Source organism: Hemiscyllium ocellatum, chromosome 17 (assembly GCF_020745735.1).
Source record: "Hemiscyllium ocellatum isolate sHemOce1 chromosome 17, sHemOce1.pat.X.cur, whole genome shotgun sequence".
NCBI lineage: Eukaryota > Metazoa > Chordata > Chondrichthyes > Orectolobiformes > Hemiscylliidae > Hemiscyllium > Hemiscyllium ocellatum.
In genome coordinates this window covers 34,883,498-35,102,379 of record NC_083417.1, presented here as the reverse complement: position 1 = coordinate 35,102,379, position 218,882 = coordinate 34,883,498, and the positions used below count along the sequence as shown (strand labels likewise).

Here is a 218,882-nt window from a genome sequence, read left to right as displayed (position 1 = left end):
AAAGTACTGGAACAATCTTAATTAAGAGACATTAAAATTAAGCTTTTTTCCTTGCACTCATCAGAGTATAACTTCTTTATTGGCCAAAAGAATAAGTCCACACATCACCCTTTCCTCAATGAAAAAAGTGCCAAGGACACAGTCAATCACACTGCATCCCCATGGCAACACCCTAACAAAGATTAGCTTACCCTGTTTGAATTTGATCTGGAACAGTCAACAGTTCCTGCTGCATCTCCTTACCAACCATAGACCAGCCAATCAGCACCCTATTTATATTCTGCCTAAATGGTCCTTTCCTTTCTAAGTAAATTTGCTTGTCTTTCAGTTTTGATAACTGCAAGACAAAAAAAAATTGGATTTCATGCTTCTCTTTAGCAAAGTTTAAGACCTAATTAAAGTCAATGCCAAAAACCTTTGACATTGCCGACCACACCATCCTCTTTTAATACATTTTCTGTTGTTCAGTTAACTGGATTACCATTACTTGATTTTACTCGTACCTATTCAATCTTAACCAGAGAATCCCCTGAAATAGTTTTTTTTCCTGCCTTGTTCTTGTGGGGTGACATAGAGGCTAGCACTGCTATCTCACAGCGCTCGGGACCCTCAGACGATTGTCTGTATGGAATTTACACACTCAGCCCATGTCTGCATGGGTTTTCTCCGGGTGCTCTGGTTTCCTCCCACAGTCTAAAGATGTGCAGGTTAGATGAATTGGCCATGCTAAATTGCCCATAATATACAAGGATATGTAGGTTATATGGATTATCCATGGGAAATGCAGGGTTACAGGGATGGGGTGGGAATGTGTTCAGAGGGTCAATGTGGACTCGATGGGCCAAATGGCCTGCTTCCACATGAGCGATTCTATGAATTTTGGCATTTGAGAAGGGTCCACTTTTAGACTTCTTTTTTTCATCCTCTTTTGTGTGGCAACATAATTGAAAACTGTTAGGCTCCATATATAGGCTGACCATAAGCAGCTTTGCCTCTCTACCATCTTGCTTGATTTTCCCATCTTTCTGTAACCTTTTCCAGGCCTGCAGCCTTCCAAGAACTCCATGCCCCTTTATAGCGAGATCCTTCTGCTTCCAGCTACAGCTCCTGAAAGCCTGCATTTCAGAGCGCAGTTGCTGGGGATACTGTAGAGCATCCATGAAGCTGAGAGTATGCTGAATAGAATGTACAAAGAGGTAGTCACGCTGCAGGCTAAAACTCTGCAGGTAGAAGGGGAATAGGAGTCGCAGACAGTGCAGAAATTCCTATGGCCATTCCTCTGTCAAAGAGATATGCCACTTTGGATTAGTTTGTCATTTATATAAATGTTATGGATTAGAGTATAGTAGGAATGGTTAGTGAGATTTTGGTTGACACCAAAATTGGTGGTATAGTGGACAGTGAAGGTTACCTAAGGTTACAAAGAAATCTTGATCAATTGGATCAATGGGCTGAGAAGTGGCACATGCAATTTATTTTAGATAAGTGCGAAGTGCTGTATTTTGGTAAAACAAAAAAAGGCAGGACTAATACAATTAATGGTAGAGTGCTGGGTAGTGTTGTAGAACAGAGAGACCTTGGGGTTCAGGGACATTATACTTTCAAATTTGCGTCAAAGGTAGAACAGGGTGATTAAGAAGGCATTGAACACACTTGCCTTCATTGCTCAGATTTTTGAGTATTGGAATTTGAATGTCATGTTGAGGGTGTTACCAGGATGTTGGTGAGGCCTCTTTTGGAGTACTTTGTGCAGTCTGGTCGCCCTGTTATAGGAAGGATATTATTAAACTGGAGAGGGTTCAGAAAAGATTGACCAAGATGTTTCCAGGAATGGAGGGTTTGAATTATAAAAATAGGCTGGGACTTTTTTTTTCACTGGAGCATAGGAGATTGAGAGGTGACCTTATAGAGGATTATAAAATCATGAGGGGCAGAGATAAGGTGATTAGCTAAGGCCTTTTCCCTAAGGTAGGAGAGTTCAAAATTAGGTTGCATGTTTTTAAGGTGAGAGGAGAAAGATTTAAAAAGGACATGAGGGGCAACCATTTTACACAGAGAGTGGTTAGTGTGTGGAATGAACTGCCAGGGGAAGTGGTGGATGCAGATACAGTTACAACGTTTAAAAGACATTTGGATAAGTACATGAACAGGAGGGATATGGGCCAAATGTAGGCAAGTGGGACGACTTTAGTTTAGGAACATGGTCGACACGGACAAGTTGGATGTTTCCATGCTGTATGACTCTAAGACTCTGCATTCTCCACTCCACCACTAATCCATCTCATCCCTAAGTACTGGAATGTCTTCCCTAATCTGCACTTAACCATTTTACTTTTCATTAAAGTTCAGGTTTTTGATGGATCCCTCCTAATCTCATTTTCTACAACTGAATGGAAGTTTCATCCACCTCAGCTTCTGTGAAAAGATCTGGGTCATTTTCCTACGGTACACTCGCTATATACATGCAAGTTGAAGTTATTAACATATCTCATGTGCCAACCCATAAATATAGCAGAGCAGTTTCAACCTTCGCAGACCAATGTTCTTTACATAAAAGTATGCTTGCCAAAACCTTAGATTAAACTGACAAAAGTCCCAAATGCAATTAGAAGCTGACTTTTCATGACAGAACAGGATGGCATACAAGCAGCAGCAATGATTCAGTATCCCTCCAAGCCATTTCAACTTTTGACTGGGTGTTTGTTTTTCCACTCGATGCAAGTATCATTCCCATTCACAAGATACTGGAAGCTTGGAATTTTTGCAAATTCTACAAACTCTGTGCTAACTTGAGTTAGTATAACTGGATCATTATGATTAGAGTGCTGTTAACAATTTAGTCAAGCATGTTACGTTTAATTCGCAATATTCAGGAAGACACTCTCAGTAATCTTTACTGCTGATCAAGCTCCAATACAAATTAAACCTGCAGGTGGGACAAATACATTTTTCATTTCCAGTCACAAATGCAAATAAAGATCAATCTTGACATTAACACATATCTCACAAACTTCAAAAGAATCAAATTTACTGCTATAATTTCACAAATAATTTTATTATAATACATTTAAATCATAAATTATGACTCAGATGTCATAATGCTGAGAATCATTATGGGGATATTATAATATCAACAACATACGTTTTTGTCATGAACTGAATCAAAAATTCCAAGGCTCTTATATGGTAAATGTATTTACTTTCATTTAGAACACAAATACTTGTTTAAAACAGTATTTAAATTGTTAGTTTGAAGTAATCATTGAATTTCATGAGTGAAAGGAAATATTGAATTATTTGGCCATGGCCTTGTAGTAATGTTACAATAAATAATCCAGAGACCTGATTAATGCTCTGGTGACATAGATTTAAATCCCTCTCGGCAGCTGGTGGAATTTAATTTCGATTAATCATAAACCTTGAGGCTATTTTGTAATAGTGACCAAGAGACTATGAATTACCATGACGACTCAAATTATTCAACAATTACAGCAAAATGTGGAAACATATGAAGTGCTTCACTTTGACAGGAAAAATGAAAATGTGGAAAACTACTTAAATAGAGAAAAGCTGCTGAGTTTCAAGCTGCAGATGAATTTAAGTGTTCTGTGGTACAATTCACAAAACGTTATGATGCAGGCACAGTACATCTTCAAGAAGGCTAATGGATACGATCCTTTATTTCGAGATTAATTGAACATAAAAGTAAAGATGTTTGGCTTCAGTTATACAATGCATTGATGAGATGACTGTGAGTACTGTGTGCAATTTTTGTCTCTCCTTATGTATTAAAGGATTTAAAGGCAGTTCAGGACAGATTTACTAAATTGTTACCTGGAATGAGCTGGATGTCTTACGATGAAAGGTGGACTTGTTCCACTGGAATTTAGAAGACCATCAGGCGATTTGATTGAAGTGTATAAGACCATCAGTGGTCTTGACAAGGTGAATGTGGAAAGGATGTTTCTTCTGGTGAGTCAGTCCCAAACTAGGTGTCACACGTTCAGAATAGAGATGAGGAGAAATTGTTTTCTTTCAGAGAGTCACATGACTTTGGAACTCTACTCAGAAGATGGCAGAGGTAGGGTTGTTAAATATTTTTAAGAACAATTGTTGTTGAACAAAAGAATTGAGGATTATTGAGGGGTAAATGGGAATGCAGAACTCAAAACATGAACTAATCAGCCATGATCTTACTGAATGGTTGGAGTGAGCTCAAGAAGCTGAATGATCTACCTCTGTTCCTATTTCGTATATCATATGTTTCTACATTTAAATACATGCATTCAAATGTCAAATCTCACCATGACAGATAGAGAATATGAATTCAGTTAATAAAGCAAAAGAAAAGGCCCCTATAAGGTCCATAACAGTAACCATGAAACTACCAGAGTGTCATAAAAACCCATCTCTTCAAATTTTTATGGAAAAAAAAACTGCCAGTCTTACCCTGCTCATTGTATATTGGAACCTAGATCCACAGCAATATTGTTGGCTGTTCACTGCCTCTGAAAAGAAATACAGTAATACTCAATTATATCAAACTTCATGAAAAAATCTAACAAGAATAAAACAAGACAAACAACCTGGAATCAGACACAACAAAGGTACATGCTGCCAGTCCTCCTTACTTTATTTGGGGACATGTGTCAAAATTCAGAGATTTGTACCACACATTAATCAAGCAACAGAATTACACTGTTATACTCATGGAATCATATCTTCCAGTCAATATTCCAAACTCCTCCATTGCCATCTGGTAGAAAAGGACACAGGAACCAGAACTGGTAGTACAGGGATATACAGTCAGGACAAAATGGCCCTGAGAGTCCTTGTGTATATTATGTACTCTCAAGCATCAGAACACATCTGCCAGATTGAAGTTACCACAACTAAAGTGAGAACGAAATCAAAGGTAAAAACCTTTGTTCTCAACAATTTACCTGTTGAAGATGTATCAGTACATGACAGTTGGAGTGATCACTGCAAAGTCTTTGTTGAGACGAAATCTCGTCTTCACACTAAGGACACCTGCCATGTACTTTAATTTTGTCACTTGGAGTAAATTCAGATCAATACAACCGCTCAATACAAGGAATCCATGAAATGTAGTCTGAATGTAGCAGAAATATAATAGCATTCTGTTACAATCTATAACTACACATGGCACAGCGTATTCTTCAGTTTACCATCAATAAAATTTTCAATCCTAGTTCAATAAAGGTTGTAAATGAGCATAGCATGAGCACCATCATGTGTACTTAAAAAAAGTGCCAATCTGGTGAAGCTACAAGATTTGATGTTTGCTAAACAATGGGTGCTGTATGCAATAAACAGTGCTCTGCAGTCATGCCACATCCAGCTTTGAATGGTGGTGGGCTTTCAAACAACTAATAGGAGGAACAGGATCCATAGAAAACTACATCATTAATAATGGAAGATTCCAGCACCTGAGTGCAAAAATCATACTAATTTACAATGCTTCAGTCCAGTGACTCTTCTTCAGGAACTTCAGAATTCTAAAGAAGGGTAACTGGGCTTGAAATGTTAACTCTGCTTTCTCTCCACAGATGTTACCAGACCTGCTTAGTTTCTTCAGCAATTTCTGTTTTTGTTTGTAATCTAGATACCTGTATTAATGATCCACAGACATGAGCTCAAATTCTACAATGGCAATAGAGGAATTTAAATGTAGTTAATTAAATAAACTGGGAATGCAAAGCTAGTTTCAGGAATGAGAACCAGACAATCAAATTGACTTGTGAGATCAAGAAATGGTTGACTGCAGCAGATAGATCAAAAGCTGTGCCAACATAATGGTGGTAATGCTTTGCTCCAGAATGAGCTGGGGGCTGGGTTAGAGTGGTGCTGAAAAAGCACAACAGGTCAGGCAGCATTCGAGAAGCAGGAAAAATCGATGTTTCAGGCAAAAGCCCTTCATCAGGAGTACAGCACAGAAGCAGACTTTCAGTCCAACTCGCCCATGCTGACCAGATATCCTATATAAATCCAGTCCAATTTGCCAGCATTTGGCCTATACCCTACCAAACCCTTCCTATTTATATACTCATCCACATGTCTTTAAATGTTGCAACTGCACAGCCTCGAATACATCTTATGGCAGCACATTCCTGACGCATACCACCCTTTGCACGAAAAGGTTGGCCTTTTGATCCCTTTTATACCTTTCCTCTCTCACCCTAAACCTATGTCCTCTAGTTTTGGACTCTCATACCCCAGAGGAAAGACACTGTCTATTTAGCCTATTCATGCCCCTCATGATTTTATAAACCTCAATAAAGTCATTCCTCAGCCTCTGATGTGGGAAAACAACCCCAGCTTATTCGGTCTTCCCCTATAGCTGAAATCCTCCAACTCTACAACATTCTCATAAATCTTTTCTGAACCCTTTCAAGTTTCACAACATCCTTCCTATAGCAGGGAGACCAGAATTGCACATGATATTCCAAAAGTGGCCAAACAATGTCCTGTACAGCTGCAAAACGATCTCCCAAAACCAATACTCAATGCACTGACCAATAAAGATAAGCATACGAACGCCTTCTTCACGATCTTATCCACCTGTGACTCCACTTTCAAGGAAATATGAACCCGCATTTTAAGGTCTCTTTGTTCAGCAACACTCCCTCAGACATTACCACTAAGTGTAAGTCCTGCCCTGATTTGCTTTTCCAAAATGCAGCACCTCATGTTTCTCTAAATTAAACTCCATCTTCCATTCCTTGGCCCATGGGCCCATCTGATCAAGATCCCATTGTACTCAGAACTGGACCAGCCACATAAACACTGTGCCCACAGAAGCAGATCAAATGTCATGTCTTCTGATTCACATCCCAACTTCTTAATGCCTGTCTACTATCTTCAGGAAACAAATTCATCCCTCAGACCTTTGTAGTTTTCTCATTTAGAATTCAGACCCCAGTTTTGGATTGACTTCATGCTCTATTCCCAAAAAATTCTATTGTATTATGGTTATTTTTTTCTCACAGGATCTCTCACAGCAAGATTATTAATTAACCCTTCTGATGCATAAAATCAAATGTAGGATATTCTGTAGCCTACCTGGCCCCTAAAATAAATCTTATACAGAGCCAGGGAATTCATCCACTATAGTATTATTGCCAATGTGGTTCACCGTGTCTATATGTAGATTAAAGTCACCCATAATTATCATGTTGCATGCATCTCTGATTTCCTATTTAAACCACCCCCTACCTTACCCCTACTATTTAGAGGCTTATACTCAAATTCCACAGATGGTTTCCAGCCCATGTTGACCCTTAGCTCAATCTAGATTGATCCACATATTGATTTTCTTTGTCAATATTCTTTTTCACTATTGCACTGTATTTACTTTCACAAAAACACTATACCATTTCCTTTTAAATTTTGTCAGTCCTTCCTAAAGACTGAATATCCTTTCATGGTCATTTTTTGCTCGACATTTTGCAGAGATAATTTACAATTATGTAAAGTATGCATATGAAACACTATCTTGACTTAATTTATGGATTTCAAAGGAACTTGTATTTTTGCAAGCATTTTCTTTTATTTTATAATTGAGATCTCATAATTTACTTGCACAAAATTCTGTAGTTAGTACAAATTGGTCATTAGCTACTGCTGCATTAGAAAATTCAAGTTTGCACACTAAATTGGAGCCTATATTGCCAATTGACTAAAGTATTTATTTTCAAAATGAATTTTAATTTTCATTTTATAGTTATAATGTAAAGTTTGTATATTTTATCATGGACATCATTGTTTGTGGTACTGATTTGTATTAATGCTGTTTGGGTGATCTTGTATCAAGGAAGGTAAATATGTTTTACACTACATTCACAGTTTTGGTTTGATTTCCATATGGGCACTGAGAACTTTCAGTCTTTACAGAAAATAGGGATTAGAGGGATTAGATCCAATAACATCTCTTTGGTGAGAGATCAAATACACAAGCTGATTCAGTCCCTTTTAGAACTCAGCTTTTTTTAAAGATACAGTAGTTGTGAATTGTTGGAATTGAGAAAATGATTCAACATGCTTTCAGTGAAATGGGTGCTCCAGTTTCCTCCCACAGTCCAAAAATGTGCAGGTTAGGTGAATTGGCTATGCTAAATTGCCTGTAGTGTTAGGTGAAAGGGTAAATGTAGGGGAATGGGTCTGGGTGGGTTGCTCTTCAGAGGGTTGGTGTGGACTTGTTGGGCCGAAGGGCGTGCTTCCTAAATCTAAATCTAAATCTAAATGTTCATGATTTTTCAAATGTACATGGGCCATTATGGGCTCCTAGTTTATGGTGTAGTCCTGTCATCATCTTCCAGTAGTTGGTGTGAATTTGTTTCCAAAGACATGTCTTACTGATAAGAATGACAATATTCTCTCATCTAACAGATCTCAGAGGGTAATCTATTTGCAGAACGCCTTACCACAAAGAACAGTTGAGGCTGAATTCTTAATTATGTTTATGGCTGAGACACATAGATTTTTAATCAATAAGGGAATCAAAGGTTATAAAGGAACTGTGGGGGACCGATGTTGAGAATTGTCAGAGCAACATTGAACTCATTGATGGGCACAGCAGACTCAAATCACCAAACGACCTACTTCTGATCCTATTTCTGATACTATATTATGAAACTGGACATGAAAAAAATCTGTCACATATCTAATACAACTATTACATTCAAATATGGAAGGAGACGATATAGCTGGTAACACCTAGGATCAAGTCACAGGTCCTCAGTCACTGCTCACCCAGAAGCAGGCCAAAGTTGGTAGGTCTCAAAATCTGGTCGAAGATCCTGGAAGGGCGCAGGCGCGGTGGGAGTGGCTCTCGTGCACGCCGCCTCTGAGAAGTAACCGACGCTCTGGTTGTGGTGAGTCTCCATGGATCAGGCGAAGATGTAAACCTAAAATTTCAGGCCAGTGCCAAAACAAAACTCTTCTTTTTTCAGCATCGTTGCGATTATATTGTGAACTTCTGCTGTTAGAGTTTGTAAAGTGAGTAATGGATGGATAGGCCAAGACGGTAGAAAGAAAGAGAGAGTAGGGCGGGTATTTGGCAGACAGCATAATTAAACCATTTTGTCTTTGACAAATCGACAATATTTTAACGAATAACGTGAAAGAAAGAACTGCCGGAAATCTGAAGCTCTGCGTTCTGGAGAAAAGTCTCAGGACTGAGTTTTTCCAGCAGTTTGTGTTTGTTTCATTATTTCAACGAGTTTGTCATATGCAGAAAAAAAATAAAAGTGCTGTTCGTTAGTTCACCTGTTGAATATGTTTTTTCACATTCTCTGTTAAATGAAGAACTTCTGTGGGTGAAATGTTGTAAAATGCCACTGTTTTCCTTTTGGACAAGAATGCAAATTCGTGAGATGTGAAAACTTCCATTTTGCTAAGAAGGCAGTGAGCCTCCAGTAGCATTGAAATGAATGTGTCGATGTTGGACTGGGGTGAACAAAGTTAAAAATCACACAACACCACGTTAAAGTCCAACTAGTTTATTTAGAAGAACAAGCTTTTGGAGCGGTGCTTCTTTATCAGTAACCAGGTAACTAGCCACCTAATGAAGGAGCAGTGCTCCAAAAGCTTGTACTTCCAAGTATACCTGTTAGGCTATAACCTGGTGTTGTGTGATTTTTAAACTTTGATCAGGAACATTGTACAAGTGCAAGTCTTTGAGTTTAAAGGGTGAGAATAATTGACCCAAGATGGACAGTGATAGAATGGCCAGGAGAAGGTCATTTGGCTATTTGTAAGCGCAATTTAATAAATCTCATTCCCTGTCCTTTCACCATAGCCCTACATTTAACCCTTTTTAGATGCATATCCAGATCCCTTTTGAAAGGCCCAACTCCGTTTGATTGCACCACCTTTTCTTCCAGTGCATTCCAGATTGTATCCACTCAGTATAAAAAATGATTTTTATTTTCTGGCCCCTTTTGCCAATCACTTTTGCTTTCTGACCTGTGTTCATTGCACAACTTGTCAATAATGACAATTCCTCTCAATTCTTTTTTTAAAAATCCTTTATGATATTGAACATGTTATTCAAATTTTCATTTTTGCCTTCCCTGTGCAATGGAGAGCAAGCTTGGGCGTTTCCAATCCATTCCTGTATTTGAAATCCCTCAACATGGTTTACATTTTAACTTAACGTCTGAGTCAGTCACAGTCATAGAGATATACAGCACAGAAACAGACAGTGCAGTCCAACTTGTCCATGCTGACCAGATATCCTAAATCAATCTAGTCCCATTTGCCAGCATTTGGCCCATATCCATCTAAACTGTTCCTATTCATATACCCTTCCAGATGCCTTTTAAATGTTGTAATTGTACCAGCCTCTACCACTTCCTCTGGCAGCTCATTCCATACATCCACCACCCTGTGTGTGAAAAAGTTGCCCCTTAGGTCTCTTTTATATTTTTCCCCTCTTTCCCCCTAAACTTATGCCCTCTAGTTCTGGACTCTCCCACTCCAGGGAAAAAGATATTGTCTATTTACCCTATCCATGTTCCTCAAGGTTTTATAAGCCTGTATGATGTCACTCCTCAGACTCTGAAGCTCTAGGTAAAACAGCACCAACCTGTTCAGCCTCTCCCTACAGCTCAAACCCTCCAACCCTGGCAACGTCCTCGTAAATCTTTTCTGAACCCTTTCAAGCTTCACAACATCCTTCCTACTGCAGGGAGACCGGAATTGCACATGCTATTCCAAAAGTGACTGAATCAATGTACTGTACAGCTGCAACATGACCTTCCAACACTTATATTCAATGTACTAACCAATAAAGGCAAGCATACAAAACCTTTTTAACTATCCAAATATCTTTGTGACTCCACTTTTTCAAAGAATGATGAACCTGCACTCCAGGGTCTCTTTGTTCAGCAACACTCCCCAGGACCTTACCATTAAGTATATAAATCCTGTCCTGATTTCTTTTCCAAAATGCAGCACCTTACCTTTGCCTAAATTAAACTTGATCTGCCGTACCTTGGCCCCTAGGCCCATCTGATTTAAGATTCCATTGTACTCTGAGATAACCTTGTTCGCTGTCCACTGCAACTCCAAGTTTGGTGTCATTTGCAAACTTACTAACCATACATCCCATGTTCACATCCAAAGTATTCGTATAAATAACAAAAAGCAATAGACCCAGCACTGATCGTTTTGACACACCACTGATCACAGACTTCCAATCTGAAAAGCATACTTCTGTCTTCTACCTTTGAACCAGCTCTGTATCCAAATGGCTAGTTTTCCCTGTATTCCATGAGATCTAACCTTGCTAACCAGTCTCCCATGGGGAACATTGACGAAAGCCTTACTGAAGTCCATATAGATCATGTCCACCAGTCTATGCTCATCAATCCTCTTCATTATTTTTTTCAAAAAACTCAAGTTTATGAGACATGATTTCCCATGCACAAAGCCATTTTGACTATCCCTAATCAGTTCTTGTCTTTTCAAATATAGGTAATTCCTGCCCCCCAGGATTCCCTCCAACATCGTTCTCCCCGTGTCTGCGTGGGTTTCCTCCGGGTGCTCCGGTTTCCTCCCACAGTCCAAAGATGTGCGGGTCAGGTGAATTGGCCAAGCTAAATTGCCCGTAGTGTTAGGTAAGGGGTAAATGTAGGGGTATGGGTGGGTTGCGCTTCGGCGGGTTGGTGTGGACTTGTTGGGCCGAAGGGCCTGTTTCCACACTGTAAGTCTAATCTAATCTTGCTGACCACTGATGTCAGGCTCAGCGGTCTGTAGTTCCCTGACTTTTCCTTACCATCTTTTCTTAAATCATGGCACCACGTTAGCCAACCTCCAGGCTTCCAGCACCTCACTTGCGACTATTGATGACCCAAATATCCCAACAATCACTTTTCTAGCTTCCCACAGAATTCTAGGATACACCTGATCAAGTCATGGGGATTTATCCACCTTCATGCATTTAAGACTTCCAGCACCACCACGTCCGTAATATGGACATTTTTCAATATGTCACTATCTATTTGCCCACGTTTTATATCTTCAATGTCCTTCTCCATAGTAATCACATGCAAAATACTCGTTTATTATCTTTCCCCATCTCCTGTAGTTCCACATGTATGCTGCCTTTGAAGGGTCCTATTCACTCCGTAGTTACCCTTTTGTCCTAAGTGTATTTATTAAATCCTTTTGGATTCTCTTTAACCCTATTTGCCAAAGCTATCTCATGTCCCCAGTTTCCCTTCCTGAATGTAGAACATTACAGCACAGTACAGGCCTTTCGGCCCTCAATGTTGAAAACAATCTGAAGCTCATCTAACCTATCCTATGCTATTCCATTCTCATCTGTATGCCTATCCAATGACCATGTAAATGCCCTTAAAGTTGGCAAGTCTACTACTGTTGCAGGCAGTGTGTTCCACGCCCCTACTACTCTGAGTATATAAACTACTTCTGACTTCTGTCCTATATATACCACCCCTCAATTTAAAGCTGTTTTCCTCATGCTCGCCATCACCATCTGAGGAAAAAGGCTCTCACTGTCGACCCCACCTAACCCTCTGATTATCTTATATGTCTCGATTAAGTCATCTCTGTAATGAAAACAGCCTCAGATCCCTCAGCCTTTCCTTGTAAGATCTTCCCTCCATACCAGGCAACATCGTAGTAAATCTCCTGTGAACCCTTTCCAAAGCTTCCACGTCCTTCCTGTAATGCGGTGATCAGAACTGTATGCGACACTTGAAGTGCAGGTGCACCAGAATTTTGTACAACTGCAGCATGACTTCTGTTCTGAAACTCTACCTCTACCAATAAAAGCTAACACACCCCATGCTGCCTTAACAAAGCTATCAACCTGGATGGCAACTTTGAGAGATCTATGTATATGGACACCGACATCCCTTTGCTCATCGACACTACCAAGAATCTTTCTGTTATCCCAGTACTCTGCATTCCTGTCACTCCTTCCAAAGTGAATCACCTCACACTTGTCCACAGTAAACTCCATTCACCACCTGCTATGGACTCGGTCAGACCACTCAAAACATTCTTAAGCAGGCAGCCCAGACAATAACTTTGCAATTTGTTTCAGTAAATATACAGTGAAAATTACCCAGAGTAAGTTAGTTAGATTGACTACCAGGTTTTAAAACAGACAAAAATTTATTAACAAAATTACATAATGAAACACGAAGAACAGAACAAAGATCCCCTACAGAACTCAATCTTTACAAACTAGATAAAAAGGGTAAAAACAAGGACTGCAGATGCTGAAAACCAGAGTCTAGATTAGTGGTGCTGGAAAAGCACAGCAAGTCAGGCAGCATCTGAGGAACAGGAAAATCGACGTTTCGGGCAAAAGCCCTTCATCAGGAATAGAGCTGCCTGACCTGCTGTGCTTTTCCAGCACCACTCTAATCTATACAAACTAAAGTTAATTTATGCTGTTGCGAATATACAGAACAGTCCCAACAAGCAAACCTACTTAAAAAAAACAGTAAAAATGGAATAAATGCTGACAGATTGAAGTTCGAAGGGCAGAAGGAAAGAGAGAGCGAGAGCGAGCCTGTTTCCACACAGCTGAACACCTAATTAATTCTGGACTGAACTGCTCAACTAGTGAGCTGACACTCCCCTTTCATTTTGTAGGTCACTTCTAAAACATGACTACTTTGGCCTGAAGTCTCATCTGTTTACATAAAAACAAAAGGCCTCTCAAAATTTCTTTTCACCTTTGTACCAAACTAGTCTAATCGGAGCCGGGAGAGTTTTATGACCCCTCTGAAAAAAAATCAAGGTCAGAGTAACTTTGCGAAAAGGAGCAGCTTGTTGAAAAAAAGGGACCAGCTTTGTGACACACCTCTCAGTCCAGCTGTGCAGCTTCTCTATGCCCCTCTGCAACGTACAACATCCTTCATCACTGTCCACATCCCCACCGACTTTAGTGTAATCTGCAAATTTATTAAACCATCCTTCTATGCCCTCATCCAGGTAATTTATAAAAATGACAAACAGCAGTGGATCCAACACAGATCCTTGTGGTACACCACTAGCAACTGAACTCCAAGATGAACATTTCCCATCAACCACCACCCTCTGGCTTCTTTCAGGTAGCCAACTTCTGATCCAAACCGCTAAGTCACCCTCAATGCCATGTCCCCATATTTTGTGCAATAGCCTGCCATGGGGAACCTTATCAAATGCCTTACTGAAATCCATATACACCATATCAACTCCATCCACCTGTTTGGTCACCTTCTCAAAGAATTCAATAAGGCTTATGAGGAACGACCTAGCCTTCACAAAGCCGTGTTAACTATCCCTAATCAACATATTCCTTTCTAGATGATTATAAATCCTTTCTTTACAACCCTTGCCAACACTTCACCCAAATGCCTTTATACTCTTAAGGATTCACTCGATCTCTGCTATCTATACCTGACACATGCTTCTCCTCTTTCTTAATCAAAACCTCAATTTCTCTTGTCATCCAGCATTCCGTACAATTACCAGCATTGCCGTTCACCTGAACATACTGTCCCCGGATTCTAGTTATCTTATTTTTGAAGGCTTCACATTTTCCAGCCATCTCTTTACCTTCTTCCCAGTTCAAATTTTAACGTTTAGATAATGTTTAAATTTTATTAATGGTGTGTGTGTGCCAGTGTTTAATGTGATCGCAAATTTCCCTGGAAAGGTGTTGGAAATTTATTTTAGATTAGATCACTTGCTGTGTGGAAACAAGCCCTTCGGCCCAACAAGTACACACCAACTCGCCGAAGCGCCACCCACCCAGACCCATTCCCCTACATCTAACACTACGGGCAATTTAGCATGGTCAATTCACCTAACCTGCACATTTCTGGACTGTGGGAGGACACCCACACAGACACTGGGACAATGTGCAAACTCCACACAGTCAGTCGCCTGAGGCAGGAATTGAACCCTGGTTTCTGGCACTGTGAGGCAGCAGTGCTAACCACTGAATTTTCCTGAACTATTGTAGTTTATGTGGCATAGTTGTACCCATAAATACTGCCAGGGAGGAAGTTTGAAAATTTAAGTCCAGTGATAGGCAAGGAATGGTAATATTGGTACAAGTAAGGATAGAATTGATTTGGGGAAAAGCATGCAGGTGTGGTTTTCCTCCATATCTGTTGCCCTTGTTCTTCTCAGTGATTAAGTTTGTCAATTTTGAAGGTATTGCTTAAGGTGGCTTTATTAATGAATGTTCTGCAGTCTGTAGATGGTACATACTGCTGCCACTGCTCTAGTGGTGGGAGGAGTGAATGTTTTACGGTGTTGAGCAAAATATGGATCATTGGACTGCTTTATAGTACGTTATTTTTGAGCGCCTTTAGTATTATAGAACTGCATTTGTGCAGACAAGTGGAGATTATTATAACACTTTGGACTGCTGCATTGTAAGTGATTGAAAGGCTGTGGTTAGTCAAGATGTGAGTTACTCACTGTTCTTTCGCCAAAATAATTGTATAGCTGGTCCAGTTCAATATCTGATGTTAATGGTGGGGTATTCAATTGTGGTATTATGTTTGAAAGTCAAGGGAAGATTGAATTCTCTCTTTTGATGTTCACCTGGCACTTGTGTGCTGTCAATGCTACTTTCCACTTATTGACCAAGCCTAGATAGTGTAGAGATCTTGCTATGTGCAAGCATGGACTACCCCAGCGTCTGAGGATTGATGGAAGTGACTAAAATCCACACAGTTGGCTACATAAGTACTTTGACAATAAGAGTTAGTTGGAGCCTGGGGGTTCTGTGATGAGTAGTTTCTCACATTTCCTATATCTGCAAGGTACAAGTCAGATTGATGGGATACTCTCCAATTATTTGGATGAGTACAGCTCCAGCAGCACTGAAGTAACTGAACAGAATCTAGGACAAAGACGCTTGCTTGATCAGCACCTCCTAGATCTCCTTAAATATTGTCTTCCACTGTCACTACTGCGCAGTCACAACCTTGTCTATCATCTATCAGATGTAGTACAACAGGTCATCAAAGCTTCTTCAACAAATTTTCCAAAATCTCAGCCTTAACCTTGCCCTTCTCAGTGGTAAACAAACTACGTTGGTACTAATATTCACAAGTTCCCCTTTAAGTCACACATCCTGCTTTGCAATCATATTGTTGTTCACTCATTATTACTTTCTTCCTGGACATTGCACATTGACTGTAGCAGTTCATGAAAGTGGTTGACCACTATTTCTCGAAGGCAGTTAGGGATTGACCATAAACGGTGGTGCAGTCCACATCCCCATGAAAGAATTAAATAATTATTTGTAATTATCAATGCAAATCTTATTTCTAAATATACGAAAGAGGTAACGTTACTTAAGAAACAGAAAATGGTTTGGCCAAAGAGACAACCCACAGAACTGCTGTAATCATGTCCTGAGCTGAAGTGATTGGGTTCCAACAAACACAACCATTTTCCTTTGTTGAGAGTGTGGTTCTGGAAAAGCACAGCAGGTCAGGCAGCATCCGAGGAGCAAGAGAATCAATGTTTCGAGTGAAAGCCCTTCATCAGGAAAGGGTTTTTGCCCGAAACTTCAATTCTCCTGCTCCTTGGATGCTGCCTGACTTGCTGTGCTTTTCCAGCAGCACACTCACAACTCTGATCTCCTGCAGTCCTCACTTTTGCCTCATTTCCTTTGTGCTGACTATGACTCTAGCCAATGAAAACCTTTCTGTGTGGTTCCAATTAGCTTCCATTTTTATGTCCATTTTTTTCTTGATGTTGTTATGGACCAGGCCAGACCCCCTCAAAACACTTCAAGAAGGTAGTCTAGACCTTAACTTTTTCTTAGTTTAAAGGTAGGCGTGAAGTGGTTGTTCCAGCTGTGATGCAACTGGTCAAATCACTCTATTTTAACCAAAATAGAATTTATTTAAGCATTACAGTTGAACCATGAACAAAGGAAAGCGGGATTTAGAATAACTGAATAATTGGAAAACATAAACGACTCGATACAGCAACTTAACTAATTTACCGCTCCAATATAGTAACATCCCATAACCACACCCCTTGGCAAAAAAAAGGTAAATTCAAACACAGATTCTTACTGGCAGGTGGGATCAAAATCCAGAGAGATTTCAGAGAAATTCAGTCAAGAACGATTTACTGAAGCTTGCAACCCTTCTGGTGCTCAATCACCTTGTGACTGTTGAGCTTAAAAAACACTGGAGCCTGAACTTGGAGAACTAACCACTCCCCTTCCATTGTTAAACTGTTTTTAAAAAATGCAGCTCCCCAGCCTCTTCAGTGCCTCTACCTTTACAACCTCTTTTCAAAAAAAAACCCAGGACAAATAATCTTTATAAAGTGACAGCATCATCACAGTGGCATTCTTGATCAAATGTCAAAAACAGTCATTCTCATCTACAAATTGCTTTTTTTAAAATCTTGTTTCAGACCAAGACTATATTGAGGTCTAGAGCCAAGTGCCTTTGGCAGATTCCAAAATGGCATATTGGTGATCAGATTGTTGTTGGAGTATCCCTTAACATCGCCATTGATTGCAGCTCAGTTGTATTTGACTTGTTCTTTTAGTGGGTTGGGCAACATTGTTGGATAGGTTCCCATGATGTGGTTGTACTTAGAACAGTTTGGCGAGAAGCATGGTTAAGTCTGGACCACAAGTTTTCAGTTTTGCAACAGAATGTTGTCAGAGCCCATAAATATTGCAGCATCCATTGTGTATATCTGTTTCTTGATATGATGTGGACTGAAGTAAATTGTCTGAAAACTGGCATAGTGATGTTGCGAGCCTAAGGAGATCACAACAAATCTTCCATTAATACATAAAGATGGAAACACAACACCTTCAGTTTGTCTTCCATACTGATATGTTGAGGTTCGCCAGCATTAAGAATGGGGATATTCGTGGAGGCATTTTTTTCAATTAATTATTAATGGCCTCCAGTATTTAAGTCTGGATAAAGTAGTACCACGGATCTGATCTGTTGTTTGGAAAATCACTTAACTCTTTAACATGCTGCTTCCATTGTTTAACATTGCATGCAAGTCCTGTGCTGGAACTTCATGTGCATATATCTAATTTTAAGTATGCCTCTCATCTGCTCCCACGGTGAAGCAAGATTATCGCTTGGTTTAATGGTAATAGTGGAGTGAGGGATATGTTGAGATATTGCTGTGCATGTGGCCCATCATGCTTGCCACTGGCTCTATTATATTGTCTGACACCTTTGTCTGATGTCAATATCCTACCTTTTCACTATATCCACACATACTATTGCTGTCTAAAGAAACACCCAGTGCACTCAAGAATGCCTCAATTGAAGCTATCACCAACACATTTCCATGAAGTTACAAAATGTGAGAGAATGCAGTTCTGTTGCTGATAGCTTACAGCATATCATGAATGTCCAGTTTTGAGCTGCTTTTTCTAGATCTGTTCTGTTAAGCACTAGTAGTGCGGCAGAATATAATGGAGGATGTCCACTGTGAAGAAGGAACTTCTCCACAAGAACTCATAGGTCATTATTGCTATCATTACTCAAATGGAAAAATGCAGCTTCGATAAGCGGATTAGTGAGGTTGAGGTCAATAGTTTTTCCGTGTTGTTGATTCAATATCACTGGCCCAAACTAGTTAAATTTCTGTCAGAATTTGTCTGGCTCATCAGAACCACTCCTTGTGATTTAATATTGAAGACCCTTCTGAACCCTTTCATGTTTTATTGAAAGATTTGCAAAGGATCACTAGTTATATGATTTGAAAAAAATAATGCAGATATTCTCCAGAAATACTAGAAATACTTCTTGATTTTCAGTGTAACCACATATTTTCATCAGTTGAATAATTAAAACTATCTTGAGGAAATCCTCTACAAACTTGGCTGAGAATTTCAAGAATTCTAAAATTTTAAAATTGATGGGTGACTTCTTCTGTTGTGTTTTATTTCAAAAGTCTGGCTAACTTGATCTTAACTGAGTAACTCCTAGTTACCAATCTGTTTCTTTCTTCTAACCTTGGCCGGATTGCCTTCACAGTTTTGCCTTGGAAAAATGAGACTTTACAGCATTTACTGTACCTGATTGCCTGAGTCTGGCATGTACTGACTGAAATTTCCTCTGTTTATAATCTAAACGCCAGAGTTGGAGGATTTGATTTATAGGGAGAGGTTGAATAGGCAAGAGCTGTTTTCCCTGGAGTGTCAGGGACTGACGAGTGACTTTATAGAGGATTATAAAATCATGAGGGGCATAAATAGGATAAATAGACAAAGTCTTTTCCCTAAGGTGGAGGAGTCCAGAACTAGAGAGCATAGGTTTAGGGTGAGAGGGGAAAGATATAAAAGAGACCTAAGGGGCAATCTTTTCATGCAGAGGGTGGTACGTGTATGGAATGAGCTGCCAGAGGAAGTGTTGGAGACTAGTACAATTACAACATTTAAAAGGCATCTGGATGTATATATGAATAGGAAGGGTTTGGAGGGATATGGGCCGGGTGATGGCAAGTGGGACTAGATTGGGTTGTGATATCTGGTGGCAAGAGAAAGTTGGACCGAAGGGTCTGTTTCTGTGCTGTACATTTCTATGACTTTAAACCCTGCATGGAGTATATTTCTTTATCCTTAGTATCCTCAATTTTCTTTTTCTAAATGATGTTCAACATGGGAGAGTAGTGATTCATCAGCTGAGGGAGATTGGTTGGTGCTAATCATCAAATGGTTTCTTGTCCATTTTGGGTCTGATGCCATGAGACTTAATTGATTATGGGGTTCATGTTGAGAATTCTTAGTCTTACTCCTCCCTAACTATATGCCACTGTGCTGCAACTCTGTTTGTCTGTGGCAGGGTGATGGATGTATATGAGATATTTATGATGAAGAGCTTATGCTCAAAATGTCGACTGTCCTGCTCTTCGGATGCTCCCTGGTTGGCTGTGCTTTTCCAGCACCTCACTTTTTGTCTGAGATATTGGTTGTAAGGTATCCTCATACTTGCATAATTGTGTCAGGGTACTGCTTGATTCAGCTTTAGGATGGCTCTCATAATCTTCACATAAGCCCCTTATATTCACAGGATTTTGAAGTTGACCAGAGAGAGTACACCTCCTTTTATTTCTAGTGGATGGCTAGGTTGTCTATTCAGTTTTATTTATATTTGACCTTGCCAAAACAGAATGATACAACTGAGTGACTTACAATGCCACTTTAGAGGGCTGTTGAGAGTCAAATTGCATTCTGGTTAATTTCATGTCAAAGGCCTTACTTGTTAAGAACAGCAGATTTTCTTTCCTGAAGAGCATCAGTAAAGCAGATATCACTTTAGATTAGATTACTTAGTGTGGAAACAGGCCCTTGGGCCCAACAAGTCCACACCGACCCGTCGAAGTGCAACCCACCCATACCCCTACATTTACCCCTTACCTAACACTACGGGCAATTTAGCATGGCCAATTCACCTGACCCGCACATCTTTGGACTGTGGGAGGAAACCGGAGCACCCGGAGGAAACCCACGCAGACACGGGGAGAACGTGCAAACTCCACACAGTCGCCTGAGTCGGAAATTGAACCCGGGTCTCAGGCGCTGTGAGTCAGCAGTGCTAACCACTGTGCCACCGTGCCGCCCCATAGTTTCATGATTGTCATCACTGAGGCTGTCTTTTTATTCCAAATTTATTTTATTAATTAATTGAATTTATTCACTGGTGACATTTGAACTCATGTCTTTGGAGCATTAGTCAGGCCTCTAGATTATAAGTTTAATAGCATTACCATTATGCTACTGTCTCCCTTATTTTGGCCTATATTCTGTCCCAGTATTTACATAACACAGTAAAGTGGTGAAGCTAAGAGGTTTTCTCATTTGTTATTACTGAAATCTGGGTCAATTTTAATATATATTTGTAGATAGAATAGCTTTGGATGAGATTGCACAAGCAAACAGGCAATATTAGAATGTTTTTAGAAATGAGACTGCTTAAATGAATGGATTCTTTGGAAGCTTGTTTTTTGTGCTTTTAATTGTTTAATGTTCATTTGCCTTCACATTAATGTTGCATACTTCACCAAAACGTACTACTTTTAGGAATACAGTATTGCATTATGACTGTTGTGAAGTTGATTTCATAAGAAAATGATATCATAAAAGGCATTTGATCAATCGAGAATGATTCGGAAGTCTTGTGATTTTAGCATTTAATTCATTCTTTAAAGTATTCCAAGATTTTCGAGCTACCATTCCATCTGGGAGTTCATTCCATGGTATTGATCACTTTTTCTGTGAAAAGGTTCCTATATTTATAAGTTAAATTAATTCTCTGGATTTATATTTCTACATTGACATCTGAGATATCCCTCTGAATTTAACTGTGACTTCCCTCTGCTAATTTTTTTGTTAATCTTGCATCGTAACTCTGCACTTTTAGACTTGTGTGCCTCCTTTGTGTGTAATGGTGCAAATTACTAGATTAGTACCAGAGATGATGGGCTGCAATTATGTGGAGACACTCAAGAAGTTTTTTTCCTTGGAACAGAGGTTAAGAACAGAGATTTGATAGTGATACTCATGACTATTTTTACTAGCAGATGGATTGGTAGTGCAAATAACTGCCAAAAGAACTAGAAGTGAGATGAAAATGCTTTCTACATTTTTAAAAATATTGGAATGTACTGTCTGAAAGAATGATGGAAGCAGACTGAGAGGTAACATTTTTGTATATATACTAGAAAAGCAAAAAATATATAGGACAGGACTACGGAGAAAGCAAGGAAATATAACTAATTGGATAACTGTGTGATGGAGCTGATAAAAGTCGCGTTGGTCAAAAAGCCTGATGTATGAATGTATGATCCTGTTAAACAAAGCTTAATGCAACCAGAAATTTATGCAGTTTAATTATGACTTCTGTTCTGAAGCTTAATGTTTCGATTATGTTCACATTTGGGTGACCTGCAGCAATGCACTTTCATCCTTTCATGGCATAAATGTATTGGATTGCCACTAAGTACAACAATTTACCCATTTGACAGTATCCAATTAGTTGGCCATTGTTCTGCTAATTTAAGTACAGGTCAATAGATTTTGCTGCAGTTGTGTCATTTGGAATCTTGTGAAGGGAGGGTGTGAAAGTAAAGTAATATGCAACGTGGAAATCTCACCAGAGCATGCAGTTAATTGTAATATAAAGTAACTGTTGAGAAGGTTGCAGACAGATGGCTGCTGCACCAGTGAAATTGCCAGAAAGCTGAATGTGTACCAACTGTAAATTTCTGTTTGGCAAGTCCAAAGCTGTAAGAAGATGATTTACTCAAACTAAACAAAATATCTCTGACGGTATAACTTTATCTGGTTTCTTATTTGCATTGTTGAACTACGTTTCTGATTTTTCAAGGGGTAAAACAAATATGAAAAACAATATGACAGATTTCTTTCTTTCAAAACAGGAGAATTTATATACATTTAAAATTGTGTACCATCGCACAGAAGATGTTTGAAATTTTCATCATCAAGGTAACCATAACTAACATTTGTGCCTTCATCTCCTTGTATAAAAAAAACCTGATACTTGGTTTTAGCTGATTTGATCAGACTGCAGTTTGTTTTAAAGTTTGTTCATTTAAAATTGTGCACTTCATGAAATTCCACTTCATTTGTGAAATTTTGCAGTACGATCACAGAAGCTGATTTCATCAACTCTTTTGAATGATCAATGTTATTTCAATGTCTTTGTTCTCCTGTCTAGAATGATCTCTTGTCCCAAATGAGATGGCTGCATTTTTAAAAATAAATAGGACTTGATTAAGCAAGTAAGAAGTTAAATCAAATTTTGTGTAATTAGAGTTAGTTACAAACTACTTTTCATAAGGAAGTAAAGCTATATGGCCCAGGTCCAAAGTAAGATAATGGGTTTATGTGTTTTTATGGCTCAAGTTACTGTAAACTTTAGGATTCAAATGTAAAAATGCTGTGATGTAAAAGGCTTTTTCTCAAAGATAGTTTGTAACTATTACTCTTGTAGGTTACTTTGAGCTTTGTGTTTTAGTGTATCTTGCGATGTATTTTAAGTTCCATTTTAACATTCAGTTAATTTCTAAGGCAGGCTCTGAGTAGCTTGACAAAGGGTCAGTTAGACTCGAAACGTCAGCTCTTTTCTCTCCTTACAGATGCTGCCAGACCTGCTGAGATTTTCCTGCATTTTCTCTTTTGGTTTGAGATTCCAGTATCCGCAGTAATTTGCTTTTATCTTATTAGTGCTGTTTTGAAAGTAATTTTAGTGAATTTGTTTTAGGAATCACCAGTTACTGTGGACAGGTGGTTCTTTTAGCAGATGATATTGGAAAGCTTTGGAGTTTTTGAGAATTCTTTGAGATACTTCTTTGGGCGTTTGGGATAATATTGAATCATTTGGAGCTCACACTTCATACTTGAATCAGACAAATTACTCTGCTGGTGTCACATTATCTTGGTAGAGATTTTTGAAGTTATTAAGCTCATAGGGAGATTGGCATTTTGAGGGACAAGTCAGGAGATAGTAGGAAATAATATCATCAGTAAGATGTCTTTCACTTTTAAAGAAAGTGACAGGACATGCAGTTTTAAAGAAGGAACAGGACACACACTATGTAATCAATCTGAGATTGATCATATGCTGTTCAAGCATTGGCAAGCCAGTTCAGGATGTTTGATCAAGCACAGAGGATAGTCACTAACAAAGTGTTAATTAGTGGTGATTTTTAGTGGTTTGGTGCACAACAAGAAGTCCAAAGATTGGACAATTTTGGAAATACATTAATAAATTAAACAGCATGGCTTCATGAATTGGAAATTGTCTGACAAACTTATCAGAATTCTTTTGAGGATGTAAACAAAATAAATAAAGGAGAACCAGTTGATGAAATATGTTTGGATTTCCAAAAGACAGTTGATTAAGGGACTGATTGTGAAGCTTCCCATCACCCTCTGTGTGAATATCGGAATCCTGGAGGGTGCATGACAGAATGGATGGCTGGTTAGGACTCAGAATAATGAATTCATTCTCTGAGGATAGTGAATCTGTACAATTCCTTGACACTCCAGTCTGTCAAAGCTGGGTCATTAAGTATATTCACGGTTGAGATAGACAGAGTATTAGGGGCATCAAGTCTTGTAGGAAAAGGAGGAAAGTGGAGTAGAGGATCAGTTTAGCCGTGATGTAGTTGGGGGCATGTAGTTGATGGGCTGAATGGCCAATGTTTGCTTTTTCATTTCATCTGTCAGATGGAGATTGCCTTCCTTTCATTTTGGGTCTATAGGTTCGGAAATGTCTGTTAAGTTCAACGTGCTATCTGAGTTTGTCATATATAGAGCAGGTAATGCTGGAGCAGCCATGACATGTTTGGAGATGCACACACTCTGCCTCAACTTTGCATTATTAGCTCAGCTGTTTCAATGGCTGATTTGTGATGCCGACAGTATGGGTTCAATTCACGTACTGCCTGAAGTCAACATCAAGGTCCTATCTTCTCGACCTTGCTCTTGCCTGAGCTGCGTGGCTCCCAGTATACACCAACACCAGCCATCTCTCTGTCCATCTGTGTGTGTGTGTGTGTCTCTCTCTCTCTCTCTCTCTCTCTCTCTCTCTCTCTTTTCTGTCTGTCTTCTCCTCTGTCCCTCTATCTTTCTCCCTCCCTAATGTGAGAGCAGCCCCTTGCTCTTCTGAGACAAGGACAACTTTACCGCTTTAACATAACTGTTCATTTTAGATGGAGGTTTGGTCACTGAGCTGGAAGCTTCATTTTCGGGCATTTTGTCACCATACTAGGTAACGTATTCAGTGAGCCTCTGGATGAAGCACTGGTAGTGTAGCCTGCTTTCTAACTATGTATTTGAGTTTCCTTGGGTTGGTGGTGTCATTTCCCATGGTGATGACATTTAAGACCATAAGACATAAGAGTGGAAGTAAGGCCATCCTGTTCATTTTCTCGGGGGTCTCCTGTTTGTTGTTCGAGTTCTCATTAGAATGCCATGCTTTGAGGAATTCTCATGCATGTCTGTGTTTGGCTTGTCCTAAGAGGAATTTATTGTCCCAGTCGAAGTGGTGTCCTTCCTCATCCATATGTGAGAGTGGGTCATGTCTTTTTATGGCTAGTTGATGTTCATGTATCCTGGTGGCTAGTTTTCTGCCCTATTGTCCAATGCAGTGTTTGTTACAGTTCTTGCAAGGTATGTTGTAAATTACATTAGTTTTGCTTGTCTGTCTAGGTCTTCCAAGTTCATTAGCTACTTTTTTAGTGTGTTGGTGGGTTTGTGGGCTACCATGATGCGAAGGGTTCCGAGTAGTCTGGCAGTCATTTCTGACATGGCTTTGATGTAAAGGAGAGTAGCTAGGGTTTCTGGACATGTTTTGTTTGCTTGTTTACAGATAAATAATTACACAACAATAGAAAGCAGACTACACCATCAGTGCCTCATCCGGAGGCTCACTGAAGATGTTACCAAGTTATAATGAAGAAACATCTGAAAATGAACCTTCCAGCTCAGCGAGCAAACCTACATCTAGAACCTTAATCTGAGCTACAAATATTCTCCAATCTTGATAACTGTTTACTTTTGTTAATCACAAGCCAAGGACTGCCATGAGATTGAAAGGAAGTTTGACCTCATCAGGGCAGCATTGTGGTCTTTATCTCCTGGGAGTCTTCTGTTATAACCCAGTTCTGCAGTGAGGTGTCAGGTTATATGAATAGAATCTCTCATTCACTGGTTCAAAGTGATCGTATCTTTAAAGGATGCTGCTTTTGGACTGCCTTTCTTGTTCTAGAGTCAGACTGCACGTTTACAGACCCTTCAGTCTGACCAGTCCATGCCATACATAATGGCTGGAATTTTTAAAGTGCATCCAAGATAGTTTCTTTTCTGCCATTATATTGGTAGCCCTACTATAAATGGAGTAGTGCTAGATCTAATCCTAGGAAATGGAACGATCAAGTGGTTGAGATTTCAGTGGGTAAACATTTTGGGGTATTCAAAGGATATTGAGAGGTTGATAAAGGAAAAAGAGGAACCGTATGTCAAAACAGCACTTGTTTGAGAAAAGTAGAGGCCCTTCAAAAGTATAGAGGATGTAAGAGGTTTCTTAAAAAGAAAATTTAGAGAGAAAAAAGGGGCCATGAAATATCTTTGGAAAACAGGATCAAGGAAAACTTGAAATCTTTTCATAGGTATATTAAGAGTAAGATGATTACCAGGGAAAGAGTGTGACCTTCTAGAAAACCAAAGAGGCAACTTGTGTGAGGAGCCCATGTTCATGGGTGAGGTCTTGAATAAATATTTCTTATCTGTTTTCACGAGGGAGAAAGACATAATAGTTTGGGATTTAAATTGGCATGGTCTGGTTCTGGGACATGTTAAGATTAATAAGGAGATATTAGGTATGTAGGTGCACATATCGCTGCAGTGCTATGAGAGGCAAGGGGGGAGATGACTGGGGCCCTGGCGGATATATGTAATCCTTCACTGGCCACAGACGAAACGCCTTTTGACTGGAGAATGGCTATTGTACTTTGTTCAAGAAGGGCAGCAAGGATAGGTAGGTAATTATAGACCTGTTAGTCACAGGGAAATTATTCAAAACAATTCTCAAGCACAGGATAAATTAATACTTAGAACGGCAGGAGTTGTCAGTATGGATTTGTTCAAGACCGACCCTGTCTGACTAATTGAATTGAGTTTTGAAAAGGCAACTATGGCACAGTGGTTAGCACTGCTGCCTCACAGCGCCAGGGACCTGGGTTCAATTCCCGCCTCAGGCGGCTGACTGTGTGGAGTTTGCACGTTCTCCCCGTGTCTGCGTGGGTTTCCTCCGGGTGCTCCGGTTTCCTCCCACAGTCCAAAGATGTGCGGGTTAGGTGAATTGGCCATGCTAAATTGCCCGTAGTGTTAGGTAAGGGGTATATGTATGGGTGGGTTGCGCTTCGGCGGGTCGGTGTGGACTTGTTGGGCCGAAGGGCCTGTTTCCACACTGTAAGTAATCTAATCTAAACTAAATGGATTGATGAGGGTAGTGCAGTTTATGTAGGTTGCACAGACTTCAGTACAGCCTTTCACAATGTCCCACATAGATCGTCCAAAGTGTAAAAACCTATATGATCCAAGGCAAGTTTGCAAACAAATCCAAAATTGACTTTGAAATAGGTAGCACAGGTTGATGATGGAGTTTTGTTTTTGTGATTGGAAGCCTGTGACCAATGCTGTACCACATGGTTTGGCCATGGGACTCTTGCTGTTTATGCACCTTAACAGCTTCAGTGTGAATGTACAAGGTATACTTAATAAGTTTGCTGATGACATGAAGATCGTTTGCTGATAGTAAGGCAGACGGTTTCAGGTCTGATATCAATCAGCTGGTAAATTAGGCAGAGCGATGGCAGGTGGAATTTAATCCTGTTAAGTGCAATAAGGGAAGGATATACACAATGAGTGATAATTTACAAAGGACTACTGAGGAACAAAAGGACCATATTGTACAAATCCAAAGAATCCAGGAGGTATCAGCAACCCAGGAGATAGATATCAAATTTGAGTTGTACAAAATTATTAGAGACATAAACAGAGTAAATTGTGACAATCTCTTCCCAAAAGCAGATGCCTCTAAGATCAGAGGGCAAAAGTAACATTTTGTACATGTTGTCTCTGTGCAGTGGCAGTTGAGGGCTAAAACATTTAAGGTGGTGGATGGGATGTTGGTCACGTAGGCTGGTTTGATTTTGAGCTTTTTCTGGTGTTGGAAGTGCATTCAAACGCAGCAAATGAAGAGTCCTTCATCACACTCCTGACTTGTGCTTTAAAAATAGTATGCAGACTTTGGGGAATTAGTTGAGTTACTTTGCACAATTCTCTTGACCTACTCTTGTAAGCAGTGATTATGTGGCTGTTCCAGTTATTTCATTGTCAGCGGCAATCTCCAGAGTGGTAACGGTGAAGGATTTCATGATGATACTGCAATTAAACTTCAAGTTAAACTTCAATGGTCGTCATCTGATACTTGTGTAGCCAAATGATATATTGTTTATTACTTGTTTGTGCTTAGGTGGAAGACCCTAGCTGTTTCTGGGGGAGAATAACAAATGGTTTCAGTGAACTGGTTGAAAATGCAAACCAGTATCAAAGATTGGAGGAAAAGATGAATCAAGTCTACAACAGAAGAGATGAAGATTCAGAAGAAATTAAACTTCCAGTTCTAGAACAGGGGCAGGTAGATTTGGATTTTCTATTCTGCCTGAGAAAATTTCTAAGCATGTAAAAATCAATGATTAAGCCTGTAAAACTCATCTGGATAATCTGTGCTGACATGCTGAACTACTGAACTGAAACTCTGACAGGGTGCTACAATCTCTAGATATGAAGTTGAGGCTTTCCCTGCTCAACTTATTGTTATAGATTTCATGGCATTATTTAAAGAACAGCATCCTAGTCAAAGCCTGTTTACTACTAAAACTGATTTATCCAGTTATTTATCTTCTTTATTGTTTGTAGAGCAGTATAACCTGACTGCTGCTTGTCCACTTAATGATGACTTACTTCGAAAAAAATAATTCTTTGGAATCAGAATGTGATGAAATGCAATATCAATCCTATTTGTTTCTTTACTTTTCGAAGTACCTTTTTATAGTTACATGCATTCTAATTGATTGTATAATAGAGCATAGTAAAAAGAACTTCCAAACGTACTAACTGTATTTTGTCTCTTGGTGAGCAAATGCTGAAAAGTGTCCTAAACTTTCACCTGTGTTTAAAAATTCAAAATAATAGTTGGAGCTGCAGCCAAATGTATAGCTATATGAGTAATCCATGCACAGTGACAGGACTTGTACCTCTTGTGATTGTCCAATGAATTTGTCTTTTTTGCAGATTTGTGCTATTTACTGCCATGAACTACGCTGCTGGTGCAGGGCAATACTTGAATCTCTTGTATCAAGTGGAAGTAGTTACCTTGCAGAGTGTTTCCTAGTTGACTACGCAAAACACATTCTGGTGAAAGCAAATGAGTAAGCATTAATCATGCTCAATTTGCTTGTATTATTAAGTTTGATGAAAAAGACATTTTGTTTAAATCATGGTCTGTCAACAAAACGTTTTAATTTTAAGTTAATTTTTGTATTTATCAAGCTAGTACTTTAAATATTGCTGGACATTAAATCAAGCAGCCCCTGATCTACTAGGAAGACTTGTTTAAGGGAGAAGGAGTGCAATGCCAGTAAGATGTGTTCACTGTTGCTGTCAGGATACTAATAGTGTCACACATGATGAGGCGATTGCGACAAAGGTCCAATTTGAGTAAGTAAATATTCTGGTGAGAAATATCTGATTGTATAATAATAGGTTAGAAGGGGAGCACGATGGGTTGGATATTGGAGCGGGAGGGGGAGGATCCAGTTGTTGTGGTCCACGTTGGGACTAACAACATAGGCAAAGCTAGGGTGGAGGACCTGTTTGCGGAGTATCAAGCAATAGGAAGGAAATTGAAGTACAGGTCCTCAAGGGTCATAATCTCCGGATTACTGCCCGAGTCATGTGCCATTTGCATAGGGATAAGAAAATTAGGAAAGTAAACACAAGGCTAAGGGATTGGTGTGGGAAAGAGGGATTCCATTTCATGGGGCATTGGCATCAGTTATGGTACTGGGGGGGATCTGTACTGTTGGGACGGTGTCCACCTGAACCGATCTGGTACCAATGTTCTAGCGAAAAGGATAAATAGGGTGGTCAGTAGGACTTTAAACTTCTGAGTTGGGGGGGCAGAAGAGGGGGGGAGCAGAGGGAAAGTGAAAGCGACAGGGAGTATGGAGTTAAATGGAAAGATAAGCAGGAGGATAGCATGTATGTAGGTGGATTTAACCTTGAGGCAGATTAGGAATGCAACAAAAAGGAAGGATAACTTAGGACATCTTATGACTTCCAATATCTCTAATGATAAGAATGTTAGCATTAAGGCACTTTACCTGAATGCTTGTAGCATTCGTAACAAAGTCGATGAATTAACGGCACAGATCATCGTGAATGATTATGATGTGGTAGGCATCACAGAGACATGGTTGCAGGGGGTTCAGGACTGGCAGTTAAACATGCAAGGATTTACAACTTATCGAAAAGACAGGGAGGTGGGCAGAGAGGGCAGGGTGGCCTTGTTAGTGAAGAACAAAATGATATCTATGGCACTGAATGACATAGGGTCGAATGATGTGGAGTCTGTGTGGGTGGAATTGATGAACCACAAAGGCAAAAAAACATAATGGGAGTTATGTACAGACCTCTTAACAGTGGTCAGGACCAGAGGCGCAACATGTACCGGGAAATAGAAAAGGCATGTCAGAAAGGCAAGGTCATGGTGATCATGGGGGACTTCAATATGCAGCTGGACTGGGTAAATAATGTTGCCGGTGGATCCAAAGAAAGGGAATTCTTGGAATGCTTACAGGATGGCTTTTTGGAACAGCTTGTCATGGAGCCCACAAGGGAGCAGGCTATTTTGGACCTAGTGCTATGTAATGAACCAGACTTTATAAAAGATCTTAAAGTAAGGGAACACTTAGGAGACAGCAATCATAATATGGTAGAGTTCAGTCTGCAGTTTGAAAGAGAGAAGGCAAAATCGGATGTAATGGTGTTACAGTTAAAGGTGATTACGAGGGCATGAGAGAGGAACTGACGAAAATCGACTGGAAACAGAGCCTAGCAGGGAAGGCAGTAGAGCAAAAATGGCAGGAGTTTGTGGGTATAATTGAGGACATAGTACAGAGGTTCATCCCCAAGAAAAGAAAGGTTATCTGGGGAGGGATTAAACAGCCATGGCTGACAAAGGAAGTCAGGAAATGTATCAAAGAAAAAGAGAGATCCTATAAAGTGGCCAAGAGCACTGGGAAATCAGAAGATTGGGAAGGCTACAAAAACAAACCGAGGATAACGAGAGAAATAAGGAAGGAGAGGATCAAATACGAAGGTAGGCTAGCCAGTAATGTTAGAAATGATAGTAAAAGTTTCTTTCAATACATAAGAAACAAACAACAGGCAAAAGTAGACATTGGGCCACTTCAAACTGATACTGGAAGGTGAGTGATGGGAGATAAGGAACTAGCTGAAGAAATTAATAAGTACTTTGCGTCAGTCTTCACAGTGGAAGACATGAGTAATATCCCAATAATTAAAGGGAGTCAGGGGGCTGAGTTGAGTATGGTTGCAATTACAAATGGGATAGTGCTAGAAAAGCTAAAAGGCCTTAAAATTGACAAATCTCCTGGCCCCAATGGGCTACATCCTAGAGTTCTGAGGGAGGTGGTTGAGGAAATAACGGAGACGTTGGTTGAGATCTTTCAAAAGTCACTGGAGTCAGGGAAAATCCCAGATGATTGGAAGACCACTGTTGTAACTTCGTTGTTCAAGAAAGGATCAAGACAAAAGATGGAAAATTATAGGCCAATTAGCCTAACTTCGGTTGTTGGTAACATTCTAGAATCCATCGTTAAGGATGAGGCTTCTAAATTCTTCGAAGAGCAGAGTCGGATTATAACAAGTCAACATGGATTTAGTAAGGGGAGGTCGTGCCTGACAAACCTGAAGAGGTGACAAGTAGGTAAGATGAGGGAAACCCAGTGGATGTGGTCTATCTAGACTTCCAAAAGGCCTTTGATAAGGTGCCACACAGGAGGCTGCTGAGTAAGTTGAGGGCCCATGGTGTTCAAGGTGAGCTACTGGCATGGATTGAGGATTGGCTGCCTGACAGAAGGCAAAGAGTTGGGATAAGAGATTCTTTTTCGGAATGGCAGCCGGTGACAAGCTGTGTTCCACAGGGTTCAGTGTTGGGACCGCAGCTATTAATGATCTGGATGAAGGGACTGGGGGCATTCGAGCGAAGTTTGCCAATGATACGAAGTTAGGTGGACAGACAGGTAGTACTGAGGAAGTAGGGAGGCTGCAGAAAGATCTAGACAGTTTGGGAGATTGGTCCAGGAAATGGCTGATGAAGTTCAATGTGAGCAAATGCGAGGTCTTGCACGTTGGAAAAAAGAATACAAGTATGGACTACTTTCTAACCGGTGAGAAAATTCATAAAGCCAAATTACAAAGGGATCTGGGAGCACTAGTCGAGGATTCTCTAAAGGTAAATATGCAGGTTGAATCCGTGATTAAGAAAGCGAACGCAATGTTGTCACTTATCTCGAGGGTTGGAATATAAAAGCAGCGATGTGCTACTGAGACTTTATAAAGCTCTGGTTCGGCCCCATTTGGAGGACTGTGTCAAGTTTTGGGCCCCACACCTCAAGAGAGGCATACTGGCACTGGTGCGTGTCCAGCGGAGATTCACACGGATGATCCCTCAAATGGTAGGTCTAACAAACGAGGAACGGCTGAGGATCCTGGAATTGTACTCATTGGAGTTTAGAAGGTTAAGGGGAGATCTAATAGAAACTTGCAAGATAATACATGGCTTGGAAAGGGTGGACGCTAAGAAATTGTTTCCGTTGGGCGAGGAGACTAGGACCCATGGGCACAGCCTAAGAATTAGAGGGGGGGTCAATTCAGAACAGAAATGCGGAGACATTTCTTCAGCCAGAGAGTGGTGGGCCTATGGAATTCATTGCTGCGGAGTGCAGTGGAGGCCGGGACGCTAAATGTCTTCAAGGCAGAGATTGATAAATTCTTGATGTCACAAGGAATTAAGGGCTACGGGGAGAATGCGGGTAGGTGGAGTTGAAATGCTCATCAGCCATGATTGAATGGTGGAGTGGACTCGATGGCCGAATGGCCTTACTTCCACTCCTGTCTCTTATGGTCTTATGGATAGAGCAGGACAGAGGTTAATTTTAGTCTGCCAACTATCTCACTCACCATCCTTGGGGGATAGGAGAGTTGGTGCTACTATGGACTTCATGGAGAATGCTCAGAGATGCACGGATAAATGGTTGTTTATGATGAGTTGATAGGAGAGAAGGATGAGAATTTATGTTGCCATCGAAATCAAGAACTTGTATACAGTTACAGAGATGTACAGCATGGACACACACCCTTTGGTCCAACTCTTCCAGGCTGACCAGATATCCCAAACTAACTTAGTCCAGTTTGTCAATACTTGGCCCATATCCCTCTCAACCCTTCCTATTCAAATACCCATCCAGATGCCTTTTAAATGTTGCAATTGTACTATCCTCCACCACTTCCTCTGGCAATTGATTCTATACACACACCACCCTTTGCATGAAAATATTGTCCTTTAGCTCCCTTTTATATCTTTTCCTTCTAACCCTAAACCTATGCCCTCTAGTTCAGGACCACGCCCCCCCTCCCCCAAAAGGGAAAAGACTTTGTCCATTTATCCTATCCATGCCCCTCATGATTTAAAAAATCTCTATGAGGAACCCCTCGTATATTGAAGAATGAAATGAAAGATTACTGAGGTGGGGAGAAGGAACTGTGAAATACCAATGATGGAAATAACAGTGGTTGATTAGGTTAAGTGGAAGCGAGTGTATGTATAAAAATGGGCACAAAGCTTAAAGAGCCACAACTGTCCTCATTGAACATACGCAGGATCACTTGAACACATTTTCTGAAAGCTTGTGCTTTCCATTTCATTATTGCATATTTTCAGATGCCTTAATAATTCTAATATGGAATATTTCTGCATATTTACCTAACTTGTTTCTAATGTTCTGAAGATCTCACTAAATTGAATCGCACAAAGCATGCCTTTATCAAATCATTTGTGGCTCTGCAAGTAAAAGAATCATCAAGGAGGTGATTTGTAAATTGACACAGAAGTTCTACCTATTATCAGCGTAACATTGAAATCTGCTGAATCATCAGCACCAATCGTTTTATCCAAAAAATGAAACTGTTTAGTATTATCGTTGGACCGAAGTGAGGTCTGCAGATGCTGGAGATCAGAGTTGGGAGTGCGTTGCTCGAAAAGCACAACAGATCTGGCGGCGTAATAAGGAGTAAGAGAATCAGCCTGAGCCCTTCACCAAGAAAAAGTCTGGGAACCTCTGGAGTGGAGAGATAAATGGGAGGGGGGTGGAGCTGAGGAGAAGGTAGCTAAAAGTGCAATAGGTGGATGAAGGTGTAGGTAAAGATGATAGGTTGGAGAGGAGGGTGGAGCGGATAGGTGGGAAGGAAGATTGACAGGTGGGACAGGTCATGAGGATAGTGCAGAGCTCGAAGGTTGGAACTGGGGTTAGATGGGGAGAGGAGAAATGAGGAAACTGGTGAAGTCCACATTGATGCTTTGGGGCTGAAGGATCCCAAGACGAAAGATGAGGCGTTCTTCCTCCAGGCGTCTGGTGGTGAGGGAGTGGTGATGCAGGAGGCCCAGGACCTGCATGTCCTCGGTAGACTGGGAGAGGGAGTTGAACTGTTCGGCCACGAGGCGGTGGGGTGGATTGGTGCGGGTGTCCCAGAGATGTTCTCTAAAGCACTCTGCAGGAAGGCATCCGGTCTCCCCAATGTAGAGGAGACCGCATCGGGAGCAACCGATACAATAAATGACGTGTGGAAATGCAGGTAAAACTTTGAATGATGTGGTAGGCTCCTTTGGGGCCTTGGATGGAGGTGCGGGACATGGATGAGATGCATTGGAGGGCATCTTCAACTACGTGGAGATCATCCTCAGCGAGGGGAAGGTCTGGGTGAATGGTGAAGACACAGTAGGGATGGGAGCAAGGATGTGGAGTTGGGCTGGAGTTCAAGGTGGGGGCGGGGACAATGGCTCAAATGGGCGTGGTTGTGGGGTCAGTAGTGATATCCCCAAAGGAGGTGACTCTGCCCTTGACCTCTTCATGTCAAACTGCCGCCATGATCTACCCTCGATCTCATGTCAAACTGCCACTGTGACATCGACCGCCTCAAACTGTAAAACTGCCTCACCCACTCCAACCTCTTGCCCTCACAATGCACAGCCCTCCACTCCCTCCATTCCAACCCCAACCTCACCATCAAACCAGTGTACAAAGGCGGTGCAGTGGTAATTTGGCGCACTGACCTCTACACCACTGAAGCCAGGTGCCAACTCGAAGACACCTGCTCTTATTGCTCCCTTGACTATGACCTCACCACCCATCACCAAGCTATCATTTCCCAGACCATACACAACCTCATCACCTCAGGAGATCTCCCCCCACAACTTCCAACTTCATTGTTTGGGAACCCCGCGCCACCCGATTCTACCTCCTTCCCAAGATCCACAAACCTAACTACCCTGGCCAACTTATTGCTTCAGCTTGCTCCTGCCCCACCGAACTCCGCTCCACCTACCTCAATACTGTCCCATCCCCCAAGTCCAGGAACTCTCTACATACATTCGGGACACTACACACGCCCTCCACCTCCTCCAAGACTTCCGTTTCCCCAGCCCCTAACACCTCATCTTCACCATGGACATCCAGTTCCCTCTACACCTCCATCCGCCATGATCTGGACCTCCAAGCTCTCCGTTCCTTCCTCTTCCGACATGCCCACCAGTACCCTTTCACTGACGTACACATTTGTTTGGCTGAATTGGTCCTCAGCTTCAATAAGTTCTCATTCCAATCCTCCTGCATGCTCCAGGCAAAAGGGGTACCATTACCACCAGCATGGGCCTCAGCTATGCCTGTCTCTTTATCGGTTACTTAGAACAGTCCATCTTCCGGAGTTAGACTGGCACCACACCGCACCTCTTCCTCTGCTACGCTGATGACTGCATCGGTGCCACCTTGTACTCCCACAAGGAGGTCGAACAGTTCATCACTTTCACAAACACATTCCACCCTGACCTCATTCACCTGGGCCATCTCTGACACCTCCTTCCCCTTCCTGGACCTCTCCATTTCCATCCATGAAGACCGACTCAACACTGACAATTTTTTTTACAAACCCACTGACTCCCGCAGCTACCTGAATTAGTGGGAGGCACAGTGGTAAGCACTGCTGCCTCACAGCGCCAGAGACCCGGGTTCAATTCCCGCCTCAGGCAACTGACTGTGTGGAGTTTGCACATCCTCCCCGTGTCTGCGTGGGTTTCCTCCGGGTGCTCCAGTTTCCTCCCACAGTCCAAAGATGTGCGGGTTAGGTGAATTGGCCATGCTAAATTGCCCGTAGTGTTAGGCAGGGGGTAAATGTAGGGGTATGGGTGGGTTGTGCGTCGGTGTGGACTTGCTGGGCCGAAGGGCCTGTTTCCACACTGTAAGTAATGTAATGGAATGTAATGGAATGAATTACACCTCCTCCCGCCCTACCTTCTGCAAAAATGCTATCTCGTATTCCCAATTCCTCCGCCTCTGCCTCAGCCTCTGCTGCATCTGCTCCCAGGAGGACCAGTTCCACCACAGAACATACCAGATGGCCTCCTCCTTTAAAGACTGAAATCTCCAACTTATGTGGTTGAAGATGCTCTCCAGTGCATCTCACCCATATCCCGCACTTCCGCCCTCCAACCCCACCCTCCCCCCGTCCCCGACCAGTCCTCGCCTTCCACACCTCCGCATAAATCGCATCACCTGCTGACATTTCTATCACCTACAAATGGACCTCATCACCAGGGGTAGACTTCCTTCCCCACCCGTATGTGGTTTCTGCAAAGGCTATTCCCTCTGCGACTACCTGGTCAAGTCCACGTCCCCAAACAAGCCACCCTCCCCTCCTGGCACCTTTTCTTGCCACTGCAGAAATTGCAAAATCTGTGCCCACATCTCCACCCCATCCCCCCCCCACCCCCACCCCCCCACCGCACCATCCATGGTCCCAAAGGTGCCTACTGCATCATTCAAAGTTTCACCTGCACTTCCACACATCATTTATTGTATCTGTTGCTCCTGATGCAGTCTCCTCTACATTGGGGAGACTGGACACCTTCTTGCACAGTGCTTTAAAGAACATCTCTGGGACATCCATACCAATCAACCCCACCATCCGGTGGCTGAACATTTCAATGCCCCCTCCCACTCTGCCAAGGACATGCAGATCCTGGGCCACCTCCATCGCCACTCCCTCACCGCCTGACGGCTGGAGGAAGAATGCCGAATATTCCGCCTTGGGATCCTTCAATTCCAGAGCATCAATGTGTACTTCACCAGTTTCCTCATTTCCCCTACCCCCACTTTACCCCAGTTCCAACCTTCTAGCTCAGCACCATCCTCATGACCTGTCCCACCTGCCAATCTTCCTTCCCACCTATCCACTCCACCTTCCTCTCTGACCTATCACCTTTACCCCCACCTTCATCCACCTATTGCAATCTTAGCTACCTTCCCACCAGCTCCAGCCCCCTCCTATTTATCTCTCCATCCCCATGGCACATCCATGATGAAGGGCTCTCGGCTGAAACGTCAATTCTCCTGCTCCTTGGATGCTGCCTAACCTGCTGTGCTTTTCCAGCAACACACTCTTGACTGCTTCTATGCTGTTAGACTGACTATGAAAAGTATGTGATCTTTTGGATATGGAGCAATTTTAGCCTTGGAACAAAACATTTTTTACAGCATTAATCTTGTGACTTTGTTGTTGTGTATTTTGCCCGAAATGTAGAAGGTAAAACCATGAAATTGTATGGGATTAGTGGGAATTGGTATGTTGGTATGACAGTTTTTAATAAATGAACCTACTTTATGATTTCTTCTGGCTGCTGAAACTATTGCTATAGTAACTGCAAATAAGTTTCTTGCAATCTTTTTCAAATTTTCATGTACCAATGACTAGCTAATAGTTTGAGACACAGTAGAAGTGGTGTTTAAGATGGTTGCTAATTTTGTGCAGCTAGATGGAACCATGTTTGAGTGTGTATACACAGTTCTTTGGTGCATTACCTTGAAACCAGCATAAAGTTTAAACTAACTGTGACTTATGTTATTTTAATGTTATTTGTGTGACTTTCTTTTAAAAAAACGCTGATCAACATGCATGTTTCTATTCAGTGTACGAAGAGCAGTTGATGTCTTTTGGAAGCTGCCATATCGTGCTAAAAAGTTTACGTTGTTTGGCATACAGCCAATGACCTTGCACGTTGATGTTTGTGAAGAGAAAGCAAAAATTGGGTATGTGTTAAGGTTGCAAAATGTTAATTAACCTACACATCTTTAGATATGTTTAAGATCAGCTTTGATATTACAGTAAAAATCCACACCCAAAAATTACAGGTGTTGCAAATCAATTGTCATAACCTGTTAATATATACATTTTTAAGTTTTTTTTAAAGCCAGCACCAATGATCAGTATCAAAAGATGCTTCTAATTTGCAAATATTAATGCTTCATTTTATTTAGCTTGTGATTTGCTTGATGGGCTGACCTTGACTGCTGGAAGATGGTTAAAATTGTTAGTGATTAACTTGGCTTGGGGCTTTAAGGTCACTGCTCAAAATCTCTGGAGAAAACTGTTTGAGGGGGTTCCTGATTTGCAAACATAATAGCAATACTGACAGTCCACGATTAAAAGAATTCTCTCTCAATCCCACCTCTATTTGGGATATAGATTCATACATTAGAAAATGGAATTAAAAAGCTAAGGTTATTGTGTAGTTTCGGAGTCCATTTCATGGTGTTAGTCACTTGGGAAGCAGTGGAAAAGCAAGTTCCATGCAAAAGATTAATGCCGGACCTCACCTCCACTCCTTGGAAGTAAGGTGGAGTTCTGATTTTGAATACTTGTGCCAGAATTTAATCCACATAAGGAAATGTATTTCTTTTCCAAAAGATTATAATGGATCTAATATAAGTGGAACTGAATTTCAATTTTTAAAATGCATGCTGCCATAATTTGATTGCTGAATGCTCTAATGATATAAATTAAACATTTCTGGGAGACAGCAATTCCTAAAATGAAGTATCTTTCAGTACTGCAGCATAATCTCCAAAATGTTTTGAACCTTCTCAAGAATCTAAATGCTGATGTAGACTTGTTACTGAAATGTTTTCACAAATATTTTATGTTTTATTCTGAAAAACATAACATGAAATAACACTCAACTTTGGAATGGGTTTAAAACATTTTCTTAATTCAAAATAGAGGAAGGACAAAGTTATAATCTTGTTCTGTTACTAAATATGCAAATTGCATTTTCTTTTGTGACTTTACAGCCCAGCACTAAGATGGGACAGTGCCGCAATACACTATTTCCAAAAAATGTCCCGAGGTAAGGTTATTTCCTTTTTCACTTCAGCTGGTTTTTAATGCAGAATGACTGTCACAATGTGGGTTCCATTCACATGCCAGCAAAGATTACCATGAAGGCCCTGTCTTCTCAACCTTTCCCCTCACCTGAAGTGTAGTGACTTTGTAGTTAACATCACCACGAGTTGTCTTTCTATAATGAGTGTGCAGCCCTATGGTCCTCTTGTGCAGGCAATTATCATTTTTAAAACTTTGATTGTACATGAAGAGTCTTAGATGAATGGAGCTGGTATTATAACTTAGTATTCAGACTCAAGCTGGTGATTTGTGTTTGTATCATGTTTTAAGTAGTACTACAGAATGTCCTTTGCATCAAATCTCATAGCTTTGTGAACAAAGCAAGTTTTCTTTTTTTAAAAAAAAAACTTTTGAATGTATAATAGTCAGCATCTTAGTCAGAAGCCCAAAGGTCCTGAGTGTGATAGTAATTTTTAAGCTTTTGGTTTTAGAGCTGCGATGCAATGTATGATGTAAATAGTTTAAATCATGATTGTTGCCTTACATATGGGAATTTATTTATTGTCTATAACAGAATCTGATGTTGCTGAAGCAAAATTACAAAGTGTGACTGGGGATACCTTTGCAGTTCAATTATACCTCTCTCTAAATGATGAAAAGGTAAATTGTTTTAGTATAAATGGTTATGCATTAAAAAAAGTAAAAGACCAGTTTATTATCTGTATTTTCTTATGGTCTTCTTTGAATTGATGCAATGAGATCGCTCTTGGGGTTTATAATCCTGCTTGTTTATATCTGATCCATTGATATCAATAAAATTTACCGGCTTTTTGCAGGGGACATTTAAAGTGAGAAACTCCAATAGGGTACTGCCAGTCCAAAGACTGAGTGTGAAACAGGGACTGTGTTCCTCAAAACATGATGATTGTGAGTCTGTACCTGACAGTCCATGGGACAGGGTCGAGAAAAATTCATTTATCTTCACTCAAAAGGAGCAGGGTCTCCAAAAGGGCTTGTGGGAGTTTGCTCCAAAGAGAAAACTGCAGATGTCAGTAATGTTGGCGCATACTTGAAAGATAGATAATTTCAGTCTGGAGCAGTCAACACGAACTGTGAAGTTTTTAATTGGGAAACTCCCGATTTTTAAATTGAAGTGAACAGCCCAGGCAAAAGGGATTTTTCTGCTCATACTGTTCAAAAGGCTTGCTATTATTAATACATTTCAAGCAGCACCTTTGTAATTGGCGTCTATTGAGATGGTGAATTGTTGATGCTGACAGAACAAGCTGTCCAGAGTCAGTATCCAGACTGTTTAAATATTAAGAACTACATCTCAACTGAAGAGTGTTTGCACACTACACCTCAAACTAAGAGCTACATCTCAACAGTATTTGCATAATATTTTATTTCTGATGAAGGGCTTTTGCCTGAAACCTCAATTTTCCTGCTTCTCAAATGCTGCCTGACCTGCCGTGCTTTTCCAGGACCACTCTCATCTTGACACTGATCTCCAACATCTGCAGTACTCACTTTCGCCTACTTCTTTTTTGTTCAGTGACTAGAGGTTTTTTTTAAGTGTTATTTTAAGTACACTAGACTTTACATAAATATACAAATAAATGCTTTCACTTTCAAAACCATTGGGATTAGGAAAGGGAAAGTTACAAAATCCATATAATTTGGGAAAAACATTTTGCAGAATTGGAGAACCTATTATTTGTGGACAATGTAGACTATTGCCTTGTAAAGCCAAGTGTGATGGGCCTAAACTAATTAAGTGAGGCTGTCTCAGTGTAGGATTTAATGACTGCAGCTTAAAAGCGCCTGTAATTGAGTACATGACATTAGGGCGAATTTGATAAGTCTGTCTAATATATTGTGAAAAGAGATCAATTTGGAATTAGGTTTGTAAGTGCAGTGATCCTCATCTTCACAAAATAAAAGTCAGATATTCACACTGGATAGTTAAAAACAGAATTGATTCAATCTATGTTTTATATTATGCATACATAATTTCACAACAGAATGAAAACTGTTGGAGTGAAAGCTTCACCGCAACTCCCTGCATTTATTTCTTAAAATTGATTTTATTGATATAATTTAAAATTTGATTTTAGATTTACTTTTGAGAACAGAGATCATTGAAGTGGTATTGTGACATGGCATTACCTGTATTCATGCAGGTGAAGTTAGAAGTCAAGATAATAGAGGTAGTCCAGTTCCCATGAGGGAGTTCCACTGGTAGAGAGTAGCAAATGTGTCATGATAGTTGCTGAATGGAAAATACTAATGAGAGACTTGGGATCCATGGACATTTTCAAGATACCAGTCTGTAACTAGTGAAGTGTGACAGGAATTGGTGCTGGTACCACATTTATTGACAACATATATCAATGATTTAGGTGAGGGAATTCCATGTATTATTGCCAGATTTGTGGATGATGCAAAAATAGGTAGGAATGCAAGTGGTGAGTGTGACCGTCTGCAGAGGGGTATAAACTGATGAACAAGTGGACAAACACTTTGCAGTTGAAATATAATTTTGAAAAATGTACTTTGGCAGGAAGACTTGTTCAATATTATTTAAATGGAGACTTAATATTTGTGAACAAGATGTTAATCTTCCTTTTTATAGGTGTGTCTGAATGATGATTTGGTAGCGAAATTCTTTGCATGTTACGTTTCACCAAAATGTATGGTGAAAAGTCTGAATTCTTCATCAGAAATCACTTCAGCACTATGCCAGAAGAAGGAAGCACCTGTTAAGAAGAATGTAGGCCACGCAGCATTGGCTGTTTGGTCTGAGACAGTGCAAGGAACTGTTCGTACAACATTAAACCAAGGTAGGAAATTGCTCTTGACTGGTCTCTTATTTTGTTGATTTACAAACCTTCTGACTTCATTCCAGAAGTTTGAAATTATTTCCATTTTTATTTAACTTAAGGCATTTGTAAATGCTGTTTTTCTCAAAGTCTTAAATTTTTTTTTGTATGTCCTCTTGCAATTGATTTGCTATCGTTCTCACCTCTGCCAAGCATATGTTACGGCTTTGGCAAATTTGGAATTTTAGTCTGTATTCTATTACCCATATCCCCCACCCTCCCATTATTTGAATATGCCTTTATAATATGCAGGGAAGTTATTCCTCTGTGTTCTCCCCAATATTTATTGGTAATAAAGTGGTCATAATCTTGTGATTGAGGACACCAAGTAATTGCAAGTTTTGTTTTGTTTTGGGGCTCTATGTTGTGTTTACTTATTGTTATTTAAATATATTTGAACTGTGTCTGTAGGTCCTGCTGTCCAAAAGTCAGTTACTCAATGTCTACAATCCCAAGAAAGAGTATTCAGTGAAAATATGAATAAACAATACACCGGGACAGCTGTATCGTTATCCAACAAAAAATCAACAGAGTCACTCGCAAGCTTTTCCTTCTGTTCTTTGGAAAACAAATTAGATTGCAAGAGAGCAAGGTATGTGTATGCTTTATTCAATTCGGCTTTCTTGCTGTGAAGGGTAATTATTTAAAGATTTGCATTCCATTAGAAATGTATATTCTTCACCCAGTTCTACTTATCTTAAAGCAGAAGACAAGAATCAGGATAATATCTAACATTGAGTGTAACTGTATACTTTACTGTATAGTTGAACTTTTAATGTTCTGTATTATTTTCAAATGTGATAAATTTGCATCAGTATGAAGTGGGAAAATTAATTTGCATACCTTTTATTAATTTTACTATCGCAGATCTGTTCAGAATAAATGAAATGGTATGTTTTCAATTACTATAAATGTTGATAATACCTATCACCATCTCTGTGCCAGTTTGCTTGATTCCATAAGATTATATTCCATGTGTGAAACTTCTGCAACTGAACTTTAGATATATGAAAATCATTTGCACATATGTTCAGATTCTATCTTGAAGCTATACTGATCACAACTGATGTTATTATCAGCCAACTTGGGTAAACTGAAATGTGGCTTAGTAAAATATATCTCGTTTTGGCAATAACAAAGTGGTGCGTATCTGAAATAGAAGCACACCATGCTGTAGATTTTTCTTTAACAATAAAACAGAAGTTTATTATTACAAATGAAGGTGAATAGAATAAACCAAACTATATACTTAGCACACACATTCAAACATTTTTAAACACACAGTAAAAGATTAATATCGCAGCACTCCTTCACAAATTGAAAAGGAATAAAAACACAGCTTTCTTATTGTACCCAAAAACGTGTCGTACCTAACGATACCACTTTAACTGTTACTTTTGTTTTGTACCATTTGGACCATCATGACTTTTGTTTTGTACTGTTTCTGCCTTAAGCACATTCCAAAGTATCTCTCTGTTCTCCACTTCAAATTCTATCTCTTAATGTATATTTATCTTGTAAATTACATCCAAAGTTAATTGAAAACTTTTCATCATTTATTCAATCCAGTGCCCACCTGCCTAATATACTGTACTCCCTGTCATCCTGATATTATTTAATGTCCTCCTCACCAACTATTTATCCCCATTTCTCCTTGGCACAGTATGAATTTAGGTGCATTTACTGCCATGTCTTGCTTACCTGTTCTCTGACGAGAAATTAAATAATATTCTCTTTTAAAATTCAGGTTTTATCTTCGTGATGACATGAGAATGGGCAGGGACACCTTCAAGGCGATGCAGGAATGTGATGAAATACCAGCTGCTAGAAGTTATGTATTTATTCCATTTATTAATAATTAAATTGAAAATAAATTTTTTGGACTAAAAGGCCATTTTCCAGGATTAATACATGATAAAATCTCAACCTAATGTATATATTCTATCCAATTTATACTTGTAATGGAATAGAATTCATTCTACAAGGATATAGTTCACCTTCATGTGAAATTTGCTATCTACTTTATGAACTACTAAGGAAGTTTATCCATTAAGCAACTGAGTCATGATTAATCCTTAATCTGATCCCTGTACTGTGCTGAGCAGACTGGGACCACAGGAAAGCTGCATTAATTGGCTTTAGCATTTTGAATTTAGGAAGAAGAAAATTGGCTAGGGTTCTTGCTTCTGTAAGCTGTACAGCACTGGGCATGTGTTGACTGCGAAAGAATCAGAGTTGTGTTATGCTGTGTTTCAGTAGCCTGGCAATACTTATGTCAAATACATAAATAATATTCATGTAGATAAAGTGAAGCAGGTATGAGATGTAAATTTAACAAAGAATCTGTATTCTTGGACAGCAAAATACATTTTGAGAGAGAAAGGGCAAACTGCCTTTTTTCACAGTCAAGCACCACTTGACTGTGGAAAATGATAGAAATTCTAAAACATTGCCTTTGTCTCATAAGATGGTAGTCTGTAACTTGACCTATTTTGGGTTAAGCATCGCCTGGTGTGGCTTGAATCTCTGTCTGGCGTGGCTGTCTCTGTTCCAGTTTTGATGCAGTCGCAGACACTAAGCTGAGAAGGTGCGCACTTGGCTGACCTCTTTTGAATTTACATAATCTTGACTCCTTAATTTCCCCATACATGACTAATTGCGTTCAATTTCTGTGAAACAGTCGTTATCCCTTAATAGCTTATTCCAGACAGTTATTGCTGCTGCTTTTCATGTGTAACATTTACCTTTTTTTATTCTTTCAATCCATGAACAGCTGTTAATGTTCTGAAGTCTATAATATCCTAGTCTGTTCTCTTGTGCTCCATATGTTGGTATGTCTCACTGCTATCTCAGATCTGGGAAGAAACATGCTGGAAAAATTCAGATTGGGCAGTATCTATGGAGAAAAACAGTTGATTGTTCAGATTATTGTCCTTTATTCAGAATTCTCAACTCTTGGAAGTGTGCTGAGGATGTAGACTTGATGGACTTAGAGATTGGTGTTACAGGGCCACATTATCCTAAGTGGAGATATGGCAACCTACTGGCTCATCTGGTTTTCAGATGCCAATGGTCAAACCAAACTCGATACAGGCATGAGGAATTTTGTTCATTCACTGCTAAAGGTCTTTTTTGATCCAGAATGCGATGTCATCAGTACAGTGTACATCTCTGAGGACTTGGCACACTTCAATTTTGAAGCTCAGACAAGTAAGGCCTGTTTCCCATTTGTTCTGTGTTTAACCTCTGGAGATGACCTGATGTCTTATAACAGCACCCAAGTGATGAAAATGTCAGAACAGAATGTTGCTCAACTCTACCAATGAACTCAAATGACTCCAGAGTTAGTCCATTACTGCTGACCTCATGGTTAGGCTATCCAATGTCATTCTATAATCCAGAAAATTCCAAAGCCCAGTAATGACTTGGTTCCAAGCATTCCAGAGTGGACGAGTTAAAATATAAGGTTTACAAATGCTACTGGGGAATATTCACGCAAATGGATAGCTACGCTGAAGATTAAATATTCTTTTTGCACTTTTGCTGCCTAAAGGTTGAATGGAGTTTTGGCATAAAGTTTTAGAGTAAATATATTTCTGCATCATTGTTCATTTAAATGTGCCCATTGTAATCATTTGCACAATTAATTTCCAGACTTCTACAATTTCTAAATCCAGATCCATTGAATTCAAAAAACGAACTCGAATTTAATTTCCAACAGGTAATTTTTGATAAATTATCCACAAGCTCATTCAAAAAGCTTCAGTTTCGTTGACTGACTTTTATTGAAGTGATTGAGAAGCACAATGATTTTTTCATTGTTAATGATTTTCATTATTCAAAAATAATGATATGTAATTGTGGAGGGCTCATGATTCACATCTGTCTCTGAAAAGTGATTTTTAAAAATAATTTCACGTAGAAACTTGTGACCATTCATCTCTGATTATCTTTTGTGATTTTGGCATAGTACAAATTGCTCCTGTATAATAGTATGGTTCTTGTCATTTATTTTATATCATGAAATGTTTGTTGAAAATGTACTTATGTTTGTGTTCTCCCATTAAATATGTGCTTATTTAAAGTCATAGAGATATACAGCACGGAGACTCTTTGATTCAACGCATCCATGCCAACCAGATATCCTAAATCAATCTAGTCCCATGTATCAGCATTTGGCCCATATCCCTCTAACCCTTCCTTTTCATATACCCATCCACATTCCTTTTTAAATATTCTAATTGTATCAGTCTTGTCTTCCTCTGGCAGCTCATTCCATACATGCACCACCCTCTGCATGAAAAAGTTAACCCTGAGGTTCCTTTTTATACCTAACCCTCTCCCTCTCAGCTTATGCCTCTAGTTTTGGACTCCCCCACCCCTGGGGAAGACCTTGTCTATTTACCTTATCCATGCTCCTCATTATTTTATAAATCTCTATAAGGTCACCCTTCAATCTTCAACGCACCAGGGAAAATGGCCGCAGTCTATTCAGCCTCTCCCTATAACTTAAACCCTCCAACCCTGGCAACATCCTTGTAAATCTTTGCTGAACCCTTTCAAATTTCACAACATCCTTACTATTGCAAGGGAGACCAGAACTGCACACAGTATTCCATTCGTGACTGAACCATTGCCCTGTACAGCCATAACATGACCTTCCAACTCCTAAACTGAATGCACTGAACAATAAAGGCAAGCATTCCAAACACCACCTTCACTATCCTAGCTACCTGTGACTCGATTTTCAAGGAGCTATGAACCTGCACTCCAAGGTCTCTGTGCAGCAACACTCCCAGAACCTTACCATTAAGTGTATAAGTCCTGCCCTGATTTTTTTTTCCAAAACACAGCAACTCCCATTTATCTAAATTAAACACCGTCTGCCAACCCTCAGTATATTGGCCCACCTGGTTAATGTCATGTTGTATGCCATGGCAATCTTCTTCGCCGTCCTCTACACCTCCAATTTTAGTGTCATCTACAAACTTAGTAACCATACTTCCTCCTATGTTCACATCAGAATCACTTATGTAAATGACAAAGCAATGGACCCAGCACTGATCGTTGTGGCATACCACTGATCACATGCATCCAGTCTGAAAAACAACTTTCCACCACCGCCCTCTGTCTTCGACCTTTGTGGCCATTTCTGTCTCCAAATAGCTAGTTCTCCCTTTTTGCCATGTGGTCTAACCTTGCTAACCAGTCTACCATTGAGAAACCTTTTTGAATGCCTGAATGAACTGATGAAGGGCTTATGCCCGAAACGTCGAATTTCCTGTTCCTTGGATGCTGCCTGACCTGCTGCGCTTTAATCAGCAACACATTTTCAGCTCTGATCTCCGGCATCTGCAGACCTCACTTTTACTGAATGAACTCTGTGTAGGTAACGTCTACAGCTCTATCCTCATCAATCCTCTTTTTTTTGTTTAGTTCTTCAAAAAACTCAATCAGGTTCATGAGACACAATTTCCCAAGCACAAAGCTGTGTTAACTATCCTTAATCAGTCCTTGCCTTTCCAAATACATGAAGGAAGCGAGAATTGCAGATGCTGGAGATGAGAGTCGAGTGTGTGGTGCTGGAAAACCACAGCAGGCCAAGCAGCATCCCAGGAGCAGGAGAATCCAAAACATCAGTTCTCCTGCTCCTTCTTTTCCAGCACCACAGTTTTTCCAAATACATGTAAATCTTGACCCTCAGGATTCCCTCCAATAATTGCCCACCACCAAAGTCAGGTTCACCGATCTATAGTTTCCTGGCTTTTCCTTACCAACTGTCTTAAATAGTGGCCTATTTAGAGGGGTCCTATTCTCTCCCCAGTTATCCTTTTGTCATTAATTTATTTGTGGAATGCCTTTGGATTATCCTTAACCATGTTTGCCAAAGCTATCTTATGTCCCCTTTTTGCCCTCCTGATTTCCCTATAAGTATATTCCTACTGGTTTTATACTCTTCTAGGGAATCACTTGATTTCTGCTGTCTGTACCTGACATATGCTTCCTTTTTGTTCTTGACCAAAATTTCAATTTCCGTAGTCGTCCAACATTCCTAAGCTACCAGCCTTGACCTTCATCCTAACAGGTACATACTGTCTCTGGACTCTTTCTTTCATTTTTGAAGGTATCCCATTTTTCAGCTGTCATTTTATCTGTGAACATCCACCCCCAATCAACTTGTGAAAAATCTTGCTTAATACCATCAAAATTAGCCTTCCTCCAAATTAGAATTTCAACTTTTAGATTTGGTCTATCCTTTTCTATCACGATTTTAAATCTAATAGAATTATAGTCGCTGGCCCCAAAGTGCTCCCCCACTGACACCTCAGTCACCTCCCCTGCCTTATTTCTCAAGAGTATTTCCCAAGTTTTACGCCTTCTCTGGTAGGTACATCCACACACTGAATCAGAAAGTTTGTTTGGACACCCTTAACAAATTCCTCTCCATCTAAACCCTTAACACTAAGGCAGTCCCAGTCTGTGTTTGGAAAGTTAAAATCCCCTACCATAACCATCTGATTATTCTTGCAGGTAACTCAGAATTCCTTGCAAATTTGTTCCCCAATTTCCCACTAACTACTGAGGGGTCTGTAGTACAATCACAATATGTTGATGATCCCTTTATTTCTCGGTTCCACCCAAATAATGTCCATGGACTTAACCCCAGGAATATCCTGTCTAAATACAGCCATAATGTTATGCCATATCAAAATGTCACCCCACTTCTCTCTCGCCATCTTTTCAATCCTTTGTCTCATATCTATACCCTGGAGCACTAAGCTACAAGTCCCATCCATCCCTAAGTCACAGTTGTAGAATTGCTATGATATCCCAGTCCCATGTTCCTAATCATGCCCTCAGTTTATCTGCTTTATCTGTTAGGCTTCTTACATTAAATTAATCTCTTATTTCATTGGACCTAGATTGTTCTCAACTTTGTTCCTGCCTGCCCTGTCTGTTTGATTTTCTCTTTTTCCCAGCTGTATCAGTTTCAGACTGATCATGTTCCTCACTATCTCCTCTGGGTCTCCTCCCTCCCTCACACCACCACCCTGCCCTCACTAGTTTAGGTCCTCCTGACCAGCTTTTAGCAAATCTCCCCACCAGTATATTAGCCCCCTTCCAGTTCAGATGCAATCCATTCCCGTTATGCAGGTCACATCTTTCCCACAAGAGATTTCAATGATCCAAAAATGTGCATCCTTCTCCCCTGCACAAGCTCCAGGTTCACGAGAATGGTCCCAGGGATGAAAAGCTTAACGTATGTGGAACGTTGGATTACTCTGGGTCAATACTCAGTGGTGTTTCGAAGGCTGAGAGGGAATCTAATTGAGCCTTACAGAATACTGAATGGCATGGAAAGAGTGGGTGTTGGGAAAATGTTTCCATTGGTAGGAGAGACTACGATCCATGGGCACAGCCTTTGAGTAAAGGGAAGACCTTTTAGAATGGAGATAAGGAGAAACTTCTTTAGCCAGAGAAGGGTGAATCTATGGAATTCATAGCCACAGAAGACTGTGTAGGCCAGGTCATTGGGTATATTTAAGACTCCGATAGGGGATCAAGGATTACTGGGAAAATGGAGTTGAGAACTTCATCAGCCATGATTGAATGGCAGAGCGCACACTATGGGGTGAATGGCTAATTTCTGCTCCTATGTCTTATGGTCTCCTCAGCCATGCTTTCGTCTGCTCTGTCCTTCTATTCCTCCCCTACCAGCTCATGGCACTGAGAGTAAACAAGATATTACAACCCTCGAAGCTATTTTGTTAAATTCCTGCCGAACATCCTATTTTCTCTGCTTCAAATAGTGTCTTTTTTACTTCCTATGTCATTAGTTCCAATGTGTACAATGACTTCCTGCAGACTGAGAATAATCTGCATCCTCTCTGAGATACCTTCCTGCAGACAGGATCAAAGATAACACACCATTTTGATGTCTCACTGTCTGCCGCAGAATCATCTACCTGTGTTTCTAACTAGAGAGTCCCCTATCACGATCAATTGCTTGAGACCTGGTGTACCCCTCATTACATTCAAGCCAGTCTCTGGAGCAGAAACCTGGCTGTCAGTACTACGTTCCCCTGAGAATCCATCACCCACTACGTTTTCCAAAACAGCATACTTATTTGAGATGGGGATAGCCACTGAGATTCCTGCACTACCTGCTTCCTTCTCCGACCTTTCCTGGACATCACCATCTACCTGACTGTATCCTCAGTTTACCTCTCTACCTACAACTGCCATCCATCACACCGACCACCCCCGGCTTCTATAAATTCCTCATTGCCTCTAACTGTTTCAACTGATCTATATGATCTGACAGAATTCTCAACTAAACACACGACCTACGGACATAATGGTCAGTAACATGGAATTTCTCCCTAATCTTCCAATTGCAACAGAAAGCACACATCACTCTACTAAAGGACATCTTTGCAACTTAACAATCTACAGACCCAGAAAATAGCACAGTCTTACTGCTGTAAAAACACCGCTTCAGACTAGCTTAGTACCCATGTTTTTATATTTTGGGTTTAATCAAGAGACAGCTTTCAATAACAACATATAATCAAAAAAGGTCCCAATCCACTCCCTGTTGTAGATTTACAAAAGAAAGCCAGTAAGGTTACACTTTAAAAGTCCACGTAGCTGCTCCCTGATGTGAGCTCCACACACAGGTTTCTCCAAAATCGGCTGTTGGTTTGTTTATTTTTCTAAGAACAAGCTCTGATGTCCAGAGATGTTTGAAAACAGATAACAAAGGCAGTAGCTGAGCAGGTCACTACTGATTCAGATAGCAGTGTAGCTTTCTTTCTTTGTTTGAATCACTGCCCACATGGTCATTACCTTTTGTCTGTCTTCATCCTTTTTAAAGTGCCATTGTTAGCATTTTTTTTCTCTAGTTCCAAAACAATGCAACAGTATCAAACATAATTACTGCTTGAATTTGAGGAAATCAGCTCCAACACTGAAAATACCTAAAAAAAAAATCAGCTTTTACAATCACATTTTTTGTGTTCTCCATCTTGGATTACCCAGAATCCTCAGTGTGATATCATGTAATTACAAGGGATGTCCAAATAAATTTAAAATTACTAATAAACAGGGCATTATTTTGCAGGCAAAAAGAACATGTAAACATTGCATTTGTTTCAATTCAACAAAACATGTGGCAGCCACTTCCTGATGTAATTTTCTCAGGACAATTCCTTGACGATTCAGAGACGATTTGTCTTGTTTAAAATTAAAATTAAAATGAAGCTTTGCAGTTAACTATCAGTCATTGTTAACTGGTACATCCTCAATAGAAGTACCTCTACCAATTCCCCTCATACAGCATAAATGTTGCTTTTCCCTTTATTTTTGGTAATTATTGGGAAATGCCCTAAAGGGTGCAAAAGGAAAAGTTTCAACAAAATGTGTCATTTTTTTTAGCAATGTTCAAAATATTTTGCTTTCTTGACTCTATTAAAATCCTGGAGCTACTTGATCTTACCTCTTAAAACATGTAAATTAAAATAACTTTGTTTGTACTTGAATATCCCATGGTATGTTTACCTTCAACTGGTTTTCTGTTTAGCACAGTAAAGTATTGGGACTGAAAGATCTGGAGGATTTACATATGTTCCAGTTTTTAACTGAGTTCTAGGAAATGTGATGCTGGCTTTGATACTTTGGCCTGTTCAGCCTTCACTGTCTATCTGGATTTATGTTTTGCTTTGGAGAAATAGGATGCTTTGATTAAGCTGCTAGTTTCTTCAGTGAGGTGCTGTCCACCTGATCCCCTTAACTGTCAAGTTACCAGTGAGCAGTCTGATTAATATATGAAGTTTTATTTCAGAGAAAGGAGGCCCAATAGCTATAAAAGATCAGGAGGAATGGATACTTTTTCCACCAGCTAACAAATGTGCAGCAGATTAAAAATTAATCTTCAAGCGTAATAAAGCTAAGAATGAGAAAGTATAGTTGGTGAAGAAATATTTGATACAGTAGCATGTGGTGGAGTCAAATTCCATGGGATCTCCCTACAAATTATTGTAAAGAAGCTTTGTGATAGCTGAGAGGCCTCATAAATCTATTTCTCCATAAGCAAATATGCCTACAAATGTAAAAGCAACAGATTCCAATGCTGAAAGAAAACAAAGTGCATTAGGCTGTAGGTCTGCTCGCCGAGCTGGTATATTTGTTCAGACGTTTCGTCACCATGTAAGGTAACATCATCGGTGAGCATCCGATGAAGAGCTGGTGTTATGTCCTGCTTGCTATTTATCTGTCTCGGTATGTTGTAGTGAGTGATACCACTAACTGTTCTTTTTCTCAGAAGTTGGTAAATGGGATCCAAATCAATATATTTGTTAATGGAGTTTAAATGCCAGGCCTTTTGGAATTCTCGTACATGCCTTTGTTTAGCCTGTCCCAAAGCCTGTCCCAGGATGGATATATTGATTCAGTCGAACTGATGTCCCTCTTCATCTGTGTGTATGGATACTAGTGATGGTGGTTGTGGCTGGTTGGTGCTCATTAATCCAGTTGGCTAGTTTCCTGCCCATCTGTCCAATGTAATGTTTGCTGCAATCATTGTAGGTATTTTGTATACGACGTCCATTCTGCTGATTGCTGGTATATGGCCCTTTTAAATTCATCAGAAGCTGTTTCAGTGTGGTGGTCACCACAACAGACCAAGACAGATAAATAGCAACTGGAACAGAACACCAGCGCTTCATCAGATGCTCACAGATGATGTTACCTAGCATGGTGATGAACCGTCTGAGAATAAATCTATCAGCTCGGCGAGCAAATTTACAATCTGAGCTCCAAATCTTCTCCAAAATCGTAAATATATCAAATTACAAGAGAAAGGTATTTGTTCACACCTTACAATGACCTGGCAGCATTTGTGCAGAGAAAGAGAATTAAGAGTGAGAGACATTCCAGGCTGAATGAAAACACCATCTTCAAAGAAGAACTAAGAAATATTTGCAGAACAGCCAGCAGCAAGTTGGTGCAATAGATGGCCTCACATGAAAGAAAAGAAAGCATGTTCAGCATGGGGAAAGCCATGCTTCAACAGCAATAAGCTGACCCAGAAGCATGTGTTAGCTAAAAGAAAGCAAAGCAAGTCTATTAAACTTGAGGTTACTGGAGAGATGTTGACCGATGACCCTCATTATTTAGCACCATATCACTGTACATCAAATAACAGGTTGGTATAAAGTCTAAAGGTAATTAAGATTTGGAGATGCCGGTGTTGGATTTGGGTGTACAAAGTTAAAAGTCACACAGCACCAGGTTATAGTCCAACAGATTTAATTGGAAGCACACTAGCTTTCGGAGCGGAGAGGAAGGCATAGAGCCTTTTTAGAATGATAGTTGCAAACAAGAGCATCAAGTGAAAGGAGAATGGTGGATAAGTAGCAATAATCATGCAACAATCACAGGCTTTGCAGATCTGTGCAAAATGTCCCAAAATGAAGCCCTCAAAAATAGTGAACAATGCTAATTTCAGTAGGTTAAATGAAGCTGAGAGCTGAATGCAATGGGAACAATGAGCATCTGAGTTGGATACTTTGTCCTGCTGAGAGATGCCAAGGTTACATTAGAGACAGCGAAGGTGAAAGCTGTTGAATCTTTGGTCCTGTCTAGCATATGCTGAAAGGTCTAACCACCAAGGCAGGAGTATGCAAAGGATGCAGGTCTGGTAGATTCTCTGATGTTCTCACTAAGATTACTGTTGTTCCAAGCTGCTATTTAGCCATGAGGGTGCAACTTTTGCAATGTCTGAATTGATTTTTAGCCAGAATTGGTGAGCTTAGTGAGCCAGACAGCTGGCTTATGTTGCCAACAGCATGGATCCAATTTCTGCTTCAGCAGATGTTACCATGAAGGACTCTCCTTCTCAACCTCTCCAATTCCCTGAGGTGAAGCTCCTCTGATTAAACCACCACTAATTATGTTAACTGTAATGAGAGCAAACCATTTACCTTTCTGGCATCATGTGATCAATTGCTGCCAATTGTGAACCTTGTATATGTGAACCTATCAAAAACCTTGAAGGAATGATCATCATGGCTGATATGTGGTAGTATAAACAACACTTTAGTCCATGATATTTGATATTGATGGCCAAACCAAGCTTTTACAGATGTCTATGAACCCCTCAGAGCAACTCTTTCTGATAAGGATTTGGTGTACTTTAAATTTAGTGTATTAGGCAAACAGGGTAAACAGTTTTCCCCTCAGTTCTCGCAAAACAGTAGCTACTCACTGTAGTTGACCTCAAGGCATACAATAGCAATGCAGTGAACAGTATGCCAAAGAATGTTAGTGCCAGTGTACAACCCTGTTTGGCCCCATCGTGTATCTGAGTTCCAAAGTTGCCTTGTCTCTGCTGTGCTTGACCATTATGGTGGTAGGCAATCATGTTGAGTAAGTTTATGGGAACCAGTTTTTTGCAGTTATATTACTCCCTATAATCACATCAGTCAAATATTTGAACAAAGAACAAAGAAAATTTACAGCCCAGGAACAGGCCCTTCGGCCCTCCAAGCTTGAGCCGATCCAAATTACTGTCTAAACCTGTTGGTCAATTCATTTTAAATGAATCTACCGTGCCTGCCTCTACCACCTCTGCTGGCAACACATTCCAAACGCCCACCACCCTCTGTGTGAAGTACTTATTATGTGTATCCCCCTTAAACTTTCCACCTCTCACTTTGAAAGTTTGACCTCTCGTTATTGAATACTTCACCCTGGGAAAAAGCTTGTCTCTATTAACCCTGTCTATACCCTTCATGATTTTGTAAACCTCAATCAGGTCCCCCCTCAATCTCCTTTTTTATAGTGAAACTAAACCTAACCTACTCAACCTTTCTTCATAGCTAGCACCTTCAATGCCGTGCAACATCCTCGTAAACTTTCTCTGCACCCTCTCCAAAGTGTCCTCATCCTTTTGGTAATGTGGTGCTCAGAACTGTACACAGTATTCTAAATGCAGCCGAACCAATGTCTTGTACAATTTTAACATGACTTGCCAGCTCTTAAACTTGCCTGTCGGATGAAGGCAATCATACTGTATGCCTTCTTGACCACTCTATCCACCTGTGCAGCAACCTTCAGGGTACAATGGACCTGCACTCCCAGATCTCTCTGCCCATCAACTTTTCCCAAGGCTCTTCCATTCATTGCATAATTCGCTCTAGAATTAGACTTGCCAAAATGCATCACCTCACATTTGTCTGGATTGAAAGCCATCTGCCACTTTTCCGCCCAACTCTCCAGTCTATGTATATCCTCCTCTATTCTCTGACAGGCTCTTCTGCTTTCTGCCACTCCACTAATCTTTGTGTCATCTGCAAACTTGTTAATCATACCAACAGTGCCCTCTTCGAGATCATTTATGAAAATTACAAGCAACAGTGGCCCCAACACTGACCCCTGTGGAACTCCACTGGTCACCTTTCTCCATTTCGAGAAACTCCCTTCAACTACTACTCTCTGACTCCTGTTGCTCAACCAGTTCTTTATCCACCCAGCTAGAACACCCTGCACACCATGTGACTTCACTTTCTCCATTAGTCTATAATGGGGAACCTTATCAAACGTCATACTAAAGTCCATGGATATGACATAAACAGCCCTTTCTTCATCTAACAACTTGGTCACTTCCTCGAAGAACTCTATCAAGTTGGTAAGGCACGATCTCCCCCGCACAAAACCATGTTGCCCATCACCAATAGGATCTATTTATATTTGGAAAGCAATGAGCTTATCTCTCAGTATTCTCCCCAGCAACTTTCCCACCACTGACGTCAGGCTCACTGGTCTGTGGTTACCCGGAATATCCCTACTACCCTTCTTGTGCAGGGGGACAATATGAGCAACCTTCCAGTCCTCTGGCACCTCACCTGTATTTAAGGATGCCACAAAGATATCTGTCAGGGCCCCAGCTATTTCCTCTCTCACCTCCCTCAGCAATCTGGGATAGATCCCATTTGGTCCTGGGGATTTGTCCACCTGAATAACTTGAGTGAGATTGATGAATACAATGGGATGAATCTAGAAAGTCAATGGGAGGAAGAGACCAAGAGGTAATTGCAAGATGAGAGCAAATCAGTAATATGGGAAATGAAGCTCCGAGAATGGCAGAAAGGGACAGAGATTACATGTAATGCTGAACCAACAGTTAGGCTCACATGTTACAAATATTGTCAAAATATAATTCTAAAAGCTGTGCATCTGAATGTAGGCAGCATTCATGACAAAGTTAACAAATTAATAGCACACACTGAAGTAAGTAAGCAAGTATGGTCTGAAAGCCATTATAGAAACGTGACCAGGATTGAATCCAGAATATTGTGGAGCATATGATACAGAAAATTAGGAGACTAGGTAAAGAGATTAGGACAGGGAATCAGTTGCTCAGTAATCAATAATCAAGAATCAAGTCACTAGTCAGAGTGGTCTACAGACTCCCGATCAATAAGTACAATGTTGGGCAAAGTATACAAGTCGTATTATTTTGATGCATGTGATTAAAGGGGAAGCAATAATCATGGGTGATTTTAATGTACAGGTGTAAACTGGAAAAATGAAATTGCCTGGATGAGAGGTTGCTAGACTGCTTCTCCAAGGAACTATCTGGAACCAAACAGGGAACAGCTAATGTTAGTTGATATTATGTAATGTGACAGGATCAATTAATGACCTTGGAGTAAAGGCATCCTGAGGTTGTCGTCATCACAAACAATTGCATTTTACTTTGTTTGAATGGGAGAAGCATGAGACTAAGGCTAGAATCTTAAGTGGGCGCATAAACTGAACTGCAGGTCGTTCTCCTACAAAATGCATTTATTAAATGCCCGTCATGATTTGGAAATGCCTGTTTTGGACTGGGGTGTACAAAGTTAAAAATCACACAACACCAGTTTATAGTCCAACAGGTTTAATTGGAAGCGTTAGCTTTCAGAACGCTGCTCAACCACCTGATGAACAAGATAGTACATGGCTTGGAAAGGGTGGACGCTAAGAAATTGTTTCCGTTAGGCGAGGAGACTAGGACCTGTGGGCACAGCCTTAGAATTAGAGGGGGTCAAATCACAACAGAAATGCGGAGACATTTCTTCAGCCAGAGGGTGGTGGGCCTGTGGAATTCATTGCCGCGGAGTGCAGTGGAGGCCGGGACGCTAAATATCTTCAAGGCAGAGATTGATAAATTCTTGATGTCACAAGGAATTAAGGGCTACGGGGCGAATGCGGGTAAGTGGAGTTGAAATGCCCATCAGCCATGATTAAATGGCGGAGTGGACTCGATGGGCCAAATGGCCTTACTTCCACTCCTATGGTCTTATGGACTATAAACTGGTGTTGTGGGATTTTTAACTTCATTAAGTGTTATTTGTCTGTGACACAATTTGTGAATAGCCAACTTGGTTAAAATAAAGTAAACTCCTCACTATTACATGATTTTCATCCCAGGCACTAGGTGTCGCAGTGTACGAAGGACTGGACTCCATGTTGGCATCATGTGATCAGTTGGCTGATGTGCTTTCTTGTGAAGACCTTTTGTGGAATGTATTGTGAAATGTTTATGCTAGTGGACTTGGAAAAGCACCATGAAAATGTCTCTACAGCCTGAGGACAAGAAACTAGAAGAAATCTGTTTATTTAAAGTTAAAAATCATAATACCAGGTTATAGTCCAACAGGTTTATTTGGAAGCACTAGCTTTCGGAGTGCCACTCCTTCGTCAGGTGGTTCATTAGGATAACCACCTGATGAAGAAGCAAAGCTCCAAAAGCTCATGCTTCCAAATTAAATGTATCAGACTATAACCCGGTGTTGTGCGTCCAACACTGGCATTTCCAAAGCCTATTTACTTAAAAGCATAAAGAGTTGAGATGAGTGAAATGTCACTGGAATTGACTAACAGTAAAAGAACAGTGTTAAGGAGCAGTTTGAAATTTGTTTTGTTTGTCTTAAGAGCTTTTTTTTCCATTTAAAAGAAAACATGTATAGATATTTAAGAATATCTGCAGACTCTTGTGAATCTGTTTCATTGACTGATTACTATGGTCATCAACTGCAAAATACCAGTCCAGGGGCTTGGACATGATCAGTCAGCTGCTCAGGATGGCCAGAGTCAGGAAACTCTGCATATAATGGGTGAGTGAGAGAAATGTGAGTAACACCCTGTAACTTTTGATGCATATTTGGGAATGTCCTGAGGGGGTGAGTAGGCTGTGCAGAAGAGATGCAGGGTTTATCCAGGTTAGAAGGAGAGTGGAGAAGGTCATTGATCTTTTTGCTACATTTTGTGCATTCCTTCAGATGGTTGAGACTGTACTGGCCTGGATGGTAACAGGGGTCCAGGTTGGCATAGTTCCAGTAGAATGATGTCCTCTGGTTTGGGAGAAAAGAACATCCTGCCTCTGCATAACCCTATCCCCATCAGCAGCATTTCCATGTCTCTGCCCACAAAAAGAAGTAGCAATTTTCTATTGTCTGTCACGTCCAGGGCCAATTCAGGAACCATGCAGGACTGCTCCGGACTGACCGCTGTTGTCTGGGTACAGGATATATTTTTAAACATGGTGCCCCCCCCCCCATAATCTTAACAAAACTGACACTCGGCAAAAAGAAATAAAAATTCAGCCTTTGATCTGTCAAGGTAGGTTTCATTCTGGGATCTGACTTGTGCAGTGTTACCATTTGGATGGGATCAGAAGACGGCTGGAATGTAGTGCAGCCAGCAGGTATGGATGCCAATTGAGAGTAATTAGTTGAGAATCTGATAAATTGTACTATGCAGTACGTTACAACAGGTCAAAATTTACTTCAACTGTGCTATCATTTGTGTTCGGCTAACCACTATTTTTGTTTCAATTTTACTTGACATTTTTGGTTATTCACCCTGAACTCTGCTTTTCCAATAGGCCCCATTATTTCTGTTGCACCATTTTCTGTAACATGGCATGCAACTACAGTGTTATAAGAGAATTACCTGTAGCATGTTTTGAGAAGATTTGTAGCTCAGATTGAGGTTTTGAATGTACGTTTACTCGCTGAGCTGGACGGTTCACTTCCAGACATTTCGTTACCCTACTAGGTAACATCTTCAGTGGGCCTCAGGCAAAGCATTGCTGAAAATTCCTGCTTTCTATTTATATGTTTGGGTTTCTTTGGGTTGGTGATGTTATTTCCTGTGGTGAAGTCACTTCCTGTTCTTTTTCTCAGGGGTGGTAGTTTAGATCTAACTCTGTGTTTATTGATAGAGTTCCGTATTTGTCCAATGTAGTATTTGTTACAGTCCTTGCATGGCATTTTGTAAATGACATTCGTTTTGCTCGTTGTCTGTATCGGGTCTTTCAAGTTCATTAGCTGCTGTTTTACTGTGTTGGTGGGTTTGTGGGCTACCATGATGCCAAGCGGTCCGAGTAGTCTGGCAGTCATTTCCGAGATGCCTTTGATGTAGGGGAGAGTGGCTAGGGTTTCTGAACACGTTTTGTCTGCTTGCTTGGGTTTGTTGCTGAGAAATCGATGGACTGTTTTCATTGGGTACCCATTCTTTTTGACTATAGTGAGATGATTCTTTCTCACTCGTATCCTCACATATAGATGAGGAAGGACACCACTTCGACTAGGACAATACATCCATCCTAGAACAAGCCAAATAAAGACATGCACGAGAATTCCAACTGGAACTCTATCAACAAACACATCGAGTTAGACCCCATCTATCACTCTCTGAAAAAGGAACAGGAAATGATATCACCAACCTAAATAAACCCAAACATATAAATAGAAAGCAGGAATTTTCAACATTGCATCGCCTGACGCCCACTGAAGATGTTACCCAGTAGGGTAACGAAACGTCTGGAAATGAACCTTCCAGCTCAGCGAACCACCCTATATCCAGAATTACCAATTTGAAGTGAACTAGCAGATGAATCAATAAATAAGCACTGCAAACATTTTAAAGGGATACTTCAGAATACTCAAAGTAACTAGATTCTTAATATAAAGAACTATTCTAAAAGGAGGAAGACCAGCACCGAACTTGAGGAAAAAGTATATAATTGCAAAGATGAGTGTCTGGTCAGATGATTGGACAAAACTTCAAGAACATGAGAAGATGACAAAACATGGATCAGCAGAAAATAATTATGGTTATTAGAAGAAACTACTTTTTCAAACTTCATTCATGGCATTGAGGTGTTGCAGACTGAGTAAGCATTTATTGTCCATCCTCTGTTGCATTGGAGAAGTTGGTGAGCTGCTTTCTTTCAGTTTTGCAGTTCGTTTGGTTCTGGTAGTCTCTAACCGGCTCTTGTTGCCACTCTGTATTTGGATGTCCATGTCTTGCTCGATTTGGACATAGTGTTGCAGTACTTGAGTTACATATGGTGCTGAAAATTGTGTGATCATCAATGAACATCTGCACTTCTGATCTTTTAATGGAGGGAAGATCATTGATATAGCTGAAGGTGGTTGGACCAAGGACAATATCCTGAGTAACTCTGGAGAGAGATGGAAGTGAGATTTTGTACACATATTCTAAAGGAACAGAAAAGGAGTGCTGCTCTTGAGAAGAGTGAATATTGAATAATAAGGAAGTGGCTAATGAAATAGTCAAACATTTTGCTGCTGAATTATGGAGAATACAGAACGCACTTGAGTCGTAGCTACAAAGCGGGAGGTAGAAACTGTAATCTCACCAAATATCAATCATTAGGGAAATTGTACTGAGCAAACTGATAGAGCTGTGGGCTGACGAGTTTCTGAGCCCTGATGCTGGAGGGCTGCTGATTTTGTATTTGATGGATTCCAGTATGGTCACTTCAACACCTGAAGATTTGCCCATGGTAATTGAATTAAAATCTGGCTGAGCACTTCCACGGAGTTTAATATTCAGTCCTGGTTTCATAGGCAGGCATGCTGTGATGGGTAATGCATCCTCTTTCAGTGTTCTCTCTAAAGTAGAATTCCAGGTAGTAGTTCTCACACATCACTATATATTTATTGTAGTCAGTGATCAGAATGATGAGGAGGACTGGGCTATTCTATCATATTAAACAGGACCATGGCTGATTTCATTTTGGCTTCTACTCCTCTTTCCTGCTCGCTCTCTATAACCCTTCAACCTGTAACTGATTGAGTACATTTAAGAAGGTTATTGATTTTTAATGTGCAGATTTTTACTGCTGGAATCAGTTCTTTTTGTGATCCTTTTAATATATGCCGAACATTGATTATGGGAATCACTGTTCTGGGTACCAAAAGACTACTGCTACCAATGTCTTCTCCCCTTTGTTACTTCTTAACTCCACCCATATGGGTTACCTCTTCCTAGCCAACGTCATTTTCTGCTAACATACTTATTCCAGTTGATTCTATCAAAGCTACCTCACCATCTTTCCTTCCCTGCCTGTCCTTTCAAAACGTTACATACCCAGTTATAACTATGTCTGTAATTGCTACAAAATCATACTCATTAACATCTTTGTGCTGTTTAATTCATGTATTATGATTCATATACTAAGGTGCATTCAGTGAAATAGCAGGTATTTAAGAAAATAGTTCATGCCTCCTGGCAGTAATAGATCCCAATGAGGACAAAGAAAGATTTTTTAAAATTGCAGCACAGGAACAGACCCTTCGGCCCTCCAGATCCTCTGTCTAAACCTGTTGCCTATTTTCTAAGGATCTGTACCTCTCCGCTCCCTGCCCATTCACGTATCTGTCTAGATACATCTAAAATGATGCTAATGTGCCCACCTCTACCAGCTTTGCTGGCAACTCATTCCAGGCACTCATCACCCTCTGTGTAAAGAACTTTCCTTCCATATCTCCCTTAAACTTGTCCCCTCTCACCTTGAACTCATGACCCCTAGTAACTGAGTCCCCCACTCTGGGAAAAAGCTTCTTGCTATCCACCCAGTCTATGCCATTTATAATTTTGTAGACCTCAATTAGTTTCCTCTCCCCAACAACCTCCCATCTTTCTAATCCAGATAATCCTAATCTACTCAGCCTATCTTCGGAGCTAGTGCCCTCCATATCAGGCAACATACCGGAGAACCTCCTCTGCACCCTCTCCAAAACATCCACATCCTACCAGGATTGTGGCAACCAGAACTGTATGCAGTATTCCAAATGTGGCTGAACCAAAATCCTATACAAATGTAACTTAATCTGGGTGGGTGAACTTGCAGCATGGGTTGGTACCTGGGACTTCAATGTTGTGGCCATTTCAGAGATATGGGTAGAGTAGGGACAGAAATGTTTGTTGCTGTTTCAGGGTTTAGATGTTTGACTAAGAGCAGGGGAGGTAATAAAAGAGGGGGAGGTGTGGCATTGTTAATCAAGGACAGTATTATGGTGGCAGAAAGGATGTTTGATGAGGACTCGTCTACTGAGGCTGAGTTTAGCAATAGGAGAGGTCGCCCTGTTGGGAGTTTTCTATAGGCCTCCAAAAAGTTCCAGAGATGTAGAGGAAGGGATCACAGACAATTCTGGATAGAAGTGAAAGTAACAGGGTAGTTGTTATGGGGGCCTTTAAGTTTCCAAATATTGACTGGAAATGCTACATGTGGAGCACTTGAGATAAGTCAGTTTTTGTCCAATCTGTGCAGAAGGGTTTCCTGACATAGTACGTAGATAGACCAACAAGAGGACAGGCTACATTGGATTTGGTACTGGGTAATGAACCAAGCCAGATGTTAGATTTGGAAGTAGGTGAGCACCTTGGTGATAGTGACCACAATTTGGTTACATTGACTTTCGCAATGTAAAGGGATAGGTACATACCCGCAGGGCAAGAGTTATAGCTGGGGAAAAGCAGTTATATGATGCGATTAGGCAAGATTTAGGATGTATAGGTTGGGGATGGAAACTGCAGGAGATGGGTACAGTTAAAATATGGAGCTTGTTCAAGGAATAGCTACTGTGTGCTCTTGATAACTATGTGCAGTCAGGCAGGGAGGAAGTGGTTGAACAAGTGAACCATGGTTTAATAAAGGATTTGAATCTCTTGTCAAAAGGAAGAAGGAAGCTTGATGTGAAGGCTCAGTCAGGGAGTTTAAGAGTTAAAAGTTAGCCAGGAGCGACCTAAAGAAGGACCTAAAGACCTAAAAGGTGTTGCCCAAGCTCAGGCAAACTGGCAAGGGAGTTTACTCCATTGGAATGTCCTGCAAATCACAAGCACCATTTGTTGTATTTTTCAATGATAAAACCAATGTAGCGCCTTTTTGAAGTCTAGCTGAGCTTCAGCCAGTAAGAATTTTTGCCTAGTCACCTCATTAAACCTGCATACTAGATTGCCTCCGAGCATCTTATTAAGGGTTAAACCAAATTCACACACTTCGACCAGTTGTCATAATCTGGTCACAAACCCTGGCACTGATTACCCTGGTTTTCAAATTGCCAAGTAAAGGCAGTGGTATCTCAAAATTAAAAGTGACTTGTGGTTATAATGTTCCTTAACTGTGTCAATCAATTCTTGAAAGGTTTTAACTAATTCGTGCCTCAGGAAAAGTTAGACTCCCAATGACAGGAAAAGCTGCAGCTGCACAGGCTGCCATGATAATCACTTGTTTTTCACCTGCCATGTCATTTGTCCAGAAACAATAATGAATTCTTTCCATATACTGGATCCACCAACATCTGAAATTGACTTTTTCAGGATTGTGCTTCACTGATCACCAATCACCCTTTATTTACAAATGCATAGCCTTTGACAATAGCACTGCCTCATAATGAATCAGAGATAAAAAAAAATTGCAGATACTGGAATCCAAAATAGACAGGTATGAGGTTGGAAGAACACAGCAGACCAGGCAGCAACAGGAAGTGGGGAAGTCGATGTTTCAGGTGTAACCGTTCTTCAGAACTGGAGGTAGGTGTAGAGGAAGCTGCACATAAAAAGCTGGCAGAGGCAGGGTGGTGAAGTGGGGGTAGGTGAAGACAGCTAGAGGAGACCAATGAGTCAGACATTCCTGAGGCTCCATATTGCTAACATTGACCCTTTAGGCCAGCCAGGTCCTGCGACTGGATAAGGTTTACATTCCCAATCAGGGAACTCATACTGTATGAGGTCCAGCTGGCTGACCCAATTACGTTTAGTACACCTTGTTCTGGCAAGCATCACTAACTGTGCAGAGCAGCTCATATATGACCACGCTCGTCCAGTTTACAATGGGCTTTTAAAGATAGCAGGGGTGCAAGGAATGCTCGTGAATTCTGGGATGTCCTCTGAGGGGCAAGTTTTTATGGGAAAGCTGCATAAGATGGGTTGGGAATCAGGTGTGTTGGAAGCCATATTAGGTCGGTCAAAAATTAGGTGAGTTTAGTGAGATGTGGTGAGAAATCCCACTAGGTCTTGTGGCAGAAATTCTTCCAAACTCCATGCAATTTGGACTTATGTAAGTAGAGATAGGAGGCTGAAATTTGCTAACAGTAGCTACTGTCTATCTGTAAATTGGTGTCAAAATTTTATTTGTATTTATTTCATCGTTTCTGTATTATCACAATATTTAGGAAAGGGTGGCATGATGGCTCAGTGATTAGCACTACTCCCTCAGTGCCAGGGACCAAAATTTGATTCCACCCTTGGGCAACTATCTGTGTGGATTTTGCACATTCTCCCCGCACCTGCGTGGGTTCCTCCAAGTGCTCCAGTGTCCTCCTACAGTCTAAAGATGCGCTGGTCAGGTGCATTGGCCATGGGATATGCTGGGTAAGGGATGAACTGAACACTATTAACCAAGGAAGTAAGGATAATGTCAAACTGAAAGAAAAAAAAGGTAAAATATAGCAAAGGTGGGTGGTAATCCAGAGGATTGAAAGCTTTTTTGAAACGAATTTTTGCAGTTTTTTTTAAACCGCTTTCTCTTCATTGCTATTTTTAAAAAAAACGTTTATTCACTCGGCCCCTTCCAGTCCTCCTCAGTATCATAATCTAAATAGCTGCCCTGCAATCCCAGATATCCTTGCGAAGCAAAAGGATATTTGCCCCTCCTGCCACACCCACCAGAGCTCCCCATCTCTGTTTCTTAACTGCCCTTTGAAATGGTCCAGCAAGGCACTGTGTTTCAGGTATCATTAAAAATAGGAAACAATTATTGATCTCTATGCCCACACCCCAGAAAAGAATGTAAGTTTGGTCATACTTGGCTCATTACAACGCGTGGGCATTACAGAAGCAAGAAAGTATATTAAAACAAAACAAAGATTAAATACTTAAATAAGGTAACACCAGTTGAAAGAAAAACAAATATTCTTGACATTTTTTTTCACCACCTTGGTGGACAGGAAAGGGTGGTGAATTAAACAGTAATCCAAAAGCAAAATATTTAACAGAGAATGCAGGAAATACTCTATAGGCCAGGCAGCATTTGTGGTGGGAGAAATGGAAGTTAACATTTTAGGTCTGTTCTAATGAAAGGTCACAGATGTATAACCATTCCCTGTTTATTATTAAACTTATTAGTAAAAACTGTAATAAAATATCCTTTATCTACTCCTCCTCCAATTAATGCGCTGAGTTTCATGACAACATGTATACCTTGAGCAGAACTACAAGAACTGGATAACATATAGACTTGCGGGTGTGTATATATTTTATATATGTCACAATTTTGTGACTCTACATACAGATGTATGATTGGGGAACACTGCTGCTTACTGAAGTGTAAGATATATGCTCAAATTTGTGACCTCACTCACTTAGACAAACATGTAACTGATTGATAGTATAGTGTTATTACAGGGCTGCCCATAAAGCTGGTGCTACAAATGGAAATCCTTTTCGGCCAGAGTGTACTAATCTTCTGCAGCCATTGAGCTGTTATATTACTGTACAAAACATTTGTTACAGAAATGTCATTTATTTTCAATTCTAACTTCTGCATTACGTGCATCCCTATCTTGAGAAATTATGATGTTGTGCAAAATTAAAAATGGAACGAAGACTAAAGCTAATAAGGTTCTGAAAGACGAAGTCATTTTGCACTTGTAGAGGCTAATTTCTCCTAAACTGTTGTAAATTAGTCTCAGTTTTATCTCATTAGCAATTCAAGGCATCCTTTCTATGTATTATACAGGTCAATATATATGTGTAGAATTTTAATGATTTATGAATATTATCGGAATGGATTTCTTTATGATATAAACCCAGTGGCTCTTCATGTCAGATATTTATGAGTTACATTCTTTCATCTGGTGTTCAATTTCTTGTGTTAAGTAACTTCGCTGAATTGTCAGCTAGGTTGAATTACAAATTTAAAAATTTTAGTTAAACCATTTATTTTAAAAAGTCTCAGTATAAAAAAGTGAGTTTTGATGCTCTCAGAACAGCACACATTGACAGTAGGCCATGAATCAAATCAGTTGCATTGTTGAGCAGTTAAAACTGGTAGTTGTCTTCAAGACTACAGAAGGATTTATTCTTTGGTTGTTCTTTTTAGCCATCCTACAAAATGGCTTTTGACCTCTGCAATGGAGTCTTGGTGCACTCACTCATCAAACTGAGACCTTGTAGGAGCATGGAAATGTCACCTATTTCTCTGGATTTAAAAAAGGTAATGTTCTTTTATATCACTAATTGCTTGCAAGTTTCTACAGAAGTAATCTTCAGTTCAAAATTGGAATAAATTCAAAACTTATACCAGTGAATTAAGAAGGGCCTACAATGCACAAGCTCATTTCCTTTTCTTTGTGGTAAATAATATGTATCTTGCATTCTGCTTTTATTCTCTTTTTTTGAGATGTTTTTATTCTAGCAAGTTGGCAATTATTTCCTGCATATATATCTTTTATTTGAATTATTCAAGTTAACAATTTTTATCTGGGTTATTTTCATGCCAAATATTAAAACAGAACTATTAATTTTGTGGTATCAGATTAGGTCACCGGCTTTTTGGTCTACCACAATTTAAGTCAAGGTTTTTTTAAATCTCTGTCACTGTCATTAATTTCTGAAAATGTATCTCTCTTTAACTTAATTTTTTACTTTATAAATAAAATTCTTGTTCTTATTTCCTGACAGTCCCTTGAAGTGACTTGAGATTTTTCTTTGTATCTTTTAATAGAACTTGTCATTGTTATTTAATAGAACTATTGTAACTGCTTCACTGCCCTGCCTGTACAATGACTCAACACACATATTTATGTACTCCATTGTGGACATATTGAATTTCTTGCAGTTTGATGGCCTTCAAAAATGTCTGCCTTGAGCAGAAGGAACGTAATCATCAAAAGCTTTCAATTGTTGTTAAACCTAAATAAGTATCTCGTATGCTTTTTAAAGAAACTAACTTGATATTTTATACAACAAAGTCCTTGTTATCAAGACCCTAAAGATGTGGCACTCTCATGCATTTGGCATTCAAGGTTCAAAAGGGGAATTTCAAATGCTTTGAATCAGGATAACATTAGCTATTGGAATGGAATGATATTAGATTAGACTTACAGTGTGGAAACAGGCCCTTCGGCCCAACAAGTCCACACCGACCCGCCGAAGCGAAACCCACCCATACCCCTACATTACCCCTTACCTAACACTATGGGCAATTTAGCATGGCCAATTCACCTGACCCGCACATCTTTGGACTGTGGGAGGAAACCGGAGCACCCGGAGGAAACCCACGCAGACACGGGGAGAACGTGCAAACTCCACACAGTCAGTCGCCTGAGTCGGGAATTGAACCCGGGTCTTCAGGCGCTGTGAGGCAGCAGTGCTAACCACTGTGCCACCGTGCCGCCCATATGTCAGGTGCTTTATTAAAGCTAGTTCATGATTTATGTTTCCAATAAAGATAGACTCATCCATCATAGCCAGGAATACTGGTATTTCTGAACAGATATTTTTAAAACGCACATTCATCTTGTGGCAGTGGCCAGTTTAGATTAGATTAGATTCCCTACAGTGTGGAAACAGGCCATCTGGCCCAACAAGTCCACACTGATCCACCAAAGAGTAACCCACCCAGACCCATTTCCCTCTGGCTAATGTACCTAATATTATGGACAATTTAGCATGGTCAGTTCATCTGACCTGCACGTTTTGCACTGTGGGAGGAAACCGGACCACCCGGAGAAAACCCACGCAGACACTGGCAGAACGTGCAAGCTCCACACAGTCGCCCGAGACTGGAATCAAACCTGGTCCCTAGCACTGTAAGGCAGCAGTGCTAACAACTGAGCCACCATCCCCTCCTAAGTTGAGTTCTCCAGGCATCACGAGTAATGCTCATACGACTGACCAATTCAGCTAAGTGGCATCCCCATTCCCAATGCGTGCCAAAAATCATAGAGCTTACATTTTAAACAAAAGTTACTCAATAATGTCTGTCTTGCACCTGATCTAAATTGCTGTTCTTCCCTGTGTGTTGTTGGTGTCATTTAACTAAAATAAATGTGTGTCACTTATTGCTTTCTACCATGTACCGGTTAGAAAATGGCTTGGCTATGATGAGTGAGATTGTGTAGCTGCAGGGTGAATTTACAGATTATTTGCAACATTATTATGTTATTTAGTCCAAAATGTCAAATCATGGCATACTGTTTTTGACATATTTATCTGGTCTGTTTTCTCTCAGGAACTGTGCAAGAAAAAAATTGTTAGTCCAAATGTTGTGCAAGGTTACTGTTGGCCTGCTATAGGCCGTGGTTGTGACTTGATTGCAATTTCGCAGAAAGGAGATGATCCTCTTCTGTACCTCCCTCCATTGTTGACATTTTTACAATTACCATCCATGTATAACTATCAACCCAGGCGAAATTTGGTAAGGACCTTGATGAATTGTGTCCCTTTTATTTGCTATCATGTCCAGATACACTCACTATTATTTATCAGTATACTTTAAATTCAGTATTAAAATTTGAGACCAAATACAGATATTTTCCAAAAGTTAAACGAGATGATGTTCAGCACGGATTAATAAAGCAACTCACTTTTGCTACATTCTCTTTTTTTTTCACAGCTGAAGTTTTCTGTCAGTTTTGTGTGAGTCCATTTCTGGGTTTGTAAAACATGTTTACATATTTGGCTTCACTGTCTGCAGTGTAACCTGTCCTATGCAAACTTAACATGTGTAATCTTTCTAAATTTGCTGCCAGTACAGTTTATGTTGAATCAGTCCAGTCTTGACTTCCTTAATGTAAATGAGATATCACACATAAACAGCGTTAAGAGTAGGCTGGGTGGGTCTGTGTACCTGTTCTGCCAATTGAATAAAATTAAGACCAACTTTCTACCTTAGTTCTCATCCCTGCTTTGCCCCCAAGTCCCTCTGTTACCTGAGAAATCAAAACACTGTTGACTTCATTTTTAAGTATGCTCAATGACTGGGAACCCACAGCTGTCTGGAGAACAGAATTTCAAAGTTTCCCAACCCAATGTGAATTCCTAAATGCTTAACCCACTCAAACTGAAGCTATGACTGAGTTTTAGACTCTGCAGCCTGTCAATCCTGTTTACCTTGCAAAAAAATGTACATATTTCTGTGAGATGACTCTAGAGCATACAAGCACATTTTACTCATTTTGTCCTAGGAATGAATCTAGGAAATCTTTGTTGCACTGCCTCTTAAGGGATATAATCCTTTTTTGGTTAAGGAAATCATAACTTTACACAAGGTATGCACTTGCCATTGCCCTGTATAATTGTAGCCATATTTCCTTAATGTAATATTCTTATGCAATAATTAAACATACCTTAATGCCAACCTAATTAATTGCTATGTTAACTTCCTGTAATTTTTTGAATATCAATATTTAATAATCACACCTTTTAAAAATATCTGTTTTCCTAATCCAACTAAAGTGAATATTTTTGCATTTTTCTCACGTTCTATGCCATCAGCCATTTTTTTGCCAATTCACCCAAGTTATCCATATCTCTATTCAGCCTTCTTATGTCCTTCTCCCAGCGTACTTTGTCATTTAGGTGTATTTCTTCAGTACTTTATTTTGATTTTATTCAGTCCTCTCCTTTTCAGTTGGTAATATCAATCTGAAATAGCCAAGCCTACTCTAATTGGAGCCAGCTAACCTGAAAATTAGTTTGAATTCTGCCTATTATCCAATCTTCAATTCATGCTAATCTATTAACTTCAATCTGTGAACTTAAATCTTATTTCAAAACCTATCATTGACATTTTATCAAATTCTTCTGAATAATTCAAAAATATCACATCGTTTTACCTCCTTGCCTAGCTGTTTATTTAAAGCCTGAAAGAAGCCTCATTTGTTTTGTTAAACATCGTCTTAAAAATCAAACTCTATTATCAATAGTCAGTTAATGGGAATTTTCCAGCACCTGAAAGGCCTGAACACGACCTTCAGAGTCTGCATATCAAGAGCAGCTGTGAGGCAGCAGAAGTTGTCAACTACTTCTTATCTGCTTTATTCTTTGCCATCAGTGATTTGTGGACAATACATTCCAGATCAGAGTCTTGGTCTAGTTTGGTGAATTTTCTATTATCTATCTCCTATGGAATATCATTAAATTTATAGGTTTTAGATGCTCCCTTCATTCACATGTTTTCCATTTTAATCAGTGGTACTGTAATATAAAACACAGCAGGCCAGTCAACATTTAGAGGGAAACTGCATGTTATGAATTTGTGGCCGTGGTGACAGACACAGTAAAGATGTCATAACAAGTTGTAATCATTTTGCTCATGCTGATCAATCTGACTATTACCAGAAAAAACAAAAGAACTGTGGATACTGTAAATCGGAAACGGGAAAAGCTCAACAGGTCTGGCAGCATCTGTGGTGAGAAGTTGGAGTTAACACTTTGGTTCAAGTGAACCTTCTGAGAAATCTCAAATCTACTGAAGTTATTTTTTTCTCAATATATATTGGAATTATCTATATGTCCATACAGATTGGACTACTCTCAATATCTAATTTATCTTATCAAATCTAATTTAACAAATGAGGCTGGTCAATTTCAAGCTGACTGTTAGGAATCAAGCTTTTAGATGCTCTGATGGAGATCTCATTACGTACTAAGATACTTAACGTGAAGTCGAGTAAATAATTTTCCTTTGTTCTATTCTATGTTAGAGAATTAATACCCATTATTTATCCTTCAATTTGCTCCCACTCAATAGTTCTGTTCTCCAGTATAATTTGTGAATTAAATATCCTTCCTTCGCCTGTAAGGGTGGCACGGTGGCTCAGTGGTTAGCACTGCTGCCTCACAGCACCAAGGGCCAGGGTTCGATTCCAGCCTCTGGCGACTGTGTGGAGTTTGCACGTTCTCCAGTGCCTGCATGTTTTTCCTCCAGGTGCTCCAGTTTCCTCCCACAGTCCAAAGGTGTGCCGGCTAGGTGAATTGGTCATGCTAAATTGCCTGTAGAGTTAGGTGTATTAGTCAGGGGTAAATATGGGGAATGGTCTGGGTGGGTTACTCTTTGAAAGGTTGATGTGGACTAGTTGGGCTGAAGGGCCTGTTTCCACACTGTAGAGAATCTAATCATGTACAATGTCTAATTCCATTAAATGTTAAGGCAGAGTACTACCTCTTGGTTTAACCCCACATGTTGGCTTACAGTTAGTATCAGAATAAATTTAGGATCAAAAATTTAATTTGGGTGTACCCAAACTGTTCAGCTTATCTGAGGTATACAGTAATGTAAAATTGACGTTAAAATCAGATCAGCCATCACCAGGTCATTGCATATTAAACTTGGTAATCCAGAAGCCCAGGCCGTAATGCTCTGGGAAGATAGATTCAAATCTCACTATTATTTGTGGAATTAAAGTTTAATTTCATTAACTAATCTGGAATTGGAAAAAGCACTCTCAATATATATCAATATCTCTGTTGATTGTTGAAAAATTCATCTGATTTACTGGTGAGTTAGCTGTGTCGGTGCAATCCTCTCGCAGGTTAGTGTCACTTTGGGAGCCCATGATTTTGAATTGCTAGTATATAAGCCCCATTCCACTGCCCCCAACCCGGCCCACAAGCCTCATTCCTGGTGAAGGAGTTATGCCTGAAATGTTGATTCTCTTGCCACTCGGCTGCTGCCTGACCTGCTGTGCTTTTCTAGCACCACACTCTTGACTAGTATATGAGTACCCATTGCATGAGTCGCAATTTCTTCCAAGAAGCCGACTTGAGCCTGTACCATGAAAGCAATATTCTTATCAGCATTTCAATCCCTTAGCCACTGCATTTAATAGAATAGCATTATTCAAACCTTTGATGTTCTACTTGACGCTCAACTTTATGATCATAAAATTCCTCAATCCTAGCAATTAAATTGGCCAGGATTTTAAAAGTACATTTTTGAACAAGCTAACTACTGCCTGGTAATTTCCTTACTTGTATTAGCTATTGCAGAGATCAAAATACTTGAATATTTTTTCTATTAATATTACTTAATTGATCTGATTGATGTTCATTTACGATCTAAACCAGAAGCTTTCCATAGAGTTATACTGAAAAACTCTCTTCAACTTTGTGGTTTTCTTGTCTACTTCTTGTATAACCTGGGTTGTGGCTGCTCCAAACGTTCAGAAGGACAGGATGAGCATTGCAGGCGGGCAAAATCTACTTATCTATGCTACATAATTATGTGAGCTGACTGTATTGCTCGCAAGACCAAGCTTTTCGCTGTGCCTCAGTACATATGACAATAAATTCAATTCTGTTCAAAAATTCAATTCAATAAGAGATCAAAATGTGTAGGGAGGAAGAGGAAAAAAAATTACCAGTCATTTGGGAAACCTCTTCAGTATTCCACAAGTTCACTGAACACTGCAGTAAAAAATTTGTGTTCATAAAATTAACATATCAGTGTTAATTTTGTGGTTATCCTGACTGCAAAGATAAAGTATGATTTAAGACAAATGTGTTTTGACATATTGCTAAAACATTACATTTGCAGTTTTGTGTTTTTTGAATGTATGCAACTAATGTTAATAAAGCAACCTTCGCTTCTATTTTAAATATCAGCCATTAGCAATAATTGTTTGCCCTGGACGACAGAAGGCCCATTTTGTGTACCAGACGTTAACTGATTTAATAAGAACTTCCCGATTGCTTTCTCTATCCTTGGTTTTGGTTGGACAGGATCCAGAAGAAATGAAGAAAATAAAGTTTACCAAAGGATGTAAGTGTACTCTTTGTATTTGCAAGCAGATTGGCTTCTGAGGAAATTCTGGCCTTTGATCTTTTTTGAGAGAGAATACAATAAAAAAAGCTAATGTGTTCCAACCCCTCTCATTGAATGAGTAATTTCATTAAAGTTGATCTTTGTAATGGCATCTTTTCAGCATAACTGTGTGGTTAAAAATAGAAATACAATTAAATTTCAATCAAGCAGCTTTCCTCAAGGTGGTTGATGTGGTCGAAAATGAAACTCCCATAGGGTATATTGCCTCCCAGGTGAACGGGTCAGGGATCGGCTGCAGGACGTTCTAAAGTGGGAGGGTGAACACTCAGCAGTTGTGGTGCATAAAAGCACCAATTATATAGCTTAAAAAAAATGAGATGAGGTCCTACAGGAAGAATTTATGGAGTTAGGAGCCAAGTTAAAGAATAGAACCTCAGAGGTAGTAATCTTGGGATTGCTACTAGTGCCACGTTCTAGTCAGAATAGAAATGAAAAAATAGGCTGGATGAATGCATGGCGTGAGAGATGGTGCAGGGAGTAAGGGTTCATATTTTTGGGACATTGGGACCAGTTCTGGTGAAGGTGGAACCATTACAAATTGAATGGTCTATGTTTGGGCCGGACCTGAAGCAATGTTCTGGTGAGGGTTTAAATTAATGTGACAGGGTGAATGGAACCAAATGAGGAGGTAGTAACTAAAGCCTATGAGGAATTAGAAAATAAAGTCAGCCTGACTAAGGGGAAAGAGTAGGTAGGAAGCAGATGATGAACGCAAAGGGAGAGGTGGTCTGAGGTGTATTTGTTTTAATGTGAGAAGTGTATTAGGTCATGTAGATGAATTTAGGGCTTGGATTAGTACCTGGGAGTAAAATGTTATTGCTCTTACTAAAATGTGGTTGTAGGAAGGGCAAGATTGGCAACTAAATATCCCAGGACATAGATGCTTCAGGCTGGATAGAGAGGGAGGGAAAAGGGATGGAGGAGTTACGTTAGTGGTCAGAAAGGATATCACAGCTGTGCTGAAGAGGGACACCATGGAGGACTTGAATATGAGGAAATATGGGCAGAGCTGAGAAATAGGAAGGGTGCAGTAACAATGTTGGGGCTGTATTACAGGCCTCCCAACAGCAAGCATGAGATAGAGGTACAAATATGTCGACACATTATGAAAAGATGTAGGAGCACCAGGGTAGTGGTAAAGGCAGATTTTAATTTTTCCAACATTTGATTAGTATTCACTTAGAGGTCTAGATGGAGCAAAATATATAAGCATCTAGGAATGTTTGATAGTATAATATGTAAATATTCTAACTTGGGAAGGGGCCATGCTGGACCTGGTATTGGGGAATGAGTCCAGCCAGGTGTTGAAGTTTTAGTAGAGGATTACTTTGGGAATAATGATCACAATTCCATAAGTATTAGTAACTTATGGACAAAGATGAGAGTGGTCCTAAAGGAAGACTGCTAAATTGGGGGACAGCCAACATTAGCAAAATTCAGCACGAGCTGGGGAATGTGGATTGGGAGCAGCTGTTTAATGGTAAATCCACATTTGATATGTGGGAGCTTTTAAAAACAGGTTATTTAGAGTGCAGGACAGACATGTCCCTGTGAAGATGAGGGATAGAAATGCCAAGATTGGGGAACCATAGATGACAGGTGAAATTGTGAGACTAGCTAAAAAGAACCATACATAAGACCTGGGTGACTGAAAATAGAAAAAGCTTTGGAAGAATGTCAGGACAGTAGGACCACTCTGAAACGAGGAATTAAGAGAGCTAAAAATGGATCATGAAATATCTGCAGCAAACAGGGTTGATGAAAATCCTTTTCTTTAAAAGAAAAGCCTTTTATTCATATATAAGGAGCAAGAGGGAAACTAGAGAAAGGGTTGGCCCACTCAAGGACAAAGGAGGAAATTTGTGTGTAGAGTCAGAGAAAATGGGTCATAGAGTCATAGAGATGTACAGCATGGAAACAGACACTTAGGTCCAACTAGTTTATGCCGACCAGATATCCCCACCTAATCTAGTCCCATTTGCCAGCACTTGGCCTATATCCCTCCAAACCCTTCCTATTCATATACCCATCCAAGTGCCTTTTTAAATGTTGCAATTGTACCAGCCTCCACCACTTCTTCTGGCAGCTCATTTCTTACACGCACCACCTTCTGCGTGAAAAAGTTGTCCCTTAGGTCCCTTTTATGTCTTTCCCCTCTCGCCCTAAACTTATGGCCTCTAGTTCTGGACTACTCCACCTGGGGGAAAAGACTTTGTATATCTATCCTATCCATGTCCCTCATGATTTCATAAACCTGAGATCACTCCTCAACCTTCGAAGCTCCAGGGAAAACAGATCCAGCCTATTCAGCCTCTCCCTATAGCTCAAATTTTCCAACCCTGGCAATAGGAAGGAGACCAGAATTGCACACACTATTTCAACAGTGGCCTAACCAATGTCCTGTACAGCTGCAGCATGACCTCCCAACTGCTGTACTCGGTGCTCTGGCCAATAAAGGAAAGCATGCCAAACGCCTCCCTCACTATCCTATCTACCTGCGTCTCTACTTTCAAGGAGCTATGAACCTGCACTCCCAAGATTTCTTGGATCAGCAGCATTCCCTAGGACCTTACCATTAAATGTATAAGTCCTGCTCTGATTTGCTTTCCCAAAATGCAGCACCTCGCATTTACCTAACTTGAACTCCATCTTCCACTCCTCAGCCCATTGGCCCATCTGACTTAAGATTCTGAGGTAACCTTCTTCACTGTCTACTACATTTCCAATTTTGTTGTCACCTGCAAGCTTACTAACTCTACCTCCTACGTTTATATTCAAATCATTTATATAAATGACAAAAAGTAGTGGACCCAGCACTGATCCTTGTGACACTCCACTGGTCACAGGCCTCATTCTGAAAAAAACAACCCTCCACCACCACCCTCTGTCTTCTACCTTTGAGCCAGTTCTGTATCCAAGTGGCTAGTCTGACTGGATTCCATGAGATCTATCCTTGCAACCAGTCTCCCATGGGGAACCTTTTCAAAGTCCATATAGATCACGTGGACTGCTCGGCCCTCAACAATCCTTTTTGTTACTTGTTCAAAGAAATCAATCAAGTTTGTGAGTCATGATTTCCACGCACAAAGCTAGGTTTACTATCCCTAATCAGCCTATGCCTTTCCAAATATGTGTAAATCCTGTCCCTCAGGGTTCCCTCCACCAACTTGCCCACCATTGAGGTCAGGCTCACCGGTGTATAGTTCCCTAGCTTGACCTTTCCACCCTTCTTAAACAGTGGCACCACGTTAGTCAACTTCCAGTCTTCTGGGCACCTCACCTGTGACTATTGATGATACAAATATCTCAGCAAGGGGCGCAGCAATCACTCCCCTAGCTTCCCACAGAGTTCGAGGGTGTACCTGATCAGGTCCTGGGGATTTATTTACCTTTCTGAATTTCAAGACAACCAGCACTTCCTCCTCCTTGAAAAATGTCCATATTACAGAGGATGTCGCCATCTGTCTCCTCACATTGTATATCTTCCTTCTCCACAGTAAACACAGATGCAAAATACTTGTTTAGTATCTCCAGTGGCTTCACACACAGGCTGCCTTGCTTCTCTCCCTAGTTACTCCTTTTGGCCTTAATGTATTTGTAAAAACCCTTTGGATCCTCCTTAATTGTATTTGCCAAAGCTATCTCATGTCCCCTTTTTGCCCTCGTGACTTCCCTCTTAAGTGTACTCCTACTGCATTTATACTCTTCTAAGGATTCGCTCGATCGCTCCTGTCTATTCCTGACACATGTTCCCTTCTTTTCCTAACCAAACCTTCAATTTCTCGAGTTGTCTTGCATTCCCTACACCTATCAGCCTTGCCTTTCACCCTAACAGGAATATACTGTGTCTGGACTCTTGTTATCTCATTTTTGAAGGCTTTCCATTTTCCAGCTGTCCCTTTGAGATTCTTACTGAATATTTTGCGTTGATATTCACTGAGGAGAGGGACATGATGAATATTGAGGTTCGGGATAGAGTTTTGGTTACTCTAGGTCAAGTCGGCATAAGGAAGCATGACGTGTTGGGTATTCTAAAAGACATTAAGGTGGACAAGTCCTCAGGATCAGGTGCGATCTATCCCAGGTTACTCGGAAGCGAGAGAGCAAATATCAGGGGCCTTAACAGTTATCTTTGCAGCATCCTTGAGGTCTTGGAGTACTGCAGAATTGCTAATGGCCCCTTATTTAAGAAGGGTAGCGGGGATAATCCAGGTAAGTTTAGATCGGTGGGCCTGATGTCAGTTGTAGGGAAACTGCTGGAGAAGATACTAAGGAATAGGATCTACTTACATTTGGAAGAAAATGGGCTTATCAGTGACGGGCAGCATGGTTTTGTGTAGGGAAGGTCATGTCTTACCAACTTGATAGAATTCTTTGAGGAAGTGACAACGTTGATTGACGAGGGAAGGGCTGTAGGTATCATGTATATGGACTTCAGTAAGGCGTTTAATAAGGGTCCCCAAAAACCCTTCACATGACAAAAGTGAAGTTGCTTGGGGTCCAGAGTGTACTAGCTGGATGGATAGAGAATTGGCTGGGCAACAGAAGACAGTAGTAGTAGTAGTACTAGTACTAGTAGTAGGTTTCTCAATAGAGAACTGTGATCAATAGTGTTCCACAAGGATCCGTGTTTGTAACATATATAAATGGTGTGGAGGAAGGTATAGGTGGTCTAATTAGTAAGTTTGCAGATGACATTAAGATTGACGGAGTAGCTGAAAGCGAAGGGCACTGTCAGACCATGCAGCAGAATATAGATAGATTGGAGAGTTGGGCAGAGAAATGGCAGATGGAGTTCAATCCATGCAAATGTGAGGTGATGCCTTTTGGAAGATCCAATTCAAGAGTGAACTACATGGTAAATGGAAAAGCCCTGGTGGCAATTCATGTACAGAGAAATTGGGTGATCAAGTCCATTGTACCCTGAAGTTGACGATACAGGTCAATAGAGTGGTCAAGAAGGCATATGGCTTTCCTTCATTGGATGGATTATTGAGTAAAAGAGTTGGCAGGACATCTTACACATGTATAAGACTGGTTCGGCCACGTTTGGGATACTGCATACAGTTCTTGTCGCCACACTACCGGAAGGATGTGGATGCTCTGGAGAGGGTGCACAGGAGGTTCACCAAGACATTGCCTGGTTTGGAGGGCACTAGGTATGAAGAGAAGTTGAGTAGATTAAGGTTATTTTCATTAGAAAGGCTGAGGTTGAGGTGGGGGGGAACCTGACTGAGATCTACAAAATCATGAGAGGTGCAGACAGGGTGGATAGTGAGAAGCTTTTTCCCCAGAGTGGGGCGCTCAATTCCTCGGGGTAACAAGTTCAAGGTGAGAGGGGGAACATTTAAAGGAGATATGCATGGAAAGTTCTTCACACATGACATTGGATGCCTGGAAAGTGCTGCCAGTGCAGGTGGTAGAGGTGGGCATGATAACATCATTTAAGGTGTATGTAGACTGATACATGAGTGGGCAGAGAGCAGAGGGATACTGATGCTTAGAAAATAGGCGACAGGTTTAGATAGAGTACATGGATTGACAGAGACTTGGAGGACCAAAGAACCTGTTCCTGTGCTGTAATTTTCTTTGTTCAATCTCACTCTCAGAAGCAGTTAAACACATGCATTGGTCCCTTTAGTCCAGTCACTATTTGATAAGATCTTAGCTGATCTGATTGTAGGATAAACTTGCATTGCCTGTCAGGCTTAAAAATACTCAATAATTATGTGTCTTCTGCTCTCTGGAGAAGAGAATCCCACAGATTTACCTCTGAGAGAAAAATGTTCTCCGAGTCCCCGTCTTTAATTGGACACTCCTTATTTTTAAATTATGTCCCCTACTTCTAGCCTCTTTCATAAGAGGACACGTCCTTTCAGCATCCACCCTGTTAAGTCCCTTAGGATATTGTATGTTTCAATAAGCATCTCTCACTCTTCCAGTTCTAATCAGTACTGAGCTAACTCTGTCCACCCTTTCCTTGTTCCCGGGTGTCAGTTGAGTGAACCTAGTCCATGCTGTTTCTAATAAAAAGTTAGGTCTGCAGATGCTGGAGATCAGAGCTGAAAATGTGTTGCTGGTTAAAGCGCAGCAGGTCAGGCAGCATCCAAGGAACAGGAAATTTGAATATGCCCGAAACATCGAATTTCCTGTTCCTTGGATGCTGCCTGACCGGCTGCGCTTTAACCAGCAACACATTTTCAGCTCATGCTGTTTCTAATACAGTTACATCCTTCAGTAAGAAGACCAAAATTATATGTAGTATTCTAAATGTGGTCTCATCTACACTTTTACAGCTGGAGGAAAATATCCTTACTTCAATGTTCCATTCCCTTTGCAATAAGTAATAATCCATTTGCCTTATCAGTCACCCTCAGTACTTGAGTATTGGCCTTTTGCATTTGTTATACCAGACACCCAGATTTTCTCAGAGTTCTACAGTCTTTCTTCACTGAAGTAGCATGGTGCTCATCCATCCCTTGCCTTGCCTCTGTTTTTAAACTGATATGTCCAACTGGCTTTGAATGCATACATCTGTTTCAAAAGTTTACAATCTTAACTTACCACCTAACCCAATCCTCCTAATGCTTGGAGGGTAAAATTATCATATCTGATAAGAATATTGGATAATTCAATGAAGTAAAATTTTTTGGTGATTTGCTCTTCTGTGAAGTTAAGAGTCTGAACCCATATTTGTAGCTATTTTTGAAATCTTCATTGTATTTTCGGTCAAAGGTAAATAGTTAGAAATCTCTTCTAGCAAGCAAAGTGGAGAACAACAGATAAATGGGTCACTGAGGTATAGTTGGATGGTGGATGTTGTAGAGGTGTCACTTCAGGGCAAGTGATCACAATTCTATTGGTTTTAAAGTAGTTATGGAAAAAGATAAAGAACTGATCAAAAGGTTCAAGTTCTAAATTGCAGTCATGCTAATTTTGACAGTATTAGACAGGAACTTGACAAAAGGACAGCTGGGAAATGAGAGGCTGTTAAAAATTACATAATGAGAGTTTAGAGACAGTGTGTTCCTTTGAGTGTGAAGGGCAAGGCTGATAGGTGTCGGGAATGCTGGGTGACTTGACAAATTGAGAAATTGGTCAAGAAAAAGGAGGAGACATGTCAGATATAGACAACTGGGATTGAGTGAATCCCAGGAGGAGTATACTTGAGGGCAATCAGGAGGGCAAAAGGGAATGTGAGAAAGTTTTGGCACATAAGAATTAAGGAGAATCCAAAGAGATTTGATAAGAAAATTAAGGGAAAAAGAGTAACTAGAGAAAGAATAGGGCTTCTTAAAGTTTAACATGGCCAATTGATGTATGGAGCCACAGGGTGAGATATTAAATGAATACTTTGTGTCAGTATTTACTGTGGAGAAGGACATGGAAGCTGTGGGACTTGGGGAAATAAATAGTGATGAAAATAGTTCATATTCCAGAAGAGGAGGTGCTGGAGACTGTAATGCATGAAGGTTGATAAGTCCCTGGAACCTGATCAGGAAGTTTCCCAGAACTTTGTGAGAAGTAGAAGAGGAGATTTCTGGGCCTCTTGCTGAGATATATGTGTCATTGACAGCCACGGATGAGGTGTGACAGACTGGAGATTAGCTAATGTGGTGCCAATATTTAAGAAAAACTTCAGGAAAAGCCCAGGAATACAGATTGATGAAATTTATGTTAGTGGTGGGTAAGTTGTCAGAGGAGATTCTGAAGAACAGGATTTAAAAGGCATTTGGAAAGGCAAGGATGTACGAAAATGTGTCACATTAACTTGATTTTTTGAAGAGGTAACAATGAAGATCAAGACAGAGCAGTAGGCATTGTATGGACTTAAGCAAACCGTTCGACCAGGTTCTGCATGGTAGACTGGTTGGCTCGTATGGGATCCAAGGGGAGCTAGCTATTTAGATACAGAAATAGCTCAAAGGTAGAAGACAGGAAGTGGTGGTGAAGGTTTGCCTTTTGGACTGGAGGTTGGTGACCATCAATATGCCACAAGATTCAGTGCAGGGTCTACTGCTTTTGATCATTTATATGAAGATTTGGATGTGAATATAGGAGGAATGGTTACGAAGTTTGCAGCTGACAGCAAAATAGCTGCTGTAATGAACCGTGCAGATGATTATCTGAGTACAATGGGACCTTGGTCAGATTGGCCAAGGGGTAGAGGAGTAGCAGGTGGAATTTAATTTAGATAAATGTGTGGACTTGCATTTTGGTAGGACAAATGAGAGCAGAACTCAAATAGTTAATGGTAGGCCCCTGGGGAGTGTTGCAGAAAAAGGCATTTGGCACTTTTCCCTTCATTTGATGTGGGAGTGTAGGATTGAGTGTAGGAGTTGGACTGTCATGTTGCAGCTGTACAGGACATTGGTGAAGCCACTTTTAGAATACTATGTACAATTCTGGTTGTCCTTTATAGGAAGGATGTTGTTAAATGTGAGAAAGCTTTGGCACATAAGAATTAAGGAGAATCCAAAGAAATGATGTTGCCTAGACTGGAGGGTTTGAGTTATCGGGAGAAGTGAATAGGTTTGGGCTTTTTCTTGTGAAACATTGGATGTTGAAGGATGAACTTTATGGAGGTTTATAAAATCATAAAGGGCACGGATAAGGTGAATAGCCAACCACTTTTTCCTAGGATGAGTAAGTCCAAAACTAGAAGGCATAGGTTAAGGGTGAGAGGGGAAAGATTTTTAACAAGGTCCTGAGAAGTAACTTAACACAGTGTGGTGCATATGTGGAATGACCTGCTAGAGGAAATGGTGGAGGCTGGTACTACATTTTAAAAGGCAACCGGCTGGGTATATGAATGCAAGGGTTTCGAGAGATGTGGACAAAATGCTAACAAGTGGGACTAAGTCAGTTTGGGATGTCTGGTCGGTGCAGATAAGTGGACCTGAAGGTCTGTTTCCGTGTTAAATGACTCTGAGTGGTTGTTGATGAAGTACAGTGAGTTTAGAAGTCAAACAAATATGACAAACCATTTTTAGCAGATCTCCTGGTAGTTCCATCCAGCAGCAGGATTTATGTATTCGTTACGTATTTAGATGAGACATGACAGATGAAAACTGCTTTTTAAAAAAAAATTGAAGAATTGATTAACCTCCATTTGAAATTTACAGGCATGGTGCTAAAGCAATAGAAAATGAAAATGATTCTTGGACCCTGAATATGAGCATTTGTCACAAAACATGCAAAAGAGGTGTTGGTTTTTAAACCAGATATTTGTAAGAGTGTAAAAATGCAACTTAATTGCTTGTCGATATTTTTGGCAATTTATTATATGCACATTTCTAATGGTAAAGAAATTTCAAGTGTAGAATATTAGTTTATCTATGTGATATAGATTTTGTACTTGTGTAAAACACTTGGATGTGCAATATCTTGAATTATGTTGGTTAGATTCCTGATGTATAAAAAGTAAAGTCAGAAAAATCTATTTAATTTATTTGACCAGCTTATTGTGTTTTCTTTGAATTGAATTTTAGTGCTTCCAAAGTATTAATTTCTTTGAGCATAGTTTTCATAAGAGCAATAATTCCTGGAATAATACTTAATTTTTAAGCAATAATGAGTCATTAACTTTACTTGCAGGTGATGTAGTTGTTACTACTCCACACAGTTTGGTACGTGTCCTTCAAATGCACTGTCTATTTTTCATTAGACTCAGCCATTTGGTATTGGATAGAGTTGATGTACTTTTCGATGAAGCAATGGATGAAGTGAGTATGGTTGTACTTGAAAAATTTTAGTCAGAATATGTTCATGTGAAGTTTGATTATTGCTTACTTCATCACTGATATTGAGGGTAAATTTATGCCGGTTTAAGATTTCAAAATGTCCTTGTAAATCCACAAAGGACTTGAATTGAGCAATGTGGGATTTAAGATCTAAGGGTATTTTCTTAATGGATGCCGAAAAAGAACTAAATTAAGAGTAACAGAAATGTGGCTTGATATCTTTGACTCTCAATCTCAAACATAGTTACACTTTGAGATACATCCTCTCTTCTCTGTGGTAGTGTTGGTGGAACATTTGAGCACCTTTTCTGAATGAAGGGAAGCAATTGTAGAGGTCTTCCTATATTCTTCCCGTGCATATCCTTTCACTCGGCACAAGTGCCACTGTGGGCATTTTTGACCATTTTAGCTCCTGTTGAGGCATGAAGACTCATTGAAACTAAATGCATACACCTCTTTTATGATGACTTTGTAACATTTTGATGAGAAATAAAACTAGAACTGTGGGGACACAGTTTTAAAAATAAGTGGTTTCCATTTAAAGACAGATGAGAAAAACATTATTTTTTGCTCTTGAGGGCCATCAGTCTGTGGGGAATTTGTTCTCCAGAGACTAGTGGAGGTAGAATCATGAAGTTGGTTCGAGACCACAGTCTGATTGAATGGCAGAGAAAATGTCAAGTGCCAAAGATCTATGCTGCTGTTAATTTGTAAGATTGTTATGGTATTTGCTGGCATAGGCTTCACATGGATAGTATTCATGATCTTTCCCATCTTCTTCATAGATGCAAATATCACGTTGTGCTGACTGCTCCAAAATATCTCTGTTTTGTCTACTTTCCACTGGAACATATTCTGGCTCACTTTTAGATCAAAATTAATTGATAATGGCCAAAAGGCATGTTGAATGTTGTCAACAGCAGAGAGTCCTCTTCAAACTTCATGTTCCAGTTGCCACTTTCAGTATCAAGTTTGCTAAAATATTTTACCTGTCAGTGTTGTTGTAATCTCTTCCAGATTTGGATTTTGAGTAGTGATACTTAAAATCTAAAAGCATGCAACTGTCTTACAAAAACATTCTGGGTACATTTGTACCAGCCATTCTTTACTTTGAATTTAGAGGGAACTTTTCAATGGGTGCACTATCTTTGCCATTCAATGTGTTTCATTCACCTCAAGGTTTATTTAGGATGAACTATGACTCTTTGCAAATATTCCACCCCAGAATAGCACGATTGCTTGCTTCAGTGACTGAGAACCTACAGTTGTGATGAAACCCTCGAGTTATATCCCTTTTTTTGTACTGGGCAAACCAGCACTTCTGACTGGTAACATTCAGAACAAGCAATTCCTAAACTTGTTAGGTGACACCTTTGAACTCTGCTCTATGATAGGGTGCAGTATATTGTATGGTTTTCAAATGGTCACCGGGGACAACTCAGATATCATTGCACAGGAGTTCGACAGAGACAGATGAGAATAAAAGGTCAGTAAGCTTGTGAAGAAGAAAGAGGGTAGAATCAAAGCTAGAAGCACTGATTTAAGGCAGGCAATTGAACTACAAAACTCACTGTCATCTCTACAAAGCTTAAGTTCCATGAGCAGTTGGATATCTCTATGCGTTCAGAATTCATGCCACATTTTAGGAGTTATTAGGCATCTATATGTTACATTAGGAGGTTGTCATGGTTCACAAGCAGGAGGCCATTTAGGTTCAGTACAGCTAAGGGTAGTGGTTGAAAAGCCATGAACGGTGTCAGTGTGGTGCAGCTGAGCAAACTGGGAACTCTAGAAAAAGTACAAGGAAAGATCTAACTTGTTGAAACTGGCTTGGGTAAAAGGTTGGAGTTGTGCCTCAGCACAGGTAGTAGAGTGCAATTTCCGGAGCCTAGGAAAATGAAACTCCTGGAAAGGAAGGTGATCAACCAAAACTGTCATTTGAGTTATTCTATGCCTGAGTAGCTCTTGAAAGGGAATTTCAAGGCCAGTTCAGATAACATGAAGAACTGTACTGTTTGTGAAGTTTTCAATGAGAGATGATGACACCCATAATCATTAATGTCTGGAGCGAGTTATTGAGAAATCCATGGATCTGTCTTGATCACTTTTACTATTAGATGCACTCTGTGACTTCTTCAAACAGAATATTACCCATGGTTAACGCATTATTCTTAGTATTAGAAAAAAGTTGTGTATGTATAATGTAGATTGTAATAATGCTTAATAAAATCGTATTGTTGTTTATCCAGAATTGTTCAGTCTTGTGTTTTATTCTCTGAGTAAATTCGTTAGATCTCACCTTTTGTATACTTTGAAAATAAATGGTTAGTGTTCCTTAACCAGACTGTAACCTAACTTGGTGGTCTCATCCAGGATCATAAAATTGGCTGTCTGCTGTGTGATCATAATTATTGGCATTTAGGTTAGATTACTTAGTGTGGAAACAGGCCCTTCGGCCCAACAAGTCCACACAGACCCGCCAAAGTGCAACCCACCCAGATCCGTTCCCCTACATTTACCCCTTCACCTAACACTGCAGGCAGTTTAGCATGGCCAATTCACCTAATCTGCACATTTTTGTATTGTGGGAGGGAACCGGAGCACCCACGCAGACACGAGGAGAATGTGTGGAGTTTGCACAGTCAGTCGCCTGAAGCAGGAATTGAACCCGAATCTCTGGCGCTGTGAGGCAGCAGCACTCACCACTGTGCCACCGTGCCACGCACACTGCAGCTTGTTGCACTCTGGCAGGGTTTTCAGCCTGCTATATTGTGAGCTTGTTCTTTCCAATCAAATGTTTCCTTGACAATATACTTTCTGGCTGCATTTTTCAATTATGTTTGGAAATCATCAGGGAATCCAGTGATTTGAATTTGGTTAGCGATACATGCTGATTTAAATAAATGTAACCCTTCTACTCCTATTTACAACAGGATGTAGCTGACCCTTTCGTTTCTTTTAGTTCCATTTATAAATGTAATACATATAAGTTTGCATTTTTGTTGAAACTTACAAATGCCTCTGCTACATAATCATCATCCCAACATGAGCTGGAAGCAATGTGGTTTCATTGCTGTGATGGCAGCCATTTCATTTTAACACCATTCACTTTTTTAAAAAAACAGCCTGCGTCTGTCTCTCACCATTTTCCCAAACTAAGTTGGGTTGGTTTCTCTCTTTAAACTTTGAGTCTTGCTCATAGGAACCTTCTGATTTCCATTATTCAAAATAACCACACTTTTCCACTCAAAATGCTGGAGCTTCACTAAGTGTGCTTCTTGCTATTCTCCATTTGGCTGCAAGTCTGATACATTATTGCTTGTGCAAGAATAATATGACACCCTGGAGGTGAATGTAAGCCATGTGGTCTGAAACTTTTACAATGATTCCAGTTTTTCAGTACACAGTGGTGGATGAGTCTTTATGACAGTTATCTCAAGGTTTAGTGCATTGCTCAACACACAATGCTTAACTTTAGAATGTGTCAATCTGCATCATTTGCTGCTTACATTGGAAACAAGCTAATGTTTTGGCCACAATAAAGAAATGTTTTTGGTCAATTTTATCATCGTCCATTAGGAGCTGGTTTTCATCTGTGTGTATCTCTGGAACAGTTCACAAAAGGCCTGCATTTCAGAGTCACTTGGGATAAACCTCCACAAAAACCACTGTCCATCATTCAGATCTGTTTTGTCAACTCAAATTCCAGAAGGTTACTTGAATAGTAGAATTGGTTAGAAAGGTTGAAAGCTCTTCTCCTGTTCCTCTCAATGGAGATGCTAGTCGTCATGGCTTTTGTGACAACCTACATGAACAAATGTTTAAATGTTACATTTATTTCAGAAGTTCTTACTTCAGACTCAATTATCAAAGTTCGGTGTTTGTAATAAACATCTGTGTCTTTGGGGTTTATGTGGAAAACATTTAAAAATGCAAATTTAAGAGCAGAAGTTGTTGGGGCTCCCCTCAAAATCTACATTCCTGTATACCCTTGATAATCTTGGATCCCTTTGCCCTACTAAAACGTATTTACCTCTGCCTTAAAAAATTCAATGACCCCACCATCCATCTTGTCTGAGGCAATGTTCCAAGGTTGCACAACCCTCAGAGGAATTGTCCATCTTTATCCTAAAAGAGCAATCAATGATTTGTTTCTTTGTAAACGATACACAATATTGCATTATAGTGTTTTCCAAGTGTTTTCACTGATTGTAGTTATAGAGCCTTGGTGTTTTTTTATGAAATATCTATAAGTGTAACTTACTTTTATCTCTCAAGTTTCCCACTTGTAATACTTCTTTCTTGCCCACTATCTCAGTAAGATACCAACTCTTGTTCTAATAATTTCTGTCTTGTAGCTGTGCAGTATTATTGTGTTGCAACTTGGTTTATTTATTTTGTTTTGGGTTTCTAAGTGTCCATTGGATGTAGAAAATAGTAAATATAAAAATATAGCTAGAAAATTATTTTGTATATTTATGTCATGAAAATCTAACCTTTATCTTTTTTTAAATGTAGGTGAATACCATCTTGCAATGCTTCAAGGAAGCTACTAATGTTCCAGAAAGAGGGTCAACTCCACAACAGCTCATTGCTGTTGGACAAATTTGGTCAAAAAAAATGGAAAGTTTACTGAAAGAAAATCAAAGTGATCCTTATGTTGTTATAACTGCAATGGAGGAAGCTGCTCTGTATGGAAATGTCCATCAGGTTTGTATACATGAAGCATGGTGTGATGGTTTGATTATAATGCTTGGTTTACCTGACTGTAGTTATTATGGATTATAATGTCATGATCTGCCTATCAAAGTACCACCAGTAAAATAGTTTTGTTTTGGAATTGTTCCACCCCGTGTAAAAGTCAATATTAATGATCGACTTCTAGCATAGACCTTGATGTGTACCTTTCATCATATCTTACCCCTCAAATTATGTTAAGCCACATACAAGCTTTATCTAAACTGTACTCTTGCCTTCAGATTGTTGTTTTTGTTTTGACATGGGCTCGAGGAATGCGGATATCTCAAGGAAGATCATTGACCTTAATAAGTTAATGGTGAACCTCCACATTGCATCACCACAATTGATAATTGTGAAGACTCAGTGCTGTCAAGGATTGTGTTTTAGAAATTCGACCCAGAAGCAATGAAAATATACCAGTAGTATGGTCAGGATCAGGAGTGACTTGGAATACAAAATATAGGTGGTTCCCACTGTTCTCATTATTCCGGGTGTTGGATTTAGAAGTTGCTGTTCGAAGAATCTTGAGTTACTGCAACTTATCTTGTAAATGATGCATACTGAATGAGTTTTTTTTTAAACAGTGGATGAGACCCAATCAAGCTGACTGTGTTCTGCTCCCAGGAGGACCAGTTCCATCACAGAACACACCAGATGGCCTCCTCCTTTCAGGATGACAACTTCCCCTCCCATGTGTTTGAAGATGACCTCCAATGCATCTCATCCACATCCCGCACCTCTGCCCTTGAACCCCACCAAATGTGACAAAGAGAGAACACCCCTAGTCCTCACCTTCCACCCCACCAACCTCCGCATAAATCACATCACTCGCCAATATTACCGCCACCTCCAAACAGACCCCACCAGGATATATTTCTCTCCCCACCCCATCCGACTTTCGCAAAGACCGTTCCCTCTACAACTACCTCGTCAAGTCCACACCCCCGCAACAGCCCACCCTCCCCTCCCAGCACCTTCCCTTGTCACCGCAGGAATTGCAAAACCTGCACCCACACATCCCCTCCTCACCTCCATCCAAGATCCCAAAGAAGCCTTCCACATCCATCAAAGTTTCACCTGCACTTCTACACGTCATTTATTGTATCCGATTGTTCCCAACGCAGTCTCCTCTACATTAGGGAAACCGGACTCCTTCTCGCAGAACACTTCAGAGAACATCTCTGGGACACCCACACAAATCATCCCCACTGCCCAGTGGCCAAACATTTCAACTTCCCCTGCCAGTCTGCCAAGAATATGCAGGTAATAGGTCTCCTCCACCACCACTCTCTTACCACCCGACGCCTGGAGGAAGAGCGCCTCATCTTCTGCCTCGGGACCCTTCAACCCCATGGCATCACTGTGGACTTCACCGGTTTCCTCATTTTCCCTCTCTCCACCTTACCCCAGTTCCAACCTTCTAGCTTAGCACAGTCCTCCTGACCTGTCCCACCTATCAATCTTCCTTCCCACCTATTCTCTCCACCCTCATCTCCGACCTATCACCTTCAGCTCCACCTCCATCCACCTATTGCATTCTTGGCTATCTTCTCCCCAGCCCCACTCCCCTCCCATTTATCTCTCCACCACCGAGGCGCTCAGCCTCATTCCTGATCAAGGGCTTTTGCCGAAACGTCAGTTTTTCTTGCTCCTCGGATGCTGCCTGACCTGCTGTGCTTTTCCAGCACCACTCTAATCTTGACTCTGATCTCCAAAATTTGCATTACCCACTTCATCCTTTGTTCTGGATTGTGTACTACTTGAGTGTTGGCTGGAACAGCAGTTCTCCGGTTGTGTGTGTAATTAAATGACTTCTTGCTTAACTAATTCATTGAAAATTCTTACTGATCAGATTTACTGAAGCTTGATTCATATTGCATGTTTGAAATTATAAGAATTCCTTGGCCCATTCTGTAATACCACCTTGAAGCAACTTCTCATTTATATCCAAAAGCTTCTTTTTGCCCATTGAATTCGATGTCTTGTTTTCCTGTGTTATTGTAAACATTCAGATGGCTTTACCTAAAATGACTTGAATGTACTTGTATTTTTAAAAAAACATTTTTAACCTTGCTTTAGGGTTCAGTCAAATGTAAATTTATTCAATCTCCATGATTCACTTCCAAACCTGAAATTAAGTATGGGGAGAATGGGCTAATCTTTTCTCCCCTGCTTGATTTTTGGTAGGTCAGATTTAATTGTATTTAACTGCTTCATTGAGAATTATGCTAGTTTTGTGTTTGAAACATGTGATATTAGCTTCTGACATACTTTTTTGGTTTAATATTCCATTTTGAAATAATTTTGTAATTCCTCAGTATTTCATAGAAATTGAATTTAATTTGAGATTTCAAGTATTCTTAGGTAATATTCATATTATTTTACACAGGATTGTTATGTTGGGCAATGTAATGATTAGGATGATTAGATTTTGATTAGGAAATATTGCTAATCATCATAACTTGGTCAAAATAACAATCTGAAAGTCAGTAAAAGGTATTTCAGGATAAGGAAAGATAAGAAAGTAGGAGGGAAATCTGAAGAGGGAAATCAGGAGGGCAAAACAGGAACATGAGATAGCTTTGGCAAATAGAATTAAGGAGAATCCAAAAGGGTTTTATAAATATATTAAGGACGAAAGGGTAATTAGGGAGAAAATAGGGCCCCTCACAGATCAGCAAGGCAGCCATTGTGTGGAGTCACAGGAAATGGGGGAGATACTAAATGAATATTTTGCATCAGTATTTACTGTGGAAAAGGATATGGAAGATATAGACCGTAGGGAAATAGATGGTGACATCTTGCAAAATGTCCAGATTACAGAGAGTAGTGGACGTCTTGAAACGGTTAAAGGTGGATAAATCCCCAGGACCTGATCAGGGGTACCCGAGAACTCTGTGGGAAGCTAGAGAAGTGATTGCTGGGCCTCTTGCTGAGATATTTGTATCATCGATAGTCACAGGTGAGGTGATGGAAGATGGAGGTTGGCAAACCTGGTGCCACTGTTTTAAAAAGGGGGGTAAAGACAAGCCAGGGAACTATAGACCGGTGAGCATGACCTCGGTGGTGGGCAAGTTGTTGGAGGGAATCCTGAGACAGGATGTACATGTATTTGGAAAGGCAAGGACTGATTCGGGATAGTCAACATGGCTTTGTGCATGGGGAATCATGTCTCACAAACTTGTTTGTTACTTCAAAAAACTCAAAGAAGATTGATGAGAGCAGAGCAGTAGATGTGATCTATATGGACTTCAGTAAGGTGTTCGATAAGGTTCCCATGGGAGACTAATTAGCAAGATTAGATCTCGTGGAATACAGGGAGAACTAGCCATTTGGATACAGAACTGGCTGAAAGGTAGAAGACAGAGGGTGGTGGTGGAATGTTGTTTTTCAGACTGGAGGCCTGTGACCAGTGGAGTGCCACAAGGATCGGTGCTGGGTCCACTACTTTTTGTCATTTACATAAATGATTTGGATGCGAGCATAAGAGGTACAGTTAGTAAGTTTGCAAATGACACCAAAATTGGAGGTGTAGTGGACAGTGAAGAGGGTTACCTCAGATTACAACAGGACAGTGAAGAGGGTTACCTCAGATTACAACAGGATCTGGACCAGATGGGCCAATGGACTGAGAAGTGGCAGATGGAGTTTAATTCAGATAAATGTGAGGTGCTATATTTTGGGAAAGCAAATCTTAGCCGGACTTATACACTTAATGGTAAGGTCCGAGGGAGTGTTGCTGAACCTTGGAGTGCAAGTTCATAGCTCCTTGAAAGTGGAGTCGCAGGTAGATAGGATAGTGAAGAAGGCATTGGGTATGCTTTCCTATATTGTACAGAGTATTGAGTACAGGAGTTGGGATGTCATGTTGCGGCTGTAGGGGACATTGGTCAGGCCACTGTTGGAATATTGCATGCAATTCTGGTCTCCTTCCTTTTGGAAAGATGTTGTGAAACTTGAAAGGGTTCAGAAAAGATCTACAAGAATGTTGCCAGGGTTGGAGGATCTGAGCTACAGGGAGAGGCTGAACAGGTTGGGGCTGTTTTCCCTGGAACGTTGGATGCTGAGGGGTGACCTTATCGAAGTTTACAAAATTATGAGGGGCATGGATAGGATAAATAGGTAAAGTCTTTTCTCTGGGGTGGGGGAGTTCAGAGGGCATAGGTTTAGGGTGAGAGGGGAAACATATAAAAGAGACCTAAGGGGCAACTTTTTCACGCAGAAGGTGGTACGTGTTTGGAATGAGCTGCCAGAGGATGTGGTGGAGGCTGGTACAATTGCAACATTTAAGAGGCATTTGGATGGGTATATGAATAGGAAGGGTTTGGAGGGATATGGGCAGGGTGTTGGCAGGTGGGACTAGATTGGGTTGGGATATCTGGTCGGCATGGACGGGTTGGACCAAAGGGTCTGATTCCATGCTGTACATCTCTGACTCTGTGTTGAGTTGGTGAATTATCAATCCAGTATGCTATCTGAAGTTTTCCTGTGGTCTGACATGGACAGTATATTTGAAGCTATGTAAGAGCTGATCCTTTCTGTTTGTTATGTACTTTGTTCTGTATATACAAAAGCAGAATATTTTTCAGAATTATTTTTGCAATAAAAGGAATTTCATCATCAGGTTGTCAAAGTTTGTCTGGACTGTGAGAAAACATCAATTTTGCTGACCATGTTGGACTTCACCTCTGAAACTTTGCAGAAAACTGTTATCTTTGCTAATTGTGCTGAGGAAGTGGATCATGTGTTCAAGGTAAGTTTTATAGTTAAGGTCCACTTTTATCTCTTTGAAAATTTGAATTAAGATGAATATTACTATCTTTGTTAATCTGATGGAATCCTGCGATTACGCAATAAAGTGTCACTTTATATAGACCCACCTCAGGAATTGGGCTAAGCTGCATCTCATAGCTGTCCTCTTAGGCTCTGTTTCACTGAGAGCCTGCCTCCGTGCTTGCATTATTCATGTCTTATTTTGCCACACCAATTACTGTAGTCAAACAACCAGGCAGCTTGCCTTGATAGTCAGCAATCCTCTGTCAAAGCGTCAGACATCATCTTGTATGGCAGTTCGCTACGTTTACCTTGCACCTGTAGGGCAGTGGCTCATTGGTCGAGGGGTATGATTCTCACTTTGGGCCTTTGATGGTGGAGATATGCAAGAGGTCCCGGATTCGATTCTGTGATGAAAATTTTTGATTTTTCTCCTCGCTTTATGGGCAGCACGGTGGCTCAGTGGTTAACTCTGCTGCCTCACAGCAACAGAGACCCAGGTTTGATTCCATCTTCGAGTGACTGTCTGTGTGGAGTTTGCACATTCTCCCCGTGTCTGTGTGGGTTTCCTCCCACAGTCCAAAGATGTGCAGCTTAGGTGAATTGGCTGTGCTAAATTGTCCATAGAGTTCAGGATGTGTAGGTTAGGTGTATTAGTCAGGGATAAATGTAGAGTAATAGGGTAGGGAAATGGGTCTGGGTGGATTACTCTTCCAAAGGTTGGTGTGAACCTGGGCCAAAAAGCCTGCTTCAGCATTGTAGGGATTCTGCAATTCTATGTGCCAGTACAATCCGTAAAAACACACTGCACGTGCTGCAAGCCGGCAATTGTATCTCAAAGTCTTAAGGAGTAGTCCATGGAGGGACCTATCAGTCAGGGGGTTCTAGCACAGTTAATGGTGCACAACCTCCAATACCAGTTGCAGGGGTTGGCCACAATCAAGCAATCAATCGTGTGTTCTCCTTTAAGCGGTCACGCTCTGCAGTCTGGAAATAGGATATAATTATCCTGAAGCTCCATTGTGACCTGTCCAAGGCTTAGGACTAACGTAGTTGGGGTAATTTACAGCCACCTGTCATGGGACTGGGCACTCCTCGACTGAGTCTGTCCCATCACTAATGGGGCTGAGCTACAGTCAGTCAATTGGATCCTCCCCCAGAAACAAAGGGGGAAAGGCATGGTGACCAGGAGGCTGTGTTGCTATGAAGAGAAGACTGCACAGACTGTTCTTTAGGATTGGGGCCTGCAGGCTGGAGAGAAGTGTAAATGAAAATTGTGAAGATGGCAACATTACGGGGCCATTCTGGGGTAGTAGGAAGGCTAAGGGGTTTACAGGAAAGGCTGTCAGGCTCTTCGGGACTCACTGGCACAAAGGAACAGATGCTGAAAACTACTGACTGAAGTTATCCTCCATTCTGCTGGAAATCAAAAGTGCAAAGTAAAGGGAAAGAAATAACTGCAACCACACATGTAACGAGTGGGTTAAGTGACTTTGTGAAAAAGGGAGCTCCAAGACTTAGTGATGCGAGGATCTTTAACAGGAAAGAAATTACACAGAAACCCGTGAACTGTGCAGGACTCGGACCTTCATCAGGAAGGGCTTGTGCTCGATACGTCGATTCTCCTGCTCCTTGGATGCTGCCTGACTTGCTGTGCTTTTCCAGCATCACACTCTTCAACTCTGATCTGCAGTCATTACTTTTTCCCATTTTTGGACAAGGCCATGGAAAGAATAGGTATCTTGTTCCTATTGCTTTTAGAGATTGCAGCAACCTCAGAATATAGATACCAATCCATAGTACATTCTACATGGCAATGAAATTTGTGTCATATTAGCACAGTTACATTTAGGGCTACACAGAGACACAAGCAACAAGATTTAACCATTTAAACAGTGTAATTTGTTGAAAAATGCCAAATTATGTATAGTGTGTTGTAGCCTATATGACCAGAATGCCCTCTATGTTTCTTTTTACTTTCTCTCCCACTATGTCCACTGTGCAGTGGAAGGAGCTTGCTTAGCAGTGGAGTCCTCTGGTCCTGAAGATTTGGTTGTCTATATCAGGGGCATTTGTGTCTGGAAGTGCCAGACATGCCGAGAGTTTCTTCCCAGATGCAAGTCACCCCTCTTCAGTTAAGATTGCCAAGGTTTGGAGGGGAGGGGAGGGGATGCAGGCAGAAAGGAAGTGAAGGGCCCAGTCACCTGTGTGACAGTCTTATGTATGATTTCTCTTCTGGCTGGGTGTCTCCTGACATTACCCTTCCATCTGTGAGGATGGGCTACCTTGAGTGCTTATCAGGTTTCCTATCCCTTTGTCACATGCCTTTGGTCCTGAGGACCAGTGTCTGGAACAATGAGGACAGGTGTGAGTACCTGTCCAGCTATGCCTGATGATGCTGGGCCTCATCCTTCATCACAGCTTGCCAGCCTGTCCATGGACAAATTGTTTGCTTGCTGATGATTACCTATGTGGAGCTGAGTTACGTGCCTGGCTTCTGTAGTCCTCTGTGTACCAACAATCTGGGATGTTTCTTCCTGGCCAGCTGTGAAGCTGTCACAGGGAAGAGAAGAGAAGCTCACTGATCTTCTTACAACACTGCTAGCTGTTCCTATGGATTGTGCAGACAGCAATGACCTGGGTGGCAACTCCAGACCAGTCTGCCAGGATCTGGTGGAATAACCTTTTCTGAGAGTCCTTCAGGAAGGTGATTCCTCTCCTTTGCACAGTCTCCTCAACTTCACATCTCTGTCGGGAATGATGGTGCCATCTTACCATTCTTGGACATGTTCAGAAGATTTCCTTGATTGTGTAGGGCATCTTTGGAATACTAGTGCTTGACCAGGCACACAACAGCCTTTGAAAAACGGTGCAGTTGTAGGTGATACCAATCTTTTGTTGAATGATGAATTGTTCTGGAAAAGGCAAATGGCAAATTGGGGCTAGAATAAGAAGTGTGTGTTGCCATGGGATGGTTTTCGTGAATGAGCCATGTTTGGTAAGGTATGATGAGGAATCCCTGCTGGGCCTCATGGTGGTATTCCCTCCAAAAACTTGACTCATCTCACACTTGGCCAAAAAAAAACTAAGATTCAGCCCAAAGTGCATTTAAGCTTCTCTGGCATTTTTCTATTTTCAATTATGAAATTTTCAATGAAATGTATTGGAATTGACCCATGTTTGTCTTTTGCTAATCCTTTCCTTTTTTGCAAACCTCTAGAAGCTTTCCAATCTTTTATCATGTTTCTTGCTGTTTTAGATTTATATTTTACACTTTCATTGTTGATCATTTTCATAATCTTCTATTGCAGAATTCTAACGTATTCCCAACATACAGGTTGACACACGTTATTTGGCAAATTTATAAGTCCCCTTCTTTGAGCCAATGTTATTTTCAACTTTCCTTTTAACTCTGGCTCTCTGCTTTTTCTGTTGGGCATTTTGCCTTAAAATAATGTCAACTAAACCAAACGTTAATTATTTAAATTCTAGTCATTGTAAGAGTAAGGGGTCTCAATTGGAAAGGAGTTGGAAATAAAGCAGAGCAGTCTCTATTGAGTTAAAAATCACAACACCAGCTTATAGTCCAACAGGTTTATTTGGAAGCACTAGCAGAACCATAAGACACAGAATTTATAGCGAAAGATTCCATTGTCATGCAGCTGAAATGATTACAGTGTAATATTTTGCTATAAACTCTGTACCTTATGGTCCTGCTTCACAACCACCTGATGAAGCAGCAACGTTTCAAAAGCTAGAGCTTCCAAATAAACCTGGTGGACTATAACCTGATGATGTGTGATTTTTAACTTTGTCCACCCCAGTCCAATAACAGCACCTCCAAATCATGTCTTTATTGAGATCTTGGGCCTGAATCTTCCTGTCAGCTTAAAACAGCTGACTGCATTTTTAATGCTTCTGTCTTTCTCGTCAGCTGCAGCAAGAATGTGTTGTTCTGGCTACAGTGTGGATTCAACAACATAGTGAATAGGGGAGGCTCGGAATGAATTGTGGACCATATTTGAAGCAAAATCATGTCCTTTGTGTTGTCATTAAGCGAAGATACATCCCTTGAGGTTCATCTTTGGCATAGTTTTTCCAAGGGTTTTTGAGCTTTTAATTTGTTTATTTTTGCTTACTTGCCACACTCAATGCCAACCAGTTGCTCTCCAAATCTCACTTGATTCGTGCATAATATTTTTGTGTTTAATAAATGCAGATTTTAGCAACGGTCAAGAGTAGCTTTATTTGTCATTTCTGATGTATACAACTGATGCAGTAAAAATGAGACAGTGTTCCTCCAGGACCAAAGTGCTACATGGACAGCACAAATTACATGAGAGTAGACAGACAGACACAGGGTAGCTTAAAGTGGATAAGAAAAGTGCAACACATGCAAAACCGCACAGTACACCCTGACAAGACAAAACATTAGGCACAATAGTGGACAAATTATAAAGTAATAATGAATGATCATTAATAAACCATTGTTTTAGCAGCAAATCATAAAGTAATTCAAATAATTGAAGATGGAATAGATATGATCATACACCGTTAAGGAGCCTAATGGCTTGGGGGAACAAACTGTTGCACAGTCTGACCATGAGAGACCAATTGCTCTGGTACCTTCTGCCAGATGGCAGGAGGGAGAAGAGTTTGAATGAGGGATGTGTGGAGTCATCCACAATGCTGTTAGCCTTGCAGCTGTAGCTTGTGGTGTAAATGACAACAAAAGTCAGTGCTAGAATATGGTGTTAAATGATCTGATAATTCATTAAAGGCAATTTTACAAAAAGCTTTACTGATACTGAATACAAATTGTAGATGCTTGTAACATAACCTCAAGTAAACTACAATGGCATATTTGTACTGTTTTTCGGAATAAATGGGAAAATGGAAAAGAAAGATGACATGGGGTGGTTTTGTTTTTTGAGTTGGTTATTTCATCAGTGGGGCCCTAAATCTTTTCTGCATTTTAAATTCGGGTTTTGGTGGATCCAAAAAATTGGGTGTTTGACCAAAATTTGATGGTTCAGTCAACACACACACACATTTAATTAGAACGTAGAACAGGCCCTTCAGCCCTCGATGTTGTGCCGACCTGTGAACTGTTCTCAGCTCGTCCCCCTACACTACCCCATTATTATCCATGTGCTTATCCAAGGATTGTTTAAATTTCCCTAATACGGCTACATTGGCAGCTAGGGCATTCCACGCCCTTACCACTCTGAGTAAAGAACCTGCCTCTGATATCTGTCTTAAATCTATCACCCCTCAATTTGTAGTTATGCCCCCTCGTACTAGCTGGCGTCATCATCCCAGGAAAAAGACTTTCACTGTCTACCCTATCTAATCCTCTGTTATTTCTGTAGTGGAGTTTTATGAGCACAAGTTAATTTCTAGATTTTTCTACGTAATGTTAACTACCTAGCCAGTGCATTAACTGAAATACTTTTAGACATTCCCTAAATGAATATAGCACGGGGCAAAAATTTCACTTGTAACTGTAGCTGAAAAGATGTAAAATTGTAAAGGCATGCTTTGGCTGGCGGCTGAATCTGAGACTTATAAGTAGGAGTAAATTTATGTGCTGTTAGGTAATTTTAAAACTGTTGGATTCTTAATAGTATAGCAATTCTAAGGTACCTTTTGGTTGCAACTCTCTTATAGGCTTTAGGCAGTAATTCACATTTCTGCATGAAGGTCCACGAAGGAATGAGCTTACAGGTCAGCAATATAATGGACGATTGGAGTAAGAAATTCAACCCTGGCACACACATGATATTAGGTGAGAATTTTCAATGCTGAGTTTTTGAGATGTTTAGAAAATAAATGTATTCTCATTCATTGCAATTGCTGAAATTTTTTATGTTTTGCAAAATTGTTTTAGGAAAAATTATCATTTGCTTACACATTTCAACATACCAGACTACACATGCCCTAGTCACTGGCTGCCATTTAAATGGCAACAAGACATCTCATGTGTTTCTGAAAGAATCCTTGACTATATTAAGGTAAAGGTTCTGAGATTGGAGGTAAAGATTGGAAATTACACTTGGTTTGACCCAATCTGATAGCATCTCCGAACTAGCTGCAGAATCTGGGAATCCAGCCCTAGATCATGATATTATCATCTAATAATCTTTATAATTATGTCTAATTGACAGTGTCACTTGTATCTATGGGGTAACCTGCATCTTGACATTGAGACAAGTGCCTCGTCTTGTAGAGACACTCTAGAACAAAGTAAATAGGAGCATAAGAACTAGGATCAGGAGTAGGCCTTTGGCCCTTCAAGCCTGTTCTGCACTCAATAAGATCATAGCTAATCTTTTAGTGGACTCAGCTCCACTTACCCATGCTCTCACTGTATCCCTTAATCCCTTTACTTTTCAACAAAAATCAACCTTGGCTTTAAAAGCATTTACTGAAGTAGCATCAACTACTTGCCATGGCAAGGAATTCCATAGATTAACCACCCTCTGGGTGAAGAAGTTCCTTCTCAATTCCGTCCCAAATCTGCTCCCTCTAATCTTGGGGCTATGCCCTCTTGTCCCAGTTTCACCTGCCAGTGGACATGTCCTATCTACTTCTATTTTACTGATTACCTTCATAATTTTATATGTTTCTGTAAGATTCCCCCCCCCCCCCCCCCCCCCCCATCCTTCTAAATTCCAATAAATATAATCCAAATCTACTCGGTCTCTTGTAAGCCAACTCTGGAATCAACCTTGTGAACCTCCTTTGCAGCCCCTCCAGTGCCTCTCTCAAGTAAGGAGACCAAAACTGCATGCAGTACTCCCAGGTGTGGCCTCACCAGCACCTTGTACAGCTGTAACATTACCTCTCTGCTTTTAATCCCTTTAGCAATGAAGGAAAAAATTGTATTTGCCTTCCTAATTACTTGTTGTTCCTGCAGACCAACTTTCTGTGACTCATGCAGAAGGACACTGTAGCAGTATGCATAGCAGTCTGCTGCACTTTTCACCCTTCAAGTATGATTTCACATTTATTAATATTGTATACCACCTGCCAGACCATCACAATCCTCTGCACATTTCGCTTTGCCACTCACCTTAGTGTCATCTGCAAACTTTCACACCATACACTTAATCCCCAACTCCAAAATCATCTATGTAAATTGCAAATAGTTGCAATCCCAATACTGATCCCTGAGGCACACCACGAGTCACTGATTGTCAGCCAGTGTAGCAGTAGTTTATCCCCACTCTTTGCTTCCTGTTAATTTTCTATCCATGCTAATACTTTACCTCTAATGACATGCATCCTTACCTTATGCAGCAGCCTCTTGTGCAGCACCTTGTCAAAGGCCTTAAGGAAATCTAGGTGCACCACGTCCTCTGGGTCCCCGTTGTCCACCTTGCTCGAAATGTCTTTATAGAATTCCAAAAGATTTGTCCAGCATGACTTGCCCTTCATGAACCCATGCTGTGTCTGTTCAACTGGACAATTTCTTTCATGATTCTCCGCTATTTCTTCCTTGATAATAGACTCAAGCATCTTTCCCACTATAGAGATGAGGCTAATTGGCCTATAATTCCCCATCTTTTGTCTACCTCCCTTTTGAAACAGTGGGGTCACATTTGTTGTTTTCCAATTTGCTGGGACTGCCTCAGAGTCCAGCAAATTTTGGAAAATTACCACTATTGCACCTGCTTTTTCTCCCGCCATCTGTCTTAGTACCCTGGGATGCATTCCATCAGGGCCAGGAGACTTATCTATCCTTATGAGTAGGAGTTCGTCATTCAGTCTTCAGGCTTGCCTCATTGTTCAGTAAGTTCATGGCTGATTGACCTCAGGCCTCCACTCTTCTTTTGTGCCAGATCCTCATTTCCCTCAACTCCTATGTATGTCTAAAGGCAATCTACCACCTTTTTAAAATTCTTGCCATGATGTAACCACCACAAGTCTGTTGGACAGAGAATTCTAGACCTTGATCATCCTCTGGGAGAAGAAATTCCTTTACAGTTCAATTTTATTTGTGTACTTTTTCCATAAGCTCTTGAAGCTCTACTTCAAGATTTCCCCCTCTGGTGGAAACACTGCGCTCTCTGAAGATTAGATTCCCTACAGTATGGAAACAGGCCCTTCGGACCAACAAATCCACACGGACCCTCCGAAGAGTAACCCACCCAGATTCATTCCCCATATTTACCCCTGACTAATCCACCTAATGCTATGGCCAGTTCACCGAACCTGCACATCTTTGGATTGTGAAAGGAAAGAGTAAAGTCCACGCAGACACAGAGAAAATGTGCCCACTCCACACAGCCAGTTGCCCGAGGCTGGAGTCGAACCCGGTTCCCTGGCACTGTGAGGCAGTAGTGCTAACCACTGGGCCACCATGCCGCCCCAAAGAATCTTGTATGTTCTTCTATGCTTTGATGAATAAAGGCCTAATCTGATTAGTTGCCCTGCAAATTGATCCTTTCATCCCAGAAATCAGCCCAGTGAATCTCTTTAACTGCCTCAATGCCAGTATATCCTGCCATAAATACAGGGATCAAAACTCTCTGCACAATACTCCAGGTGTGACCTCAAAAACTCCCTGCACAGCTGTAACAGAACTTGCTAATTTTTAAACTCCACCCCCTAGCAATAAAGGCCAATATTCTATTTGCTTTATTACTTACTTGCTACACTTGCATGCTAACTTCTAGTGTTTTATGCACGAGGGCACTTGGATCCCGTTGTACTGCACCTTTTTTTCTTAAAAGGATTCTCTGTTTAAATAATAGTCTGCTTTTTGATTCTACCTACCTAAGTACATAGCCTCATACTTTGTTACATTAAACTTCATCTGTCATTTTTTTATCTGCTCTCTCAACCAATGTATATCTCCTGGTAGATTCTCATCACAAAGTGCCATCCTTTTTTATTTTCGTATGATCAGTAAATTTGAATGCAATACACACTGCCTTTTTAAAACCTTAATGAAACCTGAATAATATCTTTTTTGTTTGGTACTTAGCATGACAGAAGTGAAATGATATGTAACAGCAACAACAATATTTGAATGTTAGGTCAAATTGTTAATCTTCAAAAGTCTTCATGCATATTACTTGTCTAGAGTTTAAATTCATTCTACTACTTGAATGGTAATACACCACGCATTTGAAATGGATAAATTGTGAATAACATTTTGTCCTGAATTTTTTTTTCTAACAGTTACGACTGATAACTGCCTGAGAGTCTTGAGGATTACAGATGCTACCTGTGTAATTCATTATGGTTTTCCTTCATCTTGTGAGATATTTGGAACTCGTCTATGTTGTATGGTTGACAATTTTGATAATCTAACTACGGAGGTACAACGAATTGTTACAAAAAATATGAAATGTAGCAAGCTTAAAATGCTTCCAGTTGTTATGTGCAGTTGTCAAATCTTAAACGTTTTGTGTCCCTGTACCCCTGTAACATTCCATGTAAGGTTCCTATCCACATTACAAACTATACCTTTAGTGTCCATTCTTCTTTTGTAGCTTTGTGGCACATGTCACTTTAACAGCCAGTTTGAAAAAAAAATCTTTGGCTCAGGCAATTCTTTTTATGAATTTTGTTCTTGTTGGATTAATTTTTTTGTAATGGATGTATCAATCTGAATCTCAAGGTTGCAGTAGAAATAATCCCTTTCCAGTAGGGACCTGTACCCGAAGGCCCCTATGTATAACAGAAACTGACAATAACTATCCTCTACTCCTCATGCGCAACTTTGGTATCAACAGCATGTCTGACCTCTGTCTCCATCAGCTGGATTGAGGCTTATCAAAAGTGTCTTTGCTTCCTAATTTGACTCATACTACCTGCTCTATATTTTTGATGCAGAAACAGAACTGAATGGAATGCGAAATGTGTTTGTGTTCTATTTCCCAAAATGTTTCTTGCCTTAATGACCAAAATAAATTCTGCAATTTTAAAATAATTGTTCACTAAAAAGCTGTTCCCGCTCCATTATTCAACTTGCTGATAATCCACAAATCTGTTTGCAGATGAAAGCAATACCAGACACTTGTGCTCTTTTCATAACTTCATGATATCAGACTCTTGTCTGACGCATTAAAATCGTAAGAAATTGAAGCCGGGTATGCTCCTCTGATCATGACTCACCTTTGTTGGAGTATTGAATTCCAAAGATTAGCAACCTTTTTAAAAAAGAAATTCCCTCTTACCCTTAATTGGGTGACCCTTTATTCTCAATTCTGTCCCATAGTTCTAAGCTTCCTCCTTAGGTAAGCATTGCATCTGCCCTGTCAAGTTCTGGCAGAGTTTTATGGTTTGGTAAAATCATTCCTTATCCTTTCAAACTTCAGTGACCATAGACCGAAACTGCTCAAACTTTCCTCATTGGGCAACCCCTTCAACCCAGGGATCAACTTATTGAACCTTCATGCTGACTTTTTGTGATTTATGTGCAATATTACACAGATCATGTTCTATGATATTTTTCAATCTCTCTCTGTTTATACAATAATTTTTCTCCTTTCTTCCCACTAATGTAGACAACTTCATATTTTCCCACTTTGTACTCCATCTACCATTTTTTATTGTCCTCTTAACCTAACCTATCCATATGCCTTTTGCAGGATTGTTTGTATTCTCCTCACAGCTCATTTTTCTACCTATCTTTGTATTGTCTGTAAATTTGGCTGTGATGCATTTGGTAACATCATCCAAGTCTTTAAAATAAATTCTAAATTGTTGAAGCAAAAACAGTCTACCCTTTTAGATTTTACAAATTATCATTTACCAGCTTGAACTTATCAGATTTTCCCCAGTACTTTTCCCCTGTGGTTGGTCAATGCTTTGTCTCTGGAAATTGTGATGAATCCTTTTTGTAAGCAATCTTTGTGCTGAACGACTGCATTCTGTGAAAATGGCAACATGATCGTGTTTAGCCATATAGAGAGTTCCAAGAGTAGTTGGTGCCAATATTGAGTTTTGCCAAAGAATAGAGGGGTAGGGCTTAGTGCAAAAGTTTTAGTAAGTCACCCAGGACAGTTTAGAAGTCAGTGCAAAACACTTCTGGGACACACAAATTGGAGAGAGAAACAGGAACTAATTAATGTTAGGAATGCTTATGTTTAGCTGTCTGCAGGGAATGAATCAAGAGCAGTTGGATGAGTCTGTGCTGTTAACAAACTCTGTAACAAGTTCTAGCAATTAGTGAGTGGCTGACAGTTGAAATCAGATTTCTGATGAAGTCCTGGGAAGCTGCACAAGTGGTTTGGTCACTGTGTTAGGGGAAGCCATGAGGAGTTCAGAAGAAACTCTCAACTATTAATCCTTCATTGCAACTGAGGGAGTCGGGATTAGAAAACTCATAAGCAGTGTCTACTTGATACAATTTAGCCAAGTTGGGGCTCAGGGATAACACAAACAGCTGGTGCTTGAAGTTTGTTGAAAGTTAAAAAATGGGAGTTGTGCTGAAGTCTAGTTTTCAGAATCCAGAATGAGCATGCCACAACAGGAGCAATTACTGAGGAAGTCCATAATGGAACAGCTTTTGAGAGTGAGTCTCAAGGATGGAATCACAAAAATAAAGAATTAGGAAGTTGAACAAGATTTGGTGATGTATCGTATGTTTTACAGAGTGGGGAGGGGGAGTTGCTGAGAAATCTAGGGATCTGTCTTGATCTCATTGTTTGTCTGTTGTGTCTGTTGATGACAGTACATTGTCCATGTTTACCACATGTTAATTCTTGGTGTTGGAAATGAGTTGTACATGTATTTTAGAATACATTACTGTTCTCAGTTGTAATCATTGGAACCAGCTCACCAGCCCCAATCAAGACAGCCCTGCCTGACCACTTTAGGGAACTGCCTCCAAACTTGCTGGCCACAACTAGTGTACTGTACACAAGCAAATAAAGGGTGACTGTGATGGGATACCAACCTCTGTACAGTTGTTTCATGTAAAGGTTTGTTTGTTCAAATGTATGGAATCTTGTTGCTTTATTCTCTTCATAAGTCCCCTGGATCTCATCTTTTGTCTAACAATTTTGTTGGTCTAAGATCAGGACAAAATTTATTACATGCAACACCTTGGGCTCTTATTTTGTGCTGTAATCTTTTTCATGGCTTATCGAGTGCCTATTAGAAATCCAAATATTCCTACATCTAATGGTTCCCCTTTATTCATTTCATTGATTACATGCTCAAAAAGACTGAGGTGGTCGAGCACAATTTTCCTTTGATGCAATCAAGCAAAATTAACTTGACTTTCTGATTTTTTTAAATGTCCTGCTACTCAATGATGGATTCCACTATTTTTCCAATGATATGCAGTTAAATGACTATGGAGTCCTGCTTATTTTCTCCCTCCTTTGTTGACTAGAGAAATTTGTTGCATTTGCAGTTTTCCAATCCACTGGGACCTTTCCATAATCTAGTAATTTTGGAAGTTACATCCAATAGATTCACTATGTCAGCAGCTACTTGTTTTGAGTTCCTAGGATGCATACCATCATGTTCACGGAAGTGGTCATCCTTTAGTTTTTCTAGAATTTCAACTACAGTAATTGTTTTAACTTCCTATTTGCATTTGCTCTAACTTTCTGCTAAAGCTAGGATGTTTTATATGTATTCTATCAGATAAGCAATTACAAATACTTGTTTGAAGTCTCTCTCATTGCCTTGTTTCCCATTTATTCATTCTCCGGTTTCAACCTCAAAGAGATCATTGTTTACTTAGCTGGTCTTCTTTTATTATATCCTTGTAGAAGCTCTTGCTGTCTGTTTTTGTATTTCCTGCTAGTTTATTCTCATATTAGTTTCTCAGTTTTATTAGCCATCACTTGCAGGCTTCTAAAATTTCCTCAATCTTTTCACCTCCACCAAAGCACACAGCATTGTGTATTTTTACTTTTAATTTGATACCACCCTTGTAATTTAACACCATGCTTACCCCCAGAATCCAACATTGCACAATTATTTTAATTGTATTTACTTTCATTCCCATGTTTGAGCATTATCAGTGCTGTTCTAAAGGTGTTTGAGTTTACAGTGAGTTTACCTTCTTACGTTGGTTTGAAATATTTTTCAACTACAATATATTCTTTACAGCACACCAGTCAACTCAGTTTTCAAAAAAATGCATCAGGTCTTTAGCATAAATTCAACTCTCAAAGTTATTTGACATGAAACATTCTCTTAATACTAGGTGCCAACTCGTCAACGTCAGTCAGTTGTACTGCTTACTGAAAAAGATGCACTACAAACAGTTTCCGTCCTGCACTACTTGGAAAGAACAGAAGCTAAAATTCCTCAAGAATTATTTCAATTTATTTTGAACATGAATAACATAGATGACATTTACTATGACAGAGCCTTATGTAAATACCTTAAAGCATATGGAATTTGCAGGTAAGCCCTTAGCAATGTTTACTTTATAATCTTGAGGAAAGTGGGGATAATCTACGGAGTTACAAGAACAAGGAACATTCATTGTTCTTCAAAGAAAAATGGCTATTTGAACTGGAATATCATTTTCTTATGATGTGATAGCAACAAAAGAATTGGTTTACCGCAGATTATTCAGTAAGTAAGCAGACTAAACTAAAAGCTGTCGAGTTTCTGTCCAATACTTGGTACGGAAATTACATTATTGAAGAGGTACATTTTGCATTGTTTTGGCTTTACATAATTCCTGGTTTCAAAATAAAAGCTTGTAGATAAAGATCAGCTATTTGATTAGATTAGATTCCCTACAGTGTAGAAACAGGCCCTTCGGCTCAACCAGTCCACACCAACCCCCTCTGAAGAGTAACCCAGCCAGACCCATTTCCCTCTGACTAATGCACCTAACCCTAAGGGCAATTTAACATGGCCAATTCACCTGACCTGCACATCTTTGAACTGTAGGAGGAATCCGGAGCACCCGGAGGGAACCCAAGGAAACACGGGGAGAATGTGCAAACTCCACACACACAGGAGGTGGCCCAAGGCGGGAATCGAACCCGGGCCCTGGTGCTGTTAGGCACCAGTGCTAACCACTGAGTTACTGTGCCACCCCATAAAGTTCTCATTAATTCACATATTTATTTATTTAAATGTAGGTATATATTTATATAAAATTTGTATGTAAAAATATATAACATGATTAAATTATATCACATGGATTTTGATGTAAATAACTTCAAATTCTGATACCACAAAGCAAATAGCCAGTGTACTATCCTTACTTTGTTCCTAAGTGGTAAACATGTCTTAACACAATTGCATCAGATTACACATGTCCACACTATGTCTTTTTAACACTCTGCAAATAATTTCTTGCTATTGCATTCCTCATTGCTGATGCAGCAATGTGATGAGTGCGTATGAGTTGGGTAGCTACTTGATGTGGTGCTTAAACTGGACTATCTGTATTAAGTTGATTTCATCCTGAAAGTATTTTTACTTTTCATGTTTCTGTAACTGTTTTAGAGATAATAAGACATGCCCAAGTCGTCATAAGTTTCTTCACGACGTAGACAAACCACGGTATCTTACAGCTGAAAAGAAATTGCCTTCCACAGGGTACATTGAGGTAAAATTTATTTCCGTCATTTATTTCTGTGCCTTGCCTTGCGATTCTTTCTGAAAATTTATTTCTTCGTATAGTTTTCACTTTTTTGTTTAAGATTTATTTGCCGATTACACAGGTTATATGTACAATGTTATTCTCTGTGAAAATCACAGTAACATAACAGTTGATGATGAACAATGATGTTCCATACGTTCATGTAGGCTCTCTCGGTGTTAGAAAGAAAATTAGGTCAGTAGCTCAGATTGACATAACAAAGGATGCTGAGGTCAAAGTAGTCTGTGTCACCCTTAGGCAATAGCCAGGGAGAAAGATGGAATTGGTGAAGAAATTTATTTTCTTGCAAAGGAAGAAGCAAATGCTTTTATTTTGAAGTATTTAACACATTTCTGCTGAAGTCCTGGATGTCAGACAAATAGTTTGACAATTAAATGTGAAATAAAATGGGCTTTAAGGACAGCTGTTGGGACAGCAGACATTATGATGCAAGAGTGGGAAGAGAATCTGCTGTGCAGGTGTTTCTCTGCTTACCGCTGAGTATGTGAAATTGAAACGAGACAAGGACATTTGGATCACCTGGCAAGATCATGGAAGATGGGTGTTGAGAAGAATAGCTTGGCAAACTATGTCATTGGCTGCAAAGAGGCCAAGAAGAATGAAAAGGGATTGTGCATGATGTTTATGCTCTATTAATTTGTGTCTTTGATATCAGTGCTCTGGCAGGGTGGATACCTGACTGGATAGGTTTAACCTTGGAGTTGCTGGAAAAATTGGTTTGGGATCTAATAGCATATTCAAATCTACTGTAATTAATTAGAAAATTTCTCCCCAAGAACGTTATTCCAAAATTTGATTGTAAATGTACTGTAAAGAACAAAATGCATAATTTTTTTTGTGAAAACATGAATCCCAAAAAGCCTAACAATTCCTCTCCCTATTCAAAAGCTTCCCCATCTCATTGAAAATCTGTTTTGTCATCTGGTGCAAAAGCTACAAAATAGTTCCTGCAATTCATTCAATTATTTCTGCAAGAATCTTAAAGTTTTAAAGAGACCAAAGCCCTACTTCATGAGATCTACATGAAACACATTTGTCCAGAAAATCACAAGAAGTATAGATCCTTAAATCAGCTTTCCCAGTTGTCTAAACTCTCAGCTAGATACTTGTATAACCAAAAGCTGATGAGACAATCTTCTGAGTTTTATGTGATCATCAAAGAGAAAAAGATTGTATCAGTTTCATTTTTGCAAAGAATGTAGTCATTTCTTTATATTCCAGATCAATGTATCATTTTTTGTATTTGGATAAAAGAAATAACTTGCCTCTTAAACTTAAAGAAATCTTAAACTTCTCTAGATTATTCCAACATGTGTCAATGATGCTTCAGATTATTACGGCAGAATAATACATCACAGAAGTAAATGGGAGGATCTCCCTGTATCTATGGAAGAGGACTATCTGATGCTTTTGAAAGACATGACTGATTACTACTTGGAAGATGATCACAGGAAACCAGTAGAACAATTAGAAGTTTCTGCCTTCTATGGATTAGAGGAGAACAGCTATAGCAGGTAAGGTGGGATGTTTTGTTTGCAATTGACATTTAAACTCTGACAAGAACATTGTAATTGTTCAGACTGAAGCTTTACAACAGCAAGTATCTCAAGCATATGATATGGCTTCAAAGATGCAATGAAATAATTGTGATATATAAATACATTCTTTAATTTGGTGTTGGGATCATTGGAAAACATTTAATAATTTCAAACAATTTCTAGTGTATGCTAGTTATGCAGTATAACTAATTATACTTGTTTAATGTTCTTTAGCTTTACATAATGTTATGACTTAGATTTCAACAACAGAAATGTAACTAATGTCTTTACAACAATGGCCAGTAATGTGTGGGTTCTAACAAAAATGAACATTACATAATTTTCAGTCCAAAGTACTTTCAGTGTTATTTACTGTCTTGTTAATGTGCTTTCAAGAACCATAAAGCTGATTGGTGGATTATGGTTGATAATGCAATAAAGTACAAATTGAGCTTTATGCAATTGATACAATTGCCCAACCAATTGATGGGGGAGGGGTATGAGAAGTGAGCAGTGAGGATGAAGGTAAGGATACTCTGAGTAGGAGTATGATAAAAGCTATAAGAGGAAAAGAGATAGGTACTTGGGATTGCTGGAGTGAAAATGGGATTGAAGAAGAGCGAAGCTTGAAGAATTTTGTCAGCAAAAAGAGGTAAGTTTTAAACCTATGACTAGAGTGGTGTGATTGAAATGCCATAGCAAAAAAGCATTATGAAAGAGTCATGAAGTTCTGAACTTCAGTAATTGGTAGCAGATTCATAGCAGCATTGCAATTCAGCCCTTTTTAGTCTTACCTGCTGTGTGTCAGATCGTGAATGAAATTGTATCTCAATTCTGTTTTTGTGACCTTACCCTTTTCGTTGATGATACTTAACTAACAAGAATCGCTGTCTTTCAATCCAAGTGTCCACAGTTCCAAGTTTCCCAGTAGCTTGTTTGAAAATGTGTCCTCATTTCATTCTTAACATCTCCCCCAGTCTCTCTTTCTGCCGCAATTTTGATACCTCACTTTGTCTGTCTATCCCTTTTGGAACACATTGACACAATGAGGTGGTTGGATGAAAACAAAGCGAAAGTGAGGACTGGAGATCAGAGTTGAAGAGTGTGATGTTGGAAAAGCACAGCTGGTCAGGCAGCATCCAAGGAGCAGGAGAGTCGATGTTTTGGGCATAAGTCCTTCATCAGGAATGAGGCTTGTGGGCCAAGGGGCCTGAAAGATAAATGGGAGAGGGGTGGAGCAGGGGGTAGGTAGCTAGGAATGTGATAGGTGGATGAAGGTGGGGGTGAAAGGAGGAGGTTGGAGCAGATAGATGGGCAGGAAGATAGACAGTTAAGACAGTTCAAGAGGGCGGTGTTGAATTGGGAGGTTGGGACTGGGATAAAGTCAGGGGAGGGAAAATAAGGAAACCGGTGAAATCCACATTGATCCCATGTAGTTGAACTGTCCATCTTGGGGCACTTCAATCACACAGGATCAATGTGGATTTCGCCAGTTTCCTCATCTCCCCTCCCTCTCCCTCCTCCACCTTACCCCTGTCCCAAACGCCCTCTTGAACTGTCCTACCTGTTTATCTTCCTGCCCACCTATCACTTTCACCTCCACCTTCATTTATCTATCTCATTCCCAGCTACCTTCCCCCCCCAGCCCCACTCCCCTCTCATTGATCTCTCTGCCTCCTTGACCCATTTGCCTCATCCCTGATTAAGGGCTTATGCCCCGAAACGTCGATTCTCCTGCTCCTCGGATGCTGCTTGACCGGCTATGCTTTTACCACACTCTTCGACACTTATTGTGTCTCCTCACTTTGCACCACCTGCCGATTTGCACTTAAGAATACTAGAACATATTTGGGCAAAAAACCCAAAAATGAAGTGAAAAAATGGTGAGCAGACTGCGATGATTTGTGGCGTTTTGTCAGCTGAGAGAAATCTCCTACTGCGGTGTTTTGAATAAATTATTTTTGATGCTGAATTAGAATTTTGCCATCGTAAGATTCTAATACAAAGTATAAATCAAAAAATGTGACAGGAGTATGGATTGGAAATAATACATGATATTTGTCACTCTTCAATATATTGATTATAAGGTATTCTTCTGCTTTTAAGACAAAAACTGTTTATTTTCAAATTTAGCACAAATCTTTCATCAGTTATGTATTCTGTTATGCTTTAAGGGTGCAGTTACTAGCATTGCCAGAGAAAGCTGAAAGTGCAGTTCTCAGGAGCGCAAGAGTGAAATACATCGACAGTGGTCAAACTGGACTAGTGATGCAGAAACAGCTGCTCAAACTTCCTGCCAAATTTCAGGTTCTGCCACCACAAGTTGTTGAATTTATAATATGTAGAGTAAAGCCTATCGACAATGAAATGGACTGGAATCCACAGGTAAGGAGTTTGGAAGTCTGTTTAATGACATTTTTAAGTACATAATTTTTAGGTGATGTTCCAAAACATTTTATGAGAAAAACTTGATAGAAATAATTATTCTTAGCTGATAACAAGCAGGATCTTTCAATTCGATTAAACAGGAAATCTGGAATTGAAAATTAGCTTAATGGGCACAATCACTGAAACTGGCATCAAATGTTGTAAAAACCTGTCTGCTTTATTAATATCCTTCTGAGGAAGAAAATGTGCCTTCTCTTACCCAGTCTAGCTTACATGTGAATCCAGACCACAGCAATGTGGATCACCTATTAAATACTCTCAGAAATAACTTAGCAAGCCACTTGTTTAAGAAGAGTTAGGCATGGTCAACAAATGCTTGCAAATGACCATTCATCCCATGAGAGAATAAAATAGAGGTTGTTCCAGTTCATGTTTTGATCACTGGTAACCCCTAGAATGTGGTAGTGAGGGGCTTTTTTGATCGAAACACCGTTATTAGAGATGCTTTGAATGCAAGTTCATAGTTCCTTGAAAGTGGAATCACAGGTAAATAAGCTAGTGAAGAAGGTGTTTAGTTTGCTTGCCTTAATTGGTCACTGCAATGAGAATAGGAGTTGGGAGGTCATGTTGCAGCTGTACAGGGCGTTGGTTAGGCCACTATTGGGAAACTGTGCATTTCTGGTCTCCCTGTTTTAAGAGGAAGCGGTGGAGGCTGTTACAGTTATAACATTTAAAAGACGTCTGGATGGGTACACAAATGGGAAAGGTTTTCAAGGATATGGGCCAAATGCTGGCAAATGGGACTAGATTTATTTCGGAAATCTGGTCGGCATCTACAACTTGGGCGAAGGGTCTGCTTACGTGCTGTGTGTCTCTGTGACTCTGTCAATGCTTGGCACGTATATGGCTCTAATGTTACTTGTCATTTAATGTTTTTTTTTTCAAATGTTGCCATTGTATGGGCACAAACTTTTCTCAATATGTTAGGAGTTGCAAGTGGTCACAACATTATGCAGTCATCAGCAAATGTTCCGACTTCTGGTCTTTGGATGGAGGGGACAACTTTGATAAGCAGCTAGTGAAATATTTGAGTCTAGGAAATTACTCTGATGATTTCCTGAGATGATTGACCTCTAACAACCACAACCATCTATTTTACTGTGTGGGCAAGGAATTACTCTGGTTAGTGAAGCATTTTCCTCTGGTCTATATTGACTTCAATTTTACTAGCTACCAAGGGGCAGTATAAAAATAAGAAGTAGGAGAGGAAATATCTTTGAGGCATCTGAGGTATTATTAAAGGAGTGAAAGTCATTTATGGTGATTCTATGGCAGTAATTAGGTAAGAATGGAATAAAGCAAATGCAGTCCCACTCAGATGGATGTTGGTGGGAAGGTATTATGTTCTGCCTGGTAAAAGTTACAGATTGGTTGGGAAGCAGAAATCACGATCATGCAGTAGAGTACCATTAGATTGAAACAATGGATGCTGTAGAGAAATTTGGAAAATGCAGGGCGTTGCTTCAAAAAGAAATTTGGAGAGCAAATATGAAAAATCACCAGTCGATAACATTAGAAAGAATCCAAAGGCATTTTGCCACCAGGTTCGGCATTGATCCTTTGCTATTTGTTGTGTAAATGAATGATCTACATATGCATGTAGCAGCTGTAATCAGTAAGTTTGCTGACATTATAAAAACTGATAACATGGTAAATAGCAAGGAGGAATACCTTCGACTGCAAGACAACATGGGTGGGCTGTCAGATGGGCTGAAGAGTAGCAAATGGAATTTAATCCTGAAAAATGGGCAGTGAGGTAAGGCTAACAATGCAAGGGAATAAATGCTGAATGGTAGGACCTGAAGAGTAATGCAGATCAGAGGGACCTTCACATGCACTCAATGTGATGGTTAAGGTGGTTAAGAAGGCATGTGAGATACTTGTCTTTTGTTATTTGAAGCTTTGAGTACAAGAGCAGAGAGGTTACGATGTTAGGCCGCAGCTGGAGTACTGTATGTCGTTCTGATTACCAAGTTAGAGGAAGGATGCAATGGCACTAGAAAGTGCAGAAGTGATTCACCAGGCTGAAGCAATTCAGCTTTGAAGAGAGACTAGATATGCTGGGGTTGTTTTCCTTAGAGCAGAAAAGGCTATGAGGGGCATGGACTTGGTAGGTAGGGAGATTCATTTTCCATTAGAGGGGTCAATATTGAGGTGACACATTTTTTTAGGTAAGGAGCAGCAAAATTAGATGGATTTTGAGGAAATGTTTTTCAGCTAGGGAGCACGGTGGGTCAGTAGTTTGCACTGCTGCTGCAGCACCACAGGTTGGATTCCCACTTCAGGTGATTATGTGTGTGAAGTTTGCATGTTCTCCCTGTGTCTGTGTGGGTTTCCTCTGACAATCCAAAGATGTACAGATTAGGTAGATTGGTCGTGCTAAATTGCTTATAGTGTCCAAAGGTGTGTTGGTTAGGTGGATTAGCCATGGGAAATGCAGGATTACAAGGATGGGTTTGAGCTGGTGTGAGTCTGGGATGCTCTTCAGAGAGTCAGTGTGGACTTGTTGACCAAACAGCCAGTTTCCACACTATAGGGATTCTACGATTCCAGAGAGTTGTGGGTATTTGGAACTCACTGCTTAAAAGAGTGACAGAGGCAGGAACCCTCCTGACATTTGGCAATTATTGAGAGGAATACTTGAAACACTATTGCATACAAGGCTTAAGGGCAAACTGCTGGAAAATAGGCTTAGAAGAGATGAATATTTAATGACCAAGATGGATATGAAAGGTCTCATTCTGTGCCACAAAGACTGTGAGGCAGAGCTGACCGATGGGATATTTGGTGACCAATCCATGAGCTCGGTGTACATGATATGGGGAAAGAATTTTTTTTTAGAATACAGGAAAGGAAACCAAGGTAATCTTTGCATTTCAGAATGATCCTGACAGTATTCTTTCATTTTGATTCTAATGATAAACGATGACAGTATTTGATTTTTGAACAGGAATAGCCTTTGTTTTTAACCACCAATTCTTTGCCGTATTCTGAAAATTAGTGCTCTTTGTACTGAACCTATTTTATTGTATCGTTTTCTTTTTGATTTTGGCAAATCAGAAATTAAAGAATTAACCATTTTGATTTTGATCTCATTATGAATATTTTATTTGTTTGCTTTGTCTGGAAACAGTTTGCACATGTTTACCTATCATACGAATTAACCAGTGGGAGAGAGTCATGTGATTCTGTGTAGTTTTTGACTTTAAATTTTCTGATTTTGAATAGGTTTCCAGATATATTAAACAGAAGATTACCAATAAATCACATGAAGCCAAAATTGTTCTTGCTCTTGGTAATACTCTATGGCTGAATCCTGTAGTGAGTATGATAAGTTTAATGGCATTAAATCTCATTTCTAAAGTATATTGTTCCAAATATAAACTTATTTAATTTTGTAAGTGGCTGTCTGATGGAATTTTCTCACTTCTTGCTTAATTCAGAAAATTCACAAATATTTTTACTTCAGATGCTTAATGGAACATATAATTATCCAGAACCAATGAAGTTGAACAGAATTTTCAGAAATCATTTGTTGAAAAAAATAAATTGGACATTTTCATCTTCGATTATTATAATATGGTACAGATGAATTGCAGCGATGGACATTGGGAATTCATGGGGCTGGCTGAGGCTAACAATTAGACTGCAGAATTGCACAGTAGGGGACCAGGAAGTTAAAGGGAAAGCAATTAAAAAAGAATCCAAAAGTTTGGTTGTGGAATAAAGTTGGGTTGGAAGAAAAGAGCTCAGAAATTGACATCGTTGTGTCATCTACTTGGTTCTGAAAGGCTCTATGTTCATAGTGATAGAGCAGTACTGAAATTATTACTGGCATGATACATATTTACACACTAGTTTTGTTTGTGTTCCTCAAAATTGTGGAAAAGTTCTGAGATTGGAAGTGTTTGACAGACATAAAATGCCTTTCCCATATTTATATGAGAGTTTCTAAAATAAGTTCAGTGCAACATACAACCTCTTCTGATGTGTTCGCTGCTGAAATAAATAGATAGAATCTAATATTGTTCTATGACTTTACAAAATGAATATTTTAGTTTGATATGGCTAGTCACATGAATCAGCTATGTTACTTACGTTTGATAATATTTCTTAAGGTACGTATGGCTAAGTTAGCTGATCTGAAAACCACAATATTAGAGTACAACATTCGTTCACAAATCATGAATTCTGGATTTGGAACTGATAATGCAGAGCACATTGAAAGACTGAAAGGTCTCTGCAGGGTAGCTGGTCTTGGTTTGCCCAATGAGGATTCTCCCCGGAAACAGTAAGTTGTTCTAATATTGAAAATATCTTTCCAGTCAATCTTGTTGTTCTCAAATATTTTAGAATAAATAGCATTCATTCAGTTTAACATGGGAATTTCGGTCCTTCATTCAACAACATCATCTGCAAAAAGGATGTCCAGATCAATTTGCCTGGTGAGCTTAATATCCTGATATACAACATAGACCACGTTCAGCAAATAATATTTGGGCATTCATTCATTTTTTTTGCCTTCAATACATAAACATTTCTGGACAATTTTTTTTTCAGACCTGGCATTGCCTAAAATCAGCATAAGGTCAAATTAGATATGCTGAAGGTCCTGCTCCTGTATTATGACAGTCTTGCAAAATGTGTGGAGAAGCAAAGTAGGTCATGTACCATGTAAGCCCCAACTATTTTGTTTTTCCTAGTCTTCAACAGCCTGAATAATTTGTAAAGACCACAAGAATTGATTGGATAAGTTTTCTTCTCTCTGACCATCCTCCTCTGTTGTGTATTAGAGGAGGAATACTTCTCTCCTGTGCACAGCCCCAATTTGTGGGCCTGGACCCTTCTGTATTTCCTTGATGTGTTGGAACTACTTGTCATCTTATTAAATGGTAGAATGGGGTCTAAGGGTTAAATAGCCTATTTATATTCCTGAACTCATACGTTGATCTGGAAGTTGGATAGTCTTTCCTTTCACAAGACATGACTACTCTTGTATTTCTCTCTTAGTTCCTCTTTCTGATTCTGTTATGTGCCCTGTGCTACATACTGACTGTGAAGATATATAAATAACCTTTTATCAGTTGAAAAAATCCATTAAAGCTGCCGCTGGTTAGGATACTACTGTCTCAAAGTCTGAAATCACGTCCCATTCGAATTGTTGGTTATACATTATTCCAGATTCGTTGACTAGGTGACTGAAGCATTGAAGCTGCTAAATCAAACTGTGGAGGTGTGTGTCACTCCGTGAAATAGAAAGCTCTTCTGTGTACGTGTTATTTTAAATTTGTTTTGGGAAGATGGCTTGCTAAACTTTTGCCCCCAGTATTTTTTTGCAAATTATTTTCTCGTGTTCTTTGAGACATTACCCATTGTCTGGCCAAGAAAGTAAATTTCAAAATAAAATTTGTTGGCTGTTTGTTCTTTGTGTACTTTTTCACCAGCTTCAAGTATGTATATAAATGTGGTGTAGATTCATCCATTTTGTTCTTTTCAAATCCAAGTTTCTCTATAACAAGTCGGTTAAGTTCAGGAACTCATTACAAAGGAAGTATAATACAATAAAAGCCACATCCTGTTTTGATATGCAGTATGATCTGTAAAGGTTACTTAGTGCACTTCTATTAGTGCATCTGTGACATCAAACTTTCTTTTACAGGCTACATTATTATAACAAGTTAGAACACGTCACTCTCCAGAATGATGGAAACTACCATTCAGTTGTCATTTCTGAATTTTCTAGTCCAAAGAAATTTCATGTGCAATTAGTGGCAACAAGGGAAGCGTGAGTAAATATATTTCATATTATTCAAGTTCTGTAAAGATTTTAAAACGTTTTACCATCTAATTTTCTATCTCACATTCTCTCACACTGCTGTATCTGAAATCATATGAAACACTAAAGGTGAAAAACTAAACACCATCTTCCCCTACCATCAGGTTTTGTGCTTTCGAAAATGAAATTAACCAAAAAGTTATGGAAAAGAAAAGATTTATTTTCAATACTTCCATGCCAACTGTTGGTGACTTGTGCTTGGCATTCTGTGAAACAGAAAAGAGGTAACTATCAAGGTCTTTATTCTGAATCTAGTATCTTAGCTTCTTTTGTATCTTGTCAACAAGAAAATAGGTCTCATGTGTCATTATTTTTCAATCATTATTGCACATATAATAAACTAGCACAACTAAAACTATCAGCAAAATCTCAAAGGTGAGTTTTAGACCCTCTGACTAGTTCTTTATGGATTTTGGAAGAAAACCTGAAAGTTGTACCATAAGATTTTTCTGTTTTATCCACAATGCCATAGAGACCTGTGAAAGAAGAGCGGGAAATAAAAAGATGTTTGTGTCCTGACCAATAAAAGAAAACCAGAATGCTTGCTGTCATTTTAAAAATGGAACAAGCCACGTATTTACCTGACAAAGAAATTGAATAGGGAATGTGGGGAATAGAAAGGAACAAAAAAAAAGAAACCTAATACTTCAGTAGCACTAGGCATTTCCTTCAGTAGTGCTGTTGTTGGGCAGAAAACTGTCCCACATTATCCAAGCTTTATAAAACAGCTAGTAGAAAGTAAGGACTGCAGATGCTAGAGATTCCTGATGAAGGACTTATGCTCGAACCATTGATTCTCCGGCTCCTCAGATGCTACCTGATCTGCTCTGTTTTTCCAGCACCATACTTTCGATTTATAAAATAGCTCCCAAATGTTCTCCCTTCAGTCTTCAACATTGTTCAAATTCATATCTGGGAGTTGTTTATCTTATCGATCATCTTCCTTTAACATTACACAACGGTTGTCTGAATGGAGAAGTGCAAAAATAGCTAAAACATGTATTTGCACTCCCTAATTTGCCACTGAGAGATTATTTGCAAACTTTTGAATTGTTTTCAATTTCATCATCTTCTATAGTGCACAATCAAATGGATTTTAAATTTATCTGCATCATCCATGGGTGTCAAGACTAATATTTGCTATCCATCCCTAATTGTCCTTGATGTGATCAGCTTTCTAAGCTATTTCAAGGAGCAGTTTAGAATCAATCATTGCTATGGATCTGGAATCATATAAGCCAGATTGAGAAAGGGGCCATTTTTCCTTCCCAAGACATTATTGAACCAGATGAGATTTATGATAATCAATGGCAATTTCTGCCACTATGAGTCAGAGTAAGCTTTCAATTCCAGATTTTATGAACTGAATTTGGGGCAGTGGGATTTCAACTCTCAGCCCCAGGGCAACAATCACTAAACCCCAACTCACATCGCAACATAAAATATATGCCCCAAAAGTCAGAATGGCGTTGTAGGATTGTAGTGTTAGAGGCAGTTGGAGAAAATTAGAGGAATGAAGTGACAGTGCTGTGGAGATCTTTAGCCTCAGGATGAGCATGCTTAAGTTTGTCGTTGGCAGAGTGAAGTGCTCTGTAAATGTGCAGATCTGGTTCTGAACATAATTGAGGCTTGAACTGCAATTTAACTTGGCTTAAAAGGGAGAAATGCCATAGTTTTCCCTCCAGTGTGAATCTTTTGAAGCCCAGCAACCAAGGTATTGCAGTTTTTTTAATTACCATCCAGAGCAAGAGGAGCAATTCAAAAGCCACAATCGACTGACTCTGTTTCTCCAAACTTTTCTTTTCCCTCTCCTGATTAGAGTTGCTCTTCTGGGCACTTGCCTTGTAATGGTGGATTTGTCATGATCTCTGATGGTGGGTTGCATCTGCCAAATTTCATTGGCTGTGCAGCTCTTGGTTCCTAGCAGTTGATGTAGTCACATGGACGTGATAATGGGATACAGATGCTGAAGAGTGAAAACTTTTACTCTTGGTTGTGAATGCCAGTGTTTTGAACATTTCCTAATTTGGAAAATTATCAAATTTCCTTTCAATTTTAGGTGGCATAGAGTGAAGATCTTGTCAATTGTTGATTCCAAAAGGATTTATAAAGTGTTCTTTATGGATTTTGGAACATGCAGCTATATTTCTTTGAACAACATTCAACCACTATTGAAAGATGCCCTTAAGCTTCCTTTTCAGGTCAGTTTAAATAACAGCGTTTATAAAGAGAGAATTATTCCAATAAAATTGCAAGTAAACATAATTTAAATCACTTCTAAATAGTGCATCAAAGTTTTACACAATACTGCAGTGTAAATCAAAGAGCCTCTCATTATTTCTGTAAGGTTTAGAGATGGTGAGATGATTTATCATGAAGCATGACTTCAACAAAATTGTCTTTATGTCGTGCCTTGCTATTATTATGGACAGTGGAGAGAAATTGATTGGATTGCTATAATTTGCTCTTGTCCACAGACTGAGGTTTTTAAAACTAATCTCTCATTTCTTTTCCATTCAAGATAGACTGTAGTGTGTTCATTCAAACTCTATTTGGCAAATACAATTTTTAGATATCCCACAACAAACTACCTTAACAAAAGTATGGTTCGATCATTACATTCAACTGGGGATAATCGTCACCAGTCATGCATGTGCATATGCACTGGAAAGGAAACTTTGTGTGCTGGTCTTTGTGCTTGTGGACTACAACGCCACACAGTTTATGGGTATGACATTCCAGGGTTTTAGAATTTGTTCTTTAGTAATTCCTGCTGAAAATTTCCAGAATTTTGCCAAATTGTGATTGGTGGCTATGATTTAATCAGCAATTTCCACTTTAAAGATTAAAGAAGCAAGTATAGAGCAATTTAAAGGAATTTAGAATCTCTTTCAGGCTTGGGGACCCAACACCATACGTCTTTCAAAATTAGTCTAACATTGATCTGCCAGAGTTTTGTGCTTACTGTTCATGAGCTGCTCAACTGCTCTCATTACTTTATCAATCTTTTCCAGTCCTTTTTAGAGCATGTATTATAAGTTTGTGCTCGATTCTATGATTTTTTCAATGAGCTTGTGTCCCTATTGATGTTCCCTTTCTATTTGATAATTACCTATGCTGTGACATCATGTTAGTCTTAAATGAGGTGTTGAACTTTTTGATCTCTGTGTTCTAAGTCTTTGACTCTCAAGTGACTGCTGGGTTAATTCAAAGGAGTGAATGCTCATCATTCAACTGGCCACCGAGCAGACTCTGGCTTGGAAATGATGAATGGTATGGATATGCAGGAAGAAACTAAATGTTGTTCATTTAAACAGAATGGCGAAATGAATGTTTTGCATGTGTATCTGTATTTTAAATCGTTTATTGTATGAATCAAGTCCTGTCATCAGTGAGATAGACATAAATAAGTATATTTGGTTATCGAGGATGTCATGAATGTGGATCTGTCAGAGTTCTCCTTGCCCAACTTGAAGTGGATAAAACCTTTCTGTGTATAAGCATGTTGCACTTATCAAAGTCCAGAGAATTCAGACACAGGACCAAAGTTAAGAAACCCTAGAAATAAGAAGTGCTGGGAGTTCAACAGCAAAATCTTTGCAGCCTCTCATTATGTAGTTTGGCAAGAGCCATTTATTACAGCATTAATTTTCAAAAGTACCTGGAGCTGGATAGCCTAGCCTATAGTGACAGATTTATCAATCCAAATCTATCAGTGAGCCATCAAGCTAGATGCTTATGAAATGTGCTCCAGAATTTTACAGACCTGCCAGCTCAGATATGAAATGCAAAGTTTGGTTAGAATAGTATCAGAGAATCGCTACATGTGGAAGCAGGCAATTCGGCCCATAGAGTCTAAGCTGACCCTCATTGTAAGAGAGATTGAGCCTTTTTCGATCTAGAATTGTATTGGACTCCCTCAACTCTGCCATAATTCTTAACACATTAAAACCAACTGCAACCACAATCATATTTTGCATAAGAACTGAAGAAAGAAGTATAAGCAAGTTTTTTTTACAGCTCTTCATGCCTGATCTTCCAATCAATAAGGTCATGACTGACCTGCAAGCTCAGCTTTTTTGTACCAAATGGTTAAAGTATCCATGAATCACAGATTTGAATGCACTGAACGACTTAGCTTCCATAGTTCTATGGGCTACAGAATTCTGAAAGTTCATAATCTTCCAAATGAAGAAACTTCTCATCTTCCATTATATTCTTTCTGCCACCTTCATGCCATTCATTTAACCAGTCTGTGTCCCTTTGCAGGCTTTTTACATTTTTTTGAAAACTTCTATCTACATCCAGTTTTGCTTTGTCACAAAACATGGGTACATTAGACATTTCTAATCAACTAGTCCAGAGATTTTACTGCACACCTCTGCAGCAGGTGAGACAGGCCTCCCTGGCTCAGAGATAGGTATGCTACCACTACAAAAGCTCTTACACTTGTCCTATAGATATTTTAATCAACCTGTTCATAGATCTTTTAAGACCTGTCTAGAGCAGGTAGGACTTGAACCCAAGCCTTCAGGTTCTGCACTGCACCACAAAAGCCCTTAGACTAGCTCCAATACAGGTTAGTCCAAATTAAAAACAGCTATGTCTGATATGTGCACCACCCTAATAATAGTCTTTCCAGCTGATAATGACTTATTTATTCCTACTGTGTTTTTCTTTTTAACCAACTCCATAACCCTTGATTTTTGTATTATATCCTTCTGAATGTCTTTTGAAAATCCATATATATGTTTTCGTCAATCTGCTACTAAATGCTGAAAAGTAATACATTTGTTAAAAAAACTGTTTTCCCTTCATAAAACCAATTTGACTCTGCATAATCATGATTTTCAAAATTCCAAGTTACCACTTCCCTCTTAATGCTTTCCTCTATTTTCTAGACGAACTGCAGTTCCCTGTCTGTTTCCCTACTTCCTTGCTTATTCATTCAGGGGATGTGGGGTTTGATGACTGGCCAATATTTATTGCCCTTTCCCTAACTGTCCTTGCGAATGTGGTGGTGAACTTCCTTCTTGAACTGTTACAGTCTGTTTATTTTGGTACGCCCACAATACTTGTAGTGAGAGAGTTTTAGAGTTTTAACCAATGATACTGAAATAATTGCAATCCATTTCTGAGCCAGGATGGTGAGCAGTTTGGAGAATACTTTGCAGTTGGTACTGTTGCCATGTATCTTCTGCCCTTGTCCTTCTAGATGATAGTGGTCATGGATTTGGAAGTTTCAGCAGTTTGTCTTATAGATAGTGCACTGCTGCTCCTGAGTGCCACTGGTGAAGGAAGTGAATGTTTGTAGATATGGTGCAGATCAAGTGGACAACTTGGTTCTGGATGATGTAAAGCTTCTTGAGTGTTGTTGGAGCTGCAGTAGTCCAAACAAGGAGTATTCCATCACACTACTGATTTATGCCTGCATCTGCTTCTGCTATGTTCATCTGCTTCTGAATCCCTCATCTGTACTTTTTTAACCTTTTTAAAATTGGCAATTCTAAAGCTCTTCTGGCAGACATTTTAATATTTTCATTTCCTGTATACTTTAAACACATGCAAAAATTTGCAGTCATACTCAGCTTGCACTAAACTCTGTTTGAACGTCATCATTGTACGCATTGACCTACATCATCTCCCAGTTTAGCAATTCCTCAGTTTTTATTTTGATGTCTTGTTTCCAAAACCAACCCTCCATACTGCTTCTACATCTTATGGTTTTGTTGTTTTCCCGACAAACCTTCCAAGACTCTTCCATTTCTTCAATTTTAGGCGTTTTCTACAACCTTGATGATTTTTGCACCACCACTGATGGCTGTGTTTGCAGCTATGTTAACACTAAGCTCTGGAATGACCTATTTACATGTCTCTTGTACTTTAAGATGCTGTTTAGAATTTACTACTTCCAGACTACTTCGGCCTCAGATGATGGTGGAAGTGAAGACTGTGATGTGGACTAACAGCTCCTGTAAACCATTTTGGTCCAAATGTTAAATAGGAATGCATTACTACGTTGACAAATTTTACATGCATCTATCTGTCCTTTTATGATCAATTGTTTTAATTTTCCTTTAATCTGCTTGAAGTGCTAATCTTGAAGTCATTGCATTGCTTAACTGTGGCCTTCCACTTTTAAATGTGGTTATGATTGTGGATTAATAAAACTAATCTTGATTATCTTGGTATTGAAGGCAATCTGCTGTTCATTATTTGGTGTGGAGCCCGTGGAAAAACTTTGCAGTCGGGAGATTAAAGAGTGGTCCTGGACTACTTTGCAGGATAAGGAACTCCAAGTGAAAGTAATTGAACAAAGTAGAAATGATCTAAGTAAGTTGATATTGATGGTATCTGAAAATATACAAAGCTGTTATTTCAGCAGTTTCAGTTCTCAGAATTAAATTATTTGTTTATAAAAACATTTTTAATTTTTAAAAGAAATTTGCATTGTGAGGTACTCATCAATCTGATATGTGGATATGCTTTTTGGTCCACGGCTCCAGTTAAATTTCAACTGGCCATTAACACTGAAACTTCAAGTAATCATTGTAGAATTGGACATTGTAATTTTTAAAGTTAAAACATTTCTGAAAGTTTTCAAAGATGAAGAATTGCTGAGTCTTTGAGAATTGTGGGAATTTTGCTATAAATCTGGTTTGGATGCAGTGAACTCATCATTCCAGAGGGCTGGGCTGATTTTCTGATATGGGTTCAAATTGCACCACAGCAGCTGGTGATGAATTGATTGGTGACCATTGATTGTCATAAAATATCATCTGGTTCACTAACGTCGTTTTAAGGAAGGAAGTTTGCTGTTATTACCCTCAATAACGTTGTTTGTCAGCTTATTTCCAAAATGGCAAAAGTGAGGACTGCAAATGCTGGAGATCAGAGTCGAGAGTGTGGTGCTGGAAAAGCACAGCAGGTCAGGCAGCATCCGAGGAGCAGGAGAATCGATGTTTCAGGCAAAAGTCCTTCATCAGCCTTCCAAAATGCGCTAGGAAGCCACTCAGCTCACGGGCAATTAAAGATGAGCAACAAATACTGGCCTTGCCAACAACACCCTCGTCCCATGAAAAAAATGAAGAAAATAATTGCTTTTGTGTTGGTCTCTAGAGCATACAAAAATGACCTTCTCTATAGCCTAGCATGCAAGTAGATTTATTTGAAGATGGACACTACTTTTAAAAATATACCTGCTCTAAATGCTGGTATCTTGCCCTTGACAATATGTTAATGTGCACTTCGGTCTCTGTAGTACATGTGGTGAAAGTACTTCCATGATGTTAGCTGGGAAGCTCACAATGATATGGGCCAAATGTTGGCAAATGGGACTAGATTAATTTAGGACATCTGATTTGCATGGATGAGTAGGACGGAAGAGTCTGGTTCTATGCTGTCCAACTCTCACTCCAGATTTGCCCAAGGTTGGGATGGAGCTGGTGTTCATATTTTCAAATTTGTTGCTTGAGATGAAAAGCCTTATACAGTGGGGACATGGCAAAATTTGGGTATGTATTGTGCGCAACTAAGCAATTATTTGCAAAAGTCATAAAGATGCAGAATTAGTCTATCCAATCCATCAAACCTATGCTGACTCTCTATAGAACATTACACTTTGTTTATTTTCTGTAAATGCACCTGTCCCATTTTCATTTGAATTCATTGTCTCCATTCCACCACTTACGTTGGAAGTTATGAGTTTCATTATGAGTTTTTGATTATTACCACTCACTGCCTGAAATATGTTCTTCTTCATCTCCCCTCACCCTTCTGTACCTCTTGCCCCAAATCTGAAATTTGTGTACCCTAGTCAAGCTGTCAGCTAATAGAAAATTTGTACTTGTTTACTTTATCTAAATGTGTCATTAATCTTGTGCACTTTTATCATATCACTTCTACTCTCAAGAGAAAAACTTTAGCTTTAGACCGTAAGAAATAGGAGCAGGTGTAGGTCACTTGGTCCATCAAAGCTGTTGCATCATTCAGTATGGTTATGGCTGATCTGATTGAGACAAATTCTATTTTGCTGCCCCATAATTCTTAACTCCTGTTGATCAAATGTTTGTCTAATTCAATCCTATCCATATTGTGACCCAGCCTCCACTATTCTCAGTGAAGAAGAATTCCTATGACATTCTGAAAACAAATATCTCAAATCCATCTAACATGAGAGACCCCAATTTTTAAACTGTGCCAGTCCTAGATTTTCCTGTGAGAAAAAACATCCTCCCAGCATTTGTCCGATCATGACCCTTAGGAATGTTATATGTTTCAACATAACCATCTTTATTCTTCTAAATTCCAGTTAGAACGGTTCCAGTGTATTTACCCTTTTGTCATAAGACTATCTTTTATTGATGGAAATCAGCTCAGTGAACCTTCTCTGATCAACTTAGAATGCAGTTGTATCATTACTTAAGTCAGGAGACAAAACTGTACATGATACTCCAGTTGTGATTTTACCAATGTCCTGTACAGCTTTATTAAGGCTTGCTTTTATGTTCCAGTTTCCTTGCAAAATATGTGAAACTTTCGGTTTGCCTTCCTAATTTCTTGATCCGTACGTACACCCTAACGTTTTGATCAATATGTTCAAGCACAGCCAGGCTGCCCTGTGTTGCAGCATTCCCCAGTCTCTAGGGGAGATTATTGCATAATTGTTGCTGGATTTTGGTGCTGAAATTTGAATTAATTTAATAAATCTGAAATGTAAAGCTAAGCTCAGTAATGGTAACCATGATAGCCATAATTTTGACTGTTGTAAAAATCCATCTAGTTTGCTAGGGTTTAGAGCAAAAGATCTGCTGTTCTTACCTGGTCTGGTCTACATAATATACAAGATCTACAGCAATGTAATTGACTCTTAAACACTCTCTCAAATGGCATAGCAAGCTCTTAGTTCAAGGGTAATTTAGATTGGACAATTGCTAGCTTTAACAGTAATTCCCACTTTCCACGAAGGAGTTTTAAAAAGAAGCATCTCTCCATTTAAATGTTTCATTTATCTCTTCTCCCTCATTATGCCCCATCAACCAATTCTTTTGCCCATTCACTAAATCTATCTCTTTGTAGGTGCACTGTCCTCCTTACAACTTAGTTTCTTATTTCCTTCCTTTATGTCAGGCATGGCGTCATGTTAAACTAGTTGTCACCTTCATCTCTGAACCTACCTCTTTGGGGCAAGAGTCTTCCATTCGCTCCCCAGACCTTTTCAGCCATCTCTACTGTTTCTCAACCTGGATCAATCACCATCCTGTTGGCTTCTTACCGGTTTTGATTTTGTCATTGAAAACTGTCAGTGTCTCAGAAACCACCCTGATTTTTGTTTCCATCACTCTCAGATGCTAACCAATCTCCTCTGAACGTGTTGCTTCCTTTCTCTCCTGACTTTTTTTTTTAATCAAACCTGCAAGTCACATTGTGCTGTTGTCATCTTGTATAACAATCTCTTCCTTGCAGAGACTGACTGCCAACTCTTAGACACTAATGTTATTTTCACTGGACCATTCCCCCCCACTGAATGTCAAGCTATTGTTTCAAGGACTGTCGCTACCTCCCGTCATCTAGAGATGTTCCTCTGCACTTTTCTCTTTTTATAGTTCACTTATTCTGTGAAGAGTCGAGGCTCCAGCATTGAATCTTGTGTAATTAGTTGAAGATGCTTCTATAAAATTTCCCTGATCACTTTGTAGTATTGATTAGCCAATTTATTTTAAATATTATCTGTTGTCGACAGAGAAATGCTATATTAATATATTGTTAAACTATTCCCTTTGTATTTTGAAAACTTTGTTTTCCTTTGTAGCTGATACCATTTACTATTATGTTGTTGTGCGAGATCCCTCTAATGCTGGCTCTGAAAAACTGGCAGAACGTATGCGATCTAAAGGACCAGGCATCGGGCCACCTGCAATTTTAAACCAATTGTTTTCAGAAGAAGCTGTGAAAAGTGAAGAAACCAGCTACATTTCATACCTCTGTTCTTTGGTTTGTGCACTTTTAGGAGATCAAAATTGTAAGTGATGCTCACATATAGCTATAAAATTAGCTGCTCTGGCTTAAGTTGAAAATTTTAACATGTTGGCCAAATGCAATTTTCTTCAGGAAATTCACTTAATATTTGATTTATTATATACTATTGCAGTGCATCCCAAATTATTTCCAATTATGATTCACTGTCAAAGATTGAAGATTATTCCAACCACTCAGTGAGAACTGAAAGTGGGTTGAGGGCCTGAGAGCAGGTGTCTGTTGGAGAGCATGCACAGCTGCTTTATCTCAGTCGGAGCTGTACAGTCACACTGCCAGTTTGCAGCTCAAGATCCCAAGATTTCAGCTCCTATCCCCACTTGGCATTTCAATCCTCACTTTGCTAAGTCCTGTACTATTATATCAGCATCGCAAAGTAAATATCAAGCTGAAGTTGTAATTTTAAGACAATGTTAAGCAGAGATTTGGTAAGAAACTCATTGTTGCCTCTGCCTCACCTCATCTGGTCCTGAAGCCCTTCTCTGTTATCTGGATGTTTGAGTGTTCTGATTCTCTCCTGGCTGGTCTTCCTTGAAGCCTCTGTAAACTTAAGCTCCTCCAAATTTCAACTGCGCATGTCCTGTTCATCCATTACCTCAACTTATTGATCAAAATTAGCTCTCCCTAAATCTTTGTTGACACATTTTAAAATGCTTTTTTAAAAACCTATCTTTGACTAAAACTTTGGTCACCACCGCTAATATCTTTGACCGGCTTGGTGTTGAATTTTGTCTGATAGTACTCTGAAGCCCTTAGGTACATTTTACCATACCAAAGGAAATATCAAAACACAGGAATCACGTATTCTATTTTTGAATTCTGAATAAACTTTAGGTCTGCACAAAGAAATATTTTTACTGTTAGTAAACCAGCCCAAACTCATGTTTGTGAGACTATTTCCCCAACCTTTCATATGGTATTGCTCATCGATATGATTTATAAATCAGGAACAAGAATGATATTCTGCCCTCCTAGGCCTTTGCTGCTATTCAGTGGATTATAACTGATCTAAACCTTAATTCTTTCTTGTTAGCTGGTTCTATAACCCTTACCTATATTGCCATCAACAATAAGTCAATTTGAGGTTTGAAGTTGTTCAATTACTGAGCCTAAACAGCACTACTTTGGGGTGGAGTGAAGAGTTCTAGTTTCCCACCATCTTCATTTAAAGGGTTTCCTATCCACAATTTAACTGTGATTGTCAATTATTTCCTGATGTTTTGGATTCTCCTAGAGTTTTTAAAATCAATTTAAGCACTAAGCAAGACCATCACTTAACTTATAAGACTAGATTGTAAGATTAGCCTTTTTAGCTCTAGCATAATTATGGGAATTTGTGATAAGCTGTTTCTCAAGCTCATATGCCCCTCATTATGGAAAGTACTTAGGACTGGGCACTGCTCCAAAAGCCTAAACTGAGCTTTATTTAACTGTACCATCCCTTTCACTTCTTTGTATTTTGACTTTTGAGAAAAATGCCATTAGCTTTTTAAATTGAATTTTCTTCTGATCGACTAGCTTTTAGTCAATTCTGTTAGATTACTGAACTTGATTTTCGAGCCGGAGAGCATGACCTGTGGGAATCCCTGGTAATGAAAATGATTAGCTTTTTTCAGGATTACACAATAAAATGTTATTGGTAATTTCAAATAACTTATTTTATGAAACAATGTAAATGGATTGCCTTGCTCCATTAGATTCTTGCAAAAGAATCCAGTCTGAGCATATTTTTTTTATCTTAAAGCATCATCATTAAGAACCACAATAGTGAAGGAACTCCAAAACAATGTGCTACAATATCCTGCAGAGAGTGCATCAGAATCAGGTTTACATTTCCTATGCAGGTTGCTCAGATTCCTGATTATTCCAAAAGAACAAGCTGATGTAATAATTGCAAAAGCTCATTTGATCAGGATGCAAGTAAGGTAAGATTATTTTAAGTATTATGCTATCTCCATTGGCTGAGAATATGAGCACATTAAAGTTTGTTTCAAAACATGCTAATTTGTCAAATTAAATTAGTGCCCTGATCCTGAACTATTGGGAGCAGCCTGATAACAATGATCTTGCCTTGATTATACAATTAATGGATTGCAGGTGTGCTCATGTCCAGTTAAGGATGACCTGCAGACTCAAAATTACTGACTGAATAGAAGATCCTGCAGAGCAGGGAGAGCAAGTGCTTTGTTGCTGGTAATGAAGATAAAGAATACTTTAATCTTGAGATATACTCTCAATGCATTTAAATATTTGAACTAATAAGAAGCCTCAGCTGCTGTGTTAACACTGAAGAGGAAATACCTCGAGATGAACTGCAGCCAGAGGGGTGGTGATTGTGACTTGGCATCTTGAAGTACTGGTCGTTTCCACTTCTGCTGAGAGGCTGCCGGTAAACAGTGTAGCACTGTGCTCCTGCTAGACTTTGTTTCTACATCAAGATAAAAATTATATCCTTGATGACTAGAACATGCAGTTACAAGATGACGTCCATTCACTATAAAATAGTCCTCAGTGCAATGCCACCCATACATGTGATGAGTTCAGTTTTCTTTTTTTTTGTCTTTGTAATGATTCTAGTCGCACACCATCGTGAATAATGTGCCCAAGGATCTCTTTTAGGTCTGCCGTTTAACTTCCAGGTAAAGAGTGGGTCTTACTATTGGGGCAGTCTGCACCTGATTCATGCTATGGCCAGTGTTCTTGCGACCAACTTAATTAAACTGGATTTTATATCGAAGAGTAGAACAAGGTAAAAGAAAAATATAGTAATATGGGAAATCAGGGTCAGAGAATGGCTGGAAGAACTCGAGGGAAACAAATACAGTAATAGACCAACCATTAAGACTAGATATTACAAAGACAATTAAATGACAAAACTAAAGGATCTGTATCTGAATGTGTTTAGCATTTATAACCTGGTAAATTGATAGTGTATATTGTAGTGAACTGTTTGTTTATTTATTTCAGAGATATTATTTCAGGATAACTAGGATTGGATCATTATGTTGAGAAGCATTAAAAAGAAATAAGAAGCTAGGTAAAAGTGGAGTCATAACACTGTTATTCAAGGATGACATTAGTTCAATGGTTGGAAGTGATCTTACTTTGGAGATTAGGATATAAAATTGATTTGAATGGTGAGAAACGGCAGGGGAGATTGGTCGACAGGACCCCAAAAGGTACCACAATGTGAGACAAGATATACACAAAGAAATATTGGGTATTTTGATAAAGACGCAGCAAGATTCATAGATGAATTTATTCTACATATAAATGGGAAAACTTAGATTGGCAGTAGTAGCATGGATGAGGGGTTAACTGGAGGCATTTTGATGGAGTTTTTTTAGCGCAGCAAGTTTTGGAATCAACCAAAGAGCAGGCCATATTAGACTTGATGTTGTGTAATGTAACAGCATTCATTAACAATCTGAGTTAAGGTACCTGTAGGTAGCAGAGAGCATAGTGATTGAATTTTGCATCCAGTTTGAAAGGAAAGAAGAGTGGGTCTAAGGTTGGTGTTTCAAAAATAAATAAACTCTGAGCCAACTAAATTGAACTAGGGAATAGATCAACAAAAACACAGTGGCAGACATGTGAGAGATATTTCAAAATTCAGAATACATATGTTCTTACTCTAAAGATAAATCACTTAACCTCAGATGGTGGTTCCTCCCTTAACTAGAGAAGTTACTGAAAGTAGTAAACTTAAGGAAAAAGCACAGAGTGACATACTCTGATGATTGGTCAGAATATAAAGAATGGCAGAAAATGACTGAAAGGCAGGAAGAAATTCAAGTATCAGAGGAAGCTAGCTAGAAATGTAAAACTGATAGCAAGAGTTTCTTCCAGGTACTTAAACAAGGAAAAGAGTAAGTAATAAGAGTTTGGAAAGTATGTGGTGAAGTGCACATAAGGAAGTTACAGATGAATATAGATAGGATGAGTGAACAGAAAAAAATCTGGCAATGCATAATGTGGGAAAATATGAAGTTATTCCCTTTGGTAGGAGGAATATAAACAGCAGAGTATTATTGAAGTGAAAATCAACTTCAGAATTCCAAGTGCAGAGGGATTTTGGTATAGGAATCGGGGAAAAGAAAATTGTGTAGGTACAGCACACGATCATAAAGGCTACTGAGCTGCTTTATTACAGGAAGAATTTAAACGTAAAAGTAAAGATGTGATATTTCAGTTTGACATCTCCAGTAGTGTACAGTTTAAGTAATCATACTTAAGAATGTAAATGTGTTGGAGGCATTTAAGTACTAACTTGATACCTGAAATGAGCAAGTCCTGTTAGGAAGATAGGTTGGATAGACTGAGCATGTTTGTAAGAGTAATAGGTGACTTGATTGAAGTGTACAAAATGAATGGTCTTAACAAGCTAGGCATGGAAAAGATGTTTCCTCTGGTTCAGTCCAAATCTAGGGGACACTAATTTAAGTTTTTTTTTAATTAAGCTGTTCAGCTATGCTGTAACACACCTCTGGAGCAAGTGGGACTAAAACATGGGCATCCTGGTTCAGATGTAGGGAAACTACCATTGCACAAGAGCCCTCCTATTTTTGATGTCTCTGTGCCCACGGGCTTAAGGTTAAATAGTTTTAAAATTAGGGTTTGCCCTTTTAGAGACAGAAATGAGGAGTGTTTTCCTGAGTGTTGCGAGCTTTGGAACTATTTACCTCAGGAGGTGGAGTTTTTGTTTTTAAGACTGAGGTGGATAAATTCTTGTTAGGCATGGGAATCGAGGGTTATCAAGGTATATGGGAATTTGAAATTTGAAACACAAGCAGTCAGCCATGATCTTATTAAATAGCAGGCTCGAAGGACCAAATGGCCTACTTCCACTTCTGTTATTGGATATATATTTGTCTTGTCTTTTCATTGAACATTTTCAATACCTGTGTTTGCCATGACTCTAATCTTGTTCTTAACAAGACAAATTGTGTACCCCAATTCTGTCAATCTTTTTAATGTACTTTGGAAATGCTTTGTGATGTCCTCGTCCTCATTTCGAGCTTCTACAATGTGACCAGATATCCCCCTGAAGATTTCAAATGGGTTGCTGGGCACTTCAGTAAAATAAAAGTGGTTATAAGTCAGTAAAGTGTTAGAAAACAATGTAAGAGGCTTCATTCTGCATAAACAAAGTAAATTAAATCAGATAACCAGCAACTTCTACAAATCTATTCAGCTACACAACTAGTATCAAATAAATGTTATATTTTTGTTCTCTTCAGGCATGACAGCAGGACCTTTACAATACCACACTATTGCTTGCACATTCCTTTTGTTAATTGTACAGCTTGGCATGGAGAAACACAGATGGTCTGAGAACATTTAGAAATATTATTATTTACCAATCCATGTCTGTATCAGTTGGAACAATCTAACACTCACTCCATTCTGACTTAATTTATATTGTGTTGTGTCATCCGATGTAACAATGTTACCTGATAAAGTTATTGAAATTGCTCCTGGATAATCAAAGTTTAATTCTGTAAAAAAAATCTCAACTATTTCAAATCATTTAAATTGCTCTGAGTTAAATATACTTTAGAATTGATTTTTCAGTTATTTTGTTGCAGAGATCTGGATGAAATCAATGAAGAGAAAGGAATTGATGTACTTGTGAATTTACTTCAGGGTAAGAACAAATCTCTATATGTTTTTACTGATAAAGAATTCTAGCCATCTAATTCACAATCTTGTACAGTGTTATAATTTAAATTCTCCAGATTGTTGAAGCCATTCCTCATTGCTCTTAACTCTGTCTGGTTTTAGGTGTGACTAGTGCAGAACTGCAAGAAAGCACATGTGTTGCACTTGGAATTCTAAGTGAAAACACCGACCTGCGTATTCCTATAATTGATGCCAATGCATTGAAGTACTTGGACCAATTATTGAAAATGCCAATTGAAACTAATGTGTGGGAAGCTATTCTTGGAGCTTTAGATGCACTTCTTTACTCCAGCAGGTATAAAAGAATGGTTAAATAGTATCTTCCTTTATAGAATAGTAGCTTCAATAGAAGAAAATTCTCTGAATCTCAATGTTTAGGAGGTTTGTGTTCAGATTAGAAGGAAGTAATCGATGAATTACCATTCTTTTCTTTCAATCTCTGAAGAAATTCTGGAATTAAGTAGATAGATGTAATTCATCCAAAGATGCATTTCCTTGAGTGCATTTTAAATTTGCCTACCCTGCCTAAATATCTGCCTAAACACTTTTCTTAAATCCCTCCCAATTAATCTTCCTCAGTCTTTCTTCCCCTTGTCTTTTCCCTTAGCTCTGATTCCATTATCTTTCTCAATCTTTTCTCTGTTCCAGTTCCCTTTTCTCCCTGTTCTGTCTTCTGCTAATGAGAAGTAAAGGGATTAGTATGCATTATATATTTAAAATATATATTACATATTACTAATATATTAGTATGTATTATATATTAGTATGTTTTATATATTAAACTTGCTTTATTTCCATTAGGCCAGTTACTGAGTTAGAACTTGCAATTTTTCTGCAGTATTAAGTTTCAATGATTTTTGTTATAGTCCCCTGTCTACCTATATTCCTGACTTTGCTCTTTCTGTGAAACCAATTGGTCAAGTTCCATGAGCACTGATTATAATAAACTCCCCTGCCCCAAGGCTGCCATCTACAAAATCTCCCTATTCATTTTTCAAGCCTTGGAATGAAAAGTAAAAATCTATACCAAGGAGTAAACCCAGTATGGAAAAGAGAGACTGGGAAGGTTTTGTTTATGCAGAACATGGATTGCTTTGCATCAAAGAATAATTGAGTTTGGTGTCATTAGATCTTTTTAAAGAAAGATTGGTCAAATGTTTGCAGCAAAGATAAACACAACGCTGTCAGCAGAGAGCATGACACTGATTGGTATTTACTAGATGATGATAATAAAAAAAACAAGAACATATTGGGGGGTGTGTATGTGTGATAACTATTATTGATTCTTTAGTTTAAAATCCATGGTCTTTTGGTTGCCCTCTTCTCAATAACTTTACTTCAGACAGTTTCATGATTGATGTTTTGGAAGTCAAAATCAACATGACAATTTTGAGAATAAAGTAAGTCCTCAAAGTTGTCTTCTTGAAAATAAAACTTCTAAATAACATAACCTTTGATGAATCATAGGTTGGTATTCGAAGATTGCACCCTTCGTTAAAACAAGATGTGACTCCTTCGGACATTTCTTAGCTGGAAAAGCAAATGTGCAAGTTGAAATACTGTACCATACATGTGCAGCATTGTCCATTCTTAGCTGAAATATTTTATTAAATTAGATAAGCCACTAAGTATTGAGTAAATACTGTATAAATTGAAGGAAGAATAGTACAAGGTTGTGGGAAGAGGGGAAGGAATTACACCTAGTTGGATAGCTATTCCACAGAGCAAGCTCAGGCATAAATAAGCTAAATGACTTCCTTCTGTACTGTGCTATTTGATTAGCCTATGATGAACAGCTGCAGAGAAGCTCTTAAGTCTGGTCCTCTGACTCTTTCCTTAAACTTCACAGACTCTCTCTGCCATGTTTTCTTCTCAGGTTCAGAAATCATATTACCCAAGGGAGGCAAGTTAAATGCATTTTCCATAGAATATTTTGGCAACAATACAATCTTTGAGCACTGCATTATGTTTTTATATTTATTTTCACATTGTATTTAGTTGCCTTAATGATTTTCTACTCAAATATTCTTCAACTTTAAAGAAAATATTAAATCCTATGTCATGGATAGATGCACAAGCCCTTCAGAGTGGGTTCCAACATTGAAATTCGCAGAATCATGTCAATCAGATTTTTGTTCATTTACTCAAAGTAGTTCTTGGATGAAGCTAAATTTGGCCAGCAAGATACAAATGAGGTAAAAACAAAAGTTGCAATACAAAATCATAAAAACAGACCCAAAGAATAAACAATTTTTAAAACAAATCTGCATTTGGAAGCAAAGTCAAGTGGGGATTTACTGTAGTTTTTAACACAATACTGCAACTTTTCCAGAGTTTGTGAAGAAATTGAACAGCAAGCGATTATATGTCACCCTTGTGCAAAGGTTGAACAATCTTCAAAGGATAAGGTAAAATTAGATGTTAATTTAATTTTGTGTGAAACAATTACAGAGGTAATGAAAATATGCCAATTATTGTCAGATCATACATGAGTTTTACGAAACACTTGTAAAGCTGCATGCCATCTGGTTAGTTTCTGGTATTCACTTAGTTATCAAAATTGATAGCGCAAACAAATCGCAACAGAAGAAAATCTAGGTAAGTTGGGTGTGACAACTTACTTGAAGGGAAATCCCAAGGTACAAGTTACTTAATAGTGCTGCAGTACACTTTGCTAATAAGAAAGATACTTTGGAGAGTCAAAAATACTGGGAATATTAGTTGAATTTTTATTTGAATATCTTTATTTATTCTCATAAAGCCTCTTTTGTTTCGTCTCTTATATAATCTCTGAATGCAGTACTTTTCTTATTAGACAGGTTAACAGGACAATTTCTTTCTCTTTTAGTCACAATATTTAGGACAGTGTACATACTAAAGCACATCTTACTTGCTACCAATCTTTTTCTCAAATAAAGTCTCGTCAGCGGTTCATGATTGGCCAAATATGACTTATTTCCTCCTCGTGAGAAATCACATCCTTGCTTGTCTCTGCAGTAACTTTATCTTGGGGTGATTTGAAGCTCAAAGTTTAGAGAATCATAGATGCAAACCAGCGGTCCACTAATGATGCTGCTGATGTGTTGAGTAGTCTTTACCAAGTTATCTTGAGGTAGTATTTAGGTAACAATGGTTAGGTTAGAATGATGGTGGAAGTTGGTAATGAGAAATCTAAGCTTAATCAAGTGGCAGGGAGTAACAATATGGCAAGAACTGAGTTGGGCCAGATAGACTGAAACCACAAGTGTGTGGAAAACAGTGAGCAGTGGGCTAACTTCAAAGCAGAGATGGTTCAGACGAGGTAGGGCAAACAAGTCCAGACTTGCCTGGAGGACAGGGAAAATAGAAATTACGGAAAAGTAATGTCTTTATGACAGGTGTCAAAGAGAAAATACAGTTAAGAATCAAGCTGAATACAGAAGAGAGGGGGAAAAGCAAATAAGAAAACAAAGGGGGTTCTCTAAAAAGACTGATATCTAACATTCTGGGAAATCCAAAAGTCTTGCAGAGGCACACAACTAGTAAAAGGGTGGTGAAAGGAGGATCAGGTCAATTCTGTACTAGAAAAAAGGATTTACATATGATGACCGGAGGCACGGACATGGGGAGCAAATAAATCCTCTGCTTCTATCATTACCTATTAGCCAGATGCTACCCAGTCTATAGTCACAGCGAAGGAAACTCTGTTACTAGAAAGGTTTAAAATTGACAATGGGGAGGTAGTAGACAAGCTGTCAATACTTAAAAGATGATAATGCACCAAATCTGATTATATGCAAGGATATTAGAATCATAGAGTCATAGAGAAGTACATTATGGAAGCAGACCATTTGGTCCAACTCACCCGTGCCAACCAAATATCCTAAATACATTTGTTCCTGTTGGCCAGCATTTGGATCTGTATCCCTCTCAAACCTTCCTATTCATTTACCCAAGCAGATGCCTTTTAAATGTTGTAATTGCACCAAACACCACTACTTCCTCTGGCAGTTCAGATCATTCTAGACATGCACCACCTTCTGCATGGAAGTGAGAGTAGAAATTTGATGAAACACTGAGAATCTTTCAATCATCCCAGGACTCTGAGATGGTGTTGGAGGAATGGAGAATTGCAGACGTTACACCACTATTCAAAAAAAGGTTGTAAACATAAGTGCAGCAATTACAGTCAGTTTAATTGAGGAAATTTGTAAAAACAATCATTTAGGATCGAATTAATAGTTACATGAAAAAATATTGGTTAATTCAAAACAGTCAGCATTGATTAGTAGGAAGAAAAATCACTTCTAACAAATTTGAAGGAAGCTTTGAAGAGGTTGCAGAGAGTGTTGATGAAGGCAATGCTTTTGATGTGTCTATGAACATCCCATAAGGTGTTCAATATAATGCTAAACAGTAGACTGTGAGAAAAGTTGGAGCTCATGGAACAAAAGGGACAGTAGCAACACAAATGCAAAATTTGGCTGAGGGAAAGGAAGCAGTCGTGGTTAATGGGTATTTTCTAGGCTGGGGGAGTATTTGTAGTGCTGTTCCACAGGAGTCAATAATAATCTATAGCTTCGTGTACAGGGATAGTTTCAAAATTTGCAAGCACTAAAATCCTGGGTGCATTGTAATCTGTGAGGAGGACAGTTTAGAACTTCAAAATGACATTGATAAGTGGGTGGATAGATAAGTGACAAATGAAATGCAGTGCGAAGTCGCACTTTGGCAGAGAGAACATGGAGAATCAGTAAGAAACAAAAGATGCTATTCTAAAGAATGTGCACGAGCAGAACAAGCTGGGTGTATGTGTGTGTAAATAATCAAAAGTGGCAGGATAGGAAAAGAACAGTTATTAAAGCATATTAATGCCTCATAGGGCAGAGAGTACAAGAGCAGAGATTTTATACTGAAATTTATATTGCATTACTAGTCAGACCTCATCTGGAATATTGTGTAGAGTTCGAGGCATCACATTTTAGGAAGGATGTGAATAAATTGGAGTAAGTACAGAAGCAGTTTACAAGAATGGTTGCATTGCTGAGACATGTTAATAATGAAGAAAAATTGACATGTAGGAGCAGAAGTGGGCAGATCAGCCCCATCAAGTCTGCACTGTCATTCAGTGAGATCATGGCTAACCCAATAGCCTCAACACCAGTTTCCTATCTCATGGTTTCCCAAAACCCTTGATTCCCTGAATGAAATCTGTCTATCTCAGGCTTGAATATATTTAATGACTCAGCCTCATCAGCTCTGCAGTAAAGCATTCCAGAGCTTTACTACCCTCTAACAGAAAAAATGTTCTCTCATTTCTGCCATACATGGCATAAGGAAATCCTCTGCATCTGGAATCAGCCTAATGAGCTTCTCTGCACTGCCTTCAATTACATGACATCTTACCTTAGATAAGAGGACCAAAGTTATTCACAGTATTCCACGACTAGCGTGTATTTAGTTTTAATGGCTTATATATTAGCAAGGTCTCCCTATTTTTATACTTTATTCCCTTTGCCTGCCTTATTACCTGCTGAACTTGGATGTTAGCGTTTTGTGTTTCATGACCCCTAAATCTCTCTCTGCTGTAGCTTTCTGTAGTCTTTCTCCATTTAGATAATAATAGTTCTTCCATTCTTCTTGTATAACTTCACATTTTTATCATCTTATATTCCATCTGCCAGGATTTTGTTCACTTGCCTGACCTGTCTATATCTTACTGTAGACTCCTTGTGTCACCCTTAGTACTTGCCTTCCCACCTACTTCTAATATTGAAGTTAAGTCCATTAATGATAATGTCACGAAAAAATCTTCTGAAGGCATCATAACATTGCCTGTAAATTTCTCCCTGCTGGTGTCAATAAAAGTTGGCAAGGTTTGCTTTTAATCAGAGGCAACCCAGTTTAAATGGGATTAAGTTACTTAGAAGCACCAAACTCTCGATGCATAATTTTGGCCAAATATACTTTTTATTTAACTCCCAAGGTGTTCCCATTGTATTTTTCTCTCTTTTTAGATATGCTCCATTCAAAATTACAGCTTTAATATCGATTCTCCTGCATTCACAAGGTTTCGTTGCTAAAAAAAAACCAAGAACATCTTCATAACTTCTGCCACTAGCCTGGCTTTAGACTATATGTTCCATAAGTAAGCACCATTTCCATGCATATCCATTGTTGTCCCTTATCTGGTATCTCTGAGGGACATCACAGATTCTTTCTGGCTTTGTAATTCTTGCTATTTGGCATATTTCATTAAATTTTCTTATATTTTGTTTGTGGCCTTTAAGACCTACCAGTCCTACCACTGCTGGTGGTATGCAATTTATTTGTTGATCTTGTTGAAATACACCCTCTATCTTGTCTTTCTGCACTGCTACAATGTGACAACCCTTCCTATTAAGAAGGTTCTTCGAACAATTCATGATCTCTTGGAGTATGACAGCTCACGGACCTTTGTCTGAGCTTACCCTACATTTTCTTGCTTTCCACTTTTGTACTTCACAGTTCCAATCCACAAGCCTAACCTCCTATTCCTCATGCTGTACATTCAGCAAGCTTTTATATTTTTTCAGAGATCTTCCCTGCTGTACTAATAACATAGTCGCATCTCTTTATGACTAACCCCTTCCAGCAACTTTTTTGACTTTAACACCCACTTTTGGCAGTTGACCTTTGGGACCAACAGCTTTGTTTTGATGATCAGAACTAATCTATCCACCATGAGACAAACTTTTTAAAATACTGTAACGTACTTTTCTAATTAACCTTGTGACAGTGCTGCCCCTTTAACAAGGTTACTTTGTCCTTGGTGTTTCTTTCAAGAGAGGTCATAAAGGTAGAGGTGCGCAAATATCTGAGCAAGAACCTGGTTTAACGATGAAAGACAAACAGTGAGTTCTTCCAGTTCAGGTTTCTTTTTAGTTTATTTAGGTTGTAACAGTCAGAAGCTGCTGCAGAGCAGAAAGGTTCCAAGCCTCAGCAGATGGTTCCTGACTGACTTTATCTCTGAAATTTATTTGGAAGTTGTGTCATCCTGCCTGTAAGAACTTGAGTTTGAATTTATCTTTTGCCAAGGGGTGTGTTTATAGGATGTTATGGGAATTGGAATAGCTCCTTAGTTACGTTGCTATATCGAGTCAATTGGTTTTCAAATAGTTAAATTCTGTTTGCTTTTGTTCATGCTTGAACTATAATGTTTAAATAAATTCTCTTTTTGTTTAAAGAGAGAAGTTGTATGACTAGCTGCATCACTCCTAGAATATGCACTATGGATCTGCCTTGAAAAATTAGGGTCTAGGCTACCTCCTTGAAATACTTTGAGGGGGTCTGGCCTGGTCCAAAACAACCTGTTCAAAGATGTTACTGTGCACCTCTGGAGCAGGGGGATCTTGAATCCACGCCTCCCAGTCCAGGGGCAGGGACATACCCATTGCGCCACATTTCAGTTAATTTTAACAGCATAGCCACTTTCTTAAACTAAAGGGTTTGTTTCAATATCGTGATGAGTGTAGTAAAAAAACGTTTTCCGGAGATGGAGAAAATGTGAAAACCACTATTACAGTGTTGATTCATGAAATGTTTGAATACTTTCATAATGATTTTAAATTTAAATGGATGTGAAGACTCAAAGCAATTTATTGATGAATAGGGTGAGATTGAAAGGAAGAGTGAGGAATGTAGTTTGGTTCATGTCATTCAGAAATGCTTTATAATCAGTGAAGTATTGGAAATGTTAGAATTCCCTTCTCAATTTCTCAAACTTAAGTACTCTAACAGGAGTACTTTTGAAGTTTAATGACTGTTGCAATATAAGAGCATGTGACAACAACTATGCATAGCAAGATCCCACACATTTCAGTGAAGTGCATAACCAAATGATCTATTTTGGTAGAGTTGGTTGAGGGATACATTTTGACCAGAATATTTGGGGAACTCTCTCAATATTCTTTATTGTGCAATCTTGTATTCCACTTTCAGTTTAATGTCTCAATCAAAAGACTTCTTTTCTGATGGATCATCATGTGGTTCTCAACTGAATAACAGTGGTTAACTTTAAGATCATATGACAAGATAGAATGCTGATGAAAGCTCAAATACTTATCAAACTTGTGTTTTGTTAGGTTTTGGAAAACGTTTTGAAGGTTTTGTGTTACCTCAGTGGAAGACCACAGAGTCTGAATTTAAATGTATTAAGTGGACTTGTTTCAACTATTGACAGGTTTGTAATGTTACAGTGTTTGCAAGAAAAAGTGTGTATATATGTGTAGGTGTGTGTGTGTGTATAAAATATATATATTGTTCAATTGTGTGGAGGTATTGTAGAAGCTGCAAACAAGGAAAAAAATGCAAAACAGCCATTTTTAGTTACACTATCGTAATATGTGTTTAAGTATTTTCTTGATCTAATCTTTGATTGTCGTCTGATCTACATAGGAATGTAACCAAGTGTTTCTTGACCATTTTTAGCCTGTTAGTACACAAAGCCAGCAAGACTGCTTTGTATAAAGTAGCAAACAATTTGGGATCTTCACTGGCCATTTTGCAAACGTTACACTGCCCACAAAATGATGCAACCTGTTGTGAAGAAAATACAGGTATGGTTTTACCTTGGTTGATAAGTTTATAGCATTTCAGTTTGTTATGAAGTAAAAATTGTTCTGCATACTTGAAATATTTTCATGAGTGCATTTTTAAAATGAAGTATTGAGCTACATTACTTGGCGAGATACAGCATTAATGATGCTAGTTTGACATTTTCTGTCTTTGCTATAAATTTAAAAGCTTTACCTCAAACATTTTTTGTGTATTATTTTGCTGCTTTCCAGGTCCTGCAAGTTGTGATAAGTGCCTATTTTGTATTGCTAAAAATAATTATTCAGTTTCACTTTTAAGCAGTTTCACGTATACTGCAGAATGATCATGCAATAGACAGAGCTAAGTAACTCCACAATCAACGAATCAGCTCAAAGCTTTACAGTCCTACCTCTTCTTAAAAAAAATGCTAATCAGAGGCAGATACTGAATGAATATCTCAATGAGAGGTGCCCCCAGCTCATCTGTAGAAAAGACAAATTGCACCTTTTGCATTCATGTTCTGGGAGAAGCAACAGATGATCCATTTCACCTTTCTGCTAACGTTCCTGACATAATAGTGCATAGTTGTTGACCAATCCGATTTACTCCATGTGACATCAAGAATGACTGAAGGCACTGGATGCAGCAACGGTTGTGGGCCATGATAGCTTCTAGAAGCAGCACTGAGGAATCTGTGACAGTATTGAAAATATCTCAAGTTGAACTTAATCTGGTCAATTACTGTCCTAGTAGTCTATTACTACTCAATCGCTCGTTACGTGATGCAAGGTGCTGTGAACAGTGCAAACAAGTGACACTTGTTCATCAATTCTCGTCAATACTCAGGTCTCATTATAGGTAAAGGAGTTGAATTCTAGGGGTTAAATTATAATAATATCTTTGGATTACCGTTGACTGGAAACTTAATTGGTTCAACCACATCAATACTATTAATACAAGAGCAGATCAGAGGCCAGGAATTGTGCACTGAGTAATTCACTTCCTGAAGCCCCCAAAGCCTTTCCACTATCTATAAGAGCATGTCAGGAGTATGATGCATGCCTGGATTAGTGCCGCTCCAAGAAGCTCAACACTGTCCAGGATAAAGCAGTTTCCTTGATTTATAGTACCGAAGTATCAACTCTCTCCATCATTCTCCTCAAAACAAAATCATAGTTCCATAAGATGTTTTCGCTATATCTGTTGGTTCAGTTATTGGGAAAAGGAAGAAACTGTTATTTTGTATTTTAACTATGCTAATTTTTAATTGCAGGCATTATCAATCTTCCTGAAGACAGACCGAATCAATTAACAATGGATCCTAAAAGGTTAGCCATGTTGATAATTAAGTATTCGAAATCTCCAACCTAGTTGTGCAATATAATTTCATAACTGAAACAAAATTGGAGATTTTGAAATTGATTTTGTACTTTAAATTATCATTGATCATATAATCCTGCAGCTTTCACCCGGAGATCAAGTGGCATCAGAAGGAAGACCATCTTATGCTAAATGTCAAGTTGCGGAATTTTACAGAACATTCATGTAAATTTGGTCATTGCAGAGTAGTATTCAGGTAAAGTCAATGAGCATGTGAATCGCTTAAAAAGACCAATCATTACCTTTGACTTTTATCTGATGCTTTACATTCAATTGCAGCGCCTATGTTGGTACCAAATTATATTTGGCAAACTTGGAACTTAAAGACAGGATTTTAAAGGAAAAGAGCTCATGTGTAATTAAAAATGAAGAGCCTTTTATAATACTATTCAAACAAGAGAAAGGTGAATGGAGCAGTTTGCTGAAATTCAAGGTAATTGTAGTGAAACAAGTTGCAGAACTTGGAGCAAAATCTATACCTGATTACCATTTAACATTTCGTTCTTAGTGATAATAGCTGCCTTGCTTCAAATAGCATAATACTGTCTCAACAAAAGTATTGTTTCAGTAGTTTCAAAATGTAGTTTTTCTGAATGTTGCCATTTCAGTGCTGCTTTTGAATTTGGTTGAATTTTCTATCAAAATATTTCTGTTCACTTCTTTCAACTTCTATTTTCATTTGGGGAATAAAAATATGAGTCTCTGTTAAAAGAAGGGTGAAACTGTAATTGGTAAAGGAAATGCTTGTAGGGTGTTTGAAATGATATAATATACTATGACATAGAATGTGGTTATCTCTCAAACATTGATAATAATAATGCCCAGGAACATGTTGACCTCCAGTCATGAGTTTCCACTCAAAATGGGTAAAAGAACTACATATTCTGCTATGACTTCTGTTGTTAACAGCAAGGATATGACTAAAGTAAGTGTAAGCTGGAGATTGCAGTCTGCTGTCTCTTGATGAGAGGCATGGGTTGGGTTTATATTGATTTGAGAGAGGGTTTGAACATTGAATTTAATATTGAAGAGAAGAATGAAGATACATGAAGAGGCAAATAGTACTGGAGTAAAAAATAATTCACAGATCAAAGGTGACAGCCAGCGAGATGCAAAACTGAGTTTGGAGCATTTGTAAATAAATCTACAGAGATTGATTAAATGAAGTTTGTGAATTGCAGATACAAATGATGGCATGGAATATTAAATGACCATAACACCGACTTAGTGCAAAGAAAGGTTGAGCTGGAAACTTGGCTACCTTTTAGCTATGAATGTCAGAGTCGAGAGTGTGTTGCTAGAAAAGCACAGCAGGTCAGGCAGCATCCGAGGAGCATGCAGATCAATGTTTCGGGCATAAGCCCTTCATTAGGAATTCCTGACTTGCTGTGCATTTCCAGTACCACACTCCCGACTCTGATCTCCAGCATCTGCAGTCCTCACTTTCTCGCTAGGAGTGTCAGGAAAAATAAGGAAGGAGTAAAATGGTGGGAAATGGTAGTTTACTTTTCTCCAGTATTGTATAGGTCATTAATATCCTAAGAGGCCAAAGACCGAGTCCATTTGATTGGAATTGGGGAACAATAGAGTGGCTGTTGAGAAGCGAAAGTCAGACTCAACATCTATTGATTCACATCTCTCTGTTTTGCCAAATCAATTTCTGGAGATTTTTCTTTCAAACACTCCTTTTGAGACGTGGCCATCACTAGATCAGCCCAGTATTTATTGCCCTTGACAATATAGTTATCCTTGAGAGGCTGGTGATGAGCTGCCTCCTTGAACTGCAGTCCATTTATTGTAGGTAGATCCACAATGCTCTGAGTGGGTGAGTTCCAGGGTTTTGACCCAACAACAGTGAAGGAACATTGATATGTTTCAAAGTCAGGATAATGAATGTCTTGAAGGGGATCCTCTAGGTGGTGGTGTTCCCATGTATCTGCTACCCTTGACTGTCTTAGTGGTAGCATTTTGAATTTGGAGGATGTTGTCTGAGGAGCTTTGGTCAGTTTCTGCAGTGCATTTTGTAGATGGTACACACTGCAGCTACTGAGTGTCTGTGCTGGAGGGAGTGGATATTTGTGGATGTGGTGCCTGTCAAGCCAGCTCCTTTGTCCTGGCTGGTGTCAGGTTTCTTGAGTGTGATTGGAGCTGCACTCATCTCTGCAAGTGGGGAGTGTTCCATCACACTCCTGACTTGTGCCTTGTAAACAGTACCTACTGTAACTCAGTTAAAAATCACACAACACCAGGTTATAGTCCAACAGGTTCATTTGGAAACATTAGCTTTCGAAGGTGGTTGAACCGAGGAAGAACACTTCAAAAGCTAGTGTTTCCAAATAAACCTGTTGGACTATAACCTGGTGTTGTGTGATTTTTAACTTTGTCCACCCCAGTCCAACACTGGCACCTCCACATCAAAAAAAATGTTAGCAGTTTCTTTTTATATATTCTTCCTGACCTGACTGTTCTCTAGCATTTTCTGCTTACATCTGTTTTCCAAATGTATTTTCCTCTAGTTCCATATCAATCTTTATTTCGAATCGTAGCTCCCATTATAATACTTCAGAAAGAAGTACTGTTGTACTACATTATTGAAATAGCTTTATTTACAGTCTGACTGTGTGCCCATCTTTCATTCCCTTACTTGTTGAGTCTTGAGTAGGATGTTTGCAGTAAAGCGCAGAGGACTGTATGTAATGAACACACGGGTTTCCTTTGAAACTGCGAGTTTTATGTTTACTGCATAATCACTAATAACCCTTACTGTATGGATCTCAAATGCATTTTTATTGCAGAATCCAAATGTTACCTTTGATTTCAACTATCTCGAGGAAGTGGCAGATGATGTAACTCTTCCGATTTGGAGGGGTAAGATTGTTTAAGTAAAAGAAAATCTAAGCTGTATCATTGTTCAGACATTGTGAAATTAACAATATAAGTGCAACACTGGTCCTGTTTTAGCATTAATGAAAATAATAATTTTGCTTTTAACCATGGTAACCAACATATTTGTCTTTTGCACATAATTTATTGGATATGTTTCTTTCTTCTACATCTTTCCACATTTGTGTGGTCTCTTGAAGCAGGTAATTTTGAGACCCTTTGAGTTGGGAATGACCACATAAGGTAAATCTAGTTGTTTTTTTCTGAAATCCCTGTTCTAGTTAATAGCCCACATAGAATGTAGCATGGAAAACAATTGGAGTAAACACATGCTGTGTGGATTGGGGAACCATTTGAAGTAGTATTTTTCAGGTGTCATTGTGAAATGCTGTTTTAATCTTTTGAACTTGAGGATTGGAAGAAAGCCTCAGTTTTCTGACTATATTACAGTTGGGAGGTATTGACATACTGTGAATCTTGGGGAAAAATATATCAAGAACACAAGACAAAACAAATGTGCAGAGAAGCAGAATATGCAATTTAGAGCAAACATTTATGCAATATTAAATTTTGGATGGGTTATGGAACACAAGATCAAACAAAATAAAGCCAGACAAAAAGACGAGTTGTTTTTGATTTTCAAAATTAGAATTGAAGAAAAAAATTGGATGCCTACAAAAACCTAAACTGTTTAGGGAGCCACATGATAGTGTAAACACATGTCTTTTATCTTTCTGTAATTTTAATTGTGGAATAAAATGAGAAAATAATGGTTTTATGCACCAAGAATGGTTGGAGAATTGCTGCATGCTTGAAAGCAAGTAACCTAAAGATCACAGTAAGCACTGGTTTATGTTGCTGGTGTTCAAACAGGAATTAAAGTGTAGTTGCAGATGTACTTGAGCCATGAGGCTGTGTACAAATGGAGCTTTGGTATTTGGTACAAGTAGCTGATTGATTTATAAATAGCAACTGGTTCTCAGGCAGCTGAAAGTTTGGGGCATTGAGCAAGATACAGAGAGGTTATTAGGTACCTGGAGATCTCTCTGTTCCTTACATTAAAAGCCACTTTAAGACAGAAGAAACCATTCCATCTTTCTTTCAGATGTTGAAAGCCCAGACTGTTAATTAATAAATCAGACCTGGAGTGAACTGGTCACCCTATGCCACTAGCAAACCAGTGAAAGCCTCTGGAAAAGTCAGATGGAGAAGCAGAATTCTGACCAGTGCAAGAATCCCAGCAATCCTGTGAACAGGAATGACTGAACTGCCTTATCTTTCCCTCCACCTATAACACCAATGTTGTTTTTTTCTGCATGTGTGTGTTTAAAGGGAAGTTTATAATGTGATTAGAGCTTTAATTTGTAGAATTTATAGATAATTTTTAATCAACCTGAAATAGAGATCGAAATATCACAAAGTTCAATATTAAACAAAGAGCAAAGAAAATTTACAGCCCAGGAACAGGCCCTTTGGCCCTCCAAGCCTAAGCCGATCCAAATGTACTGTCTAAACCTATCGCCCAATTCCTAAGCATCTGTATCTCTCTGCTCCCCACCTCCTCATGTATCTGTCCAGACACACCTTAAATGAATCTACCATGCCTGCCTCTACTACCTCTGCTGGCAATGTGTTTCAGGCACCTACCACCCTCTGTGTAAAGTACTTGCCGCGTATATCCTCCTTAAACTTTTCTCCTCTCACCTTGAATACGTGACCTTTCGTTATTGAATCCCTCACCCTGAGAAAAAGCTTATCTCTATCTACCCTATCTATACCCTTCTTGATTTTGTAGACGTCAATCAGGTTCCTCCTCTCCACACCCCTCCATCATCTCCTTTTTTTCCAATGAAAGCAATCCTAACCTACTCAACCTCTCTTCATAGCTAGCACCTTCCATACCAGGCAACACACTAGTAAACCTCCTCTGCACTCTCTTCAAAGCACCCACATCCTTTTGGTAATGTGGCGAGCAGAACTGTACACCATATTCTAAATCAAAGTCTTATACAATTTTAACATGATCTGCCACCATGACCAACCCTGTCTGATGAAAGCAAGCATACCATATGCCTTCTTGACCACGATCCACCTATGCAGCCACCTTCAGGTTACAATGGACCTGAACTCCCAGATCTCTCTGCTCATCTACTTTTCCCAAGGTTCTAACGTTTACAGTATAGTTCACTCGAGAATTAGACTTCCCAAAATGCATCACCTCACATTTGCCTGGATTGACACCATCTGCCACTTCTCTGCCCAACCTCCAGTCTATGTTCTCCTGTATTCTTTGAGAGTCCCCTATGTTTTCTGCTACTCCACCAATCTTCATGTCATCTACAAACTTACTGATCAGACCAACAATGCCGTCTTCCCAATCATTTATGCATATTACAAACAACAGTGGCCCCAGCACTGATCCTTGTGGAACACCACAGGTCACCTTTCTTCATTTTTAGAAACTCCCTTCAACTACTACTGCTCTGTCTCCTGTTGCCCAACCAATTCTTTATCCACCTAGCTAGAACACCCTGCATACCATGTGACTTCATTTTCTTCATTAGTTTACCATGGGGAACCTTATCAAACACCTTATTAAAATCCATGTATACGACATCTACAGCCCATCCTTCATCTATCAACTTGGTCACTTCCTCAAAGAACTCTATCAAGTTGGTAAGGCATGATCTACCCCCCCCCACAAAACCATGTTGCCTATCACTGATAAGCCATTCTTTTCCAAATATAAATAGATTTTATCCCTCAGTATCTTCTCCAGCAACTTTCCACCACTGACATTAAGCTTACTGGTCTGTAGTAGTTACTGGAATATACCTACTACCCTTCTTGTACAGGCGGACAACATGAGCAACCCTCCAGCACCTCACCTATGTTTAAGGATGATATAAAGATATGTCAGGGCCTCAACTATTTCCTCTCTTGCCTCCCTCAGCAACCTGGGATAGATCCCATCTGGTCTGGGGGATTTGTCCACCTTTGTATCCTTTAGCTTACCCAACACATCTTCCCTCCTTATGGCAATGTGATCCAGAGTAAACAAACTTCTATCTCTAATTGCAGCATTCATCACCTTCCATTCCTCAGTGAAAACTAATACAAAGTAATCATTGAAAATCTCACCCATTTTCTTAGGTTCAATACGCAGCCTTCTTTCCTTATCCTTTAGTGGACCAACCCTTTCTCTGGCTACATTCTCGCTTCTTATATCAGAATAAAAGGCCTTGGGATTAAGTATGAAAAGGATATAAATCAGGCAATGATTCAGATTCAAGACTGGAAAAGGGCAAATTCTGGGGGTCTCCAGGTTGAACTAGAGCAGGTCAATTGGAAATGCATTTTGTGGATATAACTGCATGAAAAGTGGGAGAACTTCAAATGAATGATTAATCGGGTGCAAGCGAGACGTATACCCGTGGAAATGAATATAGGATATCCAAAGCTAGAATACCCTGAATGATAAGGATATTAATGAATAAAAAGGACGATTATGATGCATATTGAAATAATATTAGCAGTATAAATGAGGAAGTGTATGTCAAATTCAGGAGAGAGGCTAAGGTTAGAGTAAGGAAAACTGAGAGGAAATATGAGGAAAGGATGGCAGGCTGTGCTAAAATGAATAGTCAAATGTTTTTCAAACATATTAACAGTAAGAGATTTGTGAAAGATAGAGGAGGGGAGATAGTGAATGGTGAAAATGATGCTGAGTGACTTCAGAGGGACATTAACAAGTTGATTAAATGGGGAGACACCTGGCAGGTGAGTTTCAGTGCAGAGGAATGCGAGGTCTTACACGATGCAACTTCTGATTCAGATCTGTCTGTGGGAAAGGACATAAGCAGGGATTGTGATTTTGACTGGGGCATAGTCTGTAAGGTATGAGTCTGTAAATATGACTAACACAGGCTGTTGCTGGACTGGTTTGTGTGTCTGTTCTTTAAACTTTACACAAGTCTGCAAATGTTAGTCAGGAAGACTTCACAGAGACAGGTTTGTCATTGTCATTTTCGATGCCTAGGTCAGCACTGGTTGGTCCCATCTAGTTCCATTTCTTTCAGGCCATCCTGTGTATTAAAGAGCTTTTTACGTTGTCTGGACCTGGAATCACAGGCCAGAAGAGCAGATTTCCTTCCCTAAGGAATATTAATAAACCATATTTTATGATAATTATCAATAGTTTCATCGTCACCTTTAGTGAAACTAGCTTTTAATTCCAGCTTTTATTAATTATATTTAAATTCCACCTCTGCCTTGATGGGATTGAGCCCTTACCCCCAGAATGTTAGGTTGGGCTTCTGGATTTACTTGTCCAGTGACATTATCATTTGTCTACACCCGGATAAGCCACCAACACATCATTGGGTTGATGCTATCTCATTGAGTCCCAATACAAAACGACGTACAACTTTACCTTCTCAGCTACTTTCAAAGTACCTGATATTATGTTAGAGCACATAGATTGAACAAATTAAATCATTTGTCTTGAAATCTAAGGACAGAGCAGTCTCAAATTCACACATTGTTGCCAGTCTCATCCTTAACTACTGTCCCACCATTAGTTAAGCTTGAGATATATTGGTACAATTGCAAACCAGTTAATGTTAATTACCTACTGGGATTGTAGTCTTCTATGACAATCAAATTTATAAATAAGTAGTAAGAATCTTAATAGGAAAATTCCCTGTAAAATCAGATTGGACACTGTGTCCTTTTGTTCTTTGATGAATTGTACACAGCGTATCAATGGAATACAGGCTAGTCAGTCCTCCTTCCTGAATACCACTAAATATGAACCATCTTGCAATGACTACATAGTTGGGAATGGATATTGAAAAAATACCTGGAATGTATCAATGGATCTTTCTGAAGAAGGTAGTATTTGGCTTTGATTCTAGAAGTGATCTTTCCTACTTAAACGCTGAAGCAGTGCCTCGTGAGAATTAGTGATTTACCGTCCCTCACTTCTAGTAACCTCAGAAGATATAAAACTGTTCTAATTTAAGATAATAGAAGGGAAACAGATGAGCTTTGGATTACAAGCTCCAGTACTTAAAGTGGTTAAATGGTGAGATGAACAGAAGAAAAATATTTTTATGCCGAGAATGAGAATTGTTTTAGACATACAAATTAATAGAAGAATATCATAAATATTAATTTTTCTTCTTAATCTTTGATAGATATTAGAAGAAATGAGAAACAAGTAGTAATGGAACCCATCATTGATGATTATGATAGTTTTACCAGTACCAATGATAGTTCTGAAGATGATTACTGATAACTCAGGTAAATGTCCATGTTAAAAGTTAAAATTAAATATTCTTTTGGTTGTATAGATCCTGGTCATTTTTGTATTTTGCACTGTGTTCTGTTTGGTCAATATTTGATTATTGCATAATTATAAAATATTAAACTGTTCTATTTAATAATCTTTAATTAACAGGGCAACACTTATGTGATAAGTAGGGGTGAAACAGTACATCTATCTGCTCATAAAGGTGTGTAGATTCTAGAATGTAGCTGCCCTCTTATCTGAGGGTATAAGATTGAAATGAGACTGACTGACTGCCCTTGACTTGAAGGTAGTATTTAACCAAGTCCGGCATCGAGGAGAACTAGCTAAACTAGAGTGGATGGGAATTAGAGAGAAGACTGTCCGCTGGTTGAGACCATATCACATAAGATGATTAGTAAGTTTACAGATGACACCAAAATTGGAGGTATAGCGGACAGCGAAGAAGGTTACCTCAGATTACAACGGGATCTTGATCAGATGGGCCAATGGGCTGAGAAGTGGCAGATGGAGTTTAATTCAGATAAATGCGAGGTGCTGCATTTTGGGAAAGCAAATCTTATCAGGACTTCTACACTTAATGGTAAGGTCCTAGGGAGTGTTGCTGAACAAAGAGACCTTACAGTGCAGGTTCATAGCTCCTTAAAAGTGGAGTCGCAGGTAAATAGGATAGTGAGGAAGGTGTTTTGGTATGCTTTCCTTTTTTGGTCAGAGTATTGAGTACAGGAGTTGGGAGATCATGTACAAGATATTGGTTCGGCCACTGTTGGAATATTGTGTGCAATTCTACTCTTCTTCCTATCTCCTTCCTATTGTGAAACTTGAAAGGGTTCAGAAAAGACTTACAAAGATCTTGCCAGGATTGGAGGATTTGAGCTAGAGGGAGAGGCTGAACAGGCTAGGACTGTTTTCCCTGGAGTGTCGGAGGCTGAGGGGTATAGAGGTTTACAAAATCATGAAGGGCATAGATAGGATAAATAGACAAAGTCTTTTCCCTGGGGTCGGGGAGTCCAGAACTAGAGGGCATAGGTTTAGGCTGAGAGGGGAAAGATGTAAAAGAGACCTAAGGGGCAACTTTTTCACGCAGAGAGTGGTACTTATGGAATGAGCTGCAAGAGGAAGTGGTGGAGGCTAGTACAATTGCAGCATTTAAAAGACATTTGGATGGGTATATAATTTGGAAGGATATGAGCCGGATGCTGGCAGCTGGGACTAGATTGGGTTGAGATATCTGGTCAGCATGGACGAGTTGGACCGAAGGGTCTGTTTCCATGCTGTACATCTCTATGACTATGACTCTATAACTCTAAACCATCTCTGCAGGAGTTCTTCAGCATTAATATTTTCTAAACATTCTGTTCAGAAATGTTATGAAGAACCTCTGAAACTAATGGGACTTGAATCCAGGCATCCTGACACAGACATTAGGGCATTACCACTGTGCCACAAGAACCCTAGTTCTTCAGGATAGTTTCAAACACCCAACCGCCTTCAGGTGCTCCATCGATGATCTCCTCCCTCCCCCACCCCCCCAAACATTCCCATCATAGGTCAGAAGTAGGATGTTCATTGACGACTACACAATGTTCAGTGCTATTCGTGTTTCCTCAGATACTGAAGCAGTCCATATTCAAATGCAGTGACACACCTGTGCAATGTTAAGGTTTGGGATGACACATGGCAGGTGACTGTTTGAATCACAGTGTCAGGCAATGACCATCTCCAACAAATAAGAATGTAACTATCACCCCTTGACATCCAGTGAATCACCTGCCATCAACATCCAGCGGGGGCGGGAATCAAGAAACTGAACATGGTTAGCCACATAAATACTGTGGCTATGAAGAGATCAAAGGCTAGGAATACTGCAGTGAGTAACTCATTTCCTGATTCCCCAAAGCCTGTCCACCATCTATGTAGCACAAATTAGAAATCTGATGGAATATTTCCCATTTGCCTGGATGGATGCAGCTCCAACAACGCTCAAGTACCTAATCCACAAATGTTCACCCTGCACCACTGAAGCTTAATGTCAACAGTAAGTGCAATTTACAAGATATATTGCAGAAATTTACCAATGCTCCTTAGACAGTCGTGGATTTGGAAGGTTCTATCAGGAGATTCAAGGAAACACCAGCATCTGCATGTTCCCTCCATCATCCCTCCCTCAGCATCTTGATTTGGAAATACACCGTATTCTGGTCCTTCATTGACACTGTCAAATTCCTGAAACTCCTTCCCTAATAAGATTCTGTGTCTACCTACATGAAATGACTGCAACAGTTCAAGCAGGCAGCTCTACTGTTATCTCAAGGGCAAATAGGGATGGGCAATTAATGCTGGCTCAGCCAGCAACCCCAAACCCCATGAAGGAATAAAAAAAACTTTTGACAAGTCCTTCCTAAATCCTGAGTTTTCAAATCTCTGAGCAATTACTCATCTGTACGCTTCTTAATAGCCTGTTTTGAACTCAGTTACCACAATTTTTAAAGAAGGCTTAATTTTATTCTAGATGTAAAAGCCATTATTGTATGAATAGTTGAAGTTCATGAGGTTCCTAAATTCTATTTGATCTGCCAAAATTGCAAAACCACATCCTGAAAGAAGCTGCACATCACTGAAATCAATGTCTGCATTTCCCCATGTCACCTCACATGTGAGCATCAGATTTTCCATAGGGCTATCAGTGAGCACTAACAGCCGTGCTGTTATCTCTATCTCACATTTTGGATTTAAATGCATTCCCACGTTAGTGAGTTGTCTTAATTGAAATTAATTTTGATTTTGTGAAGTAAACCTTGAATTTCACCAAAGCTGAAATTCCAACTTTTAGTCAAAGACGTGATTAACTACTTATGTATTTGTTTTATTTTTAAAACAATTAAAGAATAAGAGAATTGTAAATATAATTACTAATAATGGCCAACAAATACATTTTTAAAATAATCTGTGGGCAACATTATTAAAGCTTAAGTCATTAGCATTTCACCATCTATCTCAAGTTGCTTTTTAAAAAAAAGTATGAATATAGTTCGGAACCCAATATTCAGAGGCATATGTTTATGAATCCTTTCTGTAGAAAGATTATTTTGAAAAAGTCTAAAAGCATGAAATCCATTCAAAACATGAGATTTGGGTAAGTATAAACACTGATATGCATTCATGGAGAAATAGGCCAAATGCAAATATTTTGGGAGATATTTTACATCAGTTCAACCTTCAACCTCGACACCACCTCAGAAAATGACCTTAGTATATGGTCAGTATAGAGATTGCCTCGAGTTTCATTACTCTAGCATGTATTAATGCTTATCTTGAGTTCACCCAAGAAACATACATCCTTAAGATATATTGGTTTATTTGATCAATTCCTGAAATACAGATGAAACCTAGTATTGTTTGAAGAGTTATTTTATATTTCAGGTTAAGTTTTTGAATATCTTTGTTACATCACACTTGAATTGTTTTTAAAAAATTTTAGATCAATTTTGAAAGATTTTTGTTTCTAATTCAATTTTTCATCTTATCCAAAGAAACTCATGATTGGGGTGGAAGAGGAAACAACAAATTCTTTTTGAAGGATTAGCATTCAACTTATATGAAACCTTGGCAGATCTGAATCAACAGCCTTGTTTTTGTGAGAAGAACAAGTGTTGCTTGTTTCACAGATACTACCAGACTTGCTGAATAATTCCAGCATTTTCTGTTTTCATTATCAAAGTAATAACTTGTCAAATTCGCTAAATGTTTGATAAGATGACTGCATCATCTTCTGCATTGGATGGGAACCTAATTGTGGAAACACACGTCAAAGTTTGTGACAGCATTAATTCTCTCGCTTTGCATTCAAGCAACACTAATAACAATTTTAGGCTGTAATCTGAAATGCTGATCTCTTATGTTACTTATGAAGACATCCAATTTTGTTCAAACATGTTTCAAACAATTTTACAACCTTCTGTGTATGTCCACTGGTTTAACTTATGGTAAATTGAACCTGTCCTGCATTATTTGTTGCAGTTTAGCAGTTGTTCGAATATTTGACTTGAATACCATTTTTTTTGAAGCATTAATTATTAAAAATATGTATGGGATAATCTTAAGTCCCAAATGTACAAACAGCTAACAATTGGTCTTCCCAACCAACATAGTTAACTAGCTGTTTACAAATTGTTTTTACTAAATTAGTGGGAGTATTGCAATGGCTCCATTTTAGGCCAGGGTAGTCTAACTATCCCAAGCATGGACATCAGAGTACACATGAGCAGTGCCACATGGCATCCAGTTATTATCATTACGCTTTACAAAAACAAAACACTACAAAAGCTGGAAATCATGAACTCAGTTTGTCTCTCCACAGATGTTGCATGATGTGACTAATCCCAGTGTTTGTTTCACACCCTTGCTTATTTGTTTTACATATACTGGCTTCAGTTTCAACTTGTGTCCTTGCCCCCTAAGCTCCACTCATTGCATAAGGATGAAATATTCTGCACCAGTGATACAACTACCACTTGAGCAAAATAAATATTTCCAAAATTTATTTATTTGAATCCCATTTCCCTGTTCTTTCCCTATATGCTGTACAATTTTCAAATTTTTGTCAAGTTCTCCCTTTAGCTGACCTTGAGGTTTCCACACCTGACACCCACTTGTTATAATAAGCTATTATAATTACTTGAGAAAGAATTGACCTTGCAAGAACAAAAAAACAATACAGCACAGGAACAGGCGATTAGCCCTCCAAGCCTGCACTGACACATTTTGTCCATCCATACTAAAACTGTTTTCACATACAGCATCCATATCCCTCTATTCCCTTCCTATTCCTGTATTCATCTAGATGTTTATTGAATGCTACTATTGTATCTGCTTCCACTATCTCGTCTGTCAGCAAGTTCTAGGCACTCACCACCCTTTGTGTGAAAAACATGCCTCACACATTTCTTTTTTAACCCCCACCAAAAAAAACAAATGCATTCTATCCAGCCTTTCTTCATAGCTAAAATCCCCCATACTAGGCAACATATTGGTAAAACCTCTCCAAAGTATCCACATTCTTCTGGTAGTGTGATGACCAGAACTGTATGCAGTATTCCAGGTGTGGTCTAACTAAAGTTCTATAAAGCTACACTTAACTTGTCTATTCTTATTCTCAGTGTCCCTTCCACTGAAGGCAAGCATGCCATTGGCCAACTTTTTTTAAATACACCTTAGGATATCTTTTTTTGACATAAAACAAACTATATTTTTAAGGGACTACAGTCCCGCTAGCAAACATTGTCTGAATTTGCATGTGGCTAAAGGTCTCGCAAATTGCATTGTCAACCACTGAATTTACTATTTTTTTTATTGAGTAAATGTTAGGTCCTTGGGAGATTGAGAACTGGGCAAGTTAGTTTATAAAATCTGTAAAATAAATATTTCTTTTGCGATGGTTCATGTGTGCATTAATTTCACTTGATTAGGTTTCCAATTTTAAAAATAATAAAACTTATATTTCTGCATGTATATCATATCTACATGGTATTTTCTTTCTTCATATGGTATTTCTTTCTTCACATTGTTTTAGATGACAAGTCTAACAATGGCTGATCTGTACATTAACTACGTTTACTCATTTTGTTTCTGTAATCCTTAACAATCCTACCAAACAAAAATCAATGTTTTAAAACTTCAGGCGACCAATCGTTTCCAGTGTTTTGTGAGGAAAAAGCTTCAGATACTTATAACCCTTTGTGTAAAGAAAAGCTTCCTGATTTCCAGCTGTTTGGCCAAAGCTTTAACTTGAATTTTGTGCACCCAGGTTTGGAATCACTCAACAAATTAACTTGTTTCTTTTGTTAATAGCAACTCCTCGTAATTATCTAAATGTCTCAGTTACGCATTCTGTACTCAAGGAAATGCAGCTTGTCTTAATATTTTAACCTTTCATTCCTGATATAATTCTGACGAATCGGGGTTAATGCTCAAAGCTAATACACCTTCAATATATCCACCGACTGCCATAAATTCATATAACTGGCAACCATACACTCTTACCACATTAGTATCTCTTCAAAGTTACAACAGACATGACTTACCCTCTCTACATCCATCTCTCTGATCAGCTTGCTTTTACAATGTTCTCAGTAGCATAAAGGTAAATTAAAGCTCATCACTTCTGTTTTGTGATACAGAGCACCTTTCTTCTCCCTCCTCCTCCCAGGTTTTCTTCCTGCAATTGCTGCAATGTAGTATTATGGGTAATCATCTCATCTGCCTCTATAAGATATACTTATAAGATAATTAAAAATTTTTAAAAAGCTAAAATTAGTTGGAAAACTAGAATGCAGAGAAGGACAGGGAACACATCCCAACCCACATGGATGATTTCAGGACTTGGCCTTCAATAATCTAAGAATTAGTAGTAACACAGCAAATAAAGTGATTCTTTATGCAATGAAGTGGTTTGCTTCATTGAGAATTATTTCATAAGCTGATTTAACTCAACCCAGATTGCAATAATGTATGGTCGTGTTAATAAAATTGTACTAGGCAACTATATTTCATTGAATCTCCAGCACAATAACAAGCTATTCAGCCCAACTGGTCCATATTGGTTAACCATATTAACTTCCTCTCAGGAATCCTATTAGCAAAACCTCATATTCCTTTAAGATTGTGTAAATTCCTTTTAAAAGCATCAATGTTTACTTGTACTGTTGCTTGTAAGGAGCTTCACAATTCACTAGTGTTTACGTCAAGGACTTGCGCTTCAAATCCATTTTAGATCTATTAATTACAATTCTGTTTGACTCGTCATTTGCTGATATTTGCCAACTATAACTAATGTAAGAGAAACTAATTCAAAATGAGAATATAGTCAGGTATTGTGATTATCATCATAACTCGATGAACAGGACATGCTATGCAAGCCTGGGGATATTTGCATGTGCCAGTGAAATCCTCTCCACTCTCCAGTCATTCAGAAATCACTTCTTAGCGTAAAAATATGAGAAATAGAGCTCACTCACAAATCAATTAGCCTGAGACAAAGAACGATTTATTACAGGCTTGCAAGCACCGGATGCTTCTGTAATCAAGAACTACGCGCGAAAACAGAGCATATTAGCTTTCTTATTCAGTTTACAAGTTGCGGAATCAGGCCTCCCTTTTCCCATCCTATCATAAGCCGATTACCTCACTTGTTAGTTATTTTCTTATCTGGCCATCCTGCTGTCCTTGCCTGCATTCTTTGTTCCTTGTTTGTTACAGCTTGTTCTTTTATCCAGTTTCTCTTATCATAGTATAAGCTTTATTGTGAAATACCCCTGCTGCTTCTTTTTGTAGTCAACTACAACACTTTTTAAAGTTATTTCCTAGCTTAAAACTATTTTCTTTAAAAGACCCTCTATATTCATTAAAGTTTTAGCCTTAAGTATGCTACATGCTGCAAGAATTCAGGGACTGTTTGTGTAATGTTCCCCTTGCCCTCCCCCCACACTACATCCCCATCCCCATACCCATCTGCAAAAACAACATTTCTAATCTCCCACAAAAATATATTCTAAGATTCTCAAATTGAAATGGTGGCAGATTATTTCTATTCAGATACAAAGGAAAAATAATATTGTTTTTAAGGAGCAGAAATCTACTTATAGTATTTACTACTTCATTTTGTTCATTCAACTTGGACAGAAGATATTTGTATTTTATTCCTATAAAATAAATAATCAAGTCAAAATAAGCTTTGCATTCAAATTGACAAAATAAAGGGATTATTCTAGAAAATCCATTAAGTGTAGCACAATTTTTTTCGTAAAATATATCGGAAAGTAGGTCCTAATGAGTAGTGAATAAGAACCAGTTTCAATAAAATATATTAAAATGATGAGAAGAAGAGTTTAATGCAAAGACAAATTGCCCCATTATATCCAGCATCTCAGCTTGTATTGTCCCTTGTTCTAATGCTAACACGTATGTATGAAAGTTCATTAAGGAACAAGAAGTGATGTTCAGGCTGTATAAAACATTATTTTGTACCAGACAAAGCCCCTCAAAATATATTAGAGCGATAGTCTAGATTTTAACTTATCTTATTTAAAGGCAAGTGTAAGGCATTACGTTCCAGATGTGATTTGATTGGTCAAACTACCAGGTTTTAAGCAAAACGCAAGTTATTCTGACACTGCCATTAAAGTGCAGGCAAAAAAAAGACATAAATTTAACTCTTTTTTAAAAAAAAAATTAAATAATATGCACCTATTACTCATCCATTGTTCCAATATAGCAGCATTCCATAAACATACTCTTGGCAAAAGCAAATGCAGTAAAACAGATTTACATTTGCTTCTCCTGGACTGGAAGAGCTACTTATTTCTCCTGAAATGGAGGAGTGAGCAACACCCATGGAATGAAACTAGCAGCAGAAAGAGAACTTGAGCTTTTGCAACAGCAGAGAAAGAGCTCTATCTAGCAGCTTAAATTCCAACAACTGAAAGCAAAACTAAAATCTGGAGTTTGTGTGAACCTGATTCCATCCACTTGTGCTTCTTTCATTTGCTTAAAAAAAACAAATCTATCAACACTGCTTTCCATGGAGTAGACACCTCACAACCAGGTTTACAACATCTCTCTTCAAGAGAAACAGGTCAAGTGCCCCTTAAAAGTATATATCATCACAATAGTAATATTTATTTTCTGTGTTCCTCTGGACTTTGGTTTCCAAATAAGATTTTCCGAAACCTTAGGGATCTAAGGAAACTGCAATAACATCAACTTTTTGTGTATAGTTGTCTGTGACTGTTTGCATGGCATTTCTGGGACATTATTTGCAGACATTTTCCATGCAGACTAGTTTGAAAACCACTGACTTAGACATAGTTAACTATTTAATGGTTAGCATTTATTGTGTTGTCCATTTTCATTGCAATCTTTTGAATTCAGAAATTTTAAAAAGTCCTTGCATGGAGTAAAGCAAACTTTTATTTTGCTGTTCAGCATCAGATACATTTCAATAGAATGTTGCATTGTTTATATAGAAAAAAAATTGTTGTCCGACAGCTCATGCGGGGAGAATTCTAAGCGTGTCGAGCTTCCAACTTATTTTCTGCAAAAAACAAAATCATCTGACATGACGTCAGGAGTAAATACTCTACAAATTCACACTCATTCCAAGAGTTGAGTACATATCTTGGGCTGTTGTTTAAGAGCATCCTGTCGAGACAATGCATTTTTGCAATACTGCCTTTCAAATCTACACATTAAAGTCCTGTCTGCTTATTGATGTTTAGATGCAAAATACCCGGTACTTTTTCCAGAGTGAAATAGGTTTTTCTTGGGGCGTTGTGAATGCATATTGATTGTTAACTGACACCACAGTAACTGATCACTGCTTATTTCCTTAATATTGTGGGGTCAGCATTGCACAAATTGTTAGAAACAGGTTTGCTATGAGCACTTGTAGATCTGTCTCTGAGTGAGCTCGAACCGCCAACCTTTCAATTAATAGCCGAATGCGCTGACCAATTGTGCCATCGCCTATTGCACAGATTGGCTGCTGCATTCATTGACGCAATGACGGTGCCCATCAAAACTAATTTGTTGGCTGTTATTTGCTATAGGACGGGAAAAATTCTTTATAAATGCAATGTTTTTGATGTCTTGAGACTCTAATTTTGAAAAGAGTCCTATTTGTAGGACTGGTTTATTAAGGCAGAGGGGGGTTCTGGTTCAGTCTCATTAGTATGGGTGTTGCAATTAATTCAGACTATCACAGAATCACATGGGGATTTCCAGACAAGAAGCATTTTTCCAGATTTCAAAGGAGGAATGAAATATTGTTTCTAGTTGATTGCATCTTTAAGTATACACTGTACTTGTTACCTCCTTTTTTGCTATATGTGGAGTTACCCAATTGTGAGATTGGCCTCAGACCCCATAATTTTTTGCCTCATTGACGCATCTGGTCGGATTGTGCAGTCCTTCCGACTACGTAAGAGTTGCGTTGGAGTGATGTAACTTTATTTTATCTGTGGAATTCAATGCCCCATCTCTTGCAGATAATGAGGATTTGGGGTAAACTGGTAAACAAAGACCATTATTGTCTTTCTAGATCAGTGGTGCTGGAAGAGCACAACAGTTCAGGCAGCATCCAAAGTGCAGCGAAATCAACGTTTCGGGCAAAAGCCCTTCATCAGGAATAAAGGCAGTGAGCCTGAAGCGTGGAGAGATGAGCTGGAGGAAGGTCGGGGTGGGGAGAAAGTAGCATAGAGTAGTTGCAGTGGGAGATGGACTCCCTGAGATTCTTGTAGAGAGAGGAAAACTTCTTCAAGGCAGGCATCCTTGCAAGAGGATTCGCAGTAGGGTTAAAATCAACGAGGTAAAAACAATGACTGCAGATGTTGAGCATCCTTGGGGTATTCTAAGTGCTTTGAAACCACTGTCAAATGTTCTGGTAAGTACAGCAATATCTCATGATTAGCAAAAGAGTGATTTGATTATCAGCTTATGATGACATTAGTTGAGGGAAGAAGCTTAGCTCTTCAAAACATTTTGCATCTATCTGTAACATCATAAAAGATTTTATACTATTGCATGAGGTTTGAGAATACACTTCTCAATTTTTTTGGAGTTGGTAAACAGCATGCTTTGAGGACTTGACCATAATTTATTTTTAATCCAGTAGTAAAGTTGTTTCTTGTTCAAATGTGATGTACCCATCCATAGCAGACAGTTCATTGAGACTCAGCTTTACTAAACATTGTATTTAATGTATTTGGGATCTGTGTTGTAAAACTTTAAAGAAAATGAAGCCTAAGGAAACATGGTGAGGTCAGTGGAGGAGAGAGAAAGAAACCAACATTGCTATTTAACACAGCAGTGAATCTGTAGAATTACTGACTTTGCTGTTTGAATCCATGTCTCGCTGGACATCGGAGTGCGCCTGGGAAGGTTAATAGATAGTGAAATTCACAACTAATCTTGGAGGAACCTGTTTGGGAGAGGTCACCACAGAAACAGACAAGTGAATATTTTCAGTGTGGACTTAGAATAAGTCTGGATTAGTGGTGCTGGAAGAGCACAGCAGTTCAGGCAGCATCCAAAGTGCAGCGAAATCGACGTTTTGGGCAAAAGCCCTTCATCAGGAATAAAGCTTCATTCCTGATGAAGGGCTTTTGCCCAAAGCGTCAATTTCGCTGCACTTTGGATGCTGCCTGAACAGCTGTGCTCTTCCAGTACCACTAATCCAGTATCTGGTTTCAAGTATCTGCAGTCATTGTTTTTACCTTAGAATAAGTCTTAGAATATTGAGTAGAGTGGGTTCTTTCTTGATTGTATGTTTTAATGAGATATATCTCTTGAATAAACTTAAAAATAGAAGCCATAAGTATTAATTTAACCTGGAGCAGTGTTTTGTAGAGGAATAAGACAGTGCTATTTTCTGGGTCTGTAGATTGAAATAAGCAAAAATGGCCTTTAGTAGAGTGATATGCATGTATTTGGAAAGGCAAGGACTGATTAGGGATAGTCGACATGGCTTTGTGCGTGGGAAATCATGTCTCACAAATTTGATTGTGTTCTTTGATGTAGTAATAATGAGGATGGATGAGAGCAGAGCAGTAGATGTGATCTATATGGACTTCAGAAAGGCATTTGACAAGGTTCCCAATGGGAGACTGGTTAGCAAGGTTAGAGCTCATGGAATACAAGGAGAACTAGCCATTTGGATACAGACTGGTTGAAAGTAGGAGACTGGTGGTGGAGGGTTGTTTTTCAGACTGGAGACCTGTGACCAGTGGAGTGCCACAAGGATTGTTGCTGGGTCCACTACTTTTCATCATATATATAAATTATTTGGATGTGATCATAAGAGATGTAGTTAGTGAGTTTGCAGATGACACCAAAATTGGATGTGTAGTGGACAGCGAAGGAGGTTACCTCATATTACAACGGGATTTTGATCAGATGGGCCAAAGGGCTGAGAAGTGGCAGATGGAGTTTAATTCAGATAAATGCAAGGTGCTGCATTTTGAAAGCAAATCAAAGCAGGACTTACCACTTAATGGTAAGATCCTAGGGAGTGTTGCTGAACAAAGAGACTTTGAAGTGCAGGTTCATAGCTCCTTGAAAGTGGAGTCGCAGGTAGATAGGATAGTGAAGAAGGTGTTTGGTGTGCTTGCCTTTATTGGTCAGAGTATTGGGTACAGCAGTTGGGATGTCATGTTGCGGCTGTACAGGACATTGGTTAGGTCACTGTTGGAATATTGCGTGCAATTCTGGTCTCCTTCCTATCGGAAAGATATTGTGAAACTTGAAAGGGTTCAGAAAAGATTTACAAGAATGTTGCCAGGGTTGGAGGATTTGAGCTATAGGGAGTGGTTGAATAGGCTGGGGTTGTTTTCTCTAGACCGTCAGAGGCTGAGGGGTGACCTTCTAGAGGTTTATAAAATCATGTCGATAAATCGACAAAGTCTTTTCCCTGGGGTGGATGAGTCCAGACCTAGAGGGCATAGGTTTAGTGTGAGAAGGGAAAGATATAAAAGAGACCTAAGGGGCACCTTTTTAACTTAGAGGGTAGTACGTATATGGAATGAGCTGCCAGAGGAAGTGGTGGAGGCTGGTACAATTGCAACATTTAAAAGGCATCTGGATGGGTATATGATAGGAAGGGTTTGGAGGGATGTGGGCCAGGTGCTAGCAGTTGGGACTAGGTTTGGTTGGGATATCTGGTTGGCATGGACTCGTTGGACCGAAGGGTCTGTTTCCGTGCTGTATATGTCTATGACTCTTACGCCATGGAACCTGAGGACCAAATATCATATTATTTCTTGTTGCCAGCAATCAGGATGATGAAAAGTGTAACGGCAGGTGGCAGTAGAGTATAGCTAATCTAAGTTCCAAATGTGAATAATCAAATCCAGGTCAATTTTTGACTGAATCTGGAAATATTTAAATTTAATATGGATCCTCACTTACAAACATTAACGTACCCTTAAATTTAAATGATTACTATTGAAACACAAGTGTACAAATTTCTGAATTTAAAACAAATATTACAAACTTAACATTCAGTAAAGTATACAGCTTTGAAAATCTGAATATGAGTCAGAAGCTTGTACTAAGAGCCAGTCCTGTCACTGAAAATAGCAAGAGACTGTACATGAGTATTAAGCATTCTTCCTGTTTTACATTTGCATAAAACATTTTATCAAGATCAGCCTGATTTTAAATTGAAACTGTCCAAAATTATAGTATTCACTGTAAACTTAGAAAATGGTGAAATGTTTGAGAATCGAGGCCTAATCCAGGATTAATAGTATAGTCTTTTGAAAGATTATTATATTTGTATTATTGTGTCCTACATTCATTTATTATTCTTTCTGATGTTGCAAAATTCTGGATGCCTCTTGAACATTTTGAGTCATATTGGATATTTCCAAAGCTATTAATGACTTTGTTCATCCACAAATTCCTGATAATTCCCACCCTTTATGTGTCTCAGTTACCTAATTTTAACTTCTTAATGGTGTTCCTCGTCAAATTTCCCTACCTCTATGTTGTTGCACAGAACTTCTCCAGTTCTGATATAGAGTTCACTGTTTTACCACCAATAACAGAGCCATCAGAACTCATTATTTACGCATTATAAAACTCCTTTTGAAATTTGCACCACCATTATTGCCTGTTTACTACTGTGTCATTAAGGTGTTTATTTCATGAAGCCTCAAAAGTCAAGTAATAAATGCTGTCTGTTAACTTAATTTTTAAAAAAATTAAACATTTCATTTTAGCAGTCGTTCATTTTTTTTAAACTGCCAGTAGAATCCCATATTTCCTGCATTATGAAAGTTCCTTATAAAATAAACCTTAATTTTTCCTCTCTTGTGGTAAATAAATGCTGCTTTTCAAGTTAGATCTGAGATTTCTGAGGCCCAAATCCATATAAGATTTGAATATCAATCACTATAGGGGAAGGTGGATGTGGTAATCCTCTTGATTTGTTCTCAAGTGTAAGATGCTCTCATTCTTACCTCCAAAATATGTCTCTTGCAAACTTTATCTTTATGAATATAAATGTCAATTGGTTGTCGCTTCTAAATATGTAATTGATTTCCCTCAACTTTGCATTTGACACATGGTGACCCTCAGATTAAACTCAGCACAAGCTGTTTCTCCTGAATGAGAAAGCAGCCTATGGTCGTCTCTTTATTAACCATAGCATTTCCTCCTGGATTATGTTGAAAGTATGAAGGACTTGTCAAGTCTCTAATTCATTAAAATATATACTTTAATGACCAATTATCTTGGTCTCCTTTGCACATTAATCTTGGATAACCAGATTTTTAATTTTGCTTTCCACTTCTTATTTTAGACTTTACAGATAATTAATGCTGTAAAATAATTATTATGATTGACCGAATGAAAAAGTCTATGAGCTGTGGCTGAGGTACAGGGTGTTTTACCGTTTCTCAGGAAATGCTTGATTTCGATTTGGTATATTGCTTAGAGACTGCAACACAGATCAGAGCTTCCTATTTACAAATTAGAATCATAGATCAACTGTATCATTGATGTTCGTACAATAAAAAAATGTCATTGATATGAATTTTAATTAATAAATACACAAACGAGCATCATTTTGCAAGTCAGTTTTTTTTTAAACAGCACTCACATTTAACTTGTCACAATGTTAACAGATAATTGCAAGCGATGGCATTTGCTTGCGTATTACTTTACAAAGATATTACAACAGTACAGAAGATGTTTTTCAAAATGTCAGGAAATATTACAACTGTTAGTGCCTGATTTCCACCTTCAGTTACATTAAATATTAAAAGTGAAGTAATAGATGATTTTTACATTTCAGTCTCTGCTGGTGCCACTTCCAAGAACAGCTGCAGATGTTTGGTAATAGGCCCTGGGGACACAATTAATGAAAAATAAGTGGCCCACAATCATGAACAAGCCAATTATGTGGAGATATTTTATAATTTCAAATGTTTACTTATGTATTAAACATAAAAGGTGTTTTCACTATATGAAATATATACTGAACAGAAATGAAAGATTTTTTGTAGAATTCAATCTTTCCTCATAAGAATGTTGGGAGAATCTCAAAAGTTTGGCAGTAAGCAGATTTACAATGTCAAGTCTCATTTTCCAATCAAGTTTGAAAGATAAGACAGATTCTTACTGGTGAGAATGTCATTTATGTCATTCTTAGATTAGATTAGACTTACAGTGTGGAAACAGGCCCTTTGACCCAACAAGTCCACACCGACCCGCCGAAGCGCAACCCACCCATACATTTACCCCTTACCTAACACTACGAGCAATTTAGCTTGGCCAATTCACCTGACCCGCACATCTTTGTGACTGTGGGAGGAAATCGGAGCACCCGGAGGAAACCCACGCAGACACGGGGAGAACGTGCAAACTCCACACAGTCAGTCGCCTGAGTCGGGAATTGAACCCAGGTCTACAGGCGCTGTGAGGCAGCAGTGCTAACCACTGTGCCACCGTGCCGCCCACTTATGTCATTTCACCTCATTGCTATGCAGTTTCCCCATTCTCCAATTCACTAGATGGAGAAAATTTCCAGTGTGAAATTCAGAGCATTAACCTGTTGATTCCAGCTCACCCATTGGTGGTTTTGCCCTTTATTTTGCACTTCAGTCACCAATATCACTGGGCACAGTCCATGAGTTGTGACTGCAATTGCCCCCTTGTCCTCAAGGTTTCCATCAGTAAAGTGGGGTTCCAGTTGCTTCTTTCCACCATGTCTGGGGTAACTGGCAGGAATCATGCAAGGCAGCTGTGGACTGACAGTACTTGACAGTGTGCATAACTGGACTTCAAAATGGCATTGGTACCAGGGATCCTAAGAGGACCCAGCAGTGAACAGTACTTCCACTTGTGGTGAGTAGGAGAATGCAGAAGAGTGCTGCACCATAGGGATGTGAAATTTGGGTAATAAAGCTTGTTACTACTTCAATAAATCCTAAAGTCTTTGTTCGATATAGTTTCATGAGGGGGAAATTAGTTGACTGCTTCATTTTATTATTTATAATTTCTACATGCTCCACTTGTAAATTCTTTATTAATAGACTCAGTCAGTTACATTTTCCCAATGACAGATGTTAAGTTTACTGGCCTATACTGGCACATTTCTCTCTCCCTTTTTGAATAAGGCTGGTGATTGTGTCTTCTGGGAACTTCCCAACAACTTAGGATTCTTGAAAGATTACAGTCAGTGCATGCACTACCTCAATAGCTACTTTTAGTATCCTAAGATACAACTCATCAGGGTCAATTGACTTCTTGATGTTTAGCCCTATCAGGTTCCCTAGTACATTCTCTAGTAATAGTTATTGTATTTATTTCCCCTTCCAAAAGTACAAAAATCAGTGTCTTCTCCAGTGAAGACTAATGTAGAGTACTTATCTAAGTCCACTGCAAAGTACATAGATGAGTACTTGAAATGTCACAACATTCTAGGCTATGGGCCAAGAATTGGTAGTATGGATAGATTGACACAGATTCTATGCTGTATACCTCATGACAATTTCCTGTTTCCTGGAATTATCTCCACAGCCTGATTCTCTAAGAGGCCTATGTTTATTTTGGCCTCTGTACTTTTATATAATTTTTATAAACTCTTGTTTATTTTACTTGCTAGTTTGCCCTCATAGTTTAATTGCTCCCTGTATAACTTGTTTGGCTTCTGCAACTAAGGGTGTCATAGTCATCCTTACTCAGGATATGGAGGAGTCCGTGTTGAACTGGGGTGGACAAAGTTTAAAAATCACACAACACCAGGTTGTACTCTAAAAGGTTTAGACGAAGGAGCAGCGGTCCAAAAGCTAGTACTTCCAAATAAACCTGTTGGACTATAACCTGGTGTTGTGTGATTTTTAACATCATTATTCAGCTAAATGCTTAGAGACTTTTCATTCATGTGATAATGGACATTATTGGCTCAATGACCCAAAGGGCCTAGGTGAATATTTTACAATAATCAACAATAATTTTATAGTCACCATTAGACTAACTCTTAATTCTGTTTTACCATGTTAATCAACCCCATATTCTTCCGTTCAGGGACATTGCCACTATAGAACCATCTCTCTTTATGGATTTGAATTCATGACTCCAGGTCTTTAGTCTGGATTACTAGTGCAGGAATATTACTACTATGCTGTGGTATGAATACAAAACAGCAGTGATCCTAGCACAGTCCCTTGGGGAAATTATTGTCAGCTGTGGTCCTGTCAGGAAAACAAGTTTTCTTGACTCTTTTGTTCTTGAGCTAAGTATTTTCTGCAAGCCCATACTGACTCCTATTTCATGAACCTCATATTCTTAGCCACAACATTCTGATTTTTAAGCTTTTAACACTTCCTCAAGCTAGACATGCACTTCTTAAGCTAAACATGCAAGATGCATTGCTTTACCGTCAATTTTGTTGCTTAATCAAAGAAGAAATAATTAGTTTTGGCTCTTCTTGCTTAGATCAAACCTCTCCAAATTCCTGCTAATTCTTTTTCTTTAGAACAATAAGTAACATTAGTGCTAGGTAATGTTTTAAACTGACTAGCCTGCATAATTATTAGGACAATTTTTACATCCTTTCTTCTTTAACAAGAGGTGTCACATTTGCCACTTTGCAATGCTCTGACAACCCCCTCATATCAACAAAGACTGGCAAGTTATAAGAAGTCGTGTCACTATCCAGTACCACTTCTCCAAGTGACCTAGAATAAAAACATGTATGTAGCTGATGACCTATCCACTCCCCTGAACAGAGCTATCCCCTTCTAGTACATCTTGTCTATCCATTTTCACTTCATTGATTATCTCTAACATTTCTGCTTCCCACTGATATATTGACAGTATCCTGATTAGATTTAGATTACTTACAGTGTGAAAACATACCCTTTGGCCCAAAAAGTCCACACCGAACCTCCGAAGAGCAACCCACCCAGACCCATTCTTCACCTAACACTACGGGCAACTTAGCATGGCCAATTCACCTAACCCACACATTTTTGGACTGTGGGAGGAAACCAGAGCACTCAGAGGAAACTCACACAGACACGGGGTGAATGTACAAACTCCATACAGACAAGTTGCCTGAGGCGGGAATTGAACCCAGGTCTCTGGCGCTGCAAGGCAGCAGTGCTAACCACTGTCCCACTGTAAATATTAATTCAGAGCTGTGTTTTGCTAGGAATCACATGTCAAGTGTGCTACAGGGTCCACTAAACCATCTTCATTCCTACTTGATATCATCAAATAATTTGTAACTTGACAATCAAATGCCTCTGAAACCTTTTTACCTTAATATCATCTATCCATTAAAATTTAAAAGCCTCAATGACAGCAGCTGAAAACATGGCAAAAACTGATCAGTAACAAAGTCACTGTTTATATCTGTGTGTCATTTGATATTCCTGGTGTGATAGCTGCTACTTTCGAGTAAAAAATGAGGTCTGCAGATGCTGGAGATCACAGCTGCAAATGTGTTGCTGGTCAAAGCACAGCAGGTTAGGCAGCATCTCAGGAATAGAGAATTCGACGTTTCGAGCATAAGCCCTTCATCAGGAATAAGAGAGAGAGAGCCAAGCCGGCTGAGATAAAAGGTAGGGAGGAGGGACTAGGGGGAGGGGCGATGGAGGTGGGATAGGTGGAAGGAGGTCAAGGTGAGGGTGATAGGCCGGAGTGGGGTGGGGGCGGAGAGGTCAGGAAGAGGATTGCAAGTTAGGAGGGCGGTGCTGAGTTGAGGGAACCGACTGAGACAAGGTGGGGGGAGGGGAAATGAGGAAGCTGGAGAAATCTGAATTCATACCTTGTGGTTGGAGGGTTCCCAGGCGGAAGATGAGGCGCTCCTCCTCCAGCCGTCGTGTAGTTGTGTTCTGCCGGTGGAGGAGTCCAAGGACCTGCATGTCCTCGGTGGAGTGGGAGGGGGAGTTAAAGTGTTGAGCCACGGGGTGATTGGGTTGGTTGGTTCGGGCGGCCCAGAGGTGTTCTCTGAAGCGTTCCGCAAGTAAGCGGCCTGTCTCACCAATATAGAGGAGGCCACATCGGGTGCAGCGGATGCAATAGATGATGTGTGTGGAGGTACAGGTGAACTTGTGGCGGATATGGAAGGATCCCTTGGGGCCTTGGAGGGAAGTGAGTGTGGAGGTGTGGGCGCAAGTTTTACATTTCCTGCGGTTGCAGGGGAAGGTGCCGGGGGTGGAGGTTGGGTTGGTGGGGGGTGTGGATCTGACAAGGGAGTCACGAAGGGAGTGGTCCTTGCGGAACGCTGATAGGGGAGGGGAGGGAAATATATCCTTGGTGGTGGGGTCCGTTTGGAGGTGGCGGAAATGGCGGCGGATAATACGTTGTCTGCGCAGGTTGGTGGGGTGGTAGGTGAGAACCAGTGGGGTTCTGTCTTGGTGGCGGTTGGAGGAGCGGGGCTCAAGGGCGGAGGAGCGGGAAGTGGAGGAGATGCGGTGGAGGGCATCGTCGATCACGTCTGGGGGGAATCTGCGGTCCTTGAAGAAGGAGGCCATCTGGGTTGTGCGGTGTTGGAATTGGTCCTCCTGGGAGCAGATGCGGCGGAGACGAAGGAATTGGGAATATGGGATGGCGTTTTTACAGGGGGCAGGGTGGGAGGAGGTGTAGTCCAGGTAGCTGTGGGAGTCAGTCGGTTTATAATAGATGTCTGTGTTGAGTCGGTCGCCCGAGATAGAAATGGAAAGGTCTAGGAAGGGGAGGGAGGAGTCTGAGACAGTCCAGGTGAATTTCAGGTCGGGATGGAAGGTGTTAGTAAAGTTGATGAACTGTTCAACCTCCTCGTGGGAGCACGAGGCAGCGCCGATAGCTGCTACTTTCACCTGTCTGCTGCGATATATAGCATAATGATAATTTTCTCATCTCGTATTTAGAACATAGAAGGATACAGCGCAGTACAGGCCCTTCGGCCCTCGATGTTGCGCCGACCGAATCCTACCTAACCTATACTAGCCCAATAACTTCCAAATGCCTATCCAATGCCCGCTTAAATGACCATAAAGAAGGAGAGTTCACCACTGATACGGGCAGGGCATTCCATGAACTCACAACCCGCTGTGTGAAGAATCTACCCCTAACATCTGTCCTATACCTACCACCCCTTAATTTAAAGCTATGTCCCCTAGTAACACCTGACTCCATTAGCGGTAAAAGGTTCTTAGTATCTACCCTATCTAAACCCCTAATCATCTTATACACTTCTATCAGATCTCCCCTAAACCTTCTCTTCTCCAATGAGAACAGCCCCAAGTGCCTCAGCCTTTCCTCATAAGATTTTCCTACCATTCCAGGCAACATCCTGGTAAACCTTCTCTGCACTCGTTCTAAAGCTTCCACATCCTTCCTATAGTATGGCGACCAAAACTGCACACAATACTCCAGATGAGGCCTCACCAGAGTCTTATACAACTGCAACATGACCTCAGGACTCCGGAACTCAATTCCTCTGCCAATAAAGCCCAGTACACCATATGCCTTCCTCACAGCACTATTTACCTGGGTGGCAACTTTCAGAGATCTGTGTACATGGACACCAAGATCCCTCTGCTGATCCACACTACCAAGTAGCCTACCATTAGCCCAGTAATCCATCATCTTGTTATTCCTACCAAAGTGAACGACTTAGCTACATTGAATTCCATTTGCCACATTTCCGCCCAGCTCTGCAGCTTATCTATATCCCGCTGTAACCTACCACTTCCTTCCTCACTATCCACAACTCCACCGACTTTTGTGTCATCCGCAAACTTGCTTACCCAGCTTTCAAGTCCTTCTTCTAGATCATTTATAAAGATAACAAAAAGCAATGGTCCCAAAACAGATCCTTGTGGTACACCGCTAGTAACTGCGCTCCAAGATGAACATAATCCATCAACTACTACCCTCTGTCTCCTTCCAGCCAGCCAATTCCTAATCCAAACCTCTAATGTATCCTCAATGCCATACCTCCGAAGTTTTAGCATTAGCCTACCATGGGGAACCTTATCGAACGCCTTACTAAAATCCATATACACAACATCTACTGCTTTACCCTCGTCCACTTCCTTAGTCACCTTCTCAAAGAACTCAATAAGGTTTGTGAGGCACGACCTGCCCTTCACAAAACCATGCTGGCTATCCCTGATCACGTTATTCCTACCCAGATGTTCATAAATCTTATCCCTTACCATTCTCTCTAAGACTTTGCCCACCACTGAAGTCAGACTCACTGGCCTATAGTTACTAGGGCTATCCCTACTCCCTTTCTTGAACAATGGGACCACATTCGCTATCCTCCAGTCCTCTGGTACTATTCCCGTTGACAATGACGACATAAAAATCCAGGCCAATGGCTCTGCTATCTCCTCCCTAGCTTCCCATAGGATCCTGGGGTAAATGCCATCAGGCCCAGGAGACTTATCTATATTCATCCTTTCCAATATTCCCAAAACCTCTTCCCTGCACATTTCCAGGGCATCCATTCTAATTATTTGTGATTCCATATTCACATCAGTATTTATTAACAATATTCTGACAAGTCCCAGAGTTCAAAATTTACATAGAATTTAGTACAAAGTTAAAAATCACACAACACCTGATAAAGGAGCGGCGCTTCGAAAACTAGTGTGCTTCCAATTAAACCTGTTGGACTATAACCTGGTGTTGTGTGATTTTTAAATTTGTACACCCCAGTACAACACCAGCATCTCCAAATCATGACTAGAATTTAGTAGTAATATTATATAATTTGAGAGGATGGTATTTTAACTGAGTTAGTAATCCAAAAGTCTAGTCTAAATTAACCATGTACAGGTCTATTCAATCTCTTCCCCTCTTACGAGTTTCATACCATGCCATCGCAATCTCATTATAAGCCGGTTTCTCAGGGTTTCAATTTGAGATATATTTAAGGACATTTACTGCTCCTGCAAAATCTTCACTGACTGTTCTGGTCTTCCGTCTAGTTGCACGTTTTTGTTTATTCTACTCTCTGCATAATTGTGCCTTAATCAAAGGAATATAGCTCATTTATGGAATTCAATGCTGTGATTTAAGCTATTTCCACCTTGTTCTGGATTGCTCCACCATTTAGAAGGTTGACTGGGTTTATTCAGTTTAATTATCAAAAGTTACATCCTAGATTATTTTTAAGATAGACATATTTGAATTAGTTCAGAACTTGGATCACTTCATTATCCGTTTGGTTTGGTTGTCAAATGAACTGATAAATATATGAAGCAAAAATAGTTATTACTTACTCATCACTTTTCGGGTCCAGCTGAAGTGAAAGTAAATGAACAGAAAGTAAAATATTAATCCTCCAACAATAAATAGTGAACAATATAAATATGCCAACTCTGGAGCACCAATGATTGGAGCAAGAACCAAGTAGATAGAGACAAGAGTCACCACAATTGGGAAAATGATTGGGACCTGAAACAAAAAGAAGATTTGAACAATATGAATACAGGAATAATTAAGTTTTTTTTTAATCTGTCAGGTTTCTGACATTCAAAAGCACGTCAACGCGTACAAGTCTTTCTAATTCAACATAAGAACTAGGAGCAGGAATGGGCAGTTCAGCCCCTTAAATCTGCTCTGCCATTAGATACGATCATGTTCTAATCTCAGCCTCAACTCCACAATCCTACCCAATCTCCATAACCCTTCAACCCACTAATAATTAAAAATCTGCAAATCTGCCTATCTCCTCAAAATTAATGTTCCAGCATCGGCCACACTTTGGAATAGTGAAATATCCATGACTCTTTGAGAGAAGCAATTCCTCTTCATCTCTGTATTAATCTGCCACCCCATATCCTAAAAAATTGACCTCTTGTTCAAGATTGCCCACAAGAGGAAACATTCTCTATATCTACTTTGTCAATCCCCTTTAGCATCTTCTATACCTCAAGTAGATTACCTCTTGCTCTTCTCCATCTCAAAACCTAACCTCATTTCAAAACACAAACCTCTCACCTCTGGAATCAATCTAGTGCCCCTCCTGTGAACTTCCTCCAATATATTTGTATTCTCCTCAAATAAGGAGACCAAAACTAATACTGTAGGTACAGTCTCACGAATGCTAAAACTTCTGATTTTTTTTTGTATCCAACCAAATGAATGTTTTGTTTCCCCCAATCACTAATAACCCATGGTATTTTTAATTTATTAGCTGTCACCACCACCAGTAAATCAACTATATTTTCCAATTGACTGAGATACTTGAAAAGCCCTTAAAGGCATTGCACACCATCAATATTGAGGGAGATGGAGGGGGTCTGATCCATTTTCTCAGTGTAAATGTTTAACTTTGTAAAACACTTTAATTCAATAATCATCCTGCTGGGTACTTAAGGCACATGCTTTCTTGGAAGTGAAGTCTGTAGTTTCACTGTTCCAAATGATGTTCTAACTTCTTAAAAAAAACCTCAGAACTGAAACTACTCATCTATTTATTATCTAGTTTAAAATACAAATTCGAACCAGAAGATAATGTTTTAGTTTAGAATTACAGGCTGACCGCCATATACACAGGTCTGTTTCTGCGGTTGCAGTTACCTGTGGTTTACCGTGGTCCAAACATTACAGGGAACATTCCAGAACTAGGGACCCGGGGCTGCTGGGAAGGTAAATTTCTGACTTAACTGAATGTGTCCATGACTATCCATGGTTTCGGGCTTCCACAGTAGGTCTTGGAATGTATAGCCCAGAGGTTTACTGTATATATTAATACATTCATATAGGAAAGAAAGATCATGTAACTCTAACCTTTACTGGTCTATTCAGATTCTTTCTTGTAAATCTCATGACAATTAGTGATAATGTAGTCAGTCCATAAAAAATCCAGGAAGCAAAGCTAAAGTAGTTTATAAGGGTGTTAATATCTGCTGGAATTATGTAGATAATAGCCAGAAATCCCTGAAAAATAGAGTGCAGTATAACAATTAGGTAAGTGAATAATAGTTACAATTGGAATATATTTAATACCAGTAAATTTATCATAAGATTTTAATTCTAAAGAAGAACAGAAAAAATATCAGTAAATCGAGGTTGTCTTAAATCAATTCCATGTTTTTCTTCCAATGAATAAAACTATATTTAGTTTTTTGTTCTGTATCTTCAGCGTATTAAATTGGCCTATTTTCTATTGAATCAGAATTTTCCAGCAAACCTACTACAAAACACAAATTAGAAATGTTGAGGAATGTAAGTAGCCTTATTGTACTACCTTTACCATCAACAAAAAACATGCCTATTCCACATGCATAATGGCCCCCTCATGATGTGAAGATACATTCAGAGAGCAACTTCTTTGATTTTACAAAGCACTATTGTTTTATCTAACAGCTTCAGGTAAGCACTTTTAGAATCATGGTTTAATCCTGGTCAGAGAAGCCTTACTCTATTTTTTCCTTGCTTCCGAAGGACTTCAATGTTTATCTCCATATAGAGGTCTACAGAATGAGAATGACTGTTAAATAATTTACTAAAGTTTTAGATTTCTACATTTGTTAGTTTTCCATTACAAAGCTTGTGTTCATCTATCTTTCTGATTTGTCGTAATTTAGAGATTTGTGGTAAATTATTGTGCAAGGTTATATTGTCTTTTGTGCTCTGATAGCTTAGTATAGAGTCAAAGATTCATAGAGGTCAGCAGCACAGGGAAATAAAATCTTTCGTCTTATGAGTATGTCCCAGTCAAAACCAAGCATTAACTATACTAATCCCATTTTCCAGCAATTGGTCCATGACCTTGTTGTTTTGGATTGCAAGTGCACATCTAAATATTACTTAAATGTTATGAATGTTTCTATCTCTACCATCTTTGCAGGTGGTGAGTTCCAGATTCCCACCATCCTCTGAGTGAAAAAGATTTTCCTCACATCCACTCTAAGCCTCCAGCCCTTTACCATAAGTTTATGCCCCTTAGTCATTTATCTTTCTGCCAAGGGAAAGAATTCCTTCCTGTCTATGCCAATCATAATTTTAACACATCTCAGTCTTGTGACCCCTCAATTTCCTTTGCTTCACAGAAAACAACCCCATTCTACACAACCTCTCTACGTTACAAAACACTTCCAGCCAGGCAATGTCCTGGAAAGTCTCCTCAGATTGCTAATTACTTGGTGTGTAAAATGCCTGCCTTATTTTCACTCTTTATTTATTCTTATGTAAATTTTGAACTGAATTCAGGATTTAGACTTATGTCTGCAATTAGTGATTTAATAGCTACAATGTGCAGCAAGTTGTTGGTTTCTTGACCATAAATAACTGTCTCTAATCAGTACTATTACTAATTGAATGGCACCAGTTAATCTCATAATACAAGAACAGAAATTCTGTTTAAGTTGCTCTTTAAATGGATTGCATTCTAGAGCACTATCATAAAATATAGACCCATGACAGTTATAGTTTGTTTTCTTTGATAAAAATTTGATTAAGCTTCATGTGTTGGACTAGAATAGTAAGCAATTTTCACACAATCACAATGTTTAAACAATTTCAGATACCTCTAGACAGCACATAAAAGTTTTGTTGATACTGATTTTCCATTACTACTAACACAAACACTAACACATTTTATTACTATTTTGTTATCATTTTACAGCACAGCACCACTAATTTGTTTACAGTTGTAATTGAAAGCATTAATTACCTACATTGAACAGTAGAGCCGGTGAAGGTGTTAAACGTCTGATGTTGATATATGACAAAATCTTAACCATGTGACCCTCACGGGCTGTCACAAATGTAAGTCTGTTTAGAAAAGTTGAAATCAGAATAACTCTTCAAAAGTGCAAAATATTTAAGTTTCAGCTATTGACTAGTTTTAGCAAACCAAAAAAAGGGAAAAAGACTATTCTGTGCAGACCGATAGGAGTATACTACATTTTTGTGATCAGTGTTTAGGAGAAAGTGCATTTATGTCTGTTTCTCTTTCCAATATTAGCAGAGAAAGAATGTTTCATGGTTACCTCAGAGTACAACAGGATCTTGATCAGGTGACCTGTGGGCAGATTGAGTTTAATTTAGATAAATGCAAGGTGCTGCATTTTGAAAAAAACAAATCAAGGCAGGACTTATACACTTAATGGTAAGGTCCTGGGAGTGTTGCTGAACAAAGAGACCCTAGAGTGCAAGTTCATCGTTCCTTGAAAGTGGAGTCACAGGTAGACAGGATAGTGAAGAAGGTGTTTAGTATGCTTGCCTTTGTTGGTCAGTGCATAGAGAGGTTGTGTTGCGGCTGTATTGAAATATTGCATGCAATTCTGATCTCCCTGCTATAGGAAAAATGTTGTGAAACTTGAAAGTATTTGGAAAAGATTTACAAGGATTTTGCTCGGGTTGGGCAGTTTGAGATATAAGGGGCGGCGGAGTTGACTGGGGCTATTTTCCCTGAAGCATCAGAGGCTGAGGGGTGACCTTATAGAGGTTCATAAAATAATGAGGGGCATGGATAGGGTCAGTAGATAAGGTCTTTTCCCTGGGGTGGGGGAGTCCAAACCTAGGAAGCATAGGTTTAAGCTGAGAAGGGAAAGATTTAAAAGGGATCTAAAGGCCAACCTTTTCAAACAGAGGGTAGTGCCTGTATGGAATGAGTTGCCAGAGGAAGTGGTGGAATTTGGTACAATTACAACATTTAAAAAGCATCTGGATGGGTATTTGAATAGGGAGGATATAGAGGGTTATGGGCCAAACGCTGGCAAATGAGTCTCGATTTATTTAGGATGTCTGGTCAGCATGGACTAGTTGAACTGAGGAGTTTGCTTCCATGCTCTATATCTCTATGACTTTAAATATGCAAGTTAGTTTATTTCACTTTATTTTGCCATGTAACATTATTCCCCAAGCCAGAAGCAGATTATGTGACTGACCAAGCATTAAAAGTAAGTAGAAATAAGCAGAAAGAAGGATGCATCTGTTGATAACACATATGATCTTTCCTCACAGGGAGGAATTGTTGAGCCCTCTGTCCCATTGCTATTCTGTTTTTCAAAAAAATCACACAACCCCAGGTTATAGTCCAACGGGTTTATTTAGAAGTACAAGCTTTCAAAGCATTGCTCTTCATCAGGTAGTTAGTGGAGTAGGATCACAGTGCACAAAATTTATAGCAAACGGTAATAGTGTCATATACTGATGCGATATTTTGAACAAATCTTGATTGCAGTTAAATATTTCATCTTTTAGATTGGGTTCATTAATACGTAAATCTTAGAACTTCTTTCAAGTCACATTCCCAAGATAACCTAAGGTTTTATTTTTTAAAAAAGTGACCTCTCAGCTCAGACAATGCGTTAAAAATGTGAGGTTACTTTTGTATTCTGTATGTATTCCAAACTTGAGTCAGACTGGTTGCATTTCCAAAGTACAAATTTATAAAATGCCACATGTCCACTAGCTACCTGACAAAGAAGCAGCACTCCGAAATCTTGTACTTTCAAATAAACCGGTTGGATGATAAATTGGTGTTCTGTGATTTTTAACCTTGTCCAGTACTGACACCTCCACGTCATTGTTATTCTTAATTGTGCTAACAGGCACCTATTTTAATGCTCCTCATCTAGTCACTGCTTCCATGCAGAGTTTGATGCAGATTGTTAGCAGCTGCATCTGTGGAACATTTGCCCACTGTTTTGAGTCGCTTGGATTTGCTTAATGTAGAACATGGCACTCTCTTGCTCTCTGACCAATGTAACTAAATCAGAATTGCCAGAAAAATATCATAAGATCATTGCAATGTAGAAGGAGTCCACTTGGTCAATGCAGCTCCCTGCAAGAGCAAGTCTGCAGTTCTGATGCTTTTGTCAATTTCTTTTTCTTTGCATAAAAATGATCCGATTCTCTCTCAAAGCCAGGATTGATCCTGCCCCAATCACACACTCAAGGGCAGTGCATTCAGGAACATAACCGTTTATTGCATTAAAAAGTTTTCCCTTTTTTTGCCATTGGTTCCTGTGCCATTCAACTAATGACAGTGTCCTTTTGCTTTTGACAGTTCCACAATGGGAAACATTATTCCTTACCTATTCTGTCAAGAGCTCTCATGGTTTTGAAAAGGTAGTGGTGACGTGTGAGGAGGAACGGGTTACATCTAAACATCTAAAAACACCTGTATTAAGCTGACTCTCAAACGTCTCTCCAAGGAGAAAGGCTCAGCTTCCCTAATCCAACTCCAATATTTTAGGAATACGTGTTATTTTCCACATTGGGCATTACAGACTTGTGTCTCAATAGTGAATTACTTGAATTCCTCCAAAAATGAAAACAATTGTGTTCATTAAAGACACTCCCTTCTTCCCCCTCCCCCCCCCCTACCAAACCGTGCATCATGATGATGTAAAAATTTCACAGCTTTCACCCCTTTGACTAAGTTATTTTCTTCAAACCAGCACTGTGTTTTGCATTATTGTTTTGCCATACTGAGAGGTGAGTTTATGAATAACATTTGAAGTGGTTTGGAAGTAGGTTCCTGCACATGCCCTTAGCCAAACAATTGTGATACATTGGAAACTCAATAGGAAAATGTACATTTGTTTTCTGTTTCAATGAAAGGATTTTTATTTTACCTGCCGGCTGTGAAACAAGAACCATTTGCAGCTCCAAATGTAGAAAATACGACAAAGAGTGGAACTAGCCAAGAAGCTGGTGTGAGGACCCGATCACCAAAAGTCTGTTACAATAAATGAATGATGGACAAGGTCACACATTTTCCTGTTACAATGGTAAAGATTTTAGAGAGACATTTATTTTCATACATAATTCTAGATTGTGGAATATACACATGTGGTTCATGGTTAGCACAGCTGCCTCACATCACCAGACATCCGGGTTTGATTCCCGTCTCTGGCAACTGTCTGTGTGGAGTTTGCACTCTCCCCATGTCTGCATGGGTTTCTTCTGGGTACTCCGGTTTCCTCCCACAGTCCAAAGATGTGCAGGTCAGATGAATTGGCCTTGTTAAATTGCCCATAGTGTTAGGTGCATTAGTCAGAGGTAAATATAGGGTCGGGGAATGGGTCTTAGTCGGTTACTCTTCGGAGGGTTGTTGTGGACATATTGGGCCAAAGGGCCTGTAAGGAATATAATCTAAAATACAGTAAAGTTTGAAGACTATAAGAAATGTGAACAAGAGTAGGGCAATTCAGTTCTGTGAGCTTGTTTTACTATTCAGTAGGATCATGGTTGATTCAACATTCCTCATGTCCAGATTTAAGTACAACACTAAAATTTTGGCACTTAAATTTATTCAAATAACTTATAATTACTATATGAAGAATATTTGAATTATTTCCATTTAAATCATTGGCTATCTTTAGCGCAATGAACTAAAACTTAAAGATAATTATGCATGACACTGAAGTCCCCTCTAATGAAAAGGTAGGACTCTATGTACAGTTACCTGCAAATGACTGAATCAATAGACACCTGAGTGCAATTTTCAAATTTCATCAAAGTTTCATATGTTGAGGTTTCAGCCCAGATAGCGCACAATAATGCCAGAAATGTATTAAGAGAAGCTGGCATTTTTTCCATATCTTTTGAGCATGTTCCCAAACCAATTTTAATTGGAAGACCTATAAATAGATTGAGGTCATTGCTAGATAATAGTAATTAGGATCTAAATATATATTGCACAGATTCTCTGGAGGAACAACTTGACCTGCTTATGGGAGTGTATTTTTTTGGACTTCCTTCCGTCAAAAGGTCTTGATATGTAGAATCTTTACTCCATAGGTGGATCCTGTTCTGAACCGCAGGTTCCAATACTCAATTCAGTTGAACACTTCCAATACACTTCGTAATGAAAAAAGGATTTCAAAACAAAAATCAGGAAAGTTGGACAATGGTTTGAGGTAGAGTATGTTACAAATCCAGCTGGTTATGATCTGTGCACCTCTGCATGCCTATCATGAGAAACAGCTACTGAGATATTAAGGTTGCACTTTGTAAATTAAACATTTTATTTTACAAGGCTAACAGATTCTGGAAGTTAGAGTTAGAAAAATGTCAAAATATATTTTTGTTCAACTTTTCTAATGTATAATATTTTAATTCTTATCCAAATTTACATTGAAGTCCAGAATTTTTCTAAATTATTACATTTAATTGTAGAATCTTTCTTCTAGTTGTGAACTTCTATATTCAATATAGGATTAAGCCAATTAAAGTCAAAGAGTGTGGTGCTGGAAAAACACAGCCAGTCAGGCAGCATCCAAGGGGCAGGAGAGTCAACGTTTTGAGCATAAGCTCTTCTTCAGGAAGAGATTATGCTCAAAATGTCGATTTCCCTGCTCCTTGGATGCTGCGCCTGCTCTGACTGACTGTGCTTTTCCATCACTACACTCTTTAACTCTGATCGCCAGCATCTGCAGTGCTCACTTTCTCCCCCTTTTAAGCCAATTAGAGTTTAAAATATTTTAATAAAGTGTGATAATTGATTTGAAGCATTACTCCATATTACCTGTAGACTTGAGAAATTTTGACACTTAAACTTGGGCAAAATAATGTATCATTATTTCCTGTTTAATTCAGTTCTGACTATCAGACTTGTACTGAATGTGTTCATCACCTTTTTCATGTAGATTGTTATTAGGCTGCATAGGAGACTACAGATTTGTGTACAAGAAAGTACAAAAGAGTGTGTCCAAGAATAACTGTACTATTATTCCACCTATAAACGTTAAGTGAATAAAAATGTTTTAAAATCAATACTTCCTGAATCTACAATTACTTAGACTTTACTTCTCATAAATGACTGAGCTGATTAACACTAATCAGTTGTGATTAATTGAAATATCTTGAATCACTTTTCTCTTTCAGCGTTTCTGTGGTACTGACTACCTTTCAGTTTCTTTCCGACTTGCATTTTGGACAGAATGGGCTGTAGGAAGGTTCTTATGCTCTCTGTTCAGATTTCCTCTTTCAAAAAAATAACACAGAGTTTGTCTTCAATCATCAGTAGATGCACAATTGTATTTGTTTTATTTCCAACTCTGTACCAGTTCAGTCGATATCTCTATCCACTTTTGGTTACCAAAACTAACATCTTGCCACTGCTTTCATACAAACTATTCCCATGAGCTATCAATTAAATTCCTCTAATAATCACTCTCTTAGCGTTTTCTTAATTCACCCATGGGACGTGGGCATCAAAGGCAGGCCAGCATTTATTGCCTGTCCTTAGCTGCCCTTGAATGGATTGCCTTCCTGGGTTATTCCATAAAGCGGTTTCAGAGAACCACATTGCTACAGTTCTGAAGTCACACATAAGCCAGACCAGGTGAGGATTGCAGAATTCATCCCCAAGTGTGGGGATGGTAGCTGAGGAGCAGAAGATTGTACATGTTTGCACTCTTTTTCAGAATAAGGAGGATAAGTCGAGTAACTAGAGGGCAATCAATGTACTGTTAGTATGAAACTATTAGAGATAATAATCTAGAGCAAAATTAATTGGCATTTCATACAAGTATGGGCTAATAATAAAAGCATTAATTTGTTCAAGGTCAATTGTATTTGACTTAATTGATCACATTCTTTTGAGGTAGTTCAGAGGATTGATGTAGATTTTTAAAATCAAACTATTCATGTTATGACATGTCTGGGGTAGATGGGACTTCAGCCCAGACTTTCTGGCCCAGACTAGGGAACTATCACTGCACCGCAACAGCTCATGTGGTTGAGGTTATAAATTGTTCCTCAAAAGACATTTGATAAATTAGCATATAATAGATTTGTTAGCAAAATTAAACCTCATGGGATTAAAGAGACAGAGACAGCATGGATACAAAATTGGATAAGGGGAGGACAGCAGAGAAAATCTTATTTAGAGGCTGGAGAAAGTGGTATTCTGTGGGGAATTGCATTGGGATCGCTCCTTATTATTTACAACATAATGCTTGTGCACACACTGCATAATTCCAATATTTGCAGATAAACACGAATGTAGTAAACAAAGACTTTGGGAAGATTTGGACTGGTGAAATGAACAAATGCACGACAGATGCAATTTAATACTGGTCAGGAATCCTTTATATGAACATCTCAGGACCGACTAGTTTTCAGATAAAGGGTATTTTTGTTTTTTGGATCCACTGTAGTCCTTTTGGGTCCAAATGTACCTGAAAGCAAAGGTTTATTCCCCCCAAAAGGGCTTGAACAGACCTGTAGACATGCTGAGTTTAGTACTTTGGAAAAAAAATCTTCATTTTTAGGTTTGTTCGGGTCCATTCGAGTCAAGCAAAGTTTTTTCCAAAGGGCCAGACTCAGTGTGTCAACAGGTTTGTTAGGGTCTGCTTCCAAAAGGACCTTCAGATTTTAGGTCATCTCAGTTTTTGGATGTTCTGATGATAGATACCCAACCTGTAATGTGTAGTGATGTATTTTGATCAGGAGAATGTGGTGAGCTAATAGAAACCAGTGCAGGAACACAGAGAGCTTCTTAACTCTTTGAAGGTGGCAATGGAAAAGGCTAGATTTTACAAAATCATACAGAAACCTTAACAATAATGATATTTAATAATAGACCAATAATAGTAATAGAGCAAAAACAAGGTTATCTTAATATATCACAGATATGGCCTCAGTTGGAGTACTATGTATAATTCTAAACACTATACTTTGGAAGTATGTCAAAGCTTTAAGAGAAAGTAGGAGAGGTTTACTGTGAGGTACCAGGGATAAGGAACTTCAGTTTTGTGCATAGAATGAAAAGTCTGGAGTTGTTCTCCTTAAAGTATAAAAGGTTAAGAGAAGATGTTCAAAATCATGAATGGTTTTGGTAGAGAAATAAAGTCAAATTATTTCCACTAACAGTTCAGTGTCAGTATACAGAAGACAGAGATTAAAGCTGATTGGCAAATGAGCTGGAGACAACATGAGGAAATACTTATTTTCTGGAGTGTGTTATGACCTAGAGTACACTGCCAGAAAGAGTGGTGGAAGCAGTTTTCAGTAAGAACATTCAAAAAATAATTTGGTAAGTGGCTTAAATGAAAAAAACATTACATGTCTATAAAGAAATTGAAGGAGTATGGGATTATTTAGATTAGATTAGATTACTTACAGTGTGGAAACAGGCCCTTCGGCCCAACAAGCCCACACCGACCCGCCGAAGTGCAACCCACCCATACCCCTACATATACCCCTTACCTAACACTACGGGCAATTTAGCATGGCCAATTCACCTGGCCCGCACATCTTTGGACTGTGGGAGGAAACCGGAGCACCCGGAGGAAACCCACGCAGACACGGAGAGAATGTGCAAATGGCCTCAGTCAGTCGCCTGAGGCGGGAATTGAACCCAGGTCCCTGGCGCTGTGAGGCAGCAGTGCTAACCACTGTGCCACCGTGCCATCTATTTAGATAAGTACAGCAAAGAATCAACACACTTCTAACAAATTGGTCTTTCACTTCAATACTTTCACTTCAATATTTGCACCAAATATTATTGACGCCCCAGACTCCTTTTACTCAATACAAGTTATTGAATTTGTATATGTAGATAAGTGTTTAGATTATTTCAAGTAACCTTCTGATAGGTGGTTTACTTTTTGCATATTTGCATTATTGCCTTATTCAATGATGTAGCAATATCATATGTAAGCATATATCCTCCTTCTTAGATACTGAAGACTGGATCTTTTTATTTTATATCATAGAACAGTGTATGATCCAGGAGCTGATAATTATTCTAGTTGCAGTACTGCTATTGGATTCAACACTGCCTCATCTGGACTATCATGTTCACATCTGCCAGCAATTACTGCACAGACCATTGACTTCACTGAACAAAACAGCCAGTCAATATTGAATTACCAAGTCAGATAAAGTTATTAGAAAAAAAGAATCATTCTGTAGCTAAAATGTTTTGAAATGTGACAGACATGTTATTCAACAGACATTAAACAAGTCTGAATGATAAATATTGATTAATATTTAGAATGTATGCCTAGATAATAGCATATTAATTCTAGATAAATGTCCCTCAATAATGCAAAATATTTAAACCAGAGGCTAATAGTATTTTATTAGGTCAGTTTCCAAAATGAAATGAAAAGTACATTCAAGAACAAAATGAAACAGGAACAGGCCCCAGTTTTTATTTAATTAATTCCTTTGGTGTAGCACATAATTGGCTTGAAGTAGGAAAACAGATTGTTTTTAAACATTATCAAAGATAGAATAGGATTATGTTTCATAAATTTAGAGCAACTGATGGTGTTTTTTTCATAAACAATCAATTTTTTTTTTGCAATAACCAGTAGGTTACATCAAGGCAAAGTTTGCATGCACAAATTCCCAATTAAACACATTCATCACTTGAATATGACAACATCCCATGCTTTTCATTGTAATGGAGAAGCAACAATGATGTTAACTAGAATGTGAAAGCTAGATTTGTTAAAATAAACTGTACAATCTAATTACTGCAAAAAACAAAATATTCACAATGTTTCTCAATTAATCCTTAATGGGTCACAATGCTCTTTATAAATGTAATATAGAGTCATAGAGATGTACAGCACAGAAACAGTAATGTTTCAGGAATTTTGATCTGATTCTCCCACCCAAGATTTGGAAGGATTTAGTTAGTTTAATCTATTATAACTTGAATTGTTTGTCAGGAGAACTGGAGAGAGTCAGTCATGGCTCAGTTTGTAGCATTCTTGTCCCTGAGTCAACAAATGTTTCCCCATGTTTACATCTTTCACTATTACTTTTATTCTGTGTCTTTGGGTACTGATTCAACTGTTACTAGAAATATATTTTTCTTATTTCTCTATCACTTTTTGAATTTAAGGCTTAATCCAAGACTTGAATTTAAAACTCAAGCCGACACTGCAGTGCGGTACTGGTACTCCACCATCTTTTGGACAAGCTGTTAGACCAATGCCCGGTCTGTCCTCTCGTATCAATATCAAAGTCAGAATGTCAGTATTTTGAAGAAAACTAGAGGAGTTATACCCAGCCTCCAAACTCAGACAGTACTTAATTACCTGCTGTATGGCAACTTTTCTGTTAATATCACTTTAGCTTCGTTGATAATTACTTTATTTGTACTCTCTTGTTGTCAATCTTGGCACAGCTTTTCCCTATCTACCTGGTCCAGACTCCGTATAATTCCTCCAAATCTTCCTCACATCATTAGTGAAAGCTTGTAAAATAGTTGAAACCCTGGTTCTGATTCCTTTAAGGACGGCCATTTTTGATGCAGAGAGCATGGGTTCAAGTCCCACACTGGCTGAGGTTACCATGAAGAACTCTCCTCTTTATACGCTCCCCTAGCTTGATGCATAGTGATCCTCCATTAAACCATCACCATTTGCCCCTCTCTAATGAGTGAGCAGCCACATGCTCTGGTGAGGCTTCAATGATATCACCTTTACCGATTCCTGTAGCACTCCACTAATTTGTCAACTGGAAGAAGAGACAATTGTCCATTGTATCTGCTTCTTATTAGCTAACCAATCCTTTATCCATGCTAATGTAATAGCCCTACATCATGTAATGTTATCAGCAATCTTTGATGTGGCATCTTATCAAATGCCTCTGAATTGAAAGTACACTGCATCTACAAGTTCCCCTTTATCCATTTTTCTTGTTACAGCTTCAAAATATTCCAACTATATTAGTTAAACATAATTTTCCTTTCACAAAATCACATTGACTCTGCTTGAGCCCATCATAATTTTTAAAAATGAATTTCACCATAATCCAAGAGGACAACAGTCTGCTTTCTCATTAGAGAAAGGTAATTGGTGGTGAGTTTAACTTGAGGATCAGCAGAGGGGAGGTTGATAAGGCAGAAACTGCACATTGACCTGAGCAAAAATTAATGTGCACTGTTGGCATCACACTGCATCATAAACAAGCCGTCTCTCTAAATGTCCTGTTACAACCTTGTCAATAATGGATTCTACCGGTTTCTCTTTGACAGATATTAGATTCGTGTACAGTCTCCTACTTTCTGTTTCCCTTCTTCCTTGAATAAACGTGTTCATTTATTATTTTCTAATCACCTAGGTCCTTCCAGAATGTAAAGAATTTTAGAAAGTTAACACTGATGTCTGTATTATTGCTGTAGTCACTTCTTTTAAGACTCTGGCTTGCAGGCTTTGGAGGCTTGTCAATCTTGAGGTCTTTATAGTCTTTTCGCTGGTGATGGTAGTGTTTTAAATTCCCTTATAATTTTAACCTCTTGATTTTCAAGTATCTTTTGGAAATTTTTTAAGTCTTCTACAGGGAAAGCAGATGAAAATCTGTCTTCAAGGCCTCCTCTGTTTCCTTGTTTCCCAGTATCAATTCCCCAACTCTCCCTCAGAAGAATAAATCAGTTTTAGTTACTCTTTTCCTGTTTACCTACTTCTAACAGCTCTTGTTCTCAGTTTCTACATTATTGTACTAGCTAGCTTCCTCTAATGCTCTATTTTCAACATTTTTAAGCTATTCTTTGCTGGTATTTGAAGTGGGTTCAATCTTCTGACCTACCAATAGACTTTGTAGATGTGTATAATATTTCTTTCAACTTAATACAATATTTAATTTCCTTATTTATGTATGAAAGATGCATCATTTTCAAAGAGTCTTTAGTTCTTGTTGGGATAAATCTTTGTTGAGAGTTATTTAACATTGCATTACAAGTCTAAAACTGCATCTTTACTGTCTACCATCTAACCTACTTTCCCAGTCTATCTTAGTTGAAAGTGTGGCGCTGGAAAAGCACAGCAGCTCAGGTAGCATCCAAGGAGCAGGAGAATCAATGTTTTGGGCATAAGCCCTTCTTCAGGAATGTTGAGGGAGAAGGCAGCTGTCCTTGGCAGTGTGGGAGGGGGAATTGAAGTGGTCAGCCACAGGATGGTAGGGTTGTTTGATGCACATGTTATATGATTTTTAATTAGATTAGATTAGATTACTTTTTTAAATTAGATTACTTACAGTGTGGAAACAGGCCCTTCGACCCAACAAGTCCACACCGACCTGCCGAAGCGCAACCCACCCATACCCCTACATTTACCCTTACCTAACACTATGGGCAATTTAGCATGGCCAATTCACCTGACCCGCACATCTTTGTGTGTGTGGGAGGAAACCCACGCAGACACGGGGAGAATGTGCAAACTCCACACAGTCTGTCGCCTGAGGCGGAAATTGAATCCGGGTCTCAGGCGCTGTGAGGCAGCAGTGCTAACCACTGTGCCACCGTGCCGCCCATGTCTCAGAGATGTTCTCTGAAATGTTCTGCGAGTTGGCATCCTGTCTTCCTAATGTAGAGGAGAACACATTGAGAGCAACGGACACAGTAGATGAGGTATTTGGGTGTGCAGGAAAATCTCTGCTGGATGTGGAAGGATCCTTTGGGGCCTTGAATGGAAGTGAGGAGGGAGTTGTGGGTGCAGGTTTTACACCTCTTGCAGTGATAAGGGAAGGTGCTGGGGGTGGCTGGTGGGTTGGTGAAGGGCGTGGATCTAATGAGGGAGAGTCGCAGAGGGAATGGTCTCCTTGGAATCCAACCCAGATCCCAGATCCAACCCTCCAAATTGGCACCACCCTCTTGAACTGTCCTACCTGTCCATCTTCCTTCCTGCCTATCTATTCTACCTTCTGCTCCAACCTATCACCCCCCCCACCTGATTCTACCTATTGCCCTCCCAGCTACCTTCCCCCACCCCATCCCCTCCTATTTATCTCTCAGCAACCCCCACCCCACCACATTCCAGATGCAGGGCTTATGCCTGAAATGTTTATTCTCCTGCTTCTCGGATGCTGCCTGGCCTGCTGTGCTTTTCCAGTGCCACACGTTTCGACTCTGATCTCCAGCATCTGCAGTCCTCACTTGCTCCTAGTCTATCTTAGCCAGCTTTTTCATGGACCTGTTAGCATTCTGTTTAGTGCAGATTTGGTTGAGACAGTAATTTAGGAAAACCATGGTTGGGGGCTCAGTGGCTAACACTACTGACTCACAGCACCAGGGTCCCAAGTTCGATTCCAGCCTCGTGCGACTGTCTGTGTGGAGTTTGCACATGCTCCCCATGCCTGCATGGGTTTCCTCCAGTGCTCCAGTTTCCTCCCACAATCCAAAAAAAATGTGCAGGCCAGGTGAATTGGCCATGCTAAATTGCCCATCGTGTTAGATGCATTCGTCAGTCCAAGGGTCAGTGTGGACTTTGTTGGGCCGAAGTCCACACTGTAGGGAATCTAATCTTTAATGCCTCCCATTTTTCATCCTTATAGACTTTACCTTTTACTCACTCATTTGATTTTGAAACCTATTACACTTCTACATTAGCCGTGTTCTGTTACTCATTAACCTGAAACATTAATTTTATTTCTCTTCCCAGGGATGATGCTACACTAATTGTGTATTTCCTGCATTTGCAAACAACTATTATAGGGTTTGAGCTTTTGAATAAACTTTAGAAATGAATATATGAACGTTCAATTCAGGAGCGGGTCATTTAGCCCCTCAGGTCTGTTCCACTATTCAAGAAGAAAATGACTGATCTGATTTGTAAACTCAATTCTAAATTCCTATCAATCCCTGATAATCTTTCACCTTCTTGGTTCAAAATAATCTGCCTACCTCTGCCTTAAAAAAAACTTCAGAAACAGAACCACAAAGAGTCATAACCTTTAGAGGAAAAAAAGTTCTTCTTGCATCTGTTGTAAATGGAATGCCCCATTTTTAAACAGAGATCCTTTGAAACATGAGACCCTCTCACCTCACCCACCCCCCATTCATTCCCATTTGCGTCTCACAACCTTCATGCCAACCCATGAACCCAACCCATTCCACATGTGCCACTTACCTATCCCCATTATTCTTAATTGACTCAATCCCAATTTAATACCAGCCCATGACACCCCATCACCCCACTTTATCCTTACATGCTTCATGCCAACTCTCATTGTAGGCAGACCATATTCTGATATGAAATAAAGTTCTAGATACCTATTACAAAATCCATTATATAAAAAAAGTCCCATTTATGTAAGCCTATTCAATCATTTAAATCCTCTCAAACACAATCCCTTAAAACTGAATAATTGTATTCATAATGCATCTCCATGAAAAACCAGCCCGATATATTTAAATATCCTTGAAAATCTACTGCTGCCTTTTGATTATATATTAATAAATTATTAAAATAATGTTGACAGTGGCTGAGAGATAAATGGGAGGGGGTGAGGTTTGGACCACAAGCCTCATTCCTGATGAATGGCTTATGCCTGAAACAGTGATTCTCATGCCCCTCAGATGCTGCCTGGCCTGCTGTGCTTTTCTAGCAACACTCTCCAGCATCTGCAGTCCTCACTTTCTCCTATTAAAATAACGTGTCTGGAAAGAATTTTACAATTACATTCGGCAATTTGTTTATTTCCATAACTTGAAGATTGACTAACAGCTCGAGAGATACTTACCACAGCAACCGCAGAAGACTGCAGAAGTTCTGTGGGAGTCATCACGGTAAAGTATGCAACATTAACCAGGATGTAACAAAAAGTGACTAAAGGAATACCAATGATGATGGATAGTGGTAAATTTCTGTCAAACAAAAATCAACAGCTCCAATTAGAATATTAAAACTTACAAACACATCTTAACACAATACTGCCTAAAAGGTGATTACATATGTATAAATCCACACTAAAATAATTCAATTTCTTTTCATGGTATTATCATTGTACATTTTCAATGTTTCTTAGACTCCAGGTGACTGTAAAATTTCAAACTATATAAAAAACTAAGGATTAGCCAAGCCAACACAAAACAGTCTGTTAACTCCAGTAGTTCAGAAAATTCTAGAAATAATGGCCCAGATATTATGATCACAGGGATGTTGGAGCAGTATTGACATCAAGATTATGTGGAATCCCTAACATCGCTGACTCCATGAGAATTGAGAATAAACTGAATTTTCCAATGGGCAATTCCCCTGCATCTAGAACCCACAGGAAAAAGTCCACTGAATTAAGAAAATCCATAGGGTTTCCACTGATTCAAGCATATCCAGGAAGACTTAGAGCATTTGAAACCCAAAGTAACTCTTGGATAACTATTAAACTAAGCCCTCAACACCAAAATCACCACTGAATCTGCCATCTGCAACTCACCTAACCCCTGTGAACCATCCCAAACAGACCCAATTCCACTTCTGGTACCTGACCCTGCCCATCAACCCGAGACCATTCCAGTCAGCCTGACCACCCCACTTCAAAGCCAACACCTCTCCCATTCCCAACAAGATTCAGGATTAACACTCTTTCTGTAAACCCCTCCCCCAACCCCCATAATCCCTCAGTGCCCCACTCCATGACAAAACCTGACCTGCACTGATATTCCATCATACCAGTATGAGACCATCTAGCAGCAAACATCCCACCCAGATGGATTTATGGATGCCCAACCTGACGACCTCCATCCTGCTGTCCTGACACCCCTGGACCTGACCACTGTCCCAAATGTCGTATCCAACAAACCATCAGCACCACCTCACACCACTGAACCCCAATATTCAATTACCGTAAGCACTCATCCACATACCTGGCATCCCAACCAATCTGATACCTTAACTCCACACTTAGTGCCAATGTGTCTGGCCTGGTGCTGGACACAGAACACATAGACTCGTTGCTATAAAACGGACCATCATTTCTGCATTAATTCTTTCCCTGCTATGTACCTTGATTCCTGGAGAGGTTTGTAATGGGAGGTCCCTGTCCATGAATCTCCAGTGCAAAAGATATGCAAAAGTAAGTGGTTGATTTTTAATCCCAATTGAGGTCAGAAATCCCAATTGCAATATGAAGACCAATAATTTGAGACAAAATTAAAAGTCACGTGGACAACTATGGGTCTAATAAGGGCATGGATCTTTTAAGGGACAATTGTATTTAACTAATGAGCTTGAGTTTTTTTTTGCTGAAGTAACAGAGAAGGTGATCAGGGCAATATTATTGATGTACTAAATACATGGGCTTCGAAAAGGTATTTGATAAAGTGCCACACAACAGATTTACGTGCAAAGTTAGAGCTAATGGAATAAAAGGGACACAACATGGTTACAAAATTGGCTGAGTGGAAGAAAATGGAGTGTAATGGTTAATGGATGATTGTCAGGCCGGGGTAGGTTTGTCCTGAAGTTCTGTCAAAGGCATTGTCTTTCTGCAGGTATTACTCTACAAAAGAATATTTACAGTCACAAACAGATGAGATTCTCTCATTTCTAACTCCTACATAATAATTTATTTAGTTCAGGTAGGAAACTGTTTAAATTGTATCCGTCTGGTGTATCCATGCAGAAAGCCAGTATAAAATTCTGCATTCTATCCTGTTAGATGTTTTTTGTATGTCTGAAGGGTTCTCTTGGATGTGGTGCTGCTGTCATTCTGTTACAAACCTGTTCAGTGATACAGAATCAAAAGTAATCAAATTTACTAAATTACCGTCAAATGAAGAAATTATAAACAAGTTACCATTTTTTTGTAAATTTTACTTTTACATTAATCAAAACCAAATTAAATTAAACATGATTTAACAGGCAAATGATACCTCAGAGAAAAAGGTAAAAATAACTTTCGAAGTATATTAAACAAAGATACACTTTACGGAACGAGGATTCTCTCTCTGCTCACACATATATCCACACAGACTCCTGCAGAGAGGTACCTCATTGTCAGGTACTCAGCCTGATTGAGGAACTTGGGACCAGGAAATGTGGGAGCCTCTGAAATCCATTCTCCCTACCACAATCCCTCCTCCTGTCCAATGGCCCTGACCTTGCAATACCTATCCCGCTCCCCCCCACTCCCATTCAGTTCTTGTGTCTCTCACTGATCCAGGTGGCTCAGAGGGAGAATTCCCAATAGCTATGCATTCATGGAGTCATATGAGACAATTGGCCTTAGAACGATCATCAATATGAAAAAGATCTCCGAAAGCCTGTTCGTGCCATGCATCATGGTCCTCTGACTATGAAGATCCAAGGTATGCCATTAAATACGAATCATCAATTTTCATATCTTGGGAGTCTCTTTTTATCGAGGCAGACATTGTCAATTTAATTCAACATCATTACCACTGTGCAAGTGCATGACAAAGACATCAAACTCATTGTCTACAGGGTAGTAGTGTTGCCTACCATTCTGGATGTGTTAGACACATGGTCAATGTACAGCAGACACCTCAAATCTAATAAGAAGTGTCAACCATAATGCATCTGCAAAATCCAATGGCAGGCCAACCATTGAGGCTCTGGTTACTGTTAATCAGCTGCGTTGGGTTGGCCACATCATCCATATGCCCGATACAAGGTTTCCAAAACAAGCTGTCTACTTCGAGTCTTGTCATAGAAAGTAGTTGCCAGGAGGGCAGAGAAAATATTTTGAGGAAATCCTCAAAGCCTCTGTTAAGAAATTTAACATCCTTACCAACTCTTGAGATTCTCTTTCCCATGACCATCCAAACTGCAGAAGAACCAGCAGGAGGTGCCAACCATTTCAGTGTCTCAAAAAGGCACAGGTAGAGCTGTGTGTGAAAAGCTGAGCATTTTACCCAGCCACCTCTTCAAACACCACTCACACCAACTGCAGTACAGTATATGGATCCATTCCTAAACAAGTGACTGGTTCATTACCTCAGGACACATGCATCTGGAGTGCAAGAAAATCATCCTCAGTCTCAAGAGACTGCCTAAGATGAAGAAAATGATCTTATAACCAATAAATAATTTTAATATGTAGTTACTTGTATGTGGGCGAATATTTGTCCAAAACGAAATCCAACAGATTTTTTAAAATGATGATCTACTTATTACTCTTGGCTGAAGGAGAGGCATTGTCTTGGACTTCGGGAGAAAATTCCTGCAGTTCAAATGATGATGTGAAATGTATTATCTCCAAGTAAACCAGTGAAATGGATCGCAAATTAAAAACCAATAAAGTGCAGGTGATTTAAATCTGAAACACAGCAGGATGTACTGGAGAAAGTCAACAAGTTTGGCAGCAATTGTAGAGAGAAAAAGAGAGTAATGTTTCAAGACCAGTGACCCTTCATCAGAGTGGAAAAGTGGTGGGGAATGGTGAAATTGACTGCGAGAAGGGTCACTAGATGTGATACATTAACGTGAAGGGTTACTAGATGAGAAACGTTAACTTTGCTTCTCTCTCTATAGATGTTGGCAGACAAACAGGAGAGCCTCAGTTTAACATTTTGCCGAATCTATTTCCATTCCTTTGGTACTGTCAGCCTTAATTATATGTTGAAAACTCAAAATATTTCATGTTTTTAACTTTGATTGGTATTGTGGAACCTAAATATATTTGTATTTTGAATGCAAAACCATAGGGTTTTCCTACCTGTAGGGATGCTTCAATTCCTCTGTGACAAAGTTGAGTTGATTCCTAGAAAGGCCAGAGGTAAGCGCAATATACATATTAACACCAATATCAAATTAAATTGATTTACTTTAAATAATATGAGTGCTTCCAAAAATAATTGCAAACTTTTGAGCATCTAAATTTGATAGCAGGGATTTCATCTATTTTGGTTAAACTTTTGATATAGAGGCATTCTCCACTGAATAACATAACAAGATAGAAAAACACAATTACAAAGTGTCTTACCATCCATCATAAGACCAAAGTCCATTATAAAATGCCAGACTAATCGAACCAAAGGAGGTTTGAGCTCCATCAAAGGAATTTTTAAAGTTCTGTGTATTTCCTGCAGAGGTAAATGTACATCATATTACATATTTGTTATTTCTAATTTATATGTTTGATTTTGCGCATAAATGGTAATTCTTAGTCAGTGTCAAATAATGTCATTTTAAGATCTTTGAAAAGCAATCATAATCACAGTGCCCACAATTAGCTTCACAGGGGAACAAAGGATGGGCCATAAAGCAACTTTGCTCAGATTACTCATATTGCATACAACCAGAGGGTACACTTTAAAATAGTTCTGTTTGCTTGTGTAAGAGGAAGCCTTTTTTAAAAAAGCATACCACTCACTACTTGAAGCAGAGTAAGATTGGTACCTTGGCCAACATATGCCACTCATCCAATACTGCCAATAAAAACCTGGTCATTCATCTCACTGTTATTGTAGAATGGCTTCCCTTGGCCTTAATGACCACAGACATTGCATTCCAAAAGGTATCTGTTCTAAGATTATTTTTGTTATCTGTTTTAAAAAGTATCTGTTTTAAGATTTTTTATTATTGTACTATATACAATCATGTATTTATTTAATTGTCCAATAATAGCCCACATCTGTTAAATCTTCATACCCTTTAATGACAGACTGAATACTATCTAGATCTTCTTAAGCAGGAGTAAAACCTAGGAAATTCAATCAAATGATTTAAACCAAAATAATCTTTCAAGACTACATCAGAGAAAAATACCCAAGAACAATTTGTATATTTCTTCCAATAATATCTTATATGGCTACATAGTTAGGTGCATTTAATGTGACACAATTTGGGACATCACCAGTACTTCTGGAAAAGCAACTGTTTAGATCCAATTCCTGGAAATCTCTAAATATCTCTTTCCATATTGTTTTCACTTTCAAACTGAAATACTGTGAGTAAATTAGATCTAGGTCTGGACAATGTCTGGGAAAATCCAGTTTCTGCAAGATAAAGCAGATATCTTTCTGCTATACAAAAATTGTACTGATTGCTTCCAAATCTTTGGAAACTCTAATGAATTGGTTAGTGAATGATTCCTTGTGTGAGGTATTGATAACCTGAGTTAATAATAATATCTATATAATAATTCTGGTTATTTATCACTGTTGTCTGTGCATTTTCTATTTATATCAATGTTAATATAATCAGATTACGCATCCATACAGAAATATAATACAATAACAAAAGTTTCCAACTTTGATACACTGTCTCTATGATTAATCTATAAATATATAGTGTTTATGGCAAAATTTAATAGGTATTGCTAAAATTTTATGATCACTTTTTTCAAATAATCCCAATTTCAATTTCGGATATTGTACCTTGGCTAATTTTTCAAGGTTAAAGTGATATCTGCATGTCATTATTGCCACCACACCAATTACAAGAGCATTGCATTCCATTTTTAGCAAACATAATATGGCTGGGCAATTGGGTGACTGAGAAAAAAGCTTCCCAAATCAAATGGATGAAGAAATAATGTATAATGTAATAATGTAATATCAATATAATACCTGTAAATTACTTGCCAATCAATCCTTTAACTATGGTCAATTTAATTAATGAAATTTAATTAATGGAATATCTGATACAGTCATTTATTGCAGCAGATGAAACAATCATGTATTTTTCCACTGGATGCAATGAACAAGTGTATCAGATATTTCATTCATTAAATCGACCACAGTTAAAGACTGATTGGCAAATTATTTATAGGCATACTTTAATATTGCGCAATTTTATTCTGAGTAGAACCTAAACACTTTCGTAGTTTCAGAACTTAATCCATGTATGTAGCCAATACCTGCAGTATTTTTCCTTGAGTTAAACACTAAAATATTCCACACCAAGTTATTCCGATAACATTTAATAAATGATGTGTACATTTAGATATTTCTGAAAAACTCAGAGAAAGCTCTAATTAAATCATTAAATGCAAATCTCTCTCTGTTATAATAGTTACAATTAACATTGAGTAAGTCAGGACAGCAAAACTAAAGTCTATTTTTAAAGTTTGGTACTATAACTTATCTTAGAGATGAACATAAATTTTTTTAAAAATCAAGTTATGGGTAAAGCTGATGAGAACAATATTGAATTTAATCTAAGATTGGAATTTAATGTAACTTTCTATTGACATTCATTGCCAAACATCAGTAACATCCCACCTTGTGCAATGAGAACAATCCCAGCCACAATGATGACAGCGACAATGAGCAATTTGGCAGCAGTTAAAAAATTCTGAACATAGCTCGCCAGTTTGACGCTAATTGAGTTCAAGAATGTGATCAAAACTGCAAAAGTTCATAAAAAAAAATCATCAAAAAAGACTAATAAATTCATTTAGCAATCTCAAAGTATGAAATATTTCATCCTAAAACACATCTAGACCCATAGGTCCAATCTCATTCTGTCACATAATTCTACTTTAGACAGCGATGTACATATAGCCAATCTATCATACTCAGTCATGACTCACAACATCTCAGAGGAAGGGGAAGAAGTTCAAGGCTCTGTATTCAGGTCAGAGAAGCAGCTCCATTTTGTCTAATTGGGCCCTGGAGATGTTGGCAGCCAGTAGAAGGCACCATACTTCTTCTTGAAAAGATGCTATCAGGCAGTAGTTACAACAAGACAAGGTGCAAGCAATGGCTCAAGCAGGCAGTGAGGAGCTTGAAGAGTACTGCAAAGGCTCCCTAATGCAGAATTCAATCAGAAGTGCCTCGGCCTCGAGCATCACAAGATTGGCCATGAGGCGTGGCTGCAAGTTGAAAAGGCAAGATTGCGGAGAGGTCACAAGACTGAGCACTGGGAGAGGTCACGTGTTGAAAAGCTGGGGCACAGGAAGCAATCTCTAGACAGAGGGCACAAGAGGCCATGTCAAACTAGCACCATTGGGTTGGGTAAATTATTTTAATTTAATAGCATGTCACTCAATGTGGTTACCAGTCCAAGTAATTTATTGATATTAAAGCAAATTAATATTAAACTGAGCAATATTAAATGAAGTCCTAATAGTTTTTCAGTGTCAGTTACAGTCTGTTTCTGACCACAGTATTACTCTCCTGGACCATATATCTTTCCTCTGCCACGGTCAGTGATCTCTATGTGACTATCATTTTGCTGTCTCACAGATAATCAGCATTACTGGATCTTCATTCCCACAAAATACCTCTATCAACGTGTCCTATAACACTCTGCCAGGACATAAACGTGGTGCCACTGTTTAATAAGGGCAGTAAAGACAAGACAGAAACTATAGACCGGTGAGCCTGACCTTGGTGGTGGGCAAGTTGTTGGAGGGAATCTTGAGGGACAGGATGTACATGTATTTTGAAAGGTAAGGACTGATTAGGGGTAGACAATCATGTCTCACAAATTTGATTGAGTTTTTTGAAGAAGTAACAAAGAGGACTGATGAGGGCAGAGCAGTAGATGTGATCTATATGGACTTCAGTAAGGTGTGCAACAAGGTTCCCCATGGGAGACTGGTTAGCAAGGTTAGACCTCATGGAATACAGGGAGAACTAACCATTTGGATACAGAACTAGCTCAAAGGTAGAAGACAGAGGGTGGTGTTGGAGGGTTGTTTTTCAGACGGGAAGCCTGTGACCAGTGGAGTGCCACAAGGATCGGTGCTGGGCCCTCTACTTTTTGTCATTTACATAAATGATTTGGATGCGAACATAAGAGGCACAGTTAGTAAGTTTGCAGATGACACCAAAATTGGAGGTGTAGTGGACAACGAAGAGGGTTACCTCAGATTCCAACAGGATCTGGACCAGATGGGCCAATGGGCTCAGAAGTAGCAGATGGAGTTTAATTCGGATAAATGCAAGGTGCTGCATTTTGGGAAAGCAAACCTTAGCAGGACTTATACACTTAATGGTAAGGTCGTAGGGAGTGTTTCTGAACAAAGAGACCTTGGAGTGCAGATTCATAGCTCCTTGAAAATGGAGTCGCAGGTAAATAGGATAGTGAAAAAGGCATTTGGTATGCTTTCCTTTATTGTTCAGAGTATTAAGTACAGGAGTTGGGAGGTCATGTTGCGGCTGTACAGGACATTGGTTAGGCCACTGTTGGAATATTGCGTGCAATTCTGGTCTCCTGCCTATAGGAAAGATGTTGTGAAACTTGAAAGGGTTTGGAAAAGATTTACAAGGATGTTGCCAGGGTTGAAGGATCTGAGTTACAGGGAGATGCTGAACAGGCTGGTTCTGTTTTCCCTGGAGCGTCGGAGGCTGAGGGGTGACCTTACAGAGGTTTACAAAATTATGAGGGGCATAGCTAGGATAAATAGGCAAAGTCTTTTCCCTGGTGTTAGGGAGTCCAGAACTAGAGGGCATAGGTTTAGGGTGAGAGGGAAAAGATATAAAAGAGATCTTAGGGGCAACTTTTTCACGCAGAGGGTGGTACGTGTATGGAATGAGCTACCAGAGGATGTGCTGGAGGCTGGTACAATTGCAACACTTAAGAGGCATTTGGATGCGTATATGAATAGGAAGGGTTTGGAGGGATATGGGCCAGGTGCTGGCAGGTGGACTGGATTGGGTTGGGATATCTGGTCGGTATGGACGGGTTGGACTGAAGGGTCTGTTTCCATCTCTATGACATTATCTGTCTGCCACACCCATTCATTTACATTGTGCCTATTCAACATACCTCTTTGAATATTTTGTTCTTCTGTGGGACTTGTTTATTCTATGTCTGAGTGTTGGTTCATAATGTTCCTCTGACAGGTTTAATCATAAAATTAGAAGCAGTTATATATGTTTGAGGAATGTCCAGTCTACGAACAATAATAATACTTACTAATCGCAACTGCAGCAAGACATTTGATGACAATCTGTGGGGGCTCACAGCCAGGATAGAAGGGTGTGGCTGCATATTCTGCAAAACTCAGACAGATTATAGCAAATGAAGAAGGTTTCGTAACAACAATACACATCCAGGAATATAAGAATGCAGGAATCGGGCCAAAAGCTTCCAGGAGATATGAATATTCCCCTCCTGATTTTGTGATCATTGTTCCCAAGTCAGCATAACACAATGCACCTGGGAAAATAAGAAAAGTACCATCAGAGCATTTTGTACCATTATGTCTACATAATGAGTCTTCAAAGATATATTCTAGTTTAATTCCATTTTTTAAAATTGAGAATATAAGAATTTATGATATAGAAACATCCCATTGATCTTTGGTTCAATGTGATCATTACTAATCTGGACCTTCAACTTCACTTTCCCACATACTCCCCTTGATTTCCGGAGAAATGAACACAGAATCCCGACAGTGCAGATAGAGGCCATTCAGCTATTGAGTCTGCCCCGCTCATCTGAAGAGCATCCCACCCAGACCCTACAACCCCACATTTAATACGGCCAATCCATATAACCTGCACATCTTTCCACTGTGTGAAGAAAGCAGACCATCTTGTGGAAACCCAAGCAGACATGGGGTGAATATGTAAACTCCACACAGACTGTCACCCAAGGATAGAATCAAACCCAAATCATTGTTACTGTGAGGCTTCTGTGTTAAAAACAGAGCCACTCGTGCTGCCCTTTCATCTTTCCACCTCAGCTCTAAAACAGTCAATGAGAACCCTCTAATATAAGGAATTTTTAAAAACCCTCTGAGTGAAGAAGATTTCTTGTCTGAGACTTAAATGATTGGCTCCTTTTGTTTGCTTTATTCTAAATTCCCCAGCCAGGGCAAACAATGTTTCTATATCTACCCTGTCAAACCCCTTCATTATCTCTCATGTTTCAGTCAGATCAGCTCTCATTCTTCTAAACCCTAGCAGTACAGGCCCAATTTACTCAGCCATGACAGGACAATCCTCTCATCCCAGGGACCAATTTATTGAAATTTTGCTTTACTGTCTCCAATGTAAGTACATCTGTACTGAAAAATGGAGACCAGAATTATAAGCAGTATTTTGGGTGTGATCTCATAAATGCCCCATATAATTGTAGCAAGACTTTATTCCTGCATTCCAAACATCTTGCTTCAAATAGTAATGCACCATTTGCTTTTCCAATTCTTTTTGCTGTTCTTGTATGCTAACTTTCTATGTTCCATGTACAAATGTACCCGAGTGTCTCTGAACATCAACATTTACACATTTCACTTGTTATAATAAATGATATTCTGCATTTCTATTCTTGCAACCTAAGTCTGACCTTTTTTCCTTATCACTGAATCTATCTGTATCTCTTTGAAACCTTTTTGTATCTTCTTCAAAGTTTGCATCCAAATCTATCTGTGTCTTCAGGAAACTTAGATGCATTACTCTGTCTAAGACATTGACAAATTCCCACAGCTTGGAGATCTCACAAACTAAAATGCTTTTCCGCTGATATAAAACTGCTTTCTTCAATCCAGAATTCAAACTACTAACGGCTCCTCATCTGTTTCTCTGGATCAAAAAAATTCAACTTTTTAAACATTTCATCAATTAATCACACAAAATTTTGATCAATGCATTTGACTTAAATGACAGGTCTTCTTGGAAGAGATATAGTTAGTTCACTGTTATAGAGTCATAGAGATATACAGCATGGAAACAGACCCGTCGGTCCAACCTATCCATGCTGACCAGATACCTCAACGCAATCTAGTCCCACCTGCCAGCACCCGGCCCATATCTCTCCAAACCCTTCCTATTCATATACCTATCCAAATGTCTCTTATATGTTGCAATTGTACCAGCCTCCACCACTTCCTCTGGCAGTTCGTTCCAGACTCGTACCACTCTCTGTATGAAAAAGTTGCCCCTTAGGTCTCTTTTACATTGTTCCCCTCTCACCCTGAATCTATGCCCTCTAGTTCTGGACTCCCTGTTATTTCGAAATGACTTTCTGAACTTTTAAAAAGGTTACCATCACAAAACTGAAGCCACAAATCTACTTTATCTTTATTCTACAATCCAGGTTCCTAATGATAATGACACATTATATATTTTATCACACTACATCTACCACTTCCCTTTATCCACAGACCATCTGGCCCAGAGATAGGTACACCACTGTACCACAAAGTAATCTTCTTCCTTTTTACATACTTGCAAAAATTCTTACAAATTCTTTTCAAATTCCTGGCTAGTTTATTTTAATTTTTTTTAAACTTATTAACTCTTTGATGGCTCTTTGCTGGTTGACAAAATGTTCAATATCCTTAAATGTTGTACATGCCTTACACCATTATAACCCTTTTCTTTCCCAAGTAATCATATCCAGCTCTTCCCTTGTTTTGGCATAGTTGGTTTTGCTTAAGTTTCAAATTTAGTAGAGTGCAATTTTCCCCTTCCTGGAAGTGGTGAGGAAAGTGGCAAGAAAGACAAAAAAATTGCTGTTTCAGCCAGGATAGATACTTGTCTCTTTCTACCAATGTTAACAAGTGAATTCTGGATCAGAAGGCCCATGGGCCATCTTCTCATCCTCCAGAAATTAAGATCCTATGTGGTCAATTCATTACCACCTACAAGCCTCAAACAACACCCCACCACTATTCAGTCCATATTATCTGCCATTCTGCCAGGCAAGGAAAGTGGCTGCCTTCCTGATAGGAAAACCAAGCATCCTGCCTGCTGGGTTGGTAGGAGCCTTCATTTGCCCAATTTAGAGGCAATGGGACAGAGGGTGGCTGTTTAAAAACTTCCCCAATAGCTTTAGATTATTGACCCTGACCGTCCCTTCCCATGGCCCTCACCTACAAACTAGTTCGCCTGGTATCAATCGCTGGGTAAGTGCTGGAATCTATTAATAAACAAGTAATAACAATGTGCTTAGAAAGCCATGGTCTTATTAGAACAAACCAACAAGGTTTTTAATGAAAGAAAACACTTTTCTGCTTACTAGTACAACTCTTTTTGCAGCAATTACTGCACAGCCTGGGCCTTTAGTAACAGTCCCTGAGACTGCCAGCCTCTGATTGGCTGGAAGTCTCATGTTAGAAGGTAATTCAGTGTCAAGACTCCTGTCTGGATGAGAAGCTCACCAGATAGCCCTTAAGTTCCTAACTTGTGTTTGATATGATGAGTTTTCTCACTGGTGGGAGAGGGATGTTATCATCACCAAATTTGCCTTCCCCAAAACTTACTTCACAGAGCATGAAATCTCAGTGTTAATGTCCAATTCAAATGTGCTGTAAATCATTAGTTCCCCAAGGTGAACTTTTACCATGTGATTACTAATTAACCTTGCTCATTTCATAACACTAGATACAAAACAGCTTTATCCACAACGTAATATATTGCACCAGAAAATGCATTTCTAGAAAAACATTCTTCAAAATCAACTTGCAGTCCACTTTTGGCAAATCTGATTGTTTTGGTAAATATGCAAATCAAAGACCTCCACAACCATTGCATTGTCATTGTTACAAGCTTCAATACTTTCTTATTTAATTTTCTGTCCAAAAGTATAAATACTTTTTAGGGAGACTGTAAATTATTTCCACTGGTGCTTTCTGACCCTTGCTATTTTTAACCTCCATGTTTATTGATTCAGCCTTCCAAATTTCCAAGCCAAGACATCCTGATGTAATTCTTTCATGTCAGGGTCATTCATCCTTCTTTTCCATTCTGGCAGCATTTTGTATTTCTGATCCTTCCTGTTCCACAAATTAACATTGACAAACCTTTCTATTGCCTCAACTTTAAATTTCTAAATCTCTTCTCATCCAAACCCGCCACCCTCTATGCAAGCTTAAAGCAATTTTCCTTAAAATATTATGTGCCTTCGGAACATTTATTTTTCAACCTTAGTCAACCTACAATCTTATATTGTAATGGTAATCTAAACTATCTATCTCTATTATTGTTCCTCATTAACTTATGTTATTGTAAATACTCTACACATGCTTATAAAGACACTTCATGATTTTACGCTCTACATGGATCTTACTCTCTGATGCATTAGTCAGTTTCTATTTCTGTTCCTTCCTGTTTCACAAAGCCACATTGATATACCTTTCTATTGCCTCAATTTTTATCTTTAGATTTCTAAATCTCCCTTCATCCGTACCTCACAGTCATACAAATTAAATTCCATCAGCCATTTCTTAGCCTTTTGACCCAACTGATCAAGATCCCATTGTACTCTTAGATAACATTTTTCACTGTCCACCTTACCACCAATTTTGGTGTCATCTGCAAACTTATTAACTGTGCCTCCTATATTCTCATCCAATCACTTATGTAAATGGCAAACACAAGTGGACCCACTACTGAAACACCACTGGTCACAGGCCTCCAGTCCTAAAAAAAAACCCTCCACCATATTAGGTTGGAAGTCTTCCCTTGGGTAGAGGAGCAAACATTTGTGGGACATACGAATATATGAATTAAGAGTAGGAATAGGCCATTCAACCCACTGAGTCTGCCCACTATTCAATAAAATCATGGCTGATAACTCTGCATTCCCATCTACCCCTGATAACCTTTCACCTTCTTAATAATTAAAAATTTGTTTATTAGGAATAAAGCTGACACGAAGAAGTATGTTATGTAGAACAACAACAAATTCCTGGAGTATTTTGAACTGGTTAATAATAGCCTGGTACATTTGCACTCTTTTCTGAATTCTTTCATAATTTTGAGTGTTCATTGTATAATTGCATATTTAATCTTCAAAATGAGAAACTGTTTATGGGAGTTGGTGAAAGAGGTTTTGACATTTGGATTGAGATATTATAAGTGATTTGTGAAATTTTTATTTTAATTGATTTTTAACAATATTATGGAAAGCGAACAAATAGTGGTTCAATTTTAATGACTGGGAATTTTTAATCAAGCATTACATTTCATCTTCATAAGATAATAGACACTTTTCCATTCTTTATGGCACTAAAAAGATGTAAACCTTTAACTGTATAGATTAATAATTATTTCCATGTCTAATCATATCCTTTCCTCTGCAGTTGAGAGATATGGCAATTATTTTTTGATTTTTGTTGTAAAGGAAAAATATTATAATATTCCAAAGTACATCATTCTTTTTGCAACAATTTCTCTTTATTCTATGACAGGTTAGAATATCTGTGGTCTGAAACAAATTGGTTAGGATGTTATTTTTTTGCTTACCTAATGTTGCTAGGACTCCACAAGCTGACCAGACAATCAAACAAGGTCCCACTGCTCCAGTATTGGATAAAACAGCTTTAGGCGAGATAAAGATTCCAGAGCCAATCATTGTTCCTACAATGAGGCTGACACCACTGATCAAACCAACCTTTACAAGGAGAAGCAGAAAGGAGAAAAAAAATGCTTTAACAAGAAAACAATGAACAAAAGACCATTTAGCCCAATCTGTCAACAGCTTGGGCAAACTTTATTCATTGATAGAAAACATATGACCTATTTGTGATTCTTGAGAGAATGTTTTGCATAATTATTCCAAGAGATACCCTATAGATAATCAAGAAGTCTTTGAACATATTTATTAACCCAGTGAAAATACCAAGGCTCCCATACATTATTTAAAAAGGTTCATTATCTTGGCCTCCTTTTTTGAAAATTTGTTGATCTGAAGCCAAAGTCTCTGCAGTTGTACTTCTTTATAAAGTGTTATCATTTAACTATATTTCCTCTCCTTTGCTTGCTCCAAATGTATATCACTGCACTCAATTTTATTTGACATTCATCTGTCCAATCCACAAAGTGGAGTTGAAATGCCCATCAGCCATGATTGAATGGCGGAGTGGACTCGATGGGCCGAATGGCCTTACTTCCACTCCTAAGTCTTATGGTCTTCTGAACTCATTTACAATCATCTGTACAGTTAACCCATGTTGTTATTTTATGCCATCAACAATTTCACCTCAAGAACAAATCTAATTCATTTATCTGAAAAGATACCACAATCATTTGGGTGACACCAATTGCACAAAATAAGCCATTTTATTTACTGTTCCTGGGCCAATTGTTATTCCAAGCTGTGATTTTAGTTTCAATCCAGTAAACCCTTATTAGTTACCTTGCAGTGTCCCATCTCTCTCAAAACCAGATTAAGAGAAAGAAAACCTTGTTTTGATTATATTATCTGCATTAGGTAACCGCATTCTGAGCAATTACAATAAAATATTAGAATGACATCTTTGCCAATTTAGGTAAGGAGATTGGCTCTGATTGTCTGTAATGAATAATGCACCAAAGTACAAAGATAAGCTCACTGAGGACTTTGGTTGCAGAATCCTGTGGATTTTCCAAAGTCAAATAGAAATTGTGCAACATAGATACCATTAGCATTTTTGAGTATCGGGATTGCACACCCATTGAAGAGATAGGAAGTTCAGCTGAAGGTGGCTTATCTGAGGAGCTGAAATTCCAGACACCACACCACCACACCACCACATGATAACTTGTTGCTCTCTTAGCCATTTCCTTATTTTGTTTCTTTTTAAATCTCACCATTTTTCTTTAGGGGTCTATGCAGCAACACCAATATAAATCAAAGTGGTTCTCTGTTCTCCAACAAGTCATATTGAAATTCAGGACATAGAGAGTGCAAAGAGCCTTTAGCTGTGCTTATGTTAATATTTTGAGCAGGTGGAAGTTCTGCCCACAAAAAGTCAACCCAAATCTAGCATGTCAGCCTAAATGTTAGTCTGCTGGTATGCTTCTGTCAAAGTCTCAAACATCTGTAATTTTTCTGTGTCAAAGTATAGATGCACATATTTTAACAAGTAAAACATGGTGGTACAAATTGTTACAGGAAATCTAGCTTCATATTCAGTTCATTCTTGTGCAGTGGCATATTGTTGGTTGTATGTTCTCATTGGCAATGCACTGACCTGCTGTATAAAATTGGTCACAGCTCAATGAAACATCCTTCCAAAATCACTGCCTAGAATGATAGAAAATTCATTCATGAGAGCAGTTACATTGAAGGTAAACAAATGTAATTGCAAAATGTATCTGCAGATCCTAACTTGGAGGTATATTAAAACCTTTCTATGAAACCAGAATTCTTAACCACAGTTCAAATCAAATATTGTGTTTTTCACAATTTCCTTGTGATTTGGATTTTCTCTATTTGATCACCATTTCCTTCTGTAATTCAAATGCTCTGTTAATGTAGCAAACCTTCAAATAAACATTTCTCCAAGCAAGTTTATTTGTGTACCTGCTTTTATCATCAATTTCTTCTTTCTCTATCCTTCCTGAAGATGTTGACACTTTCTCCATAGTACAGATTTATGACTGATGGTCACTCTCTGCTCCTTTTCCCATATTCTTGTGATTCCTGTGAAAGCCTCAACAGAAAACTGCAGGAAGGGTGTTTTATTGTGGAGAATACCACAGCCAGATCCAATGCTGTCTTCAACCACCACACCAACATACATGTATTGCCATTTCCAGGTTGGTGCATGGACATGAGAAGATGGAAATTTGACTAATTTTCTGCTTTCTCATACTCTGACATCACCAGCAATTATAGCATGCCCAGAAACTGCATCCACCAGCACCCATCAAGTTGAGATCAGCTGGTTCAGCACAGACTGTGGATTAGTTCTACTCCTTTCATACTATGTGAAGTTCAGAGATCTTTCCACTGAGACATCACATTGCTAATACAAAAGGACTTGCATTTGTATAGCATGTTTTACTCAGGATAGCTCAAACTACTTCACAGCCTATGAAGTACACTTTAATCATAATTACAACAGACAAGTGCAGTAATCAATTTGAGAACAGTCAGATCGCACAAACATAATAAGGCCTGTATGATCCTTAATTAAGCAATAAGTCAAGACGCCAAATGAATTCCTCAGCATCTTTTCAAATATTGGCATTGAATCTTTTCGATCCACCTTGCACAGGTTGTCAGGGTCTTGGTTTCTTGCCTTATTCAAGAAATAAAGAGTCACTGACAGCTCAGCATTCTTTTTGCATTGCACTAAGTATGAGCCTAGTTCATGAGCAGAACTTTCCCTTTCTCAGTTAATGAGATTTATGGCACTGGGTGTGCAAAGGCTCAGCATGACCGTGTTTACACAATCTCTTACCCTTCAGCTCATTCACTACGCTCTTGGACACCTTTTTTGAGGAATCCCATGGTCACAGAATCAGACTTGCTTGACACTGCTGGGATCTACCAGCTTTCAGGCCTCAAGTGCCATATTTAAAGGTGAACAGCACATCACTTCAGGCATTACCCACCAGGAACTGTCCCTCACACTGTGATGCTTAAGCCTCAACATTCAACAAATGGTCCAGAGGAAAGGATGGCTCTCTGCCTGCTTCACAAACAGGGACCTGGATTTGTCGGTGAATGGGATGGTGGAGAGGAGAGCAATCTTTTTCCAATCAACAGCCATGGGAGGCCATGATATCAGACCAAGCCAGACTGTTCACAGACTGCAGCCTGGATCAGTGCTATGTCCCTGGTAAGAGAAACGTCCAGCAGTGCAGTGAGAAGGTCAATGATCTTCTGCACTCTGCAAGGATATGTTTTACCATCTTCTCTCTGCTACCCCATACTCATAGGCTGGAAACCATTCTCTAACTGTGCCACTGCAGGCAGATACCATCAAGCCTCATGGGTTATAGCTCTCACTGTGTGCATTATGTCCACTGAACAGCTCTCAATCTCTTCATCCTCCCAAACTATTGACACTATCGACCCTCTATACATCCTGCTCACTTACTATCTGATATGTTGCTCCCTGCCTCGTGCCTATGCATTGTCACTAACTATTCTTCCATCCATTTCCATCTCAGTCAATCCCTCCTATAGTCTTGTTGCAGTGAATATTGGCCCATAACCAGGCAAAGACAAATCCAGGATTTGGCAAATGAAGAGTCTGACTGGTCACATGGGGATAGAAGTCCTCAATTGCCAATCAACCCAATGAGCGTCATTGTGCTGTGCTGTTCTCCCATCATCACCAGTATTCACTCATCTTTCATGTGCACAAGTTTATATCCTTCCTGAACAACTCATTCCCTCTCTTCTCTGATCTGGGCATTAATGTCATCCAGCTGACCCTCAGAAAGAAGTCAGCGCCAAAGACCCTCATCAGCAACTCCACTTCCGAGGAACCCTCCGACAGTGCACCAACAAGGCCTCCAGCTGCTCAGAGACTTCCACCTCAGTGCTAGATGAGACTGAGGAACGCAATGCAGTGAGCACATGACTAGCACATCTCTGCAGCTGGTTGAGAAAGAAAGATTTCTGACACTTAAAGGATCACTGGAGATCAGGCACCCACTCAATTCCATGTAGGCGATGATCTTCCTGTTATTTACCGTGAGTGACCTTGTCCACCTGCACATGCATGGTAAAGGAACATTAGGCAGGCTTAACAGAGGTACTCAGTAAACTTGATCAAAGACTGGAGGAGCCACCAATGTTATTGGTAACATTATGACTCTGGCATGCATGTGTCTGGCTGGGTCCATGGACAGGGTGGTGGTCACCATGGAGACCCAGCACCAGCACACTGTGTTGCTGGGTATTCACATGACCCTGGTCTCCAACACTCTAGTCACAGATACTCAGCATCAATAGCAAGGTAAGAGGGATGAAGGGCCATCTTAAATAAAGTGAGCTATAATGAACTGCAAATGTATGGAAGTAAGATAGTCACCACTCAGTTCTGAATCGCCTTTTACAACTTGAAGGGGAAAACAGTAGAAGTTTTCACAACATCAAACATCTGATTTTTAAAATTCTCACAGTATTTTCTCACCTTTCCCACCATTCACAGGAGGGACAGGAAAATTCTGTTGCACACACTTAAGTTTCTGGAGTGGAACTTGAGTCCACATCTTCCTAAATCACAGGTAACAGACTGAGCCCAGGCCAACACTAGCATGAACTCATCTCCTGTCCCAAAGTATTCCAGTTCCATCAAACTTCCAGCAGAATTAAATTCTGTAATCTAATAATGATGCTAGGTTTGCGAAGCAGGGGTGTGGAGTGATGCCAACAATACATTTACAAATAATTACAAACTTAATGTCTAATGTAAGTAAGGCATTCATGAATTCACTAAAACTGCCTCATCAAATTATTTATCTTTACTTAAATTGGACTTGCCTTAAACTTGTGTAAATCACTGGAATAGAATTTAGTATTTAGCCAAAGTTTAATTATGTATTGTGCTAAATTGCTGTTTATTTTGCTGAGTAGCAACATGCAAAGCTTGCACAGTTAATTGCTATTGTGTGAATTATTACTGTTAACAGACCATCTGACTTAATGCCTAAAAAAAAATCAATGTTGTAATTTACATGAATTTTAGCAAGGCTTTTAATAAATTCCCTCATGGCAGATTGGTCAAGAAAGTAAGAGCTTTGAGATTCAAGGCAAAGGGGCACTTTGGATCCAAAAATGTCTGACAGGCATGAAGCAGGGTGTGTTAGGCAGAGGTGTTTCTTTCACTGGAAGTCTAATGAAGGGGCTGCACTCTGAAAGCTTGTGATTTCAAATAAACCTGTTGGACTATGGCCTGGTGTTTGTGTGATTTCTGACTGTCAGTCCAACATCCTTCACAACAGTGGGGTGCCACAGGGCTCAATGCTGAGCCTTCGCTGTTTGTGGTGTCCATTAATTTTGATATAAATGTAGAGGGTATGATCAAGAAGCTTATGGATGACATGAAAAATAATAATATGGAGGATTATATTGGACTGGTCAGCTGAGTAGAGCAGTGGAAAATAGAATTCAGTTCAGAAAAGTGTAAGGTCACACACTTGAAGTGGCCAGGGATTACACTATGAATAGTATAGGATCCTGGAAAGTACTGTAGGTCAGTACTTAGTGTACATATCCACAGATCCCTGAAGGTAGCAGTGCAGGTGGTCAAGAAGGCATATGGAATACTTGGCTTTATTGGCTGAGACACAGAATGAAAATGTAGGGAGGTTATACTAGAATTGTGTCAAACACAGATTGGCCCACAGCTGGAGTTGTGGCCACATTGAAGAGGGTGCAGAGGAGATTCACCAGGATGCTGCCTGCATTGGAAGGTCTGATATATGAGGAAAGATTGGAAAGACTGGGATTGTTTTCCTTGAAGCTGCAATGATTGAGAGAGCATGTAATGGAGGTGTATAAGGTTATGAAAAGTATAGATTGATGGCTAGGAAGGCATTCCTGTTCATTAAAGAGTCAATAGCCAAGGACCCGGTTTTGTAGAAGGCTAAGAGGAGAGATGAAGGGAAATGTTTTCATTCAGCGAAAGGTGGGTATCTGGAACTCACTGCCTGAAAAGTGGTTGAGTCAGAAATTCTTGCAACATTATCAATACTTAGATATTCCCTTGCATTGATACAGACTCCAGGACTATGAGCAAAGAGCTAGAAAATGGGAGTAGTGTAGTCAGATCTTTGGTGACTGGCACAGACATATTTCAAATGGTGTGCTGTTAAAAATCTGAGCTATAAAGACTAATGTAGTGCAACAGTAAGCACTTGGAGTAAACAAGATTTAGCTCCTTATTTAATAGTTGATAACAATAGTAATATTAAATATAAACCAATCAGAGGCAAACAAAAACTGACCATCTTCTGTTGCATAGAGATTTACCATCTTAATTTTGTTCACCAGAAAATCCCTGCACTCCCTAAATTGCATCATCTAATTGTTACCTAAATAATTTCAGGATCTTTTTCCTTTTGCTGATAAGTCCAAATGAAATGCCTACTGTTCCCTGTTTGATGATGCACTGTATGATACCAGTACCTCTGTTGACCTGTCTGTTCCCTACTACAGTTTACTTTAATGTCCAGGTTTAACTTATTTTGGATATAAAAATAAAATAATGCAGATGATGGAAATTTTTTTTAAAAAGCAGAAAATGCTGGAATTAATCAGCAGGATTGGCAGCATCTGTGGAGAGAAAATTAAACCTAATCTTTCATCATTCCTGATGAAATATCACAAACCTGAACATTGGGCTTGATTATCAAATCTGTATAACTTCTGAGTCCTGACCCTGTTGTTCACAGGCCACTATTTTGAAAAATTTTCATTAAAAATATGCAAATTCAGTGCACAATTGGTGAGACAGAACACTTCCATGAGGCATGTGAGTGGCAAAGGCAGCTGGCAGCCATGATGGTGGGCGTCAAGAGTGTTATGCTGGAAAAGCACAGCAGGTCAGGCAGCATCGCAGCAGCAGGAGAATCGACGTTTTGGGCATAAGCCCTTCATTAGTAAAAATGAAGGCAGCCATCCCGGCAGCCATGATGGTGCCTGCCAAAGCCTTATGAAAGACAGCAGGTAGCACCTCAGATAACAAGTAGTATAAATACTCACAAAGATAACTGTAAGGCCAAATAAGATGTAATGCACATATCCACTGCATGATTCTTCAGGATCTGATACCTTTCATGCATCAAAAGAACATTTTTTCACTTTTCCCTGCTTTTGATCTGATAGCTGTGCACTAATTTGAAACAAGCTTTATGTGTTCCGATTTTCCAGCTGAAATTGTGTTCTTATCTCACTGTCTCAAGTTCCTGAAGGAAATTTCCTCTTAATCTTCTGGGTTCTAAGGATAAAAGCCCCAGCTATTTCATTCTCACCATTCTCCTGCTCCCTCTACAGGGCCTTGAAATTCTTCTTCTTCTATACTCGCTTTGAGCACAACTTCGGAGGAGAGCTAACACCTATTCCGACAAGTCCTGACAAACCTATCCCAACAGTCACTGCATCAGAGGTCAGATCAGTTTTCCTTCATGTGAATCCAAGGAAAGCAGTGGGACCAGATGGAGTACCAGGCCCCGACACAGCTTAAAAATACGGGGTAGACCATTTAGGACAGAGATGAGGAGAAACTTCTTCACCCAGAGAGTGATGGGTGTATGGAATGCTCTGCCCCAGAGGGCAGTGGAGGCCCAGTATCTGGATTCATTTAAGAAAGAGTTGGATAGAGCTCTCAAGGATAGAGGAATCAAGGGTTATGGAGATAAGGCAGGAACAGGATACTGATTAAGGATGATCAGCCATGATCATATTGGATGGTGGTGCAGGCTCGAAGGGCAGAATGGCCTACTCCTGCACCTATTGTCTATTGTCTATTGCCATGCACTCAGAGCATGTGCAGATCAACTGGCAGAGGACATCTTCAACCTCTCCCTGCAGCAGGGCACTGTCGCTGCTTGTTTCAAGAGAACCAACATAATCTCTGTGCCTTCACAGATTCATGCAGCATGTCTCAATGACTACTGCCCAGTGGCCCTAACTTTGGTGGTCATGAAGTGCTTTGAAAGGCTGGTCATGACATTAATCAACTCCAGCCTCCCCACTACTCTTGACCCACTCCAATTTGTCTTTGGACCAACAGATCCACGTCAGATGCCATATCACTTGCCCTTCACTTAAGAATCTACTCATTGACTGCAGTTCAGCCTTCAACACTATTATCCCCTTCAGACTGATGACTAAACTTGGTGATCTTGGACAAAACCACACTCTCTGCAACTGAATCCTCAGTTTCCTGACCCACAGGCCACAATCAGTGAAGATTGGGGACAATATTTCATCCTCACTAATACTCAACATTGGAGCCCCTCAGGGGTGCATACTCAGCCCCCTACTGTACTCACTGTATACCCATGATTGCATCGCCAAATACAAGTTTGCTGATGGCACCACCAAAGTCGGTCGAATCTCAGATGGCGATGAAACAGACTACAGACAGGAGGTGGAAGACCTGAGAAAATGGTGCATTGAGAACAACCTAGATCTCAGTGTTGGCAAAACCAAGGAACTCATTGTTGACTTTTGGTGGGATTTACTCATGCCCCCCTACACATTGGCACACAGAGATAGAACGAGTGGAGAGTGTCAAGCTCCTGGGAGGAGTGGTCATCCACAACAAGCTTTCTTGGACTCTTCATGTGGACGCACTGGTTACAAAGGCCCAACAACGTCTCTTCTTCCTCAGGCAGCTGGGAAAATTTGGCATGACAGCAAATACCCTTTTATAGAGATTTGAGAGCATTCTGTCTGGATGTATCACTATCTGGTATGGCAACTGTACCATTCAAGATCAGACACAGTTACAGAGGGAAGTAAACTCAGGCCAGACAATCACAAAGGCCAATCTCCCATCTGCAGAATCCATCTGCCAGGCCCGCTGTCAAGGAAAGGCCACCAGCATTCTCAAAGATCCATCCTACGCTGGCAAGGCTTTTCTACAACCTCTACCATCAGGGAGAAGGTACTGAAGCCTGAACACACGCACCAGCCAGTTTCATAACAGTTTCTACCCTACTGTTGTTAGAATACTGAATGGACTCACATACTTAACATTCTCCTGTACCTGTGTTTTTGTTTTTGCTCCTGTTTACCTATTATTTACTTATCTATGCTACTTAACTATGTGATCTGTCTGTATTGCTCGCACGACAAAGCTTTTCACTGTGCCTCAGTATACGTGAAAACAAGTTCAATTCAATTCAATTCAAATTCTTCTTCCTTTTTAACTCATCAGCAAAGTGAGGAGACAGATTGCACTTGCATGGAAGTACAGAGAAGTTCCATTATGGAACTAAGCCACTTGGCACATATCAGTTTGTGCTAATGCTTATTCTCAATGTGAGCAAGTTATTCTATTCTCTTTTATCTATTTGGTTTTCTTATATATCACTGCTCCTCTGTTTCCTTTAGCCACTATCCAGTTTGATGTTTAATATTGACAATTTTTATCCAGGTTACACTAGAAATGCATTCCAAAGCCTCGTAACTATACAAAAATATTCTTTTTCACTGTCTATTCAGAATATTTTCCATCTAATCCTGCTAAAATGCTCCTTCTACTCAGGACCCCTCAAAAACAAAATATTCATTGACACCAACCATACTTTCAGAATTGCAAACATGTCTGCCATTTTCCTCCATTTGTTGTTCCAATGTATAATAAGACTATTCTTCCAGGCTGACGTTGTATTTGTAATCAGAATCTTCCAGTAGCATTAAGTGTCCCAACTGTGCGACCAGAAATGTGGGACTCACAGCTGGGTCAACTGACTACGTGCATTCACATGGTGGCCAAATCATTAGGTATTCCTGGATGAAATGGTCAACCAATTATGTGGCAGCGGTGCGCAAAAGGTTAAAAATCCTACAGTTACCTTACAGGGTTGAATGATTGTATTTATAGGCCAGCTTTTATTCTCCGCTATCCAGTAGCAGCAGACTTGCTTTGTCATTGGATGCCTTCAGACCACAGCTGCTGCTAGATCCTTCTAATCTTTCTTTTCTTCCTCTCTGTATAGCCTCATCAGCTATCTGCTATTCTGCAATGATGTCTCAGAGCACATAATGTGTGTTTCCACAGTTTGACAATGCTTCCATGAAGGTGCTCTTCCAGTCTACCGGGCAACATTGGGAGGTCATAAACAAAAACAAAATTGCTAGAGAAACTCAGCGGGTCGGGCAGCATCTATGGAGAGAAAGCAGAGTTAACCTTTTGGGTCTGGTGACCCTTCTTCAAGACCTATCAGTTCAGATGAAGAAATGGCTCAGTCAGAAATGTTACTGTTACACCGTTCTACTGTGACTTCCAGCAGTGCAGATATATTCACCTCAGTCTTTAGGCATTTGTGGTTAGACATAGATCACATTTGACTAGGTTCTAGGTGCCCCTCCTCCTCCTGACAGGACAATTGTGTGCCAACAGTGGGGAGGAGTGTTAGCAAGCCACACTGGGGTATAATCTCAGGATACCCAGGAAGCTGCCACATCTCCTCCCCCTTCCTAGTTACCTCATTGCCTCCAGAGGTGAAACTGAAGAGGATGCAAGTGCACCTCTGCAGGACACCCTCAGCACTAGAGCTCCCCTCTGCTGGTTTTTGTAAGTTTGGAAATCCTGATCATGTGTGTGGAAATACAAGGAGGCAGACCTCCATGAACTACCACCTTGAAAACTATTGGTATTGGATTGTCTCCTAGTCCATGAAGCTAGAGAAAAAGAATTCCTTGACATTCTGAGCTGTCTCTGACATTATGGTCAGATATTTTTCTGTGAAGTAATTACTTCACTTGCGGTATAGTTTTGATTTTGCACCAATGCTCAGTGTTTCCCTGACCTTGGTTGGCATCATTTGGAACTGACTGAGCACTGTCGATATTTCTTGTTGAGTCCTGGCCATTGCTGTGCATGCTCCTAGGCTCCCTTTGCTGATTCCTTTCCAGCTGTGTCATTTCCATCCTCGATGTGTACTCAAAAGTTGCAACAATATCCCTGGACACTCCGACATTTAGCCTAGAGCAGGAAGCATCACCTTGCATTTTTCTCAGTCATCTTTGGCCTTCCTTCCATCATCAGGAGTGCTCGCAAAACTGGAGTCAATGGGAATCGGGGAAAACTCTCAGTTGGTTGGAGTCAAAGCTGGCACATGAGAAGGTGCTTTTGTTTTTGGACTTTAATTAACTCAGTCCTGGGACATCTCAGCAGGAGTTGCTCAGTGTCCTAGGGGTAGCAGCCAGCTTCAGCTACTTCAGCTAAGGTTTTCTTTACATAAGAAGATCAGAAAGTAATTTGTTGATGATTGCAAAGTATTCAGCAATCTTCATGACTCCTCAAATACTGCATCAGTCTCTGTTCCTATGTATCAAGACTTGGATAGTATCTAAGCTCGATCTGATAAGTGGCAAGTAACATTTGTGCCACACAAATACCAGGCAATGAACATTTCTAATAAGAGAGAATTTAACCCTCTCTCCTTCACATTACTATCACTGAATCCCTAATTAACAACATTCTGGGGATTACCATTGACCAGACACTGGCCTGGACAAGCTTCACAGGAGGCTCCCAAGCACTGAGGATGTCACCTAGAAAGGGGACGAAACATTTGCAACAAAAACTCCCAGTTTGGCGAACAGAACCACAACAACAAGCCATATAAATATTCTCTTAAAAAGCTGGAAATTGGCTTGGAATTTTGCAGCAAGTAACTCACCTCCTAATTCTCCAAAGCCTGACAGGATTGGCGTTGACTCAATAGGCTGAATGGCCTGATTCCACACTGCAGGGATTTTATAATTCCATGATGTTCTGCTGCTCTGACTGAGTTCATACACACACTAGTTTTGTATTCTTGGTTTATATTAAATTAATTGAGGTTAAATACCCGAGCTGCTGACCTGGGATTTGAACTCGTACCTTAGAGTCTTTAGCCAGGAACATAATCACTTAGGGATTGCATTGTTTCATCCAAAAAGGTTTGGACTTTATGATTGTTAGTGCAGTGAATTATGCTCCTATGGAGCTAGAGTTACATGTAATTAAACTCTTTGTAAGTAAATGGGTTTCGAGTAAATTAAAATTGTAGCCATGTTTGCGTTTACTGTGCTTCAGTGAGAATATTGAAGTACTAAAGGACAACGTCTCTTAACTTGGCTTGCTAAGATGATTGGCTGTACTTTGTTGGTTCAGAAACTCAATTCAAACTAACCAACTTTGTGAAGGGCACTATAATGGTGGAGGATTGGGTGAGTGTGGATAGAGGTCAAAATTGAAAGAAGCAACTTACCTGCAAAAATGGTTAACTATCTAAGTGTGTATACATGTTTGTGTGTGTGTGAAAGAGAAAGATATCTGGCAATGACAGAATAGAATGTGAATAGAATGCTAAATTGTACTACTAAGTATTGGAAATAGATAGAAATCTTTGATTAATTCAGATCCAGTTGGGTACATTGTGAGGAACTGTGAAGTTTGTTTTCTCCATTGAAGAAATCATTTGACTTCCCTTATTGAGATTTGAATTATCACATGAAAATTGTACAATGAAGATTACAATTTTGAAGGCATCACTGCAACATTGTCTTCAATTTTATGTCCTACAATGAGTGAACATTACTTGTAATACAAATAATTGTAACGAAGAATCATAGAATCCCTACTGTGTGGAAACAGGCCATTTGGCCCACATCGACCTTCCAAAGGGTCCCAGACCTATTCCTCTACCATATTACTCTATATTTACCACTGACTAATGCACTGAACCAAAACATCCTGAACATTATGGGCAATTTAGCATGGCCAACTCACCTAACCAACAGTTTCGATTGCCTTAAAAAAAAGTGAATTGCACAGCAATATATATTGGTTGAACTTTCTAGTCCTCCATTGTATATAGTTGGGAATTCCATACTTGCCTGTTGTTTTAGAGCCACATGTTTTGGTTCATTTTCTCTCATGCTCTCCAACTCCAGCTTGTCAGGTGGTCGATTCCCATTTTTCATTGTATTATTTTCTCTCTTCCTCAGATTCTCCTCATCCATTTTTCTAGTTTTTCAGCTCTGGAACAATTGTGGAAGTACCTGTAAACATTTTTCAGTTTTTAGCAAAGAACCATAGAAGTTTGAAATATTTACAGCTCTTAAGTGAATGAATTGTGTATAATTGAGAAGGTCCTGGTAAAATTTGTATTTGTCAAATAAATAAACAATTTGTGTTAATTTTTCATTCTTGAACTGCAGAACTGGGGATTTACATTTCTTACAATTTAAGAAATTACTTTTCTTTTTATATCCATCTAGCAGGGCAGTAGACGTCTAGGCTGAACATCTCTATGAAAGATAACATTTGAGATTGTGCAATATAAATTCAGTACTGTTCCGAAGTATCTGTGTTGATTTTGTATTCAAATCTATCAATAACCTTCTGACTTCAAGGCAAGAACATTAGAATAAGATAAAGTTTGAATTATAGAAAGTGAAACTGCATCATCGCTTGCCAAAACATGGAAAATAGGAGCAGGAATAGGCTCCACAGCCCTTCAAGCCTACTATTAGAGTCATAGAGATGTAGAGGACAGAAACAGACCCTTCGGTCTAACTCATCCATGCTGACCGGATATCCCAACCAAATCTAGTCCCATCTGCCAGTACCTGGACAATATCCCTCCAAACCCTTCCCATTCATAAACACATCCAAATACCTTTTAAATGTTGCAGTTGTACTAGCCTCCAACACTTCCTCTGGCAGCTCATTCCATATACATACCACCCTCTGTGTGAAAAGGTTGCCCCTTAGGTCTCTTTTATATCTTTCCCCGCTCACCCTAAACCTATGCCCTCCAGTTCTGGCCTCCCCCACCCCAGGTAAAAGACTTGTCTATTTATCCTATCCATGTCACTCATGATTTTATAAACTTCTATAAGGTTACCCCTCAGCCTCCAACGCTCCAGGGAAAACAGCCCTAGCCTATTCAACCTCTCCCTATAGCACAAATGCTCCAACCATGTCAAAGTTAAAAATCACACCACACCAGGTTATAGTCTAACAGGTTTAATTGGAAGCACACTAGCTTTCGGAGCGACGCTCCTTCATCAGGTGATAGCGGAGGGTTCAATCGTAACACAGAATTTATAGCAAAAATTTACAGTGTGATGTAACTGAAATTATACATTGAAAAATTGATTGCCTGTTAAGCCTTTCATCTGTTAGAAT

At 39.3% G+C, this 218,882-nt stretch overlaps 2 protein-coding genes across 2 annotated transcripts; one reads left to right on the top strand and one right to left on the bottom strand.

Annotated features, from left to right (window-relative positions):
- The first annotated feature begins 22,448 nt into the window (after positions 1-22,448).
- On the top strand, positions 22,449-154,657 carry tdrd12 (tudor domain containing 12). The gene is made up of 39 exons (XM_060838340.1): positions 22,449-22,510; positions 28,068-28,232; positions 28,889-29,025; positions 37,921-38,040; positions 39,082-39,137; positions 39,708-39,793; positions 41,769-41,976; positions 42,427-42,607; positions 43,763-43,850; positions 66,479-66,592; positions 68,612-68,797; positions 72,988-73,144; positions 82,805-82,932; positions 87,469-87,660; positions 92,315-92,443; positions 98,134-98,251; positions 101,653-101,792; positions 105,644-105,846; positions 106,909-107,011; positions 108,365-108,579; positions 110,778-110,988; positions 114,280-114,372; positions 115,170-115,342; positions 116,711-116,836; positions 118,947-119,088; positions 123,085-123,220; positions 126,699-126,880; positions 129,562-129,671; positions 132,511-132,569; positions 132,707-132,899; positions 134,937-135,012; positions 140,707-140,804; positions 141,053-141,180; positions 142,434-142,488; positions 142,623-142,736; positions 142,820-142,973; positions 145,336-145,408; positions 150,622-150,727; positions 154,268-154,657. Exons 1-38 carry the CDS (start codon positions 22,487-22,489, stop codon positions 150,717-150,719), a joined length of 4,971 nt encoding a protein of 1,656 aa, XP_060694323.1. The 5' UTR covers positions 22,449-22,486; the 3' UTR covers positions 150,720-150,727; positions 154,268-154,657.
- A 10,917-nt stretch (positions 154,658-165,574) lies between these two features.
- Positions 165,575-217,711, bottom strand: slc7a9 (solute carrier family 7 member 9). Its single transcript, XM_060838339.1, has 12 exons — positions 217,586-217,711; positions 204,547-204,694; positions 199,271-199,513; positions 196,627-196,752; positions 194,385-194,484; positions 194,118-194,162; positions 190,182-190,305; positions 179,330-179,433; positions 176,420-176,516; positions 174,528-174,677; positions 173,015-173,189; positions 165,575-165,636 (listed from the first exon to the last, which is right to left on the bottom strand). Exons 1-12 carry the CDS (start codon positions 217,709-217,711, stop codon positions 165,575-165,577), a joined length of 1,500 nt encoding a protein of 499 aa, XP_060694322.1.
- Positions 217,712-218,882: the final 1,171 nt, after the last annotated feature.

What these genes read in the sequence shown, in the direction of transcription:
- tdrd12 (XM_060838340.1), top strand. Translation starts at nt 22,487, where the DNA reads ATGTTTGAAATTTTCATCATCAAG. An exon ending in CTCTATGGCTGAATCCTGTA is followed by an intron (nt 114,373 to 115,169) that starts GTGAGTATGATA and finishes ATATTTCTTAAG; the next exon opens with GTACGTATGGCTAAGTTAGC. An exon ending in ACAAAGTAGAAATGATCTAA is followed by an intron (nt 123,221 to 126,698) that starts GTAAGTTGATAT and finishes TTTCCTTTGTAG; the next exon opens with CTGATACCATTTACTATTAT.
- slc7a9 (XM_060838339.1), bottom strand. Translation starts at nt 217,711, where the DNA reads ATGGATGAGGAGAATCTGAGGAAGAGAGAAAATAATACAATGAAAAAT. An exon ending in ATGTGGCTCTAAAACAACAG is followed by an intron (nt 204,695 to 217,585) that starts GCAAGTATGGAA and finishes CTCCTTGTAAAG; the next exon opens with GTTGGTTTGATCAGTGGTGT. An exon ending in TGGAGTCCTAGCAACATTAG is followed by an intron (nt 199,514 to 204,546) that starts GTAAGCAAAAAA and finishes TTATTTTCCCAG; the next exon opens with GTGCATTGTGTTATGCTGAC.